The 288,358-nt window shown below is 39.9% G+C and overlaps 2 protein-coding genes across 3 annotated transcripts; both read left to right on the top strand.

Annotated features, from left to right (window-relative positions):
* Positions 1-18,956: 18,956 nt before the first annotated feature.
* Positions 18,957-188,722, top strand: LOC124776939 (semaphorin-2A). 2 transcript variants are annotated; one of them, XM_047252161.1, is made up of 8 exons: positions 18,967-19,088; positions 123,473-123,629; positions 128,730-128,876; positions 131,504-131,620; positions 153,204-153,425; positions 169,880-170,018; positions 188,132-188,361; positions 188,474-188,722. In XM_047252161.1, exons 2-8 carry the CDS (start codon positions 123,504-123,506, stop codon positions 188,603-188,605), a joined length of 1,113 nt encoding a protein of 370 aa, XP_047108117.1. In that variant the 5' UTR covers positions 18,967-19,088; positions 123,473-123,503; the 3' UTR covers positions 188,606-188,722. The 2 variants fall into 2 exon arrangements, with proteins under 2 accessions (XP_047108116.1, XP_047108117.1); XM_047252160.1 differs by lacking the exons at positions 123,473-123,629; positions 128,730-128,876; positions 131,504-131,620; ... (2 more) ...; positions 188,132-188,361; positions 188,474-188,722 and adding an exon at positions 55,874-60,070 and having other exon boundaries at positions 18,957-19,088.
* On the top strand, positions 41,608-49,974 carry LOC124776940 (ferredoxin-fold anticodon-binding domain-containing protein 1-like; the record flags this gene model as incomplete). The annotated part of the gene is made up of 2 exons (XM_047252162.1): positions 41,608-41,644; positions 44,951-49,974. Coding segments are annotated over 2 exons (1,575 nt in total), but the record flags the coding sequence as incomplete, so codon positions are not given.
* Positions 188,723-288,358: the final 99,636 nt, after the last annotated feature.

The raw sequence follows: 288,358 nt of genomic DNA on the forward strand, positions 1-288,358 counted from the left end.
AGAGGTAAAATATTCAGTTTGTCACATCCCTTATAATAGGAGATGCAGCGCCGTGAGCACTAGAAACAGCTGAACAGTGCGCGCTGTTTTCTGATTTTGAAAACAAAAATCTTGCAAGGTTCTGGACCCAATCTGTACACAAACGTTTAAGAACACAGGTCTACAACCCTAAACTGTTAAACCCCCACCATGGGAATTTAAAAAAGTATTTTCAGAAATATCTTAATAAGACGCGTTATTGGGATGAACCAATGTTGGCAAGAGATGCATTGAGAATTCTTAAAGGAAAACTACCCACTGCCATTCGAGAAAAACTCGTACATGTCCCAGACACGGACACAGAACAATTTATTGCAACACTAGATTCTTTGGATTTAATCCAAGAACATGCACGTCAAAACGAATATGATAATGTGGGGAGTAATCAAAACAACAGTAAACCACGACAGTCGAATAGTAGCAGCCCCAGAAAGAACGGGTTCAAGAAAAATTATGACTCTTCAAATGGTGAAGCGTATAATAAAAGGAGGTGGGACATACCCAGCCACCGAGTAACAGAAATAGGCATCCTAACCATGTGGAAGGAAACCAATATTCACGATCTACTTACTCACCAAGTACAAAGGGCAATGAACAATACAACCGTAAATGGAGAGGTGAAGGAGGGGGTAACCCCAACTTCTCACAGAAAAACATGCCCACGGCCAACGACCACTGGCAACGCCCAGAGCTGGCGAACTGCCAGGCACAAAGTCAAATGTCAAATAATAATGTACCGATTTATCACATAAACGTTATACCCATGCCACCGCCACCGCTGCATCCACCTAACCCTAATGCCCAAGTGTATGGTCCACAGAGTCAGTCTTGCGCTCAAACGAGAGTGAGAAATTTGTGGATGTCACAGATGAGACACCTGCAGCTGGAGACAGGCCGACAAACACCGGCTGACTGCTGTAGGCCCCTTCCAGTTGGTCGGCGCAGTGGAGGAGTAGGGGGCGCATGGCATGTAAACGTATGTATGCTGAGGTACAATGATGATCAGCATTTGCAGGCCGCGGTGGCCGAGCAGTTCTAAGCGCTTCAGTCCGCTACAGTCGCAGGTTCGAATCCTGCCTTGGGCACAGATGTGTGTGATTCCTTAGGTTAGTTAGGTTTAAGTAGTTCTAAGTTCTAGGGGACTGATGACCTCAGCTGTTTAGTCGCATAGTGCTCAAAGTAATTTGAACCATTTGAACCATGACCAGCATTTAAAGGACCAGCTAATAAATGAATCACAACAGCTAAGTACAGGTGAAATGGAATGGACACAGGCTGCTTCTCAGTCTAAACTTAACAATATTTTAATGACACTGATTCTGGACACCGGTGCCAGCACATCTGTGATAGATGAACAATTGTTCCATTGGGTGCACAAGATCAGGAAGCTGCCGATTTTACCAGTAGAAAACTGTAGAGAGGTAGGAACCCTACGATGGAAGGGGCAGTTAATAAAAAACCAGGTGCAGGTAGAGCTAACACTGGAAAAAGAAGCATTTACAAGCTTATTCGTAATGGTTAGAAACCTCGGCCTACTCTGTATCCTGCGTTTAGATGCTCTTCGTGAAATGAACGCGAGAATTGACCTGGCATGGGGCATCAGCACCTGATACCATGATAAGCAGATCGAATTGGTATTAATCAGGACGCCTGATGCATGCACGAACTACTGTCGGACGTTAGCATAGTACTCCCTGACAGTCCCACACTAATGCAGGTGAACAATCTCTTGGTAGAGAGTGAAAATGATATGGAAGATAGCTGGGTGCACGAGTCATCGAACATGAAGCAAAATATTGTCGAGAAGGTAGCCGAATCCACATATTTGAATGACCAGCAGCAAAGTGAACTGACACAGTTGCTTAGCCAACCTGCAGATGTGTTTACCGAAAGACCCGGTATAATCACAGAGTATGAGCACAATATGCAAGTCTGAGCACACTGTACATTCTGCCACGCGACCTGTTCTCTCCCTTGTTCGAAAAAATGAAACGGTCAGTAGGAAGGGAAATACAGAATCATTCAGTGAAAATAGTAAATAGATTCGTATTTAATATACAAGCACACTTTGAACAAATTTAGGTTAGTTTGAATATGTGTTTTTGTTATTTATGTGTGCTTTGTTCATTTTTGTGGGTAAATTTACTTGTCCTGTTTAGTGTGTAAGTATATGTATTCTTGAGTGAGTTGAATTGAACGTGTGCATCATGTATGTACATAAATTAACTTATTATCAAATGAATCGGGCGTACGTGTCTATAAATGACATACTAACACTGAGCACAGTGCATGCGCCCGAAACTTTGTCCCATTAAATCGTCTGTATTTCTCATTTCAGCTACAGTACAGCTTGACAGATTTAGCGCGAATAACAGCTGGAACTACTTGTGGCTGCACTCTCACATGCAAGGCAGCTGCAAGCGCCGAATCTACATTAAGCGAATGATTCTGTGTTAAATGATAATACGAGGGCCGTTCAGAAAGTAACCTCCAGTTGATTTAAAAAAATACACCAAGTTAAATAAAAATATTTTAATATATACATCTTACAACTACATCTTTGCACTATTTTTCTACATAGTCTCCATAGCGATTGAGGCACTTATCGTATCTCTTCACAAGCTTTGAAATTCCTTCTGCATAAAAATCACCCGCTTGTGCCTGGAGCCAGCCTGTGACCGCATCTTTGAGCTCTTCGTCGTCATCAAACCGCTGTGACCCGAGCCATTTCTTCAAATGCATGAAGAGGTGATAATCACTTGGCGCCAGGTCTGGGCTGTAAGGTGGATGGTTGATAACGTCCCACTTGAAGGACTCAAGAAGGGGCGTTGTTTTGCGAGCAGAGTGAGGACGGGCGTTATCGTGCAAAAAAACGATACCGGAAGTCAGCATACCACGGCGTTTGTCCTGTATAGCCCGTCGTAACTTTTTTATTGTTTCACAGTACACGTCTTGATTAATGGTCGTACCACGATCCATGAATTCAACCAACAACACTCCTTTGGCATCCCAAAACACCGTTGCCATCAGTTTTCTGGCAGAAAAATCTTGCGAGGCTTTTCTTGGTTTGGTAGGCGAATTTGAATGTGCCCACATCTTTGATTGTTCTTTTGTCTCAGGGTCCACGTACTTAATCCAGGTTTCGTCACCGGTCACGATTCTGTTTAACAATGGTTCTCCTTCGTCCTCATAACGTGACAGAAAGTCTAATGCAGAGGCCATTCTTTGACTTTTGTGGTGGTCGGTAAGAATTTTGGGCACCCATCGTGCACAGAACTTACGGTAACCCAATCTTGCTGTCACTATCTCGTACAAGAGAGTCTTAGAAATCTGTGGAAAACCAGTAGACAACTCCGACATTGAGAAACGTCGATTTTCACGAACTTTTGCATCAACTGTCTGAACGAGTTCGTCAGTCACCAATGATGGTCTACCACTCCTCTCTTCATCATGAACGTTTTCTCGTCCACTTTTAAATAAACGTACCCATTCACGGACAACTCCTTCACTCATAACTCTTGGTCCGTACACGGCACAAAGCTCACGATGAATAGCTGCTGCAGAATATCCTTTGGCTGTAAAAAACCTTATGACAGCACGCACTTCACATTTGGCGGGGTTTTCTATTGCAGCACACATTTCAAACTGCCACAAAAACTAAACTAGCGCAGGTACGACGTTCACTCGACCACGGCTTGATGCCGACTGACCTGTTGAGTGCGTGAACGCACAGATGGCGTCGCTACTCCCCCCACAACCCGCACTGTGACCAATCGGAGGTTACTTTCTGAACCGCCCTCATATTATGTACAAAATTTACTGATCTCACAATTTCAAAGTGGGCAAAGAGGATTTGGCATAGAACATGATAATTTTGTAATAGAAAAAGCATTTTACTGAATAAATTATTGTCAGTAAAGCCAACGAAAAATGTAATATCGATTGTATATGTATATACTTTTAATGAAAAGGATCAAAATGTGCTCAGTGTGCCTTTCATGTGAAGTACTTTTCCAGACACTCAGATAGTGACATGAGGAAAGAAGTTACTCACACAGTACGAATTTTAAATGAAGTAAGAATGAAACAGACTGTAGCTATACAAAACATTGATAAACTGTACCAAAGTGCAGCAATAATAATGTAAACGTAAATTCCTGTCACATATGGCTGATGAAAGTGTCACAACGATAAACCTTGTACGGACACCCACCAGAGTGACGTACAGGAAAACCATAAAGAGCACGTGTGTTACAAATCAATACTTATGTTAAAGTAAAAGAGTGATCTGAAAAAGCCAAAATCCCAAGTGAAGTACTGTTATTGTCTCTTCTCGACCAACATACTACAGACATTTACAAATACACGTGTGACTGTGGAGCATATGGCTTAATAACATTTCCGTTACAGCCAGCGTATATTGTAGCACTATTGGTGAGAAATCTAATGCGCGATGGGTTACTTTTCATGTTGCGCGAGTGGCGAGCGGGCGCGTAGCAGTTCTGGACCGCTCAGCTGATCGGCGCCGGGCGACGCTGACTTGTTCGCTGATGTCATACACCGTTTACCAAATCTGCTTTCCGCGCGCCTTATTCCTGCTTATGCCGCTGCCCTACTCTCAATACTCACCAACACCATCGTCAACTGCCGTAGCGACGATTTGACATGAACACTTCAGATGACATGGAACATTTTGCTCATGAGTGTAAAGTCAAATGAACTTGATGTACTGAAACAACATAAAGGTCAAACCTTTGCTCATATTGCTAAACTGACAAAGACTTTTGCCTTATATGTGAAACTAGTATAACTTGTTACGGATTTGAACCTTAAGTGACAAGATATGTCATGGACATTCTTAACCAGCGGAAATGAAAAACTTCCTAAATAATTTGCTTTTTAACAAACTTCTACATGAACTATTTTTCTTTCTTGTTGATATAATACTGTTTTATCATAATTGTTGTATACATGTATGTTTAAATGTGTATCATTCGAAAAAATCATTAAATATCACAAGAAAGTAAATAGTTCGAAGACTCCGGGCGGGGTTATTTTCGACCCGTTTTTTCCCATGCGCCGTTACCCGAATGGGGGAGTATAAGCCTTTTGTTATCGGGTCATAGGTAACTCCAAACTCTTCGCCTTCATGTGCAGATGCAGGGCAAAGAGTTAGTTAAGCACAATCCCTCACAAAATAATTGTAAAGCTGAAAACACATTGTAAAAAAATACTGTAGGTGTAAGTTAAAGCATAATGACTAGTGTGACTGAAGACTTTAAAAATCATGTGAAGCGGTCGGGTCTGGTAGTGAGTGAGAGCCAACACTCGAAATATTTGCGTACACCCTCACTAGGAGGCCCATGTGGCGGTCCGCCAAATAACGCAAAAAAATAATATTGAAGATCTTTGCAAATATAACAAAACTGATGTCATAACGAAATAAATATTATCGCAGAAAAATCTCATAGAGTAAAAATCTCTGGAGTGAGCATTGCGTTCTGCAGATGTTGTCAACATTAAACCAGGATTGTCACGTGTTTTCGGGACTTCGCTGTGTGTGTGTGCTTTCTGCAGCGTTTGAAGTTTATAATATCAAGAGTTTTTGTTGTGTTTCACCGTTTGTTGATAGTCTAATAGCGATGGTGAATTACTATTGTTGCTACAGATGCAAAAAAAATATGTGAAAGGAGGGACAGTAACTTTTCATGGGTACGTACCATGTAGCTCTAATTATAGTTATCATGTTAGTAAGAGACACTGTATATGTTCAAAAATTTCAAGACGCATTATAATTAAGGCTTGATTCTGTAGGCCTATTTTTCTACGATTTTATGACTATATAATAGATATTACGGCTCGTACAAAAGCTTACAAACAATCGCTTCCTCTCGTAAATTTGCTAGTGGAACAGGAAAGGGAATGCTTAGTTGTTTCAGCAAATACTATCCTTCATTTATTTATCAGTGACTTGTCGATTATGTATATAGATTACTCGATCTACTATTTATTTAATAAACTGGGAGCAAGTACGTAAAATGCGTTAAATAAAAAAGTGTCACCAGTAAGAAAAATTGTGCTTTAGGTCGCAAAAACGAGAAAGTAAATACGAAGAAAAAGCAAAAAAAAAGGACGAATTAGCAGGGATATAATCGCTAATGTGTGGCAAATTTGGTGTTTTTCGGACACTTGCAAAAGTGCTAGCGTACTGTCAAGTCGTTTTGCAAGACTTTCACGGCAAAAATGTACGTCAGGCTCTGTAATACTATAAAGTGTCGTATCATACCGAAAACTACCAAAAATTGAGTGCATCTGAACTGTGACACCTATCGCAAAGAAGCAGGATGTAATATCACTTGCCCTTAAAAGTTACGTAGCTTGTTTATTCCCGGTATCAAACGGATACTGTTAAACTGTCTGCGCAACATATATAAACAATCCACGACACGTTCGAAAAGAATCCGTCTGTACTAGAGATGTAGTGACATTCTAAATATACTGGGCGCTATACGGACAAACACAGAAAGTCCCAAGAACACGTGACCAGGCCGGCAATGTATGTTGACAACACAAAATCTGTTCTGCGCAGGTGAACGCTCACTCCAGAGATATTTACTCTACGGAAAATCTCAGAGACTATGTAATCAACTAACGTGATCTGCGAATGTTATTGTAATCTCTGTTCCTTTTGAAAAAGGATCGCACTCACTTCCCTTTTATTTCTTGGTAGTGTAAGAAGCTATTTTGTGATGAGGCACGAAAATGTTTAAGTTTTATGTAATATTTGGTCTAAATATAATTAAATATTGCTATAAGTGTCGCTAATGTTCTACTGTAACAGATCCTATATTCATGAAGTGAATGACTTAAATACTTTATGCAAAATTTATAGGGGAACATTGTTGCAGAGGTAAATGTCATTGTTCTAAGTGATAAAGGCCCAGAGTGGTAACAAATATTTTAATATTTGCTAATTTTGACAAATAAAAGTAAACGTGAATGTTGGAGGCTTCTCTTGATTCCTTTGAAACAGTAAAAGTAATCAGTTTTTCCAATACTGAATCATATTTCAGAAAAGTGGCTTCAATAAATTTTTTTCATCCCCACTTAACGGAAATTAACATTGCAATTTCACTAAAATAAAACAAATAATTAACAAAAGTTAACTGCAATAATAAATGCAGCAGTATATCTGGAATTTTGTATGTTGGTTATGTCTTTTAATATAAAAACATCGTGTCAGGCAAACTAACTGTGAGAAGTATCACGACTGAATCACTAACCTAAATAATTTTCCAGTTGTGAAGCAGGCAGGATAATACTAACTCCAACTATTCGTAACATATAACTACCAATAAAAATGAAAAAGGAACCACCACAGCGTCTCGTATAGTTTCTCACAGTGCTTCCTTTTGGTTGAAAATATGTTGTATATAGCTTAGTATTTAATTAAATCTCTGTGTACTTATATCAATAGGTTCCTTAGTTCTTAGACAGTAGATGTATTTGCGTAGTTTTTCTGTTTACTTCGTATTTACGTTAGGTACATATCGGATTCCTGTTTTGTTGCACCTTCTTCCAGTCTGTCATACATGCACACAGGTCAATGCCTCCTCTCCTGCCACTAACGTATTGTTGAGCGCGTGACAGCTGAGCCATAAGCTAATTTCGTTTATAATTTCGCTTCACATGAAGTGGTGCGTTACTTCTCATTGCTGTTAATTTTATGCTTACGTGTACAAATCAAAAGAATTTCAAATGCCTAGACACATTACTTTATCTTAAAATACACTCCAGAACAAAAATTACACTCAGAATTATGTACACTATTTACCAATCTTGCGATAAAAAAAAAGTTACCATGCTTTGTCATTCTACAAAGGCTTTTATATCTTTGTGAGGGTGGAGACCCTTGTCTCTCCGTTTTCTGATAGGCTAATCTGTATGTCCCAGTATTCTGGAAATTACATATCATCCTGAATAGAGTAATTGCCACTTCTTATTCAGTTTGCCAGATTTTATTGATTTAGGGTGCGTCCATAAGAGGACTTGTTGCCCTTCAAAAAATTATGTAACACGTTTTAGTTTCTTGTTATAAATTTTCCTTCTATACTCGGCCCTATTTTCTACTGTAACCATGGCTTGTCTGATTTGGTCTTGTAGTGTCATTTCTGTAGTGGGTACCTTTGGTATGGGCGACTCCCACTCATTTGTTTCTTTTGTCCAGAACATCAATTCATGAGGTGTGACACCTATTGAAGAACGTGGAAGGTTATTGACAACTTGCATGAAGGGAGTTACGTACTCTACCCATTGTGTGCGTTTGTGAGGGATATACATCCTAATAAATTGGTTAAATTCCATTAAGACTCTTTCTATTGTGTTTGCTTCTGGGTGAAAAAGGCTTACTAATATATGCTTTATATCCTGTAAGACTATAAAATGTTTCCACTTTTGCCCAATGAAATATGAAGCATTATCAGTTAGTATTACCTGTGGTTTACCTACTCTTCTCAAATAGTCTCCCTCAATTCTTTGTCTGATATTTGTGGCTGTTGTATTCTTAATGTCGTACAATTTGATATGTTTCAAGAAAATATTGTATAGTGCTACTACATAACTTATTCCTCCTTTACTTCTTGAATGTGAACCAGCTATGTCCGGGGATAATATACACTCCTGGAAATTGAAATAAGAACACCGTGAATTCATTGTCCCAGGAAGGGGAAACTTTATTGACACATTCCTGGGGTCAGATACATCACATGATCACACTGACAGACCCACAGGCACATAGACACAGGCAACAGAGCATGCACAATGTCGGCACTAGTACAGTGTATATCCACCTTTCGCAGCAATGCAGGCTGCTATTCTCCCATGGAGACGATCGTAGAGATGCTGGATGTAGTCCTGTGGAATGGCTTGCCATGCCATTTCCACCTGGCGCCTCAGTTGGACCAGCGTTCGTGCTGGACGTGCAGACCGCGTGAGACGACGCTTCATCCAGTCCCAAACATGCTCAATGGGGGACAGATCCGGAGATCTTGCTGGCCAGGGTAGTTGACTTACACCTTCTAGAGCACGTTGGGTGGCACGGGATTCATGCGGACGTGCATTGTCCTGTTGGAACAGCAAGTTCCCTTGCCGGTCTAGGAATGGTAGAACGATGGGTTCGATGACGGTTTGGATGTACCGTGCACTATTCAGTGTCCCCTCGACGATCACCAGTGGTGTACGGCCAGTGTAGGAGATCGCTCCCCACACCATGATGCCGGGTGTTGGCCCTGTGTGCCTCGGTCGTATGCAGTCCTGATTGTGGCGTTCACCTGCACGGCGCCAAACACGCATACGACCATCATTGGCACCAAGGCAGAAGCGACTCTCATCGCCGAAGACGACACGTCTCCATTCGTCCCTCCATTCACGCCTGTCGCGACACCACTGGAGGCGGGCTGCACGATGTTGGGGCGTGAGCGGAAGACGGCCTAACGGTGTGCGGGACCGTAGCCCAGCTTCATGGAGACGGTTGCGAATGGTCCTCGCCGATACCCCAGGAGCAACAGTGTCCCTAATTTGCTGGGAAGTGGCGGTGCGGTCCCCTGGCACTGCGTAGGATCCTACGGTCTTGGCGTGCATCCGTGCGTCGCTGCGGTCCGGTCCCAGGTCGACGGGCACGTGCACCTTCCGCCGACCACTGGCGACAACATCGATGTACTGTGGAGACCTCACGCCCCACGTGTTGAGCAATTCGGTGGTACGTCCACCCGGCCTCCCGCATGCCCACTATACGCCCTCGCTCAAAGTCCGTCAACTGCACATACGGTTCACGTCCACGCTGTCGCGGCATGCTACCAGTGTTAAAGAGTGCGATGGAGCTCCGTATGCCTCGGCAAACTGGCTGACACTGACGGCGGCGGTGCACAAATGCTGCGCAGCTAGCGCCATTCGACGGCCAACACCGCGGTTCCTGGTGTGTCCGCTGTGCCGTGCGTGTGATCATTGCTTGTACAGCCCTCTCGCAGTGTCTGGAGCAAGTATGGTGGGTCTGACACACCGGTGTCAATGTGTTCTTTTTTCCATTTCCAGGAGTGTATCTAGAGGGTTTTTTGTGAGTATTGGATGTAGCTCGGTATATTTTGACACACTGGACTGTTTTGATTTTTGATATATTGCACACTTTCTTAATGCCTGTAGGACTCACCTTCTCAAATTTGGAAAATAAAAAAGTGCTGCATTTTTTCTGTACATTAGCCTACTCCATAATGTTCCAATACTTCATGTGTGTGTCTCACAAATTCATCTATATAATCTTCAGGAATACACACACTTCCCAATGATCAGATTTTTCATGTTTCCTATTAAACAAAACGCCCTTGTGCTCCTGATGCCATTTACTTACCTCTTGCTTCAGGTTTTGCAAGACTTTACTCCATCTGCTCTCTTTCTGTAGTGTACTTTTCATTTGCTTACAAAACTTATGTTAATCAGTCTGTTGTACATATCCATTGTATTAATAACGTTCTGAGTTCTGCATCCTGCTCTGTTAATTCACCAAATTCCTCTATACTTTGCGGTAACATGTTAAAGGAAATGACAATGACTGATGGTCACAGTGAACTTTGGTATTCTTGCTCCACAAAAAATATTCAAACTTTTTAAATGCCCATATTACAGCTAAACTTTCCAGTTCTGACATGGATTAAGATCTTTCTGCTTCTGATAATGTGCGACTAGCAAAACTGATGACCTTGGGTACTTGCTTACCTTCTTCCTCTCACATCTGGAACAAGCATGCCCCCAGCTCTTGAGATGAGGATCTGTGTATAGACAAAAATCCTTGGACATATTAGGGTGGCTAAGAATGTTTGCATTGACTAATGCTTGCTTAATGTTATTAAATTGCTCCTGACACTTAACATCCCAGAACCAAGGCCTATTTCTTCATAACAAGTTGAGCAATGCATCACTGTTCATCAGTTGTTGGGCTACAAACTTACGAAAAAACGAAGCTAGTCCTAAAGAGGCTTTTAGTGGTTTTTTATACCTTAGGGCTGGACAATTGCATATGGCATCAAGTTTTTTCAGATCAGGTAATATGCCTTGTTCTGGCACAACATGTCTTTAAAACTTGACTTCCTCCTTTCCAAAATCTGACTTTTTGAAACTGGTTGTTACTCCATAGTCTGCAAATCGTTGAAGCAGCTGTTCAATGAGCCTGATATGTTCTAACCAAATAGGTATAGCTATTAGCATGTCATCTACATAAACAGTGACTTTGCTAAGCAGTTCTGGTCCTAAAACCTTATCTAGTGCAGATATAAACACTCCTGCACTATTGTTCAGTCCAAAAGGTAGAAAACAGAATTCATACTTCTGGATCCACAAATAAATGCTATATATTTTTGACTTTCTGCGTGGAGCTTTATTTGCCAGTAGGACATCTTGAGATCGAGTATACTGAAATATTTTGTATTGTAAAACTTTAGAAGCTGTTTGTCCAAGTTGTATAGTCTTATGTGTACTGGTACTATAATTTTATTGATACCTCTAGCATCGAGAACTAATTTTACAGAACCATCTGGTTTGCTTATTGCCAATATTGGACAACAATAGCGTGAAAATGAAGGTTGTATAATTTCCCATTCGGTCAAAATGATTTATCTCTTCCCTTACAGCCTCTCGTTTTGCCCGTGGAATAGGATATGACATTACACAAAATGTCTCATTTGGATAGACTTCAAATTTATATTCATAGTCTTTGATTACTCATGCCTCCTTACTGAAAACATCGACATACTTAAATAACGAGTTAGAAAGTTCTTGTCTTTGCATCTCATTTAGTACCTGTGATTCACTCTCCCATTTCGTAACTAACCTCAGTGTTTGCTTCCTGTTCAGTATCTAATTTATTTGTGAAATATACAGCTGGAAAGGAATATTGTGCTACTACATTTGACTCTGGTTTGTTTTTGTTACTTTCATCAGGTGTTTTGACTAAATCAATAGAAAAAATATGATCCTTTACAAAAAAATGGTGGCATTTACTCTGACCTACGTCCATCTGTGTTTTGTATGTTCTACACATGTCCATGCCAATAACATAATCAACTATAAGTTCGTCAATTATCAGAAAGTTGCACATCACTGTGAAATGTTGAGTTTGTAATGAATTTAGTGCCTGATGTTTAACCAATTCGGTCTTGCTGTAGCAGTTTGCTCCTTACAAATTTGGACAGGAAATGTTGGGAATTTTCCTCTGTTCTTCAATTCACAAAAAAACGCATTTATCATTAGGTTAGTAGTTGAACCTGTATCTAAAAATAACAGTGTCTCAATGTTAAATATTTTCATCTTATAGGTTGCATGTACTTGTTCTTCCTTGACTTTATCTACTATATCTAATTCATGCTGAAACAAATCATCCTTGATGTCACCTCGTTTGTCAAATCTTATGAAACATGTTTGTAGTTCTGCCTCACCCCCACTCCCTGAGAGGTTAGTAACCTGGGGTTTAACTATGACTGGTTGGTGTTTTCCAATGGTGTAGTGTGACTTAGTTCATTACTTGGGGAAATTTCAGTGAGTTGCACCATGTGTATACTTCGCTAATTTGTGTCGTTAGCTGCCGTACAGTTACTCTGCTACCCAAAGGTCGGCTGCAGTACAGTGTAAGGCATGGCATTGTTAACGTGCGTCAGCCACTGCTGCTGCTGGCTGTTTCTGTTTATGTTCGGCATAGGGTCTTGTGGTGGTGAATTGTAATTCGATCTTGCATTGAAATTACCCCTGTTGCTTTGAAAGTTTCTTTTAAATCGTTTGTATTTTCCATTCCCATTACTGTACTTGTTACCTCTGGGTAGATAACTTTTCTGGTGTGTACCATCCTTGCTGTGTGTTTAGATCGTGTTTTACTGGTTCAGGTATTTTTCAGAGTATCCATGTAGACTACCGTATTTGCCATTGAATGGTGCAGGGTTGAAAACCTCTAGTCTGAGTCTTTCTTGCACTGCCTCAGACCAGTATTTGTGGAGGAAGCTCGTTCAAATGGGATATAAGTGCTGCAACATTTGGCCACTTCAGTTGCCCATAAAAGCAGATCACATTGTGTATATCCCACGATAAATCTCATTTTCTGTGCTTCCATCCAGTTGCGTGAAAATACATGACGAAAGGCACTGATACAATCTATGGGATTCATTCTTTTACCTTCAGTTGAGACTGTAGTAAACTGTCCATATCTCAGCAAACCTTCATCTGTAAAAATAGTTGATAGACACGTGGCATTTTCGGTCGTATTTATGTTGTTACTGTAGTTAACTGTAATTCCGGCTGGCAATTTTTCAGGTGTTGGAGTTGTCGGTATGTTTACATTTTTCACTCTACAACTGTCACTGGTACCTGCTGTGGGACTCATGACACTATAGCCAATGTATTATTTACATGCATATTTCGAGATCTGGTAATCTTTTCTTCTAAAAGATTGCAGATCCTATCTTCTGCGGGTTGTATGTTAATGTTTACCTTGTTCACTGTTTGATTTTCTTTTTTTATGAATAGCCTTTTCTATTAAATCTATGTATAACTTACAATCGGTTCCTAATTTCTCTGCAATAGTATTACCCTTATCTAACATACCTGCTTCAGCTTGATTAATGATATCCCTCAGATTTTCATTGATCTTGTCTCTCTCCTTCGTAGCACATGTTGAGCCAACTTCTAATGTTGCCAGCCTTAAAGTAAGCTCTTTTACAGCTAGAGGTACACTTTTATAGTCTTCATTTAGTTTGGTAATGACAGTGGTTACCTTTTTTACTCTCAGACCCAGATGGTTTTGTGTGGCTTCAGAGTTTGTGTTTGTGTCTGTGATTTTCTTTATCTGTTGCTCTACTAGATCGTGATGGTCATGAAAAGAGTCTACCTTCTGTTTTAACTTCGTAATGCTACTGTTAACTACAGAAAGTGCTTCAAGCCTTACCCGTGTTTTAATATCATTCAATTTTTTGTCGATTTCAGTGCAAAAATTTTTGGCTAAGTCATCGAATTTCTGTGAGATCGTATCCTGCAAATCCTTGAATACTTGTTTTTGTTCTTGCTTCATTGCTTTTAGATCTTGTGTAACTGTATTTTGTTGCTGTTTTACTGTGTTCATATCTTGTGTAACAGTACTTTGTTGCTGTTTTATCATGTTCATATCTTGTGACAAATTACTGAAATTGGTGTTCATGTTGTGTTTCGTATCATCAAATTTCGCATTTATGTTAGATAGTAACAGTTATAGCAGTACTTCAGTTGTACTACTGTGGTTGCTGTCAGCTGTACTTCCCAAGTTCATGATTGTGTTGTGACTAAGAGATGTTTGTAAGATGTTGTCAAAATCCATATTGCAATCGCTCCCCAATGAGTGGTACATCAATCTAGGAGATGCATGACATTGTCTCATCAGTTGCAAAAATCGTGTCGTGAATGTCGTTCTGCTGTGGAGTGTCGCTATCATTTGTCACACCTGCAACACCCATCTCTGATCTACTTAAACTTTCTGCAGTAGGCGTGCATCGCACCTGAACTTCCAATTGTCCGATCATGCAACTCTATGCCATCTCGGCTGATTGCGTTTTCGCTATCGCTGTCAAGAACGGACATATATTTTTCTGCCATTTGTATGAATACGCAAACAATAGAAAATTCACAAAAATGTTAAAATTTCATATGATAATTATTATACTTGACAATTGTGATTTAGGAACTGTCAAACCTTGTTATATGTCAATTATGATGTGCAAACTATTGTGTCACAATTCTTTATATTTTACTGACATGCATATCACACTGAAAAATTTTTGTAAATTTTTCTCAAAATTCAACAAAAGGGAGTAATGAGGAAAAGATTTCTATCTACCTCAAAAGCAGTGCTGCCAAGAGTAACCATGCAAGCAACTTGTGTAGCCATCCTACCTTTGCTGCGCCAAACAAAACAGCTTACTATTGAAAATTTTTATGTAATCTGCATCCAATTCTTATTCCTTTCCAAAATTTCTCCTCAATTTTTGCCTTTTTGCAATACTTGCTCCCTATTGTGTTTCTTGCAAATTTTTTACTATAACAACAGTTAACAACTACTCACAACCAGTGCCCTGATGTCCTGGCACATACATTGCCAGTTGTGTTGCAATAACAAAAATATAAATAAAAAATAAAATATTATTACTAACTATTGTTAGTTAGTCACATGAAAACACATTTTTTTAGGATATAATACGTTTGTGTTATTAGTAATGTTCTGTGCTTATTTGAATTTTTTTGTGCTACCAGACTTCACTTACATTTCAGTTGTAGTTGCAGGCAGTGGACTCCAAGAACACGGGCGCTTGTCATAATCAAGAAAACGCTCCTTATATGGTCTTTACTTCACTTCAACAAAAAGAAAATACTTCATACTGTTGTTCAATATACTATTATTCGTGTGCACATGTGATACATAAAACTCATAATGCTTCATATTTAAAATAGCACGTCTTCATCGCCCTTCTACATATGAGAGAGATGTGTAAAAACAAAAAACTGTACAAATAATTGAATTATTGTTTTTTCGTTTGTCTGCGCCTTACCATGCACTCATAATTAACATCTTTGCCAACTCTTCTGGTCGATCAGTGTTTCATTTTTTGTTTTTCAATAAATATTAACTTTACAATATCCTGGAGGTCTTTCATCATATACCTACACAACTTCTTGACAGAATCCATACTAATCATCAAAACTGACTGTCGATAACTCAGTTTCGAAAGTGGTCATATGTAGGATATCATCTGTTACTCAATACAAGACAATTTACAATTGTCAAACCATACGTTTTTCTCTATCAGTGTCATTTTCTGACAATGAGTGTGGTGCAATTGAGATGGAAAATCGGCATCGGCACCATCCGTACAAAGTTTAACTCAGCTGTTTTCGTGACAATATACACAATTTCTGAACTCATAATTTGGCAGCAACCCATATACCCAACAGAAATCCACTACACAATCGAGTATTAAATTTTGCCAGTTAAGAGTATCGGGACTCGAGACAACAACAACTTCACCCCATTCCTACTCAACACTAATCGTTACATAACAACACACTAAACACTTTCCGTATCTCCCGTCACAATCGCCGCGCTTTCGATGTATTTCGTCGTTCGATACGGAAAGCTTCTTGGAAATAACTGTAAAGCAAACAATAACTATGTTTACATGGGGTCCCAAAACCTGTTTATAGACCGATTTCCCAATACCACCTTTGGTTGGGCATATAAACACTCTAAAATCGATTCTGGAATTCCTCTTCTTGCAGCCGGTTTTCCACTTCCACAATCAATTTTCGCTACCATGTAAAACCACAATAATTTTTGAAACATGCTTGTGCTGTCAGATTACGATTAGTTTAAAAAATTTCATGTAATAGAGACAGATTGACTTTTTGTATTGTGAAGTAAAAGTTATTTTTTTTATTTTTTTTTTTTTTACGTCCTGAAATCTTGGAGGTTCATATATAATACCCTAGATGTTGGGCAAAGTTTCATTAAGTTAAGGATAATACATTGCAATAAAATACACTTAATGCAATTCGGCGCTTTTTCACTGTCATTTTTAATACTTGTGTGTACATAATTTCCAGGAGAGAGGTTCTTGGCTTCAGATGTGCAGTATATTTAGAAATTCAGTTTTCAAGATACAGTAATATTGAGTAAAAACAGTTTTGCAGAAGATATAAAGCTACAGATTTTTTAAAGTTATGTATTTTGTTAATGGCCTTTAAGAGACTTCGCAGGCTATTAAACATTTGTGATCTTGAGTGATATACACCTTTCTTGCACAGGATGATATAGCAATTATTTCTGTGTATGTCAATATTTGACCTTGTATGTATTCACATACATTTTTTAGAATAAATACATTTTCCTTTTAGCATGTTTTTTTTACACACATGATAACCTCAACTGTGTAGATAAATGGTAGCTATAGAAACCTAAGATTTTTAAAGAATATTTTATATGATTTTCGGCTGTTTGCATTTTTCATTATCCTCCAAGTCTTTCTTTGGGTTTGCAGAAGGTTGTTATGCTACGAGGGGAATTTCCCGAGAATATGGCCATATCTCAAAATGGAATGTATGCAAGCATAATAGACCACTCCAACTGTTTCGGAATTTGTGTTGTTCCGTTTAATTCTGATGAAAAATATTATTTTAAAGGTAAGAAAACATTTCATTAACTTTATAATTACACCCTGGATACGAAAAAAAACACATTTACTGAAAAAAACACAGAAGTTACATACAAGCCAAGAATAAAGATATTGACAGCAGAGTCATGGAGCAGCACATAAATATAGACGTTAAGGAATTTTTTCTTTTCTTCAAGCTACAGACATAGGATCATTTCAAATATTGTTTTAATTAAACTATGTTGTTTGCCTTTACACGTGTACTGGGCCCATAACCTGATGAAAAATATTATTTTAAAGGCAAGAAAACATTTCATTAACTTTATAATTACACCCTGGATACGAAAAAAAACACAGTTACTGAAAAGAACACAGAAGTTACATACAAGCCAAGAATAAAGATATTGACAGCAGAGTCATGGAGCAGCACATAAATATAGACGTCAAGGAATTTGTTCTTTTCTTTTAACAAATTCTCATTCCATAGGACATTTTAGATAGTTTAGAATTTCAGAATGTGATGTGGAAATTTCATTTACGGTTGTCTTTAAGTAAGTGTCAAGAAATGTTGTTTCATTGACCATGTTAATTTTTTGGTTTCCATAGACATGTTTGGGTTTAATGGATTTTTATTTTACTATGTGTGAAAGTGTATGGCGACTGTTTTTTGAGGGTTCATCGGTAGCTTATTCCTCACAAATCACTCCGAAATCTTTTCATTTGCGACTTTAGTATATAGACTAAGGGCCTTTCCCTTTTCACCTTCAATCAATAGACTGGTGTCGCATGCAAATAGGACTGGTTCAGAGTATCGAACACATAGAGGGAGGTCCTTTATGAAAACTAAGAAGAGAAAGCGACCAAAAATTGAGCCGTCTGGTACACCACGGGTTACTTTGAAACGTTTCGAGTGATAAGCTTGAAGTTCGTTTTATTCCATATGTTTGATCTCTGGTACAGAAATATTACACTGAACATTAAGCTGTCTACTTCTAATTTTTCATTAAAGAGAAATAGTGATTGTGATGACTACATCAGAAACTGCAACAGCTGGTTTCCAGGTGCCATAGTTGATTGGGCTAGCAAATTTGCTTCAGCCCTTGTAAACACGACAGCGAAAAACACGTTTCCGAAATTCGGTTTTCGTCTTCAGGAAGATATGCTGCATGTAAGCGTAGCGACTGTCGACTTTATTTTAAGTTCCTATATTATTTACGACGCTTCACTTTACGAAATACAGACCTTTAAGTGTGATTAAAATGGTAAGCCTACCTCGTTTATCGATTTCTGTTGTATCGCACGGTTTCATTTTTAGAAAAATGGAATGTGTGGGTAAAGCATACAGGGAAATAAAATAGAATGAATTTTCTGACAACATTATTAATACCAAAATCACACTATTCTTTGGATTGGTGGGCAATAGAACTGTCACCGTGGTTTTCAATAGTTAATTTGTTCTTCTTTACAAATTTTTCTTATCACGCAATCAGAGGCTGTATTCTTTCGCGTTCTCGTGACCCTTCTTTACTATCTTATAGATAGGCAAGAAGCGAAATATGACGATATTTTGCCGCTGCTGTTCGACATCCAGTTTACCTGGTGTAATCTTTCACCGACCCTGTCCAGAGAAGTTAATAACACAAGCGTTCCGCCATAATGTTATAATGCGACTGGATTTGTTTACAGTAGATGATACTGTTTTACTTGTTGGGGAAGGGAATTTTTCCTTCTGTGTTGATCTTGTATCAACAAAGAAATTTGTCAACATCACGGCGTCATGCCTAGATACTGAAGTGAAAACAAAGAAGGCTGAAGAGAATGTGCTTTACCTGAAACAGAAAGGTTTGGCTTGTTTTCATATGTATTACTGTATGCATGTGTGTATCGCTTTGCTTTATTACGTGTATGTAGATGAAGTTATTGCATATTACCTTACGAAGCTCTTGTTGTATATTTACATGAATGAAGGCATATTTCATACGTAGCATTATCCAACCGGATGTCGTTTTGGGAAGTTAAACCGGAGGGAATAAAAAGATGATTGTGGATTAATTGCGAGTAAATGTACAGAATGCAGAACATTATAGTGGAGAATGGCGTGTGCATTGTATCATTCCTATTGCGCGTTCTTGGAATCTACTTGATCTCAGTGAACGAGTTCTGTGCGAGATGTTTGGCAACATAGCGTTTATGCATGCATCGTGATGTGGAAGACTAATTTCATTTGAGGACTGCTGTTGGTTCATACGTGTTATTATTTTCATTCGTTACTTGCGTTGTATCTTTCTGTAGTTAAATACTTACTTTCCAAATTTCTTTAAGGTAGTTGTTAAAAATGCAGTTTATCTGACTTCTTCAAGAGACAAATTTATGAGGAACTACGTAATATTTCTACTGAATTTCAGAAATTTTTATTCTCCAGATGTCACCAATTTACAAATTTGATTTCTTCACACTTGATTAAGTGCAACAGTTTGTTTTTCTACTGTAGGCCTATTAGTTTTTGGCATGCAGGTTGTTGTGACAGATTGACCTGTTAGTGACCACCACTTCATCCATTCTTTGAACCAGTGAGGCTACACATTTGTAAACCAGCTAGTCATTATATTCCTTCTTGCACATCAAAAGTTCTGAATCTAGAAATGCCTCTCTATTTGGAGTGACACGTTGCATTTTTCTTCTCAAGGAATGTCCATTTCATATACTCACCTATTTCGTGTGAATGTCATTTCCTCATTAGCCAGTATTACAGAGAGGGAGAGATGATGAGAGCGCTGTGATTAATAGTTCCCTGGTGAATACATGATACCGCACTTCCAAGAATATGTAGACATCTGTTATAATTCAATAGACAAGGCAGTACGATGCCGACTCAGGCTCTGTACCTATTGACTGGTGTGTAGGCAGGCAACATACTCCATTCTCTCTCAAAAGATAGAGAGAGAGATCTGCAGATGATGCAAACAATCGAAGGTTTCAGCGTTCTGCGCAACTGTTATACTTCCTTAACTGTCGAGATCCTTTGTAACTACCATGCAGGTTATAGACCATATGTTAACATTGAGTCAGTTTCTTAAAGAACTGAGAAAATCAAAATGGCCCAGGATGTCTTCCATTATTTTGAAGAGAGATGGACGAGTTTTCCACACTGCAGCATTCGCTCATGATAAATAGGCTACCCTTGGTGTGAAAATGAAGTTAAGTTACGTCATACTGGGCAAAATAACAGAGTCAGCGGGAGTAAATTTAGAACTTCCAATTAAAGTCTGCCTGCACAACCACAGATATGCTGCTGATCTGTAATGAAACCTGCTGATGCCACCCACCTACTTTGACTCATGATGTGTTCAAAGTAGCAGGCATAAAACTATCATCTGACTTCTGTATGCATAAAATATGCTCCATAACAAGAATAGAAGGTGCTTGGAAGAAAATGCTGACCCGTAATTTAGTAAAGGTTAATTGCATCACACAATCTGTTTAGTTTTTTGAATGCACCATGTAATGGTTACAAGAAGTTTCCTATGTACTGTTAGAAAACAAGGTCTACTCAATAAATTTCTTTGTGTTATTGTATTTATGCCCTTGTCTTTGAATGTAATCAAACTTAAACAATGCAGTAACTCAAAATACACTCATATGGGTTACCACTTTCTGTCGACAAACAGTTCTGTTGTAGCTATTGGGTTGTATTATTAATGATGCAAGACATCCAAATATATTTTCGAAGTGTGTCATCACATACCAAATAGATGGCAGTTGTGATAGTTACTTTTGTTTCAGTGAGAGTATTATGTGCCATTTTGTTAACACTGTGTCTAAACCTTGTGGAAATACAGAAGCGTCCGATTCCACCCGTCTGCTTTGACCCATGATGTCGCAAGTATGACAGAAACGACCATACACTACGACTCCAATATGGTGCCTATGACGTCATTACGTAAACATGACCACAAACATGAAAATAAACCCACACACACACATTCCACAAAAAACCTAATGAAACTATCGAGGCAAGTGTGGGAAATTCGGGGTTTTTGAGTGGGGACAAAGTAAATATAAACAAATTTAGACACACACAACCATACCAGACCACACAAAATGATGAAAAAAACTGACAACGCAAAACTCCCCAAATTCCACTAAACACAATATTCTCTGGAATCGAACACTTCCCTTGACCTATATTGCTCAACAGCAGCTCCTGAGCCCACAAATTGGAATCGAACACTTCCCTTGACCTATATAGCTCAACAGCAACCGGAACACCCACAACCACACATTGGAATTGAACACTTCCCTTGACCTATATAGGTCAACAGAAACTACCGATACCAAATCATAAAATCCAAAACCACATCCACAACCATCACTACCTCAAAAAGCACAACAAACCAACAAAATTGGAATCAAACACTTCCCTTGACCTGTTATCCTTATGACATCTCCCTGGTCTGAGACGCCAAATTTTAGTAAGCCTCATTTCTTCACGAAACAGTGAACACTTCACGACTTCATCCAAAAAACCGAATAGTTCAAGAAATTTTATTAGAGAGAACGCACTGTCCCCCATCATCGCCGACAACCGAAAACTGTTGACCTTGCCAGTCATATCTATACCTACCAAGGCATAAAAAAAGCAATTTACCAAAATTCACACACGACGAACAGAAAAAAACTACAATAACATTGATATAACAAAACCAAAATCGAATAACTCACTGAAAAATATTCCGCTGAAAGCAGTTACTACTGATACCACACACGTGCAATGCTACCACGCAAATGAACCCCATACCCCTAAACACACCACCAGAGAGAACCACCAACCGCAACAATACGCCACCTATAAACACGTCACACACGCAAACTAAACCAAAAACGTTACCTAACACATAAACACACCACCAGAGAGCACCAGCGAACACATCAAAACGACACCTACAAACACACCCACTCTAACAAACTAAATTCCGCGCCGTTGTGACGTCACACACCACAACAGCCTTACGTCACGGGTCAAAGTAGACGGGTGGGATCGGACGCTTCGGTCGACCTGACCTTGTGTGTCTCGTGGTGCCTTCAAAATTGTGGTTGGTTCACATTTGATTTGCCAGTATGTGTGTTCTGTATATTTATGGTACATAGAATTTGCTTGGAGTTGTTGTTATTATGGAGGATGTTGCCAATTGTATTGGAGTTTGTCACACCAGCTCCCCTTCTTCTGGAACAGATTCAGAGATAGGGAGTAATGTCACTTTATTTTATTTATTCATTCATCCAGGGGATTATTTATCAATACAATGAAAATAAGTTGCTTCAATTGGGTTTCTCCTGTTTGTTGTTGTTGGTTAGTTTGTTCATGAGCTATAGCTTCAGGATGTTAATTCGCTCACTTGTTACTTCTCCATGATTGGCAATCTCGTAAAGCTCAGACTTTGATTTCCAAATTATGCAGTTTCCAGTCGAAGTCGAGAGTATAGCAAAATAGCCAATCTTGAAAATAAATAAAACATTTCTGAAATTAATGTTGGCTAATGTAAATTCATGCTCTCAAATACAGTGACTGTCTGTTCATATTACCATCTCTTTATAAAAGACACCACAATAATCTCAGTGCGAAATTTCAAGCTGACAGTTTGCGATGCAACCGCAATATGCATATCATACGTATTTGATAGTTATTGAGATTCTTCTGTTGTCTTTGAGGACATGATCATGGCATGTTCTTTCCCATGGTGCATCCTTTATCTCCAGTCCAGAGGGGGGGGGGGGGGGAGTGTGGCTGACAGCTCGGAGGGAAGCAGGAGGTGTGGAGATAGGAATGTGGGACAGAGAGGCGGCAGCAGAGATAGAGAGACTAGTTAGGCGACTCAACACTTCTACTACTCAGTGAGTTTTCTTCTTTGTCCTAAATTATTGATAGTGTTTATTTTGCATGCAATGAAGTGTACTTTAGTAGGAAGTACCTGATTGATTGGATTCCTTTATGTGGGAGGTTTGTAGTGTTGTAGTATGTAGGAGGGGGGAAAATGTGGCATGGTGTAAGAGTTCGTGGTAGGAATTGATGAGTTTTGTTTAGGAAAGGATAAATATAATAATGGTAAGCTGATACTTGTGATTAGGGTTTTTGACCCTTTTGTGTTTGGTAAGGGTCGATGAGACTTGCTATTAAGATAATGAAAAAGGAGACACTGCCATGCTAATAGATGTTATTAAAGGAAATATAGAGGATAGAAATGTAATTTATTCTGATGTGTGGACTGCTAACGAAGTGGGGGGGTTAGGGTTTTTAGTTGTGAGTGTTTTATTTTTAATCATTGTGTGGGGTTTCTAAATTTTGAAACCAGTTTGCACCATTACTGTAGAGGAATATTGGTCTGCTATTATTGGAGCTGTTGGAAGGGGTCTCAGATCTACTCAGCAAGTGTGTTTGAAGGAGGAAGATTAGGGTTTAATGTCCCGTCAACATCGAGGTCATAGAGATGGAGCACAGACTTGGATTGTTTCAAGGATTGGGGAAAAAATTGACCATGGCCTTTCAAAGGAACTGTCCCATCATTTGCCTGGAACAATTCATGGAAATTGTGAAAAACCGAAATCAGTGTGACCTTAACGTGGGTGTGAACTGTTATCCTTCCGAATGAGAGTCCATTGTGCTAACCGTAAATTTGTTTGGGCAAGTGTATGTGGAGGAGGAATACCTGTAGGTGAATGTGTTTTGTATTACATTTCGAAAGCTGTGTCTTCTGCATATGTGGCTTTATTAAATTTAATTTTTGAGGTTTATTTTAATGAATGGTAAGAGCACAGGTGGAAGTTAGACTGTGTGTGTGTTAATCATTTAGTATGAATGTAAGATATGTTTCTTTAATTTTTCCTTTACTGTTATTTTTGCTATTTTGGATGCCTCTGTGTAATCTTCCTTAGGAAGAGCTGACTGATTTGATTGTGAGCAGAATAAATTTTATATTATTGTACTAGTGGAGATGCTGAGGTATCAAATGGAGGGTTGCTTAGAATATGTCGTTTACTATAACTGTGTGTAATTCTTGTGGAGATGGCGATAAATTGGGGTAGGTTGTATTGATTGTGAATCTGTGTACAGTTACGGGAGATGATCCATTTGTGGATAAGGGAGGGGGAAGAGTTTCTTGGTTAGTTGATCCTTTTGTGTCGCAGATCTCTACAGATATTAGAGGTGGTGATTATTAGTAAGTTATTTATTGATTTGTGCAAAAATTGCATTTAAATTTGGCATTTATTTCATTCGAGATTTTAACAGCAGTGGATAAGCTTATATATGTGTATTTTTAATTCTTGTTATTTTATAACCTACTGAATTTGAATGAAAGGTTTTCCCCACCAGAAACCCTCTGTTCCAGTGGAAGTCCTGTAGTTTGTCGACATTTGTTTTTCTAATAATGTTTTTATTTTATTGATAGTGATGTCTTTCAGCAAGAGATTTTCGAAGCTAGTGTGGCTGTCATGTTGATGACCTCATCGGTCTATTGCTGTGATGATGTGTCACTAATTAATCATTTATTCTTGTGACATCACATTCATTGGCTTCACCATCTGTCAACCAAACTGCCACTCTTCAAACCTAGACCTCAGACTGTGATACAGACTGTAGTGCTGCAATCTACATTCCAAAAAAATAATATATAACTAAAATGAAAATTACCTCTGTTCTATTCTATCTCTGTCTATGCATGCATTATATCACATACCACATCATCACTACATCATTAGCCAAAGACAGAAGTTCTGATAAACTAACTACTCTTATTGGAAAAGCCTCAGAAGGTTTCTCAGCCATATCTGTAAACTTAAGAACACAATTCAGTACTGATATTTATATTTTGTTAGTGTGTAACCTAGCTCGTTCTGTATCCCTGAAGATACTCTCTCATAATGTGATCTGGAACATAATGAATGAATGAACTGGAAGTTTTAGCATGTTCTTTCCTTTGATGTGCCAGCTGAGTACTTAAGAAGCTACTTAGCTTTTAGGATGACTGTTAAAATAATATTTGTTGATGCATACAGAGCAGTACCAAGAAGGTGAAGGTTGAGTATTCTCAGAGGTTGCTCTCCACCACTAAAGAAGAAATCTGAGGAAGCAAAACATTTTTTGTAAAGGAAGAAAGAAAGCTAGTTAGTTCCCATTAGCCAAAAGAAAGTGAATTTCTTCAAGATAGTGTGAAATCTGAAAGTGGAACACAGAGATCAAGTTACTAATGCCAAACTGTAAAAGAGTGGCTTGTCATGGAACATTAGCAATAAAAGTGTGGATAGTATTTTGACAACCAAAACCTGCATGCGTATATTAAGTGTCATCTAGCTAATGTGGTGGAGTTTAAGACTGAGTTAAAGATGTTAACGTTGTACGGTTACTTCTACTCTTATTGAAAAGCATCTTCTCAGAAACCTTCCAATTTATTTTTTACAACTATTTTATTATTATAATTAGCATTATAACACAGTTCTCTCTCGTAATGTTAAGTAATTTCATTATGACTGAAACACACATGTGTAGTATTCTACATTATGTGTTATTTAACGTAATAGTTTTCAGCTATCAGGTCATCTTCATGTATAAAAATAAATCTTACTATTGTGCCCAGTTACAAACCAAAAGCAAAAAACTGTTAGTTTAAAAACAAAAATTGTAGAATATTACACAGGAGTGTTCATTCATGAACCACTGAATCTTCTGAGTGGATGTGACAGAAAATGAGTAGTGTAATGAAATAATGACCATGAACAGATGTAAATTGTATGATGGGAAGAGTAAGCCAGAAAGCAAAAGAATTACAGCTCATCAAAAAGCACTGGAATGTAGAAAGAGAGAACGACAGAAATACAGATGTGCCACAAATTCAAACAAGTAGTTTTTCTGCAGGATAACATGTGGAAGCAGTTGTATATGAAGTCATACTGCCTAACAGCTAGGTAATAATTATTACACTTTACATATCGCCAGTGGGAAATTTTCAGTAGTTATTAGAAAAATTTGAAACCATATTATGTCATCTGTCTAAAAAAATTTCAGTGTCAATCTTTTTGAAGCAGTCAAACCGAAAACAAGATATAAAAATTTTACTCCATACAGTCTAACCTCAGCTGTAAACTTTTCCGCCGGAAGTGTCCAGGACAGTGGCAACGCAATAGAAAATATTTTAATATGGCAGGATGATATAGTTTTCATCCATTTTTGAATGAGTTGTCACATCATGATGGTGAATCAGCCATACATTATGTCATAACTAGGAAAACCTTTAGCACAATTAATGAACTCATGACACATCTCTTTAGAAGAAACCTGCAAACCAGCAGCTGGAATTATGTATATGAGACAATGAGTATATCTTCTAAATTTAATGAACATATAAGTAAATTTCTCTAAGCATATAACAGCTGTTTCACTATGTAGACTGTGAAATATGGCTCTAGTGGTGTATCAAAGGAACCTTTGATAACAACAGATATTAAAGTATTGCGTAGCAGAAAGATAGAACCGTAGAAATTAGTCAGGGTAAGCATAGGTATGCAACTGCTTTCATATTATAGAAAGTACTTTATTCAGAAGTGTTGCAACAAAATCAAAAAGCTTTAATGACATGTCTGGATTTGTAAGTCTGAAAATAAAATGAAAACATTGTTGAGTGTAGTTAGAAGGAAGCAAAGTTATCTAGTTATTAAAGATAAAGATCAAATGGTCCACGACACCAAACATATAGTAAGCCTCTTTATCAGCCACTTTCTAAATGTGACTGAGAAACTTGATACAATTATCTCAGATGAAAAAGAATTTCAGTATATGGGACATTCCATACAACAAGCATTCAGTCAAATCAAGATAACACCAATTTCTTCCAGGACATCAGAAAATAATTAACACTGCTAAGAACAAAAATACTCACATGATTCAAAACATCTCAAACAAAATGTTTAGAGCATTTTCTTCTTATACAGCTACCATACTCAACCATATGTTTAATACATCACTTTCAGAGAGTATCTTTCCCGACAAGCTGAAGTATCTATTCACTTCTTTTGCAGAAGTTTTGGAGTAGATAATGTATTTAAGAATGGTTGAGCTTGTGTGCAAATATAAGCTTATGAATTATCACAATTTGGATTCCATAATGGCCTCTCTACGGAAGCCATCTGCCATTTTGCTGCCCATGTGTTAAATTATCTGAATGACAAAATTTCACCTACCAGAATTTTTTGTGACCTATCTAATGTATTTTACTGTGTAAATAACAACAGCCTTTTTGCTTTCGACCTGCAGTGAATAAGTAGTTCACTTCGTGCTTACAGTTAAAACAGGTAGAAAAGATAATGTTTGATAATTGTCATAGTGACTCTTCTTCTGAGTGGGTTGAAATTACCACTGGCACTTCACAGTGTTCAATACAGGGACCAGTCTTGTGCCTGTTGTTTATAAATGACCTTCCACGTAACATTGATGAAGCAGAAGTGCTCTTTACCTGTGATAAAAGCGTCTAATCAAGGCCAACAGAGGTGCAGCAGTAGAAGGGACAGTAAAGAAATATTCAGAGTTATTCATTATTGATTCTTGGTTATTGTTCTGTCACTTAATTTAGATAAAGCACAGTTTACTCAGTTCTGTTCAAGGCAACATACGCTGACAAACTGAAACATTATGACCACTTCTCATTGTGAGATCGAATGCTGCCTGGATGTGACATGCAAAGGAAGTATAAAAGCTGGGCAGAGACAAATGGGGATTCTTTCTAGTGACAATATGGGCTGCAAATGATGAAATCCACTGACATAAGTAACTTTGACAAAGAGCAGACTGTTACGACGCAGCACATGGAAATGAGCACCTCGTAAATAGCAGAGCTGTTCTGCTAGAATGTGGAGAATGGAAGTTTGCCACCCTGTAAGCAGACCCACCTCACAATGGGGCTCCACAGCAGATGACCCTGCCATGTTGACCCAGGGGGCTCACAATCTTTTGTCACTGTTTGTGTGGTGAGCATGGACCCCCAAGTGACTGCAGTACTTTTACTTTCTATCTTTTTTCAGACGTATTCACGTGGACAGATTTTCTCATGACAACCAAGCTCACTCGTAGGATGTCAGTCACAGCTTTTCACAGTTTGTTCTTCTATTTTACACCATATATTTTGTTGAACTTGCATTTGGTCCCTACATCTGGGTTTGACCTCCACATTTTCAAAATTATTTTTATAGAATGTGCAGGCCATGCAGGGAAGGTTTCCTAAAACCAAGGATGGTAGCTTGTCCATGTGGGTGGACATCAGGTACCTGTTTGTGGTAGCCCCCTGATCACATAGCAATCACACTATCAATGCTCAAGATGTCACCTTCCTGTGCATTTGGGCTCCACACACTGGCTGTTATGTCAGATAGCCTTTGTTTTACATATGTAGCACCATTGGGGAGAACATTTGTTCAGAGTGGCATTATGTTGGATATATGACAAAAATTATCAGCCCATGGTTGCGAGGCTCCAGCAGCCTCTTCAGGCAGATCACAATTCAGTGCTGATCTTTGTGACTGTAAGAAATATCCCTCCTTGGTCATGCTGTCGGGGAGGAAAACAAAACCAACCTGCATGCAGACAATTACTTGCCTCAATTCTTGGTACAACAAGGTTGACACAGCCACTTCATCCTTGCTTTTGAGGGCAATTTGCTTCCCTCTGGAAAAATCATGGTTTACTGTTGCAGTGTGAAGTTGTATATATCACCCCGGATGTGGTGCTTTAAATACCTGTACTTTAGGCATGTCTTCCCTGTATACACATGACCTGTTTTAGGGCTGTGGCCAGCCGCTTCACGGAAATTAACCATGTGTGCTGCCACCGGTCTATATGAATTGCAGGAGCAACCACACTCCCTGATCCCCCAAGTGTGCTACACCAATCAAGAAACGCAAAATCCAGAAACTGATGGTCACAGATTCTCTCTTATATTTGGAAGCTCAGAAAAGACGCTATTGTTTATATCCAGTCCAACTGATATCAGCCTTCACCACTGCTTTGATCAGATCATCAATAGTTCCTAGTGTATTTATTCACTCGACATTGACCTCCATAAACTTGACCGTTGGAGGCGATAGTTCTCTGCTCTAATAGTTCCTGCAGCACCATTTTTGAGGGCCATCCTCAACACCTAGCCAGATGAGCAGCACCTTCTCCGTCATTTACTGGTGATAGGGTTCCCTTTCGAGAACCCTGTGCCCTGAAATCCTCAGATTAGTAACAGACACAAGCAAGTGGCTGAAGGAGTTAGGGACTATTGGTTCCAGGGCTGCTCACTCATTTTGTGTTCCTTACGTATTGTGGGTAAGGCCCCCCCCCCCCCTCCCCCAGAATCTCAACCATCAAAATTCGTGGAAGATGAGATGGAAGAAATCTCAGTAGAAGGCTGCTCCAATGGCCCTGGAGGGAGCAGTTTCCCCTCATGCCATCAGACTCTGAACAAGTGTTCATTGGCGTTGATCCACCCCCACCGGTGACAGGCAGTGATCGAGGGGTGTGACCTGTCCTGACTGCTGGATGCCTAACCAGGACATTCTCAACAGATGATCCAGTGTAACTGCAATGAGCATTTTGTCACCAGCCAGAACCACAGAAAGTATATTCCTCTTTTTCTGTGATCTTTGTTGCTCTCCAACAAAGACACTTCACTGAATGAGCATTCTCGAAGCATTTGAGGTTACCACCATTCTGTCACTTTTAAACAGCTCCTTGCTAAAGCTTGATATCTCATTCAGTGCATCGTGAAGGAATGCAGGGATCAATACACTGGTCACCCCTGCACTGTATGTTGACAACTTTTGCATTTAGTATAGGTCCCAAGCTGTAGCCTTGGCTGAACATATGTAGGTGTTTGTACAGTGGTTTGTACAGATGTTATTAGTGAACGGGTTTCCCTCTGAAATACATTGGAAGCAATAACAGTGTGAATGCAAACAATCCCAGTGATAGCCATTTATAGCCTCTTATTTACCTCTGAGCAGAGCGCTTACTTATCTTGAGATGACCACCATAATCCAACAACTTTAGCCTCCTCCTCCTCCCCCCCCCCCCCCCCATGCACACACACCACCCTTTTCTGATACTTGTGGATTTCAGTAGACCCCACCCTCTCTGGGGAAGTTCCACTTCATGGTAGGGGCCTTCTGATTAGCCAGCTCCTTTGCAAAATCGATCTTTCTGCCCTCTGTGATGCTACTCCTACTACACACTGTAGAGCCACCCATGGCATCTTTTCAGCTACTGATCTTATTATCTCTCTCTCCAATCTTGTGGCTTTGCTCCAATGGTTACTGTGCAGTGATCTTCGTGACAGTGACCATTTTATGGTTATCCTGTCACTTCCTTGTCACCACTGAAGGGCCACTTACCATGCTGGGCTCTCAAAAGAGCCAACTGACAACTTTGTTCCTCTGCTGTCACTCCCCCCCCCCCCCCCCCCCCCACTCCCCTATAAGATTGCATTGACAAGAGTGTGGGATATGTCTCCAACATGATCACCCATGCCGCTAGAACTACCATCCTCATTCTGTAAGCCTATTGTGCTGTTGGCTGGTGCCGTGGTGAACCAAAAACATTGCAGCAGCGATTCAGGATTGTCAAAGGGCCCTGCAGTGTCTCAAGCAGCATTCTTCACAGACCATCCTTGTCACTTTTAATCGGATCCTTGCTAAAGCTTGGTATCTCATTCAGTGCAGTATGAAAGAATGCAGGGATCAATACACTGGTCACCCCTGCGCTGTATGTTGACAACTTTTGCCTTTAGTATAGCTCTCAAGCTGTAGCCTTGGCTGAACGCCATATTCAAGGTGCCATCCAAAGGGCCTTCATTTGGACTCTTTCATGTGCCATCCAGCTCTCTCTCTCGCGAAAAGGTGAATCATCCCCTGACCCAGAACTCTACTCGGGTACCTAGTGCTTGGATGTTGTTGCTCATTTTCACTCCACTCTCCTCCTCGTTTACCAGGCCCTGATCTCATTCTGATTGCCAGTCTTATGGCTCAGTAGCACCTTCAGATTTGATAGTTTTGCACCCAGTTTGTCATCCTGGAGTAAGATTTGACACGGTCACCTTCTGGACTAGTCCCATAGACAGCCTTCTTGTCGAAGTGGGGATCTTTCCTCTTTAGCTCCAACAATACCAACTATTGCTCACTTATGCACCATCCAATAATTTCCTGACCGTCCAACTTATCAAATTATTTTTCCATAGAAGCGGCATCAACCTCATGACCTGCCTCCAATGGGATTACTGTTTGAAATGCATCTCAGTGCCCTCTGCCAAGACCTTTGTTCTTTTAGAATGTACTCCCTGTGTTTCCTCATGCTCTCTCCCTCCATCCTCCTTGGTTAGTGCTCAGGTAACAAATTAGGATGAATCTCTTTCAAGAACCTAAATTATCAGTTGTTACCATGACCATTCAGCATATGTTCCCCTCAGCTCTTCAGGAGTATCACTGTGCTACTGTGATTTACAGTGACAACACTAAAACTGTGGATAGAAAAGGATATGCTCTTACATTTCCTGCCTGTCAGGAATGACATTTGTTGCAGGGAACATGCAGTGTCTCTTATGGTGGAGCTGATGGTCATTAACAGCGTCCCACATTGTATTAACCTCCCTCGACTGCATTTCAATTTGTAATGACTCAATAAGCAGTCTCCAGACTGTTGATCGATGTTATTCATGTCACCCTTTACTGTGAGCTTAGTCATACTGCCTGCTCTGTTGTCTGAGGGTGCTAAGTCATATGGGTATTGCAGAGAATTAACTCACTGATGGTTTTCTTACAGAAGCTATTACTTACCCAAAAATCTCAGGTGCAGATTTGTAGATGCAAATATGTCCTCTGCTCAGCGTCTAGTGGTTTACTGCCCACCCTAATAATTTGCACACTATCAAGGAGAGTACTGCTGCATGACATTCATCTTTCCGTTGCTCCCAGAAGGAATCCACTTCTTACGTTGCCTTTACATCAGTCATACCACATTAACCCAAAGTTTTATTTTACATAATGAGCCACCCCCGCATAGTGATGGTGGAGTTGTCAGGATCTGTGTGTAAACATCTAGTGCCACATACTTCTGGAAACTTAACATGGGCTTATCGCTCCGTATCATGTAGAACTACTGCTGCATTACATTCCAAAGGCGGACCAACATGCTATTACACAGATGATCATAATGTGTGGCTCATCAATGTATATCATCATCATAAGGCACAGGGGAATGGAAATATGTAAAACTAATTGTTCAAAATTCCCTGATGTGAATACTGATCAGAACTTAAATTGAAAACCACCTACACTGTTGGCCATTAAAATTGCTATCCCAGTAAGGGTACCATTAGCCTACCCGGTTAGCCATGCGGTCTAACGCACTGCTTTCCAGGTGGGAAGGCGTGCTGGTCCCTGGCACGAATCTGCCCGGCAGATTAGTGTCAAGGTCCAGTGTGCTGGCCAGTCTGTGGATGGTTTTTAAGGCGGTTTTCCATCTGCCTCGGCAAACAGGATGGTTCCCCTTATTCCGCCTCAGTTACACTGTGTCGGTGATTGCTGCACAAACACTATCTCCACGTATGCGTACGTCACATGTACTCTACCATGCAAATATTGGGGCTACACTCATTTGGTGTGAGATGTTTCCGAGGGGTCCACTGGGGGCCGAACCGCACAATAACCTTGGGTTCAGTGTGGGGCGGCGGTTTGGGGAGTGGACTGCTGTAGCCTGTTGTGGGGTTGTGAACCACTGATGGCTACAGTGGGACGAAGCCTCTCCATCCTTTCTAGGTCCCCAGTTTCCATTCAATTCAATACAAGGGTACCACAAAAAGGATGAAGAATAGATGATTAAATTCTTAGGTGATTTGCAGGTGTATAGCATGTGAAATTTAGCAAACAGAACTGCCACTTCCGGCGACAACAGTGGTTCGAAACCAGTTCAATATAGAGTAAAAATGAGAATGGTCGACACATACAAATATGTCATCCATGCTGCTTCGGTTCTGTGCCACAGTTCAACAATAGTAACTACTGGCAAATGGTGGTGTGCCATTCTCTTGGTGACCCATAACTTAGTAGTGTCATTCGGACGCTACTCTTGTGAGGCTACTGAGATAATGCTTGGCGTTGGGTTTGACTCTCCTGAACTCTTTAATTTCAAATTTGCATGGTAGTTGTGGGATCCTGACTAACATTCGCAGCAGTATTGCAGAACAATAAACTTCTAGCACGATAGACCATGTTCATGCTGCTGGCGGATTCTGATACATGCCAGTAGACATTTCTCATTCTCACAAACAGCTAACATTCAAATGTGGCATCTGAATGAAAACTTGATGCGTAATATTTTTAGTTAGTTTTGTGTTCTATAGATCATTTGCATGATTAATCGTAATGATGTAGAACTTGTCATTTTACATTCACATGTAAATATGGCTACATGCTGAGCATTTACAAGGTGGTTTGTGTTTCTTTTAAATACAGGTGTTAGTTTTTCTTCCCCACCATCTTATTCACAATACAGTCATAGAAATTCTCCTACTGAATATGAGGAGTTGCCAAGAAGAAACTTCCTCGGTTTGTTTTCAAATTTAACTTCACTGTCTATTAAGACATTTTATATCATGGGGGAGAACAGTAGTTTTAACTCAGGGCTGCTTTGTGCAATTCTTTTTGTGCTAAATCAATCTTAATGCAGAATAATGAACACCATTTTTTCTTGTGGTGTTGTAGTTATGTACATAATTGCCCCTTGTGAACTGGAGCAGATTATTTACAACAAACTTCATGAGGGAATAAAGATACAGTGAAGCAGTAGTCAGAATGCCTCACTCTTTAAACAGACACCTGCAAGATGATTGTGGATGAGCACCACATGTTATTCTTATGTTATGTTTTTGTTTTTGAGCAGTGACGACTTTCTTTCTGGTGTCTCTTGCCAAAATTTGCAATGATTCGAAGTGCAAATTACGCTGAACTATGTTGTTTTAGGCATTTCAAAATGTTCCACCCCATCCCCAGTCTAAATTCTCATCAATATGTACACCAAAAAATTATGTCGTTCACACCATAGTTATTATTTTCTCATCGTATATTACACTTTTCATTGTTATAGTACCACTTACATGTGCAGACTTCAATATGTTGTGTATTTTGAAATAATGAAAGTGTGACCATTCACAGAAAACCATTCAATAATATTTTTAAGAACATTAGCTACTTTCTTCTAGTGCTGTGTGTATGTGTGAATTGTTTACAAGTGTAATCTGCAAAAGGCACTAATTCTGCTCATTGTACATTAGAGTGAAGGCCTTTTATGTATATGAAAAATGAAAGTGGACCTATACAGAATTTATATGGCATTATTCCAAAGTACTCCTATCCACTCTGTTAGGTTTCTCTCAAATGTTAAAGTCATTTGTATGTCCAAGCTTGTACCACAGTTTGATGTGCTAAAATCTATGATGCAGTTTTACTGACACTGTTGTATTATAGATCTTTTCAAAAGCTTAGTTCACATTTATGTGTAATTTGTGGAGTCAGTGGTGAAAACATCAGAAAATTAGCTTACTTTGCATACTTCCATTCAATTAGTGAAGAAATAGCCATAGTATTTAAAATAATATTAGCATTTATAAATGCAACACTAGGAACAAAATGGCCCCCATTATGCACAACTCAAACTATGTCTTGCACAGAAAGGAGCATAGTATGCAGCAGTAAAAATATCTGGCATCTCCCTATCAGTTAAAGGTGCCAACAGACAGTGAAATTTTTAAAAAGAATTTGAAGTCATTTCTGCTTGACAATTACCCCTATTCCATACATATGAGTAGATAGTATGTATGTGGTATGTTACATTTTATCAAATTTTTGTTTGTTAAAACATGAGATCCAGTTTTGTAAATGATCATATAACAATATTTTAAATTAGAGAATTTACCTATTTATAAACCTACTGATGTATTGCACATCACAAAGTTCTCACAAATATGATCTGTAGAACATGCAAGAAAACTAAACTAAACCTGCGAAGGGGAGAAGAAATATTTCTGGAGTAGTTTTGTTGCCAGTGAGTGACTTCGATAGATGCAGGGCTGAAAGAGTGCTAGCACAAGTTCACATGAATGAAAGATTTTAGTTGCTGTCTTGGGGACGTGAACCACTTGCTAGGTAAGTGAAAGAAAATAAGATTTTACACCTTATAAAGAAATTATAATTAATCAGGGGCTTAGTCATTACAGTGCAGGAGTTGAGTAAATATTTCACTGGCATCTCTTCATTCCAGAACTTTAGTAGACTATTGCAGTTAAATGATCAATACGGAGCTTTGACTAATATGCTTGCATGAGATCATAACGCATGAACCAATCAGCCAGTCTTACTGTAGTATGGATGGTTTAAAGTTCTCCAATTAATGCATACGATTCCAGGAGGAGATGTTGACTCTGATGATAATTTGTTGCTACTGAATTGTGGCTTGAAACTGAAGAAATTGCAAAAAGGTGGGAGTTTAATGAGATAATACTCAAGTAAATTAATAGAACCAGGAACTGGTGTTTGATTGGAACAGGAAAGGAATGCAGTAGAAGACAATAGGGTAGCTGTGAGAGAGACAAAATTGTGAAGGTGCCAGAGGATCACATGAATAAAAAGAAAGTGCCTTGGAAAAATCCCTGAATAACACAGGAGATATTAAATTTAATTGTTGAAAGGAGAAACTGCAAAAATTCAGAAAATGAAGCAAGCAGAAAGGGCAGCAGGTATCTAAAAAATGAGATTAACAGAAAATGCAAAATAGATAGTCAGAAATGGCTAGGGGAAAAATACAAGGCTATGGAAACATCTATGACAAGGGGAAAGATACATGCTGCCTATAAGAAAATGAGAGACCTTTGCAGAAGCAGCCACATGAATATCAAGAATTCAGGTGGCAAGCCATTGCTAAGCAAAGAAGGGAAAAGTGAAAGGTAGAGAGAATATGTAGATGGTCTATACAAGGGGGAAAAAAACTTGAGGATGGTGTCATAGAAAGAGAAGAGAGAGAAGGTAAAGGTGAGATGTGAGCTGTGATACTGCAAGAAGAATTTGACAGAGTACTGAAAGATTTAAGTGGAAACAAGGCCACTGGAGTAGACGAAATTACCTCAGAATTACTGAGTTCCGTGGGAGAGCCACATGTGACAAAATCATTCCATCTGTTGCACAGGATACATGAAACAGGCGACGTATCCTCTACGTATGAGGATTATGTGATAATTCAAATTCCTAAGAAGGCTTGTGTGAATATTACCGAACCATCAGTTTAATAAGTAGTGGTGCAAAGTATTGACACAAATTATTTAAAGAAGAAAGAAAAACTTGTAGAAGCCAAATTGGGTGTAGATCAGTTTGGGTCCTGGAGACAATACTGATCTTACATCTTATCTTAAAAGACAAGATGAAGAAATACAAACCCAGATTTTTCAATTACTGATAAAATTATCTAATTGGATAGATAAAAAATCTGCTTACCAAGTGGCGTCAGATCACACACATAAGAGACTGTTGTGATTCGCAACAGTATTTTGTGTGTGTGTTCCGCCGCTGCTTGGTGAGTAGATTTTTTATCTATCCATTTAAATAAACCCATATTTTTATAGCATTTGTAGATATAGAGAAAACCTTTGACAATGTTGATTTGACTACACTCTTTGAAATTTTGAAGCTGGAATGGATAAATTGCAGGGAGCTAAAGGTTAATTACTAAGTAGTAAGTCGTAAGTACCTATGAAGAAATTGGATAGTATTTGTAATAATCAACTGATTCTACTGGGTACCAGTAGTTGAGAAGGGAGCGAGATAGGGTTGTAGCTTATCCCTGATGTTATTCAGTCTATGCATTGAGGAAGCAGTAAATGAAACCAAGGACAAATTATGAAAGGAAGTAAAGTTCAGGAACAAGATATAAAAAATTTTAGGTTTGATCCCTCAGGTTTTCTTGGTTCGATTGCTGTGGGTATGCTGTTGGATGTTCTGCTGAGCTGTTTCCATTTGTTGCACAATATTTCAATGATTGACCCAGCTGTCCTCTTCAGGTGCTGCAAGTTTGGTTCTTTAGTGTACTCGCTGCCTGGTCTCCAACCAGACTGGATTGGTAGTCAAAATATAGTGAAAACAGTGCAGACACCACCACCTGGAAGCCCACTGTCAATTTTGAGGCTTGTTGATGAAATCATATTTCTGTTAAAGATGGCAAATGGCTTGAAAGAGCAGTTGAATGGAATTGTCTTGAAAAGAGATTATGAGAGGGACGTCAACAAAAGTCAAACAAGGGTAATGGAATGAAGTCATATTAAATCAGCTAATGCTGAATGAATTAGGTTATGAAATGAGACACTAAAGGTGGTAGATGAGTTTTGCTGTTTGTGCAGCAGAATAACTGATGATGATCAGAGTAGAGAGAATGTGAAATGCAGGCTTGTAATAGCAAGAAAAGAAATTGTGAAAAGAGGAATTTGTTAACATGTAATATAAATGTAAATGAGGGGTTCAGAGCACAAGTGGCGTAACTCTACTTTTCGTTGAAAATGAGTTGCAGAGATACTCATTAACAGAGGGACATCTACAGTTCAGAGTTGTAAGTACATATCTCTGAGGTTTCATCATCTGTGCATAGAGTGCAGCACTGTGTTGGTGCTTTAACTGTTTCCCACCTTTATTCATACAACATACGTATGTCCATGTGCATTAGTAGCAGATGGAATGTGAAGGTTCTTGTTGTGACCATATTTTGGAGTGTTGTTCAGAATATTCACCAGACAGCGAGGAAAATGTTCCTATGAATGATACTGTGACAGGTAAGCCACACCAATAATAATTAGTAATATTCTACACATAGCCAAAATGAATAAGACACTATTTCTAACCTAACCTGTTGAAGGGTGTGCTGAACATACAATAACTGTAATGTAGCATAGAACCGCAGTATTTGACATAACTTTATTTGCCATACTTTTAGTTTCCGAGGAAGTGCACAGGGGATGTAAAAAGATGCGAACTCCCAACGCATGGAAATGGAACATCCGTAAGAATAACAAGAACAGCAGACAATCGTATATATATCGTAGTGGAAATAACGTACCAGAAAAGTACAAAGAAAACACTTGAAGGATGGATCTCATTCAAAGCAGTCTCATGCAAATACTTTATTAGGGTAGAAAATAATAGTATACAGGTGTGCAAAAAGTACTTCTTAGAGTCATATCAAATAAATGAAGGGAGATTATACAGGTGTATAGGAAAGGAGGAAATGTTTGCTGTGACGGATTCATGAGGAAGAAAAACACCTGTAAATAAAATAGACGACAGTAGTGTTCAAGAACATATCTTATCGGAGCCAATATACCAGAAAGGATAATCCCAATCGACAATATCTCAGCCAAGGCCTCACAGTGAGAAAAAATGTATGAACTCTATATTCAATGGTGTAGGAATACTGGCAAGGAACCAGTGAAAGCAAAATATTACTATCATGTTTTCAGTTCAAACTTTAATCTATACTTCAAGCCTCCATCCAAAGATACTTGTAAAACATGCGATGAACTGCAGTTGAAGATTGCAACTGAGCACAATGTACAAAAGAGAAAAGCTGCAAAATGAGAAGGACAAACATCTAACACAGGCTGAAGAAGCAAGAAAGTCGATGAACCACTATGTGTTTACTTTCGATTTACAAAAGGCACTGCCTTTCCCAAAACTGCAGATGTCTGTTGCCTACTATAAGAGAAATTAAAATATGTATAATCTGGGATGCCATTCTTTTAATGATGGAAACAGATACATGTACATGTGAGATGAAACAGGAGGAGGTCGAGGTTCCCAAGATGTTGTGTCCTGGGTTGTGAAACACCTTAAAGAATACACAAAGACGTACAAAGTAATAACTGCATATTCTGATTCATATACAGGGCAGAAATGTAATTGTAATACTTGAATTTCCTTGATGAAGACCCAGACATGAAAGTGGAAGTAATAAACCACAAATTTATGATACCTGGTCATAGCTACCTGCCCAATGATGCAGAGTTTGGTCTGATTAAATTAGCCAGTCACAAAAAAAAAAACGATATATTTACCTAGCTGGTGATTGGGTAGATATTATTCAAGGGGGTAAAAAGAAAAAGCCTTTCATTGTTCGCATAATGAAGAACGACAACTTTGTGTCAACGAAGGGGCTACTAGACAGCACAGTGATCAGGAAAAGGGCTACTGATGGGTATCCATTAAATTAGCTACAAGTCAGCTGGATACAATTGGAATGGGCAGTGCCATTTTCCATGAGGTTTAAATCAAGTTTCCGTCAAAGTGAAGAACTTCACGAAGTGGATTTTCGTAAACACACATTAGGCAGACCTCTTCAAAGCCTTGCATCAGTGACACAAGGGATACTTTACAAGCCCAGGCGGACTGTGACAACCAACAACAAGAAGGATATGCTTGATCTTCTAAAATTTATTCCTCCTGTGTATCATGCATTCTTCAAGAACTCCTTTGGGAGTAGGCTTTGAGACATGTCCTCAGCAACATTCTTCATGAGATGTACAACCTTATCTTCCTCCTTCATTCTAGGATCCACTATTTTACACAACTCCAAAACGTCTTGAATGTAGGATGCTGTAGTTTCTCCTGGACACTTGCACACTGCACTTTAATTTATCTTCAGCCTTGCACTTCTGTCGTCGTGTGTCACCAAAACACTTGAGCAGTTTGGCCTGGAATACTTCCCAGCTTGTGAACTTCTCCTCATTGTTCTCATGCCATTTCTTGGCAGTGCCCTCCGAGTAGAAAAATACGTTAGCCAAACATATGGTGTCATCTCATTTGTTAAATTTGGCTCTACGCTCATATACCTTCAGCCACTTGTTTGGATCTTGGCCATTGTCACCAGAGAACCCTGAAGGATGTCTCATGTGGTGGCACACAGTTGCTGTCATCGTAACGTCCTCTTCTTCTTCTTATCCGATAGACTGCGATCTGTTGAATATGGCTTGAACTCAGGTTTCTCGCCACGTAAATGATGGCTCCATTGTGGCCTGATGGGAGCCAATGTTTCATCGATAATGTGCACTATCACAAGTTCTGATACCCAGCGCATCCACCAGAATAATGTCACATTGAAGAAGGTGTAATTAGATGACTGACAAACACTTCCTTCACGTAACGAAGGTTTTTCAGCACTTGCACATACAATGGCGCGGTGCGAACCGCCTCCAGCCAGAACACATACAGTATATATACAGCTACAGAACATTCCAGTTCAGTGATTCTAGAATGTACTCAAACCAAATATAGAAATTAAAATTGTGCAGTCCAGATGAGTTTTGAACTCACGACCCACCATGCAACAGTTTAGTATCATAACCACTACACCACAGTGCTACTCAGCTTCTCCTGCGACAATATGGTTTAAAAATAGCCGGAGAGAAGTTAAAGATGACACTTGTTCAGGGTGCCCTTCAGCGTCTATCAGTGACACTCATGTCGGGAACATCAACGAACTTCTGCATGACAATCGCAGACTGACTGTCTGAGAGATTGCAGAAGAGTGTAACAACATTTCAGATGGGTCATGTCATGAAATCCTGACACAGCATCTTGGATGGATGCATTGCTGCCACCAAGTTCATCCCAAGGGTCATGAGTCAAGACCAAGTAGACCTTCGCCTCGCAATGAGCTTCTGGATCCCACAAATGAGAACAAGATGTTCCATAAGAGAATCATAACTTACAATGTGATGTGGGTCTATGGTTATGATGCTGAGACCAAGGTTCAATCTTCGCAGTATGTTGGAAAGATTCTCCAAGACCAAAAATAATTCGTCAGGTCAGGTCACATGTCAAAGCCATGCCAATAGTTTTCTTTGACTTTGAAGGCTTAATTCCTTATGAATTCACGCAACTGGAACAACTGTTAATCAATGGTACTATCATGATGTGTTGTGATGCCTGCAAGAAAATATGAGAAGGAAACGGCCTGAAATGTGATGAGACAATTCATGGCTCTTGCATCATGATAATGCACCCACACATCCATCCTTGTTGGTGTATGACTACTGCACAAAAAATGAAATAACTGTGCTGCCTTGTCCTCCATACTCTCTGGACCTGGCCCCTGCGGATTTTTTTCTATTTCCAAAGTTGAAAATCCTGTTGAAATGATGAAATTTGCAACAATAGATGAGATTTTTAAAAAATTCACAGATGGCACATCACATGATCCAGCAAGAGGCGTTCCAAGACTGCTTCCGGAAGTGAAAATGGCATTTAGATTGGTGTATCAGTTGTGGAGGAGAATGCACAACAATTAAAAGGTAAGCGTAGAAAAATTTTGTGGACAATGTTCCGGAAAAAAAATTTTTGTGGACAGTTTCTGGAATTTTTGGAACAAACCTCGTATAGTGATGGGACATCTCACAAACTTAAATTAAATGTTTTCTCAGGGAGAGTGCGGGATTCCCATCAGAATTTAAGCAAAAACCTCCATCTCTATTTGCAAGACCACTTGCTTGCATGTTACCTGTTCTGCATTCCTAGTAATAAGTAAAACATATGGTGAGAAAATAATAAGTAGGGTGGAAACTTCAAAATTCTTACGTGTCTGTATTGATGGAAATTTAAACTGGAAGAAGCACATTTTGGAACCCTTAGAATCAATGCAAAGCTTGGGGAGTGAGAAATCAGTAAGTGTACATATTTTGCCTATTTTCTTTCCATAGTGTCTTTTGGAATAATGTTCTGGGGTAATTCGTCTCTAAGAAAGACTATATTCATGCTGCAAAAATGTGCAGTGAGAATGATATCTAGTGGTCGCCCATGATCATCTTGTAGACAACTGTTTAAGGAGTTGGGCATTTGACCACTGCTTCATGGTATATTTATTCCCTCATGAAGTTTGTTGTAAATAGTCCACTACAGTTCAAAAGGAACAATGATGTACATAATTTAATATCGGAAGGAAAAACGACATTCATTACTCCACATTAAGGTTGTCTTTAGCACATAACGGGTGCTCAATACTGCAACAAAAATTTTTGATCACTGATCCAATGATATAAAAGTCTGACAGACATCAAAGTATAATTTGAAAACAAACTGAGAAAGTTTCTCCTTGATAGCTCCTTCTATTCCATAGAAGAATTTCTGTTACTATAATGTGTAAAATCTATGCATCTTTTGTTCGCTTTGGACAATACTTAAAAATGTTCAGAATGTACTAATTAATTTGCGATGTGAATGTAAAATGACTCATTCCACATTACTATGATCTATCATGCAAAGTGATCCACAGAACATGAAACTAACTAAGTTATTTGAACATTGTATATGCCAGAAGTAGCTCAGGTTTACTAGTAACGATCCAAGAATGGCAACTGGCGAGATGTTTCTAGTATGTCACCACCTGTCAAAATCTTACATATGTACAATGAGTGACACTTCCAGTTGAATAAGGGAGTCAGGAAAGAAGTTGAATCCTTCATATAGAGATGAAGAAATACTGTTTATCTGAAACATGTTGAGAAATATTACATTACTGCATTATAGCTGTGGAGGGCATTTAAGGGAGATTATCACTTCTAGTTCCACAATTTTCTTGTTACAGTTGTTATAGTTTAAAATAACCATCATTTGGAGCAGCTGGGTTCATATTCAATAACCAGTGCAATAACCATAATTTTATTTCTTACGATGATTGGGGAGAAGAGAAGTTTGTGGCACAACTTGACCAGAAGAAGGGATCGGTTGGTAGGACATATTCTGAGGCATCAAGGGATCACCAATTTAGTATTGGAGGGCAGCGTGGAGGGTAAAAATCGTAGAGGGAGACCAAGAGATGAATACACTAAGCAGATTCAGAAGGATGTAGGTTGCAGTAGGTACTGGGAGATGAAAAAGCTTGCACAGGATAGAGTAGCATGGAGAGCTGCATCAAACCAGTCTCAGGACTGAAGACCACAACAACAACAAAACAACACACGATGATACTTGGTTTTTTGAGTGCAAAAAACTGTTCTGTCAGAAGAAGCAAACATTGATGTTGAGAGACAGTTGAATATTTGAAGTTAGAGCAGATATATATGTTTGAATCAAAATAATAAAATGAATTACAATAGCTCAGTTTTAGTGGAAGTGGAAGTCATTGCTATGTATTATCAACTAAAAATGTTGCATTTGTGTATGACATAATTGTATAAGAGTGAATATTGTTTTTTTGTAATAAAGTAAATAATTTAATGTTATATCATTGTTTTTGTGAGATTTGTCCCAATAAATGTAAAACAAAGTGGTTAACCTTCACAGTACTTGTGACCGTAGAAATAACTCCGTTATTAGTAATTACTTTCATTTTATTGGTTTCCCCACTACACAGAACACAGGAGGTGAACACATTATCCTACTTTTAGAAAAGTTCAACAAAATAATTATAAATTGAGACTAGCAGTGACATACTGCATTTAACTCTTTATGTCCTTGTCTTATGTGTCTGGTTTATTTTCCAGTATGTAAGTCATTGTATATTGCCCAACATTAAAATCAGTAGCATAATAAAATGTAAAACTTATTTCCCAACATTTCTTATACTGTGAAGTGGGCAGTGTTTTCATCTCACTTATGTTGCCACTGGTGTTGACATATCCGGTTTCCAGCTAAGGTAACTGCATTAATGGTCCTTCTTTACAGAGATAAATTTGTTTGTGAGGTTTTGTCTCTTTAAGTATACTGTTGTTGCCATTGAAGCAACAGTAACAATGCATCGTAGCTGAGGTACAGAATGCTATGGGTTGGTTTACAACATTGACTTGCTGTCAGCTTTAAATAGCTCCTAGGATTCATATCTCATCCCCTCTCCCATTCCTGCCTTTCTTATTTTCATCTCGTTTCAAAGTGTTGTATATTTTTTATTTTCATCTCTCTTCAGTTTTTTGCCCCTCTCTTCATGTATCTTCATAGCTCTCGTGTTGTCAATGCAAGTCTTAAATATTTCTCTTTCTGGTCTGTGGACTTGTCACATTTACCCAGCAATGTAAGAAGCATATAAGTTATTGTTTGATTTTCAGTGAACTTTGCTTTGTGTTAATAGTACTGTGATTGGTTCATTGGTCTCAAAAGACGCTTTTTATATCTAATTACTTTTACAGTTTTTAGCTTCAGTTTTACTTCTTGATTTCTCATGCCTTGTCATCGTAATGCTTGATTATTTTATTTATTTATGTATTTTGCTACTCTCATATGGTATTCCTAGCCAACTTTCCCACCTTTTGAACATGCCTTTTTCATGGCTTACATGAAATGCAAAATGTATTCAAGGATTGGAATTGTAGACAGATTTCTGGAGACATACTGAAAAAAGTGATATTCTTGTAGCATGTCTGATAATTTGATAATTGTAGAGGACTACATAAAAGGCATCTGAAGCACCTACATCTTCCATATTTTTGTAGGCTTTGTGCAGCCCTGAATAATTTTGCTATATTTTTGTTCTGCTCTTGCAGTTTTGTGCATCTGTTCTTCTGAAATATTATTTTTAGGTACTTTTAAATGTTCCTGTATTGGATATTAACAAAACTTCTTGCAAACAATTTTGAAATTTGAATTAGCAAGCAACATTTTCTTTGCAGGTGTGCGAGTTTTATTTGGTGTAGATGCTACAAAATTAACTGAGCACCCAGTATTAAAAAATGAAAGCTTTTCTAAGATCGTGTTTAATTTTCCACATGTTGGAGGTAAAATGAAGATAAATTTAAACAGGGAACTGCTGCGTCAGTTTTCTGTGAGTGCCTGTCACTTACTAGATACAAATGGTCAACTGCTGATATCACTCTGCAAAGGTCAAGGTGGAACCAGTGCTGAAAAAGAAATTCGACGTTGGGATGATACATGGAAAGTTGTTGAAATGGTTGCTGATGGAAATTTGGTTTTGACAGCAGTTGAGCCATTTGATGGAGACAGTTACCCTAACTACAAGAGTGCAGGCTATCGGGGTACAGATAAGAGTTTTCATACTGATGGAGCACTTGTTCACATATTTTGTAAAAGACAACCTCTATTTCCTTCAGTGGAAGTTTCAGTTCTGCAAGAAAGTTTAGAGCAGTGTAGTATTAAAATTCCATCTGGAGAAATATTGTGCCCAAAATATTACTTTCAGAAATATATTCAAACACCTGTAAACAATGTTGCATTGTTTTTCCAAAATAGTTTGAAAACCTTTATTGAACATAGTGAAAAGAGTGTAAGAAGTGTCCAGGAAAGTGAAGTGCCCTTGTTTGATCCAAGATGTTTATCGGATAGTAGTGCAGACAAAGTATTGATATGTCCCTTGCGCCATTCATTGTTGGACATTATTAGTGTTCCGTTGCATCTCTGGTGGATGTGTCATGAAAATTACCTTCTGTACAGTGGGATGGTATTCCATGATTTGGGATCTGACTTCTCACAAGCTCCTGTTTCAAATCAAATAATGCTTTTTGGTTACAATTCACATGATATTTTAAGAGCCTATCTTGAAAATTTACTGCAAAATAATATTGGTGACCATTTTTACTTAAAAGCTTCATCGATTGTGAACAGCAGCCCAGTGTTGCAGTACAAAAGTATGGACTGCCCTACTTTTATTGAAAATACAAATTTTGAAGTAAAATTAACAAACATTTTGTTGCTGTCTAAAGATTGTGAAATTATGAGAGATTCAACGAATACTGTGTTGCAGCACTACACTGTAGATGGATCAATCAAAAATGAAGAAATACACACTGAATTCTGTTTAATGTATCCTGATACACTATCAGAAATATTGTTTCATACATCTTGGAGACATTTATATGCCAGTGAAACTTGTTTAAAAGTTGGGTACAAAAACAGTCATGTAAAATTTAGCAGTCTATATGGCTTAAAATATTCTTTTGATATTTGCTTTTCACAGAGTCCTTTGTATAGCCATAAAAAGCTTTACAGTATTCTTTGGCAACTAGTTGGTGATATTGTAACTGATGTCCAGTTATTAAACACATATGAATCTCCAAAAGGCTGGACTTCACACTGTTTCAGAATAGAATATCAGTCATTTGATAAAGCCTTAAGCAGGAAGAAAGCCATTGATATCCATCAGAATGTAGTTGGTAAAATGTTGTCACATTGTTTACAAGTTACAATACATTAGCATTGTGTTGCTATCAGTAGGTTCTCTTACACTGAGACCCTCTAATGCATAGATTCCCACAGTAGTTTATAAAAAGGATGGCAGATTCTAAACGAAAATAACTTAATGTGTGGGTGAGCAACATTAAATAGCATGAGAATCCACAGAATTTATACGTGAAAAATTCAAGAGCAGGGCAAGAGATATCCTTCAGTGAGGACAGAAGAAATAAATGAAAGAAAAAAGGAAAAATATGAAATAAATGATTTGAAAGGACAGAGCAAATATTGTCAAGAAGATATGAGAGGATTGGTCATTTACAGTGAGGGAGCATCAGATAAAGTCCTTGTCCTCCAGACCCAACAGGTTAGAGAGGTAAGGAGCTGGGTGATTGATATGACAGTATGCAGTGACTAATATGAAAGCACATGACAAGAACAGAGAAAGTTGTTGTACGCCAAGATTATAGAGATGTAATTTCAAAGCCTTGGTATCGGTGCCAAGGTCAGCAACAGAGTTCCTGAAACGCCATTGAATTTGGGGATTTTGTGTTAATGATGTAGGAGATTTATCTTTACTCATTGAGATACTGCAGAAGAGTGGAAGCTGCATGTGTAAGTTATAAGTCAGAAATATCCGTCACAGATGCGTATCTTTCGGCATTATATTTTAGCACTGATTAGGATGTTTAGTGAAAAATTGAAACCTCACAATTGAAAAAATGTTCACAGTGAGTACTATGGCTAATGACCAGTCACAGCTCTTTTAAGTTGAAATGTCAAAGTTGATGCGAATTGTGGGAAATTAATCCTTAGACATACTTTGCAAAGGAGGCTTAATAGGGTTTTCAAAGCAGAGTGCAAGATAGACTATGCTAGATCAAAGCAAGATCTGAGTTTTGGAAGCTAGATTAAGAATAAGCTGTGAAAATTTTCAGATGAGTGTTAAAGAAATGGTTCTCAGGATGAGAGTTTACATAAGTTCTCTGCATGAAGCTTTCTTGTTCACCATTTATAAGATTGCAAGGAGGCAGAATGGCTGACAGTTATTTACCTTTGGGAGATAAAATTCTATGTACTGCTGATAGACAATCATAAGTACAAAAAAACTATTGTAGGTACCCTTCCTCAGATAGGAAAGGGAACAGATTGGGGGAGGCTAGAGAGAAGGGAACGTCACTCAAAATCCAGCATGAGTGTCACTCAACTGCTGTGAGAATGAAGGGAGTGCAAACACTGCACTGCCTTAGTAACTGCCGAAGAGTGAGCACAGTGACAGTCATGTAGAACTTTATTTTAACTTTCTAAATCATTGTTAAAAAGCTATTGCAGTAGAGATGTCAAAGCTCCCAGAGCTCTTAAGACAGCAGAAGAAACATTTTTCTATCCTGCTTTATTATTGTCATTTAACAGAAATGTTTGGTACACTTTGACTATCGTATTCTGACAGTTTTTAGTGCCTTTCTGTGCAGTAGTTACATATGAGTTATCTTTCTTAGTAATCTGCCTTACAGCACCTCCTCCCACTTTTTAAAGGCATATTTTATGAGCTTTTCTGTCACTCCAACAACTCTGTCATTACAGACATTTCCTAATAGCTAAATTAAAACTGTATATGGACCACATTCAGCCTAGGTTCTTCACCTTTCGTTAACAACTTACCTCCATACCAACCAACCAAATTAAGCGTATCTCAATATCAATACTTAAAAGTTTCATTTATTATATCTATCTTCATTTTCAAACTCCATGGGTGCTACCCTGCATGTCTTCTTGTTGTTTAATAGTGACTTTTATTAAAACTCAGTGAGCTGTATCTTTCTCTGATATATATCATTCTGACCTTGTACTGTGACTGAACATAAAAGCACACCACACCTTCTCAGCACTGAGAATACTTGTAACAACGAAAATGACTCCTTTTAAATAGTTACTTTTGTTGTATTGATTGATCCGTTACATAAGAAAAGAGATAACAATATTATCCCACTTTAAGAAATGTTCAACTAAACCATTTTAAATTGATCCTAAGAGAGATACACTGTATTCAACTTTTTTCTAAATTAATAACCCATTTTGTTTGTTTCTTTATCTTCTGGATGTAAAGTTTCATTTGTATATTGTAAAAGTTATTATGTGTGTTGCCCACTAACAAAATCAGTATCACAATAAACAGTTGATTTTTTTCCCCACATAATTTTTTATATATGTAGAGTTGATGCTGGTTGCCATGTCAACTCTCTGAAATGACCTTGCCCTTTGTGTTTGACATGCTCAATGTCCGGCTGTGATGGTCTTTCCACTCAAAGGTAAAGCATGATTGTTGGATTCCCTCTCTAGCTTAGGCAAGCAATTATCGTCCCTGAAACCTCCATAAAATGACAAACCTTTTAATTATTAACATAACCACAAAGAAAACTGTGTGTCAAACATCTCCCCCTAAGACTTATCTCTCTATTATTTCTGATCAGTTGATTCATCTACCTTATTGAAGAAGAAAAGAAATTTCTTTGTCTTGATGAGTTTTGTTGACATGGAACATTTAATCCTGATGTCAATGACTTGTACTTTTCATGGTTTTTTTCCAACGTGGACTTTCCATTGTTTGATTAATCCTGATGTTAGACATATGCTTTACGTGCCAATGATGAATGCTATGCACAGAAAGTAGATCAAGAAATAATTTTAAAAAAGTATTCCTACTACTATACGGTATTTAAATGGAAGAAAATTTCTGTAAATCTAATACAGTTTATAAACGGGAAAAATGATTTTGCCAATAAATATGTATGCTGCAGTTTGGAGGAATTTACAACTGTTAAAATGTGTGCTACATTTGCTGAAGAGGGTACAATAGTGGCATATAAATAGCATCTGCAAATAAGACTGTCGATTGTGCTAAGTGCTAATGATGTCTCATAGCCCTTGTTTTACCTTTTATGCCTCGTTATTTTATGGTAATGTGTGCTTTCCTCATGGTAGTCTAGGATTTTTTTATGAAAACTGTAATATTTTGGGATGAAAACCAAATTAATAAATTTATATTTGTTATAGTGCTAAATATTTCTGAATATACTTTCCCATGTATGAACAATAGAGTAATCTTTTAGTTTGGTAATTAACTGAATTTGTACTCTGCAATTAGTATACCACATTATTAAATAGGAAAATTTACTTTCTGTTTACTGTAGTTTATTTTAATTGTTTTATGTATGCTGCAGATTTCTTAATTTTTTGGTGTTGTTTACCCCCATAAAGTTTCCCCTGTAGCTGAACATGGAGAAAGCATACAACTAAAGAACTGTTGAGGCATGGGCACTTCCTTGCAATGCTGTTTTTTTTTACTCTAAGCACTGTTTGCTTTACTGGTTTTTTTATTTATTTTTTGCATTGAAGTGTGTTACATGTGTCTATACATAAATAGGATGAAAAAGAAATAAAGAATTCACTGCTTTAAAATGCATGTACAGTTATGTATACTTAATTGTTAATTTTGATTTACTGTTTAGTCATGGCATTTATTTTTAATCATGTTTGAAATGTATCAAATAAATAAATCAAACTTTTTTTTTCCCATATAACCTCATATTGTATACCTACTACTGATTTTAATATGCTAAATTCCTATGTTTACATGCAGTTCAACATTTGCATTAATGATGTATTCATTTTGTAGCTTTTGAAGTATGTGAATATTACGTACTTTACAGCACAAAAAATGGCTATAAGTGAGTCCTAAACCATCCACTATTTGACTTAAAAGTGTAATATTTCAACATATTTGCAGTATTGCCCATAAAAAGGAATGCCATTTTTGTAATTGTTTGTATAATTATGTCAATATACTTTCTTCAGCTAACTTACGCAAATTTCCACTCCAAAAACCATGCAAAAAGCTAGACATTTGATCTATAGAATTATAAGTGCATTTTTGAGGTGAAGTCAACAGGCTGAAATTTAAACTCTGGATATTACAATTTTAGTTTCTTTCTCCCCTAACACAGCAAAGATGTAATTCTTGTTCATGTATTGTGGGCCATCAGAATAGCATAGTATTTGGTTTCCTGCCCAACTGTGTGTAATATCTCTGCCTTCTACCCCATACAAGGAAAGAAATCAATGTGAGAGAGGGGGGAGGGGGGGAGAGGCAGTATATTAGTTTCATTTTACTACCTCCTTACAGGTGTGGAGTGCGATGTCTCAAAGTCTAGTCCTTACTGTAGAGCTAGGCTAATTTTCTCACGTGTCAATTTTTCCTTTGGCCATAATTTTCATCATCATCATCTAAGACTGATTATGCATTTCAGTGTTCAGTCGAGTGCATAGTCCCCCTTATAAAATTCCTCCATGATCCCCTATTCAGTGCTAACATTGGTGCCTCTTCTGATGTTAAGCCTATTACTTCAAAATCATTCTTAACCGAATCCAGGTACCTTCTCCTTGGTCTGCCCCGACTCTTGCTACCCTCTACTGCTGAACCCATGAGTCTCTTGGGTAACCTTGCTTCTCCCATGCGTGTAACATGACCCCACCATCTAAGCCTGTTCGCCCTGACTGCGACATCTATAGAGTTCATTCCCAGTTTTTCTTTGATTTCCTCATTGTGGACACCCTCCTGCCATTGTTCCCATCTTCTAGTACCTGCAATCGTCCTAGCTACTTTCATATCCGTAACCTCAACCTTATTGATAAGGTAACCTGAATCCACCCAGCTTTCACCCCCATACAACAAAGTTGGTCGAAAGATTGAACAGTGCGCAGATAACTTAGTCTTGGTACTGACTTCCTTCTTGCAGAAGAGAGTAGATCGTAGCTGAGCGCTCACTGCATTAGCTTTCCTACATCTCGCTTCCAGTTCTTTCACTATGTTGCCATCCTGTGAGAATATGCATCCTAAGTACTTGAAACCGTCCACCTGTTCTAACTTTGTTTGTCCTATGTGGCACTCAATCCGTTTATATCTCTTTCCCACTGACATTACTTTCGTTTTGGAGATGCTAATCTTCATACCATAGTCCTTACATTTCTGATCTAGCTCTGAAATATTACTTTGCAAACTTTCAATCAAATCTGCCATCACAACTAAGTCATCCGCATATGCGAGACTGCTTATTTTGTGTTCACATATCTTAATCTCACCCAGCCAGTCTATTGTTTTCAACATATGATCCATAAATAATATGAACAACTGTGGAGACAGGTTGCAGCCTTGTCTTACCCCTGAAATTACTCTGAACCATGAACTCAATTTACTGTCAACTCTAACTTCTGCCTGACTATCCATGTAAAGGCCTTTAATTGCTTGCAAAAGTTTGCCTCCTATTCCATAATCTTGTAGAACAGATAATAACTTCCTCCTAGGAACCTGGTCATATGCCTTTTTCTAGATCTATAAAGCTTAGATACAATTCCCTGTTCCACTTGTAACACTTCTCCATTATTTGCTGTAGGCTAAAGATCTGGTCCTGACAACCTCTAAGAGGCCTAAACCCACACTGATTTTAATCCAATTTGTCCTCAACTAATACTCGCACTTTCCTGTCAACAATACCAGAGAAGATTTTTCCCACAATGCGCTGATTAAAGAGATAGCTCTGTAGTTGTTACAATCTTTTCTGTTTCCATGTTTAAAGATTGGTGTGATTACTGCTTTCGTCCAGTCTGATGGAACCTGTCCCGACTCCCACGCCATTTCAATTATCCTGTGTAGCCATTTAAGACCTGACATTCCACTGTATTTGTTGAGTTCCGACTTAATTTCATCCGCTTTATTGCACTGCAACCTATTGACCATTTTCTCCACTTCCTCAAATGTGATCCTATTTCCATCATCATTCCTATCCCATTGTACATGGAAATCTGAAACATTACTGATCGTATTTTCACCTACATTGAGCAACTCTTCAAAACATTCCCTCCGTCTGTCCAAGGCATCAACAGGATTCACCAACAGTTTTCCTGTCCTGTCCAAAATACTTGTCGTTTCCTTCTTACCTCCCTTTTGAAGACTGCTAATTACGCTCCAAAATGGTTTTCCAGCAGCTTGACCCAAAGTCTCCAACCTGTTTCCAAAGTCTTCCCAAGATTTCTTCTTGGATGCTGCAATTATCTGTTTGGCTTTGTTTCTTTCTTCAACATAACTTTCTCTGTCTACCTGAGTTCTAGTATGTAGCCATTTTTGATACGCCTTCTTTTTCCTTTTACAGGCTGCCTTGACTGTGTCATTTCACCAAGCTGTTTGCTTCATCCTACCTTGATGCACTACTGTTTGAAGACATTCTTTAGCCACTTCTAGTACTGTGTCCCTGTACCTTGTCCATTCCTTTTCCAATGACTGTAATTGACTACATTCAACTAACTGGTACCTTTCTGAGATCACTGTTATGTACTTGTGCCTGATTTCCTTATCCTGAAGTTTCTCTACTCTTATCCTCCTACATATGGACCTGACCTCCTGCACTTTTGGCCTTACAATACCAATTTCACTGCAGATTAAGATAGTGATCAGTGTCATCAAAGAATCCCCTGAATACACGTGTGTCCCTCACAGCCTTCCTGAATTCCTGATCTGTTATTATATAGTCAATGACAGATCTGGTTCCCCTGCCTTCCCAAGTATACCGGTGAATGCTCTTATGTTTAAAAAAGGAGTTTGTGTTTACTAAGCCCATACTGGCACAGAAATCCAAGAGTTGTTTCCCTTTCCTGTTGGCCTCCATATCCTCTCCAAATTTACCCATAACCTTTTCATACCCTTCTGTTCGATTTCCAATCCTGGCATTAAAATCACCCATGAGCAGAACACTGTCCTTGTCCTTTAGTCTAACAGCTACATCACTGAGTGCATCATTCTTGAACTGCCCCTTCACAATGCGAATATACTGACACAATCCTAATTTTCTTGCTGGACACTGTCAAATCCATCCACATCAGTCGTTCATTTACATACCTTATTGCAACTACGCTGAGTTCCGTTTCTTTCCTGATGTAAAGCCCTACACCCCATTGTGCTATTCTTGCTTTGACTCCTGACAGGTAGACCATGTATTCTCCCACTTCCTCTTCTTTCTCACCCCTTACCCGAATGTCACTAACAGGTAAAACGTCCAACCCCATCTTACTTGCAGCCTCTGCCAGCTCTACCTTCTTCCCATAGTAGCCCCCATTGATATTAATAGCTCCCCACCTCGTTACCATTCATTTGCCGAGTTGTATCTTAGGAGTCCCTGGTTTGTCAATTAGAGGTGGGACTCTGTCACCTCCAAAGGTCCAAGGTATTTTGCTCTGATTGTTGCCAGCGTCATATTTCAAGTACCAGGGAAGCAGGTTGCTAGCCTTACTTGCCACGGGTCCCATTGAGTTTTACCCCTAACGGTTTAGGGTTTCGGTAGTCTTTGCCGTTGGAGCATAAAGGTGGCGATAATTTTATGGAGGAAAATTCAGAACAGCAACTTCCTTCTTTTATGTGAAATTCTGATGCACAACTGTTAATTTTTATACTGGAAATTCGCTTTGTTGGAAACAGATCATCCCCTTCAAATATAGTGTTTAAACTCATTGAAGGATGATATTACTTAGAATATGAGTAACGGGCAACATATACCCAGCTGTGTTTACTTTGAACTGCTCTCACAACAGAAGAAGATCTCCAGCCACATAAATCAAGCTCATTGCAAGTGCATCATAAGGCCTAGTCTTGTTTCTCAAACTCCAAAGGTCACCTGAAGGCCTCTATATTCAGATAGCAATGTCATTCTCTGTGAAATACCATTCCAACAAAATGCCTTACATTTATATTTACAATTTATATGCTCTTAGCACACAACAGTTGGTGGTGTCATTATTTGCTATGGAGCCATTTCCTGATGCCCCAGTATCCCAAACTGATGCTGAACCATATCTGTAGATTTTAAATTTGCAGTAGTGTGATTAACTCCACATATATAAGGTTGGATTTTGTCTTGGTGTTTGTTCAGTGTCCTGCGCCATTGCTGTTCCTATGGAAGTCTCAGTTTCCTCAATGCTATCCAGTCCTCTGCCACCTCCAGCACAGTTTTACCCATTTCTTCAAAAGAGCAGTAATGTACTGATAATGAATAAAGTGACTGGCACTGAAGTGAAAAAATGCAACTGTCTGACTTTGAATCATAGATTGTCACCAATTAATGTTGAGTGAATGTGGCACTTACAGCTGTAAATAATCACTTTTGTTATTGCTATTGAGTGCAGAACAACACTGCCACTGCATGTCATAAAAGGATAAAAGTTCCAAAGGAAAATGTGACATGCTATCTATCTCCTATATTACAATACATCATGTCAAGTTATCTTGTGTGGCCAAACAGTGAAAAGCAGCAGTTAATTTTATTCACAGTACCAAGATTTTTTATTTGAACCCCCATATATTATATTTTTGTGTTAATCTTTCCAGTGTATATTTTTTCATGGTATTTTGAATTGGCATAAGGGTGTATTATATCCATCTAATGTAACTGCAGTAGAAAGTCATATCACAAGTGACTACTTGTTTCATGTCAGGACAGTTAATGGTGATAGATCATTATGCTAACAATAACAGTCTCCCTTGCTAGTTTATTCTGAATTCATTGCTGCTTTTATTAACAGCATGCAAAGAAGACTGAAGCAAGTCAACCTATCAATAATTGTGTGTCATAGCTTGCAAGCTACATATATACTCCCACCCTTTTCTTATGGTAAAATTAATAGTAAATGTTGCTGCCACAAAGTTTTCAGCTGCAGTCAGTTCTAGTTTGCTCTCATTGTGTGCAGTCTTTGGTCCCTGGCCAAAACATTGTCGCAGTTACTGTTGTGGGGGGGGGGGGGGGGGGGGGCACACATCTGTGTATTGACATAAAACTCACAAAATTACTGGATGAGTTGGGGATGTCTTCATTGTCTCTTGCAGTCAAAACCTCCATACACTCTTGCATGGGTGACCTGGGGTGTAGACAATAGACATTGAACATTTAATTAGAATGATTACCTCCAACCCCTCACTACGTGCCCACCTCGTAAGTTACTGCTGTTGTGTGCTTGTAGCTAAGAAGACACACTGCATTGGCATAAAGATGTAATTTCTGGTACAGATGTATAAAATCTCAGTATTGTTTTTCCATAGTATTTAAATAATATTATTTCTTCGAACTGTCCATAGCATTAATTATTGATGGTGATTTCCACCTGCCAATTTTTGTGCTGTTAAAAGTACAATGTATAATAGGCCAAAATTTTTTAAGCAGCACCAGCCAAACTTATGCATGAAGCACTTTGTAAATGTTGTAGTACAGGTAATTTTGCTTCTAGCAAACATATTAGTATTGATAATATGCATCCCACACCTAAAAGATTTTGAGAGGACACTGTTTATTCTTTTCATGATGGAGCAGCTGAACGAGGCAGATAAAGAAACAGTTGATGTAGAACATGGCTGCCAAATTGTGGAACCTATTGCTGGTCGCTGCATCAGTCCATCTGGTTGGCTCTGTTGAACAGCTGCATCAAGATCTGATCCACGAGTTCTCTTGTGGACACAAATATTACCGCACATTTCATTTGGATGAAAAACGAGAGTCACTTTATGTGGGTGCACTTGACAAAGTATACAAACTGAACTTGACCAATATAAGTTTGTCAGATTGTGAAAGAGATTCATTGACTCTTGAACCAACAAATATTGCAAATTGTGTTTCCAAAGGGAAGTCAGCAGACTTTGATTGCAAGAACCATATTCGTGTAATTCAGCCAATGGGTGATGGAAGTCGTTTGTATATTTGTGGGACAAATGCTCATAGCCCAAAGGATTGGGTTGTGTATTCAAATTTGACACATCTACAGAGACATGAGTATGTTCCAGGTATTGGTGTAGGTATTGCGAAATGTCCTTTCGATCCTGAAGACAGCTCAACTGCAGTTTGGGTAGAGAATGGGAATCCAGGTGATTTGCCTGGTTTGTACAGTGGTACAAATGCAGAGTTTACCAAGGCAGATACAGTTATTTTTCGCACTGACCTCTATAACCTCACAACAGGTCGACGGGAATATTCTTTCAAGCGTACTCTGAAATATGACTCAAAGTGGCTTGATAATCCAAATTTTGTGGGTTCATTTGATGTAGGTGAATATGTGCTTTTCTTTTTTAGAGAGACTGCAGTGGAGTACATAAACTGTGGTAAAAGTGTTTACTCACGTGTTGCCCGTGTATGCAAGAAGGATGTTGGTGGAAAGAATATTCTCAGCCAAAATTGGGCAACATTTCTTAAAGCACGTCTAAACTGTTCCATTCCAGGGGAATTTCCATTCTATTTTAATGAGATACAAGGTGTTTACAAGATGCCTAACACAGATAAGTTTTTCGGAGTGTTCAGTACTTCGGTAACAGGACTTACTGGCTCAGCTATTTGTTCTTTCACTTTGAAAGACATACAAGAAGTGTTCAGTGGAAAGTTCAAGGAGCAAGCTACTAGCAGCTCAGCCTGGTTGCCTGTTCTACCTAGTAGAGTCCCAGATCCACGTCCAGGAGAATGTGTCAATGATACTGAATTGCTCCCAGATACGGTTCTTAATTTTATACGTTCCCATCCATTAATGGATGGAGCAGTATCTCATGAAGGTGGAAAACCAGTATTTTATAAGAGAGATGTCTTGTTTACGCAGCTAGTAGTGGATAAATTGAAAGTTAACTTGGTGGGTAAGAACATGGAATATATTGTGTACTATGCCGGGACAAGTACTGGTCAGGTATATAAAGTTGTCCAATGGTATGACAGTGGTGGGCTGCCTCAGTCACTACTAGTTGATATTTTTGATGTCACACCACCTGAACCAGTCCAAGCACTACACTTATCTAAGGAATACAAATCTTTGTATGCTGCATCAGATAATATAGTGCGTCAGATAGAACTGGTTATGTGTCATCACCGTTACAGCAATTGCTTGCAGTGTGCTCGGGATCCTTACTGCGGATGGGATAGAGACTCGAACTCATGTAAGTCATACACCCCAGGACTTCTTCAGGATGTTACTAATACAAGTGCAAACTTATGTGAACACAGTGTAATGAAAAAGAAACTGATTGTTACTTGGGGGCAAAGCATACATCTTGGATGTTTCTTAAAAGTACCAGAAGTATTAAGCAGTCAGACAATATCCTGGGTCCATTACACTAAAGACAAAGGCCGTTACCCTATAGTTTATAGGCCAGACAAATACATTGAAACATCAGAGCATGGCTTAGTATTAATATCAGTTACAGATTCAGATTCTGGTCGTTACGATTGCTGGTTAGGTGGTTCTTTGCTTTGTAGCTATAATATAACAGTAGATGCCCACAGATGTTCAGCACCTGGCAGATCTAATGATTACCAGAAAATATATTCTGATTGGTGTCATGAATTTGAACGTTCTAAGATAGCAATGAAAACATGGGAAAGAAAGCAGGCACAGTGTAGCACAAAACTAAACAACAGTAACCAGAAAACACATCCAAATGATATATTTCACAGTAATCCTGTAGCATGATTTGCAAAAGGAAAAATGATCTTGTTTTCCTCTTTGTGTTGCCTTCTGGTTAACATTGTTGAGAACTTAGTGTTCTTACAGTGTGAAATGCATCGAATCAGATCATCTTTCTGAATGTGTGCTTGCATCAACAACAACTTGTAAAAAGCAAACAAAGCTTTCTTTTATTTAATAAGAGAATGGAACTTTTGAATGTGTTATAAGTAACTTGAATGTGTACTTATCAACATACTGACTGTTGGAGGATTATTATACTCAATTTGAACACAAGAAGTGTGCTACTAAATAATGTTTCCAGTTTCCCTGATCAGAAAGCATTTATCACTTTATGCTGTGTTAATTTGAATGTGAGAGATTTAAATTCTAACTGTATTAAATCCAGTGACCAATGTCTGTAGTGTTCCAAAAATTAGGTCTCATCAATGTCATTAAGATTTATTAAAGGTTTTGTGTTGCTGATCAAGACCAGAAACGAATTATTAACTCAGAGTAGATGCATTGTAGTATTTTATGTGGAGTGCAGATTCTCTCTCTCTCTCTCTCTCTCTCTCTCTCTCTCTCTCTCTCTCTCTCTGTGTGTGTGTGTGTGTGTGTGTGTGTGTGTGTGTGTGTGTGTGTGTGTTTTACTAATAATGTATTTTATTTTATTCATATCTGAAATAATAAAAAAAGACTACAATTAATATGCACACATTATTTAAGAAGGAAATTGTGTTAATGCACACACTCACACACACAAAATATTATTCTAATTTTTTACGTAAATTTTCTTTTATAAACTTAGGCTTCCACAGCCATTGTCACAGTCAGTAAAATTTATCTGGGTTTGAGACTGCACTGTCGTTGTATAAAACCACTGACATTTCAGTCACTGTTAGAAGTGACCTTCAGGGTGTAGTTTTACGTATTGATAATGTGCTCACAGACCCACAAAAATTTTATTGACTGTTTTCTTCCTTTTTTTTGAGTGCACTTTCATAGAAATAATTTCTCCCAATGCATAATGGAGTCTTCAAGTGGCAACATTGATGTGCACACAAAATCTAAGAAAAGTCCAAAAATGTGAGGTACAAATTGTAATAAAGATAGGTTAAAAAAAAACTGTATTCATTGAATACAGAACCTGTGAGTGAACTGTATCAGATGTCATTTTTTAGGTCCTGTCATACGAAAGTGGAGGCTTCATTTTCTCTAATTGAAATGGCAAAACAAGAAAAGGAAAGGGGAAAAGGTTGCCATAAGTCTATTCAAAGTATGAAATTAATGATACTGGAAGGAAAATGATATGTAAAATTATTTAGTATTATTTATTGTCTTTACTGTGGATTTCGAATAAAATGCACTTATGACTGTGCAATTATGCAAAGACACTGAACTTAGAATTCATTATCAGTAGTTATTCCTAGATATTTCTGCATATACACAGCAAAGACGGGAGTGGGGACTCTAAATTTGCTTCGGGGATGACAATGTATGTTTTTATCATCTGTGCCAGATAATTATTCTTGTTTAGTCTGGAAACCGCACTCAATACATTCTTTTGTAGACTTGTTCATGTTGACATTGTGTGTTGTGCTTACTGATACTGCATCAGTTTGTTAAATGGGAATGCCATGACTACTGATTTCACAACTGAAGGTGGTCTGAAGAGAGAAGTTTTGGAAAGGTTACACCCATGAGTCTCCTTGATAAGTGTCATTACTTAATTCTGTATACTGTTACAATAATTTTGTGTGTGTCTAAGGAATTCTTCTGTTGTCTTATAATTTCATTTGAAAATGTGAAGTAGTATTTAAGTTGTATATTGAAGTTTTTATACTAAAAACTTTGATTTGTTTATAACTTTGTGACTGAATTCACAACAGCTCTGTGAAAGTGGTACATTCATAGTGTGTGTTACTCAGTGTTGTTCGTCATATTGTGAACAGAAACGTGTATGTTAAAAGAATGTGGTTCAGTTTAATGAACAAAAATAACATGTTTGTACTGATTTTTAAAGTATTATGATCATTTTACGTTTAAACTTGTGTGTTTTATACAAAATAAATATCTTTATCGGATGCAAATGTGTCCCCCCTTTTTCATTGTATTGATTAATATTTCCATCTGGATAAATTTTGTATCTATTAATAGCTGTAGGTTTAAGCTCAGTTGTTTCCTAAATTTATGATCCACGGGAAATTTTACTCCCCCCCCCCCCCCCTTTCCCTTTCCCCCTCTCCTGCACATAAAATAGTACATGAGGTTTTGAATGATACCTGCGTACTGATGGGTAGATTGCAGCACAACCCCTGTAATATGTCAGTTCCCATAAAAGGCAGCATCAGTTCTCCATGGATCCTGCTTTCACTGCATGAGAGAGATGTTTATATTTCAATTAGTTACATTGTTAGTCATCATATGCAGAACTGCTATATTGTTGCCCATATTTTCTGCTGTTTTGGGGGGGATAAAATTATGCCACAGGGTTCATCTTTGGTATGTTAGTGTAGAAGCTGTCTCTAAATCATCTAAGTACTGACTTCTTGTTTTTACTTTGTGTACATGTGCTGTCATGTATGGCAGATAAATTCACTTGGAAATGTTAGATTCTCATATATTCATGTCATTTCCCTATTAGCTTTCATTTATTGCATTGAAACTTATGCAGGCAATGATGAATTGCATCTTTTTCTAACGTTCATGAATTCCACATAAAATTTGTACTGTAGTGCAAGTTGCAGATGACATACGTGTTTTCCCCAAATTTTTCCCTTTATGTTGTGCTTCTGAATATTGTTCACATTGAGTTCAGTGTATAGTTATGTGATGAAGGTTTATTTTTCTGAAATTACGATAGCTTACAATCTTGCATAATTTATATACTAATAAATCCGCAGTTGTGAGCTACAGTTGTGTAAACTGGCAACAATATCTTGTCTAGAAAATTGTTTTCCCACTCATTGATCAGTATGAACTTAGGAATTGTTCTCGATTGTGACTTAAAATGGAACACATACAAAGTCAACCATTGTGGTGTAATATTGTGTTAGCACATATTGTAACTATTTTATCATGTGGCAGTTAGTTTCCTATTTGAACAGTATACTGCCTGTGTTTGTTTTGAAATACTGGTATTTATTAGTTTGTTTAACAAGTCTGTTAGCTCAACAAAACAAAAGCTACAGACACACATTAAAGCCGGCCGGTGCAGCCGAGCGGTTCTAGGCGCTTCAGTCTGGAACCGCGCGACTGCTGCGGTCGTAGGTTCGAATCCTGCCTTGGGCATGGATGTGTGTGATGGCCTTAGGTTTACGTAGTTTTAAGTTCTACGGGAGTGATGATCTCAGATGTTAAGTCCCATAGCGCTCAGAGCCATTTGAACATGTACTAAAGTACTGATTTACAGAATGAGTGAATTTTATCCCAGGTTTTCCTCACATTTATAAAACAAACTACTATCAGGGGCATTGTAGATTTAACTCTAATGGGTACTTGTAACTCTTGCAGTACAACAGATATTTAAATTTAAAAAAACTAAACAGTGAGTTTAATTTTATGTTAGGTCCTAGTTGTGTACTGCTGTAAAATCTTTGTAGTAGTCAGTATGCAGCCCCTCTGAGAATGCTGTTCTAGGGCTACAGGGTGAGATAGCTGTTATTTGTAAGCAGCTGGAAATCCCTCTGACTATTGTTTAGGGATTGGAAGCTTCCGCGAGTGGGTGTGCTTGGTGAACTACCCAGAGTTGCTTATGACAGGTACCAAAAATATCTGTTCTCATATGTGGATAGTGTCTCCTCTCCAGAAAGTACAGAACACATCAGACAACAAGACTGTGAGTGGTGAGTTAGTGGGAGTTCTAGGGGTCCTGCTCCGGAGCAGGGGAACCAGAAAGAACTCGATGTATTACTCTCATCCCGTTACCAACAGGTTTGAGGTACTGTCTCTAATTGAAACTGAAACAGCCATACACTGCCTGCTGAGTTCGATGTCAGGAAGAAGCAAAATGTGAAAGGCTAGAGGTTTGTTAATCTTCGGCAATTCTGATGAATGGTAAATAACGGTACTGCTTAGGGAAATGGCAACAAGGAATAAGAAGCATCACCTTGTGCATTTGAATTTATGCCTGAGGGACTCATTAGCATGTTGAAGAGACTGTTCTGTCATTCATTGAGAGAGCAGCCAGCTGCAGATTATGGCGCACATTGAAAGAAACAAAGAAACGTTTTAGGTTGAGATGTGTGTACGAAATTTCACCAATGTTCACAAGCTGTAGCTTTGCCTGCAGAACTGATTGTGGCCACCCTGGTTCTGAATCAGATGGAAGGCTTGAACCAGAGACTTCTAAGGTTCTGTGACAAGTAAGATGTCACTCTCTTGACATGCATCATATTGTTGAGAACTGTTGGATCCCTCTAAATGAGTCGTGTGCAGCACACATCAGAGGTAGCTGATTATGATTTTATGTAAGCATGAAAAAAAATATGTATATACAAAACTCGTCCATCTAATTTTCACCGTTGTTCTATAGCACCATATCTCTAATGCTTTGATTCTCTTCTGTTCTGTTTTCTCACATTGCATCTTTCACTACCATACAATGCTGTGCTCCAAACAACATTCTCAGAATTTCTTCATGAAATTAAGGCCTGTGTTTGGTGCTAGTAGACTTAACTGAGGAATACCCTTTTTGTGAGTGGTTGTCTGCTTTTTATGTCTTTCTTGCTCGGTGCATCAGAGCTATTTTGCTGCCTTTGTAGCAGACAGATTTCCTTAACTTGATCTATTTCAAGATCGCCAGTTCTGATGTTAAGTTTCTTGATATTCTTACTTCTGCCACTTCTCATTACTTTCATCTTTCTTCGTAATACCTTCAGGCCATATTCTCTACTCTTAGATTGTTCTTCTGTTTAACAGATCCTGTAAATCTTCTTCAATTTCGCTGTGGATAGCAATGTCATCAGCAAATGTTATCATAGATAACCCTTCACCTTGAAACAATCTTGTGGGGTGAACATCCGCAACTGAGTATTATACCAAAGGTTGAAAACACCATTACACTTGTAAGGCTCTTTTATGTAGAACACGACTGGTTTTGGTCGATTATGCAACCATCATCAGGTGTTATACTGAAAATAGCAAGAGTCCGGCTATAATAATAGTTTTTACACACAGTAATACACATGAAAAAGCAAATAAGTTCCATATAACATTTTAGAAACTACTGGTCGGGCTAGGTGCTGTAAAACCTAAGTCAATGGAAAAGTGACACCCAACAGTACTACGGACAACTGCCTATGTAAAAAAATATGCAATGAATACCAGGACACTGACACTTCATGCTGTGACCTTGAGCGCCGCAGTGGATGAGTACAGGATGCGGTGTATTACCAGTGAGCGCAGAGCGTGGAGTAATGTACACGAAGGGGGGAGCAAACTGATAAACCAGAGTGGCAAAAGTACTGACATCTGTTGACGGGAAGAAGAATGCAAGGCCACTAGCCTGGCCATTCACAATTCGAATGAGTGATTTACACTTAAAATAAAAAAAGTTTTTTATGTAAATCACTAATTCAAGTTGTGAACGGCTAGGTCAGTGGCCTTGCACTTTTCTTCCCGTCAACAGATGTACCAGTTTGCTTCCCCCTTCGCTTACGCTACTCCATGCTCTGTGCTCGCTGGTAATAAACTGTGTCCTGTACTTGTCCACCGCAGCACTTGGCCAGGCAATCGTCCGCAGTACTGCCTGGTGTCACTTTTCCATTGACTCAGGTTTTATGGCACCCAGCCCAACCAGTGATTTCTAAAATGTAATGTGGTACTTTATTTAGTTTTTTTAATGTCTATTACTGCATGCAGAAACTATTATAATCTGTGCTGGTCTCTCGGTATTTTCAGATAACACCTGATGATGTGTGTATAAGAGCCCAAAACCGGACATATTCTAAATAAAAGAACCTTACAACTGTAGCAGTATTTTCAACCTATGGCTTTCACCTTGAATTTTAATCCCAGTTTTGATCCTTTGTTATTTCTGTCATTGCTTCTTCGAAACACAGACTGAACAGTAGAGGTGAAAGACTACATCCCTGTTTTACACCTTTTTTAATTTGAGTGCTTCATTGTTATTCTTCCACTCACAATATTGTTCCCTCTTTGTTCTTGTATTCATTATATATAACCTGTCTTTCCCTGTACAGGTTCCTCTATTTTTCTCAGAATCCTGAACATCTTGCATCATTTTAAAATTTTTAATGCTTTTCCCTTGTCAATTAATCCTATGAACATGTCTTGCTTTTTCTTGTCTTGTTTCCCGTATCAGCTGCAGCTTCGGCACTGCCTCTCTGGTGCCTTTACTTTCCTAAAGCTGGATTGATCTTCATTAACAGATCTGCAATTTCCTTTTCCATTATTCTGTATATTGTTGTCAGCAGCTTGGATGCATGAGCGTTTTAGCTGATTGTGCAATAATTCTCATACTTTTCACCAATGTCGTATATTCTACACACCACATTTTGTTGGCACTTCCCCCAGTCATTTTAGGAATTCCGATGGAATGTTATCTATCCCTTCTGTCTCATTTGTTCTCAAGTCATCTGAAGCACTTTTATTTTGATTCTAATCACCTACCTCTTCTCTGTTGACTCCTGTTTCTTCTTCTATCCCATCATCAGACAAGTCTTACCCCCCCCCCCCCTCCCCCTTTATAGAGGCCTTCAGTGTACTCTTTCCACCTGCCCGCTCTCTCCTCTGCATTTAAGAATGGAATTCCCTTTGCACCCTTATGTTATTGCCCTTGCTTGCAATTCCACTGAAGGTTGTTTTGACTTTTCACTATGTGGAGCCACTCCTTCTGATAATCATTTCTTTTTTGATTTCTTCACATTTTTTGTGCAGCCATTTTGCCTTAGCTCCCTGCACTTCCTGTTTGTTTCATTCGTAAGTGACTTGTATGTCTGTTTTCCCAAATATCCCAGAACATTTTTGTACTTTCTTTTTTTGTTGGTCATCAGAACTATTTCTTCTGTTACCCATACTTTCCTTGCAGTTACCGTCCATGTACTTATGTTTTTCTTTCCAGCTTATGTGTTTGCTCTTTTTTTAGAGATGTCCATCCCTCTACTGAGCTGTTCATTGTCCCAGAATCTATAGCCTCAGAGAACTTCATGCATATCTCTTCATGCCTTAGTGTCCCACTTCTTTGTGCACTGATCCTTTCTGACTAGTCTCTTCACATTGATTCTTCTTGACTAGTCTGTTAAACTTCACCTTACTCTTCATCATTACTGAATTGTGATCTGAGTTTGTATGTGCTCCTGGGTTCAACATACAATCCAGTATCTGATTTTGGAATCTCTGCATGACCATGTAATCAAACTGGAGTCTTCCCATATCTCCCAGCCTTTTCCAAGTACACTTCCTCTTCATGTGATACTTGAACAGAGTATTCACTAGTACCTAGCTGAATTTTATTGCAGAACTCTATTAGTTGCTTTCTTCTCATTCTCACTACCTAGCCCACATTCCCCACAGCCCTTTCTTCTACTCCTACCCTTACAACCACATTCCAATCCCCATTAGACTTTCATCCTCTTTTACATACTGAATTACTTGTTCAGTGTTGTCATATACTTTCTCTACCTCTTTATTTTCTGCTTGTGACATCAGTATGCATACATGAACTATTGTTGTTGGTGTTGCTTTGCTGTCAATTCGGATGATGAAAACAATCCAGTCACATAATTACTCACAGTAACTTCCTCACTGTCCTACATTCCCATTCATAATGAGCCCTACTCCTTCAATGCCGTTTCTGTTGCTGTTGATATTATCCTATATTTGTGTGAACAGAAATCTGTATCATCTTTCCATTTCAGTTCACTGACCCCTACTGTATCTAGATTGAGCCTTAGCATTTCGCTTTTAAGATTATCTCACTTCCGTAGTGCATTGAAGCTTCTGACATTCCATGCCACAACTTGTAGAACATTATCCTTTCGTTGGTTATTCCAACTTTTTCTCACGATCACCTGCCCCTTGGCAGTTCTCTCCTAGAATCCAAGTGGGGGACTAGTCCAGAATCTTTTGCCGATGGGAGGAGCATTATGACACTTTTTCAGTTACAGACCACATGTCCTGCAATCAAAGATCATGCGTCTGTAATGCAGTGTTTTCCATTTCCTTCTGCACTCTTATGCAGTTGATCATAGTCGTTCTTGTGACTTTTAGTATAAGTTTCCTGTCCCAAGGACAAAAACGTGCCCTCCACTTCGTTCTACTGCTCCCCTTCTTTGACAAGGCTGTTGGCAGAATGAGGATCACTTCTTACGATGGAATTATCTGGCTGCCATTGATGATGATTTTTATTCAAATTTTATGCAGCAGCAACATTCAGACCCAGGACTGAGGTCGTTTCAATTACTAGGCAAAGATGCTACTCCTAGACCAAGGGTGAACTCTTTTATGGTAGCTGTACAAGACTCCAAAGTATTAGTGTCAGACTCAAAGATGTGCCCTTCATAGATGAGATTATTTAAATTCCAGTGATCAGCTTCCAATGTACTCAGAACGAAGTCCCATACTTTGAAGCACCTCTGAAAAGCAGTGGAGTTTGTGTAATGTAAGAAATGATCAGAAAGTTTCCATTCAAAGGCTGCACAGGTCAGAATTGATATACCAATCTGTCAAAATCACTGTGGGTATTGAGGTACTCATCGTACCAATGCATCTGTTTAGTAAAACACCATGTTGTGCTGGATGAAGTAGTCTGTAACTGCTTGCTGAATGTCCTCATCTGACAGGATTAGTTGACCCTTCAGGGACTGGAGATGAAATAGTCACTTGGGGAGAGATTGGGGCTATAAGGTCAGGTGTTCAAGTGTCTCCTTCTAGAGTTGGTGTAACTTGTGCATTAAGGCATTTGGGGTATGGGGACATGCGTTATGAAGCACCAGCACTGCTTGTTCACAATGGTGGTTTTCAAGACATGCTGCCCTATACACATTCTACATTCTCTGGTGGTGTTTGTGCTTCAGCAGCCAAGAAAGAAATAACACCACATTGGTCCTGTTTGGTCACATTTGATAATAACAGTGCCGTAGTTCATGTTTCTACATTTACCACATGCATGCTTGAAAGACACAAATACCACTTGCCTACATGTTCGTGCTTATATACCTGCATTGGAGTCATGCTACATTGCATGTACACTACAAAAATGCCCTCAAATAGAGACTTTTTAATCACCTCGTATACTAAGTACAGAATACTGCTAAAAACTGAAAATGACAGCAGTGAGACTAAGTAGTGTTTATTGAAAGGATTTGTTAGTGAGAAATGGAAGTAGTATACTTGTTTCAGTTGATAAGAAACTGGGGTAGAAATTGAAACTGCATTCCCAACTTCTTTGGGCAAAACTCGGTATCAAGGGTTGACGTAAACTCATAATTGGATCCTTCTGTCGACCACAAGATACACCTCCAGATTGAAACAACCCTCTTTCCTAAACTATGTGAAATATCTTCCCGTTTTTATCAATATTCTCTACTTCTTCATTCACTGAATCTGCTGATTTAGTGGAGTAGAAATCAAGGAAAGGGAAAGTCTTCTGTAATTAAATTTCGTGAATATTGATATTGAAAGATAAATACTTTTCTTTGTTGAGAATACAGCACTCGTCATCTAATTAGGGGATGAATAGGTCCACAGATTGTTCACTCGACAGTGAAGATACTTTGTCATCATATTTCTTCATATTTTATCTCACATTTGGCTTGTTATAAAACGTAAAACACAACATAAATTTTTTAACACAGTGGAGAACTTTTTGTGCACAGCTTTCAGTAAAAAAAAGACATACTTCGCATGATGTTTCATGTACTTACTTCCAGAGAACTGAGAAATACAAATCCTGTGGCATGCAGTTGGCAGTATATATAAATTAACATTGTTTTCCAGAATGGCTCTAGAAATTAGTGTCAGTTTGAATGTTATAATAACATCTGGTCTTTGTAATATCAAAAAATCTAAGGAGAATCGTATCTTTTAATAGTTGCAAAAATCTGAATGTAAAAATAGGAACAAAAAAATTTTGTATAGTCTTTGAATAAAATTTTCAAAATATGCCACTTGTAAAGGTTTGTGTTTATGTTGCAGTAATAACATATTATATCAATATATATTGTTTGTGAGAAAGTTAACTGTCTTTTTGAAACGAAGTGATGATTCTTTAGTGGGCATTGAATTCTCATTCGGCATAACATAAATTTCATTTTGAAAATAATCAAGTCAACATTTTATCTGTTATAAATGATAAGAAAATGAAATTTGTTAATGCGTCAGGATTGGCCAGGAGGGGAAAGCGGTAGGCACCTGTTGAGGTGAAGAATAAAACATAGTTTAACCTGTGAAGTTTTAATGCCGTAAAGAAAGGCAGGCCTGGAGAAGCCGCCGAGACTGAATGGGCAACCGCCCAAGAGAGCAGGAGAGGAGGGCGTCTGATCGGTTCGGAAGCTGCCAGCAGAGGAGAGTGAACGGCGTGTCCACTCCTGGAAGCCGGCCTTGGTTCCACCGCCACTTGACCACTTCCAAGCCTCCTTGTTGGTCGGTCAGATCGTAAGACGCGTAGTTCGGTAGCGTTACCTCATCAGCAAAACGTGAGTTTAGCTGCTGATGGTTCAACACGTGAGTTTCAAGGTGGTTCTATCCAGTTCTGGGCAATGTGACTGAGACGCTGCAGCTTACCGCCAGGCAGAAGGCACTGACGAACATAGAGTGAAAAAAATAAAAATCAAATTTTTATATTAATAAACCTATTCAGTTACGGCCCCCTACTGTACAAATTAAATTACATTTCCCATAGATTCAAACTTTTTTTAAAAATATAGACTTATGTAGAGTGAAGTGTATAGGATGACTAATTTGCACAATATTAGTTTTTCACATGTTGTTGTTGTTGTGGTCTTCAGTCCTGAGACTGGTTTGATGCGCTCTCCATGCTACTCTATCCTGTGCAAGCTTCTTCATCTCCCAGTACCTGCAACCTACATCCTTCTGAATCTGCTTAGTGTATTCATCTCTTGGTCTCCCTCTACGATTTTTACCCTCCACGCTGCCCTCCAATACTAAATTGGTGATCCCTTGATGCCTCAGAACATGTCCAACCAACTGATCCCTTCTTCTAGTCAAGTTGTGCCACAAACTCCTCCCCAATTCTATTCAATACTTCCTCATTAGTTATGTGATCTACCCATCTAATCTTCAGTATTCTTCTGTGGCACCACATTTCGAAAGCTTCTATTCTCTTCTTGTCCAAACTATTTATCGTCCATGTTTCACTTCCATACATGGCTACACTCCATACAAATACTTTCTGAAATGACTTCCTGACACTTAAATCTATACTCGATGTTAACAAATTTCTCTTCTTCAGAAACGCTTTCCTTGCCATTGCCAGTCTAAGGTGGGTTTTTTTTCACATAGTAGTACATAAAAAATGTGATAATATAGACAAATTTGGAAAATACTTCAGAGTATCATGTATTTGTAATTTTTCAGTGCTATCCATGTAACTCTCTCTCTCTGAACTCCTTTCTGAGCCACTAACAGCTTTAATAATGGGTCATAAAGGTGATTTTTTTTCCCTCTAGTGTTGTAGGTGTGGGCATCACTGTTCTTCTCAAATTGTGATGGGTTATTTATGATGAATTTTGGTAGCAAATATATGTGTTTTGATGGTGCAGTGATAATGCATAACTCTTTGTAGAGGTATCTACATGACAAATGCAGGTGAATACCATATACACTCTCACTGCTCGCTTTTGTGCAATCAGTACATTCCAAGTGATGAGTTACCACAGAAAGTTATTCTGTAAGACTTGTTACTAAGTGAAAATATGTCAGCATGTTGATTCATTTGCTTCCAAGACTAGCAGTTATACAAAGAGCTGAACTTCATTGTTTGGAAAGTTCAAGAATACATGTCTTCAGTTCAAGTTTCCATTAACATGTACACTTAAAAACCTGTTTACTGACTTCTGTTGGTACTGCTATTTGTTGTAACAGAATTGAATATAGTCTGTTTCTTAAAATTTAGGAGAGTCCGTTTTCAGAGAACCACTTAATAGTTTTTTAAAAAACGTAATTAACAATCTCTTCTGTAGCTTTTTCTTTAATGGGATATATTATAACACTAGTATTGTCTGTCTGCCACCGTAGCATGTGGTAGCGTTACCACCTACCACGCAGGGGGCTCGGGTTCGATTCCCGGCAGGGGACTGGGTGTTTTGTGTCCATCATTATTTTCATTGACTTGCAAGTCGCCGATGTGGCGTCGCCTAAAAAGGACTTCCAATATGACGGCTGAACAACCTCGAATGGGGTCTCCCGGCCAACAATGCCATACGATCATTTCATACTAGTGTTGTCTGCAGAAAGAACCAGTTCTGCTTGTTGAATGTTAAGTGGAAGGTCATATAAGGAATAGGAGGGGACCCAAAATTGAACCCTGTGGGATTCATTTTGTGATGGCTCCCCATCCATTAAAACTTTCTATCTTTCCAACAGTGTTTGAATTATTCAGCACAACCTTCTGCATTCCATTTGTTAAGCAGGGTTCTAAACAGCTCTGTGTAAAGCCATAAATTCCATAAATGTTGAGTTTTTCTAAGAGTGTGACAGTGTTCTATACAAAAGCCTTGGAAAGATCACAAAAAATTATTTAAGGATTTTAGTATGTGGTGGGTGAATGTGAATTAGCATTTTCAGTCAAGCAATCATTCTAAAATCCAAACTGTAATATGCTAAGTGAATTGTTTCTACAGTAGAACCCCTCTAACTCGTCACCTTCAGGACGGGGACCATGGTCGGTACGAAAAAAGGTCGAATTATCCGAAAAATCTAATTTTTATTGCAAAAAAATGTAAAAAGACATTTAGTACAACAAATTAAATTATTTAAGAACTAAAAGATGTCTACAGTAATATAAAAAGATGTTTTTTACACAGTGTTAAACAATATATTAGCTAAAAAACGTCTACACACACTATAATATGTATTGGTTTTAAAAGGAAAAATGATAAATAAATTACAGTACTGTACTGTACTTAATACCGTATAAACGATATATACTGTAAACTAAAAAATGTTTATAGCACTGTATATGAAAAAGAAATTTTTTACAAAGAAATAAACTACTGTATGTATAAACTAAGAAATGATTATACTGTATGCATTGTTTTTACAGTAAAAACGAAAACAAATTACTTGAAAAAAAAGTCAGTGATACATTTTTGTTTAGCAGATGTTATTCTAGATTTAGCTGCAGTGTCCCTCCACTTTTTTATCCACAAAACGCCCATTGGAGTTGAAGTTGGATCCTGCTCGATGTATTGAAGGGCGATGTCAAAAGCATTTTTTGCGTCTTTGTGTGAAATCCGGGTGGGGGGTTCGTCTTCGCCGTCAGAGTCCTCATTCACAGTTTCCTGGCTAACAGCGGTAACAATCTGGTCGTCATTGAGCTCTTCAGAATGTGTCACAGTCTTTGTCACATTCGTTGATCCACTCTTCAACTTCATTGGCAGGGACATTCGGCTCCAGAGTTTGTAGATCTTTAACGATTTCCAGTGCGTCATTGTTTTGCTCATCTTCGGTATGCTCATTTTCCGTCATAACTTACACCACAATTTCCACAGTGTGTCAGGTTTCAGTTCATCCCATGCTGCAGCAATTGTGTAGATAGCATCTTTGATGTTCAAGGATTTCATTGCCTCAAATAAGTTATGACCTCGTTCAGATTTTTCCAAAATTGAGCTGATATACTTTCTGCGATATCGCCTTTTTAACCATTCGATAACGCCTTGATCCATTGGTTGGAAGAGTGAGGTCACATTAGGAGACAGAAAGAGAGCTTTTATGTCCCCTTTCACCAAATCTTCCTCAGATGGATGTGATGGTATATTATCCAACAGCAGTAGAGCACGAACAGGCAGATTTTTTTGCTTCAAGTCTTTTTTTACCGATGGCACAAACTCGTTGGAAAACCATGATTTAAAAAGGTTGAAGTCCATCCAAGCAAATTTTTGATTGTGGTAATAAACCGGCAAGGAAGATAAGTTTATATTTTTGAATGCCCTTGGCTTCTTAACTTTGCCAATGAAGAACAAGAGGAACTTGTGGGTTCCATCTGTGTTGCTACAAGGGATGACTGTTATACGTCTTTTATAAGTTTCGTTCCTTCCACGGATTCATTTGAAGCTGCGAGTGTTTTTGTTGGCAACATTTTAAAGTTCAGCCCTGTCTCGTCGATGTTATACACTTGACAGGATAACAGTTCATTTTCTTCTACAATTTCTTGAAACTTAACAGAAAACTCCTTAGCAGCTGTGGCATCGGCAGATAGGTTTTCACTGGAAATAGAAACAAATTGGACACCATGACAAGTTTTCCAACGATCAATCCAGCCTTTACTGGCAGCAAATTTACTTTCGGCTTCCAGTTTTTTGTGCAAAACTATCACTTTTTCTTTGAGAATTGGCTCGGATATTGGAGTTCCTTTCCTTCTTTCTTGACAAAACCACATCCACAATGCGTTATCAAGCAGTTCGAGTGTAGGCTTTTTTAATGTTTTGCGATTCTTCAGAGTGTTTTCACCATCAATCGTAACTGTACAGTTACGATTCTTCCTCCAATCCTTAATTGTCGTAACACCTACATGCAGTTCCTTTGCAATTTTTTGGAGCGATTCTCCTTCGTCCAGTCTTTGTAGCACTGCCAATTTTTCATTTAGTGAAAGAGTTATGTGTTTACGTTTGAATCCAGACATATTGAAAAACAGACAACTTTACACAAATGAATCTACAGCAATAAGTACTGTACAGAACACGGAATGAAGCAAATGACGATGTCTTTTAATCCCAACAAAGGATAAAACTGCACAAAAACGTACAGTATAACAATATGCACAGCAATAGACACCGCAACAATGGCCCGACAGGCATCCAGTCAGTGACAAGCCGGCACAGGCACGCGAGCCTGAGCTTGGTCGGACTAACCGGAGTGACTGACCATCCAAGGTCGGATTAGAGGGATTCTACTGTACTTCAATGTGAGACTACCCTTATGGCAGAAAGGAAACTGGATGATAATTGTTGAAGTCTGTCTTCTTGTTACCTTTCTTATAAACAGGTTTGACAATAACATATTTTAATGTCAGGAAAAATTCCGTGTGCCAGTGATGCGTTAAATATATCAACACAGACATACTTTCCAAAATTCTGTTGGGAATCCCTTCATCATTATAATTATGAGCTTTTGTTTTTTGAAATTTTTGGAACCCTATTAACTATAATGAAGGATGTGGGTGCTACAGAAGTAGCTTCACATTTCAGGGATTGACATTTTTAATTTACTCCTTCGATTCTTCAATGGAACCATTAAATCATATTTTTACTGCTACATTTAGAAAGTGATTGTTGAAAGTACTCACCACATGTGAATTATCAGCAACAACATTGTCATTTTGTATAATTTTTGCGTTGTCTTGTACCCATTGCCTGTCCTGTCTTCTGTTTGAATTTATAACCTTTAGCTTTTTGTTTGACTGTTATTATTGACAAAATTAAAATCTCTTAATGCTGAGATCACTTTTATCCCATCACAATACAAAATGTGCAATTCTACTTCTTAGTCCAGTCTTTTCAATTTATGATCACTAGTTTTAACAATGATTGGTTTTCCTTTTTGGTTATTTCTTTTGCACATATTTGTGCGTGCCTAGTTAAATTGCCCTTTTAACAATCTTGTTTCTTTCTCGGCATAATGTGTTGAGATTGCTAGTGAATCTCTATGTAACAGTTTCTCTTTATCTTACACTATTACTTTGTATATATTGTCAGATTTTCTTAGGTAAAGAAAATCAGTGAGAGATATTTTTCCTATTTGATCAGGCTCAGTCCATTACTTTCACTGTTTTTAAATTGTTGTTCGTAACAGCAAAAGGTTCTCATATTTATTGAGGTAGATTTACTTCTTTGTTAACCATAAGGAGTTATATGCACACATTACACTCTATACTACTTCCCACTATTCCAAATCTCAGCTTTGTGGTAAGTGAATGTTTACAGAAACAAAATTTCAAGGACTCAATCATTGTCCAGGTAAGTCTATTTGCTTTTGACTCTACTGCAGTAGTGTGATTCATAGTCACATTTCAGCTTCTTACCCTTCTAATAGCTGTGATTACACTTTCTTCAGGCAGCTGACACTGCGTACAAATTTTGTCATCAGTGCGATGTGAGTGTGTTTTTATCCTTCCATACAAAAATGGTTCAGGCCATTCCTTCCATGGATTCACCTGACCATGGATTAGACCATCCCATCTCTGGGTTTGTCAGTCCTTCTTCTCTCCTATACCTAAATGAAACTGTGTCCACCCCATCTTAACATTTTAAACCATATACCCAGCTTATGACCCTTACTTTTGTGACTTCCAATGACAAAATTTCTACATAGTTTATTAACTCTACCTTGTCACATCAAACATGTGTTCCATTACTATCCTGTTGTGTAATGCCATAAGTCACATTCTCTCATGTTACATATTCTAAACACATTTTCCTTTTTATTTTCATATCATTCCAGTATTAATTGCATTTACAGTGAATGGTAGTGGCAAAACAGTTTGCTTGCCACACTATTTCATTTTCATTTATATGTTAGCACATCACAATCTTTTTAGGGACAAGTATTAGTCTCCTTCCTTGAACCCCCCCCCCCCCCCCCACACACACACACACCCCAACCCACCCACCCACTCCCCATCCTCTTTATTTATTTGAAGTTGCTAACATAAACCTGAGATCACAAAAACCAATTATCCTTTAGCTTACAATATATCAAAAAAATTGTCAGTGTCAGTATGTCATATGTTTGTTACCCTGGATTACATGAATCCTCTTTTGGTTTTTTTCTGTAGAAACAGGTTGTAATCACCTCACTGTGACATGAATAAAAAGAAGGGTTTCAATAATAAAAACATTATGAATCTGGACAGAGGGTAGATAGAATCGATACTTCTGTTGGAGAAGAACGAAGTGAACGGGAAGAATATGTGTTTTAGGGACAAAGAAATAAATAAGATAGATCCCCAAACCCACATTCCTGTACCACTCCCCACCGCAGGATTCCCTTCGTGAAGGGTACTTCACTGAGACATCAGAGGATGGAGTGTGGTCAACAGACCCTAAAGAATAGAATTGTCTCATCTTCACCAGTACAGGCTCCAATAATTGATGCTAATTGCACCCATGTGAGTATCCAGTAGACATTGGGTAACAAAATGTCAGTCGTCAGTAGTAATTGATCTTTTAATATACAGTCTGTAAGTCAGTGGTCACTCACAGTGTTTCACCATGTGCATTTGATTATAAGTGCCTCTGTAGTTGACAGCTTCCAGTACGTACTTAACATCATATATTACCTAACTGTACACTATAAAACAATATTAGAGAAGGAAAGTTGCTGCTCACCATATCGCGAAGATGCTGAGTCATGATAGGCACAACAAAAAGATTCACACAATTATAGCTTTCGGCCAATAAGGCCTTTGTCAGCAATAGGCACAAATACACACACGCACATTCACGCAAATGCAACTTGCATGTCCATCCTGGATTTTCCATTGTTTGATTTTTGTACACTATAAAAGATGTATAAAGCTCGACCATTATTCATAAGAGGAAAAGGAAAAGTAGAAAATAATACATACAAAACATTAAAAATTCATTTCTTTTACTCAAGTAACATATGTAAATGTTATTCACTAATGTATGCTCTTTATACTCGCATAAAAAGCTTTCCCCATTACATTTGTGCTTTTGGATAGGAGAGTAAGAAATGGGTTCCAGACAATAGGATACTTGAAGAGGAAGGAACTGCTTTGTGCAAAAGTAAATATGAGCTAATGAAGCAGTAACTTGGATTGCTGATGGATGTCGCTCCACAGAATGTGTAAAAAGGGTGAAAATTTTTCTGGAGATTTAAATTTCATTATAGTATCAATATTATACAATCCATTTCCTCGCCCTGTTGTGGGCTCCACCTAAAGTGTTGCTTTTGGATTTTTACACACAATTTTAAATGGGCCACAGTGGTTTGAGAAAAAATGCTAGTTTCTTTCTTTATACTTTAAATATGACAAAAGTCCATAAGCAGTACTACGTCATATATATTAAATATGGGTGTAGTAGCAAATTCATTGTATTTGTTTACTGTAATTTCTGCTTATTTGTATAGACTGTTATCTAGCACCTTATGTAATTCATCTGCTTCTCCCTCCTTTATAGACGGCCATTTAAATAATTTTAATAGTGGTTCTCCAACAACATTTTTATTCATAACTTGAACAGGGGTAACTCTGTACACATGTGATAGTTTCTGAGTTTCAAACGATAGTCAGTGAACTATCTGAGCACAATTAGTTTGCTTGTCAGAACAATACATTTGTACACAATCACCTTATCTCTTTCATTATGCATTCACAAGGGTTTGATTGAGGGTAGTATTTTGAAATAGTCACATGTTCAACACTCCCCACGCTACAAATTCTGTACAATTAGTACTCGTGAACTGTGATCCAATATCTGTTTGCAGCTGTTGAGATTTTTGTATATCTGTAAAATACTCCTTCAAACAGTTTATTATGGTAGTCATATTTGCTTTTTTAATGGGGGTATAATTTTACATATTTCAACCCAACAATCATTAAGCTCAAAAACATAAGTAACTCCTCCTCTGTCTTTAGGCAGTTGAGCAATAAAATCTGCTGTGGTTAAATCATGTAAAGCCTGTGGTATTATAGAGCATACTTTTCATAGTACATTCAAGTTATACTCTTTCACTGTTTGACACACTTCAGGTGTTCTCAACACACTTCTCACTTTTCTACTTAGATTTTTTTAAATAATAAAATTTATTCCTATGTTGAATACACATAACACAGTCTGAAATCTCTATATCCCTTATGGATAAACCATACAAGGTGGAATCCAAAATTTTTGGGAGTGGTGCTGCCATCTGGAAAGTAGGAGTAGTCGAGCTTTTCACTGCCAGGTGGCGAGTGCTGCATATCTGATGAGTCAGTGCGCAGAGTGGCATTCAGCTGGGAAGACGTGTTTTGTGTCCACTGTGATTTCCGCAATACTCTGTGTTTGGTGTGTGGCGAATTTACGATGGATCCGTGAACAGAACAGCGTGTGTGTATCAAATTCTGTGCAAATCTTGGGAAAAGTGCTATGAAGACGTATGGTTATGACTCAGAGATAAAGCAACAGTCCCAGCGGAAGAGCCCGGGCTTTCCAAGACCCAAAAACGTGAGGCAGGTGAAGAGCAAAATGAAGAGCCTAATATCATTTTCTTTGATACCAAGCAAATTGTGCACAAAGAATTCGTCCTACCCAACCACACAGTGAATTCCGTGTACTACTGTGACATTTTGCAACGACTCCGTTAAAACATGCGGTGACAATGGCCTGGACTTTGGCGTCAAGGGAAGTGGCTGCTGCATCACGACAATGCGCCCTGTCACACGTCCTTGCTCACCAGGACCTTTTTGGCAAAAAAACAACATGGCGGTTGTGCCCCACCCACCGTAGTCGCCAGATTTGGCACCTTGCGACTTTGCACTGTTCCCAAAACTGAAAATCATGTTGAAAGGCTGTTGATTCGACACTCTAGAGAGGATTCAAGAAGCATCGCTGGCGGTAATGAACACCCTCAAAGAACAGGACTTCTAGAAAACATTTGACCAGTTGCAGAAGCGCTGGGACCGGTGTGTATGTGCGGATGGGAACTACTTCGCGGGTGATGGTGACCATTAGTCCAAAGGTAAGGTTTTCAACAGATGGCAGCACCAGTCCCAAAAATTTTGGATAGCATGTCATATTAAATCTTTTTCCACAATTTGTGGAATACACTATTTCCATTCAAATTTACTTCCTATCAACCTCCAGAATACTGCTGCTTCTCCTTTTGTCCATAGAGATTTTTATTCTGACAGTAACCCTAATCACTCAAATTGTGGCAGCTTATTTTTAAAATCTTCATCTACCTTCATATCTTGTCCTATTCTTAAGACTAATAATGTATTTACTTCATTACTGGTGTAACTTGAAGCTAGAAAATTTATTGAGAAAATAACCCCTGGTCCTCCTTTTTTCATCATGTTGTTCACACACACAGTCATGACAAAGCATCTGGAATTTTATTGTGTGAACCTTTTATGTAGTGAATGTCTGTCTGATATTCCTCAAGGAACAACACCCATCGCATTACACTGTGGTGGGAAAAGTCATGGGATACCTCTTGATATTATGTCTGACCCCCTTCTGCCCAGCGTGGTGCAGCAGCTTGATGTGGCATGGACCCAGCAAGTTGCTAGAAGTCCCACAGAGAACTATTGAGCTCTGCTAAATCTATACCAGTGTAGGACTTTGTGTGGAATCTGACCTCTTGATTATGTTCAATAAATATTTGATTGGATTCATATTAGGCAATCTGAGTGGCCAAATCATTTACTGAAATTGCCCAGAATCTCAAACAGTTGTGACCCAGTGACATGGCGCATTGTCATCCGTAAAAGTCACATCATTGTTTCGGAATGTGAAGTTCATAAATGGCTGCAAATGATCTCCAGGTAGCTGAACATTATCATTTCCAGTCAATGATTGGTTTACTTGGACCAGAGAACCCAGTTTATTACATGTAAACACATCCCACGCCATTATGGAGCCTCCATCAGCTTGCACAGTGCCTTGTTGACAACTTGTGTCCATGGCTTTGTGGGGTCTGTGCCACACTCAAACCCTACCATCAGCTCTTACCAATTGAAATTGGGACTCATCTCACCAGGCCATGGTTTTCCAGTCATCTGGGGTCCAACTGATACGGGCAAAAGCCCAGGATAGGCACTGCAACGATGTGCTTTTAGCAAAGGCAGTTGCGTCTGATGTCTGCTGCCATATCCCATTAACACCAGATTTCACCACTGTCGTAATGGATATGTTTGTTGTAAGCCCCACATTGATTTCTGTGGTAATTTCGTGAAGTGTTGCTTGTCTGTTAGCACTGACAAACCTACACAAACGCCACTGCTCTCGGTCATTAAGTGAAGGTTGTCTGCCACCGCATTGCACATAGTGAGTTGTAAAGTCTGAAATCTGGTATTCTTGGCACACTCTTAAAACTGTGAATCTTGAAATATTGAATTCCCTACCAATTTCTGGAGTGGAATGTTCCATGTGTCTCGCTCCAACTACTATTCCATGTTCATAGTCCGTTAATTCCCCTTATGTGGTCATAATCACATCGGAAACCTTTTCACATGGATCAGCTGAGTAAAAATGACAGCTTGACCAATTCACTGCCCCCTTATACCACGTGTGCATGATACTATCACAATCTGTATATCACTATCCCATGACTTTTGTCACCTCAGTGTAATTGGCTGATTCAACAACCTGCTTTCCATAAGGAATGCTAATGCTTGATGATGATTATATATTACTATTTTAGAGCCCCAGAATAAGGTTTGAAATTTGTGTATGCTCCACACAAAAGCTAATAGTTCCTTTTAGGTTACTGTACAGTTGAAGCTTTCCTTGCTACTAATAAGTGATTGTTATACATGCTTAAACTTCATTGTATCATTTTATTCTCTACCATTTTCTATCTTTTCATTTAGCTTAACTGGATATGGTTTACAAAAGAATAGTTTATGATCTTATATTTTGAACTGAGTGTCCAGTATATCTGTCATACCGGGTTTATCAGAGAATACACTGCTATATTTTAACAAGATGATATATGAGTTCTTCAGTGAAAAATTTATGTTTGTAAGCTTTAATCTGCATTTGTTCATTTAACTCCTCATAATCCATGCTTGTTTCCTCTTTGCTCACTACCTGAGCAGTAGCAACTAAATGCATTTCATCTGGTAATACATTTGTGTAATTTGTCATAAATTGTACCACATAACTAGAATCTCCCCCGTTATAGTACAGTTCGCTGGTAGCAGAGTCTAATTTCACTTAATATGTTAGTAACTGATTGATAACTAACAGTAATTGGAAATTTACATTAGGAACTACTAATAAAGGTTGCACGAACTTAAAGTTATTTATATCAATGACTAACCTTGTTTCTTCTTTGATTACTTTTCTTTTACTTTCTGTTAGTCCAACAGTATAGAATCTTGTCACTGGTAATTTGGGGCAAATACTCTTATTTCTGATTACCTCCAAAAAAATTTTGATACCAAAGAAGTCTCACTTCCTGAGTCTATGTAAACATCTACATGTTTTCCCCACACACTTCCTCCTAGTATAGGTTTTATCTGTTGTTCTTCTGACACCTTATTGTTTCTCAACAACAATTCCCTTGTAGGAATAGTTTGTGTGAAGATAACTAATTTTTTGGCATATGGGCCTATGATTTCGCTGTTACATACTGAGTCTTTTCCAGTTGTTCTCACAACTTTTGATATTATTTTCGATTTTCTATGGTATCGCAAACAGAATTTGTTGTAGCCCTGGCAGACCCTATCTTCTCTTCTAATTTTAACTCCACAAATTCTTGTAGCTGTCCTTCCAAACTAGCCAAAGCATTTGTGTCACTATGTACATCATCCAATTCCCTGTTACGTTCTAATGCATCTACTGGATTTCACTTGTTTTAGATTTGACTGTTTATGCTTCCAAACTCCCACATGTACAGTTCGTCTGTATGTTTTATTTTATCTTGTGCCTCTTCAAACTTCCTGACTAAATCACATTGTTTATCTACTTTAGGCTGTAACTCCTTAAATAATTTTACTAATATAGTATTCATATTGGAAATCTTACAATTTGAAGAATGTAGTTTCATAGCTAATGCCTACCTTTGTGTTTTTAAATTTGTAATACCAGTTGCCAACTCATATTTGTTGGCTTTCATACCATCAGATAACTCTTGTTTGTCAGCTTTCATACTATCAGATGACTCTTGTTTAGAGGCTTGTAACACTATTTGATAGTTCTTCCAATTTCTTTTTCTGACAAACTGCTATCCATTTTGTGTATGGTGATGCGCATACAATAACAATAATAATAAACGTACTCTCAATAATGGTGGATTCTTGTGATTTTGTGTTGATGCTGATACAAAGAATCAATAGAAAGTGTACCTGCAACACTTCTCAAACACGTCACTAAAAGAAAAAGTTAGCTTGCAGCTGTTTCCAGCTCGCCTTATCACATGCATAGCAAGCTGTACTGCCCAGCCATGGTCGGCTGGCCACAGAGACGCTCTCAGAGATCACTGCTGCACCCGTAATCTCGAAATCAGTACAGTCGTCAGGATAACTATTTACCAGTCAGGGTATCTTTGTACCACCTACTATTTTTGTTCCAAATTGTTGGTGTACCACCTAGTGAAATTATTCTGTTCTGAAAATAACACATGTAACAAAACTGGTACTTTTAGAGCAAAATAATGGCAGTTGGTGCAATGTCAGCCTTTTAAAACAAAAATAGTAAGTGGTACAAAAGTACCTTCACCGCACTTGGACTTCTTCCATATTATCAGCATACTACCACTTGACTCAAGTGCCGACAGTTTTCACTTAAGCTTGTGAATCTACCTTTTCATGCAACAACTCTCAAATTACTTTGGGTGACACTAAAGTGTATCCTTCACTGTTCACCTCATTTGCTCTAGGCAATGTCATATTTTCTTCTGTTACTTTTTTAGAATTCTTCTTATTTTTGATAAAATACTCTACTCTTCACTCTTGTTACCATGTTGTACACTTAGGGAGCCAAAATGGAGTATGACTTCACTGTTGTGTGGCTGGACTAAGCCCAGGAGGCGTGTTACCTTCCAAACAATCTGTTACCCTGATGCTATCCTGGATACTTTTTACCTTAATTATTTTCTTGTATGGTCACCTTTCTTGAATTTCCTTAACATGGTGGACCTGCTAAGCAGTGCCACCAACTCTTGCTGTGTGACGTATTCTCCGTGTGCATAAGGTCGCGGATTGGAAGAGAGCTTCAGAGTATTCAAGCTACTAAATGATGCAAATGGATTTCAGTAACTATTTTTTGTTGCTTTGATATAACAATTATTCTTATTAAGCAGTAGCTCAGAACACCATCTCCAAACAGACTCTTAGAACAGAACAGAATCGAATGATATTTCTCTTCAGATGCTTTCAACTGTTTTTCTATGTGTTGTCATTGGCAACACCATTTCTTGTTCTCTGCCTTCCAAAACACCACCAAACCGCAACACCAAAGCACAAGAAAACCCCTTCACAACAGGAGGAGACTCTCAACTCCATCGTGCCTTGGTGACATTTTGTGCTCATGTGTCTTGCTCCGATTCTGTACATACATCAAAGCAACAACGGCACAGTGGAAAGTTTTCTTCTTACTAACTACTTAAACAAGGTTTTTGTGTGAATATCTTTCATCTGATTGTGAGGAAGAGGTGGAACATTGTGTTTCTGAATGAGCAACTTGCTTCACCACAAGAGGCACAGTACATCTTATCACTCCAGAATTTTCCATATCATCTAGATATACAGCAGCTCACCTGTCTTGTTCTTCAGCCCCCTAATGTTCTGATGAAATAAATTAATGTTACTTTTCTGGAAACTATCACATATCTTACATTTCTATTATGTTCTTTTCTCTCTCTCTCTCTCTCTCTCTCTCTCTCTCTCTCTCCCTCCAAGAATGTCTGTCTGTAACATGACTCTAACCTGAAAACTATGCTCCTCTGACTCCAGAAATCAGATAGATTTAGTTTTGTGTGCTTGTGCCACCGATTACACTTCCTGCAATATGTTCAGCTAATCTGTTCTTCATTCTCAAATGTTATTTGTGTGTCCCCTTCTCCCAACTGCAGCAAATGGTACTGCACAGATATGAGGCCTTATTTAAGCCAAAAGCAATCCACCCAGCTCTTTGTTTACACATCTAACAGCTTTGTTAAACCAGGGCCTGCCATGATACTGTGAAACCTCTAGAAACCACAAGAGCATGTGCTCTATTGCTCTTATTTCCTTCATGTCACCTTTAATGTTATACTCTAAGTTGCTAGCCAGACTGTTTCCTGCATAGGGGATACTTCTTTCTCCTCCTCCTATAAATACCTGAGCATCTTCATCAAAATCTCTGCATGAAGTTGCTATGTTCTCTGTGATCTTTCTAAGCTTGGCATTTGGTTTCACAATGCTTCTGGTCAGGTGTTCTATCCCTAGCTTTTCCTGGTGCATTTAGCCTACATCCTTCCCGTGACTGCTATCTAGCAGCAGACACTTTTCTTTCTATTTGACTTTTCAAGTGATCTAGTTTTAAACTTGTTCCTGTGTGTTTGCTACATTCTACTTTGCTTAAAACCTGGTTGAGACTCTTCTCCTATCTTCCCACCTTTTCATTCTCTTTATTCTTCTTCATTTCTTGGTTTTAATGCTCTGTCTTGACATCTTTTAATGACTCATGTGTGCTTTCTTTTTTCTAGACTTTCATTTCTGTTTTTTATTGCGTTAGTTACACAGGATTTGCCTTTTGCCTCCTTCCTTTACAAGTACTCCTGGTTTGACAATTAAAAGATGAATGGACTGTGACCTTGCAATTTAGTCCCTTTCACTCCATACCAACCAACCAACCAACCAACTCTTCTCTCATTCCATGTAACAAATCAAACTAATTTGCTTACCAGAATTTGAAATGTGATGTTTGAGCTTTTTCTCCTTTTGCCTGTTGCTTATCATCTTTTCCCAGCTCTCATTCTCTGTTTCCCCCTTCAAACCTCTTAATTCAAAATACACCCTTTCTAACTCTGTGTGAAGGGCACAAACTTTCTTCCCTGTTCCTTGGTTATCTTGTCCCAAGTACAGAACCTACAAACTCCACTAACTGCTTACAATTTAGTATTTCCGCTCGCTAAGTCGCTGTTACTATTGTCCCATGCTAAAAACGTGCTTCATCCCCCAATAAAGCTCATTATATGCACAATAAAATGAAACCAACATACAATACCTGAATATTTATATTAGATATGTTATTTTACTTGTTATTTTGTTACCATATAAGCTACTTTACAGCCTAATGGTTATAAAACAAAAATCACAGTATAATATATTTATAGTTACCTAACAATGGAATATCCAGCATGGAATCACAATAACATAAAAGGATAGATGCTATTCACTGCATAGAGGAGGCACTGAGTGTCAGCCAGACAAAATATTATAGATTATTCAGCTAACAGACGACTTGTTATCAGACATAGTCAACAACAACAACAACAACAACAACACACACACACACACACACACACACACACACACACACACACGCACGCACACATTCCATAAAATGTCATTCATGCAAAAACAACTTTGTGATTTCCTCACACAATGTCCTAAAACTGAACAATGGAAACTCCAGGTTGCAGTAACAACAATATAAGGAATAGGATAGATTACTACTAACCATAAAGATGACCTGTTGAGTTGCAGACAGGCACAATGAGAAGACTGTTACATATGCAGCTGTCGGCCAAAGCCTTTGTCAGCAAAGAAACTATACAAACATTCACACAAGCAAGCACACTTGGCCACTGCCACTGGGAGCTCCAACTGGCAGACAATGTTAATAGTAAGATCAACTTTTTTGTGGTGAGGCAGTTACCTACTATGAAGTACTATAGGTAAAAAATCTGTACAAGTATTTTTTGGATCATGGTAAGATTTCAGTTTGGCACAAAGGTTGGTAAATGTTCAGAAATATAAAATTGTCCACTTCAAAAAACATAAAAACCATAATATTGTATAATGACAATACGAATCAATCACAGTTGGAATCAGTCAACACATACAAATGAATGGGTCTAATGATTTATAGTAAGAAAATGGAATCATCGTGAAGGGTCAGTCATAAGTAGAACAGGTCATAGGCTTCAGAACTAGTTGCAGAGGAGATGGCTTACAAAACATTGTGAGGGCCATCCCATAGTATTGCTCAATTGTGTAATACACATACCAAACAGGCTTAAAAGGGGTTATTGCGTGTATGCAAAGAACAGCAGCACCAATGCTGTCAGATCTGATTAACCTACGAGGGAGTGGCATGGAAATGCCAAAAAACCTGGACGGGGAGACTTGAAGATGGACACCAACTATTCTGCAAAAACCTGCTCAAAAAGTTTATAGAACCAGTATTAAGTGATGAATACTGGAATGTACTGCTGTTTCCATTGTTTTTCTGTGCCAAGTGGACAAGTGATCCACATTTGACAAGTTCCAATCTGCATGAATATTGTACAGGTGTTCATTGTGGAATAGACCTGAATGGCGCAAAATCTGAGCCCTAGGTAAACATGATCTGAGAGGCTTCCAGTAGGGAGTTGCAAAATGTGTGAGGTCTACAACAGTTTTAGCCAGTTGTGAGACAGTTTATAATTAAACAATGGAAAATTCAGGATGGAATGTAACAATACCAGAGAAGGAAAGTTGCTTCTCCATATAGCGGAGATGCTGAGTCGCAATAGGCACAATAAAAAGATTCACACAATTAAAGCTTTTGGCCATTAAGGCCTTTGTCAGCAGTAGACACACACACGCACCCCCCCGCACCCCCCACACCCACACACACACCTGCAGTCTCTGAGACCTGAGACCACACAGCAATTTATAATTAAAACTAGTTTTAATCCAAAGGAGATATCTTAGTCAAATGCACAAACAATAGTTTGTGCTCAACACTGTTGAAAGCCAATGATGTATCATTCTTTGTTGTTCTGCTACATGGGTTCAAAGTTGGGAAAAACTAATTGCGACAGTTATTGTACTATTTTGTGAATGCAATAATTTTTGGACAAAGTTAGTTTATTGAGTACTCTTAAAAATTTCAGGGCATGTTTCATTTGAAAACATCCAGAATACTGACAAGTAAAATGCTGCAGTTTGTTAGAGCCAATAACAAGTAACTTTTTTACAGAACTAGTAAATGTCATACAGAATACTTTTATTTGTTCAAAAGTGATTGCAGTCATGAAATGGTTGAAAAATTGTCTGTTGATTTTTCCAGAACTTTGACAACCTGCAGCTTGAAAGTTGTGAATGACTCGAGCTTAAAATTTTAGCAGTGGGAACAGGATTGGAAATTGTGCATGTGATCCACATATCTTGCGTACATTACTACTAGTTTCAGTTTCCAGCTGTCTCAAATTTGGCCAAAACTGTCATACAGGTCCACAACATTTTGCAGTTGGCTGCTGTAGCTTCCTAAAACAGTGAATTTTTTTGTATCTTGAGCTCAAATTTTCTACAGTTTACTTTTGTTCTGTAGGGAACATCTGCACAAAATTTCATTCATATTAAAGTGGTCAGGTGGGTATACTTGCTAAAATTTGTCCACTTGATGTAGAAAGAACCTCCTACATATTGCTCCCTTACCAAATGTGAAGACTAAATTACACTAATTATCTTCGCTCCATATGGAAATGGAATGGAAAGAAACCCTAATATGTGATACAGTGGGAAGTTGTCTCTGTTGTGCACATCTCAGTGGTTTGCTGAGTATGGATATAGATGTCAGTTCACTTACTGTCTCATTTAACCAAGAGTCTTATTTAGCAATCAGTTTGGGCTTTGATTCTCTATACTGGTACTTCATATAACCTCAACCATTGGGAAAACATGTACATGAGAAATAACATAGAAGTTACAGCCATTTGGGTTTCTTATTTATAAGCAGTATTGCTTGGATTCAACATTGATATGTGTGTTACTATTGTCACCAAGTGAGTGTACCACCCAGATAAGCAAGTGAATTAACACACTTCCAAAATTTGGGAAGGTGTGCCTGCACTAGTTTGAATATGCCTCACGGATTAATGACAAGGGATGGTGAGCTGGCCAGACTGGATGTGGTTTCTAGGAGGTTTCTCACATCCAGCTAAGTAAATATTGGTCTGGTACTCACATTCTACCTCAGATATAAGTTATGCAAACAGTAGAAATGTTCTCACACTGGAACATGAAATTTACTGTAGAGACAGACAGGTGGGGTACAAAGGATCCATCCTAGGGGGAGTCGTGTAGTCAGGTATGGCATACAACCACCAACTGCCACTAACATTGCCACAACCCTTGTAACAATGCCAACCCTGTGGAGAAACAGGACAAGGCAAAGAAGAAGAAGAAGAATGTCACTGAATGAAAATTACAGTTTTGTTTTGGTGAGCATGATAAGACATCCTGTGTAACCTTACTAAATGCCTTCTCTGAAAAATAATGGCAACATATAGACCTGACCTCTGAGGATGTCCTCATTGAAATTGGTATCAGTGACCATCATGTGGTTGTGGTAACAATGATTAACAGAGTACAAAGGACAACTAAAAACAACATGAAAAATATATATGCTCAGTTACAATATTATGAAAAGGGTAGTTGCTACCCACCAAATAGCAGAGATGCTGCATTGCAGATAGGCACAACAAAAAGGCCTTCATCAGAAGTAGACAATAAAACATACATAAACTCACACAAATGCAGCTCACATGCACACGTCACCACAGTCTCTGGCTACTGAAGCCAGATTGCGAGCAGCAGTGCATGATAGGGGTAATGAGGAGGCTGGGACAGGGAGGGGAAGGGATAGCAGATTAGGGATGGGGGACGGTAAAGTGCTGCTTATGGGAGTGTACAGGAATGAGGTGGAGTGAAGGTAGGACAGGTAGGTGCAGTTGGTTGGTTACACAGAGGGGAGGGGGGGAGGAGGAGATATGTTCAGTAAACTAGGTAAAAAATCAGTAGTGTTATATCTCAATGAGAAAATTGAAACTTTCAGCACAGGGCAGGGGCATATAGAGGAACTATGGCTCAGGTTTAAAAGAATAGTTGACCATTCACTGGCTTGATCAATATGCAGTAGAACAGTTCAAAATGGGAGGGAACCTCCATGGTATACAGTCACTGTAAATAAACTTACAGAGGAACAGAGACTACTGCAAATAGGTGTAAAACAAAGCCCAGGGCTATTGGTAGGAATAAAATGCATTTGGCTGTCAAGAGACTGATGCGTGAGTCCTTCAGTGACTATCATAGTGGAATATTGTCAAATGATCTTTCACAAAACCCAAAGAAAATTTGGTAGTATGCAATGGCTGTTAGTGACACCAAAATTAATGTCCTAATTAATGACAAGAACTGAAATTAAGGATAGCAAACAAAAGCTGAAATGCTTTACTCTTGTGTTCAAATATTTTTTACAAAGGAAACCAGGACAGTTGCCCCATTTTATTTCTTGTACTGCTGAAGAGACAAATGAAATTATTATTAGTGCCAGTGGCGCTGAGAAACAGCTGAAATCATTAAAATTTAACACAGCTTGAGGGCCCGATGGAATCCCTATCAGATTCTATACTGAATTTGTGGCTGAGTTAGCACCGCTTCTTAGTATAATCTTTCATAGATCTGTCGAACAAAAATCTTACCAGTAATTGGAAGGAAGCACAAGTGGCATCCGTCTAAAAGAAGGGTAGTATAATGATCCACAAAACTACCATTCTTTATCCTTGACATAGATTTGTTGTAGGGTCTTAAAACATATTTTGAGCTCAAACATAATGGGGTATCTTGAACAGAATGATCTCCTCTGTGCAAACCAGCACGGATTCCGAAAACATTGATCATATGAAACCCAAGTTACACTTTTTTCCACATGGTATGCTGAAAGCTGTGGATGAAGGCAGTCACGTATGTGTAGTATTTCTTGATTTCCAAAAACCATTAAGCTCAGTACAACACCTACATTTCCTGTCAAAAGTACAGTCATATGGGGTATCAAGTAAAATTTGTGACTGGACTGAGGACTTTTTGGTAGGGAGGACAGCTCTTGTAATCTTGGATGGTGGATCATTATCAGATGCAGAAGTAACTTCAGATGTGGTCCAGGGAAATGTGCTGGGACCCTTGCTGTTCATATTGTAAAGTGATGACCTTGCAGATAATATTAATTGTAACTTCCTAATTTGGCAGATGAGGCAGTAATCTATAATGAAGTATTGTCTGAAAGAAGCTATATAAATATTCAGTCAGGTCTTGATAAGATTTCAAAGTGGTGCGAAGATTGGCAACTTCCTTTAAAAGTTCAGAAATGTAAAATTGTCCACTTCACAAATAAAAAGAAGGGTAATATCTTATGAATATAATATCAGTGGGTCATAGCTGGAATTGGCCAACTCATACAAATACCTGGGTGTAGCACTTTGTAGGGATATGAAGAGAAATGATGACATAGGCTGAGCCTGGGTAGAGAAGATGGTAGACTTTGCCCTTCCCCAGTATTCTACCAATAAAACAATCAGTCTACAAAGGAGATTGCTTACAAGTCACTCATTTGACCCCATCTAGAATACTGCTCAAGTGTGTGGGACCCATACCAAATAGGACTAACAGAGGATATCAAAAATATTCAGAAAATTCTGCAAGAATGGTCACAGGTTTGTTTGACCCACGTGGGAGTGTCACATAGATGCTGAAGAAACTGAACTTGCGGACTCTTGAAAGTAGACATAAATTATCCCAAGGAAGTCTACTAACAAAGTTTCCAGGATTGGTTTTAAGTGATGATGACTCTAGAAATATACTTCAGATGTCTAGTATTGCTCACAAAGGGATTGTGAGGATAAGATCAGAATAATTACAGCATGCACAGAGGCATTCAAAAAGCCGTTCTTCCTGCACTTCATATGTAAATGGAATGGGAAGAAACCCTAATAACTGGTACAATGGGACATACTATCTGCTGTACACTTCACAGTGGTTTTCAGAGTATAAATGTAGATGTAGAATGAGTGAGTAAGCAACCTTTCAGGTCAAATGAATGGAAGAGAATTCAGTTTGTGATATTGTTGTGAAAGCACATTCCTCAGTATTTTGTCTTGGTGCTACAATGTCTTTCAACTTCTTTTGGAATAGTCTTAAAATATTCCTTAAAACTACATGAACATGCTGTTTTGAAGTATTCTGAACATTGGTAGTGCTTTTACATTTTTTAATGTGCCTGGTAATCTTATATAATAAACAACCAGTTTTATGAGGGTCTTCACCATCCAGTTGTGGTGTGGTGCCGTTGATAGCTGTATCATGTTGTAAGGCACAAGCAACAGCATGGCCATAATGAACCAAAGTTTATTCTTCTTTCACATAGAAGCAAACAACAGTTGAGAACATAGACACAAACATTTAAACAATGAGGCTACTGACACAGGCAGTTGCTGGCAGTAGGTATAAACAGAATAAGAGGGCTAGTGTCCACTGTCCTGTGCTTGTAAAGGCAAGGACTCTGGTAGACAGCACACAGGTGCCATACCATGTGCATGAGTCGTGGCACACCATCGATGCATACCCAAGTATTAGGTACAGGGTTATAGGACCCCTCTCTCCTTTGGGAAAGGGCACTCCACCGATGTTGACGTTAGGGTGACTACTAAAATTTCTACGGCTTCTGCTACAGATGATGATGGCTGCACCGGAAGGAGATTCTAACATAAACCTGTAAGAACACTAGAAGCACATCAAGGCATTGTCTGTGGAGGAGTCCACAATATACTGCTTCATTAGAACCACAAACATGTGGACAAGACGTTCTGCCTTGCTATTAGATTGAGGGTGAAAAATTTAAGCATCATGTAGCGAATGTCTTGATGGGCACAAGAATCATGGAATGCCTGAGACACAAACTGCAGGCTGTTATCTGTCACAAACGTAAAACGCAATGTTTCAATAGAAAAAAATTTGGAAATGGCCTAAACAATAGTTGTGACTGACATCAAAGGACAGCGGAAAACATATGGAAATGTAGAAAAAGGTTTGACAACCAACAACCAAGAATAATTCAGGAAGGATCCCATGAAATCAGCATGGACTCACTCCCATGGGTGCTGTGGTGTGGGCCATGGAGAGAGCATCGCCCTCAGCACTGCCTGTCGCATGGCAAACTAAGAGCAGGGTGCAACAAGACTTATAATGCCACCATCGATGCTGAGCCAAAGCACTTGCTGCAGGGCCACAAGCATGGCACACGAAACACCCCAATGTCTCTGATGTAGGAGACAAAGCACATCCCACCATATGGTGGTAGGTGTCGTAACCCTAGGCAACAGCTCATCTGTGACTAAGAGAACACCACCATCAAATACTGAAACACAGTGACACAGGGCAAAATAGTTACACAAAGGATCAGAATCCCTGCCCTGAGGCCTGTCCAGCTGTCTGTTCTGAATGATGTGAACAACTTGATGCATGATCAGGATCCACACAAGAGCACGTAAAACTTTTTGAGGGCACAGACAGTTGCAAGTTGGGAGTAGCAGTAATGAGTGAAGTTGAGCATTTCTGATGCATAAGCTATCAGGCATTCAGAACCATCCTCATATTGGGGTGCAATAACAGCTCTGAGTCCTTACTGAGAGGCATCCGTAGCCAAAACCAGGTAGTGGCCAGGATGGAAAGTAGCCAAATAAGGAGTGGAATGTAATTTAGATTTCAAAAACGTGAACACTACTCACAGGCTGGCATCCACTGGAAAGGAACTTTCTTGTAAAGCAACTCATGGAGAGGATGGCCAACAGGGCCACATCTGGAATTAATTTGTGATAGTAAGCAATTGTACCTAAAAGCGCTTGGAGTTCTTTGACTTTTGAAGGGTGAGGCAGGGCGAGATTTTCGTGACATGACAATGTAAAGGCCTGAGAAATCTCAAACTCCAAGTACACAATGGATGGCTGAAAAAAAAGTGACTTTACCAAGTTGCATTCAGCCCAGCAGTACTTAAGACTGTGAACAAGGTGTATAACTTACATAAATGCTCTTCTGTATACAAACTCGTCACAGTGATGTCACTGAGATAGTTGATGCACTCTGGAACAGACATTCCCAGTTGTTCCAAAAAATGATGAAAAACCGCTAGGGCACTAGCCACACTGAAGGGGCAAGCCACACTGAACGAGAGGTGCTGGTATTGGACCAGCCCGAAGGTCATATTAACCACAAGGAATCATTTAGAATCCTCATCTGATGGAACCTGTAAAAAGGTTCGGATAAATCAGTTTTTGAGAAAAACTGGTCTGCAGCAAGTTTAGCCAATAACTTGTCTGGATTGGGCAAAGCGTAGATGCCAATGGTAGATTAACATTAACTAAACATTAGATTAACATTAACTAAAACTTTCAAGCCAGTGCAGAGGCTAAGCTGACCAGTCAGTTTTTACCAGTGTAGGTGTAGACCACTCTTTTGATGAAATAGGCTGTATGACCCACAACAATGTCAATTTGTCCAATTCTGATTTCACTTGATCACAAAAAGCTGCTAGAATAAGTCACACGCACAGAAAAAAATGTGGCTACAGCATAGGTTTCAAGGTAATGTGGGCCATGATATTAGTTTCCCAACCTAACCCATCCAAGAAAAGAGACAAGAACTCAGAACACAGAGACTCTTAACTACTGGTAAGGAATCTGGACAGAAACAAGGTGCACCATATTCAAAATGGAAAAACCAAAAGCATTGAAGGCATCCAGACCCAACAAAGTTTTGGTACCAGCATCATCCATTGCTAAAAAGACAAGGAATGAACCACAGATGAATACAGAGTGGGGATCCAGCTCTTGGCGGATACATAGCTACAGAGTGACAAGTTGAGTTTATCTTTTCCTGTCTCTTCCTCGTAGTATATTTCTAAAATTTTGTGTGTGCTTCCATTTCAGATGTATAAGCTCACATTTTGTAAGTTCAGTTTCAGGCAGTCTATAGCACAGTTTTCATTTCTTCTCAACAGCCAGCTACATAGTTCAATTGAGGCATTAGAGTCCATTATTGACACATCAGGAGCATAGGAAGTTGCATATATTTGTCTCCTTTTATAGTGTAGTTTTTCAGTTAGTCTTAGTTTACTTTTCCAGTCTTACTAAGATTGATAGGATGTGTACATGCTGTGTGCAGATGCAGAACGAGCGAGCTGCCGTTCGCAAACACCTGAATGCTCTTTCGGGTATGATCAGTCACTTCAGGCTGCTGCCTCAGGGTGTTTCGGTGATGGAGAATCTGGCACATCACTTGGGACACCTCATGTGTCGCTTTTTTCATCCACAGGCTCCGCTACAGAGGCACCTCTTAGTGTACCTGATGCTGTGGATCTGCCCTGACAGCAGAGTGAGTGGCGGGTGGTAACACTTTTGTGTCACTCAAATCAGAAAGCAAATGTGGACACTGACTGACTGGCTTTGCTCCTTCAACCTATGAGTGTACAGGTGGCTGTTCCTTCAGCAGGGTCCGAGTAGGCACATGCAGGGGGAGGGGAGCGGGTGTTTATTAGGTATTGGGAGCTACAACATGAGGCGTGCCATGCAGCCCCTTAGGCAGATAGGATTCGAGGCTGGAAAGAAAGCCAATGTGCACTCGTTACGTCTGCCAGTGGGCCTCATCTGAGATCTGGAGGCGGCCTTGCCTAAGGCTATCAAGTTTGCAGGGTGCAGTCATCCACAAGTTCTGAAGCCATGCACAGTTCATACAGGCAACTGGCAGAGGTGGTGAAGACTGCTGGCCTCAGACATGGAATGTAAGCAGAGCTTTCGATTTGCAGTATTGTTCCTTGAGTTGATTGGGATCATCTGTTTTGGATCCGAACAGAGGGTCTCTACCAAAGGAGTCGTCAACTCTGTGATGGTCTTGGCTGCAGATTTCTAGACCTGTGTTATCGATTGGGTATTTGTAGGCCTCCCCTTGACAGATCAGGGATGCTGCTACTAGGCTAACAGAGTACTTGTAGAGTGGACATGAAAGCTTTTTAAGCTATATGGTAGTTTGAGGTTCTCTGATGAACACTTGGCAGTTGGAATGCAGCAACATGTTCAGAGTAAAGACACTTTCATTGTCAAAATTTTATCAGTAAATTGTCAAAGTATTCATAACATTTTTCGAATTTACTACCCTCCACACAAGTTCTTGTGCTCAAATTATTCTTGGGACCAAGAGCTGGCTGAAACTCGAAGTAAAAGCATTGAGATATTTAGTGAGTCATGGAATGTATATTGGAGAGGCGATAGGAGGAGGAATGTTCATTGCAGTTGACAAAAATATTGTCTCTATTGAGGTCAAAGTTGAGTGTGAAGTTATCTGTTTGTGTATAACACTTCTAGGTGAGACCAAGTTAATTGTCGGATGGGCTGTGACAGTTATAGAGCCATTCAAACAGTCAGTAGTGCGTAAATTTCCAGATCATGCAATGCTAGTTGGAGGCGACTCTTAACCTACCGAGTATAGACTGGGATGTCTATAGATTCATTGCAGTGGTTACAGACAGACAGTCATGCGAAGTACTTTTGATCATGTTTTCTGAAAACTGTCTTGAGCAGCTAGTTTGGCAGCCCACACACAATGGAAATATCTTAGATCTTGTAGCTAAAAACAGGACGGACCTTACTTACGTCTGTATAGACACAGAGATTAGTGATCATGCCATTAAAGCAACTAGGTTTTACAAAAGTTAATAAATTGGTCAAGAAGGCCAGGAGAGTATTTCTGCAAGAAAGAGCAGATAAGCAATGGTTAGCAATCACTTAGGCAGTGAACTGACATCACTTAGTTCCAGTAAGAGGGACGTAGAGGAATTATACGCACAGTTTAAGCAGATTGTAAATCATAGTCTGGAGAATTATGAGCCTAGTAAATGATTAAGGATGGAAAAGACTCGCCATGGTTTGATAAAGAGATTCAAAAACTGCTGAGGAAACAGAGGCTGTTGCACTCTCAATTCAAAAGAGAATGTGCAAATGACAACCAGCAAAGATTAGTAGAGATTTGTGCATCTGTGAAAAGATCTAAGCCTGAAGCATACAACTAGTACCACTGTCATATGTTGACTGGATCTAAGGCTTCCATCCAGTTAGTTATTGACCAGACTGGTATGACTGAGAATAGCAAAACGAAAGCTGAAGTTTTAAATTTCATGTTCAAGAAATCATTTACACTAGAGAATTGTACGATCATACTGTCGGACCATTTGGTTTGTGGAACAAGTCAACTAATGCATTAAAAACGAGAAAAAACTAATATTTACACTATATTAACAATAAATTATCACTAAATAGAAAATTCAGAATCAAATAATGACAGTATTATGAAAAGAATAGATTGCTACACACCATACAGTGGAGATATCGAGTCGCAGACAGGCACTACAAAATGACTACTGAACAAGTAAACTTTCAGCCAAAAGGCCTTCTTATGAATTAGACAACACACACACACACACACACACACACACACACACACACACACACAGAATCTGTGGCTGTTGAGGGCAGCCTAGTAAATGATTAAGGATGGAAAAGACTCACCATGGTTTGATAAAGAGATGTGTGTGTGTTTTCAGTAGAAGGCCTTTGGGCCAAAACTTAAAGCTTACTTGTTTAGCAGTCTCTTTGTTGTGCCTGCCTGAGACTCAACATCTCCAATGTATGCGAGTAGGCTTTGTGCGAACTAAACGTAACCTAGTAAATTAGATGGGAAGTTGTTGCTTTGCAAGAAAAGATGCTGCTTCCTCAGTTATAATAATTACTTCTTCTTTATGACACAATATTTTCTTGATTACATAGGGATTTGTCAAAGAAAGTAGGTGCCTACATTCAAAATAGCAGACTCCTGTTTACAATATGGAACTATTTGCCAAGCAGCTTGCAATGGAAACTTACTTGTCACATACCTAATATGAATTTTCAGTATGCAAACCTGGGTAAACAGATAATTATAGGAGTGGTTGATGAGGTATGCTTTTAATTTCCACTTGAATTTGTAAAATTTACCAATTTATTTAATTTATGCTATATGAGAGCTTGTTGAATAACTTTCCACCAAAATACATACCTCTACTCTGAACCTTAGGCAATGAGATAAAGTCTTCTTGTAAATTATTTTTATGTTTTATATTGTGCCTTTGCAAATCATAGTTCAGCTAAATCTTATTTTTTAAAGTCTAACAAAAACCATTAAGGAGTAAATGTATTCGGAAGTGAGCATACGAAAAGCAAACTGCTAAATTAAGTTTCTTGACCAATTTATCTACTGTCCTTACAATCACATGGGCTTGCAAAGTTAACTTCTAGCGACACTTAAAATACCCATCATGAATATTTGAGACCATCACTGCCTCTAGTTGAAGCTAATAGCTTCTAAAATTGTAATGCCTCAGTCAGAAAGCAATGCCAAATGAAAAAGCTGAGTGTTGTTTCCAACCTCTCAACATTCCAAGTTCAGTAATGCCAAATACAGATAAATGAAAAGCATAGCAGAAACATAATAAGAGAACCATGGTTGCTTCATAGCAGAATTACGGAAGTGAAACCTGATAATATTATCCTAGAATGTTAAGTATCTTCTCAATACAAGAGGATGTGCTGAAAAATAATGCTTGCAAATTTTTTTATATGAAAACTCAAAGCTTTTTATATAGAATAAACATTTTTAACATTCTACATCCTTATTTTTCATGTCTGCATATATATTTCTCAACATTGTCACCCTGGTGATGAACACATTTCTCCCACAGAGAGGCCAGTTTGTTTATACCGTCACCGTAGAATGTTTGACTTTGTTGACGAAGCTACAACCTCACGTCTGCTTGCACAGTTTCACCATTATCAAAGTGAACGCCTCTCGAAATTATTCTTGAAGTTTTAGAAACGTTAAACTTGGATGGGGCCAAGTCAGAACAGCACAGAAAATGATTGATAACAGTGAACCCTGCTGAATTGTTGCAGCGCTCATGTGTGGTATGGCATTATCATGCTGAAGGAGAGGGTGCTCCATGTGTGAATGAACTTTTGTGTGCTTAGAACCTTGATCGCAGCACATAAAGATGTAGAATGTTAATAACATTTTTTTCAAAAAAGGGAGGAGGAAGAGGAAGAAGAGTTTTTCACATAAAACTTTGGAGTCATCACTTTTCAGCATCCTCTTGTAAATGACCGCTCAAAAGCTGAAAAGACAATCCACAGAGAGAAAAGTTTTCTTGTATATGCTGCTACACTATCACAGTGTATTGAACTCTGCTTCAAAATATGGCTGAGAGCTACATTTCAAACTGTGGCCATGTAAAAACAGCCAGTCACTGAGATGTACGTGGATGTTTGTCCGGTGATGAACATGTTTGGCTGCATCTATCAGTGCAGCTTTCTCTTACTATGCTAATGCTGTGCAGTGGTTTTTGTGCTTCCTTATTCTTGTTGCCATATGTGGTGCCATGCTGGAGCTGCCACGAACAGATATACAAGCAACTAGCTAGCTGACATTCACATTGTTTACGGATCAACATGATGCAGTGCTGTGGGTGTGAGAAGATGTTATGGTGAACATTTCCCAAATGGAAAGCTATTATCAGTGAACACTGTTAGGGCTGTATACCATCGTTTGAGAGAAATGGGCATGCAAATGACAATGAGGACTGTGGAATTTCATAAAGATGTGTGTATGTGGTGTCTGTTCTTTCAGACATGTCTGAAAGAAAATACACCATTTTGATCCTACAGCCATTATGAATTAAGACATAAAGGAATTACAGACATTGGTTGCAAGGGGACATTGATTGAAATCCATGGGGCAAGTTGAAAATTTGTGAGATGCTCTGACCACGTTTTTAAAAAAGAACATGCCAAGTTGGTTTATTCTCATCACAGAGTACAAAATAATGCCATGTATTACAAAACATGCATATAAATTGTATCATGGCCATAATATGACTGATTACAGTGTTAATATTCAATCATTCATGCGTTACTCACTTTGTCTCTATGAATAATCGTAATTGTCTCAAAGCACGTCAAGGCTGCGGGTTCCTCCTTGTGATAATGACCATCACCCAGGTCATTCCAACTGCACAGAGCATGGAAGATTACCCAAGGTGGGCAAATATTTGTGCTTGGGTGTTACAGCAGTTCCAGCATACCAACAATGTGAATTTCCCTATTTCATCCTATTTACAGATAAGAGCTATTATATCAGCAAAAAAGTCAATTCTGGGATGTGGAAATAGTCATTTTTTTTTTTTTTTTTTTTTTTTTTTTACTCAGATACATGGATATTGTACAATTCTAATGCAGGCAGTGTTATGAGCTATAATCCTTGTGAAGACAGTCATTGATGGAGTAGGAGTTGGCCAACAGGAAGTTCTTTAATTCGCTCTGAAACCAATCTTTATGACTTACAAGACCTTTGATTTGCTGTGGTAAGTTACTGAATATATGAGTAGCCATGTATTTGACTCCTTTTTGTACTAATGTTAAGCTTTTATAGTCCTTATACAGATTGTTTTTGGTTCTGGTATTATAATCATGTTTTGCACTATTTTGTGTAAAAAGAGACATGTTGGAAATGAACAGAACATCAGTGAGTGTATGTACTGAGAAGTAGTAGTTAGAATACCTAGTTTCTTAAAGAGTCACTGCACGATGATCTAGGACTGACACCAGATATAATTCTAATGACTCATTTCTGAATTTTGAAAATGTTCTCTTTGTGAGAGGAGTTTCCCTAAAAGATGATTCCAGAACTCATTAGTGAACAGAAACAGGCCGAATAAACTAAGTTCTTCATTTTTAAATCACCTGTTTCTGCTATCATGCGTACTGCAAATGTATCAGAACTAAGGCGTTTCGTAAAGTCTAGAGTGCGAGTTTTCCAATTTAGGTTGTGGTCAATTTGTAGCCCTAAAAATTTGACAGTGTCTACAGCTCTAATTTCATTGTTTGAGTACATTATACTTATAGAGTCAGGTCTTATTTGTGAGGTACTAAACTGTATCTACTGGGTCTTGTCAAAATTAAGTGACAATCCATTTGCTGTGAACCACCCATTGATAATTACAAATATTTCATTAGCTGATTGCTCAGTGAGATCAGGGGTACTGTTTTTATACCAGTACTTGTATCATCTGCAAATAAGACAAAATTTACATTTTGTGACACTGCATATGGAATGTCATTAATATATAATAGGAACAACAACGGACCTAAAATAGACCCCTGGGGCACCCCTTGTCTGATGGTTTCATATTTTGAATGACTATTGTTATGTGGTAATCCTTATACAGGCACACACTGTTTTCTATTAAAAAGATAGGATGAGAATCATGAGCCTGCTACTCCTGTTATCCCATAATATTTTAACTTTTGTGTAAGGATATCACACTTAACATAATCAAAAGCTTTAGCCAGATCACAGAATATTCCAAGTGGTAATAACTTTTGATTTATTGATTCTAATATATCATTTGTAAAAGTGAATATAGCTTGATCATTTGACAATCCTTTCCGACATCCAAACTGATTGCAAATGAGAATATTTTTCTGCACTGTGTGTTTATAAAGTCTATTGTACAAAACCCTTTCAAACACTTTTGAAAATATTGCCAATAATGAAATGGGACGGAAGTTTTCCACTGATTTGTCTCCTTTTTTGTGTAATGGTTTGACAATAGCATATTTAAGCCTATCTGGTAAAGTACCACTGTGGAGTGATTCATTAGATAAGTAATGCAGTATGTCACAAAGTTCTGAGGAGCAACATTTAATTATGGTTGTGCTGATTTCATCATAACCACTGGAACATTTGCTTTTAAGAGAGCAGGTAATATTAAAAATCTTTTTCGGTGAGGTAGGATGTAGTTGAATTTTGTCAAACTTCTGCGGAAATGCATTTTTAAAGTATTTTAAGCTGTCTTCTGAGGAACTATGCAAACCTCAGTTACCTGCTACTGAAAGAAAAAAGTTGTTGAAAGTGTGTGCAATTTTGAAGGTATCTCTAATCAACTCATTATTTACATTTAACATAATTTCCTCATTTGCCTGATTAGTTTTTCTGTTTCACTTTTTACTTTGTTCCATATAGTTTTTATCTTGTTATTAGAGGCATTTATTTTTTCTTGAAAATAAATAAATTTTGAGGTTCTGATTACTTTGTTTAGAATTTTACAATATAATTTGTAATGTGATTTAGATCTGTAGTCATCATTTTCCCTTGATATTAAGTACAGTCTTCTTTTTGTTTTGCAAGATACTTTTATTCCATTTGTAATCTAAGGTTTTGAAACATTTAATCTATTTGCTTTGATTACTTTCTTAGGGCAGCAGTTTTCAATGTGACCTATGACCATTTGAGAGAAACAGTTACATTTTTCATTTATCCCAGGTGAATTGTATACACCTTTCCAGTCTGTATTCTTCAGTTTTTTTATACCTTCAATTCCTGTTTCATTTATTATTCGTATAGTTTCCCACTTCCTGTTATTATTTGATCTGACCCCACAATATTAAATGTAAGCAACTGGGCATCATGATGTGCAAGGCCATTAAATATTGGGTTTATACTATGATTTGCTAGCGTGGTAATATCTGTAAAAATGTTATCAATAGTAATGTTGCTGGTACCCATAACCCAGGTTGGGAACTGTACTTAGGGAATGAGATTATAAGAAGTGGTAAGAGACTCTAGTATGGATCTTGAGTAACTATCCTCCAGAAAACTGAAATTAAAATCTCCACTTAGTATGAGTTCATTATTTTTAGAATGTAAGAAATTTAATACTGCATCAAGCTGTTTAGTGAATAGTTGGAGCCCTGTATATTGTGACTATAATTATTTTTCTTTCGTGTGTTTTGACTTGGGTGGCACATGCTTCAAAATGCTGATCACTGCAGTATTTAAGAATGTCAAAGTTTTTATAATTGTGACCCTTTCTAGTGTAAGTGGCAACTCCTCCTTACTCCATCTCTTTTCTACAATACTTTGAAGCTAAGATATAGCCCTCCATATTAAGCATTTCAATTTCACTAATGATGTTCAGAAATACAAATAATATCAACAGGATTTGTAGACTGTAGCTCATCTAAACAGATATGAAATTCATTGATTTTGTTTTTTAAACTTCTGGTATTTTGATGTAGTAAATTTACTGTTACTTTCTTTTGTCTTCACAAGTACTATGCTTAACATTTTCAGATACATCTTGTTTCAATATTGAATGTTTAGATAATGAGCTTAACCTAAAATAGGATTAATTTCATGAGTTGCAGTGTCCTCGTTTAAAAAATTTGCTATAAACCTAGTCAATATATCCTTCCCTATTCTATTGAGATGCAGGCCATGAGAAGTAAAGCCCCACCTACCAATAGTGTCAACAGGAACCAAACCAATCCCTGACCAAGCACCAGCCCAAAGCCATCGATGCAACTCCATATTGACCCTCTTCGCAAAGCTGTTCCTCTGGGGTCGATCGTACCAATTGAAAACAGGCACAAACTCAACATTGGTACGGTTTGTTGCTGATGCTATTTTTACCAGATCACTCTCAATACTGTATCCCTGGTCCTATGGATACTGTTCCCTGCTCCACCCACTATTCCACCATGATCCTCCTTGGTGAAACCTTTACACAAAGATCCTATAACCTATCACTTGGCTGAGAGATGAACTAGCCTTGAAACAGTTTGTGACCTGGCAGCTGTCGCCTAATTTTCCTTGCAGAAGTTGGCCCACACCTCTTCCATGACATATCTAAAGGAAACCAATAGAACTTATAGTGGTCATTTCTGCTAGTATTTGAGTGGCTTGGAGCTGCACACCCAACCATTTGATGCATTGGAACAATAAAATTAAGCAAAATTCACTGATTCACTTTTCTACGCCACACGAAGCATACAACACTGTCCTCAGATTGGGATTTAAAATGGCGGATTGTCCAGCTTGGTATATACTGTGCTTTAGGCAGAGACATCACATACACTACGCACACATTCAAAAATCAATTTATGATTCGTTGAGAAAACAACTCAGAATGTGTTCAAAAATGCTCAAAACCCGACAGTGGTGCATTTTAAAATCATATGAATAATTGAAAGACCAATGTGTGCTGGATGCTAGGCACTTTGTGAAACAAGGTTTTTTTTTTTTTTTACCCCTCCCCCCCAAGACTAAGAATTTGGCACCCACCTGAAATTGCTTCCCGGGGCAGATACCCCTATTTGTCCCTCCCCCCCCCCCCCCCCCTTTGCCCCACCACCACCACCACCACCACCACCCTCCCTCCATCTCGATCCGGGCCTGACTCTGCTGAATGCAGCTTGTGCAATGAAATGTGCAATAGATCAACAAAAGCTCAATTTCTGACTGTGGAGCCAAAAAGTTGGTCAATAAAGGAAACAGAAATGATGTTTTGTATTTCTGAATGCATAGTCAAAACAGCCCAGACAGTTAAGGCAGAAAAAGGTATTGGTGCATTACCTGATGCAGAGATTGGCAAACCATTGTCAAAGAAAGTCACTGATAATCAACAATTTCTATGAAGATGACGAATACAGCAAGAAGTGTTCTGGCAAAAAGAAAAAAAAATGTGTTTCGGTTTGGCTTGGTGGTATTAAATTATAAAAATAGAAGCAGTTGCTGCTGTGCAATCTTAAGAGCTTTATGTGGTGTATTGCAATAAATATGGAGCTGAAATTAGTTTCTCCAACTTCTGCAATCTCAGGCAAAGAGGTGTGTAACCGCTGGTACTTCTGGCATGCATCTGGTCTATGTGTGCACCGTAAATCAGACGGTTAAGCTCCTGCTGCAAAGTGCCAATATTAAGGATGCCTACAAAATGCTAATAGAAAAGGCAGTGTGTAATCCGAGTGTCAAGGATTGTATGCTGCATCATTGTCATGGTTGTCTTGGTGAAGATGCAGTTAAGCTTTACTTAGAAGAAATATTCCAGGACTGAGATGCAGAGGAATCAATTGAATTCAAACAGTGGGTTCACACTGGCCATGAAACACTAGAAATTAATGTCTTAAGAGTGGAGAACTTAATTGAAAACCTCTCAGGCAAGATATGGAAGCTGACTATGCCTGTCTGAGCATCACATTGTGGCTGATATGGAAAAGGTAAATATCAGTGGTTATAAACTAGCTGCACATATGAGTAGAGAGAATAATGTGGGAGGAGGAGTTGCCACATATGTCAAAAGTTATCACTGTGTAGAAAGCTTAGATACAAAAAAGTTTTGTCTAGAGCAACATATAGAAGCATGTGCCTGTCAACGTAAACTGAAGGAGGGCTCTTTTATAATTGTAACAGTGTATAGGTCCCCTTCAGGAAACTTTCATTTATTCCTGGAAAACTTGGATGCCTTGTTGTGCTATCTGTCAGATAGGGGAAAGCAAATTATTATTTGTGGGGACTTCATTGTTGATTCATTGAAAGAGTGTAATAGGAAGAATGACCTGGAAGTCTTGCGCGGTTCTTTCAATTTGACATCTGTCATTAATTTTCCTGCTCGGGTAGTAAAGGACAACAGCACATTGATAGATAACACTTTTATAGACCAAGATAGGTTTAAAAACATAAATTCTTGTCCTGTTGAGAATGGGCTTTCTGATCATGATGCTTAGCTAGTTACAGCATATGACATAGCTCCCTTCAGTAATTCAAAACCACCCTCCAAAGTTGTGCATTCAATTAATGACTCAACAATTAGAAACTTCAGAGAAAATCTTCAGCAGTTAGACTGGGATGAGGTGTATAAGGAACCCGATGCTAATTTAAAATATAACGTATTTCATGATATAGTTGTAAGAGAATTTGAAAACTGTTTCCCCAAGAAAGTAGTTAAATCTAATTATAAGAAACTATGCAAAAAACCTTAGCTTACTAAAGGAATAAAAATAACTTGTAACCACAAAAGGGAACTGTATCTAACAACAAGAAAGAGTAATACCCAGAAACAGCCAAATATTATAAAAACTACTGTGCTACATTAAGAAAGGTTATTAAAAAGTCCAGAAGCATGTGCATCATGTCTGAGATTAATACCTCTGATAACAAAATCAAAACAATTTGGAATATTATTACAAGGGAGACACGACAACCAAGAGTATAAGATGATGGCATCACCATCAAAGCAAATGGAAACTTGATAAACAACAAGCTGGAAGTCGAAAACATTTTGAATAATCATTTTTTAAATGTTGTAGAGAAAATAGGATCTAAATGTTCATTAGAAGAAGCAAGGCAGTTAATGGAAGAGGCCTTACCCACATCATTTGTTACAATTGAAATTCCACCCACCTCTCCATCTGAAATTAGGAAGATAATAAACTCTCTCAAGAATAAAAGCTAACATGGCATTGATGGCATTTCCAGCAGGATAATAAACGGTTGTTCCCAAGAAATAAGTGGGATTCTTACCCACAAATGTAATAGCTCTCTGAAGCAGGGTATTTTCCCAGATAGACTGAAGTAAGCCATTGTTAAACCACTGCATAAAAAAGGGGATACAACTGATGTCAACAACTACTGCCCAATCTTGCTTCTGACTGCCTTATCCAAAATTCTTGAAAAAGTAATGTATTGTAGAGTAGCTTCACACCTTTGTAAAAATAAAGTTTTAACAAAATGTCAGTTAGGTTTCCAGAAGGGTTTTTCAATGGAAAATGCTATATATACTTTCACTAATGAAATATTAAATGCTCTGAGTAACCGGAAGTCACCCGTTGGGATTTTTTGTGATCTATCAAAGGCTTTTGACTGTGTAAATCATGGGAATACTTCTAGATAAGCTCAAGTACTGTGGTATGAATGAGACAGTGCTCAAATGGTTTTTAATCATACCTAGCTGGAAGAGTGCAGAAAGTTGAAATAAACAGTTCACATAATATGCAAAAAAACTGGTGATTTCTCAAACTGGGGAACAATCAAGAATGGGGTGCCGCAAGGTTTGGTCTTGGGTCCTCCGCTGTTCTTAATATATATTAATGACTTGCCATTCTATATTCACGAAGATGCAAAGCTGGTACTTTTTGCCGATGATACAAGTATAGCTATCACAATGGACAGACAAGAATTAACTGGTGAAATTGTAAATGATGTTTTTCGGAAAATCATTAAGTGGTTCTCTGCAAATGGGCTCTCATTAAACTTCGACAAAACACAGTATATACAGTTCCACACAGTAAATGGAATGACCCCATTAATAAATATAGACTTTGATCAGAAATCGGTAGCTAAGGCAGAATATTCAAATTTTCTAGGTGTATGCATTGATGAGGGGTTGAACTGGAAAAAACACTCTGAGGATCTGCTGAAACGTTTGAGTTCAGCTACTTATGCTATTAGGGTCATTGCAAATTTTGGCGATATACATCTGAGTAAATTAGCTTACCACGCCTATTTTCATTCTCTGCTTTTGTATGGCATCATATTCTGGGGTAACTCATCATTGAGTAAAAGAGTGTTCATTGCTCAAAAGTGTGTAATCAGAATAATTGCTGGAGCTCATCCAAGATCATCCTGCAGACACTTATTTAAAGAGCTATAAATATTCACTGTAGCCTCACAATATATATATTCATTTATGAAATTTATTATTAACAATCCAAATGAATTCAAAAGTAATAGCAGTGTACATGGCTACAGCACTAGGAGAAAGGATGATCTTCACTACTCAAGGTTAAATCTAACTTTGGCTCAGAAGGGGGTAAATTATACTGCCACAAAAGTCTTTGATCACTTACCTAATAGCATCAAAAGTCTGACAGATAGACATATAGCATTTAAAAGGAAATTAAAAGAATTTCTTAATGGCAACTCCTTCTACTCATTAGATGAATTTTTGGATATAGTAAGTGGGTAATTTCCCAACCTCAAAAAAAATTATTGAGTGTCATGTAATATTTTGTCTAATGTAACATCTTGTATAGACACCTTTTATTAACCTGACACATTCCACATCATTACGAACATTTCGAAGTGTCGTATTTATGATCTATGGAACAAGTACTAATCTAATCTAATCTAATCATTTTGTTGCAAAACATCAAAATTAGTACTTGAAGTCATTGAAGACAGACTTAAAAGAAAGAGAATTGCTAGTTCTGATGCACTTGCCAAAAACTACTCATTTGTAGTCCAAGATGCTGCACAGGACTTTCATTGGGATGATTCACAAGCCAAAGTACATCTTATTGCTTATTGTGTCATTAACATGGGCACCTGGGCACCTTGCAAGTTGTCAACTGTTGCATGATTTCCAATAAACTGCAACATGAAACAGTGTCTGCACACATGTTCATTCAAAAGTTGATCGAATTTTTGGTGTCTCGGAACAGATGTTACCAAAATATACCACTTCACTGATGGCTCAGCAGCTCAATATAAAAACTACAATAAATTTGTGAACTTATGCAACCATAAACATGATTTAAGTATTGAGACTGAATGGAACTTCTTTGCTACAAGCCATGGGAAGTCTCCCAGTGATGGAGTTGGTGACACGACTAAATGGTGGCTACATTGGCAAGCCTCCAAAGACCTTCCTCTGACTAAATATTGACACCAAACGATCTCTTCAACTTTGGTGATTAAAATATATATGGAATTAAATATATTTTTGTCACAAAATCTGAAATTGAAGAAAGCAGCAAGTTTCAAAAGAAAAATGCTGAGAAAGTAGCACAATAGCTGATATTAGAGAGCATCACCAATTTGTACCAGTTGACTCAAATTCAATTTGTGTCTGCAAAGTTTCCAGTGACATATATTATGTTGCCAGAATTTCTGACACCACTATTCTATATTTGAAATTACTTGAGTTGTCCCCGGTTGTATCATTGCCTATATCTATGACAACAAATGGTGGATTGGCATTGTTGCTGAAGTTTCAGTTGAAGAAAATGATGCGTTTAAAAAATTTATACATCTGCCAGGTCCTGCTCATTCATTTTATTGGCTAGAAAGGTAAGATATATGTTGGATTCTGGAATAATACCTGATTTGCGTGCTTCCTGCTCCTTCAGTCACTTTGGCTGACAATATCAATTTCCAGAAACCACACTGAAGGAAGTGGCTTGTAAATGTAACAGAATGAGAATAAAGAATACTATAAATTAAAGTCAAGCTGTCAACATCAGCTTGGGAACAGCATAAAATACCTAGTTTAGGCTTGAGAACCTAGGATAAGTTGCTCAATCATTGGCTTGGGAACCAGGCAGACACCCACTTAAGGCTTTAGAACCTCAAATAAGAAGTCAAATTACCTTCTTGGAAACCTGAACTAAGAAATGCACCTGTTGCTGGTACTGCACGGCTATTAGGCATGACCCCTATGGTGATGGGGTTGCCAGTTCAAGTATTAAATGCACAAACAAAGTTGACATTTGGCACGGTGGCTGGTAGGAGTGACTGTAAAGGCATTTCCCATTTACAGCCGCTCCCATCAGCCAGTGCACCAAGTGTCAACTTTGTTTGCGCATTTAATACTTGGCCTGTTAGTGACAATGTCACTGTGGACCAATGCAATAGGATACTAATAATTTCTCACTAAAAAGAGTATTAAAAGAAGTCTGAACCAAACAAAGATAGAATTTGAGTATTAAAATAAAAGGTGTTGTAAGGAATGGATCCTTACTTTGGCCCTTCTCTTAGGGCACTCTATGCCAGCACAATGCTCTTTCTAATGAGAGTGATTTTGAAACATTTCTAGAAGATACTTTTGTGTTATGTAGGATTGAAAGTATCCTATTTTTAGCCTCTTTGCAAAAATCATCAACTTTACACTAAATTTGTAAAGTAACAGAGAGAGCTAGCAACATCAAATTATAAATTGTAAAAGAACATCTTGTAGACATGCTATGCATCAAATATGACATCTATTACTTAATTATTGAAAGAGCTGTGTAACCCTGAACTTTTAATTTTTTTAGAGCACCAATTTTTTAGGCCTTTAACACAATTTATCCGCTTGCAGCACACACAGAAATAATAATTATTATTACCATTAAACAGAATGCAAAAAGTTGGACAAGCTAGCTAAGTTTCATGTTTTTTAAAAAATAATAACAAGAGGGATATTAGGTCTCAGTGTCGTACTGTACGTGGTCAGGGTATGGGGTGAAACAAATGGCTGTATCTCAACAAGTATTCCACTACAGAATCTAAAACATAGCCATAGTTTATTTCATACATGTGATACTCTACATATAAAGTTTCAGCGAAATTCAAGGTGGTCAAGTGGGGAGGCCGAGACCACTTGACATGAAATGACCCATATAGAAAAGTAAGAGGTGGGGGGGGGGGGGGGGGGGGGGGCAAAGGGATATTTACTGAGAAAGGTGCTGAAGTAAAAGACGTTAATGCAAATTAGGGCCAGGTGCATGGCACAATCAAGACGTGTAATGCCAGTTCCCACTTGCCGAGTATTGCCTGACATTTTGCCTATCATGTCTAGAACAGCTTTCCATTCACCCCCCACCTTCCACCCCCTCTGGTCCTCCCGTACCCTTTCATTTCCGCAATATCCTGGTCAGACCCTATGATCCTTCTGCACTCATTTCCCTACCCTATGGCTCCTGCCTCTGTGACCATCCCCGCAGTAAGACTTACCCTATGCATCCTCCAACCAACACCTATACCAGCCCTGTTCCTGGCAAAACACCCATGATGAAAAGGAGAATCACCTGTGAAATGAAACATGTTGGTTACTTGCTGTTTTGTAAACATTGTTTGGTCTTTTACATTTCTTTTACATTGGTATGTCTACCACCAAGTTATCACTCAGGATGAATGGAGATACACTGGCAACATACAACCTTACTTTATGTGGCCTCATCATTTCTTCCCAGTAACTATTCCTTTTTTCACTTCCTTTTAGTTTTCTATATCTTTTAATTTTTGACATGTGTATTCCCTCCTCCCCACCTTTGCCACGTAAAATGCAGATAGTTTTCTGCTCTTATTAACTCATGCATGATGATTTATCTGTAGTCTCTGTCTTGGTTATTATCCTATCTTCCACTTTGAAGCTCTCAAGTTTTCATATCCCATCTGGTGCAGTCCTCAACCATCAGTCTTTCCTTCTCACCTAACTGGGAAGTCTTGCCTGACCCAGGGTTCTGATCAACTTCTGAAACCTCTCTCCACTTTCTTAACCTCTCCAGTCATTTTTCTTCATTGCCACTCATTCCTCATCAACTCTTCTGCCAGAAGGAGGAGCCACTGCCTCGAAAAGCTTGCAAATTTATTCAACCTTTACATGTGTGTGTTCTCATGCCGCTGCTTGGTAAATAGATTTTTTATCTGTCCAGTTACATTATGTTTATATATGAAAAGCTATTTTTCCTAGAGAAGGAGTATTTAATGCCCATAGCTGCCACTAATGGACATATGGAAATCCACATTACATTCAAGTACATCATCACCAGGAAAAGTTTTTGGTGAATGCCTGGGCAAGAACAAAATTATTTACATTTTTTTGCAAGTGGAATTTTCCATACTGTTGGAAGACAGGCACACTCCATATATGCTACAGGATGTTGTTCCAATAGGATGGTGCTCTGATGCATTCCAATCTGGCAGTCGGATGATATTTGAATGAAGTGTTCAGGTGCAAGTAGGTTGGGCATAGGATCCTTGAGAGTGTTCCCTAGGTCATCCGATTTGACACCACTCAATTCTGTCACGTGTGATTTTGCTACCATATGCCAACCAATACCTGTGAAAGTTGGCCGTAAAAATTTCTTAGGCTGCAACAGTCATTTGCAACTTGTTTGAAAACTCTAAACGAGGCAATATCTCTTTGTTCCAGCAAAAATTTCCATCTATATTTGCATTTCTTGAACTAAAACCTGGTTACTTTGAGAAATCATGGAGTGATCTTTTCAAGTCCATCACACTCAAATTTGTAGTGTAAACCTGCTCAGGTTTTATTGACCATTGAGTATTTTATTTCAGTGTTGTGGACAACTTTCTTGTTGAAACTATCAATATTCTTGCTGCTACTTTTTTGTTTATATCAATTTAATAGAAAATTGTATATACAATTTCAGCCTTTGAAGAACTAACATTGCTGCTCATGTATAGCGATGATCTCTGAGATATTCCATTTGTTCTGTCATAAATTTTTGTGCTTGGGCAGTGCTAATGTTTTGCCTAACTTGTTCATCATGAGCAAGTTTGGTAAAAATATGCTAAGTATTTAATATACATATTTATTTTATTTTCTAGTGTCCATTTCGTCATGACAAACCATTAGGACGGTGTGATCAACTATACTAAGCACAGCCATTGTTCTTCAGTACCACTCATGTTATACGATAAAGCAGCACAAATCATACAGGCAGTGAACTGTGACAAATGATAGGTCATTGCCAAAAACGTTACTGTCACAGCATCAGGTGTGAGACATGGTGATACATCAGAAACAGAGGCAAGAGCCCTCACATGCCCCATTTCATAGCAGAATCTGTAATGACTTCGTTCTTGCAGGTATGGCACATTATCTTACTAGCAGAAAGCTGAGGACCAACAGTCACATACAGCATGAGAGGAATGCAACTAAACTCAAAATAGGGAATATAAGTGTGGAGCCTATAACATTCAGTATTGGGTCCATTCCTGTGGCCAACACATAATCATATAGCGATCTTAAGAGACTGTTCAAAAATTGTAATATTTGCTGCTGATGATTCTAACTTACAGGACCCAAACTGAAGCATACCAGGCATAGCCTACATTACAGCTTAATGTGGCTACAACTAGTTAACAGCGAAGAATTAAAGTTTCAGTCATATGAAGGCTCACGTGATGCAGCTTCAAACAATTAAAAATGAGCTGCTCATATCACAAATAGACATGCTAAATGAAACATTACATGTGGAATTCCTTAGTTCCCAGCTTAATAACTTGCTGAAATCTAATCAATACAGTAATAAATTAATTATGTACTTTCCAGTCTACCAATAAGTTGTTGATTCTGTATTATGCACATATTTAGAGGACCAGTCCTGTTGTCTCATTCAGGTGCTGAAAGTTGTATTTTTATGTGTACTCACTGCCTGGTCTCCAACCAGACTGTGAAATATTGTTGGTGTTGCACTGTTGTTTATAGTTGAGTGCAATTCCAGGCACCTGCCATGCTCTTTGATGCTAGTGAGGGTACATCATGTTACATTGGATGGAGAATCATTGACAGGTAAACCAGCAACACCTAGAAAGAGTTATGCAACATAAAGAAAAATTGGTAGTTGTGTTTCTACATCTGAAAGATGTCTGTTCAAATTTTGTGCCAGTCGCGTAAGAGTGGCACTAGTAGTGCCACTATGAGGACGCAAATCAAGTTTGCTTTAAATACACACTGTAACAGTTGTAAGAGTTTGTTACGCCTGAGATTGGAGTTTGTGAGTTTATATTAGTCAAAAATGCCTTTAAGGCGAGAAAGATGCCATTATCAACACCTCACTGAGTTTGAATGAGGACATGTAATAGGACCACAAGAAGCTGGATGTACCTTCTGCAATATTGCAGAAAGGTTTGGCAGGAATGTAACCACTGCACATGATCGCTGGCAGTGATGATCATGGGAATGCATTGCCACAAGAAGACAGGGCTCTGGACAGCCACATGGCACTACAGAGAAGGAAGACCATCATGTTCAGCATATGGCTCCAGTGCAGTGTACTGCATTTGCAGTAGCAGTTTGAGCCGCAGTTGGCACTGTAGTGACACAACAAACTGTTACAAATCATTTACTTTTGAAGAGACCTCTGAGCCAGATACCCAGTAGCTTACATTCCACTGACCCCCAAACCAACACCATTTGTGATTTCAGGGCTGTCAAGTGAGAGTTCATTGAGAGCAGAGTGAGGGTCTATAGTGTTTTCTGGTGAAAGCTGGTTCTGCCTGGGTGCTGTTGATGACTGTGTGTGAATTGCAGTTGAAGGTCAGCAACTAACCTGTCTGCGTGCCAGACACACAGGACCTACACATGCCGCTATGATCTGTGTTGTGATTTTGTATGACAGCAGGAGCACTCTCGTGTTTATCCCACATACCCTGACTGCAAAATTGTGCATAATTCCAGGGGCTATTTTCCAACAGGATAATGCTCGTCCACATATCACTATTGTAAACCAATATGCACTACAGAGTTGTACTTTTTGTCTTGACCTGCTCGATCACCATGTCTGCCTCCAATTGAGCACATAATGGGAAACCACCAGATGACAACTTCAGCATCATCCACAAGCAGCATTTACCATCCCTGTACTGACTGACCAAATGCAATAGACATGGACCATCCCACAAACTGACATCTGACAGCTGGCACCTGTACAACACACTGCATACACATTTGCACTCTTGCATTCAACATTCTGGTTGTTACACCGCTTATGACTGTACCAGCATTTTGCGTTTACAATGACTTATCTCGCATTTACATTGACCTCCGTTCTTGCAGTGTTAATCAGGTAAATATGTTACATACACAAATGGATTCCCAAAATTTCATTACTATACATTAATTAATTTTTGGTATTTTTTCCATCACTTTAGAATTAACTTCAGGTTCACCTCAGGGCACTATCTTGACCCATGCTGTTCATTTCCAACAAACAGCAATCATGGATCTATCACAAGACTACCACACGGAAACTTGATAGTACAACAATAGATCTGCCAGACCATGTCTGCTTGTAGAGAATCCCATTGTTGCAATTTGATCTGCTGACAGTCAGGATCATTTTCCTGTGTTGTGCACCATTCATCAGCTGAAATGCTCGCATCTCTTGACTCGGTCTGCCAGCAATTCCACACTTGTTCTCTCAACCATTTAAAACTTTGTAATCAAATTCACTGAACTGTAATGTGTATCTTAAGAAATGACTGATGATGTCTTTCAAATTTAGATGCTAACTCAATGCTACAGGGCCAGTTACCACTTTGAAATTGTTCTCATGTAGGTAACAGTGAAAGTAGATTTTTTTCATTACTTACAAGTGGGAACACATTTTCCAACCTGATAGTTTTTCTTTGCTTTTCTCTGCTGTGTGGAGACATAAACCACTATGTGCTCCTGACTTAATACTTCTTGTGATAGAATGCACCCAAAACCATAATTCTAGCCTTACATGACAGGATGAATGACTTTTCATAAGCTGGATATGCATTGACAACACCAGATATCAAGGAATGTCATATCTTTCTTTAACAGATATGTTTGTGGCTTCAGAATTTTCACAAAATTGAACACAAACCTTTGTTTATAATTGGTCAGACAAAGGAAGTGTCATAATTCCTTCCTTGTTGCAGATATATATAATTCCTGCATGACTTTCTTGATCTGGGGATCTGTTTGGGCCCCATCCTGTTTAGTAATGCAGCCAAGATAAGGAACTTCCTACAGTGCAAAATGACTTTTTCCTGACTCACTGTAACGCATGACACTCATTGCTCCAGCACACTCCATAACCATTCAATGTGCTCTTTAATGTGTCTAAAGAAAACCAATACTATCATTTAAATAAATCTTGTGCTGCTTGGGTTTTAATCTTCACAGCAGTCACCAGTAAATACTGAAATTTTACTTGTGCATTCTTGAACCCAAAGGCCATACAAAGTTACAGATAATGTCCAGACAGAAGAAAAAAATGTCTTTTTGATGAGTCTCAGTTGCTACTTCTAACTGGTGGTAGTGAATCTACAGACCCATCATCATAAAATATGACATTGCCCTAGACTGTGTTTGGTCGTCAGGATATTTGGGTTAATTTAGACATTTTTTATATACATTGGTTCAAGAGCCTGTAATCACATCAGAACTGATGCGCTTTGCTTCTATCAGTACTTTTCTTGGGAATGATCACAATTGGGTTGACTAATGTCCTCCTGCTTTCTTCTGTGATGCATTGACAGAGCTATTGATTAATGCATTCCTCCACTACAAGTTGTAGACTGTGAGAAATTCAGTACAGCTGATGCCAAACTGCCGCCATAATGCTGGTAACAAGGAAACACTCAGACATCCACTTTACAGTCAGTGTCACGATCAAACCCAAGCAGCACATGATTTATTTAAATGACAGTTTTGGTTTTCCTTAGAGACATTAAAGACAACATGGAATGGTTATGGAGTTAGCTGGAACAATAATGAGTGCCATGCCTTACAGTGAGTCAGGAAAAAGTCATTTTGCACTGTTAGAAGTTCCTTCTTTTGGCTGCATTATTAAAGAAGATGGGGTCCAAGCAGATCAGCTCAAGAAAATAAGACCATCTGATTGTAGCTTTATGACCACAATGTTGCACGCAACATGATTCTGCCACCCGTGAGAAGGTACTGAAGGTAGTAGCCCCTGGATCCAGTTAGTAAGGCACTCCCAGGGAGGAGAATGAGTGTATTATGAAGCCCATGCGAAACCTTTAGTAAGGCACTCCCAGGGAGGAGAATGAGTGTATTATGAAGCCCATGCGAAACCTATCTTGTGGGCTCAAGACTTCTCTAGTTTGTCATCATTATCTGCAGCTAGGTGAGGCAAACTGTCAGAGAGCTACATTGAGTGACACCCAACATACAAAGACAGCTTACTTCAGCCTATAAATTTTGTTCAGTCCTCCGGTTGCGCTAGATTGTCTCTCTGCATCTTGTATAGGGATTGCTTAGTAAGAGTTGGTTCCAACATTTGTAATATAAGGTGCAGTAGCACCTGGTGTAAAATATGTAATTGGTGATGTAGGCACCACACAGTGAGAAAGACTGGACTGCATCTGCTCCATCACTGTTAGGGCCCTGCTTAAATGAGGTCTTATTGCTGCCTGTCCACTTTGGACTGTCGGTGTGTGTTGTTCCCAGAGTTAGCAGTGTCCAACGCTCCGCAGCATCAACTGTGAGGTAAGCAACCAGGTATCAGCAACTGCTATGGGGTGGATGACAAGTATGTGGAAATACAATAGGTAGCATACTGCTAGTCCATACAGCCAGTTTTGTGAAATTCAGGCAATATAGTTCAGCTTCAGTGAGCACATGTGGCTTCTAGCAGTCTCACAAAGTTAAAGTACAGGGTGATTATAATTAAACTTTTGCTACTTGAGCCAGTTTAGATGGAAAACTACCATATAGGTACCCAATTTTATAGGAATTATGTTCAGACTGTGCACTGTAGAATTTTCATTGTCAGTAGTGTTAGTGTCATGATTTGCCATTAGATGTCAGTTCTGGTATGGTTGGAACACAAGCATCAGTGTGCATTACAGTTGCATACAGTCGACACGGATCAGGGCAAAGAGAACAGGGCTTTATTTATAAAGCTGTTTTATCAAAACAACAGTAATAATGCGGCTGCTGTACATGAGTATTGATGCAGCAGAGGAATACGGAGAGATCTTCTTTCTGCACCAGAGTTGAAGAACATGACTCAGAAGTTTGAATTAACTGGCAATTGGTAATTGCTCCTCGGAGAGGCTATGGCCAATTGCCCCTCAAATTGTTGAAGTTACTGTTGTCATGGCTGAGAATGCTGGATGCAATGTGCACAGTGGATGAGCTGTATCATGGCAGCTGAACATTCCCAGGTCCACTGTTTGAAAAGTGCTGTGAACAATTATGAAATGGTTAGTGTGGATCCAGACTCTCATGGATGTGGATGGTCATCATTGAGCAATGTTTTTAACTTGGAACATAAACATGGTACAGAGTTAACAAATGTAGAACTCTCATGTGGAAATTAAAATGTGTTTCTTTCAATGATTTATTCATTATTTTTCCTCTACATATCCATACAAATTTTTACACAAGTTTCATTGCCATAGGGTCACTCGTTTTTCACAGGCACCTTCTCAAATAGTGGAAGTTCAGTTATAACCACCGTATAATCTTTGACGTGTTCTACACCCATGATATTTCCTTCCTCACAGTAGTATAGACAGAACATGACAAATGAATGAATTTCTCTATTTCTTTCTTTATAATTTAATCTAAATGGACTGAAAAAAAAAAAATCTACTCATCAAGCTGTCCAAGGCTTCCTTACACCCAGCATTACTTCACAACCTTTCCTCAGGTCCCTATGACATGACCCTAACGTATCCTCTGCCGAACTCCAGGCAATATGTTCCCTAAAAGCTGATGATTCCATTATCATCACCTAGCAGACATAGGGTCTACCACTGTGGCACTCGACCGAGCGAGGTGGTGCAGTGGGTAGACACTGGACTCGCATTCGGGAGGACGACGGTTCAATCACTTTCCCTAAATCGCTCCAGGTAAATGCCGGGATGGTTCCTTTCAAAGGGCACGGCCGACTTACTTCCCCATCCTTCCCTAGTCCGATGAGACCGATGACCTCGCTGTCTGGTCTCCTTCCCCCCCCCCCCCCCCCCAAAAAAAAAAAAAAAAAAAAAAAAAAAAAAAAAAAAAAAAAAAAAAAAACCAAAGAGGTGGCACTTGACCCACAGGAGTATGTTAGTGAAGGCCTATGCCAGATGTCTGACACATCTACATACAGCATCTGCCATTAAGATCCCATCCCTGTGATTCAAACTGACTTCCATTTCCTCCTAAAAAACTCAGGCCCCTCACAATGACTTACACCTCAATCCATTGAACTTCTTACCCCACTCAAACTATGCACTCCCACCTTTTACCTTCTTCCTAATATCCACATGCTCAATCATCCTGGTCATCCTATAGCTGCTGGCTTCAACGCACCCACCGAACATATATCTGCCTTAGTTGATCAACACCTGCAACCCATAGTACAAAGACTTCCTCCTATGTTAAAGATACCAACAATTTCCTAGATCGTCTGAAATGCATGTCCATCCCACTCTCTTGTTGCTTGTCACCATTGATGCCATCTCCCTCTGTACCAACATATCCCGCCCCACCTGTATATGGTATATGTTCTGTCTGCTGCTGAATATTTCCTCAGTCAACATCCACCTGAATCCAGTCCCATGGCATCCTTCTTGTTGACCTTAATCAACTTTACGCTTACTAACAATTAACAATTACTTCACTGTTGGGGGCAGACATACAAACAGAGCAAGGGTATGGCGATGGGAACCAGGATGGCTCCTTCCTATGTCAACATTTTCATGGGTCACTTGGAGGGTGTTTTCCTGGGATCCTTAAGTCTTCAGCCCCTGGTTTGGTTTAGATATGTTGATGACATCTTTGCCATATGGACCCATGGTGAGGCTGAACTGTTAAAATTCCTGGAATCTCTAAAGACCTTCTCCTAATCAAATTTCGCATGTTCCTATTCTGAATCCCATGCTACTTTAATTGATGTTGATCTCTTCCTCACTGAAGGCCAGCTACATATTTCCGTCCACATCAAACCTACTAACCAACAACAGTACCTACATTTTGAAAGTTGCCATCCTTTCCATGTCAAATGTTCTCTCCCATACAGCCTTGGAATTCGTGGCAAATGTATTTGTTTGGATGCAGACTCTTTAAATACACCACCATTCTCAGCTCAGCCTTCACTGGACATAATTACCCCAACAGCCTAGTTCAAAAGCAGATTTTCTCGGACATCACATCCAATCCTGGCACTGCTGATCCCTCCAAAAAGCAGCTTTGGAGCACATCACTGGTCACTCAGTATTACCCTGGTCTGGAATGTATTAATCAGCTACTTCCGATAAGGCCATGACTTCCTAAAATCATGCCCTAAAATGAGAACCATTCTGTCTGTGATTTTGCGCACCACACCTGGAATAGTTTTTCTTCGTCCTCCCAATCTCTGCAATATCCTTGTCAGACCCTATGCTCCTTCTACACCCATTCTCTACCCTATGGCTCCTAACCTTGTGACTGCTCCCATTGCAAGAGTTGCCCTATGCACCTTCCTGGCACCACCTATTACAGCCACGTAACTGGCAAAACATATACTATCAAGAGGAGAGCCACCTGTGAAATGACACGTCATATACCAACTGTTATGTAAACACTGTTCGGCCTTTTACATTGGCATGACTACCACCTAGTTATCAGTCGGGATGAATGGGCAGAGGCTTAGGGTGTATATAAGCAACACACAATATTCTGTTGCAGAACATGCTGTACAACACGACAGCCATGACCTCGGTGCCTATTTCACCACATGCGCCATCTGGTTTCTTCCTCCAAACATCAGTTTCTCAAAACCCCGCAGGTGGGAACTAGCTGTGCAACATGTCCTTGGTTCTTGCCACCAAGTTGCCCTTAATTTACATTAATTCCTTCTATCTCAGTGTTTATTCACAGTTACCACTTCTTTCTTTACTCCATTTTAGTTTTCTACATCTTTCATTTTCTGACGTGTCTATTTTTCCTCGTCCTCCTCCTATCTGTGTTACATACAATGCACTTAGCTTTTCACTCATATTAACTGATGCATGATGTTTTAGAAGTAATCCCTATCTTGCATATTACCATGTCTTCCACCTTTTAGCTCTCAGGTTTTCAAAACTTTTTTGGTGCAGTCCCCAACAATCAGTCTTTCCTTCTCATCCTATCCAGTAAGTCTCCCCTGACCTGCAGTTCTGGGTGACTTTTCTAAACTGTCTCCCTTACCCTAAACCTCTCCAGTCCTTTTCCTTTGCCGCTATTCCTTCCCTTTCAATTCTTCTGCCAGAAGAAGGAGCCACTTGCTCCGAAAGCTTGTAAAAGTAAAATTCTTTTGTGTGTGTGTTTCCCTGCTGCTGCTTGCCGAGTAGATTTTTTATCTATTCACTTACATTATATTATCAATAATTGATTATTTTTGTTCTTATACATTTCTTTATAATTTGTGTTTTGGTTACAAATATGATGAACAATGTCATTAGTGCTTGCAACTCTTTCATTGGTCAATTATTGTTGACTCATCTTTGTATCAATTAATTACACTGACCAACAGTTGTTTTGGTGCTGGGATATTTGCACCTGATTTCACATAGTTTGCTGCCCTGAATTCAAATATGGCATTAGTTTTTTCCCTGGAGCTCAAATTTCTAAGATTAATACTTTAGTGAAGTACATTATTTTAAGTAAAATCCTTGGTTCAAGTAAAAAATTACATAGAACTGTTATTGTTATATGCAAAAATAATGGAAAAATCATAAATGAAACCATTTAGTCATTGAACACAATGGGAGCTTTTCTTCCATAATATATTTTATTGTATTTTGGAAAAATCCCTTTTCAAAAACTCAGCAGTCATCTGCCGTAATGTGCATATCCTATCTTCCTTGGTAGTGGTATTTCATAGTTTTAACATCTCGTTAAAACTTGACATTATAACAATGGATTTGCCAGTGCTTTTCTTGTGAGTGATCATGATTGAAGTGGCCAGTGTGCTTCTATTTTCGTCCATGATGCACTCATAGAGCTACTGATTGGTGCATTCCTCCAAAATGGCTCTGAGCACTATGGGACTCAACTTCCGAGGTCATCAGTCCCCTAGGACTTAGAACTACTTAAACCTAACTAACCTAAGGACACCACACACATCCATGCCCGAGGCAGGATTCGAACCTGCGACCGTAGTGTGATTGGTGCATTCCTCCACTCCAGGTTGTAGGCTGTGTGACTATGAAGACTTCTCCTCATAATACTTGTGTTACAACCAAAGGATATGAAAATATGAACCATCTTGTTTACCAGTTCAACATGGCTTTCAGCTTTGTATTTGTTCAGAAAATTTCCAATAATTGAAACAAATGAAGTCCAGACTTTTCACTGTGTCATTCAATTTGTGAAGGCAGGATCCTTAATGAATTGTCATATTTGTGGACCATAAAATATTCTTGCTTTAACTATTTCTGCACTCTGCTGAGACATTTGTTTCCCTATACAAGTTGCATGAGAAAAGTAATGAGACTGACAACACTGTGAGTGATCTAGCACTGCTGTGTTGTTCTACTTGTGTAGACTGGTGTGTTCATCTCCAGATGCTTAGTCTGAGTTTCAGCTCTGTACAGCCATTACATGATATCTGAGAGTAATGTCAGTGAAGTTGTTTTTGCTGTGTGTTATGAAAATAGAAGAGTGGAATTTAGAGCAATGTTATGCAATCAAGTTTAACACAAAACTTGGGGAATCCAAGAAAGTGACCTTTGAAAAGTTGAAACAGGTGGATGAGGAACATCTCTTATATAGAGCACAAGTTTTTTTGCTGCCATAAATCATTTTTGGAAGACCAAAAAGACAAATATGAAACTTGGAGGGACAGCTTCAACTTCAAAAACCGATGAAAGCATCGAACATGTGCATGCTCTTGTGAGATCAGACCAGGGTTTAATAATATGAATGATGAGTGACCCGTTAAACTTAAACACTTTCATCATACATCAAATTTTGACCAAAGATTTGGACATGTGGAAGGGTTGTGCCAAAATGGTGCCAAAAAACCTCACACCTGAGTTGAAGGACAATCAAAGAAACGTGCATTGATGTTCTTGAGAGGACGGCCAATGACCATGAATGGTTCAGCTGTGTCATCACAGATGATGGATCCTGGATTTTTTAGTACAATGCTGAGACAAAGCAGCACTGTGAGGAATGGCACACTGAGACATCTCCTTGATCTAAAAAATTTTGAATGAGCAAATCAAAGGTAAGAAAATACTGATGTATCATGCATCAAGAATTTGTTCCTCCAGAACAAACTGTCAACCAAGTGTTTTACAAAGATGTCCTTGATAGGCTCAGGAAAGGGGTGAATCAAGTGAGACTGGACATTGCAGAAAAGTAGATACTCTTTCATGACAATGCCCTATGTCACATGGCCACCTCCATCACGGAATTTTTGATTTCAAAAGGTATTCCTGTTGTTCCACAGTCCCCTTATTCATCTGATCTGAGTCCTTGTGACTCTCTTGTTTTCCCAAAATTGAAAAATGCCTTAAAAAGATGTCATTTTGGGACTCTGAAAAACATTTAAAAGAATGTAACCAACATGTTAGAGGCCCTACCAGTTGAAGCCTTTCAGCACTGCTACCAAGACACAACTCCACCAGTGTATAGCTGCCTAAGGGAACTACCTTCAAGAGAATTGTATTATTGTTTGAAAAAAATAAAAATTTAGTGGATTAAAAATCAGTCTCATCAATTTTCTTACATAACTCTTACATGCAGAGCTGCATATCTTGATATGCATTGGAAGAAAGATGATTTTCTCTCTTTCAGCTAAAGAGTCATTGATATTATTTTCCCCATTATCAGTGTTTTCTCTCCTAGGCCACTCTTTATTTAATACAGTGGTGTGCTTTCTTTTTGCTATCCCAGAGGCACAAGAAGCAACAGTATTTGATGTAACCACATTGCTATGCAAGGAGAAAGTTTATGATTTATAAGTAGACACAAATCACCCATTGATGTTCACAATATTTTATCTTCAAGAGCAAAACTATGGTTTTATACTCTCTCATTTTCATTGTGTGAGCAGTTGATGTTGAACCATATTTGTCCCCATTGTGTAGAAGGACTAATTTCAAACTTCACTTTGAGCTGTCAATAAATGGACACCAATCATCTAGAAAATACTCAGAAAGATCCCTTTTTTCCCTGAGTCCTCTATTTTGTGACAGAATGCATTATTGTCTTCTTGAGAGAAAATGGGTAACAGACGCTTTTCTGACAAACTGCCTATTGGCTCCTGTCTCGGGTTCTTCGCTGAAGAACCCGAGACAGGAGCCAATAGGCAGTTTGTCAACAAGTGGCCACGAAAGCCTTAACAATTTCGTAAGATACTTTTCTGTTGTACTTTGAACATTAATTATTTCCTTGTTCCAGTAAACTTTTGTTGCTCAACCTGGAAGCCAGTAATTCAGAAGGTTCCTTTGACATGTTGAGATCTCTGGTGAAATCATGCAACTCATTGTGGTTGAAATGTTGAGGGGTTAATGACAACCTCTCATAATCACTATCATCTCGATTATTGTTAGAGAGGGACAACACTCGTCCTAGCAGAGCTCTGGTAACTGGTGAAACTTTGGTATCAACACTTTCTATGAGTGAGAAACTGGGCATTATGCAGAGATTAAATCAGAATAAGTTAACATGTTATTGTTGTTTTGACTGACTCCAGTAATATTTACCATGCATAAATTATACTCATCAAAGTTGTTTTTAGGTTCTCTCGAAACTGTCAGTACATCTAATTGCGTACTTTTTCTTTTCCCAGTAGACCACTCTCATAAATATGCTGTACAAGTTTTTCAGACCTGATGCAGTGCCTGGGTTTTATCCTGATCACCAATACTAACAGCAAGGTATCCATGATGAATTCTCTTTAAAAGTCAACAGTGTTTCTGTTATCATTCAACACGTATTCTCCACATATGTAGCAAAACACATCAGGATGATTTACACAACTAGTTCTAATTGAACTCATTTTATTTCTGTTCAGTAACACAGATGCAACAATCTACAACACAGAATGTGTTTAGGTTATCTTTACAACAACTCTTTCATAAACACAAATATTGTGAGAGACCAACTTCTCTCTACCCTGTATGGCAGGACTCACAAATTAACTTTAACTCTAGAATTGCAGCTCACTGAGGTTACAAGATGTCCACTCCATCTGGTGGATTTTCCTGGAACTAACTGGATGGCAGGCTAACAACAGGGCAAATATACAGGATTCAGTCTTTGTATATGTGATTTAGAACTCCACAAAGTGAGCTTAGAACTGCACATTCAATGTAGAACTGCTGTCTAAAAAAGTAGTGTAAATAGAGAAAAACAGAATTCATATTTAGATTCAGCCTGCCAAATAGAACTAAAATCTGTTCTAAAATCCTAAGCAAAAAAAAAAAAAAAAAATTCTTTTAGGCCAACTAGTGGATAAGTTATAGACAGGAAATCCAAAGATTACTGGTCAATCCTCCCTCAGAACTAGAATTTTTTGCCCCTTATCACTACTTTCATAACTGTCAATGATTTGGGTACTTGAAACACGCAAAGTTGTGACATTGTTGTGAACTCACATTAAACTGTGCATCCCCTTGTAACTGTCTGGGTTAGTTCAAAGGTGACAGGAGCATGTCAGTTGAATTATGCCTGTGGGGCACTGCAACATTCAAACCAATCTTAGGATCAAGGACAGCCCTACCGTTTTGCTATCTTTGTGTCAGTTAATTATTTTGTGTTGTTTCAAGTACATTTGTTAGTTATCTCAGTTTTGTTTTTTTGTGTATTTACATACTTGGTCTTACAACTTAACAATTCTATTCACCCCTTACATTTTTTACAGGGAGATATTATATCTACATAATCTGCAAAATAACTGCTTACATATAATTGTATGTCTTTTTTATTTACAATTTATACCTTTGAATGATTCTGTATTTTTACATATCTCAATTACCATTCAATTCTTGATGGAATAATAGCAGTCCTCTATGTGGTGAGGAGCAATCTATCCTTTTTATAATATTGTCGCCATTCAGTTCTTTCAGTTTTAAAACTTATCAGTGGTGTTACAGAAAAATCTAACACAATTACAGAAGTGTTATTGAGCTTCTATAGATTGCTTTTACATTTGAAATTTGAACGATAATTCTCAGTTGTAACAATACTGATAATTGACTCTTTGTTATTTTGCAGATATGATGATATTGGCTTACAAAAACTGATTATGTCTTTCAAAAAGTTTGCAGTGACAGCTATTTCTGCTGCATTACGTGGTCATAGGGCAACTGGAAGAAGTGATTTGGCACCAGCACTCAGAAATAAGAAAAAGAAATCTGAAAATTCTTACACGGTAATGCATAATACTTCAAATGACATTGAAGAATACTTGAGTTTTATATTGTACACATATATTTGGCTTTGTTCTTAATTTCATATTCAGCTATTTTAAGCTGAGTTTTCTGTTAAATGTATTATGACCTTAAGCATTGTAAATGCAACAGAGCGTTGAAAACTGAGATGCTATAAAAGACTATTATTTGTTGTGACTTCGTATCCTTTCCCGGTGTAATAAGTCTTGAAAGTCTCTTTGGGTTTGTGCTGGTTCTTAAAATCAACTCAATTCAATATTTTGGCAATCCAACTGTTCGTCATCTTCAGGAGAATGCTGCTCCTAACAATAAGTACCACTGCGAACTGATGCCAGGCTGCAAATCAATGCCATATATAGGCTGTTGTACTGTACATGGTGCATGCACCGCCAATCACAGTTGCTGCTCTCCAAGACGGAGCAGGTGGCGCCGCCCTTAGTAGAACACTGCCAGCAATGATATATTGCACTCAGAGACAATTTTTGAACACTCAGACTGCCCACAGTGATGCAGGATAGTATGGGATTCCATGTCTTGCTAAGAGGAAACCCGTTGTCCCTATTAATAAAATTATCCATCTACCTGTTTTCAGTTGCCTCTTTCTAGAGACTGTTCCAAAAACTGGAAGTTTCGCAGCTATCACAGATTCATCAAATTTCAAACCATGTCCCACGTTTAAGCAATGTTTTGCTACTGCTGATTTTTCTGGTTGTTGTAGCCTCGTATGACGGCAATGTTCCACGCACCTGTCATAAACTGTGTGAATTGAACGGCCGATGTAAGCCTTCCCACATTTCATGGAATTTGTATATTTCAGGCTTCTGAAGCCCCAAATCATCATTCACTGAGCCGAGTAGTGCCCTGATCTTGGAAGGTGGATGGAACACACTCTTAATGTTAAAACTTCTTAAAATTCTTCCAGTCTTAAATGATACACCCTCACATAAAGAATATTTCTTAGATGGGGATCACGGTTGGATGGTGGTATGAAGAACCAGGCTTCAGTGTTGGAATTAGAGTGGTTTTGTTTGAAGTTCCACAGAAGTTCCAGTTGTGCCTCTTCCACTTTATATCACTATCCAACCATGATCCTCTCCCCCTCCTTCTAGCCACCCACTGGTCATCTTTCAGGAATTCCTTACCTCCAACTTAGCCTCACCATCCTTCCCCAGGTCCCTTGCTCAGAACATCAACCTTTCAGTAGAAGAAAGAATACCCATACACAACCTCAACATAAATCCTGATCTAATCGTCCTACGTGCAGACAACAGTTCCACCACTTTTGTTGTGAACTGCAGAACTGGCAGAAGACCACCACCAGTTATCTGACTCCTCCACCTACAAACTCTGCCAGAGTGATCCCATCCTAGAAGTCCACCACAACATTCAATCCCTGCTTAAATCTTTAGGCCCTTCCCAGAACCTCTCGTCTGCATCTATTTCCCTTATCACCCCTGTGACACCCTGCACACCCATCTTCTACACTACTGGCCATTAAAATGGCTACACCAAGAAGAAATGCAGATGATAAACGGGTATTCATTGGACAAATATATTATACTAGAACTGACATGTGATTACATTTCCACACAATTTGGGTGCATAGATCCTGAGAAATCAGTACCCAGAACAACCACCTCTGGCCGTAAAAACGGCCTTGATATGCCTGGGCATTGAGTCAAACAGAGCTTGGATGGCATGAACAGGTACAGCTGCCCATGCAGCTTCAACACGATACCACTGTTCATCAAGAGTAGTGACTGGCGTATTGTGACGAGCCAGTTGCTCGGCCACCATTGGCCAGACGTTTTCAGTTGGTGAGAGATCTGGAGAACGTGCTGACCAGGGCAGCAGTGGAACATTTTCTGTATCCAGAAAGGCCCATACAGGACCTGCAACATGTGGTCTAGCGTTATCCTGCTGAAATGTAGGGTTTCATAGGGATCGAATGAAGGGTAGAGCCACGGTTCGTAACACATCTGAAGTGTAACGTCCACTGTTCAAAGTGCCATCAGTGCGAACAAGAGGTGACCGAGACGTGTAACCAATGGCACCCCATACCATCGCGCCGGGTGATATGCCAGTATGGCGATGACAAATACACGCTTCCAATGTGCGTTCACTGCGATGTCGCCAAACACAGATGCGACAATCATGAGGCTGTAAACAGAACCTGGATTCATCCGAAAAAATGACTTTTTGCCATTCGCGCTCCCAGGTCTGTCATTGAGTACACCATTGCAGGTGCTCCTGTCTGTGCTGCAGCGTCAAGGGTAACTGCAGCCATGGTCTCCGAACTGATAGTCCATGCTGCTGCAATGCAGATGGTTGTTGTCTTGCAAACGTCCCCATCTGTTGACTCAGGGATCGAGACGTGGCTGCACGATCCGTTGCAGCCATGTGGATAAGATGCCTGTCATCTCGACTGCTAGTGATATGAGGCCGTTGGGATCCAGCACGGCATTCTGTATTACCCTCCTGAACCCACCGATTCCATATACTGCTAGCAGTCATTGAATCTCGACCAACGCGAGCAGCAATGTCGCGATACGATAAACCGCAATCGCGATAGGCTACAATCTGGCCTTTATCGAAGTCGGAAACATGATGGTACTCATTTCTCCTCCTTCCACAAGGCATCACAACAACATTTCACCAGGCAACCCTGGTCAACTGCTGTTTGTGTATGAGAAATCGGTTGAAAACTTTCCTCATGTCAGCACATTGTAGGTGTCACCACTGGCGCCAACCTTGTGTGAATGCTCTGAAAAGCTAATCATTTGCATATCACAGCATCTTCTTCCTGTCGGTTAAATTTTGCGTCTGTAGCACATCATCTTCATGGTGAAGCAATTTTGATGGCCATTAGTGTACATGCTCCCCAAAATCCACAAACCCAAAAATCCTGGATGACCCATTGTGGCTGGTTATTGCATCCAACTGAAAGAATTCTTGATCAACACCTCCAACCAACTGCCTGTAATATAGCATCCCACATCAGACACCAACCACTTCATTCACTGACTCTCCATCATCCTCACCCCTTTATCTCCTCAATCCTTACTCGTCACTGATGATGCCACCTCCCTATACACCAACATCCCTCATGCCCATGGTCTTACCACTATTGAATACTACCTTTCCCAATGTCCTTCAGATTCCAAACCCACCACTTCATTCCTCATACAACTTACCAACTATATCCTAACCCACTACTACTACTTCTCCTTTGAAGGGAAGGTAAAAAAAAAAGTTCATGGCACAGCCATGGGCACCTACATTGCACCCTTCTATGCCGACCTGTTTATGTGCCATCTAGAGGAGACCTTGATAGTCTCCCTGAATGCCAAACCCTAGTCTGATTCAGGTTCATTGATGATATCTTCATGATCTGGGCTCAGGACCACGACACCCTATCTTCATTCCTTCACAAACTCAGCACCTTCTCTCCCATCTGCTTCACATGGTCCTCCTCAACCCAGAGTGCCACCTTCCTAGATGTTGACCTCCTCCACTGTGATAGCTCCAGCCACACATCTGTTCACATTAAACCCACTAACCACCAACAGTACCTGCATTTCGACAACTGTCATCCCTTTCACACCAAAAAGTCCCTCCCATACAGCCTGGCCACCCAGCGACGTATATCTGCAGGGACTAGAACTCCCTTGCTCAGTGTGCTGAGGGTCTCACCAATGTCTTCAGACAGGCACCACCCCAGACCTAGTCCACAAACAGATCTCCCATGCAATTTCCCCTCACACCCTCCAACCTCCCACCAGCCACAAGGAACAGCCACAAAGGAGTGTCCCCTTTGTCAGCCAGTACCACCCCAACAACTGCACCACATCCTTAACCACTGCTTTGATTACCTATCATCTTGACCTGAAATGAAGAACATCCTACCCAATATACTTCTCACCCCTCCTAAAGTGGTATTCCTGTGCCCCACAAACCTGCATAACATCCTAGTCCATCCCTATGCCACTCCCAATCCTAACCCCTTGCCACAAGGATCATATCCCTGTGGAAGACCTAGGTGAGACCTGCCCAACTCATCCACCCAGCACTTCCTACTCCAGTTCTATCAATAGTTTATCCTACCCCGTCAGGGGTCAGGCCAACTGTGGAAGTAGCCTTGTCATTTACCAGCTCTGCTGCAGTCATTGCACAGGATTTTATGTTGGTACGAGTACCAACCAGCTGTCCACCAGGATGAATGGCAACCACCAAACTGTGCCCAAGAGCAAAGTAAACCATCCTGTGACACAACATGTAGCTGAACATAAAATGCTTGATTTCAATGGCTACTTCACTACCTGCACCGTCTGTATCCCCCCCTCCACCCCCAGCTTTTCTGAACTGCGGAGATCTGAGTTATCCTTACAACACGTTCTCCACTCCTGTAATTATCCGCGCTGCAACCTATAGTAACATACTGTCCCTACACCTTCCACCCAACAGTTTCCAGCCCCTCTGTCCTATCATCTCCTCCCCATTTAAGTATTCCACCCTGTTTGTTAGCTGCCCTCTGCAACATGCCCGCCCATCTTTCTCCACTCCTCTCCTTTTTTGCTAATTTTTTCTCCACTTCCCTGGCTCACTACCTGCTGCCGCTCCCTGTGTTGGGATTGTAGTCCTGCACACTCCGCCAGATAGTGTTCGTCTCTCTCCCCATCCTGCAGATTGCTCATTGCATCCCACATGATAGTTGCATTCTGGCCCAAGCTGCTGGAGTTGGTGGTAATGTGTGCATGAGATGTGCTTGCTCGTGTTTGAATGGTATGTGTTTCTCTTTTTCCAATGAAGGCCATGGCTGAAAACTTTCTGTATGTGTCTTTTAATTGTGCCTATCTTCAGCTTAACATCTATTCTTTATGGTAAGTAGCAATCTATCTTTTCCTACATTGTTGATATTCCTACCTGCAGTTTCCATTGTTTGACTTTTTTTAACCTATCCTTTTTTTACCTTTTACCATGAATATTGTACAACTGTATATATTTTTATGTACTACTCCTGTAAATGCTGAAGACTGTCACTAATTGCTTCAATAAACAATAATTGTTAATATTGTTCATAGTTGCAGCAATTTGTAGATGCCAAAGTTGTGAGAACTGTTGGAGGCAAAGGTGGAGATGGGGCAATATCCTTTCTTCGCCTTTGGAGTAATGCAGAAGCGGGTCCAGATGGAGGAGACGGGGGAAATGGCGGTCACGTTATTTTTCAGGTAAGGTGGTGGTAGTCAGACAGGCTTAAAACCTTTATACAGGAATGTATGTACAGATGTCTAGAAACTTAATCTGAGTCAGTTTATCTCTCTCTCTCTCTCTCTCTCTCTCTCTCTCTCTCTCTCTCTCTCTCTCTCTCTGTATAAATGTGTGGGGCTACATTACATGTATTTTAAGGCATTTGGATCTATATTTTCACTAATACTGCAGTTAATAAGATAGATAAAGGGTTTAGTAATTTCATTGGCACATTTCTTTACCACCATACTTGAGAGACCATCCCATCCAATTGAGTATTTGGCTTAAGTTCTTATCTCTTGTTGATTCACCTCCACTAATTTTAGCCCTACACATATTATTTGGTGTCTCAGTCTGTAGACCTGTAATTGGGGGGTTGATGAAAAGGAGAGAAAAAGTGCATATTGAATAAATTATATATTACAGTTAGATCTTTCTCTAAGTGGCCATCCCTAATGCTGATTGGTTCACTTCACACCTTGCTGTTTGTTTTATGATGTTTATTGATTGGTCTCTAGCCTGTTCTACCCATGTTGGCTGAATACTTTATTGCATCATTCTTGATCTGTTTCTTCAAGTGCAGAAGGTCTGATTTAAAGGTTCTTCTTGCTTGATCATACTTTTCTTGAATAAATGTAGTTTCGTTTCTGTATATGTATGGTCAAGATCATATGTATTCTGCCTTAACCTAATTAGACTAGGTGTAAGTTTCAGTCTGGCATTACCGGGTGATCAAAAAGTCAGTATAAATTTGAAAACTTAATAAACCATGGAATAATGTAGATAGAGATGTAACAATTGACACAAATGCTTGGAATGACATGGTTTTCGGGGGAAAAAAAAAAAAAAGAGTTCGCAAAATGTCCAACAGATGGCGCTGGACAGCAAAACGTCAGTGAATGCGCATGACAATCGTGTATAAAAGGAGCTGTAATGAGAGAGAGAGAATCAGATGCGCCAGCAGTCGCAGCATGGTGACATTACCTGAAAAGGTGCTTTTAGTGAAGCTGTATTATCAGAATGGGGAATGTGCTAGTTCAGCATTACGATCCTATCGCCATAGGAAGGGGATTCGAATGGGCAAAGGTCTGTTGACAAATGCAGCTGTAGCGAGAATGATTTCGAAGTTTCAAGCCACAGGTTGTTTAGACGATAGACCCCATAGTGGCCAACCGAGCACAAGGCGTAATGCTGCTGAGACAGTTCAGGAAGAAATGGAGACTGTAGCGGGTTCGTCTATGCACGGGGAAGTCAGTGCTCGTGCAATCACACGTCGCACCGGCATTCCATCCACTATTGTTTGGTTGGCACTTAGGCGTACCCTCCGATGCTGTACGTACAAAATCTATCGGCATCATGAACTGTTACCTGGCAATTTAGTGAAATGCGGGGCATTTGCGGTGTGGGAATTTCAAAAGATGGCAGAAGATGACAATTGATCGAGTAATGTGTTGTGGACCGACAAAGCTCATTTCACGCTCCGAGGGTCTGCCAACGCCCACAACTGCAGAATTTGGGCTACCAAAAATCCTAGAACTGTCGTGGAAACTCCATTGCATGACAAGAAAGTCACGGTATGGGTTGGATTTACCACATCTACCATTATCATGCCTTTTTTCTTCGAGGAAATGCGTGTTTCTGGTTTTGTAACTGGTACCGTGATGGGTGAGAGATACGCCGATATGTTACAGAATCGCATCATCCCCAGCCAGGCTGATAAACACCTGCTGGAATGTACGATGTTTATGCAGGATGGCACTCCACCCCATATTGCTAGATGCATGAAAGATCTGTTGCGTGCGTCGTTTGGTGATGATCGTGTGCTCAGCCGCCACTTTCGTCATGCTTGGCCTCCCAGGTCCCCAGACCTCAGTCCATGCGATTATTGGCTTTGGGGTTACCTGAAGTCGCAAGTGTATCGTGATCGACCGACATCTCTAGGGATGCTGAGACAACATCCGATGCCAATGCCCCACCATAACTCCGGACATGCTTTACAGTACTGTCCACAACATTATTCCTCGACTACAGCTATTGTTGAGGAATGATGGTGGACATACTGAGCATTTCCTGTAAAGAACATCATCTTTGCTTTGTTGTACTTTGTTATGCTAATTATTGCTATTATGATCAGATGAAGTTCCATCTGTTGGACATTTTTTGAACTTTTGTATGTTTTTGGTTCTAATAAAACCCCTTGTCATTCCAAGCATGTGTGTCAATTTGTACTTCTCTATCTACATTATTCTGTGATTTACTCAGTTTCCAAATTTATATTGACTTTTTGATCACTCGGTACTTTCAGTATGGTAGTTTTTTTAATAGCAGTACCCTGATTATGTTTTTGAAAAGGTGGCAGTAGTCAAATGCCTCAACACAATGTGTGTGTGTGTGTGTGTGTGTGTGTGTGTGTGTGTGTGTGTGTGTGTGTGTGTCATAGATAGATAGAGAGAGAGAGAGAGAGAGAGAGAGAGAGAGCTTGTTACTTCACTCCTTTGTTGTCCATCAATGCATTATTTTTCTGCCTGTGCAAAGGTGCATTAGTGACAATTCAGTATAGTGTATTGCTCTTTTAGATGAATTCAGATCTGAACTTTCTCCTTGGCAGGCTTCAGCAAGTGTAAACAACTTAGGCCATATCCAATCAGTTCTCAAAGCAGAGGATGGTGAGAAAGGATATAACAAAGATTGCAATGGAAAAAATGCTGACCATTTAGTAATTCAGGTACGTATGTATTGCAACTTTTTATAAATAATAAATGTTAATCAATTTAGCCTTGAAAAAATTCATCCTCTAATGATGTTTGTTCTGTAGAACTTCATAGTTTTTGCAATCAAGAATATTTTTGTAAATTGTAATAACACACAAGTTATAAATTTTTTAAAGTTTTAGTGTAATAATGTTATGCAGGACCAAGACATTCATAATAACAAAAAGAAGCAGAAGAACAAGCTCTGTGCCCTTGTAAATTGAGGATTTGCTAAGTGGTATACAACGTGTGGCAAAGGATATTTTGTAATACCCTTAATGTTTCATTCTTGAACAGAGCTATGAAAAAACAAATGTTTCTGGCATCCATTCATAGTGTAAACTTCCTGATCTAGTTCTTATGGTCATTACATTAAATATACAGACTTTTTTGGATACAGATTCACACAATCTACCCAACAGCTTCTCATAACTAGAATGTTACTTTTCTTTCAGTGATTACTGTTTAATATCCACGAGCATCTCAGTAACTCTTCCATGCCAACTAACCCATCCATTATTACTGGTGAACTAGAAATGTGAAGTTCTTATTTACAATGTATACGTCTAAATTAATACTCTATAAACAACAGCGAAGTGCATTGCGGAGGGTATGTCTTCTTGTACCAGTTATTAAGACTTTTTCTTGTTTCTCTCACAAATGGAGTGGTGGAAGAATGATTGCTGATACACCTCTATGCATTCTATAATTAGTCTGACATTCTGCTATTGTCTTCATGAACCCTAAGGAGAAATACGTAAGGGGGCTGTAGCAAATTCCTAGATTCAACTCTTAAAGCCAGTTCTAGAAACTTTCAAAGTAAACTTTCACAGCATAGTTTGTCCCTGTCTTCACACATCTGCCAGTTTAGTTCTTTCAGCATCTTCGTGACACTCTCCTATGGGTCAAACAAACATATTGAGGCGGCCAAACTTTCGAAATTACGGTAGTTACAATTTTCAACAACAGATGGCGCTGCGGTCTGGGAAACTCTATAGTACGATATTTTCCACATATCCACCATGCGTAGCAATAATATGGCGTAGTCTCTGAATGAAATTACCCGAAACCTTTGACAACGTGTCTGGCGGAATGGCTTCACATGCAGATGAGATGTACTGCTTCAGCTGTTCAATTGTTTCTGGATTCTGGCGGTACACCTGGTCTTTCAAGTGTCCCCACAGAAAGAAGTCACAGGGGTTCATGTCTGGCGAATAGGGAGGCAAATCCACGCCGCCCCTTGTATATTTCGGATAGCCAAAGCAATCACACGATCATCGAAATATTCATTCAGGAAATTAAAGACGTCGGCTGTGGGATGTGGCTGGGCACCATCTTGCATAAACCACGAGGTGTTCGCAGTGTCGTCTAAGGCAGTTTGTACCACCACAAATTCACGAAGAAGTCCAGATAGCGTGATGCAGTAATCGTTTTGGATCTGAAAAATGGGCCAATGATTCCTTTGGAAGAAATGGCGGCCCAGACCAGTACTTTTTGAGGATGCAGGGACGATGGGACTGCAACATGGGGCTTTTTGGTTCCCCATATGCGCCAGTTCTGTTTATTGACGAAGCCGTCCAGGTAAAAATAAGCTTCGTCAGTAAACCAAATGCTGCCCACATGCATATCGCCGTCATCAATCCTGTGCACTATATCATTAGCGAATGTCTCTCGTGCAGCAATGGTAGCGGCGCTGAGGGGTTGCCGCGTTTGAATTTTGTATGGATAGAGGTGTAAACTCTGGTGCATGAGACGATACGTGGACATTGGCGTCATTTGGACCGCAGCTGCAACACGGCGAACGGAAACCCGAGGTCGCTGTTGGATCACCTGCTGCACTAGCTGCGCGTTGCCCTCTGTGGTTGCCGTACGCGGTCGCCCTACCTTTCCAGCACGTTCACTATGGGACTTAACATCTGTGGTCATCAGTCCCCTAGAACTTAGAACTACTTAAACCTTAATCGTAGAGAGAGATTTTCTCGACAGTGGCTGAGAAGTGCATCTTGGTGCTTTGCCACATTACACCTCTGGCCATGAGCTTTTATTATGTGCAGTTGAATTGAATCTGAATTTCACAATTGGCGGCCTCCCCTTGTAAGAGTCACACCAGTGTTTTGTATGCAGTCTCCTTTGTAGTCTGATTGCATTTCCCTAGCACTCTACCAATGAAGTGCAGTCTGTAGCCTGCTTTACCTACAAGTGAGATTATGTAATTGTTCCATTTTGTATCCCTACAAATTGTTATACCCAGTCATTTATATTAGTTGAGTTCCATCTGTAACTCATTGTGTATACACGAGACATTTTCCAGAAGGTTGACAAGAAATCATAGTCTTCCATTCAGTCCTCCAACAGCCGATGTTGTGTGTTCATCTAACATCAAATTTCTTTGTAAAACGACCGCAAACATTTAATTGGTGTAACTGAACATAAATGCTTGATGTAACTGAAACCATGTGCTTATTAGCATTGGTTTAATCAAATACTGTAGATTTTCCCCCTTTGCTGTAATTCACATTTGAGACAAACTGCCATTTACTGCACTAATACATGATTTTGTCCGAGTTATTCTGATTTACTTATAAATCCTTAGTAATGATTGTTTTGCTGTAGACAAGAGTGTAATGTAGAGTTAAATCAAAAGAAATTTCTGAGACTTTAGAAGAAAATATTTTTTTTTATTCATTCGAAGCTTTGGGGAATTATACCATAAACAAAATCAAGAATTCCCTTAGTGGGAACAACACTAAAAATCTGCAATTAATTACAACAGAGAGACTGAAATATACAATTGTTAAACACATTCACAAGAAAATTAGTAGGAGTAATGGCAATAATTACCAATCCACTTTACTCCTGACATCATTTTCTAAAATTTTTGAGCAAGAAATATATTCCAGGACAGATCTTATCATGGTAGTAATAATTACTTAGTAAAGCATTATTTAGATTTCAGTTGAATTGATCATCTGATAATGGTATTTGTACATTTACTCACAAAGCTTCACAAAGATTAACACAATAATCAGTAAATGATAATTAATTGAAACCCTCAGCTGCCGACAGGTGTTGTTGATATACCTTGATGGGGACAGCTGAAAATGTTTGCCCCGACCGGGACTCGAACCCGGGATCTCCTGCTTACATGGCAGTTTCAATTAATTATCATTTATTCTAGAAAAGCTGCATGGTCATCAATGGTATCTGTTCTTTCGAGAACAGTTGCTATCTTCATATATAGTTAAAGGCTACCTGGCCATTAACCTTCATCTACGCGAATGCGCACAGATTGCTCAAACTCTTAGGGGAATTGTCACCTTAGTGGGCATGAGTAATGAGTGGATGGGCAAATATCTATTAGGTACATTACGTAGTTTCAGTTAATTATCATTTATTCTAGAGAAGCTGCACCGTCATCAATGGTATCTGTTCTTTGAAGAGCAGTTACTATCTTCATATACAATAATCAGTATTTTTTATTATCTTTCCAAGAAATTTTACTGAATAAATTTTCATATTGTAACAGGTAACAAGATAAAACAGAATTGTGCTGTAGGCTTGACATCCACATCCGCACTGACAATCTTTCGGGATCCTGTGACTTATGGTCCATTGGCAAACGAAAATTTGTGTCCTACAGAAAGTCAAGAAACTTCTGGATGCCTTATGTTATTGCAAGTGCCTCATTTGAGCTGCAGTTGAAGTTTTTGATGGTAATGTGATTGGGTGTTCCTTACCATTGGTATCTTTATCAACAACAATACAATGCCCAAGCCTTGTTGAGATGCATCAGTTGTTATTGGTCAGGTACTTAATTAGCATGAAAGTAACTAGGCAGGGGAAAGAATGAAGGTATCATTTCAATTTAAGGAAGACCTGTTGGCAAGAATCAGAGCATTGAAAAATTTGACCCCTTTTTTTCCTAAGTCTATTGAGCAAGTAGTGAATTTGGACCACGTTAGTGATGTATTGAATTTACTATAATAAACTGAACTCCTTATTATTAAAGTGTGGAATATTCATGTAAAGATCAGTGATTTTTAGAAAATAAAAAAACAAGTCCTGACATACAAGGCTACTAGAAATGATCCATTCATTTACAAAATTCTTTATTTTGCAAATTTTTCCATGTACAGATATGACTGGCGCATGAAAAGAGCCATAAACTCACTGAGTTTGCATTTTGCCCACCAGTTGGCATATTGAGTCAGTTCCTTGACAAAATGGTAACAAAGTAAGATAAGGGTTGTTGTGTTTTGGAATATGTGAGATGTTTACCTGTAGCATGCATTCACAAGGAACTATGGGCAAGAACCACCATGTAATTGAGAGTTTGTGAACACTGGTTGTCTCTGCCAAACAGAAAAGAGTCATTCGACCAAGTGTAAGAGTTGCAGCCATAGAGAAGGTGAGGGAAAATTTTGTACGGAGTCTAGAAATATCAACAATCTACACAAACCAAACTCTTGGAATACCAGAGCAAACTATGTGGAAAATTTTGCAATGGCATATTTCAAACTGTACTGCCTGCACATCAAGCAAGAATTAACACTGGAGGATTATCTCTGCAACCTTCAATTTTTACATTACAATGTAGGAAACACTTGAGGATGATCATTTTGCCTTGAAGCTGATATTAAACAGTGAAGTAACCTTCCATTTATGTGGGAATGTTATTCACCACAATATGAGGCTGTGGGGTACTGGAAATCCTCGTGAAATTGTGGTGCATGAACAAGATTCACTGAAGGTTAATGTTTTCCATGGAATGTCACACACGAAGCTATAAGGGCCATTTTTCTTCTGTGAGAAGACTGTGATGGGCACCTCTTGCAGTTATGGTTGTTTTCACGACTGACTGCTGATTCCAAGGATTTCCTCTTCCAACAAGATTGGTCACCCCCCTTCATTGGAGTATAAACAACAAACTTCTGCATCCCTAGATTGGGCGTAGTGGTTATAATCTTACCCTCCAACCCTTCACCAGTACATTTTTAGTCTCTTCAAAATAATTGCTTTGTTTCAAATGATTCAAGAGGAGTAAGATGTACAAATAACTTTTTTTTTTTTTTTTTTTTTTTACTTATCTTCATTTTCTCATCGTTGGCTGCAGTTTGTCGCGTCTAGAGGTAGATTCTTGAGGCTGAAATTTTGACCAAGGGGTTCCAGATGACTAGATAACTGTTATTATATCACCATTTTGTAAATGAATCCAGAAATAAATTGAATAATTAGCATCAGATTGCATAATTAATAATAGGAATTTTAAGTATGCATGATATTTTGTAATTTCAAATATTTCTAATGGAAGAGTTATTTTAACTTTACATAAGGAGTGAGTATACATTGATTGTAACATGTTAATTTCTTATTATACATTTTAGCTTGAGGTATAACACATCGCACATAAAATCAAATGAAATTTATTTAGTTAAACAGCTGAGATAATGTTCACTTACACAAGATTCAAAAATATTCCTTGTATCAGCTATTTCTAGAGAAGGAAGGTAATGTTGTGGGAGGATGTCCCATTACAATATCCCCCTCTCACAAAATTTGGAAACAATGTGTTTACAATATTTTGTGACAGACCATAAGGTTTGCCAAACGGTGTACAAAATGATGCAAAAAGTTAGAATACAGATGTGTAGAAATATCTGATACATAACATATACAGAAAACATAACAAAAATATCTGCTAAACAAGTCATAATGTATACATATATCAGGATATCATATTCAGGTTTTCAGATCTGTTTAACATACTGTCACAAGACAAATAGTAAAAAATCAAAACTACAACATTGCAACACTAAACTATGATATAATTACAGAGACCAGGTAAATTACTAGAGTTACAAATTGTAAGTTTACATCCATAACATAAAAATCTTCAAAAGAGAAGAGAAAAATTTCAGAACCTAAGTGTACAACGAGTGAGCCAAATCGAGAAACCCAATGACGGGTACAGACCAGAAGAATATACTCAACGGTGAGTCGACATATAGTGCAAAATCTCTCAGCTGCATAAACCAGAGTACTTAAGGATATGTTGATTCATGACAGAACAAAATAATGGAAAAATATTAGGGCCTAAGTTTATGATGTGGGGACCGACCCATGAATCCAAACCATACCAGATACAACCAGCAAAAAATGTTTCGACGCAACAAAATGAATAAAGTTCACAATTATATCTATAAGTTCGATCATATGCAAAGAGCAATTTAAGAAGCACCTAGCATCAAGCAATGGTTCTACGCTCTCATTGACAGCGTGCACGCACACACACGCACACGCACAGAGTCGCGATGACCATGGCTCTCCAAAATGGAGTTAAGCATGAGTCTGTTCACAACTCAAGTTCTAATCAGATACAATATTGCAATACTCAGGGTAAATACAGGTAAACAGAGCCACAAATAGCTTTGAATGATGACGTAATCAAGTAGCTTGAGGACTAAAATCAGTGTATGAAAGCAGACACGTTTACGTCTTGTTACATATATTGTCCGAACTAGTAAATGTCTTCCACACTATTTGCTAACTGTCCATACAAACTAACCTAAATATGTAGAGATCTAGAAGATTTATTTACAATTTAAAAGAAATACATACTGATTTAAAGTTACACACACACACACACACACACAGAGAGAGAGAGAGAGAGAGAGAGAGAGAGAGAGAGAGAGAGAGAGTGAGTGAGAGTGAGAGAGTGTCGCGATGGCCATGTCTGCTCACAACTCAAGTTCCAATCAGATACAATATTGCAATACTCAGGGTAAATACAGGTAAACGGAGCCATGTAATAGAAAGTCAATCACCTTACTTGAAAAAACATACATGAATTGTGAAATACCACTGTCTTTAGCAGTCTTGGCTAAGATTACAAATCTCAGACACAACACTGATGTAGTTGATAGATGCTCGAGCACATTACCCAACATCTATGATCTCTTCTAAGTCAACTGGTCCAGCAGGTTACAGCCATACAGCAGTGAAGGGAGTGGATCCATCCACATCTTTCAGTTTCCTTCTAAGAGTTCTCATCACACACTTCAATGCATAGGTAACTTCCTGTCTAGCATTCACATCAAATACTGAAACATTGTTTTGTGTAATAAATATGCTGTTCAGTACCTTCTTCACATCACATAAGATACGCTGTCTCTGATCATTTTCCGAAATCAGTTATTTAGGATTTACATCAGGTGAAATTAGAAAGCACTCACGTATGAAACATTAATGAACAGAGTTAAATGCAATTAAAAAAAAATGGAATAACAGGGTGATACACACAGATACACTAAGATACTATTCCTAATTTTTGCAGTAAAAATTATGAATATTGCCCCATTTCAAAATTGCAAAAGGTTCTACTCATTTAGTCTTGTGGCGTATATGTATCAAATTCTAAAGCACAAATCTATTACAGAACATAACTGTATAGTGTATCATAGATTTTAACTCACTCAATGGACAAGATTGAACTTTAGAAATCACATCATCTTACATACAAAAAAACACAATTATATAGTTTTATGAATCTACAAATAGATTTAAACTCAGTCAGTGGATAAAATAGAACTTTAAAAATTACATCATCTTACACACTACATTCGTGATAAATAAAACTTAGTTCTATAGTTTTATAAATCTACATACATAGTGTATATTTTCTTCTAGATTAGGTATCATTATGCATCTATGTTCATATGTCTTGTCCTCTATGCTAGAAGTTAACAGTACTTGACATCTTACATATTTGCTTTGCTTACCAGTAGCTCTTCATATCTTTACACATGAAATGGGCATTTTCACAAAATTCTTACTATATTGGATCTCGTCTCTAAATTGTTCAGATGCACCACAAATCGGGCAACCTGTATCAGTCAAACAGTTCTTTTCCCACTGATCAGTCTTGATCTTAGTGTAAGGAGATCCAGTATCTGACTCACCATCTCTGTTATTAGGCAGTTCATGTAAAAGATTACTTACTATTTCATCAGTCCATACTGTTTTTGCAGGGCTTTATCAACTTGACTGGTATTGCAGCATTATTTAGGTTACTCATGTTGTCAGGTAAAGTTTGAACTCACTGAATGGATTCCATAGAACAACAAACATCACTTATTACAGAAGGAACACAAAACATATTACTGTCAAAAGTACAATTCCTGCTTAGATCTTCTTTCACTTCATTCCACCAATTTGTATAAAAACTTTGGCTAACCACAGCTAACTTATTCCAGAACGCATTTATCTATGTTATCATCAATCTGGTCCCAAACAAATTTCATAAAGTTTTAAGTTTTATTCTCTGGGCTTACAGATACCCCGCCTTTAGTGTTTGGATCATTACTCTGCATGACGTTAATGAAAAACTGCTCTGACTGGACCGGTATTCCATGACTCTCACTTACATCATCACATAAATCAGTTACCTTACCTGTATTCACAAATAACACTGAAACATCATTATTTTTAAACTCCACAAGTACCAGATACTCATCATCATCATCATAATATTCTTCCAAAATTACTTCAACAACAACATCAGTAACAAGTCACACACCTTACTTCCATTCATCTGCAATAAGCTACCAGTCTCAGACTTACCAATCTCAGTTATTTCATGGCTCTCATTCACATCTATATGAAAAATACCACCTAATTTAGATCCAATACAGTCATCCTCTGATTTACATACATCATTAACACTGTTTTCTGATCAAGAGAAGAAATCATTAGTACATACTACATCAAAATGCTCATTACTCTCACATTCTGGTTTGTGATTAGCACCTACATACTATAATTAAACATAGTATCCCAAAACTTTTGTCAAAACATAAATGAGAAATCAGATGTTCCTTCTGTTCAACTTCAGATAAATGTGCCATGTTGTTAACACTGTTACTATTGTCCAATTGTAAGTGTAAATTGGGGGTCCTGTACTTGTTGTGTTTCCTCGTGCCAAAACTGAGGACCTTCACTGAGGCGGAATGCCGTTTCCTGAATAGTTACCACTATGATTGTTTCTCCTATTCAATTGCCCTTGGCTATCCCCATGATTCGAATTCTGCTGATGTTCAAAATTTCTGTTTCTGTTACCATTTTGATTCTGATAGAAGTTACCATTATTTCTGTAGTTATTACTATTGTGATCTCTATCATTTCGATTATTATGGTAAATGCTTCTTTCTACTGCCCTATGCAGCCTGTCAGCAGATCGTAAAAATTGTTTAAGACAATCGTCCGTGTACTAAATCCCACTGCAGCCTTTCTGGTAATCTCCTTTTGAGTGCTTCAATGAATGTCATTTCGTCAAATGGTTTGTCAAGGTGCGTTAATTTCTTAAGTTGATTCTTATGAAACTCTTTCAGAGTACTGTCCCTATTCCTATAATTAGGATCATTCAGAAATTCACTTTTAATTTTCCCCAAGTGGTTCTAGGTGCCACAGTCTGGAACCGCGCGACCGCTACAGTCGCAGGTTTGAATCCTGCCTTGGGCATGATTGTGTGTTATGTCCTTAGGTTAGTTAGCTTTAAGTAGTTCTAAGTTCTAGGTGACTGATGACCTCAGAAGTTAAGTCCCATAGTGCACAAGAGCCATTTTTTTTAATTCTCCCCAGTTCAGCTTCTGACCAAAATTTATTTAAAAAACTTTTTTCAGAACTTTGTTATGTTTGCCACTGACTTAAATTTAGTATTACCCAAGACAGATCTTCACTTCAAGACATCTTCTAACAAATTCAATTTTTTGATTGCCACTCATGCATGAAACAAAACTATCTCTACAGTGATACAGAAAATCCACTGCATGTGAATTGTCTGATGGAAAAATTTTTATAGCAATGTTGGACCACACAATACCATTGCTTGAATACAGATTTTTTGGAATACAGTTTTCCTGAGCTGCTGAATTTTTTTGATCTAAAACATTTACATTAGCTTGCATACTGTTTTCAACATTTAAAAAATTTTGATCTAAACTAGTAAAGTTCTGTTCTATTTTTTTTTCACAAAGGCCTTCTGTTCAACTCTGATATCATTAACATTCTTTGTCTGTCGTGCAGATTGGGCAACTAACTCATTTTCCAAAACAATAAATTTATTTTCTAAGACATCAACTTTTTCATTCACATGTTTTAATCCCCCTGACAATCCATTTTTTAGCTCTGAAGCCTGATTACGAAGATGGTCTATTTTGTATTGTACCCTGTCCATTTTACTATTGTTTTGAGACTTCTGTTTACATTTCCTCTAATTTTGACAAAATGAACAGCAAAATATCAGTTTTTAGTGTTTCTTTGCTGACTACACTTTTACTTGGTTCAAATATGTCCTAGCTGGGTCCTACAGCTTTCACTTCATCACTACTACCCTCATCTCTATTCATTTTCCTAGCAATAACACAAAAAAAAAAAAAAAAAAAAAAAAAAATTATTTCACAAATTGTTTGTACTTATCTTTTCTTTTTGATGTCCCTTCTCGTAGTCATAAAGTCCTCCTTCAGTTCATCCAGTCCATCACTGTTGATAGTATCTCGTCACTGTTGATACGACCTTGTTAGGCAGCTTTTGGTCTTCTTCCTTTGAATGATTTGGATTTCACATAAACTGCAATTGACACAAATAACTGTCCTTCCTTCTTCTGCAACAGACAAAACTTAATTATCAGTCAACTGATCCTGGATGGTGCCCACAATTAAATCTTACCCTCCCGTACATCACCAGTAAATTTTTAATCTCTTCAAAATCACTGCTTTGTTTCAAACGCTTCGAGCGGAGTAAGATGTACAAGTAATTTATTTATTTATTATTATTTTTTCCCCTACTACTTCATTTTCTCGTCGTTGGCTGCAGTTCATCACATCTAGGAGTAGATTCTTGAGGCTGAAATTTTGACTTTGTGGTTTCCAGTTGACTAGATAACTGATGAAGTAATCTCTGTTTCTACGAGTTTTTTTATTTTATCCCATTCTTCTATGTCACACTGACTTTACAATCCCCACTTCCATAAAACAGAAATTTACATTGTTATTGCCAAACATAAAACCATGTCTGATTCCATCAGAGGCATGCCCGCCACACTCTACATTCTGCGCTACTAACAATATACCAAAGAGTTTACAAAACAAAAGAGTTTACAAACTTTCTTGACAAAAGAAGAATCTTCACCAAGTTATATCACTATTTTGTAAATGAATCCAGAAATAAATTGAATAATTAGTGTCAGATTGCATAATTGGAGTGTGTAAAGGCCAGTATACTAATTTTAAAAGCAAGACTATAAAGATATTGCATCAATAATAATAATAATAATAATAATAATAATAATACCACCCATGGAGGCCCAGGAAAAGAATAGGCCTCCGGTATGTTCTGCCAGTCGTAAAAGGCGATGAAAAGAACAAACCACTAATAGGGCTAACCCCCCTTTTAGTGTGATTAGTTGGTTCAGGACAGAACTAAAGAAGCCTTGGACAAGCGCCGTCATGGTTGGGGACGACGCTTGAACCCTATGCCCGCCCACAATGGTAACGACACTGCTAGCCTGCTAGCCAACTGGAAAATGATTTAAATCCAAATAGAGGTGTTTTGCAGGATATGCTTCCTGCAACCACCCTAGAAGGAAAACAAAGACAGAGGATGAGATGGTCAGATGAAGTTAATCGACACCTCATGTTCTGTTATTACCAAGCAACAAACCTAGGAACCAACACAACTGGATACAGATCACAAGTATACACAACATTTATTACCAGATACCCAGAATTAAAATTTTTAACAGAACAACGACTAGCTGATCAGATCCGTGTAATAATCAAAAATAACAGGATACCCCAGTCAGAATTAGAAAACATCAAACAACAAGTACAACAAATACTGGAACAAAATAATGTGCAATCAGAAGAAGAAGAAAATACAGTAATGGACTCAAACATCCCAGAGCAAACAAACAAAGAACAATATGCATCAATTAAACAATCAGAGGAAAACGACATCTTAAGACAGCCACCAGAACAAGCACAAATAGAACACGAAGTGACACACATGTTAGATATAGAAGAAAAATTTCAACTGACATATATAGAATACAAAGACACAAATACAGACATTAGACCATTCTTGCATAGACCGCCAAATAACCCACAAGTCGAAACAACAATAAAAACTATCAACACAATCATACACAACAAAATAAATGAAAACACAACTATGGAAGAGTTACAACTACTGGTTTATATAGGAGCACTCACTACACTAAATATACACACTAGGCAGAGATCAGAACTAACCAACACACAGAAGAAACCCACAAAACCAGCATGGCAACACAGGCTACAGATCAGAATAGAAAAACTGAGAAAAGACATCGGACAGCTAACACAATTTCTAAGAAATGAAATATCAGACAAAAAATGAAAAAAGTTAGGTAAAATGTCACAACAAGAAGCAATAGAGCAATTAGATGAAAAGAAGCAGAAATTACAAGCATTGGCCAAACGATTTAGAAGATACAAAAAAAGTGAAAATAGAAGGAAACAAAACCAAACATTCAACACAAACCAAAAGAAATTTTACCAGACAATAGATAACACACACATTAAAATAGACACTCCTCCAAACATAACAGACATGGAACACTTCTGGAGCAACATATGGTCAAACCCGGTACAACATAACAGGCATGCACGGTGGATACAAGCAGAAACAGACACATACAAGATGATACCACAAATGCCTGAAGTGATAATTTTGCAACATGAAGTCACCCAAGCAATTAATTCTACTCACAATTGGAAAGCCCCTGGAAAAGATAAAATAGCAAATTTCTGGCTAAAGAAGTTCATCTCAACACATTCACATCTAACAAAATTATTTAACAGTTACATTGCAGACCCATACACATTCCCTGATACACTTACACATGGAATAACTTATCTGAAACCTAAAGATCAAGCAAACACAGCAAACCCAGCTAAATATCGCCCCATAACATGCCTACCAACAATATACAAAATATTAACTTCAGTCATTACACAGAAATTAATGACACATACAACACAGAACAAAATTATAAATGAAGAACATAAAGGCTGTTGCAGAGGAGCACGAGGATGTAAAGAGCAACTGATAATAGATGCAGAGGTGACATATCAAGCTAAAACTAAACAAAGGTCGCTACACTACGCATACATTGATTACCAAAAAGTTTTTGATAGTGTACCCCACTCATGGTTACTACAAATATTGGAAATATACAAAGTAGATCCTAAATTGATACTGTTCCTAAACATAGTAATGAAAAATTGGAAAACCACACTTAATATCCAAACAAATTCAAATAATATCACATCACAGACAATACAGATTAAGCGTGGAATATACCAAGGAGACTCATTAAGTCCTTTCTGCTTCTGCCTTGCCCTGAACCCACTATCCAACATGCTAAATAATACAAATTATGGATACAATATTACTGGAACATACCCACACAAAATCACACATTTGCTATACATGGATGATCTAAAACTACTGGCAGCAACAAATCAACAACTCAACCAATTACTAAAGATAACAGAAGTATTCAGCAATGATATAAATATGGCTTTTGGAACAGACAAATGTAAGAAAAATAGCATAGTCAAGGGAAAACACACTAAACAAGAAGATTACATATTGGATAACCACAGCGACTGCATAGAAGCGATGGAAAAAACAGATGCCTATAAATATTTAGGATACAAACAAAAAATAGGAATAGATAATACAGATATTAAAGAAGAACTAAAAGAAAAATATAGACAAAGACTAACAAAAATACTGAAAACAGAATTGACAGCAAGAAACAAGACAAAAGCTATAAATACTTATGCTATACCAATATTGACCTACTCATTTGGAGTAGTGAAATGGAGTAACACAGACCTAGAAGCACTCAACACACTTACACGATCACAATGCCACAAATATAGAATACATCACATACATTCAGCAACAGAAAGATTCACATTAAGCAGAGAGGAAGGAGGAAGGGGATTTATCGACATAAAAAACCTACATTATGGACAGGTAGACAATTTTAAGAAAATTCTTTGTAGAACGAGCAGAAACTAGCAAAATACACAAAGCAATCACTCATATAAATACATCGGCTACACCACTACAACTTCATAACCACCTCTACAACCCTTTAGATCACATAACATCAACAGATACGAAGAAAGTAAATTGGAAAAAGAAAACACTACATGGCAAGCACCCGTATCATCTAACACAGCCACACATCGATCAAGACGCATCCAACACATGGCTAAGAAAAGGCAATATATACTGTGAGATGGAAGGATTCATGATTGCAATACAGGATCAAACAATAAACACCAGATATTACAGCAAGCATATTATTAAAGATCCCAATACCACAACAGATAAATGCAGACTTTGCAAACAACAAATAGAAACAGTAGATCACATCACAAGCGGATGTACAATACTAACAAATACAGAATACCCCAGAAGACATGACAATGTAGCAAAAATAATACATCAACAGCTTGCCTTACAACATAAACTTATAAAACAACACGTTCCCACATACAAGTATGCACCACAAAATGTACTGGAGAATGATGAATACAAATTATACTGGAACAGAACCATTATAACAGATAAAACAACACCACATAACAAACCTGACATCATACTCACCAATAAAAAGAAGAAATTAAACACAACTAATCGAAATATCCATACCCAATACAACAAATATGCAAAAGAAAACAGGAGAAAAAATTAAAAAATACATCCAACTGGCTGAGGAAGTCAAGGACATGTGGCATCAGGATAAAGTTGACATTATACCAATTATACTATCAACTACAGGGGTCATACCACACAATATCCACCAGTATATCAATGCAATACAGCTACATCCAAACTTATACGTACAACTACAGAAATCCGTAATTATTGATACATGTTCAATTACCCGAAAGTTCCTAAATGCAATATAACATATACCGTACAGTTAAAAGGAAGTCACGCTTGATCAAGATCCGCGTCACTTTCCATTTTTGACCAGACATAACGTCTGAGAAAAGAAAGAAATAATAATAATAATATTTGATAGAGATAATATGCTAATATTGTGCTGCCTTGTGTATAACACCAGTTATGGCATTTTGTCTGTGCCAGCAAACATTCAGCTTGATAGTGCATAGCCACTGCATTGTGCTTGTGCTGGCAGTGCCACTTGGACTGTACTGGAGGGGAGAGGGGGGGGGGTCTCTTCTACCTCCTCAGCCACTCATGTTAGTTTCTTCATCTGCCATAGCACCTGATTGTCTTCTTCATCTCTGTTCCTAGACAGGAGGTACACATAGTATTTTCATCCGTAACATGATAGATACTTATCTTTTAGCAAAATGTTGCTCCTCCTGTTAATTCATCTGCACATAAAATCAACCATAGTGGAATGTATTCCACAACTTTAGGCTGGTTAAGTGAAACAATGCAGTATTGCAACCCACATGAAAAAAATAAAGATTGTATGTACTGTGTGAATAAGATGTGGCAAAAGCCAGCCAAAAGCCTTTTTAAAAGTCCTTGCACTTAACATAAGTGAGAATTTTATAATAGTGACACTCCAGCACATAAATAAGTCCTACCTATCAAAATTTCATTTGGATTTTAACTTTACTGGAAATGTACTTAGTGTTATTTTGTGTCCAACAATTCTTTGTAATTATCATAAAAAGTAAAAGTAACAACTCCATGAATAGTAGAGGCCCTAAGTCGCCAAAAGGCACATAAAAAAGATCAAGGACTTTGCAGCTTTCAGATAAAGCCTCTTTCAAAGCTATAGAGTACAAATACAAGCACAGACATACACCTGATGTGTGGCAGCTCTGCAAGTGCATGGGGGGAGGAATGAGACACTGGCACCAGTGAGATAATTCAGGCTGCAGGCCATGGAAGCTGTGCTCAGCAAACTGTGGTGTTGAGAAATTCATTGGGACCTGGAACAGGACTAGAGTAGGATGTACCGGATGGATGTATTGGACAGATCTTGCAACTGCATCTTCTGTGGGGTATGACACATGTGGGAAAGCTACCAAACACAGATGATGTGACTTACCAAACGAAAGTGCTGGCAGGTCGATAGACACACAAACAAACACAAACATACACATGAAATTCAAGCTTTCGCAACAAACTGTTGCCTCATCAGGAAAGAGGGAAGGAGAGGGAAAGACGAAAGGATGTGGGTTTTAAGGGAGAGGGTAAGGAGTCATTCCAATGCCGGGAGCGGAAAGACTTACCTTAGGGGGAAAAAAAGGACAGGTATACACTCGCACACACACACACACACACATATCCATCTGCACATACACAGACACAAGCAGACATTTGTAAAGGCAAAGAGTTTGGGCAGAGATGTCAGTCGAGGCGGAAGTACAGAGGCAAAGATGTTGTTGAAAGACAGGAGAGGTATGAGCGGCGGCAAATTGAAATTAGCGGAGATTGAGGCCTGGCGGGTAACGAGAAGAGAGGATATACTGAAGGGCAAGTTCCCATCTCCGGAGTTCTGACAGGTTGGTGTTAGTAGGAAGTATCCAGATAACCCGGACAGTGTAACACTGTGCCAAGATGTGCTGGCCGTGCACCAAGGCATGTTTAGCCACAGGGTGATCCTCATTACCAACAAACGCTGTCTGCCTGTGTCCATTCATGCGAATGGACAGTTTGTTGCTGGTCATTCCCACATAGAAAGCTTCACAGTGTAGGCAGGTCAGTTGGTAAATCACGTGGGTGCTTTCACACGTGGCTCTGCCTTTGATCGTGTACACCTTCCGGGTTACAGGACTGGAGTAGGTGGTGGTGGGAGGGTGCATGGGACAGGTTTTACGCCGGGGGTGGTTACAAGGGTAGGAGCCAGAGGATAGGGAAGGTGGTTTGGGGATTTCATAGGGATGAACTAAGAGGTTACAAAGGTTAGGTGGACGGCGGAAAGACACTCTTGGTGGAGTGGGAAGGATTTCATGAAGGATGGATCTCATTTCAGAGCAGGATTTGAGGAAGTCGTATCCCTGCTGGAGAGCCACATTCAGAGTCTGATCCAGTCCCGGAAAGTATCCTGTCACAAGTGGGGCACTTTTGGGGTTCTTCTGTGGGAGGTTCTGGGTTTGAGGAGATGAGGAAGTGGCTCTGGTTATTTGCTTCTGTACCAGGTCGGGAGGGTAGTTGCGGGATGTGAAAGCTGTTTTCAGGTTGTTGGTGTAATGGGTCAGGGATTCCGGACTGGAGCAGATTAATTTGCCACGAAGACCTAGGCTGTAGGGAAGGGACCGTTTGATGTGGAATGGGTGGCAGCTGTCATAATGGAGGTACTGTTGCTTGTTGGTGGGTTTGATGTGGACGGACGTGTGAAGCTGGCCATTGGACAGGCGGAGGTCAATGTCAAGGAAAGTGGCATGGGATTTGGAGTAGGACCAGGTGAATCTGATGGAACCAAAGGAGTTGAGGTTGGAGAGGAAATTCTGGAGTTCTTCTTCACTGTGAGTCCAGATCATGAAGATGTCATCAATAAATCTGTACCAAACTTTGGTTGGCAGGCCTGGGTAACCAAGAAGGCTTACTCTAAGCGACCCATGATTAGGTTGGCATACGAGGGGGCCATCCTGGTGCCCATGGCTGTTCCCTTTAATTGTTGGTATGTCTGGCCTTCGAAAGTGAAGAAGTTGTGGATCAGGATGAAGCTGGCTAAGGTAATGAGGAAAGAGGTTTTTGGTAGGGTGGCAGGTGATCAGCGTGAAAGGAAGTTTGCCAAGGTAATCCCATTCCTGATGTCCAGGCGGATCTTCAAGGAATCCTCAGAACCTTAGGCCCCCTACAAAACCTTTCACCTGACTCCATCAACCTCCTGATCCCACCAACACCCCGCACCCCTACCTTCTACCTTCTTCCTAAAATTCACAAACCCAATCATCCCGGCCATCTCATTGTAGCTGGCTACCAAGCCCCCACAGAATGTATCTCTGCCTACATAGATCAACACCTTCAACCCATTACATGCAGTCTCCCATCCTTCATCAAAGACACCAACCACTTTCTCGAACGCCTGGAATCCCTACCCAGTCTGTTACTCCCGGAAACCATCCTTGTAACCATTGATGCCACTTCCTTATACACAAATATTCCGCACGTCCAGGGCCTCGCTGTGATAGAGCACATCCTTTCACGCTGATCACCTGCCACCCTACCAACAACCTCTTTCCTCATTACTTTAGCCAGCTTCATCCTGATCCACAACTGCTTCACTTTCGAAGGCCAGACATACCAACAATTAAAGGCAACAGCCATGGGCACCAGGATGGCCCCCTCGTACACCAACCTAATCATGGGTCGCTTAGAGTAAGCCTTCTTGGTTACCCAGGCCTGCCAACCAAAGTTTGGTACAGATTTATTGATGACATCTTCATGATCTGGACTCACAGTGAAGAAGAACTCCAGAATTTCCTCTCCAACCTCAACTTCTTTGGTTCCATCAGATTCACCTGGTCCTACTCCAAATCCCATGCCACTTTTCTTGACGTTGACCTCCACCTGTCCAATGGCACGCTTCACACGTCCGTCCACATCAAACCCACCACCAAGCAACAGTACCTCCATTATGACAGCTGCCACCCATTCCACATCAAACGGTCCCTTCCCTACAGCCTAATATGTGTATGGAAACTAAAAGAAAGGGAGTTGAAGGGACAAAGCACAGGAAAATAAGAAATAAAATCCTTCTGGGTGAGCTGTAAACTGTGGAAGAAGGATAAATGACTTTTAAGAGCACAGTAGAAATAACCGTTCCAGAGAGAATACCCTTACAAGTATCATAGTCTTTCTGGATTTTGTTAAATCATACAAAACGCTATTCAGAAGTAATGTCTGGGAGAAGCTAAGAAGGAAAGATATAGAGAGGCAGACTGTATTGATGATTAAAGAAAAAGTCTTACCAATGTGTGAGTGAGTAAAGAGAGAGGAAAATGAGTGATATGGAGAAATGGTCTTAAATGAGAAAGTACACTGTTTTTGTTACTTTCTATAGTGGTGATGGTTGAGGTTCAGACACAAGGGGCAAGAGAGATGGGATACATGATGACAACAATCTTGTTTGCTGACGATGTGCTTGTGTAGGGGAACAATAAGAAGGAAGTGCAGAAGCAGTTGGATGTTTGGAAACATGTTGTGCAAGAGTATGGCCTAATTTACTGCAAGGAAATGTGAGCTGGTGGTCACAACAAGATGCAAGAATAGGCAAATCACAAATATGATGCTTCATGGGGAGCAGCTGAAAATGGTTGAGCAGAATGTTTCAAGTTCCTGGGAAGTATAATACAGGAAAAAGTAAGAAATAACAAAGAGACAAGTAAGTGTGCAAGCCAAGTTGGGAAGTGTGAGAAGACGGATTTGGAACGAAGAAGTTCCCCAGAAAAATAAGAATGTGATGTAAAAAATGTATTACATACACCAGTTATGTTCCATGTTGCTGAAACCTGCACCTTGAAGGAAAGGGAAGAAAAGTAAGATGCAAGCAGGTGAAATAAAGTTTTTGAAAAGTAAGACAGGTGTAACAAAAATGAAAAAAATTAGAAATGAAAGTGAAACTTCCTGGCAGATTAAAACCTTTGCAAACGTCCCGAGTTCGAGTCTCGGTCAGGCACACAGTTTTAATCTGCCAGGAAGTTTCATATCAGCGCACACTCCGCTGCAGAGTAAAAATCTCATTCTGGAAACCTCCCCCAGGCTGTGGCTAAGCCATGTCTCCGCAATATCCTTTCTTTCAGGAGTGCTAGTCCTGCAAGGTTCGCGGGAGAGCTTCTGTAAAGTTTGGAAGGTAGGAGACGAGATACTGGCAGAAGTCAAGCTGTGAGTACCGGGCGTGAGTCATGCTTCGGTAGCTCAGATGGTAGAGCACTTGCCCGCGAAAGGCAAAGGTCCCGAGTTCGAGTCTTGGTCGGGCACACAGTTTTAATCTGCCAGGAAGTTTCATATCAGTGCACACTTCGCTGCAGAGTGAAAATCTCATTCTGAAAACCTCTCCCAGGCTGTGGCTAAGCCATGTCCCCGCAATATCCTTTCTTTCAGGAGTTCTAGTCTGCAAGGTTCGCAGGAGAGCTTCTGTAAAGTTTGGAAGGTAGGAGACGAGATACTGGCAGAAGTAAAGCTGCGAGTACCGGGCGTGAGTCGTGCTTTGGTAGCTCAGATGGTAGAGCACTTGCCCGCGAAAGGCAAAGGTCCCGAGTTCGAGTCTCGGTCGGCCACACAGTTTTAATCTGCCAGGAAGTTTCATATCAGCGCACACTCCACTGCAGAGTGAAAATCTCATTCTGGAAACCTCCCCCAGGCTGTGGCTAAGCCATGTCTCCACAACATCCTTTCTTTCAGGAGTGCTAGTCCTGCAAGGTTCGCAGGAGAGCTTCTGTAAAGTTTGGAAGGTAGGAGATGAGATACTGGCAGAAGTAAAGCTGTGAGTACAGGGCGTGAGTCGTGCTTCGGTAGCTCAGATGGTAGAGCACTTGCCCGCGAAGGGCTAAGGTCCCGAGTTCGAGTCTCGGTCAGGCACACAGTTTTAATCTGCCAGGAAGTTTCATATCAGCACACACTCCACTGCAGAGTGAAAATCTCATTCTGGAGAAATGAAAGTGTTTGGGAGATAACGCATTAGGAACTCCTACAGAAGAAGGTTGAGGAAAAAGATTAAAATGATATGGGCATGTGAAGAGAATGAATGAAGAAGATGCACAAGATGAAAATGGAGGGCAAGAATAAGGGGAAAGCCAAGGGACAAGTGACTTAAAGGAGTGGGAAAAAGCATTAAAAAGACAGAGAAGACTGGGTCAGATTAGTGACAGAGACCAGAGACTAGAAAAGATGTAGAAACTTGTGTTGGAAGCAGACATACCAGTGGCAGGAAACTACAAGATGACATAATATAAAATAAAGTGCCCTTAAGTAAAGTATTAGCAGACTTGATAGATCCTTCACCGAGAAGTTTCTTACAGTTTCTTTGTGCAGATTGTTCTTAAATATTACTTGAAAATGTAAGTTCTTTAGTGACAGTAGGATTATGAGTGGTTGTTAACTAGAACTTTAGTCATGTATCTTCATAAATGCTATAATTAAATGATAAGAAGATACATTGTGGGGTAACATAAAATGAGGGAGATAGAGAGAGTGAGTTTACAGAGAAAATATGGGAAAGAAGGTGGCAGCTAACACTGAAATGCTGAGTACTTGTCTTGATTATAACTCCAAAATTATTTTGCAGACCTTAAAGTTATAATGGATAATTGTCCCTGTGGCAGCAGGATATATAAGAAAAGTGACTATTAGGTATTACAAATCAAAAACTACATAATTAGTTAGAAAGAGTTGATATGTTCTCATATTTGCATTTATGTTTGCTTGTATTATTATTGTCATTATTATTATTATTGTTGTTATTGTTGTTATTATTGTCATGATCATCATCATTATCAATTTTGGTTATAGGTTCCTGTAGGTACAGTTGTAAAGGATCAAAATGGGTGTGTTGTAGCTGATCTAAACAAAGAGAGATCTATGTTCGTGGCAGCACGAGGTGGAGCTGGAGGCCATGGAAATCATTTTTTCATATCAGATACAATGCAGGCACCACAAGTAGCAGAATATGGAGCTGATGGAGAAGCACTGAAGTATATACTAGAATTACAGAGTATGGCTAATTTTGGATTGGTATGTAACAAATCTTGCCACTTTCTACTTTTCATCCTTACTGTACCTCCTTCATAAGTGCTAATCTGTAAGCAAGAGACAGACCTTTTTCATTATATAGCGTATTTCATAATTACTACTTTAGCCTTCTACAGTTTGCAGAGGGCACTTATTAGATAAAGTCTTTTTGAAGGAACCACATTCAGAAATGCACTGTCTAGATAAAAAATAGGTTTGAAGCTCAAACCATTTTCAAATCTCCCACTTCACAGTATGCACACAAACTGAGAACGGAGTCCCCTGCCATAGTCTGCCCTATGTTTACAGTCGCTGCTTCAGTGTTCTGCTCAACTGTTAGTCCATCTGTGAACAGTAAGAACAACTGAAGCAGTATAGGATGTTGGAATACACATTTGGAGAATACACGGAGATGTTAATATTCTATGCTGAAGCTAGAGGTACGTAGGGAGAAACATTTTCTGGATCAACTCAGCATGTTACATACCATTTTCATCTGATTACAACAACAGTTCCAGGAAACTGACTCGTTCACAACTAGGAGGGATGACTGTGGTGCTCCACAGATGTGCCACACTCTGTGCTTTGAAGAGGCCATCCTTCATCATGTAGAAGAAAACCTGGCTATGAACACTAAAAACATTGTGTGTCTCATGGACATGCCCAACACAAGTGTCTGCCATGTTCTACATATCCAGCAACTCCACACTTACCACTGACAGAATGTGCTTGTATTGACTCCAGCGGATCTTCCACTAAGTGTCAATTTATGTATATGATTTCTACATCACCGTGTCAACATGCCCAAATTTCTGCGCCACATCCTTTTTTGAACTGTTGAAACAGCCACATTTGGGATAACAAAAATCATCATGCCACACATTCACATGGATTTCAGCAGTGTATAAATGTATGTGCTGGAATCACTGGTGTTCATCTTATTAAGCTATACATTCTTTCACATGGATTTCAGCAGTGTATAAATGTATGTGCTGGAATCACTGGTGTTCATCTTATTAAGCTATACATTCTTTCATATTACCTAATGGGTACCATGTACTTGACATTCTTGCAAGAGGTTCTGGTGGAGTTACTGGAAGATTTGGCACTGTCACTTCATCAGAAAACGAATGTGGTTCCAAGACGATGGCATGTCCACACATTTTGCCCATCACATCCACAATTATCTCAACCATACATTTGGTGTAGGGGAGATAGGTTGAAATGGACCAACTCCTTCGTAGTCACAGTCACCAGATTTAATTCCTCTTGACAACACTATGAAAAGGATAGATGGCTACTCACCATAAATGTGACATGTTGAGTTGCAGATTATGTGAGGTTACAAGATTTTGTAATGTTATGCCATTTCAGAATCTGTTGAAGTGTAAAAGATTTGTTTCTGTTCATGACAACAGCTAACATTGTGGATAGTTCAAGAGACAGAGGTGCAAATTCAGCAAAGTACAAATACTTACATTCTTCTTTCCTTCTTTGCAGCAACAGCTGATTCTCATAGATAATCTGGAATTCTATTAGGACTGACAATAAACACAGATTCCACTTCAAAATCTGGTGAAAGGCTGAGCTGCTGACAACAAAAATCTACCAGTATTTATAATAAACAGAACAGTGGGTTAATAGTTATAAGCAGACTTTAAGTGAGTTACAATTAAAAGTTTTACATTTAGCTGACAATGTGGATTGCAAAATGTTTCTAACTTATAGGTAATTGTTTTTAAATACAAACGTCACATTAATTTTTATTTTTTTATAGCGAAATACGAGATGTTCAATTTAACAAAAATTCAATTACTTTTTTCAACAAGAGCCTGGATTTTACATTGTGTGAGAATTACTTTTTTCTTTACTTATAGCCAAACTAGTTAATAAAAAGAATTCCCACCATATATAGAGTTTTGTGATATAGACCAAACTTATGTATCTGGCTTGGTTATCAGAAAGTGAAATTTGTTTATATTTCCTAATAATGTTCTCACTATGAATTGTACTGTTTTAACATATTAACTTGTTTTTGTAGCCTTGAACACATGAAAAGCTTATGAACGTGTAAAAGAAATACATTTGGGTTAATATTACATTCAAATATGACCACAGTACTGTTTGATAAATTACATTACATCACTCATTGTTTGTGATTACATATTTGCGAATGCTAGAAGAGCCAGATAATTTTATTCATGCCTACCAATGTCAGCAGCACATTTCAATACATAGTTATTATTTCCATAAGGTGATTTTTACTCATGTTTGACTGTTTTGTATTATTGTCTTTTGGTATTGTTTGCATCTACAGTTACATGTATTTGCTAGAAAATTCAATATACTTATCAGATCTGGACGTCAGTATTTAGTAAATGAATATTGTATATGTGACTTCAGATACGGTTGAAATCAACTGCTATGCTACAAAACCTCCTAAAATATTTGCACAATATGATGATTGGGCAAATGAGCCTTAAAAGATTGAACAACTGATTAATATGAATGAGCTGACTTGTTAAAAAAAAATGGTTGATACTAAAAACATTTTTTTACTTGCAAAAAACCTAAACAGAGTAATAAATTTCAAAAGGTACAACGTGTAGTAAAGTGTAGAATTATCATCAAAATATTATACAGCATGGAAGAAATTACTGAAAAATCATCTAATACAATTTATAAAGATAAACAGTGAAATACAGAGTTACTAGATTGGTTCCCTTTTTGTAAAGAAATACAGTGTTTGTTCATGGGTTCTTTTTCAAAATTGACTTTTCAAAGTTGCTTAGGATTAGAGAGTTGACATTCAGGGGTTATCTTAAGATTTGTCTCTTTGTTTGATCACAGAGTTTGCACCTTTCAAAGATTTAAAAATCGTTAATGTGTAATCCTATCACAGACTCAACAAATCAGTCTTTTTCCTTAATAAACCATGTGGCTTATCACAGACTCAGAGAATCAGTCCTTTTTGTAATAAATTACCTATTCTAACACAGACACAGAGAATCAGTCCATTTGTTTAGAGAACACACATATATTAAAAAAAAAAAAAAAGGTTAAAATATGCAAGCTTTTGGAGCCACAAGGTTTCAGAGCCAGTGGCTCCTTCTTCTAGCGGAAGAGTTGAACGGAAAGAAGAGGGATGAAAGAAAAGGACTGGAGAGGTTTAGAAAAAGAGGTAGAGTTTAGAAAAGTTACCCCAGAACCACAAGTCAGGGGAAACTTATTGGATGGGATGAGAAGCAAAGAAAATGTCTTTCCTTCTCATCCCATCCGGTAAGATTACTCTGACCTGGGGTTCTGTGTGAATTTTCTGAAATCCACCCCTTTTCCTAAATCTCTACAGTCCTTTTCCTTCATCCTTCAACCCTTCAGCCAGAAGAAGGAGTCACTGGCTCCAAAAGCTTGCATACATAAAACTTTTTTTAAAAAAATATATGTGTGTTGATCTGCCGCTACTTGGTGAGTAGATTTTTTATCTATCCAATTACATTAAATTTAATAGTTTGCACTTTATGAAGCTGAAAGGCAAAGTCTTTTCTCTTTCACACATAAGTAGTGTTGATCCATATTTTTCATGTAAAACAGTAGAGTATCAAAGTTAGAAATAAAATCTTACTCCACATCAATTCTCAACAAAATTCATCTGATAATGTTTCATTTCTTACAAAAACAGGTAAAATGTCAATAACTTTGGCAGAGAGTTTTCAGGGTAAATAACGGTAATGTCTTCATGTGTATCCGTGTGGATGTGTAGTCAGTCTAGTAATGTTAACAGCGTTTTCCAAAAATCTGATCCACTTACAAGCATAATATAAGTAAACATTTTAAAATTAGGCATGTTAGCTGTTACAACTTTACTTCCAGAGTCATTTCTAACTCTCTCTTCATCTCATCACTTGCTAACACAAAAAGCATAAGTTTCAGCATTTCTTTCTACCCAGCACAATTCTCTCTTAATTTACTGTAAGCAGTGTGTACAGGTATGTGACAAAATATCTTCAAATGTGTCATTGCATTTCTCAGTAATATCAAATCTCTACATCCTCAAAATATCTTCAAAACCTTCATAGTTCTTAATAGTGTGTTAATATGTGTGATTGTAAAAGTATAACTGCTCATCAAAGTATTCATTTCAAGTCACAAGTCACAAGATTTTTCATCAGCACTGAATCATCTCTTTTTCTGTCACTCATTAGACATCAGTAACTTCAAGTGGGAAAGTTTGTATCAAATTCTCATAAAATATCTTAAGTATTTTAAAATAATTCTCAATAGTGTAATAGTGTTTTAGTATAAATCGTAGACAATCATAGTTATCAAAGCATAGCATTTTTGCCAAAAGTATAAATGCATTCTCCCTAACCAATTTCTTCAGCAACAATTTTGTTGTAAGACCAGCTACAAATTGTCTGATGTGTCAATTAAGGCATAAAATTCTTAAAAGATACGTTTTCTTTCAACACGCAGCATAAGTAATGTCAAGCATAGTAATAAAATAAGTAAAGTGTCTTTATCATCAAGAGATGTTCCAAATAACTTGACAGACACAAGGCAAAATATCTTCAGCAAGTTTCTTCAACAATAATACAGTCAAAGCTTGTGTTACCCAGTCTAAAATATTCTTGGAAAATTGACACTACAACATGTTATAATAACAGAATAAAAGAATGAGTCTGGCATCAGAGAATATACGGGTGTTACAAAAAGGTATGGCCAAACTTTCAGGAAACATTCCTCACACACAAAGAAAGAAAATATGTTATGTGGACATGTGTCCGGAAATGCTTACTTTCCATGTTAGAGCTCATTTTATTACTTCTTTTCAAATCACATTAATCATGGAATGGAAACCCACAGCAACAGAACGTACCAGTGTGACTTCGAACACTTTGTTACAGGAAATGTTCAAAATGTCCTCCATTAGCGAGGATACATGCATCCACCCTCCATCGCATGGAATCTCTGAGATGCAGCCCTGGAGAATGGCATATTGTATCACAGCCGTCCACAATACGAGCACGAAGAGTCTCTACATTTGGTACTGGGGTTGCGTAGACAAGAGCTTTCAAATGCCCCCATAAATGAAAGTCAAGAGGGTTGAGTTCAGGAGAGCGTGGACGCCATGGAATTGGTCCGCCTCTACCAATCCATCGGTCACTGAATCTGTTGTTGAGAAGCGTACGAACACTTCTACTGAAATGTGCAGGAGCTCCATTGTGCATGAACCACATGTTGTGTCGTACTTGTAAAGGCACATGTTCTAGCAGCACAGGTAGAGTATCCCGTATGTAATCATGATAACGTGCTCCATTAAGCGTAGGTGGAAGAACATGGGGCCCAGTCAAGACATCACCAACAATGCCTGCCCAAACGTTCACGGAAAATCTGTGTTGATGACGTGATTGCACAATTGCGTGTGGATTCTTGTCAGCCCACACATGTTGATTGTGAAAATTTACAATTTGATCACGTTGAAATGAAGTCTCATCCGTAAAGAAAACATTTGCACTGAAATGAGGATTGACACATTGTTGGATGAACCATTCGCAGAACTGTACCCGGGAGGCCAATCAGCTGCTGATAGTGCCTGCACACGCTGTACATGGCACGGAAACAACTGGTTCCCCCGTAGCACTCTCCATACAGTGATGTGGTCAACGTTACCTTGTACAGCAGCAACTTCTCTGACGCTGACATTAGGGTTATCGTCAACAGCACGAACAATTGACTCGTCCATTGCAGGTGTCCTCGTCGTTCTAGGTCTTCCCCAGTCGCGAGTCATAGGCTGGAATGTTCCGTGCTCCCTAAGACGCCGATCAATTGCTTCGAACGTCTTCCTGTCGGGACACCTTCGTTCTGGAAATCTGTCTCGATACAAACGTACCGCGCCACGGCTATTGCCCCATGCTAATCCATACATCAAATGGGCATCTGCCAACTCCGCATTTGTAAACATTGCACTGACTGCAAAACCACGTTCGTGATGAACACTAACCTGTTGATGCTATGTACGGATGTGCTTGATGCTAGTACTGTAGAGCAACAAGTCGCATGTCAACACAAGCACCGAAGTCAACATTACCTTCCTTCAGTTGGGCCAACTGGTGGTGAATCGAGGAAGTACAGTACATACTGACGAAACTAAAATGAGCTCTAACATGGAAATTAAGCGTTTCCGGACACATGTCCACATAACATCTTTTCTTTATTTGTGAGTGAGGAATGTTTCCTGAAAGTTTGGCCGTACCTTTTTGTAACACCCTGTATGTAACTACACATAGATTAAGTGCAGTACAGGTGTCTTAGTAATGTGTCATATGAAACATGTAAACGAGCCTCGTAGGCGTACAGTAAATAACTGATAAAGAAGTTGCATTAATGTGTTTATGAAGTTTCAAGATAGGTTAAGTGTAGTAAATGTGTTTGTGCAAATCTGGATAAGAAAATGTCACATGCATGATCCATAAGGATTATGCATCCCCCTGATAGTGAATGAAACTCCTCTTAAAAATTTCTTCTATTGATGCAACACAAATGAATAAAGTAAAAACAATGCAGATATCAGTGTTCACATTAATTAGTAAATTTGTACAGTTTCAGTTGAGTTACATTTCTGAGCCCAAACAGTTTTCTTGGTTTTATATTTATGAGCCTGTATGCATTAGGATGAGGATTTCCCCACAACCTCAAATGGCCATTGTACATGTTGAAGAATTTCTTGATTTCACTGTTTATGAATTTTGATTTTGCATAACATTTTGTTAAGATGAAGTCACCAGCATTGAACTGAGTGTGTTTTACCCTACCATCAAGTCTTTGTTTTCTTTTGTTGCAATGTTGCTTCACAGTCTACCTAGTAACAACCTCCCTCTCTGCTGCTATGTGTTTACACAGTGGGAATTCAATTTACCCTTTGATCAAATATGGAGGTTGTTTGTCATACATTACTTCATAGGATGAGAATCCTGTGGTGGTATGTTGCAGACTGTTAAGGACATCCGAAAAGTTTTTACAATGTTCTAACCAGTTGGTATGGTCCTTACTACAGTAGGTCCTGCACAGGTGACCTATTTCCCATATGTATTGTTCTGTTGGATTATAAGATGGGGAGTAGACTTAGGTGAGAATATGTTTAATGTTGTGTTCACTTGTAAACTCCTTCCAGGTTTTGGATATGAACTGGCTTCCATGATATGATTGTAAAGCTTTTGGTGTACCGAATGTATGAAATCATTCTTGGGTTATTTTTTGAATTATTTTCTTGCTGGTTGCTTTCCTTGGGGGATACATTTTAATGAACTTCAAGAATAGGTCTACCATTACAAAAATGTAGCAATATCCACCTTTTGCCCATGCAGGTCAGTGCCCACAAGGTCCCTCCACTTATTAGGCATTAAACTCTGTAAATGACCCCTATTGGTGTGACTTACATATCACTCTGTGGGCAATATTATGAAAATAGATGCTCTCCTATATTTTTTGAGTACACCTTAAGGATCCCACAATGACCAATACTGGTATGAGTGTAAAGTACAAGGTGTCTGTATACTCTTCAGGCCAGCAAATCTTCTGCCTATGACTATCAGTGCTGTACCTATAAAAAAGAATCCCCCCAAAAACTATGCAGTATTGTTGTACTTTTTTATGGCCCTTTTTTCCCCAGATAACTTTTTACCAATTTCCAATTGTCGTCATGGTTCTGATTATGTATGAGTTGTTTGCAAATTCTTCTGATATCCCTTTCTCTTTCACCATTATGTACGTCATGGTGAAGTTTTTCTCTTGATTCCCATGAACAGTGTCATTTACATTTCCCACTGGTAGTCTGCACAAGACATCAGCCATAATGTCATCACTTGCCTTAATGTTTTCCACAGAAAAGTTAAACTGCTGAAAAAACATAGCCCATTGAGTCAGTCTAGTCTGGTAGAGTTTGCCGTCTTGAATATAGCTTAAGACTTTATGATCTGTGTATACCTTTACATAGTGACCTGATAAGTAATTCCTAAATTTTTGAAATCCCTGTACTATAGCTAAAACTTCGTTTTCTGAAGTGGAGTAGTTTTTCTCATGTTTTTTTAAGTATTCTACTTGCGAAGGCAACTGAATGGTGCACTTGAACCACATCTATTTCTATTCCTTGGAATACATGGACCCCCAATCCAAACTCACTGCTGTCTGTTGTAAGGCAAAAAGGAGTGGATAAGTCAGGTCTATGTAATATCTCACTGCTAACCAACTGTGCTTTGGTGTCATGAAATGCAGACTGGAATTCATTGTTCCATTCCTGGATACTATTCTTTTTAAGCACTTTATTGAGACATAGTGCATTTAGTGCTTGTGTTTTCACATATTTGCAAAAGAACCCCACCAAACCAAAAAATGACTTAAGCTATTTAAAGTCTTAGGAGGAGGGAAATGAGAAACTGCTTGCACTTTATCTTTGTCAGGGAGAATCCCATCTTCAGTGATACTGTGTCCTAGAAACTTAAGCTGATTGAAAGCAAATTTACATTTAGATAGCTTCGGTATTTTCCTCCCTCTCTCATTTTGTCAGCAATTTCCCTCAAAGTTTCCATATGTTCTTTCCAAGCCTTGGTTGAGAATAAAATGTCACCTACTTTGTAGTCCGCTTTTCTAGTAGTTCTTTACAGAGTACGAGGTGCATTCAAGTTCTAAGGCCTCCAGTTTTTTTTCTCCGGACTGGAAAGAGATAGAAACATGCGCATTGTTTTAAAATGAGGCCGCGTTCATTGTCAATAAGTCCCAGAGATGGCAGCACCGTATGGCAGATGGAATTTTACCGCCAGCGGCGAGGATGAGAACTGTTTTTAAATACTTAAAGTGGCAATGTTTTCCTTACTTGAACAGCGTGCAATCATTCTTTTTCTGAATTTGCGTGGTGTGAAACCAATTGAAATTCATCGACAGTTGAAGGAGACATGTGGTGATGGAGTTATGGATGTGTCGAAAGTGCGTTCGTGGGTGCGACAGTTTAATGAAGGCAGAACATCGTGTGACAACAAACTGAAACAACCTCGGGCTCGCACAAGCCGCTCTGACGACATGATCAAGAAAGTGGAGAGAATTGTTTTGGGGGATCGCCGAATGACTGTTGAACAGATCACCTCCAGAGTTGGCATTTCTGTGGGTTCTGTGCACACAATCCTGCATGACGACCTGAAAATGCGAAAAGTGTCATCCAGGTGGGTGCCACGAATGCTGACGGACGACCACGTGGCTGCCCGTGTGGCATGTTGCCAAGCAATGTTGACGCGCAATGACAGCATGAATGGGACTTTCTTTTCGTTGGTTGTGACAATGGATGAGACGTGGATGCCATTTTTCAATCCAGAAACAAAGCGCCAGTCAGCTCAATGGAAGCACACAGATTCAGCGCCATCAAAAAAATTTCGGGTAACCGCCAGTGCTGAAAAAATGATGGTGTCCATGTTCTGGGACAGCGAGGGTATAATCCTTACCCATTGCGTTCCAAAGGGCACTACGGTAACAGGTGCATCCTACGAAAATGTTTTGAAGAACAAATTCCTTCCTGCACTGCAACAAAAACGTCCGGGAAGGGCTGCGCATTTGCTGTTTCACCAAGACAACGCACCCGCACATCGAGCTAACGTTACGCAACAGTTTCTTTGTGATAACAACTTTGAAGTGATTCCTCATGCTCCCTACTCACCTGACCTGGCTCCTAGTGACTTTTGGCTTTTTCCAACAATGAAAGACACTCTCCATGGCCGCACATTCACCAGCCATGCTGCTATTGCCTCAGCGATTTTCCAGTGGTCAAAACAGACTCCTAAAGAAGTCTTCACCGCTGCCATGGAATCATGGCATCAGCATTGTGAAAAATGTGTACGTCTGCAGGGCGATTACGTCGAGAAGTAACGCCAGTTTCATCGATTTCGGGTGAGTAGTTAATTAGAAAAAAAATCGAAGGCCTTAGAACTTGAATGCACCTCGTACATAATCCAACCCTGTGATGAACTCTGCTGCTGGCACATTTAAGCCAAAGATACTAACAGTATTGGTAACTCTTTCCATTGAAGAGAAAGGCAGGCTATTTTCTGGATTCATCTTCCAATTCGGTATGATGGAATCCAGATGTCAATTGAAGGCTATTCATATTTTTTACACTGTCAAACTTGTCAAGTAATTTGTCTATATTTTCAGGCTGGTCAGTCTCACATTCTAAAAGTTTTCTCAAATGTATTGAGTCAAGAACTAATCTAATTCCTCAATCAGCCTTTGATACTACAACTACATTCTATTATTTTCTTTTTTTTTGTTTTTAGGAGTCCTCTATCTACATCTTTTTTTTAAAAAATGAATGCTATAGGGCTTTATAATGAAAGGGTCAGGGGGTTTTAATCTCAAGGTGCATTTATAGTCTTTCACCCTTCCAGGTCATTCCCTGAAAATAACACAGTATTCCCATAAAAATGCCTCAAGTTCTGTCTTCTCTTCTATACTTAGTTCTTTAGCCTCCTGTGCTTTTCTCTTTACTAGTTCACTATAAGATTCTGTATCAAAAGAATGAGCATAGCACTCTCTGACTTCCTCATATTCCCTGAAGCACAAACTTCTTCCAGCCCCAAGATTTGGTTACTTGTACCATTAATTGACATTAGCATTTCGGTTTCCCCTGAAATTGCCATGTTTGGGTCAGTAAACATAACCCTTTTATCAAACAATAGAAAAACCAGTATGGAATGTAACAATATTATGAAAAGGATAATTGCTGCTCACCATATAGTGGAGATGCTGACTCGCAGATAGGCACAACAAAAAGACTGTCGGAAAGTGAGCTTTCAGCCAACCAGGTCTTTCTCAAAAATAGACAATATACACGTCACACTCATGCAAACAGAACTCGTGCACACATGATCACAGTCTCTGGCTGCTGAGGCCAGACTGTAAGCAGCAGTGCATGATGAGAGAGGCAACCGGGTGGTGAGGTAAAAAAGAGACTGTGGCAGGGAGGGGGAGGATAGCAGGGTAGGGGTGGGGGACAGTAAATGCTGCTTGCAGAAGTGTACAGGGACAAGGTGGAGAGAGGGTAGGGCAGCTAGTTGCAGTTGGGAGGTTAGAAAGAGGGTGAGGGTGGGGGGAGCAGAAAAAGAGAGGAGTAGAAGACTGAGGGTGCAATAGAGGGTTGTGCAGCACCAAAATGGGAACAGGGAAGAAAGGCAAACCTACATTTATAATATTTGTAGATTTTGAGAAAGTTTGTGACAGTGATGTCTGGCATAACTCTTGGAAATTCTACAGGTAGCACGGAAAAGTTATCTGTAACTTGTACAGAAACCAGACTGCAGCTGTAACAGCCGGCCGGAGTGGCCGTGCGGTTATAGGCGCTACAGTCTGGAACCGCGTGACCGCTACGGTCGCAGGTTCGAATCCTGCCTCGGGCATGGATGTGTGTGATGTCCTTAGGTTAGTTAGGTTTAAGTAGTTCTAAGTTTTAGGGGACTGATGACCACAGTAGTTAAGTCCCGTAGTGCTCAGAGCCATTTTGAGCAGCTGCAACAGTCAAATAACACAAAATGGAGATGGTGGTTGAAAAGGGAGTGAGACAGATATGTAGCCACTCCGTAATGTCATTCAATCTGAACAGTGTATTTTCTGTGGAGTGTAGCATTGTAAGTAAGTGAAACATGGAAAATAAACAGAACAGATCAGAATAGAACAGAGGCTTTTGCAATGTGGTGGTGCAGAATAAAAATCTTAAGGTCTGCCTATGACACATCTCTGTCAGATATGGCAAATGATTTAGAACAATGGAACAGAATGAAAAGCATTTTGCAAACAGGTTATAAGATGAATATTAGTAAAAGTGAAACAATGGTAATGGAATTAGATTATGAAATGAGACACTAAAAGTAGTCAATGGGTTTTGCAATTTGGGTCACAGTGATCAAAATAGAGAGGATATAAAATGCACACTGGCAACAGCAAGAAAAGCATTTCTGCAACAGAGGAATTTAGTAGCTCTGAATATCATTTTAAATATTAGGAAGTCATTTATGTATTTTCTGTGGATTGTAGCCTTGTAAGTGAAACATGGACATTAAACAGTACAGATCGAAATAGAACAGAAGCTTTTACAATGTGATGGTGCAGAATAATAACGAAGATTATATGAGAAGATCAGATAACTAATAAAGTGTCGCTGAATCAAAAATGGGGGAGAAAAAAAATTATGGCATGAATTGACTAAAAGAAAGGATCAGTTGAAAGGACATATCCTGAGGCATCAGGGAATCATCTCTTTGGTAATAGGGTGAAATGCAATGTGGAGAGAGCAAAATTTTAGATGGAGACCAAGACTTGACTACAGAAAGGAAGTTTCAGTAGTTATGCAGAAGTGAATAGGTTTTCACGGTTTACACTAATGTAAAGAGCTGCAGAAAATCAATCTTTGGACTGAAGAGGACAACAACAACAACAACAACAATGAAAGAAACAACTACAAAAAACACATATCTATCTAGTGTTTGCTCAACTATTGTTCTAAAATTCAGTCAATTCCTCTACATGCTCTTGTCCAGAGCTATGAGTCCCTCCCGAAGATATAACACCACTGGCTCTTGATCTAGTTTACTGAACATGTAAATCTTCTTATTGTAGTGGCCCTTTGTACTGTGGTAATCATTGTTGCTAAAACAGCATTGTGATCACTGATACAAATTTTATTGTGGTCATACTCATAGAGATCAGGTCTTTTTGTGGCCATTATATCTAATATATTTCTATCATGGGTAGGATTCTGAACTACAATTTCTATGTTGTTTTTAGAGAAAGGTTTAGTTTCATAGGTTGTATTGTCAAGCCCACTACTTCCCAAAATGTAATTAATTATGTCAATTGAGTGTTGGATGATTTAAGTCTCCTCCTGTGGTGACAGTATGATGGGAGAACTTACTAGTGAGCTGAAGTTTCCTCTACGGTTTTGAGCTACATCTGGGGATTAATATGTTTGCACATAAAAAGAGCATATTTTTAATTTATGTCCACCCTTGATAATGAGTCTTGCACAAATGGTTTTGTATGCAGTTTCCATTTCTAGCCCATTGAATTTATAGTTTCCAGTCTACTGTGACAAATACATCATCTCAATGTCCCATTGGTATCATTTCAATATTTACTTAGTTTTACCCCAAAATCTCAGCATTGGCATCTTTGGGTTTTAGCCAACTTTCTGTACCTAGTAATATGTGACCTTCATAGCTTTTTAGGAGAGTTCCACACCCTGGACAATTGATCAGCAGGAGTTTAATGTCAACCCATAAAGGGCATTTCTTTGGTTCTTACATCAATACATATGTGTTTCAAACAACTGTGATAATCTGGACTGGATGAAAAGTTACATAGTTTAAAAAGCCTTGCATGCTCCCAACACACAGTTAGTTACCTTGTTAGCAGCCTTTGGTATAATTTATCAGCCACTGAGCCATAATGTGGAACACTACAGTTCTTTACCCTATGGTAATATGTCTAGAAAGTCACAGTCTAGCTTTTTGCAAAAGCTTCATTTCAGGCTACTATCAGTTTTGAGGACAGTTCTATGTAGTGTGAGAAACAGGATGACAGGTATCGTTCATTCCAATATGTACCACAATATGCAGCTGCTTATTGCGTACTGAATAATGACTACTGGAACAGCTTCTTCAACATTTTAAATAAGGCCCTCAGGCATACAGATTGAGTGCACAAGGTGAACCTTCTAATACCTTGTTTTCATTTTCATAATTGGTACCACATTATTTAAGTCCTAATCTCATAAATTCAAATATTCTGATATTTCAGACACATTAAATTGATCTGATGATACCAAAAATACACATTAATGACAACATGTGGGCATGCTATAAAGAAATGCCTCTGAATTTTTTACGTAAAACTTCTTAAAGATTTTTAAATGAAAGAAACATTATTGATATTGCACATATTTGTTCTTCATGTCTATGTATTTGTCTCTGAAACAAATACTAACAAAGAGATAAAGGGGCTGGCCAGTACTTACCTCAGCTCAGTACAGCCGATAGATACACAAAACAGAACAGAAAATTTACATTCCTAGCTTTTGGAACTTTGTTCCTTCATCATGGAGGAGAGAGGGGAAAAAAAAGGGAAGAAGGGAAAGTGGATTCAGTTAATCACAACCCAGGTTATGAAGGAACAGGGAAAGGTAAACAGGGAGGGTAGTAAGGATGGAGGCATGGTTGTCAGAGGGAAGTTTCTGAACACAGCCACCTGGGCAGTGAAAACATTTCTCACAATGAAGGACCAATTTTTTGATACTGTCATTGTAGAATGTTTGACTTTGTTGACAGAACTACAACCCCATCTCTGTTTGCACTGCCTCATCACTGTCAAAGTGAAGTCCTGGAAGGTGTTCCTTAAGTTTTTGAAATGGATGAAAATTGGGTGGAGTCAATGTGGGACACTAAGGAGGGTGACTGATGACAGTAAATCCAAGGCGTTCAGTTGTTGTAGATCTCATGTGTGGTTTGGCATTTTCATGCTGAAGGAGAGGGTGTTCCATGTGGGGACGAATTCTTCGAATTTGAAACTAAATTACAGCATGCTGTTTCTCATGCACTGACACAGTTATGTTACACACTGCCATCTTACACTGCAATTCAAAGCCTTCTCACCAACAGAGGACTACAAATATGTAGATGTGAATAATAAGGGTGTAGAATGGTAGGTAACATTTGTTTTATTTAAAAATCTTTAAGGGCTCTTACACAAAATCTTTGGAGGCATTACTTTTCAGCACACCTTCATACACTAAACGAGTCAGAGCTTGGGTTTTAGTCTAAATAACTAGTAAAAGTGGTTACTAAACAATGGAAACTTTAGGTAGGAACATCAACAATGTAGGGAAAGATAGAGTGCTATTTACTGTAAAGAAGACACATGAAGTTGCAGACAGGCACAATTAAAAGACATTCATATGTAGCTTTTGGCCACAACCATCATCAGTTAACAAAACACACACACACACACACACACACACACACACACACACACACACACACACACACACACACACACGACCCCAACTCCAGCATCTTCGGGCCAGAGATGCTGGAGTTGATGGTGCTGGTGCATGAGGTGTGCTTGTTTTTTTATTTGTGTGTGTGTGTGTGTGTGTGTGTGTGTGTGTGTGTGTGTGTGCGTGTGTGTGTGTGTGTGTGTGCATGTGTGTGCATGCATGTGTGCATGCATGCATGGATGTGTGTCTACTGATGAAGGCTGTGGCTGAAAGCTACATGTGAGTCTTTTAAATGTGTCTGTCTGCAACTTTATGTGTCTTCTTTATGGTAAGTAGCAGCCTATCTTTCCCTAAGTGTGGTATGTTTCACACTTAGAAGGACATCACATTGTGTTCACTTGACAATAAGAATGTTAGCTTACTTTCCTTACTCTCACTCTTTGCTTTATGGAATTACGAGTCACACATCACCCAGAGATATGTTTTGAAAAAAATTGGAACTTGTACATTCACTTTCCAGTACATCTATTCATGAATGTTGCCATGAATAATAATAATAATAAGAGTTTAACCCATCATACAACACACAGAAATAATCTTGCCATAGATTTGCTTTTTCATTCGCGATCTAGAGAGGTATTTGTTTGAAAAAAGATATTTAACTAGCTACTTTGAACTGCACCATATACTTGTCACTTGTCTCAGTATGGTATCTAAAATTAAAAATAAATAATAATTGCTTACGTAAGTATAGAACTAATATGCACACAGGAAAATGTGGTACGCCTTGAGTACAAGTGAACAGGTGAAGCTCAGTTAACAAGGTAACACGAAGTAAATCACATTTTCTCTACTGTCCCTGCTATCCCTATATTGCAACTGCATATTCATAAACATATTTTCTGAGAGTCATGTCCTCCCTGTTGAGAGAGAGGGGGAGGGGGGGGGGTGACTGTTAGATGGTACAGAATTTCCCACCCCCAACACCCATCAATACCAACTGTCAAATAAAAATATTTAAGGATACTTGGAGAGGTTCCTTATGTTAAGAAACTGCTACACTTTGCATTTAATATTCACAACTGGACCCTGCTTTGCTGCAGTCTTAACCTATGGCATGTGATTTTTGTGTTATTAAGAATGGTGTCTTATATGGCAAGACCCGTTTGGCTTTATTCAGTGTACCTTGTCAACATCATATGTAACAAGGTCATTACACTTCCTGAAGTGTCAAAACTTAGATCAAGAATTCCAATAAGCCTTTATTTGTAATTTGTTTTTTTTCAACCTCTCCTAGTTTACTGTCATGCAGGTGCTGAATTTACAGCCACATTTGAGATTTTACAGCATTTGAGGATGGTTACTGATATTAATAGAATAACTGGAATATGAAAAGATCTTGATAAAAACAACATACAATTTTGTTTCTCAGGTCGGGTTTCCAAATGCTGGAAAAAGCACACTACTAAGAGCTATTTCCCGAGCTAGGCCAAAGGTAGCCTCATATCCTTTTACAACTCTTCAGCCACATTTAGGAGTTGTTCAATACATAGATTATGAACGTGTAACAGGTAAGTCTATTATTGAGTAAATGTAATGCAATGTTTACAGTATAGTATTATCATTCTCTCTCTAGTGATAAATAGTTTTCAAAAAATATGTAAGTGGGTTGGGAGAAAATGAATGATCAGGGAAGATCCGAATGTCTTTGACAAAAAATGAAGTTTTATTGCTGACAAAGCCTCTCTTGCACACTTGCTACATTTATCCCACCCTCCAAACTCCCTACCACCACCACACAGAATGTTGAACCTAAACAGGCCCAAAATCCTTCGCCCCGCAGAAATATCAGTTCTTTCCAAAGATCTCATCTTTTGTCCCATTTCCCAATTCAATCATGCAGGACTTGTTAAAGACCTTGTCTTTTCTCCCGGTTTCTACAGTGGAAATAATTTTTCACCACCAACCCTACCAATCGTATTTAACCAAAGATCAATGTTCAACCCTGCCTGACTTAGTTCACTCCTCCATCCAACTGTGATCCACCCTCGCTGTCCCCAAGTCACCCCCTGTTAACTTTCCAGAATTTCTTAACCTCAAACCTTTCTTCATCATTATTCTCCAAATCTCTCAACATTACAAACTAACCTTACATCTGCAGAAAGAACTACAACTCACCACCTAAAAACTGATCCTGGCCTTGTAATCTTACCTGGGTACAAAGGCTCCACTACTGTTGTTTTGAACTGCAAAGATTACATGGCAGAAGTGACCCCACCCAGTCTCTCCTCAAATCCTTAGGCCCATCCCAGAACCTTGCTCCAAAGTCCACCTCCCTCCTCACCCCTACCACTCCTTGCACTCCTAAAGTCCATAAACGCAACCATCCAGGATGCCCCATTGTGGCCAGTTACAGTGCCCCCACTGAGAGAATCTCAGCTCTAGTTGACCACAGCCTTCAGCCTATTATCTGCAACCTAACCTCCTATATGAAAGATACCAACCATTTCCTCCACAAACTCTCCAGGGTTCCTATTACTTACCACACAGGCCCCTGTTTATTATTATTCATGCCACCTCCCTTTACACTAACGTTCCTAATGCCAATGGCCTTACCTTTCCCAATGCCCGACAGATTCCAAATCAACAACTGCCTTCCTAGTCACCATGGTCAACCTCATCCTCACCCACAATTATTTCTCCTTTGAAGGAATCACCTACAAACAAATCCGGGGTATGGCTATGGGCAAGAAACAGCTGGACCACTCTGTTGGTGAACTTGCCATCCTACATGACATTATTTTTCTTCTTGATGACTACTTCACAGCCTGTGTCATCTGGATCCTTCCCACCAACATCAGCTTATATGAATTGTGCAGATGGGAACTTTCCCTGGTATATATCCTACATTCCCATAACCCTCCTAGCCTCAACATTCGTTAGTCATTGTCCTTACCCATCTGGCCTCTTGCCTGTTCCCATTCTAGCACTACACAGTCCTCTGTTCCACCAATGCACCCAGTCTTTTTACTTTCTCCTTTTCTGCTACCCTAGCTGCCCTACCTCTCTCCACCTCCTGCTTCCAGTAGCACTTTACTGTTTCCCACCCCTACCCTGCTATCATACCCCCTCCCCACCCCAGCCTCCTCCGTACTCTCACCTAGTTGCCATCCCCATCATGATATGCTGCTTGTAGTCTGGCTTCAACTGCCAGACTCTCTCTCTCTCTCTCTCTCTCTCTCTCTCTCTCTCTCTCTCTCTCTCTCTCTCTCTCTCTGTGTGTGTGTGTGTGTGTGTGTGTGTGTGTGTGTGTTTGTTTTGTTTGGTGTTTCTTCTTTTTTCAGAGGCTTTGTTGGCCAAAAGTTTATTTTGTGATAGTCTTTTTGTTGTGCCTATCTGCAGCTCAGCATCTCTGCTACATGATGAGTGGCAACTATCCTATTCATAATACTTTTACGTTCCATCCTGGATTTTCGATTGTTTGAAATTTTATTGTGAGTGACAAGGACTTCGTTTACAAAAAATTGCATTTTGGTTGGTATATTTTCTAAAAGCCATTTTCTTTTGTAATTCAAATTTGGAAGTAAATTCATTGGCTATTTTACAAAAAGGAATTAATTTCTGAGAAAAGTTAGTTTCGTCTGGTGTATTTTTTTTCCTATGACTCTAGCACTAAATTGTCAGTCCTATATATAAATCAAATACTGACTACAGTCAAGGAATAAAAACGAAAAGAAGTTCTACTAATGCAGAAATAGTAGAAATGCAAATGTTAATTTTGTAGCCTTTGCCTTTATTCTCCAAAGTAGAAGAGAAGATGACTATCACAGACGGACTAGAAAAGTCACTCAGAACCCTAGATTGAAGGTGATACAGCAGAACAGAATGAGATTGAACTCATTTATGAAATGTTGGTAACACAAAAAATACAAGGCATGTTCAGAAAGTGAGTGTACTTTGACCACAATGGGCTATGGTTTTTAGTTGTTTGAGTGTTGGTAACAATGATTGGAAGAGGGGGGACAAACCCCGACCACAGCAAGCAGCATATGAACATGGTAGTACGTGAACCCACACTGTAGTTTCCAGCTGTGTGAGAGATGTCAGTAAGAAATCAAGTGTGAGCCACGTGATGTGATCTGCTTCCTACTCGCAGAAGGGATAACACCGACAAAACATTTTTTCACATAGCAGAATGGTTTACAGCAAAAGTGTTATGAACAGGTGTGTTTAATTGATGTAAGGAGTTTAATGGAAGCAAAAGAAATGTTTGTGACAAAAAGAGGAGTGGAAGAATTCCATTTTGAGTGACGAGTTGGTGCAAAAAGTCAAGGAAACTGTTCTTGAAGACTACCAATTGATGGTGGACGAAATTTCTGCAATGTTTTCACCACTCTCCAGAACTCTCTTATATGATACACTCACAGAAGTCCTGGGATACCAGAAACTGCACTAGTTGGGTCCCAAAACAGCTAACAGAGTGGCACAAAGGACAATCATCACATTTGTGTCCCACCAATTCCCCATCCCCCAAAAAATTCAAAACCACAATTTCAGGCAAAAAAATCATGACCTCAGTATTTTGTGACCAAAAAAGCATAATTTTGGTTGAATTTCTGCCTCAGGGGGAGACCATCAATAGACAACCCTAAAAAAATTCAAAAGGTGCATTCAAAACAAAAGGAGGGGAATGCTGATGAGAGGAGTGTGCTTGTTGCTCAGCAGCACCCATCATCATAGAGCCTTAGCCAACAAAGCACTCAAGTATTCATTTGGTTTGGATGCTTTGAACCCCTCCTCTTCCCCCATATTCCCCTGACTTGGCACCTTCAAGTTACCATCTTTTTACCATCTCTGAAGTCACAGATGAGAGTAATGAATTTTTTACTTGACGAGCCAGTACAGAAAGAGGTTGAGAAGAGAGGGAAGGAGCTGGTGGGAGAGTTCTTCGAGGATGCCATAAAGAAGCTTGTGGCATGGCTCATATATGCGTTTAATGGGATGGTAATTATGTGGAATAGTACTCCACAAGTGTATCAACAATATACTATAATTTTTTTTCAGATACACTTATTCTAAAAAATTTAAAAATCTAATACACTTACATTCTCAACATGCCTCATATGAAAAGCTAAGAAGATAGAAAAGAGAGGAAAAACAAATAGCAAGTCAGCAAGATGGATAGATGAGAAAAATAACCAGCAACACAGAAAAAAGGGAACCGTAACTAATCATTATCATTTTCACACATCCCTCATTTCTGCCATGTGTAGTCAGTGCATGACATTAATTTCTTTTTTCTGATGTTTTTACTTAATAAGTTTTATTATTTTATTCTCATTCCACTGGTCAAGCCTCCCAATGTTTCCTGTATATCTGAGTTCAAACTTGATTCTGTTGACTTGCAGTTCTTGACTTCTGCATATGAAATATATTTATGTCATGACTGTGTCAGTGCAGGACGATAGGACATTGTTGTCTCTGCAGTCAGGAATACACTGGAGTTTGAACTGCTTCAAGATTTATGGAACTTCATAAATCAATATGAAGAGTTTCTTCTGTAACAATCTCTGTGTTTTAACTGCAAAATACAACCACTTCTTTTACTCAAAACTTTACAATATGGTAAGATTGTATTTGTCAGTTTGGCATCTACTTACATCAATCAATCTATGAATGTTCTGTATGCTTCCTTTGCTTGCCTCAGCTGCCTTCCACATTGCCATCAATGGCTCTCACCCCAGAGCCAATACACTTTGATGTGGGGCAATGATCCATAGAGTGTACACTAACACTTCCAAACGTGCTTTCACTTGCAGAGTTAATGCGATCATTGTCCCACCTCAAAGACATGCATCATCCCTTGAGATGCCTCAACACGTGAAACATGCATACCAAAAGATTAACAACAGTTGCACCACTAAATATTAAATTATTATTTCATTTTATAATTTGTGAGCATAATTCATCAGCAAGGTGAGCATAGGGTTACACACCGCTCTTCCAGAATACTATTTAACACCACAGCCTTTTTCACCAGTTATTACACTTTCCTCCTTGGGTATTGCTGCACAATTTTAACTCAAGTAAGTTTTAGTTTCACTCTGTGCTTCATGCATGTGTAATTACTTGTCAACAGTCATCTCTGCTTACTCTGAGTTTCCTAATTTTCAGATGATTCCATTGCTAGTGTTTCATTGTTCTTCTATTATCCTATCTTCTATGAAGCAAGTTCAGAAAGTAAGTGTAATATGAACATAAAATAGTTGTGTTTTGTTATGAGGGCTGGCAACATTGAGTGTTACAGGGGGATTCCCTGACCAGAGCGAGCATCACAGGAATACGGTAGAATGTAAACTCATGTTTTAGAGTCTAGTTGCATGAAAGATGTCAGTAAGAAATCCTATCAAATGCAAGTCATATGCTATGATCTTGTTTGTACTCATGAAAGGAATAACACCTACTAAAATCTTTTTGTGGATCAAAATGGTTTACAGCATAGGTGTTATGAATAGAATGAATGTGTTTAAGGGAAGTAGGAAGTTTAGTGGAGGCAGAAATAATGTTTATGGTGAACAGAGGAGCAGTAGTTCTTCCATTTTGACTGATGAGTAGATGCAAAAAATTAAAGAAACTGTTCGTGAAGACCGCCGACTGACAGTGGGTGAAATTCCTGCAACCTCTCCACAACTCTCAAGAACTATCTTATATGAGACACTCACAGAAATGCTCGGAGACTGGAGATGAAACATGTGTGGCTCATTACAAGCCTGAGACAAAAAGACAGTCATCGCAGTGGTGTCACACCAGTTCCCCATCTACCAAAAAATTCCAAACAACAATTTCACGCAAAAACATCATGGCCTCTATGTTTTGGGACCATGGTCATACTTCTGCCTCGGGGAGAGACCATCAGTGCACAACAACATTGTGGGGACTTAAAAATCTCAAAAGGAGCATTCAAAACAAAAGGAGGGGAATGCTGATGAGAGAAATGTGCTTGCTGCATGACAATGCCCAACCTCACACAGCCTTAGCCTCCAAATTGCTCTGGGGGACTCATCTGGTTTGGATGTTTTGAACCACCCCCCCCCAAATTCCGCATATGACTTGGCACCTTCAGATTATCACCTTTTCACCTCCCTAAAGGCACACATCAGAGGAACTAAATTTTCAACTGGTACCAGGTGCAGAAACAGGTTGTGGAGTGGGGGATGGAGCTGGACAGAGTTATTTGAGAAGGGCATAAAGAAGCTTGTGCCACAAGTCATCACATTCATTGAGCAGGTTGGCAATTACATGGGAAAATAGTCAACAAGTGTATCTACAATATCCTGTTTTTTTTTCAGATACACTTGTCCTAAAAAGAATATAAAAATCTAATACACTTACTTTCTGAACATGCCTTGTATCTCCCTCATAACCTGGAGCCATACCAATTTCCCTGTCTAGTATCTGACCATTTCCTTAAAACTTTGCCTCTCTTTTTGGCAAATAAAGAAAGATCTGGTTATCAAAGTTTGCATTATGTGAATCTGGGTCCACTGTTGCCTGTAATCATAATTTTTTTTGTCCATTTGTGATTTAATGTAGAAAGAACAAACATAATGCTGGATCCGACACAGAGACAAGCAGGGCTGGAAACTAATGAACTATTTCACAGATTTAGTTAAGAAGAAGCTATTCGACAATGCAAGAACCATAAGGTACCTGGCATGGATTATACAGGGTGTTACAAAAAGGTACGGCCAAACTTTCAGGAAACATTCCTCACACACAAAGAAAGAAAATATGTTATGTGGACATGTGTCCGGAAACGCTTACTTTCCATGTTAGAGCTCATTTTATTACTTCTCTTCAAATCGCATTAATCACGGACTGGAAACACACAGCAACAGAATGTACCAGCATGACTTCAAACACTTTGTTACAGGAAATGTTCAAAATGTCCTCCATTAGCGAGGATACATGCATCCACCCTCCGTCGCATGGAATCCCTGATGCGCTGATGCAGCCCTGGAGAATGGCGTATTGTATCACAGCCGTCCACAATACGAGCACGAAGAGTCTCTACATTTGGTACCGGGGTTGTGTAGACAAGAGCTTTCAAATTCCCCCATAAATGAAAGTCAAGAGGGTTGAGGCCAGGAGAGCGCGGAGGCCATGGAATTGGTCCGTCTCTACCAATCCATCGGTCACCGAATCTGTTTTTGAGAAGCGTATGAACACTTCGACTGAAATGTGCAGGAGCTCCATCGTGCATGAACCACATGTTGTGTCGTACTTGTAAAGGCACATGTTCTAGCAGCACAGGTAGAGTATCCTGCATGAAATCATGATAACGTGCTCCATTGAGCGTAGGTGGAAGAACATGGGGCCCAATCAAGACATCACCAACAATGCCTGCCCAAATGTTCACAGAAAATCTGTGTTGATGACATGATTGCACAACTGCATGCGGATTCTCATCAGCCCACACATGTTGATTGTGAAAATTTACAATTTGATCACGTTGGAATGAAGCCTCATCCGTAAAGAGAACATTTGCACTGAAATGAGGATTGACACATTGTTGGATGAACCATTCGCAGAACTGTACCCGTCGAGGCCAATCAGCTGCTGATAGTGCCTGCACAAGCTGTACATGGTACGGAAACAACTGGTTCTCCCGTAGCACTCTCCATACAGTGATGTGGTCAACGTTACCTTGTACAGCAGCAACTTCTCTGACGCTGACATTAGGGTTATCGTCAACTGCACGAACAATTGACTCGTCCATTGCAGGTGTCCTCGTCGTTCTAGGTCTTCCCCAGTCGCGAGTCATAGGCTGGAATGTTTCGTGCTCCCTAAGACGCCGATCAATTGCTTCGAACGTCTTCCTGTCGGGACACCTTCGTTCTGGAAATCTGTCTTCATACAAACGTACCGCGCCACGGCTATTGCCCCGTGCTAATCCATACATCAAATGGGCATCTGCCAACTTCGCAATTGTAAATATTGCACTGACTGCAAAACCACGTTTGTGATGAACACTAACCTGTTGATGCTATATACTGATGTGCTTGATGCTAGTACTGTAAAGCAATGAGTCGCATGTCAACACAAGCACCGAAGTCAACATTACCTTCCTTCAATTGGGCCAACTGGCAGTGAATCGATGAAGTACGGTACATACTGACGAAACTAAAATGAGCTATAACATGGAAATTAAGCGTTTCCGGACACATGTCCACATAACATCTTTTCTTTATTTGTGAGTGAGGAATGTTTCCTGAAAGTTTGGCCGTACCTTTTTGTAACACCCTGTATACGGGGGGTCAAATAAATCAATTTGGACAAGTAACCATGAAATAGCTTGAGAACCTGATCCCTAAAATATGGGGGAAAAAACAAAGTAATTGTCTTCTTAAAATATGGGAAAAACCACCCAGCTCCAAAAGTTATTGCCCAACTCCAAAAGTTACTGACCTGCTTCATTCTTATGCTAACTTTGTAAGGTATTAGAAAAGTGTCTTTAGAACCATTTCAACCCTATGATCAGCAGTCCATTAATACCTGGACAGGCAGGCTTCAGACCTCAAAGGAATTCCATAACACAAGTAGCAAACATAACCCTTTACATAGAGGACAGGTTTGAAAGCAGTGACATCACTGGAGCTGTTTTCATTGATCTGTCTTCAGCCTATGACACTGTTCTGCATCACATAATGCGCCAGAAGATCTACTGTGTGGCACACGATTATGGCGTCGTGGAAATAATTGGCACTTTATTGCACAGTTAAAGGTTCTTTGTTGAGTTTCAAAGAAGATGAATTCTCTGGAGAAACCAGATGAACTTGCTTTAGCAAACCCAAGCAAAGATGTTTAAGGAATTTCAACAAGCTCTTACAGCCGTGCTGAGAACTTTCACTGAGTATTGTGGTAAGAACCACCTGAAACCTAATCCTCAGAAAATGCAAGTCTGTGCCTTCTGTTTTTGAAACAGATACGCAATTAGAAAACTAAAAGTTAATTTGAAGAGCACAGAGTTGGAACACTGCTTTGCACCTAAATATCTTAGGCAGGTCTTTAACATACTACTAACAGTGTCTCAACACCAAAATAAAATCGCTAAGAAACTCACTTGGAGTAACTGGCCCACCCTCAAATCTTCAGAACCTTCACCAAGGCACTCTGTTTCTCTGCAGGGGAGTATGAGTCCCCTGTATGGTACAGCTCCGTCCACGAAAAGCAAGTGGACATCACACTGAGTTAAACTGTATGACTGATTACTGAATGTCTGAAACCGACACGTGAAGGCCAGATTTATTGCTTAGCAAGTATTGCACTGCCTGATGCATGTCATAAAGTAATTGCAGACATTGATAGGAAGAAGGCTGACCTGGATCAACATCCACTTTATGGCCACCAATCACTGAGACCTAGGTTGTAACCCAAAAGAAGTTTCATCTATTCATTAGCAAATACTATGTCTCCATACTGCCAGATGACAACTATGAAGAGATGTCGATGAAGCCTGCTGAGGTACTTTAGTGGTGCACCTCCAGGTTATAGAACAGACCGAGGTCCTGTATAGGTAAATCCGGGGACAACCTTATCAAATGGGGATATTCTAAAGCTCTAGACGACAAAAACCGATGTGAAGTTGGATTGCAAAACTCACACCTCTCTCACATCAGTTGACTTACTTGGTAAGCACTGCCAAGCTTCTTCTCTGGATTGCCGGCTACGTCAATCTCCAAAAACTTCTTCTCCAAAGAATACTGCTGGTTAACGGAATTTATCTCTCTCTCTCTCTCTCTCTCTCTCTCTCTCTCTCTCTCTCTCTCTCTCTCTCTCTCTCTCTCTCTCCTTCCTCATGAAATAAGTGGATATTTGCAGAATACTTTTAGTTTAATCTTGGTATATTTCAACTTCCACAAAGAACAAATTCACCATTTCTTACATAACTATTCGAATGTTTGCAAGTCAAGTGATTCATCTCACATTAGACTTGATTAAACACATTTACAATAGCATTGGTTTAACAACCACATAATTTATGAACATGTCTTGCTTCTAGATCCAACACATGAATTACTTGAAAGTCTAACCTCATTTCTTCATTTGTCATTAACAATGATCACACTCACTAAAAGCACAGAATAATACAAAAACACTCCTTGTTCTTTTCTGCATATACACTTAAACTCTGTGGATCATACAGCAGGTACTTGTCAGCTGGCGGTTCGGCCGCTGCATCCACAATTTGCTCGTGACTGTTTTTAGACCTGCACACACAAACGTGCAATGTGCAGTAGGTCAGATTTGCCTCTCCCAAACTTCTATTTTAAATATTGTGAGTTCGAGATGGAGGACGGCCACGTGGTTCTAGAATTTATGCAGAAATTCTCGAAGTACTACATATTCCCCCCCTCAGACTGAACATGAGATGTTTTATATACAATCATTATGCACATTTATATCACATGTAATAACAATTTATATTTCAACAGTACACCTTGTTAATAGTGAATACACTTTCTCTTATTATTTAGCTATTTCTATTTTTTTTTTTTTCACTTTAATTATAAAATGGGAATATTTCAATCAATGTGGAAGTTCGTTTTCTTATATCAAGGAATCATGAGGACTAAACCTTTAGTTTCCAATCATAAGCTCCTGGTGTTCATGACAGTTGAGTTCTTTATTCTAATTTCCTGTTCTATTTTTTCCTTAGTACGTACTAGTATCATTATTTATAGTAGTCTGTAGTCTGGAGGAACCCTGGGCCAATGAAAGTGTTCTTTTCGACACTTGTAAATTCACATAAAACAAAATAATGCTAGTGATATGTAGAATTTAAACTTACCAAAATAATTCCTATTAAATGTGTGACTTCTGTCATGATACTGTCCTTTTCCCCTAGCATGAGTACCTCTACCTTACGTGTGGGTTGACCCTATGAATTCACTTCCTCCTCCTGTTCTGGTAGGTACGCCCCTTTATAAAACATCGTTATTCATCAGGCCACAGATTATCGTATCTCTATGTAGGTACGCCTTCCCTATATCCTTAGCAACTGTCGGGTACACCCCCTTATCCTTTATGAGTAGGCCTCATGGTTCATTGCCCTAGTATACATCTTTATGTACACTATAATTAAATATTTCCTGGTAAAATAAAAATCTATTTTACACTTCACTCTCACTTCTTAGTACCTCATTTAATATCCTTGAGTCCTCTTCTACTTTTCAACTCATGGTAGATATTATATCTACCTATTTTGTTCAAGCCCCACTATCCTACTATTCATCAATTTATCCGAGTATTCGCTACACTGACTTTTCTTAAATAAGCTTCACAATTTACTCCAATCTGGCTTGCGTTCTCCTTCATTACTCATTCCTGCTTATGTATACTCGTAAGATCATAATAGTTTTTCTATACTTATGTACATATGCAATTTTTATATAATGGCTTTTCATGTAAATAGGCGATGTAGAACAGTCATAATAAAAAGAAAAACAATGTGTGCATCTTTCTAGATGTACGTATACCTTCTACCCTACAACCCTTGGCAGTTATTACATCCTTCTAAACTGTGACTTCATTATTTGTGAATTCGAATTTCTTTGTGTGTATGCATAAGTGTGTTTGTGTGTTCTGATTCTTCGGCCTTCTTATGTGAAAATAAGTTGTAGGTTATTGAAAACCACGGAGACTAGGAAGGACTTCTGCGATCGAAGTATATGAATATGGAAAGAGGGAAAAAATAGTTAGGTCCTCAAAAGAGAAGTAAGAAAGGAAAAACTAGAAATGGCTGCTAAGATCGAAGAAGAGAAAGAAGACAGCCCCAAAGACAGGAAACCTTGAGTAAGAAGCCAGAGGAGGTATCGTGTTAAATTGTCTCCTACAAAATGGACATTCCCACCTTCACTCTTGAGGTCCCAGAAGAAAATCTTAGCAACCCTATGGAAACGGCAAATGGTGAAGAACCAGTCATACTTGTTTGCGAGGGTTGTTTGAAAGGTGTGATGTGTGTTCTGTGTTAGCCATGATTTATCTGTTGGTGTAAATCATATTCTTATTTACATTAACTACCCCTTTCAAAATCAATACAAACCCTCCCGTCTACTTCACATCTCATAAAAGGTATAAAATATACTATACAAAATAGAACATTATATGCTATAGTATCATCATTATTTAATTATTCATCCACTAGTATATGTTCTGCTAACGTAATATTCACTTCTGTTCATTAAGACAAACATGTGTTAGGAAACATAAATTTGAACTCTGGACCAACTATGGGGTACATCTGTCAAAGAATAATGCTGTTGTCCTAAGGCCAGCTCAGTGAGGACGGAAATCTTGCATAGAGCAAAAATGCAGAAGCTGACTTGACTATATTACATTCTGCTTGAGAATAGTATTTGGAGACAACATGTGTGCAATTCTCCACCTCATGCTGCAGCTGAGCAAAGTCGGGACATCTAACTGACTGGAACAAGAAAATCTCTTACCGGGAGCAATTTTGGATTATGTAAAAACAAATGCTCACTGGTATGTTTCTCTCTCCCAGCCAAGGATGACGCAATCAAAAATTCATAGGGAGTTAGATGTTGTTAGTAGTCTAAATGACTGGAACAAGTAAATCTCTTACCAGGAACAATTTTGAATGATGTAATAACAAATTCTCACTGGTACGGTATTTACCATTACCACTAAGTGTGGGTGGATAGAATAGTTTAAGAGTTTGGGGGAATTTGATGCAGGAAAATTATTACAGAAGAAACACCAAAACCAACTCAGAACCCAACGGTCTTCACTCCTCCCATTAACTAAGAATGTTAACATCCCTGGGGGATATTTGACTCTGTCCGGATCCCATGGATCTGATATTAACTTCACTTGAGCAAGTGCTGACCAGTACTTCTCATTAAATTTTGTCTCCTCACTTCAAAACAATCACCACTTCACTAGGTAACACAACATTACATGACGATACACTTTTTTCTGCTTTGACGTCGTCTATAACCTTGCTAGTATCATTAAGTTTGGCCAAAGCAATAGTTGAAACATTTCCGGAGGTTATACTCTCGGTAATTTTTCAGTCCATTATTTCCTCTACCTGTTTCTCCAGACTACTTACATTTATTAAGTCTGAGTTCACTAGTTTCTATTTGAAGTTTCTTTCTACATTATCTACTCGTGTATTAACGCCTGTAATTTGCGACTGGATTATTGGCGTTAACTTATCTTGCTTGTCGACGCACTCTTTTAAAGTATGCAACCTGTGCTTTACAGCATCAAACTTAACATTACGTACATTTTCAAATGATCCTAACTTTTCATTAATTTCGGTTTCAAACATATTACATTTTTCCTCAATATCAAATTCTAATTTCTTTGTCAAACCCTGGATTTGATCATTCTGTTTCTGACTAAAGCCAGTGAACAGTCGAATTACATGGAGGTTTAAAGAGTTAGTTACTTCATTCTTTAATTCTAATTTCAAATCCTCTACTTTATTGTTTAAATCATCAAATTTAGTCTTTAAAACCTCCATGCTTTTGCATAGACTACCAAATTCTTTGCTTTGCAATTTTACTTTGGCATTTAACAAATTTAACTGAGAATTTACTGAGACTAGTTCTTTACTTAAGGTTTCATTTTGAGCAGTTGAAGCTGCACTCTGGGCATCTAATTTAGACTTTTGAACTTTGATTAGGTTTACTAATTCAGACCAGTCTGGTCCTTGTTTACTAATTTTCATTGCCTTGCCTGGTTCTGACATTTCTCCAATTTGCTGTTCCTGATCCATATTCTTATGATCTTTAGACCTAGTAACCATTTTTTTTTTTAACTCAACTCTGACCATAATAACTACACCAATAAAAGTCAATCTACTGTTTGTATCACTTCGTGCTAAGGTACTTAAGTTCTATCTTGCACTCACCCATTGTAGAATTCTCGCAATGTAGATGTGACAGCAGATGTGACAGCAAGTCGGCACCAGTGGACAGCAAGCCAGTGGCGTCAGACATTGGTGTCAACGTCGGCATTGGTAGGCAGCTGTGGAAGCAGGTAAGCACCGCTGAACCACAACTGGTGTTGGTGGCGTCGGATGTTGTTTCTGTGTAGGCGTCACCGCAATGTGTGTGAGAGCTGTATACTCCCTTCACTGGATCTTCTTAGTTGAATTATTCTCGTCGTATCTCTTCTTAGTCAAATACGTCAAGGTCTTCTTTCCGTTCCTTTACTGTTGTTACTTCCTTACTCTTCTTTTTTGTTTCAAACACAAATTTTTCCATTTGATTTTTGGACATAATCCAATTACACGAAACAGTTCTCTTGTCTTGTTATCATATCTTCTTCTTCAATTTCTTCTCAAAATTTTCATTTCATTTCTTTTCTTCTTCTTCTTTTTTTTTTTAGAAACGCATTAAATTAACATTCATAAGCAAGTTGGTTTAAGAACCACTCGTAATTTATGAACATGTCTTGCTTCTAGCAAGTCCAACACATGAATTACTTGAAAGTCTAACCTCATTTCTTCATTTGTCCTTACCAATCATCAAAGTCACTTAAAGCACAGAATAATACATAAACACTCCTTGTTATTTACTACACATATACTGAAACTCTGTGGATCATACAGCAGATACTTGTCGGCCGCCGTGTCCACAATTTGTTCGTGACTGTTTTTAGACCTGCACACACAAACATGCAATGTGCAGTAGGTTGTATTCATCTCTCTCACACTTCTATTTAAAATATCATGTGTTAAAGACGGAGGAAGGCCAAGTGGTTCAAAGGTGCAGAACAAAATGGCTGCGGAAAAACAGACATGGATTACCTGTGCCACTGTCCATGCCAAGTCATGCAGTGCTGATGAGGGCTTAGGGTGGTGAAGTTGCTGTTGCCCAATTCTGGGTGAATATCATTTAGTTTTTTTCTCTTGTGCACTTATCTAAGCTATGTGAATTGTTGATTTAGAAGTATCCCATGATATTGCACAGTTTTGTAATGTAAAGTTTTGTATGACATGTAACTCAAGTAAATAAATAAAGTTCATTTTGGACATACGTCTGTTTACAATATATTAATACAACTTTGTGAAGAACTGTAACATACTAATTTTTAATTTGGTGGCTCAGTTGGTGAAGTACAGAGACAGTAATTGATAGGACTTGGCACAAAATGCAGTATTTTTGGTGCCATATAGAATGACATTCACATCCCATAAAAATATGTGCCTTTGAAAAAGACCAATCAAGACATTCTTTCAGGTCCCACATTTAAAAAAAAAAAAAAATATCTGCTGCGCCTTTAAGCTCATTCATTTAGTTGCTCCAATGATTTGTCTAAATGAAAAACCATACACAAACGAAAGGAAGAAGACATGGTTTAAGGGAAAAAAATTAAAAGGGCAAATACATAATAAAACACATTCCACAGCCCTTATAATTTGCAGGGAACAGATAGGGAATAAGGAAAGGAAGCTGAAAGAGAGAGAGAGAGAGAAGAAGGCAGATGTAAGGACATGCCAGTCTTTCCTTATCTGGTCTTTTCCCCTGACAGTGTATTTGGACTTCAAATAAAACATAAAATAATGACTTAAATGACTACTAGTTACAACAAATATCACTTTTGCACTTACAAATTGTTATCTGTATTAATCTTTCCTGCATCTTATGGATTCTTAAAACAGTTTTCTGTACTGTACTGGTCAAAAACCTTTTCAGTTCATTAAAAAGTACAATAATTGGTACAGTAAGTCTATATTGTGTGAATGCTTAGTCCTTTGAATGGTACAGCACATTGAACTTCGTCACTTGGAGATGCGTCACAATTTAGCCACACTCATCACTTACGAGCTGTCATGTCAGAGTAAGTTTTCCTATGCAAAATGAACCTTCAATAACAGCGCTACAGTGGTTGTGCCTTCAGTATTATTTATCTCTTATTTTTGACTGTAAAAGTCTCAAAACCATTTCCTTTCTTTCCACTTCTGCTTGCCTAATGTGTACTTCTAATATGTGTTCAGTTTTGTAGTGTCCCTTTATTTCTGTCAAGTGTGTCTCAGTCTGGATGATTTTAGAGATTTCAGTCTTTTTAAGTTTCTCTTTTTAATGGAGCAGTATATGGCTTCAAAAAAAAAATTAATCATCATGGTAGATTAAAACTGTGTGCTAAACTGGAATCTGAATATGTGGAGTGTGATTTTGTGAGACGTAAACTTTGAGTTACTTTTGATGAATGAATGTTCGAATGTGCCTGTGGGAAGCGCATCATCAACAAAAGCCAAATATTGAAGTTAAAGTCTGAATCCAGATTACAATTATAATATTCATTTAAAAAAGAAGCAGTATTGTAACTTTACATAAATCTGTGACAACATTTCTTGAAGAATGAGGTTTTCACTCTGCAGTGGAGTATGCAACAATATGAAACTTCCTGGCAGATTAAAACTGTGAGCCAGATCAGGACTTGAACTTTTACATTTCTTGAACTTTGTAATTGTAGCCATTATACATTGTATCCCAGATCTCTGTGGTAATGCCAAGGCTAATTATAGAGGAGATCAAACTCAGTATTTTGAGACAGGAAATCAAAGACAGATGGCACGTAGTTTACTGTAGCACAGTCTGGCAGCCACTGCTGTTTCTTGCATAAATAACAAAACAATAACTTGATTTTACATCTCATAAAAGAATCATTGAATGTAGAGAATGTGTAAGTACATATATAAATAAAATTACTGCTGCATTTCTTGAAACTCATTGGTGTAGTACAGATTAGAATACAGTGCCTGGTAAAAAACAGTGAAGCACCCAGAAGGGACAAGGAAACTAAATGAATCTTTGTGGGTTGAAATGGTCTGTAATGTTATTTCAGTGATTACAAAATTGAGTCAACATTACAAAGGATTTATCAGTATGAGCCCACTTATCAGTGCTCTGGCCTGGATGCATGCACTGATTCCACTGGAAATGGTGTCGTAAGCCATTGTTTCCTCTCCTGAGGCAAGCTGGTCCACAACTGTGGTAGCTGCTCTCACACATGTTCTGTTGGGGAAAAAATCTGTGGATCTTGTTGACCATGGGAGTACCTAAACATCATTCAGACAGTTGATAAAGGCACATATTGTGTGTGGACAGCATTGTCCTGTCGAAAAATGGTGCCACAATACTGTCGCACAAGAGGTAACACATGAAGACACAGGATGTGTGTGACACAGCATTGTAACATCAGAGTTCCTTCAGATATTACCAGCTGTGACCTGTAGTCAGACCCAATGGCTCCCCAAACTTCGACACCAGGAGTAACGTCGCTGTGCTTCTCCAAAACTTCGAAAGAACAGGAACCCTCCCTATGTCGCCACCATACTAGCTGGTGATGGTCATCTAGGGTAGTCCAGAAACGTGATTCATCGTTGAACACAATGTGATGCCACTCATCGGCAGTCCTTGCTTCCCAGTCATGGCAACACTTGAAATGCAGCTCTCTGTGTTGGAGTGTTAAAGGCAGCCTCTTATGGAGCAGTAATTCCCAAGACTGTCTGTTGCTAATCTCCAACCAATAGTGTGGGGTGACACAGAATGTTGCAGGGAGTCCATTTGTTGTTCTCAGATAGCAGACACAGATGTGTAGAGGTTGAAGTGTGCTTGGTGCACAGTACATGATATTCCCTTGTGATGATCAGATGTGGTCAACTGAAAATTTGATGACGAGTACGAGTGCTCTCACATTCCCGTGCAGTTCAGCACTGGGCCATTGCCACATCTGAATGCTGCACATATCTGGATATTGCATGATTTAGCTATCTAGCTAAATGGAGACCCACATTGAGGCCCCTTTCAGTCTCTGTTTGGAGCTAATAATGCTCCCACATGAGCACATAGAATTTCTGTGTCCTCCACAGTGAGCAGTCAGCATTTGATGTTGTTCTCACTCTATATATATAGCCTACCTGGCCTGGTAACAACACAAAACATGAATAAGACTAATGCAGTCTGGTGGTGGTTCTACCCGTCATAGAGAATTGTGATGCTAATGATTTATATATCCACCGGTGATGCATGAGTGCATGAATTTATGTTGACATTTGACCATATCTTCTGAGTGCTTCACTTTTTTTCCCCGACAGTGTAGTTGTTATTCACTAACATGCAGCAGTCCTTCAAATACTTCCTCATAAACATTAGGCAACATTAATATTAAGTTACCTGATTCTAGAAAGGAGGATTTTAGTTTGTAGTCTCGCATTGTGGGTACTGCTACTGCAAAATGAGATGTACATGTATTGCTGTATCAGTATGCTGCAGCAAAATACTCATGTTGCACCAGGATGGAAAGGAAATACATATCTGGGAAACTATCCAATGGAATAATCAGCTAAAATTTGGATGCAAAGTCTGCTTGAAAAAAAGAACAAATATGAAACAAGAATGTAGCCAAGGAAATGGAAAGTAAATGTTGGATTGAGATGACAAAAGAACATGAAAAATCTTGAAAGAGGGCATATTTGCAAACTTGTTTATCTGAAATGAATTGAAGCCTTTAATGTCTCAACTGCTAAAAGCTACAGTACAAAATCTCTCATAACATTTAAGGTTTCTGTTTATGTTCATTGTGTTCTTATTCTGAATAGTAACTAAGAAATTACTGCTACTGTTATTAATACTTTTTACAGTTGCAGACTTACCTGGTCTTATACCAGGATCTCATAAGAATCGTGGTTTAGGCATCACATTTTTAAAACATGCAGAACGATGTTCAGCACTTTTAATGGTGATTGACCTGTCAAGTGAACCTTGGGATCAACTGGAAGTTTTGAAATATGAACTGAGCCAGTTTAGCCCTGATCTTGCTCAGAGGCCTCAAATTATTATTGGCAACAAAATAGACCTACCAGAATCAAAGGTAATGCTAGTAATATGTGTTCCACATACAGCATTTTGTAGACGACCTTAAATCCTTTTTTTGTGCTAAATATCACAGTGTGCAATTTGATTGGATGCAATTGTTTTTGCAGAGTAATCTTCAGGAGTTTCAGCAGAAAACTGGTGAAAAAATAATTCCCATATCTGCAAAACTGGGAATAAATTTGTCACTGGTTCTGGAGATAATGCGAGAAATATATCAGCAAAATGTGAAGGAAAATTAGTAGTAACCTTTACTTGTTAATAGCTGTCTGTTTATAAACAAAATGAATAAAGTTTTTGTATTAAATTTCATTCTAAAATAATAAATTGAACAGTTAATCTGTTACATCTCTATCCTATATGAAATTTTTTGTTGGTAATAGTCCTGTTATGTCCAACTACTTGCTTTCATAATTGGGTGCTGAACAAAAGTCAGTGATCCAAGTATCCAAAAATATGAAGATTAGCTTGAGAAAGATCTGGATTACATAGAACATTGAAGCTTGAATCAGACTGCAGCAAGTGGTCATTTGCCAGCATTATCTGTGGATGGGAATGATTTATAGTCATATCATATTCTAGAACATAATATTAACTTGTCAAGAAGATTAGCACATTGTCATTTATTGCATGGTGTGAGGTCTCTCATTACCCAAAGTAAGAAATCCACATATAAACTGTGTTGCCAAGTTGTCATATGTGAAGTTTCGAATGATTTCTGTAATAAGTGGTATCTAGTGTCTTTCCCTGCCATAGTAAGTGTAAGTTAGTGTTCAATACTCTAATCTCACTACTGTTTATTCATTTCTACAATTTAATCACTCACCAAAAAATGACACTTTACAACTTCCACAGTTTTTCACTACAACATGGAGTATATTGATTGGTTTACGTAGCTGCCACATTTTCTGAGTATATCATATCAACTTTCAACTTCATCAACAGTTTCTTCAGGATATGCTGATAAAACTAAGAAATGTCACTGAAGTGTGGACTACATCCCACTGGGTAACACAATGAGTGCTTGAAGATTGAAAATAATCCCTTGCAGAAGAGTTTATTTTTCTGGGTGTCCAGTGAATATAGTTTTCTGCCTGTTTAAACTTCTTAACTCTACAAGTCTCTGGCAGACATAAATAGCAAAGCTGTTTTGCATCACATCTGCATTAAAATCTCTTCAGTAGAGGAGCTGTGTTATGACTATTGAAAACATCATTGCCTATAGCATCTTCACATGACAAAAGGGAAAGGTAACACATTTGTCACTTGGTTCACATCAGCTTTGCATCACTCATCATCGAGAATGTCCTTTCTGTTGAGGCTTTTCACAGGAACTTCACTATTCACTATCTTTCTGTTCCAGCAAGATGAAGTGATTAGTGGTGATACTAAAGTACAGAAAACAGGGCTTGTTATTTGTAGATGTGGGTAATTATTTTCTTTGAAAATAGCAGTGTAATTGAGAGGATATTAAGGCACCAATCAGAGACAAACAGCTTATTTAGTTCCATAAAGTTTTGGGCACGCAGGTGTGTAAATTCAGCTTCTTTTTCGGGCTGCATGCCCGTAACTTGATGGAACATTCTTTACACTGTGAAAACATGAAGATGCACATCAAGCTTATTTAGTGTAAGCAGCATGTGATTCTCCCCCCCCCCCCCCTTTTCTGCCTTCTTTTTTAATTTTTTGATTGAATTGAAATGGCATAAGCATGATCAAAACTAAGCAGTTTGGTAGTTTATTGTTACTACAGTATACAGATGAAATTTCAGTGATTTGCATGTCTTTTAAAGTACACCTTAAACTGTTCTACATGCCTGAAAGTTCTCCTTAATGGGTTCTGTGGAACCACGATGAATAGATAAATTCTTTGATGTTTCATAATACAGTCAATTTGTGCTCAGGAGATCCCAGCGATAAAGTTGTGAGTTACTTTTTATTTCTTTTGGTCTACAAGTCGTTTCTGTTCTTTTTTTATGCTAGTGTGAATCTGAGGTTTGCCAACAAAACTTTCATGATGCAATATTGAAAAAAAATTCAAAAAACGTAAAAAATATCTCTTTTTGGCATTTTTTGCTTATAACTGGGAAACAATCAACTTTTCATAAATAATCAAAATGAAAATCTATAAAATTTACAACAAATCTCCAATGAAATATTGGGACTCAAGTGCTGGTTGAAAATTGCTGTATTTCAGCTGTTTGTACAAAACACCACTTTTTCCACAACAAAACTGTAATTTAATAAATTCTTACTATTTTTAAGTTGGATACAATGTAGGCTGGCTTGATCTGTTATGCCAACTCCAGTATTAAAAAAATAAATAAATAAAATAAAATAAAGCATTTTCATATTCGCATTGTATTTCAATTCTATGCAAATATATTGCTGCCTTGTATGTCTTTTTCTTTTATTTATTCTCTCCCTTTACCAGGCCAGTTTGAAAATGTTTTTCCACAAAAGTGACTTATCATTTCGTGCCCTCTTCACTATTACACTCTCACCCGTGTCAGTTTTCACTGCTGATTGTGAAACATACTATATACAAATCTTCAATGTACTGTATACAAATCTCATGGTACTATAAGAAAAAGAACATGTAACTAGTCTGAATGATTTGAAATGCAGGTAGTACGTATCTTTGTCGTACAAAAGTAAAATCAAATCAATATTGCCTTACTAGCAGTTGATAGTTTCTGCATTATAAGCAAAAAAACTGTCAAAAATGAGATTTTTTACCTTTTTTATATCCTTTTCAACATTTTGACATGAAATTTTGCTGGCAAACATCAGAATTGGATTGAGTACACCAAAAAAACATATAGAATGAAATAAATCAAAACAGGCCCACAACTTTCCGGGTTAAAACATAATTCAATTGGAGTATCAATTAACTGATTGAGTGGAAACGAAGAGTAGGCAGGGTTTGGTTGAGGATCTTACTGGCTCCATCAGGCACTCTTCAAATTTCATTTATACTTAGGTGAAGCCTCTTTAAATTAATAAGACAAAACCACTGACAGATGTTCTTATAACTTAAGAGCTATTTTTTTGCAACAGCTAAACATAATAGCTTTATTGAATGTGCAAGCACAACCAAATTGATTGCATCAGTGGAAGGAGCAGGTAATTTTGCGTATGGATGATGTGCTACTTCGAATTTTAAATTGTGATTTTTTGCCACTGTTATTTTATTAATTATGGGTGAAGATGAACTATTTATCATACAACCTCCTTCAACAACTCATTTTAATCAGGTCAAAAGTGTGCATCTCCACATGTAATGTTTTTCATTCTCACTATAAAGGATTTAGAATGTGGAAAATTGTACTGGTAAATATTTTGAACCTAACGACTGCTCATTAGTGATAGTCCAGCTCATAGCTATGTAAGTGGAACCTTTAGTTTGGGACTATGATTTGCAATTGCTGAATGTGTCTGGGAATTTGATGTACCCTACATCCTAATCTATTTCTCCCACTTCTCTCTGTCCATCTCCTCTTCCTTATTCCCCTCTTTCTGTTCACCCCCTCCTTCTCCTCTTCCCCCTTTCTCTGAAATTGACCCTAGTTTATTTTAATTGCAAACTAAGCCTTGATTGGGAATTAAAGTCACTTAGAATGAATGGTTATATTGGATTGGATCACTGGTTACAGTGTGTGTGAGGAACGCCTTTCCTACTGCTGTATCTAAGATGATAGTGATTTCAGTTATAGCATTTTGCATAGTTTTCATCTGCAATGTGTAGTATTAGAAACTTTCAGGTGATTCAGATTCCATAGTAGTATTATAATCAGCTGCTGATAAGCCATAAATAAGTTTCTTGTACTCTGTTAAAACTGACAGTGAGGAAGAAAACAAAGCAGTACTTTGTTGTGTACACAGTTTTTGTTTAAAATTGTATATAAGAAAAACAAATACATATAGGAGAAACAATTTATTGAATGGTGTAAATGCCCTCCTATTGTAGTTAATACTGGCTGCGAGAAAGAAAACAGAACCACACATTTTCACAGCATAGCACGGCATTTTCTTTCTTGCAGTTGGTTTTAACAGAAAACTTGTATATTTTTGCTTAAAAAAATAATAGACTATATCAGTCTGATTGTATATTAGATTATTGTGTTGTTGTTGTTGTTGTTGTTGTGGTCTTCAGTCCAGAGACTGGTTTGAAGCATCTCTCCATGCTACTCTAGCCTGTGCAACCTTCTTCATCTCCCAGTAACTACTGCAACCTACATTCCTCTGAATCTACTTAGTGTATTCATCTCTCAGTCTCCCTCTATAATTTGTACCCTCCACACTGCCCTCCAATACTAAATTGGCGACCCCTTGATGCCTCAGAACATGTCCTACCAACCGATCCCTTCTCCTAGGCAAGTTGTGCCACGAGTTTCTCTTCTCCCCAATTCTATTTCATACCTCGTCATTAGTTATGTGATCTACCCATCTAATCTTCAGCATTCTTCTGTAGCACCACATTTCAAAAGCTTCTATTCTCTTCTTGTCCAAACTATTCATCGCCCATGTTTCACTTCCATACATGGCTACACTCCATACAAATACTTTCTGGAATGACTCCCTGACACTAAAATCTATACTCGATGTTAACAAGTTTCTGCCGGCCGCGGTGGTCTCGCGGTTCTAGGCGCGCAGTCCGGAACCGTGCAACTGCTACGGTTGCAGGTTCGAATCCTGCCTCGGGCATGGATGTGTGTGATGTCCTTAGGTTAGTTAGGTTTAAGTAGTTCTAAGTTCTAGGGGACTGATAACCACAGCAGTTGAGTCCCATAGTGCTCAGAGCCATTTGAACAAGTTTCTCTTCTTCAGAAATGCTTTCCTTACCATTGCCAGTCTACATTTTATATCCTCTCTACTTCGACCATCATCAGTTATTTTACTCCCCAAATAGCAAAATTCATTTACTACTTTAAGTGTCTCATTTCCTAATCTACTTCCCTCGGCATCACCTGATTTAAGTCGACTACATTCCATGATCCTCGTTTTGCTTCTGTTGATGTTCATCTTATACCCTCAAGACACTATCCATTCCGTTCAACTGCTCTTCCAAGTCCTTTGCTGTCTCTGACAGAATTACAATGTCATCGGCGAACCTCAAAGTTTTTATTTCTTCTCCATGGATTTTAATTCCTACTCTGAATTTTTCTTTTGTTTCCTTTACTGCTTGCTCAATATACAGATTGAATGACATTGGGGATAGGCTACAACCCTGTCTCACTCCCTCCCCAACCACTGCTTCCCTTTCATGCCCCTCAACTCTTATAACTGCCATCTGGTTTCTGTAAAAATTGTAAATAGCCTTTCACTTCCTGTATTTTACCCCTGCCACCTTCAGAATTTGAAAGAGAGTATTCCAGTCAACATTGCCAAAAGCTTTCTCTAAGTCTACAAATGCTAGAAATGTAGGTTTGCCTTCCCTTAATCTATCTTCTAAGATAAGTCGTAGGGTCAGTATTGTCTCATGTGTTCCAGTATTTCTATGGAATCCAAACTGATCTTCCCCGAGGTCAGATTCTACCAGTTTTTCCATTCATCTGCAGAGAATTCACATTAGTATTTTGCAGCCATGATTTATTAAACTGATAGTTCGATAATTTTCACATCTGTCAACACCTGCTTTCTTTGGGATTGGAATTATTATATTCTTCTTGAAGTCTGAGGTTATTTCGCCCCTGTCTCATACATTTTGCTCACCATATGGTAGAGTTTTGTCTGGGGTGCCTCTCCCAAGGCTGTCAAGCCCGCTGAAGTGGCCGAGCGGTTCTAGGTGCTACAGTCTGGAACCGCGCGACCACTACGGTCGCAGGTTCGAATCCTGCCTCGGGCATGGATGTGTGTTATGTGCTTAGGTTAGTTAGGTTTAAGTAGTTCTAAGTTCTAGGGGACTGATGACCTTAGAAGTTAAGTCCCATAGTGCTCAGAGCTATTTGAACCATTTGAACCAAGGCTGTCAGTAGTTCTAATGGAATGTTGTCTGCTCCTGGGGCATTGTTTCAACTAAGGTCTTTCAGTGCTCTGTCAAACTCTTCACAGAGTATCATATTGTGTAAAAAGTTGAAATCAATCAGTCGAATGCTTTTCAAGATTTTAGCTGACAATGTTTCTGTATTGTATGGTATATGTATGTTTATGTTCAACAGATGGTGCTCCAATAGGTATATAAAAAAATTGCATGTGTTCGAATGTAACATTTTGTCAAAATTTCTAAGCAATCAGTGCAGAACTTTTAGAGATTTAAGATTTTGAACAAATGAACATTTGCATTTTGTTTATATAGATTGAATTGCAGTTTAGACTCTGAAAATATTTTGTGGTTTGTTGCAACTTCCTGAGTTGTCTAGAATGTGGTTAGAAGAACTCGTACTATTTTTCAATTATGACTGGTGATCAGAATCGTCGAAAAAAAAATTAAGTTATCCGTAGCATGTATGTGCACTCATTTTGTGGTTTAACAAACTTTAATTTTTTTTATTTTGGGCTTCAGCACTCAGGACTCATAATATTACTGTAGTGACTACACTCTGTGGGGCTTCTCCAAGTCAGATTATGGTCTAGTTTGTGTTGAGGTGTTAAGAGGTTTGCTTGGAACAGTAATTCTCCCACCTCACTGTTGCTAGTCTGCAACCAATGCTGTGGGATGATCCAGGATGTTCCAGGGAGTTCATTAGTTGTTCTCAGATGGCAAGCACAGATATGAAGGGATTACAGTGCATTTGGTGCACAAAGTGGCAGTCATCCCTTGTGGGGTCAGATGTGGTCAACCAGAATGTTGATTGTGGTGTCACCACCAGACACCACACTTGCTAGGTGGTAGATTAAATCGGCCGCGGTCCATTTAGTACATGTCGGACCCGCGTGTCGCCACTGTGTGATCGCAGACCTAGCGCCACCACAAGGCAGGTCTCGTGATACGAACAAGCTCTCGCCCCAGTTGTACGGACGACCTAGCTAGCGACTAGATGTACGAAGCCTTTCTCTCTCATTAGCCGAGAGACAGAATAGCCTTCAGCTAAGTTAATGGCTACGAACTAGCAAGGCGCCATTAGCCTTACAGTGATTGTAATTAAAGTCTCCTGTGTATCGTCCAGAGCGATGTACCACAATGATTGATTAAAGATAAGTATTAATCCAGCTACGTACTTTTCTTCATAGCATTAATTACGTAGCCTGTTCCAGTACTTCACGCCCGTCTGCGTTAGTCTAGCGTGCATTTTCAGCCATCTCGATCTACAAGGTGTTGGCCTAGCTGCCGACACATCATTGATGATGAGTATGCTCGCCCTCATGTTCCCATGCAGTCCATAATTAGGCCATTGTCACATCCGATTGCTGCACAAACCTGGGTATTACATGATTTGACCAGCTGCCGAATGGAGACTCACAAAGAGGCCCTCTTCAAACTCTCTCAGCTGCTGCTAGTGGTCCCACACAAGTAAGTGCCATCTCCATGTCCTTCCCAGTGATCACTCAACATCTTATGCTGTTTACACTCCTTACGTATCCTACCAGGCATAGTAGTATCCCTAAGCATGAACAACACTAATACACTCTGGTGGCCATTCTACCTGTTAGAGAGAATTTTAACAATAACCATTTAGATACTCACTTATGCTGCGTACATGTACAAAGTTATATTGACATCCATCGATCCATCCATCCAGACAAACATAGATTCTTCTGGAGGCTTCATTTTTTTGTTGTGCAGTGTATATTTTGCAACTATATATGTAGAGAACTACCTATGGCGAAACTGAATGACATGTATTAGTGCTGTGGGCATGTGATGCAGTAAATAAAGCATCTAAGCAGAGCAGAGAAGAATATGGATCATTGCAATGGTGGTAGGGGCTACAGATGGGGAAGTCCACTAACATGGATGATTCCACAATTTTTTTGTTATAGCATGACCCTGGGAACTAGAATCTGAGAATTGAAGAAGTTAGTGGCTGTTTGCTACCTACTGTTTTGACCATGTATGGTAAATAGTTGAAGGACAGCAGAAACCATGAGTAGGCAACAAGATGTAAAAATCTCCTACTGTGTGAATTTACTGATGGGGATAGAAAAACTGTTGACTGCTTAGTGATAGAAAAATAATTTAATAATTTTTAAAATCAGATGCATCAGGAATTTGAGGATGATTTTCAATGGAATCATGAGTTACAGCACACAAAAGGGATTAACATTAGAGAAAAAAGAGGCATTTCATAGTGCCATATTTCATGATTATAATTATTTTTACAATCTAGGAAAAAAAATACCTGCCTCACTTTAGATTAGTATGCAGGAGGCAGAGAGCGTCTCTGATGAGCCAATATGGAGAAAACTATTATTCTTCTTTATGTTTTGACCATGAAATCAGGAAGCTAATGACTGCAGGCTCTCGAAAAGGGTCGGAATTACTCTCTTAATTTTTGCATACCATGCAGGTGGCCATTTTGACACAGTGCAAGCCATGCAGGAATTAATATATTTTCCTTTACCTCTGATTACAGCCTCAAAGAACCACTAAACTCCTTCACCTTCTTAACAGTAAAAGGTGCCACAGAATCATAATAATAATTATGTACACCAATTTCTTCCTTGAATGGTCATTATGAAATAATGAACAGACGTACTCCCCTCTGCCAAACTCTGTTCACTGTTGAAAAAGTAAAGATACCAGAACATGACTAAACAAGATCAACCTTAACATACGTACTGTTTTTTACAGAGATCATAATATTCCATCTGGCACTGAAATTATGTATTGTGCAGTTCACATTCACATGGCTGAGCCCAATGATTCACTTCACAATTTGTTTGTCACATACTGTGTTTCACTTGTGCCAGAGTGTTCTCAGGTATTTTAAAATCTTAGTATTCATTGAGCCCAATGATTCACTTCACAAAATGTTTGTTACATACTGTCTTTCACTTGTGCTAGTGTGTTCTCGGGTATTTTAAAATCTTAGTATTCATTACTGTCCATGTTACTTTGGTGTTCATACGTGGTTCTTTCACATATCAGATTTTACAGTAATATGAAATAGTCTTTTGTTCTGCTTTTTCAACTATAGTAATACACACAATATTGTGTATACACAGAAAAAATCATACTAACTTATCTAATTACATTGCATAACTTATCTCTTATCAAATTAGCTTCATAAAAAGTGATTTATCTCTTTGTACATATTTTATACATTCATATTTCTATAATACAAGAAAACAAGTGTCTTTCCGTAAAACAATTACAGTTCCCTGCACCTGAAAAAAAAAAATTTACAGTCATAGGATGAATCAGGAATAGGTTGGGCAATTGGACTGTGCTTTGATCCATTTGCGAAAAGGCCTTCAAACCGTCATTTTCTAGTACCCAGGACACCCCATTGTACCTGATGCTCTTGAGGAATGTCCACCTCTTTCTCAAATGATAGTTCACAGGAAACAAATATTTTAACAGAAATTAGATAACATCTTGTACTGCATACATATATACAAACATATAAAAATACTCCATTCTCCTTTATTACATCGTCATTTCATTCTTGGTAATCTAGTGTGTCTCGAGATTTCTCCTTTTGTGTTAATACATGATCTTTTAGTTGGGATACACTTATCACTTTCTCTACAAATTCCCTCAATATGCAATTGGGTAAGTGTATTTGTGAAGTTTGCTTCCTATTTTAAAATTCACACTGCCTCTATGTCCTTTGGGCAGCAGAAATGCTGGTGCATAAATGAGTGCATACACAACAATCAGTACGGTACCACAGTGTGGGAATTGGTCTTTTTACCCACCACAGTTGAGCAGTGCAGCATACTTTATAACATATGTGTTATGAGCATGAGTTGCTGAGTGCTTCCTTGCATCATGGTTTTGCCTGCACTGGTCTCCACGACACCTAAAGAAGAGTAGTGAGATTCTTGAAGAAGTTGAGAGTCCTTTTGAGTCCTTTCCGTATTTCTAGATCCTGGTGAATAACACAGTTTAATGTGTATTTGCATGTGCTATGCTGCCTTTAGATAATTTCATTTCCATGAGACCCAGAGTACGTGGTAATTACCAGTTGATAGCTTCAAATCCTAATACAAACACTAATAATAATAAAATATGTATACAGTAGACAAATCTAGAACAATGAAGATTATTTGACTTCTCTTTCCTTTTTCTTCTCGGTTAGTGGCATCACATGCTTGTATATACGAGGGTATTTTGGAAAGTAATGATACATCGTATGCCAGAGGAACAGAATTGTTTTGGCGAGCAAGTTGGCAACACTGGTGTTAACTTTGAACCGTTAGCTTTCTCCTCGCAGTCATTCGGTAGTTGAACATTGCTTCTGGTTGGAGTAGGTCGTGTTTAAAATGGCTGCGCCGATTCAGAATCCCACTGAATGCAAAGTGCGCTCCATCACATGTTTTCTTCATGCAAAAGGCCAGCGACCAGCAGATATTCACAAAGAAATTGTTTCTGTTTATGGGAACATTATGAATCGACAAAATGTTACGAAATGGTGTTGTCATTTCTCTGAAGGTAGGACCGATGTTCATGACGAACAAAGAACAGGTCCACCATCTGTGATCTCTGATGCCCTTCTTCAGAGAACGGAGGAAGCAATTCGTGCGAATAGACGTTTCACATTGAAAGAATAGCTTCAGATCATACCAGACGTGTCAATGATAACTCTTTATGAAGTTGTGACTGTCAAGTTAGGGCACAGGAAATTGTGTGCGCGCTGGGTTCCAAAACTGTTAACGGAAGAACACAAAAAGAAAAGGATGGGCTTTGCACTCGACTTCCTCACACACTATGCTGAAGCAGGTGATGAGTTCCTTGATCGCATTGTGACAGGTGACGAGGTGTGGGTTTATCACCATACACCTGAATCCAAGCAACAATCAATGCAATGGCACCATTCGAATTCACCAAAAGCCAAGAAATGCAAAACGTCGATTTCAGTGAAGAAAATCATGGCTTCTGTTTTTGAGACAGACAAGGCATTCTTCTGTTGGAATTTATGCCTCCTGGAACGAAATTAATGCTGCTGCATATTGCCAGACTTTGAAATGTCTTCGAAGGGCAATTCAAAACAAACACAGGGGAACGCTGACAAGTGGAGTCCGCTTGCTTCATGACAACGCTCGGCCTCACACAGCGCTCGTAACCAAAGCACTACTCAAACAATTCAAATGGGATGTATTGGACCATCCGCCATACAGCCCGGACCTTGCGCCCACCGACTTCCATGTCTTCCGTTACCTGAAGTCACATTTTGGTGGAAAATCATTCTACGATGATGAAGAAATCAAAGATGAAGTTGAAATGTGGTTTCGACAACAGGCGGCAACCTTCTATGACTGTGGGATACAAAAGCTTCTGCACCGACTTAACAAATGTTTGGATAATGGGGTTGATTAAGTCGAAAAATAACAAATAATCCAGTTAATAAGATGTAACTGACGTTTTCTAAATGAATGTTCTATTTAAGGACTGCGAGCCGGTGTATCTTTACTTTTCGAAATGCCCTCATAGCTTTAAATCTAAGTGTGTACTGTATTAAAATTATAAACAGCCAACCAGTTGCAATTGATAAAGAATTCTTTACCTAGGTTTCAACAAATTTAAATTTGTCTTCTTCAGAAGGTGGCCTAAGGACAATGAACATCATAGCTTACATTAGAAAGGTATGAAACTTAAGTCAAGAATAGATTTTAACATAAATTAGAGAGCTCTTGCATTATGAGAACGACGACTGATACTTACAATTTTACATTAGTAAGGACTAATGTACCATCACCGTTTTTACAAATGTCGGCATAGATCCATTTGTCAAAATTAAAATATAGCCCTAGAAATAGGGTTTGTCACATAAATATAAATTAGTACATGGATCTTGCAGAGCCCACAACCGACTTAGTGTAATCAGCCAGCGTAGTTACTCTGCGACCAGGGCAGGTGGCGCTCATGGCACGAACCATGTGCCAATTGGCGTACAAAGCAACGTGCAAATTATCAGTATAAATAACGTCCTTAGATAAAGTAACAATAAAAAGAAAGAAAGCGTTTAACACTCCCGTTATAACAGTATGGGAGCCTTGGTACAATTAATGTAGTTATACATCAAAAAGGCAGGTGGCGCTTGCACCGAGCGAGTTACGCACAGTCGCACAGTGGCATATACAGCCAAAATATAAAAATTACATTACTATATTAGTGAAGCCCACAAACGGTATATATGTCAGAACTTTAAAATTGACAATAATGGCTCTTAAAACAGAATTACGAACCCTGGTCCACAATCCAGTTAATACACATTCGCAGGGAACCAACGTTTTAGAGCCAGACAAAATCACATAAGGGCCGATGTAGTGGCAGCCATACATCGTGAGAAAACCACATTACATAAAGGGTAGTGAGCTTAAAGCATTGAAAGTGCATCACAGCTTCCTGAGAAAATAGACCACTAAGATTACCAGCATTAATGTTATACCATAGACAGTACAGGCTTAAAGCCTTCGAAAAATTATCTACAAGCAAGGTTAAACTGGTCATTCAGTATATTACCGTCCTTGAGCTCTAGATGTTTAAAAATTTGTAACTCTTTGCACAGATCTAGTCTACGCCCTTTGACTTCTCTGTGTAGGATAGCAGTGTCTTCTAACTGTTTAGGCGTATGGCCGGCTATCAAGAGGTGTTCAGCAAAAGTAGAACTGTGTATATTAGCTCCTTTTTTACCTAATAGGTGTGCTTTATATCTTGTTTTCACAGATCTACCTGTTTGACCAATATAATATGAAGGACAGTTATTACAGGTTAGTTTGTAAACACCTGAATTGGAAAACCAATCGCTGGCAATCTCTACTGAATGTACAAGATTTCTTTTTAAACTGTTATCTGTAGAGGAGACGTTACAGTTATATTTTTTCCTTAGAAGATGTTTAATCCTATACGATATATTACCCAAGAAAGGAATGGAAATAAATTTTTTAGCTTCTTTGCTATCAGTGGGGAGGTTGTTGCTCAAAGTCTTACTGAACAAGTAATCAATCATATTCTGATTGTACCCATTATTAGCCGCAATCGCTTTGATGACATTCAATTCCTTCTGTTGATCGGCAGGTGATAAAGGAGTAGTTGCCATACGGTGAATGGCAGAATGAAAAAACGCCAGTTTATGAGCTTTTGGATGAGTTGAGTCAGCAGGGATGACATTATCTGAATACGTTTTCTTACGGAAGATATTGAAATTGAAGGAACTATTCTGTATAGAAATTGTTGTGGACTGGCAAGACAGCCAATCCACAATGACGGGTAGCCGAAAGGCACGCGTTAAACTCACGCAGGCTGGCGTGAGGTCTGGAACAGGTAAAGTAATTATACTATCAAGAAAAGTACGTAGTTTCAGGAATACTTAACTTTAATCCATAATTGGTGAACATCGGTCTGACTGTACATGCATCACAATATAAATACACTCCTGGAAATTGAAATAAGAACACCTTGAATTCATTGTCCCAGGAAGGGGAAACTTTATTGACACATTCCTGGGGTCAGATACATCACATGATCACACTGACAGAACCACAGGCACATAGACACAGGCAACAGAGCATGCACAATGTCGGCACTAGTACAGTGTATATCCACCTTTCGCAGCAATGCACGCTGCTATTCTCCCATGGAGACGATCGTAGAGATGCTGGATGTAGTCCTGTGGAACGGCTTGCCATGCCATTTCCACCTGGCGCCTCAGTTGGACCAGCGTTCGTGCTGGACGTGCAGACCGCGTGAGACAACGCTTCATCCAGTCCCAAACATGCTCAATGGGGGACAGATCCGGAGATCTTGCTGGCCAGGGTAGTTGACTTACACCTTCTAGAGCACGTTGGGTGGCACGGGATACATGCGGACGTGCATTGTCCTGTTGGAGCAGCAAGATCCCTTGCCGGTCTAGGAATGGTAGAACGATGGGTTCGATGACGGTTTGGATGTACCGTGCACTATTCAGTGTCCCCTCGACGATCACCAGTGGTGTACGGCCAGTGTAGGAGATCGCTCCCCACACCATGATGCCGGGTGTTGGCCCTGTGTGCCTCGGTCGTATGCAGTCCTGATTGTGGCGCTCACCTGCACAGCGCCAAACACGCGTACGACCATCATTGGCACCAAGGCAGAAGCGACTCTCATCGCTGAAGACGACACGTCTCCATTCGTCCCTCCATTCACGCCTGTCGCGACACCACTGGAGGCGGGCTGCACGATGTTGGGGCGTGAGCGGAAGACGGCCTAACGGTGTGCGGGACCGTAGCCCAGCTTCATGGAGACGGTTGCGAATGGTCCTCGCCGATACCCCAGGAGCAACAGTGTCCCTAATTTGCTGGGAAGTGGCGGTGCGGTCCCCTACGGCACTGCGTAGGATCCTACGGTCTTGGCGTGCATCCGTGCGTCGCTGCGGTCCGGTCCCAGGTCGACGGGCACGTGCACCTTCCGCCGACCACTGGCGACAACATCGATGTACTGTGGAGACCTCATGCCCCACGTGTTGAGCAATTCGGCGGTACGTCCACCCGGCCTCCCGCATGCCCACTATACGCCCTCGCTCAAAGTCCGTCAACTGCACATACGGTTCACGTCCACACTGTCGCGGCATGCTACCAGTGTTAAAGACTGCGATGGAGCTCCATATGCCACGGCAAACTGGCTGACACTGACGGCGGCGGTGCACAAATGCTGCGCAGCTAGCGCCATTCGACGGCCAACACCGCGGTTCCTGGTGTGTCCGCTGTGCCGTGCGTGTGATCATTGCTTGTACAGCCCTCTCGTAGTGTCCGGAGCAAGTATGGTGGGTCTGACACACCGGTGTCAAAGTGTTCTTTTTTCCATTTCCAGGAGTGTAGCAAATGATAATGGCGCCTTGCTATGACGTAGCTGAAGGCTATGCTAACTATCGTCTCGGCAAATGAGAGCGTAATTTGTCAGTGAACCATCACTAGCAAAGTCGGCTGTACAACTGGGGCGAGGGCTAGGAAGTCTCTCTAGACCTGCCGTGTGGCGGCGCTCGGTCTGCAATCACTGATAGTGGCGACACGCGGGTCCGATGTATACTAACGGACCACGGCCGATTTAAAGGCTACCACCTAGCAAGTGTGGTGTCTGGCGGTGACAGCACAGAAATTGTTAAATCGAGGAAGTTAAGTTCACCTTTTTCATTCTGAAGTTCTTTTGTGAAGGAAATCTTTTCATGTAAACCATTGAAAGTATTGAAGTGTTCTCATATTTCTGTTATGCAAGAGCTCTCTAATTTATGTTAAAATCTATTCTTGACTTAAGTTTCATACTTTTCTAATGTAAGCTATGATGTTCATTGTCCTTAGGCCACCTTCTGAAGAAGACAAATTTAAATTTGTTGAAACCTAGGTAAAGAATTCTTTATCCATTGCAACTGGTCGGCTGTTTATAATTTTATTACGTGGAACCGTTGCTGTTGTGCAGCTATGTTTAAAATACTGTGTACTGTATGTTATTCTCCTACCAGATTCACCACATCCACTCATCTGTCATATGATAACTCACATTCTGCAGCTTGCCATATATATCATACCTATTAAATAACAATAGTGTGTGCTAAAGCTGAGCTCTTGTTGTGCTGCTACATATCTTTGTGTCCTTCATTTGTTTCTGAGTTTCCGTCACAGCACTAGCTTATGATAAAAATATATATATATATACATATGGGTCCTGCCCCTCACTACAAAACAAAGTTTCACGCTGGTTCTTCTCAAATGGTTTGTATTTCTAGTCTTCCAGACCTGAGCACTCATATACTTCTCTTCAAACTAGAGGTAATATTAAACTACTGTGCTTAATAGTATTCATGCTTTTCTATATGATCTGAACAATTAGCCCTTATGGGTTTCCAGACTAATATTAGCATTGAAAGTCACAAAGATTAAGTATACTTGTGCAAAGACAAAGAAAAGTCTACTTGTATCTGTTCCTTAAAGGAGGTCAATTTTTTGTCCCATCTTTTGTCTCCTCATCTTGATCAAACTGTAGTAAAATGCTTTGTGAGGTCTGTGCCCATAGACTCCAGATTCCTCTATTACTTAACTTAATCTACAGTGGTAAATATGCTATCTTGCCTGACAGTCACAAGTACATTTCCTTGCTCCCTGTCTGTTTGTCACATATATATCCTAGCTCAATTTTCTTTTTATAATAATCGAGCATCATTTGCCATATAAGTGTACCAGTATGTTTGTATTGTTGTGATTTTGTTCTTTAATCTTGTGTTCCAGTCTATAGCCTTATGTTCTTGTTACTGTTTTATGATCTTAGTTATTACCCACACAAGTACTGTATCTACTGTTAATTTTCCTTACATTTTCGTACGGGAAGTACTTCTTCAGGTTGCAATGCGTGTACAGACCTTTTATCTTCCCACTCTGTGGGTATGTATGTAAACAGCTTCCATGTGTGGTATTTGCACAATGAAAAAAGGACCAGTCTACATCAACTGAGAAGTTCACTTGGACCCGAATCACATTAAATGATATGAATAAGTCAATAAACAAATTAAGTAATTCCAAAACAGAAGATTATTATGGACTCAGTAATCTCATCATTAAATGTATAGCAAAAGAAATTGAAATGCCACTTCTCTCACTATCAAACAGAGTACCTGATGAAGGAATATTCCCCGACTGTCTTAAGCTGACAGTTACATTGCCTGTATATAAAAAAGATTAAAGAAACCTCCCAAATAACAACAGACCTATCAACTGTAAAAGCAGTAGAAGCTTTGGTATGCAATGTTTATGAAGGGTATGAAAAAAGGGTATCAATGTCTGGAACACTTATTGACCTAAGTAAAGCTTTTGACTCAGTGTCACATGACATACTCATCAAAAAGTTAAAATACTATGGCACTGAAGATGACACACTCCGACTATTCAGATCTTATCCAAGCAATAGGTTACAACTTGTATATGCAAATAAGCAGAGGGCAGAAATACTCCCTATAGAAAGAGGAATACCACAAGGCTCTGTTCTTGGACCTTTTCTGTTCATTGTCTATGTTAATGACTTCTCGAATTACATACCGTGTAAGAACATACTATATGCTGATGATATGACATTAATAAGTACAAGAGAGAATTTACAAAGTGTACTGGACAAAAATGGAGAAATTATGCAAATGGCTAATTACTGGTGTCAGGTTAACCAGCTGTGCATAAATCAAACAAAAACAGAAGAAATAATATTTAATCTCAAAGTAACTAAAAATGAAAACAAAACAGTGAAATTACTTGGACTAATCATAGACCAAAAGCTCTCATGGGAAGGACACACCAATTATCTATGTAGTAAATTAGCACAAGTACTTTTCTTATTGTATAAATTAAGAAACAGTGTGAGCAAGCAATTGCTACTCCACTCATACTACGCTTTTTTTCATTCCCAACTGCAATATGGAATATTGCTTTGGGGTAACTCCCCAGGGGCTGAATGTATTTTCAGATGGCAGAAGAAAGCAATCAGGTGCATGGAGGGGTTAGCACCCAGAGAGTCCTGCATAAATTATTTTAAATCTCTTGGCGTAATGACAGTGCCAAGCATGTACATATATAACTGTCTAATATATGCTAGAGAAAATCTGAAAAAATTGAACATGAGATGTGATGTGCATGCACACAGTTCAAGAAACAGTCACCTGCTGGACTTGCCTTCCACAAGACTTGCTGTAGTCCATAATAACTATAAGTACTCAAGCATAAAATTTTTCAATAAGTTACCATGCTCAGCTCGTACAGTACCACTAAATAAATATAAGAATACATTGCAAACCTAGCTAAAAAACAACGAATTCTATACACCTGAAGAATTCTTAGAAACTAATCATCAAAATATACGTTTTACCTAAGTTATGAAGAAAATGTTTTGATATTATATAAGCTAGTTATTTACTGTGATTCTTTTCTTATGTGTGTATTTAAAACATTGTTTTACATAATGCTGAAGAAAAGGTCTTTAGTTCCTTTTCACCCCTTTCTGTAACTATTTGAATGTTGTACTGAAACTAAAACCCTCTGTAAACTTTGACGAAGCCAACTGTATGAAAAATGCTGAAAGGCTAATAAAAATATTCTATTTTATTCTATTCTTTTTAACAATGATGATTTACAGTGCGTCTTTAGCAGAACGCTTTCCCCAACAGAAAATTGATTAACCCTACACAGGTGCTTGTCATAATGAATCTTTCACACCTTGGCACTTCCTATTAAGGTATTCATACCTGCCTTAACTTTTCTTCAGGGGATACTTCCTCCCTAGGCATACACAGAATTGGTGTAACCCACACATTCTTTTCTTTGTTTTTGTTTGTTAGATCTGATGATGTATATGGTGTATTATACAACAGAATATTGTTAATGATCTGCTCAAACAGGCCTAGTTTGATGTATCCGTAGCAATCGAATATGCGTTATCAGTGACGTCGATTATATTCACCACTGGATTTGAATTTTCCCATGCAGATTTGAGGCCAGATTCAATTGCTGGTAAGTGTTTCTCCCCTGATTAAATTGTTGCTGGTTTCCCTGGTGGTATTACCATTGGGGATTCTGAAAATTCCTATTCGTGCTGTACTTTGAGTGACTTTTTGGTAATGAGCCCCACCAATTTCTATTGTTCTGATAATTCCAGTTGCCGTTATCATGGTTCAAATAACCAGAGTGATACCTGTCACCATTCCTTCATCTCCATTTATGATTTGGAAAGGTGACATCGGCGCGGCTCACTGTGCATCAATAAATATGCAATGTGTGTCAGTTGCAGGCCCTTGATCATTGCCATTATACCGCACCTGGGTTGACACAGTCTGTCCGCCACACCCACCTTTATGATACACATTCTGGCTATTATTGTTATTACCAGTATTCATATCTTTGTATATAAGGTCAATAGAGCAGAGACTGACAAAAAGTATTCTAAATTAGTTTGCATGACTCGTCCCAGTTTTTCTCTAATGTGAAATGGAGGTTTTCCTTTCTAAATCTGCAGATCATCATAAAGAGCCATGGGTTCGTCCCAGAAAAGTGTCTTATTTATTTACTTTCTGAAATATTTTCTTAAAAATCCCTGTCTCATGTTGTATGGCTCTGGACTAAATACTTGTTTTCTTAATCTTTCCTGCACACAATGTGATCAATATTTCGCAAGAAATGCATTTTCAAATTGTGCTAATGTATGACACCTTTCTGTCATCTTAGATGCCCAAAGCACAGCCTCATACACATTGGTTCTTTTGTCATTCATACCAAGCCGTAGGCAACATGCTTCTAAAAGTTTTTTACGAAAACAACTGGATGAGCAGATTTGCTTTCTGGGATGAATACCTGGAATTGTCGGTGTTTTGCAAGACTTTCTTCCAGTATAAGTAATGAACGTTCGGTGGCCACATGTAACAGCGTACTGTGGTACCACGTTTGTGCTAGCTGCTGTTACTGGTGCACATATTTTCGCATGAGAAACTGGCCTATGACCTTCATCATTACTCTTACCTGTATGGCTACAGTCATTCCTTGGTTTCTCCTAAATTTTGTTCCATTCTTCTTCTAATTTCTCCAGCTGTCTTGAGCAGCTAGCTCGGTAGACCACACACAATGGAAATATTAAGAACCCCCCCCCAGCTACAAACAAGGCTGAATTTATCAACAATGTCAGTACAGAAATGTGGATTAGTCATTACAGCAACTATGGTTACAAAAATTAATAAACCAGTCAAGAAGGCTAGGAGAGTGTTTCTGCTAGAAAGAGCAAATAAGCAGTTATTAACACCTCACTTAGAGAGTGAATTGGCACCACTTAGTTCCAGTAAGATGGCTGTAGAGGAATTATGGGCAAAATTTAAGCAGATTGTAAATTGTGGTCTGAAGAGTTATATGCCTAGTAACTGGATGAAGGATGGAAAAGACCCACCATGGTTTAATGACAAAATTTGGTGGACGCTGAGGAAACAGAGGCTGTTGCACCCTCGGTTCAAACGGAAATGCACAAATGATGACAAGCGAAGGTTGGTAGAGTGTCGTGCATATGTGAAGAGATTTATGTGCAAATCATACACACCTTAACAAGAGTTCTGGCAGAGAACCTGCAAAAATTCTGGTTGTATGTAAGATCACTAAGCAGATCTAAGGCTTCCATTCAGTCCCTTGTTGACAATGCTGGTGTGGCAGTTAAAAATAACAAAACTAAAAATGAAGTTTTAAATATCATGTTCAAGAAATCATTCACACAGGAAAATTGTATAAACATACCATCATTTGACCATCGGACAGACTCACATATGGACGACATAGTAATAAGCATAACTGGTGTAAAGAAACAACTGAAAGATATGGAAGCAAATAAATCCGGATGGAATCCCAGTTCAATTTTACAAAGGGTACTCTACAGCACTGGCCTCTCACCTATTTTGCATTTATCATAAATCTCTCACCCAACACCAAGTCCCAAGAGACTGGAAAAAAGTGCAAGTGATTCCCGTATATAAGAAAGATAAAAGAACGGACCACAAAATTACAGACCAATATCCCTAACTTCTGTTTGCTACAGAATCGTAGAACATATTCTCAGTTAGAATATAACACAATTTCTTGAGACACATGCTTATGTCCACGAATCAGTGTGGTTCTAGAAAGCATCACTTGTGCGATACTCAGCTTACCCTTTCCTCACATTATATACTGAGAACTATGGATGAAGGGCAACAGGCGGATTCCATATTTCTAGATTCCCAGAAAGCATCCGACACAGTGTCCCATTGCAGGCTGTTAACAAAGATACGAGTAAGTTCTCTGATATGCAAGTGGGTCGAAGACTTCTTAAATAATGTTGTCGTCAATGGCGAGGGTTCATCAGAGAAAAGGATATTATCAGGAGTGCCCCAGGGAAGTGTGATAAGACTGCTGTTGTTCTCTATATACAGAAATGATTTGGCGGACAGGGTGGGCAGCAATCTGAAATTGTTTTCTGACGATGCTGTGGTGTACCGTAAGGTGTCGAAGCTGAGTGACTCTAGGAAGAAACAAGATGACTTAGACAAAATTTCCAGTTGGTATGATGAATAGCAGCTAGCCTTAAATGTGGAAAAATGTAAGTTAATGCGGATGAGTAGGAAGATCTAACCTGTGATGTTCAGATGCAGGATTATTAGTGTCCTGCGTGACACAACCAAGTCATTTAAATATCTTAGGGTAATGTTGCAAAGCGATATGAAATGGAACAAACATGTAAGAACTGTGGTAGAGAAGGCAAATGGCCAACTTTGATTTATTGGGAGAATTTTATGGAAGAATCTTTCACCCATAAATGAGACTGCACATAGGATGCTGGTGTGGCCTGTTCTTGTGTACTGCTTGAATTTTTGGGATATGTGCTATGTCAGATTGAAGGTAGACATCGAACCAACTCAGAGGCAGGCTGCTGGATATGCTACTGGTAGATTTGAACAACACACAAGTGTTACAGAGCTCAAATGGGAATCCCTGGATGGAAGACAAAGTTCTTTTCAAGAAATGCTGTTGAGAAAATTTAGAGAACTGGCATCTGAAGCAGACTGCCGAACAATTCTGCCACCACCAACATACATTGTGCATAAGGACCACTAACATACGAGAAATTAGGGAGGCATATAGACAGTCGTTTTTCCCTTGCTGTATTTTCGAGTGGAACAGGAAAGGAAATGACGAGACGTGGTACAGGGTACCCTCCGCCACGCACCATGTGGTGGCTAGCGGATTATCTTAGTAGATGTAGACATTGTGTTCCTATTTGTGTTCGCACATGATCCTTCCACGTACGTGGAAGTTCTTTGTATCTGACCTGTTGTTGTGGTCTTCAATCCTGAGACTGGTTTGATGCAGCTCTCCATGCTACTCTATCCTGTGCAAGCTTCTTCATCTCCCAGTACCTACTGCAGCCTACATCCTTCTGAATCTGCTTAGTGTATTCATCTCTTGGTCTCCCTCTATGATTTTTACCCTCCACGCTGCCCTCGAATACTAAATTGGTGATCCCTTGATGCCTTAGAACATGTCCTACCAACTGATCCCTTCTTCTGGTCAAGTTGTGCCACAAACTCCTCTTCTCCCCAATTCTATTCAATACCCCCTCATTTAGTTATGTGATCTACCCATCTAATCTTCAGTATTCTTCTGTAGCACCACATTTCGAAAGCTTCTATTCTCTTCTTCTCTAAACTATTTATCGTCCATGTTTTGCTTCCATACATGGCTACACTCCACACAAATACTTTCAGAAATGACTTCCAGACACTTAAATCTATACTCGATGTTAACAAGTTTCTCTTCTTCAGAAACACTTTCCTTGCGATTACCAGTCTACATTTTATATCCTCTCTACTTCGACCATCATCAGTTATTTTGCTCCCCAAATAGCAAAACTCCTTTACTACTTTAAGAGTCTCATTTCCTAATCTAATTCCCTCAGCATCACCCATCTTAATTCGACTACATTCCGTTATCCTTGTTTTCCTTTTGTTGATGTTCATCTTATACCCTCCTTTCAAGACACTATCCATTCCGTTCAACTGCTCTTCCAAGTCCTTTGCTGTCTCTGACAGAATTACAATGTCATCGGCAAAACTAAAAGTTTTTATTTCTTCTCCATGGATTTTAATACCTACTCCGAACTTTTCTTTTGTTTCCTTTACTGCTTGCTCAATATACAGATTGAATAGCACTGGGGAGAGGCTACAACCGTGTCTCACTCCCTTCCCAACCACTGCTTCCCTTTCGTGTCCCTCGACTCTTATAACTGCCATCTGCTTCCTGTACAAATTGTAAATAGCCTTTCGCTCCCTGTATTTTACCCCTGCCACCTTCAGAATTTGAAAGAGAGTATTCCAGTCAACATTGTCAAAAGCTTTCTCTAAGTCTACAAATGCTAGAAACGTAGGTTTGCCTTTCCTTATTCTTTCTTTTAAGATAAGTCATAGGGTCAGTATTGCCTCACGTGTTCCAACATTTCTATGGAATCCAAACTGATTTTCCCCAAGGTCAGCTTCTACCAGTTTTTCCATTCGTCTGTAAAGAATTCACGTTAGTATTTTGCAGCTGTGACTTATTAAACTCATAGTTCAGTAATTTTCACATCTGTCAACACCTGCTTTCTTTGGGATTGGCATTATTATATTCTTCTTGAAGTCTGAGGGAATTTCACCTGTCTCACACATCTTGCTCTTCCAGATGGTAGAGTTTTGTCAGGACTGGCTCTTCCAAGGCCGTCACTAGTTCTAATGGAATGTTGTCTACTCCCGGGGCCTTGTTTCGACTCAGATCTTTCAGTGCTCTGTCAAATTCTTCGCGCAGTATCATATCTCCCATTTCATCTTCATCTACCTCCTCTTCCATTTCCATAATATTGTCCTCAAGAACGTCATTCCTGTATAGACCCTCTATATACTCCTTCCACCTTTCTGCGTTCCCTTCTTTGCTTAGAACTGGGTTTCCATCTGATCTCTTGATATTCATGCAAGTGGTTCTCTTTCCTCCAAAGGTCTTTTTTAATTTTCCTGAAGGCAGTATCTATCTTACCCCTAGTGAGATATTCCTCTACATCCTTACATTTGTCCTCTAGCCATTCCTGCTTAGCCATTTTGCACTTCCTGTCAATCTCATTTTTGAGACGTTTGTATTCCTTTTGCTTGCTTCACTTACTGCATTTTTGTATTTTCTCCTTTCATCAATTAAATTCAGTATCTCTTCTGTTACCCAAGGATTTCTACTAGCCCTTGTCTTTTTACCTGCTTGATCCTCTGCTGCCTTCACTATTTCATTCCTCAAAGCTACCCATTCTTCTTCTACTGTATTTCTTTCCCCCATTCCTGTCAATTGTTCCCTTATGCTCTCCCTGAAACTCTGTACAACCTCTGGTTCTTTCAGTTTATCCAGGTCCCATCTCCTTAAATTCCCACCTTTTTGCAGTTTCTTCAGTTTTAATCTACAGTTCATAACCAATAGATTGTGGTCAGAGTCCACATCTGCCCTGGAAATGTCTTACAATTTAAAATCTGGTTCCTAAATCTCTGTCTTACCATTATACGAGGGCGGTTCAGAAAGTAACCTCCGATTGGTCACAGTGCGGGTTGTGGGGGGAGTAGCGACGCCATCTGTGCGTTCACGCACTCAACAGGTCAGTCGGCATCAAGCCGTGGTCGAGTGAACGTTGTACCTGCGCTAGTTTAGTTTTTGTGGCAGTTTGAAATGTGTGCTGCAATAGAAAACCCCCGCCAAATGTGAAGTGCGTGCTGTCATAAGGTTTTTTACAGCCAAAGGATATTCTGCAGCAGCTATTCATCGTGAGCTTTGTGCCGTGTACGGACCAAGAGTTATGAGTGAAGGAGTTGTCCGTGAATGGGTACGTTTATTTAAAAGTGGACGAGAAAACGTTCATGATGAAGAGAGGAGTGGTAGACCATCATTGGTGACTGACGAACTCGTTCAGACAGTTGATGCAAAAGTTACTGGTTTTCCACAGATTTCTAAGACTCTCTTGTACGAGATAGTGACAGCAAGATTGGGTTACCGTAAGTTCTGTGCACGATGGGTGCCCAAAATTCTTACCGACCACCACAAAACTCAAAGAATGGCCTCTGCATTAGACTTTCTGTCACGTTATGAGGACGAAGGAGAACCATTGTTAAACAGAATCGTGACCGGTGATGAAACCTGGATTAAGTACGTGAACCGTGAGACAAAAGAACAATCAAAGATGTGGGCACATTCAAATTCGCCTACCAAACCAAGAAAAGCCTCGCAAGATTTTTCTGCCAGAAAACTGATGGCAACGGTGTTTTGGGATGCCAAAGGGGTGTTGTTGGTTGAATTCATGGAACGTGGTACGACCATTAATCAAGGCGTGTACTGTGAAACAATAAAAAAATTACGACGGGCTATACAGAAGAAATGCCGTGGTATGCTGACTTCCGGTATCGTTTTTTTGCACGATAACGCCCGTCCTCACTCTGCTCGCAGAACAACGGCCCTTCTTGAGTCCTTCAAGTGGGACGTTATCAACCATCCACCTTACAGCCCAGACCTGGCACCAAGTGATTATCACCTCTTCATGCATTTGAAGAAATGGCTCGGGTCACAGCGGTTTGATGACGACGAAGAGCTCAAAGATGCGGTCACAGGCTGGCTCCAGGCACAAGCGGGTGATTTTTATGCAGAAGGAATTTCAAAGCTTGTGAAGAGATACGATAAGTGCCTCAATCGCTATGGAGACTATGTAGAAAAATAGTGCAAAGATGTAGTTGTAAGATGTATATATTAAAATATTTTTATTTAACTTGGTGTATTTTTTTAAATCAACTGGAGGTTACTTTCTGAACAGCCCTCGTATAATCTATCTGTAACCTTCTAGTATCTCCAGGGTTCTTCCATGTATACAACCTTCTTTCATGATTCTTGAACCAAGTGTTAGCTATGATTGAGTTATGCTCTGTAAAAAATTCTACCAGGAGGCTTCCTCTTGCATTTTTTAGCCCCAATCCATATTCACCTACTATGTTTCCTTCTTTCCCTTTTCCTACTCTCGAATTCCAGTCACCCATGACTATTAAATTTTCGTCTCCCTTCACTACCTGAATAATTTCTTTTATTTCATCAAACATTTCATCAATTTCTTCATCATCTGCAGAGCTAGTTGTCATATAAACTTGTACTACTGTAGTAGGTGAGGGCTTCATGTCTATCTTGGCCACAATTATGGGTTCACTATGCTGTTTGTAGTAGCTTACCTGCACTCCTATTTTTTTATTCATTATTAAACCTACTCTTGCATTACCCCTATTTGATTTTGTATTTATAACCCTGTATTCACCTGGCCAAAAGTCTTGTTCCTCCTGCCACTGAACTTCACTAATTCCCACTATATCTAACTTTAACCTATCCATTTCCCTTTTTAAATTTTCTAACCTACCTGCCCGATTACGGGATCTGACATTCGACGCTCCGATCCGTAGAACGCCAGTTTTCTTTCTCCTGATAACGACATCCTCTTCAGTAGTCCCCACCCGGAGATCCGAATGGGGGACTTTTTTACCTCCGGAATATTTTACCCAAGAGGACGCCATCATCATTTAATCATACAGTAAAGCTGCATGCCCTCGGGAAAAATTACGGCTGTAGTTTCCCCTTGCTTTCAGCTGTTCGCAGTACCAGCACAGCAAGGCCGTTTTGGTTAGTGTTACAAGGCCAGGTCAGTCAATCATCCAGACTGTTGCCCCTGCAACTACTGAAAAGGCTGCTGCCCCTCTTCAGGAACCACACGTTTGTCTGGCCTCTCAACAGATACCCCTCTGTTGTGGTTGCACCTACTGTACGGCTATCTGTATCGCTGAGGCATGCAAGCCTCCTCACCAACGACAAGGTCCATGGTTCATGGGGGGAAGGTATCTGACCCAGCTCAGTTTAAATCTTTGATATTGACATAGTCTGCTCTGTGTACACATTGGTAATCATTAGCCCAACAGCCTTGTGTGGCTCTGTATCTAACCTGTTATCAGTTAAAGTATCTTTCTCTCTTTAAAAAAATCACCAACTAGTTTTTCACATTTTGTTGCTGTCATAAACTTGTTTGGCTACCTGTAGAACTGTGGTCTATACTGTTGTGTGTTCTAACAGCATTGTATCAAAATCCATCTGGCATGTCTTTTACTGTAGTTTTCAATGTTGAAATGTTGTTAGTTATTCCTTCTAAGTCACTGCAAATCACTTACGTGATATGATTCGCAAAGCCTTTTTTCAATGTGTTATGCATCAGAGTAAGATTACTAACATCAAGTCTTTGATTGTTATCATCAAGTTTTTCACTGAGTGCAAAAGTGTCAGGTGTAGAGTTTGCTAATTCAAAACTATTATTTCCCATTGGCTGTGACATTGCGTCACTTGGTGGCATGACATCACCACCACCGTTACTCCGAACATTAGTCTAGGGTATAATATTTAAAGTATTCCCTTCCTCTGAACTTTTCATGGTTGTTGTTTCAAACTCAGTTTTACCTGCAACAACAGGTATGAATTTCTGAAATTAAGTAACCTTCTCTTCATTCGCCTTATGCTCACTACATAAACAGTTCACAGAAGGCACTTGTTCACTAATACAAGTGAAACATTTAGTAATGAAAAATTACTACAAAAATAATAAATTTTGAAACTATGAGGAAAGATACCAAATTCTTTTCATAGCACATAGTGGTTCTCGTAAAAAATCAATTCTACTTCCACATTTAACTTTAACAAGTGCTACGAATTAGTACTGACGTTCCTTACTGGGTATTGTGTTTTGCTGCCATTGGAAAAATATTTCAGAATAAGCTTTTTTTCAGATTTTTCTGTCCTGGTTTTACTGTCTCAGAATTTTGTAAAATACTTCATCATGAACTCAGTTCTATATGGCATGAGGCAAACATACATTTATGTAACAATAGTATTATTGCTTTATACATATGTTTATAATAAATATGTATGTACTTACATCATATGAATGGTCACCAGTGTACAATCTCTTTCCGTGACACTTGTATTTACTGACAGGGATAGAATATTTGTTGACTGCTTAGTTAGTGAGAAATAATTTAATAATTTTGAAAATCAGATATGCCTGTAAACTGAAGATGATTCTTGATGGAATCATTAGTCACAGCACACAAAAGGGATTTACATTAGCAAGAGAGGCATGAATGGGTTATTTCATATTGCCATATTTCATGATTGTGGTTGGTTTTACAATGCAGAAAAAAAGTACCTGTCTCACTTTAGATCAGCATGTGGGAGGCAGAGGGCTTCTCTGATGAGCTGACCTGAAGAAAACTGTTGTTCCTTTTATTTTTTGACCATGAAATCAGAAATTTAAAGACTGAAAGCTCTCGAAAAGGGTCAGAACTACTCTATTAATATTTATGTACCGCACAAGCAGCCATTTCGACACATTCCAAGCCAGCCAGGAATTAATCCATTTTTGCTTACCTCCTATGACAGCCTTGAACAACTGCTAAATTCCTTCACCTTTTCTACAGTAAAAGGTGCCACAGGACTACAATAAGAATTACATTCACCGTTTTCTTCATTTGAATGGTTATTATTAAGTAAAGAATGGACATACCCTCCTCTGCCAAACTCTATTCAATGCTAAACATGTGAAGATACCATAATGTAATAAAACTAGAGCAATCTTAAAACATCTACTATTTTTCTACAGAGATCATAATATTCCATCTGGCACCAAAATTATTTATTGTAATGTTTTAATGGTAGAAATCCGTACCTCGTTGAAGACTAGACACTTGCTTGTTGTGTAAAGCAGGGCATGCTGTTATCTGACGACAGAGTGCGATGCTCTTTTAGAGCACATTATTCACCGAATACTGTTAAGCATGGGGCTCAACAGACAGACATCCTCTATGAGTTCGCATGTTGACATGTTGACCAGCAACATTGTCAGTTACGATTGCAATTGGTACAGGATCGTCAAGATTGGACCATGAATCAATGGAAACATGTAACCTGGTCCAATGACTCATTTGTTGTTGCATTAGGTCAGTGGTTATGTCCTAATACTCCATCACCAAAAGAACAACTGCTCGAAACATGCACAATGCCATGGACACAGTATTAGACTATGGATGACGTTCACCTGGGCTCCTGTCATTCTAATCACAGCCACAGCTATGGACTACAAGAAACTTTTTATGGACCACCTGATGTGTTGGCAAATGTGCCAACACCTTGTAGATAGAGGAGGCCGAAATGCACGCTATCTAACGCAGACGGGCGTGAATTCTGGAACAGGATAAGAATTGAATTCTAATAAGAAAAGTATGCAGCTCCTCGAATACTTAACTTTTAATTATCATTGTTGGTTTACAACGTTCTTGATGAGACATTTCATACGATAACTATCATACTATGTAAGGCTAATGGCGCCTTGCTAGGTCGTAGCCATGGACTTAGCTGAAGGCTATTCTAACTGTCTCTCAGCAAATGAGAGAAAGGCTTCGTCAGTGTAGTCGCTAGCAAAGTCGTCGTACAACTGGGGCGAGTGCTCTTCCGTATCTCGCGACCTGCCTTGTGGTGGCGCTCGGTCTGCGATCTCACAGTGGCGACACGCGGGTCCGACATGTACTAAATGGACCGCGGCCGATTTAAGCTACCACCTAGCAAGTGTGGTGTCTGGCAGTGACACCACATTCCTCCCCCGCAAATCGGCGAACGGTCGTGTTATAAGGCTTCCGCCCGCCGTGGGGAGGACCCCATGTTGACGTATGCGATGAAGTGGGGAGCCTAACAACAGGCGAGGCTGTGCCACCCGCACCCGGCCATTCGGTCTGAGGGGAGCTAGGAAACGCCTGAAAACCTAGTCCAGGGTGCACGTCAACATGCGGTGTATGTGCCCGTAAAGAGACAGGAGGGGCCGAAGGGTCGATCTCCATTGCGTCGGGGTATCCGACGCGCGATGATGTCATGCGATCTGGAGCGGGCAAGAGGTCCATGGCAGAGGACAGCTGGTCACGGGAAGCGATCGGCGGCGCGTGACCCAGGGAGACGCTTGGCGGCTGCAGCGAAGCGTCGAATGCGGGCGGCGCCGGCGGGAGAACAGGCGGCGGCGGCTGCGGCGGCGCGTCGCCATGGGGCAAAATGGAAGGCATCGTCGGTAACACCTGGGGATGAGGCGAGCCAGTAGATGGGTCCCCAGGGCGCTGACCGGACGGCACCGTCGCTGAAAGCAGACGGGGAGCGGCAGAACCTGTGCAACGACAGAGGCGCAGCTGATTGAGATGCCGACGCACCTCACCAGAGGCCCCCAAAACCAAATACATCGCGCGGCCGAGGCAGCGAAGAATGCGCCCTGCAAGCCAACGCCGTGAACCTCGATAGTTGCAATAAAATACAACGCCGCCTGGAGCAAAAACAGAAGTCTGCCGCTGCACAGGAACCTGATGCGGCGGATGCAGCAAAGACATCAAGGTTCGATGAGGACGACCTTGGAGCAACTCAGCCGGCGAGCGACCATCTCGGGGCTGAGAGCGATACGATGACAAAAAGAGCAACAACGCGTCCTCCCGAGAATGCGACTCTTTCAACTTCAACATCTGTGACTTGAAAGTCCGGACCAATCGTTCAGCGGCACCGTTTGACTGAGGCAAAAATGGCGCGGATGTCAGATGTTGAATACCATTGGCCTGACAGAATGACTGAAATTCCGCGGACATGAATTGTGGGCCATTGTCGGAAACAATAGTCTGCGGAAGACCTTCAATGCAAAAGATAGCAGACAACGCTTGGATGGTGGCGGAGGACGTCGTGGAAGACATCCGGACAACAAAAGGGAAATTACTGAAGGCATCTACCAGAACCAACCATCGAGCATTCCAGAATGGACCAGCAAAATCGATGTGCAAGCGTTGCCAAGGGGAAGTGGCTTTTGGCCATGCAAAGACTTTCCGCGGCGGTGCGGATTGTTGTTCGGCACACGCCATGCAAGAAGAACACATATTCGTAATTGCAGCATCGATTCCGAACCAAGTACAGTGCTGACGAGCAAGTTGTTTCGTTCGCACTATACCCCAATGTCCTTGGTGAAGAAGCCGTAAAACAGAGGACTGTAACGAACGTGGGACCACGACTCTGGACTGATCATTATCAGAACGCAACAACAAAACACCACGTCGAACAAAAAGTCTCTCCTTGTGAGCAAAAAATCGGCGAACCAACAGATCCTCGATCCGTGTCTTTGACAAGGGCCATTGCGTAGCAACAAAACGCAAAACGGTAGCAAGGACAGGGTCAGCAGCTGTGGCTGTAGCTACACGACGAAAATCAATCGGAAACGATTCGACCACTTCATCAGTTTCCGAATCAATGAACATGCAAGCAAGTTCGGAAGAATCGAATGCTCGATCCTCAGCAACAGGCAAACGGGACAACGCATCAGCGTTTCCGTGCTTAGCAGTGGACCGATACAAGATATCGTAGTGGTACTGCGAGAGGAAAATAGACCAGCGAATGAATTTCTGCGCTGTACGCGGAGGTACAGGCTTGTTCGGTTGAAAAAGCGACGTCAAACGTTTGTGGTCTGTGATGATGGTAAAGTGACGACCATACAAGAAATCATGGAACTTAGTAACACCAAATACGAGAGCCAAAGCTTCTTTCTCTATCTGCGAATAATTTCTTTGCGCAGATGAGAGCAATTTGGACGCAAAGGCAATAGGGCGATCATGCGAGCCAACTTTGTGTGCAAGCACAGCACCGATCCCGAAATCCGATGCATCTACCATCAACAAAAGAGGTTTCTGGGGATCGAATGGCGTAAGGCAAGTATTAGAAAGCAACGCCGATTTCAACTGGCGAAAGGCGCGTTCGCATTCCGCCGTCCAGACGAACGGAACACCCTTACGGCGTAAGCTATGAGGCGGAGCTGAAATGGAAGAGGCATTGCGCAGAAAGCGATGATAATAGTTAATTTTACCCAACACACTCTGTAGCTGCTTCACATTCCTGTGGCGAAGGCAAATCTTGTATGGCACGGAGGTGCTCTGGACTCGGATGTATGCCTTGGGCATTGATGACATGGCCCAGGTATGGTAAGTCACGAGCAAAAAACACACATTTGTCCTTCCGCAAGCGAAGACCATGTTGGCGCAATACCTGAAATAATGTTCATAGGTGCGCTAAATGCTCGTCTGCCGTCTTTCCGGAAATCACAATATCGTCCAGATAGTTCACAGCAGTAGGGACCGACGCACAAATAGATTGTAAATATTGCTGAAACAATGCAGGGGCGGATGCACACCCGAATGGCAGTCTTTTGAATCGGTACAAACCAAGATGCGTGTTAACCACCAAGACGCTCTGGGATTCGGCGTCCACTGGGATTTGCAAGTACGCATCTGCTAGGTCCAACTTCAAAAAGTATTTACCCGGGCACAGTTTATCAAAAAGATCTTCCGGGCGGGGTAAGGGAAAAGATGCAATCACGAGTTGTGGATTCACTGTTGCCTTGAAGTCCACACAAAGTCTCAGTTTTCCGGAAGGTTTTGGCAAAATTACTAAGGGTGAGGCCCAGAGAGACGCTTGCACACGTTCAATTACACCCTGTGATTCCAAATCGTTTAATGTTCTTGCGACCTCATCACGCAATGCGTGGGGAACATTGCGCGCTCGGGAAAATTTCGGTTGCGCGTTTACTTTCAGTTCCAAATGTGCTGCATAGTTTTTAGCGCAACCTAAGCCCGATGCAAAAATGTCTGCAAATTCTTCACATAGCCAAGAAACACTGTCGGAAGGCACAGTCTGATTCACTGATAGGACCTGATTTACTATAGACATGTTAAACAACTGAAATAAATCGAAACCAAACAAGTTCACTGCAGTAGAAGAACGAAGAACGTAAAATGACACAAGTTTTGTTTGTCCCTTATATGTTGCAAGAAGAGTGCACTGTCCTAACACAGAGATCTGCTGTCCTGAATAACTTGTTAACTGAACATTTGCGGCACGCAACGGAGGTTTGCCCAGTTGTTTGTACGTGTCGTGATTGAGCAATGAAACTGCAGCTCCGGTATCGAGCTGGAATGGTATCACTTTGCCATTAAAGTCCAAATCTACAAAAAGTTTATTGTCCTGCTGACGACAAGAGCGACTGTCTCGTGCAATTTGAACTGATACAGGTACAGCATCACTTGCTAATTGACGTGATTTCCGGCGACGTCGACGCACACTTTTTGTGAGACGAACACAGTCACAGTTAGAGACAGTGGCACTGGACGAAGTGGAAGTAACGACATGAATGTCCATGGGCGAAGGTTCACGAGCCTGAGTGTCCTTGCTTCGATTCCGGCGCGAAGCAAAGGGCCTGGAATGGTTGTGATTGTCTGATCTGAGCTTTTTCTGGCAAACACTTTGAACATGTCCTTTCTTATTACAGAAAAAGCAAATAGCTTGGTGTGACGGGCAATTTTCACGCGAATGTCTAGTAGCACACCGCGGGCATGATTTCACAGCATTTGTATGCTGGTGCGGCACACCTGGGTTAGAGCGTGGCAGCAGCTGTGCGGACTTGCGCGAGGGCAGTTGACCGGGCTGCGCAGCGCGCCCGGCGGGCCGGTTAATGTTACACACTGCTGGCGAAGTTTCAAAAGAGTCCTGAGCACAGTCAAGTGTGTCTTGACTATCCAATATGTCTATCACTTGTGGAAGGGAGGGATTAACTAGTTTCAAAATCTGCTCCCGTATGCGAACATCAGAAACGTTCTGTGCAATTGCATCACGTGCCATTGTATCTGAATAAGGGAGTCCACAGTCACACTCAAAAGCACAATCCCTTGTAAGTCCTAGCAAAGTGGCAACCCACTCCCTATTAGTTTGACCGGCTGTACGTTTTGTACGAAAGAAAGTATACCTTTTTGCAACTACATTAACTGTTTCTTTGAAATAGGCGTCCAATGCCGACAAAATTTCTTCATAGGACAGAGTTGCTACGTCGCGTCGGGGAAACAATTTCACTATCACACGGTACGTTTGCACGCCGACACAAGACAATAAGTGAGGCTGCCGCTCGTTACCTTGAATTCTGTAGGCGGCAAGATGAAATCCAAACTGGCGTGACCATTCCGTCCAGGATTCCACGTCTGGGTCGTAGGGCCTAAAAGGCGGTGCAACTGCGAGTTGTGGCTGCGGTAGCGATGAAGCGGCGGCTGCCGCATCGGTTTGAAAGGCACGTTGACCCTGGACGAGCTGTCTCAGGGCATCCAATAACGCCTGCGTCTGCTGATTCTGCAAAACGATAAAATTCGGACAGTACATCTGGCGAAGCCATGACACAAGTAAATGTAAGCAATTAGAAAGAACACATCCCATCCTCGTCGCCAATGATGTGTTGGCAAATGTGCCAACACCTTGTAGATAGAGGAGGCCGAAATGCACGCTATCTAACGCAGACGGGCGTGAATTCTGGAACAGGATAAGAATTGAATTCTAATAAGAAAAGTATGCAGCTCCTCGAATACTTAACTTTTAATTATCATTGTTGGTTTACAACGTTCTTGATGAGACATTTCATACGATAACTATCATACTATGTAAGGCTAATGGCGCCTTGCTACGTTGTAGCCATGGACTTAGCTGAAGGCTATTCTAACTGTCTCTCGGCAAATGAGAGAAAGGCTTCGTCAGTGTAGTCGCTAGCAAAGTCGTCGTACAACTGGGGCGAGTGCTCTTCCGTATCTCGCGACCTGCCTTGTGGTGGCGCTCGGTCTCCGATCACACAGTGGCGACACGCGGGTCCGACATGTACTAAATGGACCGCGGCCGATTTAAGCTACCACCTAGCAAGTGTGGTGTCTGGCGGTGACACCACACCACCCATATGCCTTCATGTTTAATGTTTTTTTCTGACAGTGATAACATCTTCCAGCAGTCTAACTGTCCATGTAACAAGATCAGAATCATGCTCTTTGAGGACATGATAATGAATTCACATTGATGTCATGGCGACCAAATTTATGTGATCTGGGTCTGATGGGACACAGTTGGTGCTACCTCTGTGCAAGCAAACTACTGGTCTGTAATTTACAGGAATTGCATGACCTCTGCACAGACGTTTGGCACCACATAACTTCAGATACCCCAGGAGTGTCTAATCCCTGCCAGAATCATTGGTTTATTGCATTCAAAAGGTGGACTAAAATGCTATTGAGAAACAGGTCATAATAGTTGGCTCATCAACACAACTTTGAAATGACAGTGACAGATCGAGCCACCTCCTTCAACAACTAATTACAAGAAGTGTGATTGCATTTCGAGTTCTGTCCTCAAAACAACATTCTCTTTATTTAATTTCAACCTTCAAGCATTTTTCCATGCATTTATCAAAATTATTTAGACACAGCACAGTTTCCATCTGAAATCTCAAGTCAAGTTTCTGGGCCAGGTAGTCCATACAAAAAGAATAAGACCTGACCTGAAGAGATTCCAATTAATAAGACACAGTTAAAGAACTTTCTTGCATGGTTGGACTCTATAAAAAAATAAATAAAATAAAATAAAACCTTGATTTATCCATCCTGGATCTTGATGATCCCTTTGGCTGTAAACCATTTAAGGATTTCTGAGGAAGACCACAACCAGTCATAAATATTTTTAAGATGGTGTACTGTACTGCTGCAGGCAGTTTTGGGCCACTTTGTCCATCGTCAGATGGCTACACTTGTATTAGCACAGTATCAATGTCGTCAGCAGGATGTCATCTGCTCACTTAATTTGTTCTAGTGAATGGTGCATTCTCTCATTTTGATCCTTATGCATTTCTAAGAGGAAACGCAAAGTGTTTTAATGTAAACAGCATGCACATGATATATTATCAACTGTGGCACACAAACATTTCACCGTATTCTCATGACATCTTCAGGCATAAGCAATACATATAATGTTTTTGTTTCCAAAGTTTTGTCAGATGCATTGTTGAATACCCCATTATTTCTGAAGATTTTTAAGCAGAGAATGAGATGGTATTGTATTGAATGTTGAGAGGTGCACAGTTAAGTTTTAAAAAAAATTCTGTGAACAGTCTGCTATTGTTTCATCTTAAAATCAGTCTACTCTTTTGTTTAGCAACAGATGTTTCAGGCTATGTTGTTTCCAGAATTAATGCAGTAAGCAAGGACTTCATTCTATAGGGTTCACAAGTCATATGTTACACATCATGAAAAGCACAATGGAGCTATGAAAAGGAAACTTTTACAATGCAATGCTATTTAAAGAATTTCAATATTTGTGGCAGTGGATGGCATAATTGTTCACATGGATTACAGTGATTGTCCTTTCTAAAAAAGAATAAATGACTGACCACTTTGTGCATTTTATCCTTACCAAGTATATAACTGTCAAATACGTCAAGGAAGTTCCAGTTGGCAATGGTACTTGTTGTGAGCAAGTCAGCTGCTGTCAGTAAACATGAGTAGACGATCAACTGTTGCCTTTTCTTTTCACTCTCTTCAAGGTAATGAAGGAAGGTGGTCATATTGTATCTATATCTCTACAAAAATGGATGTGTTACACATAACACTAATAATACAATGAAATACAGTGGGTACAAGAGCCACCTAGTCCCCACTGAGGTGGGGCTGACATAGGAGGTGGCCACAGAGAGATGGGGAAGGAGGAATTGGACAGACAGAGAGGAAGTGGAGGAGGAGGAGAAGAGGAGATGGGCAGAGAGTTGGAGGAGGCAAAGATGGACCAAGAGAAGTGATAGGATAAAATAGTTCAGGCTAGAGGGGAAAGGGAGGAAGAGGAGATGGTTTGAGAGAGGGGGAGGAGATCGCTTGGGAGAGAGATGATAGGAGGTGGGTAGAGGGGGGGAGAGGGAGGAGTGGGATGAGGAGGTGATGGACAGACAGATGGGGAGGGGGAGGAGGTGGACAGAGAGAGGGGACAAGGAGATGTGTGCAATGTATGTGGCCTATGTGTCTGCAGGTGAAGCTGTGAATAAAAGGCTCATAAATGAAAACCAAAAGACTATGCTACTGTTTACCATGTTCACAACTGTGGTCCTGCAAAGACTGTTTCTTCAGTTATTTATGTGTCTCATGCAAAATTTGAGACATTACACATACTCACTTAAATGAAAAAAGGCTGCTGAGATAATCCACAATGTCTGTGGAAACTCAGAATTTTCCATGTGGATGGTCCTCCACATTGATGCACCAACTTCATCATAAAGATGACAGAATGGATGTAAACAATTATTTTAGTATCTCTCATCTTAATAACCTACAAGATTCTTTTGTAGCTTCAGACTAGGACAGAAAATCAGTTGGAGTCACAGCTGGATGAACACCAAGGAGGTTTCAGAAGAAGATCTGTATGTGCAGAATTGATCATTAATTTTAAATATATTCTCTCTTACTTGAAATGTAGAAGTAAGAAGTTTGTACTGACCTTCATAGATTCCCAGAATGTTTATGATTCAACTGACCAAGTTACTATTCTCGAAATCCTGAAAGAATTTACCTTGTATAACAAATCAAGGACTGTTACTGAACTGACTCTTACTGACACGGCTTCCAAAGTGAAGTTTATGGGGGAGATTTCAGGTGCTTCTGAAATCAAGTGAGGTGTCAGGCAAGGAGTCCTTTCTTTTGAACTGTGTACTCAAGAAATTGATCCATGAGTGGCAAAAAGGGAAGAGTGATGAAGACGTTGAAAATAGAGATGGGCTTGGTTACAGAGTCATGAACGTGACAACTGAATGCCTGGCCTTTACAACTGACCTTAAAGTCTTTTCTGATTCGCTAGACAGAGTGGCAGAACAAATTAATGAACTGAAAACACAAGAAGCAAACATAGGGCCCCAGATCTTTTTCAAGAAACTGAATTTACTGTAAACATCAAGTCACCACTTGTACTAAAGGTAGACAACAGTGAAATCAAATGGATGGAGAACTTCAAATAGCTAGGGGACTGGATACAGCCAAATACCTCCCAAATACTGCGCCCTTAACTGAGTGGTCGGCGCATCTGACTGCCGTGCAGTGAGCCTTGGTTTGATTCTCATCCAGGTCAGAGATTTTCTCTACTCAGGAACTGGTTGTGTTGTCTTCATCATTATTTCATCTTCATTCGCAAACAAGTCGCCCAATGTGGCATCAACTGATAAGAATTGCCATTTGGCACCTGAAATGCCCTGTGTGGGGTCTCCCAGCCATCAGTGCCATGTGATGATTTCATTTCATTTTCCTCTGAGGAAGAAGACTCACATCATGTATTAGTAAAATGTAAACAGCATGTCAATTAGCCAAAAGTGTCTAGAAGAAGAAGAAGTCAATATCAGTTAACACCAATATAGGACAATACTTCACAGCAATACGATTGGAGGCCCTATATGCTGCAGAGTGCCTAGCTATTCATAGCAAAACGTCTGATTGGAAAATTGGAAACAAAAGACACATTTTGGGAAACATCCAGGCCCAGTCTTCAATTGTGAATTCGAGAGACAACAAACCATGAATTGCATACACATGTAGAAAAGATTATAGAAACTACTCATGGGAGGGAATTTGTTTTGTTGAACCACATTGCCCATATGAATTCTACGAGGTTAACAGTTGGATCTTCCGTGTGGTTGACAGAGGTAGAAACAGACGTTCAAGTAGTGAGGACAACACTGGAGGACATCTGTACCCACATAAGACCTACCAAGAGTATCTTGGTTTCCAAGAAAAACCAAAACTAAAAACTTGCAAGACATGAGATCTGACGCATTTACCTTTTCCTTTTAATCCGGTCGCCACAGTTGATCCTTTTGAAGTAGAGGTCCTGCTAATCAGTGCCTCTGAAATTTCATGTGAAGCCAGGGGAGCGCTTGACTTCCTTTACGTTCCGCAACTTATTGGAGCAAAAGAAAAAAGGTCCTACTCATATCTCAAAAAAGCACGTCCACTACTTTCCTTTTACAAACATATATTTCCTTGAATGGGTGTACCAGTCATTAGAATGAGTCGACGTGTGTCATTTGAACGACAGGCACGGTGGGCACAGAAGCGTGGGGACACCGGCAGCGGCGGTATATATTTATTTAGATTTATGGGCAATAGCTGTTTCGTGTATTTAATTAGGGGATCTTACTAACGTTATTTAATCGCTGATTTTTTTAATGACACGCTGTTTTGTATGTGTAGACTAGTTCATGGTTTTGTTTCACTATCGTTTCTCAGCACTGTGCAGTTAGGGCGATTTACATCGATGTTTTTCTTGTAATATCTGGTTTTGTTGTGCGACCATTTCGATATACGTCTATGTGTATTTTTATGCCCGTACAGACGAAGCTCTTACATCTGTAGCAAGCAGTGTGTTATTAGAACAGGTGCTTTTTCCGTCAAAGTTTTTCGAATGTTTTTATACCTGTAGTTCAAAGTTTTTCGTTGTGTGCGGTGAAGCACAAAGCGTTTTTTGATGTGTAGCCCATTGTTTTTCATGAGCGCTGTGTGTTTTCAGTAGAGTTTTTCTATCGTCCCACCAATTTTAAACAATAGTGTTTAGTTGAATTTCAAACAGCAGGGCTGAAAGGTAATTGGCAATACAGTTTCACCACCAAAATTTAGTAAATTCTTTCGTCAGGCTAATCTACAAGTAAATAAATAAGGACACACCCTTACATCCTTCCTCTCCAGCTTTTCAGCACACACACTTTTTTTCCTGTCAGTTCACCACTGCGGGTGGAGAGGAACTGTGTCTACCGCAGACTGATTAAATAAGGAATATATCAAATGAATTTTTTAAACAAAGAATTATTATTATGTCCTCTGCAATGCAGTTGATATTGATTTGAATTTCGTATCGTGAGATCCTTCCATGTCTACAGCTCTGCACAGTATGAGTGTTTCCCACCATATGGCGGAGGGGAGGACAGGAGGGAGACGAAGAGAGATGTGGAGTGCTGGGGGTTTTCTAGGAGGAAGGCTGGGGATTTCCCAGAAGGGTGGAGGAGAGATGGTTTAATTGATACATTTAATTAATTAGCCAATTAATTTGATATCAAAGGTATCCCAGCACCCACTTATTCCTCTACTGTCGTCTGCGTTCGGCCCCAGGTCGTTACGAGACAGATCTGCCGACCAGTCTGTGTATGGTTCTTTAGGTGGTTTTTGCACAGTCATCTAGGCGAAAAGTGACAAAAACGAAAATCATCTCTCTGTTATAACACTAATGTGAAGACATGTTCGATACACATATGTACACCATTCGAAATAAGCATTGTTCTTGTATCGTGCAGAGCGCATTTTACTAAGCACTGTAGATGAATCGTCTATACGTTTTCACATACCTCTTCTCTCGAACCTGTTTCACACAACACACACCACAATCTGGACACACGATTCGTTCCATAAAATTGCGGTTTAACACCAATGGAAACAAATTATACCACAAAGCTACACTGTTTTCTTGGCTTTCAGATCTTATTTACAGGCCAAAGTGAGCACCATTGAGTACCAATAGTAAATAGTAATTGTAATAATGAAAACTAAGACGGAATAAAAGAAGTAACTGCATTTTTGTCAATTAATTTTGTTAAATGCATTTTCATTATTGTAGTACAATGGTAATTTCAGTGAATAGGTGATTTCAGTGCTTGATTTGCAATGGTACGCACATGTACTCTGAATGGATAACTCTGACGAAAAAAATCCGTACTGCAGATTTTGATATGTGATACAACAAAACTTTACTTTTTACCGGTACAAATGTTGTATTCGCATTTGCAGGAAAGCGTTAAAATAATGTTTTGAGACGTCTACATTCAAAAACGCCCCACCTCCACTCCAGTAGGTCACAGTAAAGGAACCTTTTTTTTTTTTTTTTTTTACAAATCAAGCACTCGACAATTTACAAATCCACGCAATATCTCCACTACCACAGTCAGTCGACTGTCTTAATTTTTATCAATCACATCGTTAATGCAGTGTGTATCGTATGGAAAGTTCTGAATTTTTCATCGAGTGGGGTGTAAAGCCATTTACACTGCCATATTAAGCATAACATTTCCTTCCTAGTGAAGTGTTAAATGGTAATCGCAACCAACTCTGGACTTGTTATCATGGAACATTTACGAGGTTACATTTATATTCTGTTTCAATTCGTCCGCAACATGCACCTCTGAGCCAACTATGCGGTTTCCCTGCATCAATATCAATGAACGAAATTTGCATTTTTCAGATTTTTCGTGGTGGTCATGAAGTTGGTAGTACACGTTACGGAAAGTGTGTTGATATTGCTGAGGTCCTGTACCCTACTTACACAGCAGTATCTCTTTAAAAACTGTTGTTAATACAATTCAACAACAGTTAACGAATTTTGTATTTTTTTGGATGGTCATAAATCACTGCCCCTGGTAATGTGCTTTACAGAGAATGCCTTGGTACTGCTAGGGTAAATATATAACGTTATATTTCAAACTTGCGAGTTGTTATTGCTTTCGAGTTTGGTATGCTACACATGGAACAGAATATAATTTTAGTGCACCGTATTTAACATTTTGAAAACATTACCGACGTAACGAAGTTGTACAGGTATTCTAAACTTCCTTAGAAACGAAAGAAAGCATTATCACAAAACACGGTAAATAACGAGCACTCTATCCCAAAATAACAAAATATACATTTTTGATTTAACTCATTGCAAATGGTCCATTGCTCAATTATACAAACTACAGGAACAGAGTCGGTTAGTAAACCGTTAGCAAGAAATGCAGCCCTCATACATTGAGGTGACAAGTCATGGGACAGCGTTGTGCACATATACAGATAGCGGTAGTATCACATTCACAAGGTGTAAAATAGCAGTGCATTGGCGTAGCCGTCGTTTGTTCTCAGGTGATTTATGTGAAAAGGTTTCCGACGTTATTACGGCCGCACAACGGGAATTGACGGAATCTGAATGCGGAATGGTAGTTGTAGCTAGTCGGACGGAACATTCTATTTCGAAAATCGTTAGGGAATTCAATATTCCGAGATCCAGCGTCAAAAGCATGCCGAAAAACACAAATGTCAGGCATTACCTCTCATCACGGTCGACGCAGTGGCTGACGGTCTTCGTTTAACGAGCGAGAGCAGCGATATTTGGGTAGAGTTTCAGTGTTGACAAACAAGCAACACTGCCTGAAATAACCACAGAAATCAATGTGGGACGTTCAACGAACGTATTTGTTCAGACAATGTGGCGAAATTTGGCGTTAATGGGGTATGGCAGCAGACAACCGACGCGAGAGCCTTTGCTAACAGCATGACATCACCTGCAGCACATCTCCTAAGTTCGTGACCATATCGGTTGGACCCTAGACGACTGGAAAACCGAGACCTGGTCAAATGGGTTTCAATAAGAGCTGCTGGAAGGCTTCCAGTATGGCGCAGAACGCACCAAGATCCAAGTTGTTAACAAAGCACTTCGTGCAAGCTGATGATGGCTCCATAATGGTGTTGGTTGTGATTACATGGAACCGATCATTGATTGGGAATGATTATGTTCGGCTACTTGGAGACCATTTGTAGCGATTCATGGACTTCATGTTCCCAAACAACGATGTAATTTTTATGGATGACAATGCGCCACGTCACAGGGCCACAATTGTCCGCGACTGGTTTGAAGAACATTATTGACAATTCGAGTGGCTGATTTGCCCACCCATCGAACTCTAGTGGGACATAATCGAGAGGTCAGTTCGTGCACAAAGTCCTGCACCGGCAACTTTTTCGCAACTATGGACGGCTATAGAGGCAGCGTGGCTCAGTATTTCTGCGTGGGACTTCCAACGTCTTGTTAAGTCCATGCCACTTCGAGTTGCTGCACTGCGCCGGGCAAAAGGAAGTCCGACACATTAGGAGGCATCTCAGAAAGTTTGTCAACTCCGTACAAGTGAACTGTCGGTATAAGAAACGCGGTGTCGAAACACGTCAGTGAACAATCGAGGAAAGGCGATGCATTCATTCTTCTGCTCTACTCAGTCGCAGCGTATGCCGCGTTGTCAAGTCGGCAATTTAAGCCCGAGCCGGCCAGGGTGGTCGAGCGGTTCTAGGCGCTACAATCTTGAACCGCGCGACCGCTACAGTCGTAGGTTCGAATCCTGCCTCGGGCATGGATGTGTGTTATGTCTTTAGGTTGGTTAGGTTTAGGTAGTTCTTGGTTCTATGGGACTGATGACCTCAGGAGTTAAGCCCCGTAGTGCTCAGAGCCATTTTAAGCCCGACGTTAGCTCTGCATCAGAGTAAAGTGCGCCACTTGACAAGATGCCCAAAGAAAATATTCCTTCTTCCACGGCAAACTACTGCAGTTAAAATTCACGGAATATTCTGCAGTTTGTCTCAGACGTTTTGGAAATGCTTCTTGCATTAGATGTCCCGGTAATATGAAACTGTTAAATGATAACTCAGACTGACATAATATCTGGAGACATTTCTGTGTCAACTTGAGACATTTCATTGATAAATAAATAGTTCTCACGTTATAGTTTTAGTCGCTGGAAATGCAAAACAGAGTGGCAATAGAATGAACACCTCTATATACCAAGATCTTGCTTCTGAGTGTTCCGCATCACGACTATTCTGTATAGGTGTACACTTTTTCTCCTGTGTTTTCTGCAGAATTAGTCCTCTGTTAACGGATGTGCCCTTCAACTATAGACAAATATACAGTCAATTGACAGAATACTGTGAGCAACATGTCCATATTAAAAACTTAGATTCTTAACTGCTTTGTAGATTCGGCGTTTGTCACATTTTGTCCACAGCAGTGATGATTTGCTAAGAACATCTGCACGCAAACAGATTTTCATTGGTTGTGGGGACTGAAATGATAACACAATTTCATGTAGCGATTGAAAAGTATATTTTGATTAATCATCCAGAAGTTCTCATAGTGATTATGTCAGTCATCATATGAAAGGGTTGAGTGGAGCGTTAAAATTTTTACATATTGTATTCCCTTAAAGAGTGGTATGAACAGGTTGAATCGACAGTTTAAATTTTTAGATACTATATTACCTTCAAAAGTGGTTTTTAGACATAAAACTGTTGTACTTTTGAATATCAAATATACGGACTGCAAATTTTTTACTCGCGCAAATAAGTGCACATTAAAAGATAAACCAGTTGAGAGATAGGCTTTATTCTAGGACCTCGTTTTACACCTCATTGAGTTTACACGTATGCCACCATTTCCCAAACATAATCTGCACATATTATGTATTACAAACAGCATTGATAATTTATGAATGCGATTTTCTTGAGACTGACTGAAATGTTATTTTATGCTTCTGCCTGTTTTAAATGGCTCTGAGCACTATGGGACTTAACATCCTTGGTCATCGGTCCCCCAGAACTTAGAACAACTTAAATCTAACTAACCTAAGGACAGCACACAACACCCAGTCATCACGAGGCAGATACCTGTTTTAAGTTTAGGTCATGAACGATCGACGGGGTGAGAGAACTTCCATCCCTTCTCCTGTAGGAAGAAATGCATATACCTTTGCAATACCGCCTTTCGAACTTCTGCAAGAACATACTATTCATATGGAGTGACAGACGATATCTGGAAACCGCACACCCATTTTGATTGCAGTGTACTTATTGCCACTCACCACAGTATAATGCTGTCTAACATTAGCGTTCATAGCAGAGTAAGTGTCGGCTTCTAAAACGAAGTGTTCAGCGTACGAAGCATTTAACCCTCTAACTTTTTTCGTTTTTCTCATTATTTTCACGCAGTATGACTGCCGCTGTCGTGTCTTAGGTTGGGGTTTTACTTTTCACGAGTTACTCAACAACTTTGGTTCCCTGTTCATAATATTAAATTGATGCCTGCTTCTTTGAAAAGACGTCCGAATTTAATATAAGACGATATTTGAGAAGTCTGAGTTGTCCCTAATGTACTGAATGGTGCGGACGGCCTGGCGGGTTGTTTTTTTTTTTTTTTTTTTGCTTCGTATGCGAAAGGTCTCGTGTTCGATGTTTACTTGCTACAAAAATTTTCACTCATACCAAAAGACCTCCTTCACCTCTGGCAAAACCAAGTGAAGAACGCCGAGCGGAATTCTCTATAAACATGATTCCCTTCCACTACTGATAGAGTGAAATCGGATTAGATTGCCCCATGACAAAGGCGGAAGTAGAGGGCACTTAAAATTCTTTCTGTTTCTTACTCACAAAATATTTTTTTGTGTCATTACTGAAAAATGAGATTTAGAAACATCATTACATATTCGCTTACGATGACTTTTCTTACTATCCAGTTTGTTTCCAGGTTATGGAACAAGACTGAATGATAATAATTTCGCAATACTGTTCGTGATACTCATTACTGTTAGAATTTTATATGCGTATGTTTTTGTGACAAAAAAAGTTTAATGACAAGTATGTAGAAATGCAAAAAAATGTGAAAAAGACAGTACTCGAGCTGGCGTATGTCAGCTAGTGAGACTTGCTTATCTTTTAGCAAAGCTCGGTTCTCTGAGTTTTCGTTTCAAATATTCATATGTGTTAACATTAGGCCCCAATAAGATATCGTATGCTTATCATTAATTATTTCAATAAGATACTGACTTTGTATCAACTAGCCGCAATTGTGATGGTTGACAATCTGTTGTCAACATTTTTAGTTTTGAGTATTAAATAAAAAGTGGGCTTAGTATGCCGCTTTTATTCAAGAAATTCCAGTACTCGTTTCTCTATTACGTGTGCACTTAAGACACGCTATAAATAAAATTAATAACTGCTGCAAACAGCAAACTGCTGGTTTATTTTTCTTTGGGTACCGTTATAACTCTTGTTGCCAGATCGATTCTCGACGCCTGGTAGCGTATTATCTTCGGTCTCACATTCTGTGCAAGAACGGCATAGCTCGCGGTCTAGCAATGTCCCCACTTCGCTGTCTGTTCTCTAACCAAGCAGCCAATGAAAAGTCAGAACTTGAAGGCTACGTAAGGCTGTGTTTCACCCGCGAGCAGGTTTATATTATTAATGTTGGTTTTGTCGTGTTGCAGATTTATCACAAACAGTTCACCTTTAGTACGATTTCTTATACGAGGATTGGAACTTAAATAGTGGCAACTATTTATTCACAGCCGATATAAAAGATTTACATGTTTGCAGCTGTTACTGTCCAAAGTAGTCACCAGCGTTATGAAGAACCCGTTGCCAGCGATGTGGAAGGCGTAGTATACCGTTATCAGAGCGTATTCTGTTGATGGTGCGAATGGAGCGATCTAAAGTTATGGTGATTCTCGTGTACGACTGTGATGGTGTTATCCTAACTCATTACGCTCCTCCACGGCAGACCGTCAATGCACAGTATTACTGTTCGTTTTTAGAGCATCACCTGCGACCAGCTTTGCGAAAGAAGCGGCGACACTTCTTGCACAACCCACCCATCATTTTGCACAACAATACACAGGCGCATATAGCGCAAGCTGTGGATGCTCTGTTCGGTCGATGGGACTGGGAAGTACTGTACCATCCACCATACTCCCTGGACTTAAGGCCTTGTGACTTTGATTTGATTCTGAAGATGAAGGAACCACTTCGTGGCATTTATTAATGACATTTGTATTCTTCCTTGTAACAAATATTTGGCTTTTTCTTCGAATTTGTTATGAATTTCCAGGGTGCGCACATTTATTATAAAGGTATCCTAACACAGGCCATAAAAATTGCATATTGCCAGCAATATGTCCCGACAATGTTGTTACTAATTTACAATATCCATTCTTATTCTTTATACTTGTGGAAGCTGCAGTCATTCAGAAAAGAAGTCTGAGTTTTTCATATCTATCATAAAGCATAGAGAGACTATGAATAGCGATTTGAAAATTACAACTACTAAAATTCATTCGGTCCACTTATTCTGTTGCGCCGCACCCAACATTAATCTTTGACTACAGTTATCATTCTGTTAATGAAATTCCAAAATATTTGAGTTGTCAGAGGTGGAAGCATAACTTACACAGAAAGATGCAGTACTTTGGTGGAAGGACTGAAAGGTTTCGTTAAGAGGGGTTTGAAATAGAACACAATTTTTATTATTATTTTATAGTTGAAACCTGAAATCTATAGGAGTGACATTTTTGGGGAAAACTTAAGTGTATTTCGAAAGGTGGTGTATTTGTTGCGGTAGACAAGAAATTCAAATCCACTGAGACAGAAATTGAAGCTGCATGTGAGATTGCTTGGGCGAGCCTCAGTATCAGGGATGGGCACAAGATTATAATTGGATCCTTCTATCGCCCATTGGACTCATCTTTTGATGTAACCAAAAACTTTAGAGAAAACCTCAGTTTGTTTGTATGTAAGTACCCTGATCATACTGTAATCATCAGAGGAGACTTTTATCATCCAACATAAACTGGAAAAATGACAGTTTTGTTAGTGGTGAATGTGATAAGAAAATCTGTGAAACATTACTAAATGTTCGCTCTGAAAACTATCTAGAACAGATAGTTCGAAACCCGATTAGTGATGGAAAAATGGATCTAATGGCAACAAACAGACTTGACCTCTGTGAGGATCTCCCCATCAAAACTGGTATCAGTGACCATGACACGGTTGTGCAACATGATTACCAAAATACAAAAATCTGCTTGTTTTAGTTGTCCTTTGTACATTGTGGCACAACCGTAGCACGGTCACTGATCCCAGTTTCGATTTATACAGTCACTGATGTATATAGTCATGGCAAAGAAACTTCTAAAGAAACAGAGGTTACTGCATAACAGGCGTAAAACAAAGCATAGAGATAAAGAGAGAGAGAGAGAGAGAGAGAGAGAGAGAGAGATGCTACACAACATAGTGTCCTCCTCAATGCCAACCAACATCGTTTCGAAAACATCGATTATGTGAAACCCATCTCTCACGTTTCTCGCATGATATACTGAAAGTTTTGGATCAAGGCAACCAGGTAGACGCAGTGTTTCTTGATTTCCGTAAAGCATTTGACTCAACACTGTACCTATTCTTGTTGTCAAAAGTACGATCATACAGGGTATCCAGTGAAATTTGTGACTGGATTGAGGACTATTTGGTATGGAGGACACATGGCGTTATCTTGGATGGACAGTCATCGTCAGATATAGAAGTAAATTCGCGTGTGCCCCAGGGAAGTGTGTTAGGACCCTTGCTGTTCATGTTTATTTTAATTACCTTGCGCGCAATATTATTAGTAAAATCAGGCTTTTTACAGATGATGCAGTTATCTAATACGAAGTAATATCTCATAGAGGCTGCACAAATATTCAATCAGATCTCGATATGATTTCCAAGAGGTGCAGATGTTGGCAATTTGCTCTAAATGTTCAGAAATGTAAAATTTTGCACTTCATAAAACGAAAAAACGTAATATGACTATAATATCAATGAGTCACTGTTGAAATCGGCCAACTCCTACAAATACGTCGGCGTAACACTTTATAGGGATAAGAAATGGAATGATCACATAGGTTCAATTGTGGGTAAAGCAAGAAGTAGATTTTGGTTTATTGGTACAATACTGAGAAAGTGCAATCAGTCGACAAAAGAGACTGTTTACCAACCACTCGAGTGATCCATCCTAGAATATTCTTCAAGTGTGTGGGATCCAGACCATATAGGACTGACAGGCGATATTGAATGTATACAGAGAAAGGCAGCATGAATGGCGACAGGTTTGTTTAATCTATGGGAGAGTGTCACAGAGACACTGAAGGAGCTGAACTAGCAGACTCTTGAAGATAGACGTAAACTATTCCAAGAAATGATTCCTCTAGGGATAACTACAACTCCCTATGTATTGGTCACATAGAGATAATGAGGATCAGACTAGAATAATTGCTGCACGCACAGAGGTATTCAAACAATCATTCTTCCTGTACTACACACGTGGCAGGAACAGGAAGAAACCCTAGGAACTGGTACAGTGGGATGTACTCTGTGACATGCACCTCACAGTGGACTGCAGAGTATAGATGTAGATGTAGGAACACGTTTGGCCATCAAGAGAACAATGTGTGAACCCTTCAATGACTACCATAGCAGAATATTGTCGAATGATCTTTCCAAAACCCAAAGAAATTCTGGTCATATGTAAAGGTTGTTAATGGCACAGAAGTTAGTATCCAGTCCCTAGTGAATGAGACCGGAACTGAAAATGAGGGTAGCACAGCAAAAGCTAAAATGCTTAACTCCACTTTCAACTATTCTTTTACAATAGAAAACCTAGGAGAATTACCCCAATTTAATCCTCATACCATTTTAAAGATGAGTGAAATATGTATTAATGTCAGTGCTATTGAGAAACAGGTTAAAATCGTTAAAACTAAAAAAGCTCCTAGGTCCGATGGAATCCCTGTCACATACTATACTGAATTTGCGACTGAGTTCGCCCCTTTTCTAACTACAATCTATCATAGATCCCTCGAACAAACAACTGTGCCAAGTTCTTGGAAAAAAAGCACAAGTCACACCCCTTTATGGGAAGGGTAGTCGGAGTGATCCACAAAACTACCGTCCAATATGCTTGGTGCTGATTTGTTGTGGAATCTTAGAACATTTTCTGAACTCAAACATAATGAAGTGTCTTGAACAGATTGACCTCAACACCAGCCAGCTAGGATTTCGAAAACGCAAATCATGTGAAACCCAACTCGCACTTTTCTCACATGACAGAAAGCTTTGGATCAAGGTCGGTAAGTAGATTCCATGAGGTGCTTTGGATTTCTTCGTATTCCCCTACCTACAGAAAAAGGCAATGGCATTAAGCACTAATGGAAACTGGACAGCAAATGAATCCAAATGAGCACAAGAGCGTCCATACTGTAGTTTGTAGGGGGGAACCAGAGTGTATGAGGTATTTTTAATATTTTGGAAGACGAAAGGCGATTTGTAAATAGCCATAATGAAGTTCCATTCGAACTCTTTTAAAAACCTGCGTAATACCGACATGTAATTAATTTTTTGAAAGAAAAACACCCGACTCCACTATATTTTTTCGGTTCCTGGGAGCTAGTGGGACTGTGTCTCGTCCTTGGCCCTGGTTATGGGCACCATTTGCTGAGCACATTCTGGCTGCAAAACGCTTGACGGCAAGTAAAAGATATATCGAGAGGGATTTACGTCAGTATGATAAATCCCTTCCCTCGAAAATTTCTTTCCTTTCATACTTCCCACAGATGACGTTCCATTGATCTCGTTTGTACTAAGATTGCAACACACACGAGGTGCCAAACTGCTACCACTACATAAGTTCTGAATAACATTCACCAACTTGCAGTCTCCTATAGTTGTCTTCTGTGCAGGAAACAATGTCCAAAGAAAGAAAAAAACAGAGATTACTAATGAAGTTCTTAACCAATATCGGTCATGGCAGACAAGAAGTCAGTTTTCCAAGAATGCCGCACCAGATCTCTTACAATTACAAACCAGAGATTGCTAATTAAATCTTAACGGATACTGACCGCGGCAGACAATGTGACCATCCTCCGGCACTGTCAGTCGACCTCTGATCTGACAGCTATCCAAGTTAAGACCATTTCACACTGGCCGTCATGCACCGTCGCGTCACGGCACAATAACGTGGAGTTGTATTCACACTCTCCGTCACGTCACGGAACGTCAAGTCACATGGCTGCCCTCAACTGTTTTTTTTTTCCGCGGGAACTGCAATTTTCTCAAGATGATTTTCAAGTATTTTTATGTGTGAAATGCACATACACAATGCAGTAGCTTATATACGTCGATGTTGGAGTCCACATTTGTACGAAAATGATATTTACTGGACGCAAATGGTTAGCCACTTGCACGGATAAGTTGCATATTAGTGAAGGAAGGAAGAAGATAGAACAACGCATAAAAAAAAAGCCTGGGCCCAAAAAATGTCATTAAATGGTACAGAACGAGAATTTTTCATTTTCATGTAAAATTGCACCCATAATTACTAAAAGGAACACAGAGTTATGAGCTGCCATCACATACCACGAAAAATTGGTTTTAGTTGCAAGTACAATGAAAATGTATGGGAATAGTCATATCTCCATCAATACCTTTCCCTTCAAGATTTATAGGTTTTCTTTACATCTCATATTTTATTGTTAATAGTTTCAATGCCTCTTTTGTGCCGGGGTCAGCTAAACCACGTAAATATTTATCATTAATGCTTGCATAACTGCTTCAAACACACAACAGAGAGCTATGCAACAATAAGTAAGCCCGCCACAAGTACATATTTAAGCTATCAGCTGTAATACATTACTTGATGTATACTCCACAAAAAAGCATTTTGCCACTGTTGCAATGTCAGAAGGTTTCAGTCCATTTCTTTATGAAACATTACAAGTACCTGATAACATACAAATAAACTCTGCACCCAGTACTTTTTCACTCCGAGTTGCAGCCAAACTGCAGTCCATTTCATTGTAAAATATTAAATATGGTACCCGTATGTATAAAAATCCAATTCAGAAATATAGTACAAGGCAAGTAATTTAGTACACTCATGTCGTACATTTCTGATTGCTGCCTCTCTGAACCTTCCGTCACTTACTATAAAATTATAAATTGTAACGAAAGAGACAACGAACCGAAGCAGTTCGTAACAAAAATAGCAACAACAAACAATTAATGTCAACCACGATGGAACAAAATACAGAAAAATGCACGCATGATTGTGTATTGGGTGGAAATGTGCTCGAGGTCTTGTGATCAACAACGGGCGGATGATGTCAGCTGTCATAGCATTCTTCCCAAGAAATCTTGACGATGCCAAGACGTGATGTGACAGGACGGGACGGTCCTTCGACCATAAAGGTCGAAGGGACGGTCAGTATGGATGCCATTTAAAATACTTTGCAGAACGTATTGACGGGACGCGATGGACAGTGTGATTTACCTTTATGTGTGATCCGAAGATCTCCTAAGTGCTTCATCTGTCCTTTCGTTTAGCAACTGTTTGGTATTCTGCAGGCAATTGACACTTTTGAAATGATGGAATGATAGCCTGCTATTGAGGGTTGTTTTTATGTGAAACGTAAGCAAATTCACTGTTTAGCTTTTCTAATATTAATAACTAAAGTGTAACAGTTTGGAGCGCAACTTCCGAATACAGTAACCAATCACAAAGACCACAATTTAGGCGGTATTTCTCAAGATATACGTACCAAATAAACGATTTGTCACAGGTATCTCACACCACATTACGTCGCCTTTGCACTACTGCCTTCTCAACTGCTCTGAGAAGAGCTTCTTGTAGCTAACTACAAGGGTTGCCCAGAAAGTAATGCAGCACATTTTGTTTTCAACAGTTCTTTATTGAACATAATGAGAATTACACTCACGAAAGAACGGTGTTTTATCTACACACCCTATTTTTCTACGTAATCTCCATCCCGTTCTAAGGCCCTCCACCAGTGTGAAACAATGGCGTGTTTGCCCTATCGGCACCAATCCTTGTCCTGGTGGCGGAGTCAGTACTTCACTGTGTGAATCACCCTCTCATCATCCTTAAAATGTCTTCCACGAAAGGCATACTTTAATGGCCCAAACAAGTGGAAGTCCGAGGAGGCTAGGTCAGACGTGACAGTCATGGATGGTCTCCCCGACCGCTGCAAATCGTGGAGTTCTGCCTTTTGATGACTTCATCCTCCGTGCCCAACAATTTTACTGTACTCCTGTCGACAGCAGATGCTCCAAAGACCTTACACAAGTGTTTGTGAATATTCCCCACAGTTTCTTTCTCTGCAGCGAGAAATTCAATGTCGGCACGTTGTTTGTAACGTACATCACCTACAGACACCATTTTGAAACCGTCCTGCAGCTATGGTATCCGTTGGGACTGATAGAAACTTGGCGCACTCATTCAGGAGACTTTCAATAATACATACGTAACGTATTGCATTCCTAGCATTGTTTTCGGCTGAGGAAAAAATGCAGTACATTACTTTCTGGACAACACTCATATGATGGCTGTAAAGCCAGAAATTTTACATATTCCCTTGCTTCTGAGATTTTCAAAAGTTGGGATGTTTTTGGAGACAACAATCAGTTTTGGAAATGAGCAAATTTTTACTGAAACTTTTATAAATTTTTCAGTTATCTTCTCTCACGAGCAACACCATTCCATTATACAGAGTGGCGCACATAAAACCAGCCCGAACCAGACTCTGAACGCGCGTAAGTAGCATTCCTAGTTTGTCAGTTTCTTTGTCACCTACCAACAGCATTAGCGTGTGAGTAGTTCATATGGAAAGTAGTCGTTATAAACCGTGTAATTCATTGTCATGTCTTTCTCGATTGAACAATGTGTGTTCATTGTTGAAGAATATGTGTAGTCTGAATCCATTAAAGCTGTTCGTGACATTTTTCATGAAAAGTTTCCTGAAAGTAATATTCCTGCAAAATCAACGATTCAGGATATATTGAGAAAGTGGCGTTCGACAGGCAGTGTTGTTAATTCAAAGGCACCGACTGTACGTACACCTGATGTTGTGGCAAACGTGATGGCACACTCTGAAAGAAGTCCCTACAAGTCAAAACGACGATTATCACAGCAATGTGGAATATCTCGCAGGTCATGTCAACGCATACTTCATGACTTAAAAATGAAACCTCACCATGAGAGTGTCGTTCAGCAAATAAAAGAAGTGGACAAGGGCAAGCGTACACATTACTGTAATTGGTTGCTGGAAAATGTCGCTGGGGGACATCTTGATCCGTTCCTCCTTTTTTCGACAGATGAAGCTTGGTTTCATCTGTCGGGCTACGTTAATACACAAGACACTAGGCTATAGAGAATCCCCATGGCATACTGCAAAAGCTGTTAAATGATTTAAAAACTGGTGTATGCTATGCTGTATCTGGTAACAGAATTATCAGGCCATTGTCCTTCAACGAAAATTTCAACACACATGTTTACTTGCAACTCTACAATGAATTTTCGGCTCTGTTAACTCCAAACGAAAAATGTTGTACATATTTCCAGCAAGATGGGGCAACTTCTTAGCGCATATACGTACTGATTTTACAGAAGAGAGGACCATTAGTAAAGGCTTGTGGCCACCCCACTCTCCTTGACACATTAAAAAACAAAATATGTGAAGAAATTTCCAACATTCCTCAAAGAGTACTGAAAAGCGTTTTCCTTAACATGCTTCAATGTGCACAACTTTGCTTGGATGTTGGCGGAGAACATTTTGAACACAGACTTTGAATTCCTTTCTAAAATATGCTTATTAAACTAATATAAGTAAATCTGTTACTTAAACTATTAATTACATAGTTAATAATGAAACTGTACAATAAAAATGTAAGAAAGCGGTGATGTACATTGATTTTCTTCATTCATATTCCTTGCGTAGGGGCCAGTTTTACGTGTGCCACTCTGTACTTCTAGTTCATCATTATTTTTGAAAACTTGAATCTACTTTATATTTTTTCATTCTCAAATTATTAATTAATTTATATAATCATAGACTTAATTATTTTGTGATTACTAATATTTTTCCTCAATAAATTCATACATTATCTTATATCCCAAAATCATTAATCTTTAGTTATACTTTCTATACTAATTAAATTATCCTTTTAATAGTAAAGATTTTCAAAACAGCTTTAGTCTATGTCCATATGTTGTTCACTTACAATCTATCATTTTTGCTTGAATCCTCTATAGCAGTGCCCTATCTCCTAGCCAGGTTTCACCACAAACATTTATATTAGTGTTAAGCTGCTATTGGCACATTGCCATCCATTACATTCAACAAAATATTTCTCATGAGAAGTTAAATTGTTATATCGCTTGTGGCACATTAACTTTCTTCAAACTGAACAAATATTTATCATAAGAAATTATACTACTATTGGTGCATTGCTGTCCTTTCATCTGATGAAACGTTCATAGCATCAGATGCCTTTATCATACCATTCATTACACTTTTCATTTTTTCTCACTATTATGTCATGCCATACCATTATGCACTTAACTACATTTGAAACACGTTACGAAGACGTCCATATCACATGGTTTCAAATTAAAAAAAAAAAAACCAACACATATACATTTCACAAATATGTGGAGATGGAAGATAATTACGCTCACATTTTTAAACCAGAACATACACGAGTAACCCACAACAGCAACCCATATTCATGATTCTGTTATCCATGATGAGTTATTGCACTGTCAGTTCCAGACATTCCCAACCTAAGCATACAGCTGCAGTACAGTTCCATGTAACAATGCAAATGCTGTAGATTAGTTTCCTAATCAATTTAAACAAATTGTAAATAAACATATTTCTGTACACTGTCACAATATACACTGGAGTACCAAAGAAATTGATATAGGCATGCATATTCAAATACAGAGATATGTAAACAGACAGAATATGGCGCTGCAGTCAGCAACTCCTATATAAGACAAGAAGTGTCTGGCGCAGTCATTAGATCAGTTACTGTTGCTACAAAGAAAAATTTGAACGTGGTGCTATAGTCATGGTATGAGCAATGGGACACAGCATCTCCAAGGTATCAATGAAGAGAGGATTTTCCCATATGACCATTTCATGAGTGTACCATGAATATCAGCAATCCAGTAAAACATCAAATCTCTGACTTTGCTGTGACTGGAAAAAGATCCTGTAAGAACAGGACCAACGACGACTGAAGAGGATCGTTCAATATGACAGAAGTGCAACCCTTCCACAAATTGCTACAGATTTCAAAGCTGGGCCATCAACAAGTGTCAGTGTGCGAACCATTCAATGAAAACTCACCAATATGGGTGTTCGGAGTTGAAGGCCCAGTCATGTACCCTTGATGACTGCATGACACAAAGCTTTGCGCCTCACCTCGGCCCTCCACACCGACATTGGACTGTTGATGACTGGAAACATGTTGTCTGATCAAACAAGTCTCGTTTCAAATTCTATCGAGAGGATGGATGTGTATGTGAATGGAGACAACCTCATGTATCCATGGATCCTGCATGTCAGCAGGAGACTGTTCAAGCTGGTGGAGGCTCTGTAATGGCGTGGGGCATGTGCAGTTGGAGTGATATGGAATCCCTTCTGTGTCTAGATACAACTCTGACAGGTAACATGTAAATAAGCATCCTCTCTGATCACCTGCATCTACTCATATCTATTGTGCATTCCAACGGACAATGCATCACTCAACAAGGCTACAGAGTGGCTCCAGGAACACTCTTCTGAGTTAAAACACTTCCGCTGGCTACCAAACTTCCAAGACATGAACATTATTGATCATATTTGGAATGCCCTGCAACGTGCTGTTCAGAAGAGAGCTCTACCCCCTCGTACTCTTCGGATTTATGGACAGCTCTGCAGGATTCATGGTGTCAGTTCCCTCCAACACTACTTCAGACATTAGTCGTGCCCAACAATTTTACTGTACTCCTGTCGACAGCAGATGCTCCACAGACTTTATACAACTGATTGTGAATATTCCCCACAGTTTCTTTCTCTGCAGTGAGAAATTCAATGTCGGCATGTTGTTTGTAACGTACATCACCTATAGAAACCATTTTGAAACCGTCCTGCAGCTATGTTATCCGTTGGGACTGATAGAAACTTGGCGCACTCATTCAGGAGACTTTCAATAATACATACGTAACGTTCCGCATTCCTAACATTGTTTTCGGCTGAGGAAAAAATGCAGTACATTACTTTCTGGACAACGCTCATATGATGGCTGTAAAGCCATTAGTCGAGTCCATGCCACGTCATGTTGCAGCACTTCTGCGTGCTCACAGTGGCACTTCTGCATGCTCACTGTGGGCCTACATGATATGAGACAGGTGTACCAGTTTCTTTGGCTCTTCAGGGTAAAGACATAACTTTTTTAAATTTGGATGTTTATAAACAATGCCACTATTTAAACCTTACCAGGAGAGTGGTTTATCGTTGTTTTTGTTTTCATCAGAGATGTATCCACTGTTTACATACAGCTGGAGCACTGTCCTTATCATTTCTAAGAGCTCAGTGGTTCCTTGGATCATCTTTTACAACTTTGGTTATGACTCACACCGCTACCCATCGTCTCCTGCTATGCTCTTTAAACGTTGCACATGGATGCTTACGACTGTGATTCGCAGATACATTGAGAGAACCTTTTAGAATCTTGCTTCAAGCGAAATGCACAAGCAATCATTTACCAAATGCATCATTTAACAGTATGAGGTAACAGAGACCTTTATTCCACATTTCTTTTAAGTTTAAAACCAGAGTGTTTCATTACTTTCTGGAGTTCATATTACGTGGTCCTTTATTTAAACCTTATTTATTATATTTATGTCTATGAGATTTCCAAATCTCTTATGTCACCGGTATTTCTACTTCCCCACACGTCATAAAATATTAGGTGGAAACCACTTTGCTCGTAAATGATATTCGATGACTGACTTACACATCGCTTTTTGCCTTTCCTCTGTCACTCTTCATAAAATGACTGGTCGACTTCCCTGTCGCCTAATGACCATACTTCTTTTTCTCTCTACGTAAATAATTGCCCGAATTTACTATCGTGTAATATATAATTCTCCATTTACCTCTTTCATCTTTTCGTAAATAATTCGTTCACTTTTCTGTCTCCTAATTGCCATAACTCTCCATTTACCATAAACCTCTGTGGCAGGACTATTCCTAGCCTATCAGTGTACTATAATTCACCACTATGGAAATGACTTCGCCATTTCGATGCATACTAAATAGAGATTATATATACATCTGTTTTGACACAACCTGTTTATACCTCAAGACAACATTTAGCTATTTCGATTATTTTTGCCACTGAAATTTTTCCTCTGGTACTTGGTCATATTCACTTACCTGGTTTTAACATTGTTCTCTTCTTCTGCAGCCTTCAGCTTATTTTTATGTGTTATTTCACCTCTATTATACGTAATAGCCCTTGTCTTGCTTTCCTGTTCTTAAAATATTTTCGAAAATAAATGTGCGTTAATTGGCATTGTAAATATTTGAAAATTGTGCCAATCCACACTTTTTGATAGGTTTTTTTCTTTTTGTTTTTCCGTCAAACATTTTTCACACAAGTTATGCAGATGTCTACTCTTTATTTTATTTTGCCATAATTTGTTTCTTTGTTGTCACATTCAGTGTAGGAAAATATTCTCAACATAGCCCTGATAGTGAAGAATGTTAAAAAAGACAAATATTGTTCTGAATGAAGGAAGGGGAATAACTGACAGGAGAAAAAGAAAATGAAGTATACTGTTGATTAACTTGGGCACCTGGTAATCATCAGTTACCTAGAAATACAAAGAACATTGTTGCCCCCTTAGGTTTAGTACTCATAATACCTTTTTTGATGCCACTGACAGGCATTTCATCAAATAATTGTAGTGGTGGTGTTTCCAGGATAGAGTGAGGCACTTGATTCACTACTTTCTCAAATTCAACCACATAGTCTACTCCCATGTTCTCCTTTCAACTGAACCGATAGCTGTGTCTCCTGTAGAAGAATTCAGTATACATTTGACCATTTGTTACTAGTGGCCTCTGACAGAAGTTGGCTGTCAAGTATATGTTTATTGTTATCTTGACATCACTGAGCTTTGGTGTGGGATCTTCTGGTATCTTACTCCTGTTCATTTGTGGTATAACGACTTTTTCACCATCAAACCTCCTGTCCACAAAGTACTCCACCTCTCGCTCTGTTTTGTGTACTGCAAGCCCAGAACTGGTTCAGAAGCACCCATACAAACCCATAGTACGAGTATGTTTTGCATGTGTTGGTGACCTTTTTCCCCATGAAAGTACTTCTCCTTCGAATCTGCTAGCCATGAATTTGAGTTATTGTTGTTCTGCCATGTTTTCAGGAATGATGTCCTCAAATTATCTAATGAAGGCTATGGGGTGCATAGTTCCCTTATTAGAAAAATGATGGAATTTATACTCATTAGCATCATTTTTTATGTCACTTACATGAATAATACCTCTCTTCCTTTCTTGTTCACACAAAATTTCAACTTTTTGTTTAACTTCGTTTACTCTTTTATCTTGCCCTTCAGAAAGTCATTTGTTCTATTTCTCATACATTAACTTGCTTTAAGCTGTCCTTATATTGTTTTTGCACTTTTCTTAGTTTCTCTTTATTTTATTTTCTTGCTGCTGTTTGTTCTTGCAAAATTAATTTTAGCACAGTTCTTATATCCTGATCATCATTCTGAATTGGCAAAGTGCCATCTGATGCTGCACAAAGACCTAATGCACCTAAACCATCTGTTGGCTCATTAGTAATGTCGACATCAGTGTCATTTTCTCTGGCATCGTCATTCCAATCAATCACTTCATTTTGACTAGGTACTACGCATCCTGGGTTTATGATAACATTGTCTGCCACTAAATGTACCTTTTCACCATCTTCACAACTAGTTAACTCTACAGTCCCAATGAAATCATTCATGGATACTTCAGAATTCTCAGTGAGATCATTGGTTACTGCATTCACAATTTCAGATTCATCACCAGAGTTTGAATCTACGTTTTCACTTGAATTATTTTTGACTAAATTTTACAGATCATTAAACTCATATCTGACTTCACTATCATTTATTGTGTATGATCCGCCAGATAAATACTACTACTGTGACACTGAACTCCTCTGCTTCTGAGAACGTATCGCACCTCCATTTCCCCAGACATTCTACTAATACTAAAACTCCACTCGCAAATCTTAGACTGCTATATACAAGTACGTCATTTACAATACTTCTCTTCCTTTACGGTCACTGATTATTGTAGCTGTGGGCTGCGTCTCTGGCTGCAACTCCGTTGTCATGGTGTGCTCAAGCTGACACATTAGACACACCCTGTGCACAAACTGTGCTAGCTGCTGTTTGCTGCCACTGCACCTTCTGACTGTGGCTCCTCTACACACTGCATTATCTTGTAGCATCAAGAATCTTAAAGTGATGATTAGTAATGTAATCCCATGGACCATGCACATAACATTAACTTTTATTTGCATAGAAAACTTGAGCACTGATTTTTACCGATACTACTTTCATCATAACAAAAAATTTGATTTTGTGGCATCAACTATTATAGTTCAGCTGAAGTTGAAAAATGAGAGTTCTAATGCAGTTCTCAGGTCATTTACAGTTCACATGAATCAAAACCCTTACACAGTTTCCTGGTCAGTTACAGTTCTCGCTATAAAATTCCGTCTATAACTCCAAAGCACTTCGACTTCAAAGATATCCCCACAAAAGATGCCACGTACAGCTATTGAAAGAGGGAGAGAGAGCTATACAATACTTTAGCGACAGCCAGACATGGGAAGTGACGTTGTTCACAGAAGTTATCACATCCAGTTGAAGTCGCTGTGACTATTACCTTCGAAGACAAAATTTTTTGTGGCCATTGAGAGAGACAGCGTGAGGGATTTACATATGATGAACCCCTGCCCTCGAAAATTCGCTTCTTTCATACTTCCTCCATGTTACAACAGATGACGTTTCACTGATCTCATTTTCACTAAGATTGCAGCACACAGGAGGCTTCCACTGCACTGAGTGGTATACATAAGTTCTGAATAACGTTCACCAATCTGCAGTCTCCTACAGTTGTTGTCCCCTGTGCAGAAAACAGAACATAGGTCGTGAATCCGGTATCTTGAGGCTGTAATAAACTGTTAGCAGGGAACTGGTATTGTATAAATCGTTAAATTTTGAATTGGTTTATTTAAACAGGATGCCACTAGCTTTTTATTGGCAGAATACGAAAATTGCACAATTTTAGTTCACTTTATCAATCACGAATTTTTCCATTCTTCACACTTTCACAGAAGATAAACAAAAAAATAATTTTTTGTCTGCGTAATTACTATAAAAATTACAAGTCCAAAAAATTGAGATTGCTAATTAAGTACTTAACCGATATTGACCATGGCAGGCAACAAGTCTATCCTCCAAGATTGCTACACCAAATCTCTTGCGTTTACCAACCAGAGATTGCTAAATGATACCAACTGTGACAGACAATTCGTCTGTCCCCCAACACTGCCGATCGACCACTGATCTTACATCCGAATCCCCTCGCCCTCCCTTAAAGTTAGCCGCGATCCGAATATCTGCGAAGTGCTTCGTCTGCCTTTTTGTTTACAAATAGTTTGTTTCACTACTGGTAATTAACGCTTTTGAAATAATGGAATGATAGCCTACTATTGAGAGATGCTTTTATATGAAGTATAAATAAATTTACTATTTAGTTTTTCTAATTTCAATAACAGAAGTTATCATTTTGGTACGTACTTCTATAAATAGCAGCCAATCGCGGAGAAGAGCCACAAGTTAGGCGGTCTTTCTCTCTGTGGCGCATTTGACACCGGTGCCTTACAGCTAATTACGTCGCCTTCCCACTGTTGCCTCCTCAACTGCTCTAAAAAGAGCTCCTTGTAGCTAACTATGACGACTGTAAAGCCAGAAATATTACAACTTAGCGTTATGAGTGTTGCTGGTTGAAGGCGAAAGCATTCCAGAAGTTATTATTACTACGACAGTTGTTTATATTTAGCACACTAGGAATTTCAGAATATTGTAGGATAAATTACTGTTAATATTTTATAATTATATAAGGATATCATTAAAAATAACATTTTAGCACTTTGAGATTCAGATGCCTGCTTTATTTAAGAAACTTAATAATCTGAAATGTCTGCAAAATGTTATACATCACAAAGTGATTTGTTATTGTTAGTTTTTAAATTTTTCCCAATGTCAGGCTATTAAGTTTCATTCTCGATTTTTATTAATCAGCCAAGGTCGGGGGCTCGGTGCCCAGTCTCTCTAGCTGAAGCTGTTGATTGACAGAGACCACAACAACTTATTCGCATTTTATTAAATATTCCACTCAATTAATATTACCCCAGAAAATGTGTATAATGTATATTTCGTGAAACTGTAGGCTTTAGGCAAAACTCTGGTATATTCGCATACAAAATTTGCTTTTCCCTCGTACCTCATACAAAAGATGGTAACAGGACAAAATTCGTGTCACCCCACTCTGCATTGTTGCCGAAACTACTCAAGATGGCAAATCCAAGATGATGGTGATGGATGTGGCAACACTGTAATGATGTCAAGTCAGGACGTTCAAATTTTGCTGGGAAAATAGGTGAATTGGGCTACTTCCACTTACCTAACACCCTCCTCTCCCCTCCCTCCTCCCGCTACACAGCCTACAGACCTGCAAAGTACTCGTAAATTACCGAAATAATGCAGTACACTGATGTACAGACACGCAAACAACTCGAAAATTGTCAAAATAATGCAGTAAAACGTTATGCAAACGTGCTCAATAACTATAAACTGTTGAAATAATGCATCACACAGCCTGGATACATGTTCACAAAATAATGCAGAACACGGCTGCACAGACACGTTGTTTCTGTCAAAAAATAATGCATATATAACGCTCCGCAAACACGCCCACAACGCTTAAACAGCCGAAAATAATGCAGTGCGCAAACACTCATTCCACACAAAAAAAGCTTATGACCTATTGTTAAGAAATTCGACCGCAATGTATTATAGAGATGGGGCCCCTCCATGCCCGCACCAATGTGGTGACCAAACCAAAAATTCTACTGTCACCTCTGTCAACATGTTAGTTATCTAATAGGTGGATCAAAGGATGCTGGGCTGTGATGTTATCTGTGCGTCTGGGTAATACTACACATTAAGACAGCCCATCAGGTGATACATAGTGGACGAAATGCGAATGAGGGTAGCAATTTGAAGAGCAGAGGGAAAAAAGTGCCAAGGCTCGTGCCGTGGAATGGGTAGTAAGAGCAGTAGTGGCTTACTAGCTGCAACAGTCCATGCAAGGTTGGGTTTGTTAGTATGGGTATCATGCCTCATTACCATGGCAGGCGATGGCGATGTATCCAAGTCTGCTGCAGCCGCTGCATTCCTGGAACAATCAGGATCGTTATATATTAGTGGGACATCAACCATAGATCATCTCACTGTGTTGGGTGTGTGTGGAGCTTGTCTGCATGTAGTGTATGGTAAGGCTTCCCTACGTGGTGCCAGTTATTCGGCAAGTGTGTTCCAACTGGATATCCAGTAATGGTAACTGATTAACACGGGCTCAACTGTACTGTTGTGTTTGCGTGTACTTGGCCGTAAATGTTAGGTTCTGGTGATCTGTTCCTTACTGAGGTCCAACGAACGCACGCCGGGGTGGTGCGTCCACACTGCTCCCGCCTGCCGCAAAAACGACGATACGCCCGTCAGCTGCCAAGCCATGCACTTGAGTCCGTTGGGGTCCTGCACGCATGTGGCGACGGAACCCCTTTCATACATGACACCTGAGAAATTCCTGTTGAAACACGTTATTACCTAGCCACCAAAGCTGAGGCATAGCCTTTGTATCTGAGGTTCCTGCGAGATGTTTCCATAGTGACTCGCCCTCACAAGAGCAGCTAAAACGTTGTCAGTGTTATAATGACGTCACATGTCTATGTAAACAACAGCCAAGTCTCCAACTGGATGTGCTTCAGAAATCTGTTGCAATGCTTCCGGGCCTGTTTACGAAAATATCCCAAAATAACGCAGGAAGCATTCTTCCTAGTGATCCTAACTGGTTGGTCTGTCCATTACATATCGACACTTCCCGGAAATCGTAAATTGTTGCAGAAATAGTTAATGGTTACTTTTGTTGTTGTAGGAGCTTTCGTGATGCTCAGATTGTCTACATGGAAATTCTAGTTCTAACAGAACCTGTTTACGAAAGTAGTGCAGAATAACTACGATTGCATTCTTCCTGATGATCCTAACTAGACACATGTCCATCACACATTACCATTCCCAGAAATAATGACATCCTGCTTTCAACATAGTTCTCAGAAATGGTAAACGTTCTCACTGCTAAAAGCCTTCATCATGTACGTGACGCTTGTGAAAACTCTGTTAATCATAAAAGGATTCTTGTTGTTTGGAAAGAGAGCACTAAGCACAGATGGGAAAATCAGAACAATTACGCAAATATAATTCAAAGCACTGTCCTACAGAAGAGAAAACTGGCTCAAATTTTTAGTGTCCTACAGCTGCTGGTCTGGAGATGTCCTAATGCCACAATGGCAGATGAGAGACAGTAATCCATCAGAGATGTATGGTCTGCTTCAACATGTCTTTGATCACTTGAGAAAGAAGACATCATGTTACTCTCAGAACTTTACGTAGATGCCTTGCCATCATCTCATTCAAACCAGTCTACAGAGGCTCCCATGCCCCAGCAAAAAGGATGCCTTATGAATGAATAGAGCATTCTGATTGTCTCTTACTAAATTTACCCACCAAATTACTGATACTGTCGGTATGGGAGCACTTTCTGTCATTTTTCTCTGCAGGCAAGTCTTTCAGCGGCGAAACTATTTTGTACAGATCGCCATATCGCACTGACAGTTAAACCCTGCAAAAGTGATCTACATATCATGAAATACAGGACGACACTTCTTCAATCACTCTGCTCTGCCACTGACGACGAGAGCTGAATAATTCAGCATGAAACCGATCTCCAACCTAGCTATATCACCACACACCACATTGATGTATGGAACACACAATTCTCATCCTGCACCATATAAAATCGCTACTTCTGCATCCTGCATATAGCTATCAACCACCAGGCACTCATATATATACCACAAAGAATTATTAGCATAAGCACGTGCACCATATTAGATACACACTGCGAGCTCAGTAGGTCATCCACCACAGGTGACAGTTATAAGTCATCTGCTCCAATACACATACTGGCCCGATGTGTGACCAGAGTGACCTCAGTGGACCAAGGTCACTCTCTGAACTGTTGTCCAAAGGCAAGGTCAGACCCCCTCGGCACAAAGGCGTTACTGTTTCTGGCCCCGACGTGCTTGCTTGCTTCCATGCTTTCTACACCCATTTCCAGACTCTGGGATAGCAAGAATATATCTATTTTCACATGGTCTGCCAGAATACTTTTGTGATCCTACTTGATACCAAGCACGTAGCAATATTGCTTGCATAGTGGTATCAGTTGCACAGTATAGACTGGAAATTATTTCTCTAGAAACCCGAAACTTCCTTGAGGTGCATCGTCATGTAAACCACTGAGTAACTAGAAACTTATCTCCACTGTGAAGGTCTTTACGTGAAAACTCGAAAAAATAGAGAAAACTGATATTTCCACTCACGAATACCGATGACGGTGATACAGCAGACTCCAAATCATCCTTATAATTTACCAAGTCAATTAAGGTAATCCTCGTGCCTAAAGAACCAGCAATCGTGTCTTCCACTCATCTTTCACCTGCTAGATGCACACAACACACACCAAAATCGGTGTTCTCTAAACCAAGTAAAGACCGAAAATATGCAGCAGTCAACCGGACAATTTAGATGCGAGGGAATAATGATCCAGCGCAAACACATGTCCTTATTGAATCTTCTCAAATTTCCACAGAGAATACATGCCATCACGAAGGCTGTGCAATGCATACTGAATATTAGTCCGCTATTCAGCCATCTAGAGGGCGACATGGTTTGGTCAGTTACGTTCCTGTACCCCAACCAGTCTTTCTATTTGGACGGTTCCTGCTGTTACCTGGAAACATGAATCATTCCCGCCACAGGACACCGCCACTGTGTGCCACGCACCCACAGACAGAATCGTCCTAGGAAACCGGTCACATATATACAGTCCCATGACTTGACATACTTTTCCAAGTAAAAAAAACCTTTCATTCCCTTTGCAGCTATCGTAGTATTCCACATGAAATCCATGCCTTCCTTATGACTGGACATAGTCATTTTCTTTGCACATGTCAGAACACACACATACACTTTATAAGACAGATGCTCAATGTGAACATATCATGTGTCCCTTGCTTACCATAATAGTTTGCCAATAACTGATTGCTGGCGATACGAAACAATAATGAGCGAAAATCAGCGATGGGTGGACATGTTTCATAAGTGTTTCTTGCACGCAGTACCATAGTGTCTTAGAAAGAGACACGTAACCATCATATGAGCCACCAGATGTTAAAAGCATGATCGCAACATCTATGTTACTGCCACAAGCAGTCTTGGTTCTGCAGGTGCTCACAAGATAGTGATTGCTGGAGTGTATATTAACAGTCTGAATGTGCTGTTACACGTCACCAATGGTGTAAGTTTGTAATCAAATCACTGAATTTATGAAGTGATTCGGCTGAGGAAAATGGTACGAAGCCGGTATTTGGAACTCCCTCATGCTGCTGCTAGATATTTCTCCAGTATTTGTAATGCATTCTGTCTTGATGCCACGTCAGAGGTTCTGCAATATACCCACTGGGTTATAGGTGATGGTTGACTGAGAATGATCGCACACAGTAGATGGTGTGCTGACTGAGGTCGTAAGAAACTTACACCAGCTTTTTAGATCTCTAGTATTACACTTTCCGGTAGAAATGCTGTCTGTGATTTGGAATCAAGTTTTTCCTTCAGCCACGTACCTGCATTAGATCAAATGGAGAGGTCTTTTAATTATTTCAGTCACTAGTGAATCATCTTTTTGGCACTCTCACATCTCTAAACGAGTCACGTTTTTTGAACCTATCTGCTAGAGTAAAATTTCAACGTGGTTGTTGATAGTCCCTATGCATCTTGTAACTACTTTTCAGATCTGCCCTGCCATTCCTGCAGCTTTGTGCATGTGATTATTTCAATTTAAATCGGAACTGAGCAGAAGTTGGAGAGCTATTTCTACCACATTCTGCGGTCCATGTAGAAACAGGCTAAACTGAGTTAGTGGGACAGGACTGTGTTTTGACCATTTTACGGAAATGGGAACATGTTGTAGCTCCGCCAATAATGTACAATGTGTAAGGTCAGTGCCAAATGAAGCCCGTTCCTGCAACACGAGGTACTATAAAGACAGTATGAACAGTTACGGTGGTGTTTTTTATTGGGAAAATTAGGAAGACTCAACATCATACAGTTACTGAAGTCTGAAGCAAATCCGCATCCTTCAGGGACCATACACATCTATCATCCCAACATTCTATCATCGTTATACTGTACCATCCAACACAGAAGAATTACGAACTATAAAAGCTCTGCTGACTTCATCTGATAGAGAACTTGATAAGACTTTTATTGTATCTCTGTCTTCCAATATATCGAAAACAAATACCGTTTGTGTGCGGCATTGACCACATGTGGCGATCCTATTAAATATAGAGGTATTGATCCATTGGAGCCAGCAGCCAGTGACTGAAGTCGCTTGCACAGACCAGTGTAAAACTGCATCACCTGTACTGTTGGAGGATGACCGTATCCCACAGACTATACTATTAGTCGCCAGAGGAGCTCCCTGTGACCCTGTGTCGTTGTTAAAACATTGTTTTTTTCTGCTGTAACACACTTTGTACACCACCATAAACATAGTTTTTCCCCCATGGTGTAAATCATGTTGTTGCTGGTACACACACACACACACACACACACACACACACACACACACACATACACACACACTGAATGATTTTATATAAGAGACAGTCACACAATACAGAAACGGGAAGAGTTTTGTGAGGTCGTGGAGCGTTTCTAAATTGCTGTTCAAAGCTGATTGACGGCCTCTACATTTAAACTCATCTGTCACAATGATGGGATAGCTGATGGCTCTGTGTTACATTACGATTGATTCTTCATCTTGCAGTCTTGTATGTGATCACTGTTTCGGTGCTAGCCATACCCAGAAGGTGTGGCCCCTCCGCCAAGTCTCTTCTCCATGTCAAATAAGCTATGTCAGTCAATCATTATGTGGTAATCAGCAGCATCCCAGGGGACAGATGGGATGGAAAAGACACCATGAATGTACTGTAATAATAAACATCACAGTTGATAATGCAAATAGTTTTAGCAATTTTACAGTAATTTCAACACTGACCAATAGTGCAACATCATGCTTCCTAGTTGCAGTACCACCACTAAACCACCCCTTCTCTACTCTTCGAGTACCATTGTGAATGAAGATAGATGACTGTGCAGTACGTCCATTCATCGTGAATTGTCGTACATATATACACTGCTGGCCACCGTAAATGCAACACCCTGAAGGAAGCATCCGAATCAAGTGAAATTTACACCATGAGTTTGCAGCGATGAGATATGCAACTGATTAGAATTTCAGCGCAGACGCACATCACGCGCGCCTGTGGCGCCACCTCATAACGCCATTTAAGGCTTGGCGATTTCGACGAGTGTACGTTCGGCACGTGTGTTTACCTTGTGGTTGTTTCACAAGACGATCAGTTATGCCTCGTAGACAACAGCGAACATTGTTTGATCAAGTATCCGAGTTCGACAGAGGAAGGATAGTGGCTTACCGAGATTGTGGATTATCATACAGAGAAATCGCTAGTCGTGTTGGACGAAACCAAACAACTGTAATGCGGATATGTGACCGTTGGATGCAGGAGGGTACGACATCCCGAACCATAGCACAGCACATTGCGTCTGTAACGCATCATCCAGTGTCTGCGCGTACCATTCGGCGCCGTTTACAGCAGAGTGGTCTGTCCGCAAGACGTCCATTGCTTCGTCTACCATTGACGCAGAACCACAGACGTCTCCGTCGCCAATGGTGTGATGACAGACGAATGTGAACGGCAGAATGGAATGACGTTGTCTTTACTGACGAGGCACGCTTCTGTCTGCAGCACCACGATGGTCGGATTCGAGTGTGGAGACACCGTGGAGAGAGGATGCTGGACAGCTGCATTATGCACCGCCACACTGGTCTTGCACCGGGTATTATGGTATTGGATATTACTCTCGCACGCCTCTCGTACGCATTGCCGGTACTTTAAATAGCCGGCGCTACATATCCGAGGTGCTGGAGCCAGTTGTCCTTCCTTACCTTCAGGGCTCGGCCACAGCCATATTTCAACAGGATAATGCGCGACCACACGTGGCACGCATTGTCCAAAGGTTCTTCGTCAATAACCAGATTGAATTGCTTCCCTGGCCGGCTCGCTCTCCGGATCTTTCGCCGATAGAAAACATGTGGTCCATGGTTGCTCAACGAGTGACCCAGATTACATCCCCAGCTGCCACACCAGATGATCTTTGGCAACGTGTGGAAGCTGCTTGGGCTGCTGTACCCCAGGAACACATCCAACGTCTCTTTGACTCAATGCCGAGACGTGTGGCAGCGGTGATCTCCAACAATGGCGGCTACTCTGGCTACTGATTCTGGCGGGAACCACATGTCACAGACGTCTGTAAACGTAATCATTTGATACTTGGTTAACATGTTATCTACAAAATAAATTTTGTTGTGCTACCTCTTGTCTTTCTTGATGTTGCATTTACGGTGGCCAGCAGTGTATATTCAAAGTATACCAGACAGTGATCTACATATTTTAGCACTTCGAGCTTAGTGCGTAATTTACGACCTTTCTCTTTGCGGATGGGAGTCGCAGGGCATTGTTGCATTCTCAGGATGACGTTAGAGACTGATAGATCCCCTTGCACTGTCTTTGACCAATCCGCTCTGCAGCACTATTACCTTTTAATCTGTAGCTGGCCACAAGTAGACCGGTACATTCCACGTCTCGTGAATGAATATATATAATGATCGTTAGCAATGGAGAGCACTTCTTACAAGGAAACAGAAAAACGCATAGCAGCGGCGTTTGACGTGTGAAATTATACGTCATGCCGCCACTAACTCCGTAAACAGAACATCTGTCAAGCAGATGTATACACAGGGATTGCAGGGCCTCGCAAACACCTGTCGCTAATTTCGAATCACCTTAGTTAAGAATCTGAAGTCTCGATTTTATAGGCAGTGATCTAAGTCACACACAGAACAGGAGGTTGTATACGAGTAGAACACAGGCTATGTCACACAACTGATGCATCCTGACAGAAAATCGGGAAAAAAGAGTCAAATGACTTGTAGCAATATCTCCCTCTCTCTGTAGAATGCATCATTAGTCTACCATTAAATCGTAACTCCATCTCAACCGATCACTCCATCCACTCTCTGTCATTCTATAACACACGAGGTGTGATTGGAAAATTTTGAGAATGGATCTACTACTACTTACTTCTTTGGTGAACAGGTACATGGATGGTGGGGAGTGAGTTATTTCCTTGCCATTGAACGTCCTCTGACAGGTAACTGCGTTTACTTTATTCAGTTTAATGTGGGAGCTAGCTGAGTGCAGGTCTGTTAGGGCTTGTTGCTGGATTCTGTCTGCGTGAAAATTGACGTAAAAACGGAGCAACGAGTTTGGTGAAATTTTCTTATAAAACCTGGAAGACAGCTTCTCAGACTTACGAACTATTAAAAACAGCTTTTGGAGATAATTGTATGAGTCAGTCAAATGTTTTTGTCTGGTTCAACAGATTTAAAAATGGCTGCGAATCATTTGAAGATGAACCACAGTCCAGCCGTCCTTCCACCTCAAAAACGAATGATAATGTTGTGAAAGTTCGCGACTTAGTGTGCTCCGATCGTAGACTTATAATTAGGGAGATGGCTAATGAACTTAATTTAAGTTTCTATGCCGTTCAGTCAATTTTAACTGAGGATCTAAACATGCGTCAAGTGTCCTCAAAATTCATTCCAAAACCGTTGTCAAGTGACCAGAGACAATATCGACTTGAAGTGTGCCAAGAACTTATTAATCGGACTAAAAAGACCCATATTTGTTAAACAGTGTAATTACAGGTGACGAATCTTGGGTACATGGATATGATCCTGAACCCAAAGTGCAGTCTTCGCAGTGGAAGACTCCCGCTTCACCACGACCGAAAAAAGCACGGCAAAGTCGGTCGAAGGTGAACAGACTGTTAGTGATTTTTTTCGATTCTACATTGTGCATCACGAATTTATCCCTGGAGGACAGACAATTAACCAAGACCACTAAAAATATGTCCTTGAACGTTTGCACTAAAAGGTGCAGAAGAAAAGGCCTGCTTTGTGGAAAGACAGGAGTTGGGTGCTACACCATGACAATACTCTGGCTCATCGTGCCTTCTCCATCTTGGAATTTTTGACCAAATTCAAAATTTCTGCGCTTTCACAACCACCATACTCCCCTGAACTGGCCCCTGCAGACTTCTACCTGTTTTCTAAGCTGAAATTTTCACTGAAAGGGAAGCGATTTGATTCGATTGAAGACATCCAGGCAAATATGGAGAGTGTAATACGCTTCAGGAAAAAAATTTCCAGGTGGAAACACCGTTGGAGTCGGTGTGTTCAGTCAGAAGGGGACTATTTTGAAGGAGATGCATCACAGGAGCAGGTAAGAACCACCATTGCACAATTACAAGCCCATTCTTAAACCTTTCCAATCACACCTTGTAGATGCAAGTAAGTTTACAGGCAGATGGGTTCCCTGTTCTCCTGGAAAGCGTCAAATACAGAAGTCAACTAGCGTTTATCACTGTTACCTCAATAGACACAGAGTAGAACGTTGCCCTGACGGAAAAATTGACTGTTTCACTGATTCCCAGCATTCCACGTCAACGTTTTCTCGGATTCCTCTTGCTTTCACATACTCGTTCCCATGTACAAGAATTGTTCTGAGCCAACAAGATCACATGCAAGTACTTCCTCGATGTCCCCCCATTTCGGTGTATTTTCCCTCAATTTATACATGTTTTCCATCATTTTTCGTAATTCTATCGATTTTATGTCATTTTTACCCATGTAATCATGACATCACTTCCCGTTCCGTGTTCTAAAATTGCATATAAATGTTGTACAGCTGCCAATACCTAGCGCCATTGCACTACTTTTCTGGTCAAGCAGCATAGTATAGCACTGTACTAGAATTCATCCAGTTGCTTCCACCCATATATTCTACAGCTGCAACGCGTTCACTCTATTTTTTGTTTGGCTGTGCCTGTGCATGTGCCGCGGAAGCCTCACACGATCGGGTCCTTCCGCTGGTAGACCCATCTCCCAACATAGACAACGTCTTTGGACATAATGTGTGGCTCGTCCACCTTCGAGCTCTATCCCGCCTCTGAACATCGCTCTGGATATAATGCATGGCAGATCTATATTCGAACGCTAACTCAGATAAGGTATATTGCGGATCTGCATCCCAACATCACTCCGGACATTGTGTGTGGCGGGTCCATCTTAAAACCCTATTCCAGGGACAGCGCCTTGTGGATCCACATCTCAACATCACTCAACACTCAAACGCTAACTTAGGTCTACTGTGGCTCATGAGGGGCCATCAGTGACACATGCACAGACATAGACATACAGAAAACAGAGCAAACACACTGCAGCTGTAGAATATGTGGGTGGAAGCGACTGGATACATTCGAGTACATGCTATACTATGCCGTACAACCAGAAAAATAGCACATTGATGCTAGGTGTTGGTAGATGTACTACATCTACACTGAACGAGATGTGATCTCGTGATCGCATGGCTACAAGTGACATAAAATCGATAGAATTACGAAAAATGATGGAAAATATCTATAAATTGAGGGAAAATACACCTAAATGTAGGAAAATTGAAGAAGTACTTGCACGTCCTCTGGTTGGGGAAGAACAATTCTTGGACATGTGAAAGAGTATGCGACAGCAAGAGGAATCTGGGAAAATGTTACGTGGAAGCGCTGGAACCAGGGTAAATGTCATTCTTTTTCCATTGTGGCAACATTTTACTGTATCTCTATTGAGGTAACAGTGATACACGCGAGCTGACTACTGTATTTGACGCTTTCCAGGAGAACGGAGAACCATCTGCCTCTAAACTTATTTGCATCTACTTTAAACGATGACAGAGAGTGGATGGAGTGACCGGTTGAGATGGAGTTGCAATGAGGTACGATTTAATGGTAGACTGACGATGCATTCTAGAAAGAGAGAGGGAGATGTTGCTGCAGGTCATTGACCATTTTTTCCGTTTTTCTGTCAGGATGCATCAGTTGTGTGACATAGTCTGCGTTCTACTCGTATATAACCGCATGTTCTGTGTGTGACTTAGAGCACTGCCTACTTGTATTCGTTAGCAGCAAACTTCTCAGTCATCAGAGGACTTCTATCTCATGTGTGATGAAACGTCATCATCCTGTTTCGACACATTCCTCTAAACGAACGAAAATTTATGCGACATACTCCATTCCCTGTCGCATCTTGGGTATAAAATCGAGACTTCAGATTCTTAACTAAGGTGATTCAAGTTAGCGACAAGTGTTTTGTGAGGCACCGCAAACCCCGTTTATACATCTGCTTGACAGATATCCTGTTTACAGAGTTAGTGGCGGCATGACGTATGATTTCACACATCAAACGCCGCTGCTACGCGTTTATCTGTTTCCTCGTAAGAGGTATTCTCCGTTACTAAGGATCATTTTATATATACACATCAAAAAAAGTTTGTCATCACCCCAGTACCCAGAATTCATGAAGACAGACATTGACTGTGGATATTGTATCACAGACACAGTCCCTTTGACTGTTCAAAGATGTCATCTAAACCCACCCAGAGATGTGAACAACCTTGGATGAGCAGCGCCTGTTAGACGGAGGGGTCCGACAGCCGATCAGTTCCAGTCATTCCACCAAGAAAGAGGTACATGGTTCGTGTTGTCTGTAGTTCAACCAAGCCTAGACGGTCAAATTTGTGCCAGGAACGGCTCTCAGAAAGGGAAGTGTCCAGGCGTCTCGGAGTGAACCAAAACGATGTTGTTCGGACATGGGAGAGATACAGAGAGACAGGAAATGTCGATGACATGCCTGACTCAGGCCACCCAGCGGCTACTACTGCAGTGGATGACCGCTACATAAGGATTATGGCTTGGAGGAACCCTGACAGCAACGCCACCATGTTGAATAATGCTTTTCGTGCAGCCACAGGACGTCGTGTTACGATTCAAACTGTGCATAACAGGCTGCATGATACGCAACTTCACTCCCAACGTTCATGGCGAGGTCAATCTTTGCAACCACGACACCATGCAGCACGGTACAGGTGGGCCCAACAACTTGCCATATGGACCGCTTAGGATTGGCATCACGTTCTCTTCATCAATGAGTGTCGCTTATGCTTTCAATCAGACAATCGTCGGAGACGTGTTTGGAGGCCCCGGTAAGGCTGAATGCCTTACACACACTGTCCAGCAAATGCAGCAAGGTGGACGTTCCCTGCTGTTTTGGGGTGGTATTATGTAGATCCGACGTACGCCACAGGTGGTCATGGAAGGCGCTGTAACGACTGTACGATACGTGAATGCCATCTTCTATCCGTTAGAGCAACCATATCGGCAGCGTATCGGCGAGGCATTCGTCTTCATGGACGACAATTCGCGCCCTCATCGTGCACATCTTGTGAATGACTTCCTTCAGGATAACGACATCGTTCGACTAGAATGACCAGCATGTTTTCCAGAAATGAAACATATCGAACATGCCTGGATAGATTGAAAAGGGCTGTTTATGGATGATGTGACCAGCCAACCACTCTGAGGGGTCTACACTGTATCGCCGTTGAGGAGTGGGACAATCTGGACCATCAGTGCCTTGATGAACTTGTTCGTAGTATGCCACGACAAATACAGGCATGCATCAATGCAAGAGGACATGCTACTGGGTATCAGAGGAACCGGTGTGTATTGCAATCTGGACCACCACCTCTGAAGGTCGCGCTGTCTGACAGTACAAGATGCAATGTGTGGTTTTCATGAGTAATAAGAAGGGCAAAAATGATGTTTATGTTGATCTCTATTCGAATTTTCTGTACAGGTTCCGGAACTCTCGGAACCGAGGTGATGCAAAACTTCTTTTTATGTATGTAGGAATGATGGGGATGTGAAAAGTGGACGCTACACATCTCTGGAAAGCTATATTGTGCATGTATCACACAGAATCGATCTTTTAAGTAGTTAGTTTTTTCATTTTACAGTTTATTACCATAGTTTATCGTAGAGAAACCTGCATCAAAGATGTATGTCATTCGCTGGAAGTACATTTTTTACACTGGAATATTAACAGCGTTGCATTCCACACGACTAATAGGTCAGAAACCGCAGGAATCCAACACTATAGCCTTTTTTAAGTGCAGAACTGTTTAGCCGTAGGAGGGAGTTTATCTATGTTCTCTCTTACCAATACCTTCCTGGTACTGATCGCAAACACTAGATCAATACTTTAGAATTGATAGCATAGTTGATTATGTAAAATGCTTTGCACTCCATCATGCATAAAAACAACCTGTTTCTTGTTCTTCTAAACTATCTACTATTACATCACAACTCTTTCATATCTGTTACTATACACTGATAAGGGATGCTAACCTCCTCGACATGTGCACATCTGGAGAAATCTTGTGTACTTGGATGGGTGCAGAACAGAAGTTACGGACTCGGCACGCTCCATTCGGTCACGAGACATGGAATGTAGCGGTGTGCTTCTGGTTAGCTGCAGATTATATTGGTAACACTGCTGCAGGGCAGATTAGTCAAAGACTTTTTTTTTTTACTGTATTGTTATTTTAACACCTGAACAATCAGGTAGGCTGGCAGCGGCATGTTACGCCGCTCTTCAGCCATAGAGTTGACAATCACAGTACAAGAATGGAGAATGAAAATGAACATAGTGACGGGCAAAAAATAGCGGTCACATCACACAAAAAACACGGAGCCATTCACACTCGATGAGAAAGACACTGAAAACACGTTGACACGGCGCACATAACACTGATGAATCCGATGGCACAAGTGAACGGAGAAGCGTGACGGCGGACACTAAAAACACTAAACGACGTCACACACACGAGACACAGATGGCGATGATCTCCGGCGCGCGAAAGTCCACATAGCGTGTGCGAGTCCGGGGACCTGCCAAGAGGGGTAGAAGGGTGAGGGCGGGTGGAGAGGGTGGAGAGGGGAGAACAGAGATGCCAATGGCTGAGGAGAGGGGAGGAGGAGTAGAAGGACAGGGGAGGGGAGGCCCAGGGGAGAAGTGGGGAGAAAGGGGGGGAGGGATGGATGGTGCCCAAAGGAACAGATACAGGAAGAGGGAGGGAGGATCAAAGTTGGTAGGAGGGGTAGATGGAGGGGAGGAGAACATCATCAGGGAGGGGGAGCTGGCGGAAGCCACCTTGGGAGAGGGTAAGGAGGGTGGAGAGATGGAGACCGGGTGGGACATGGGAATACAGGCGCGGCAGCGGGCGGGGGTGGGAGAGGATCGGGGAGACGAGCGGGTGAGGAGGATCGAGTTTGCGGGAGGTGTACAGGATCCGTATCCTTTCAAGGAAAAGGAGGAGGTGGGGGAAGGGGATGAGATCGTACAGGATCCGCGTGGGGGAGGGGAGACGGATGCGATAGACGAGGCGGAGAGTATGACGATCAAGGATTTGGAGGGATTTATAAAAGGTAGGGGGGGCGGGGATCCAAGCCGGATGGGCATAACAAAGGATAGGGCGGATGAGGGACTTATAGGTGTGGAGGATGGTGGAGGGGTCCAGACCCCACGTACGGCCGGAGAGGAGCTTGAGGAGACTGAGTCGGGAGTGTGCCTTGGCTTGGATTGTCCGGAGGTGGGGAGTCCAGGAGAGGCGACGGTCGAGGGTGACGCCAAGGTACTTAAGGGTGGGAGTGAGGGTGATAGGACGGCCATAGATGGTGAGATAGAAATCAAGGAGGCGGAAGGAAGGGGTGGTTTTGCCTACAATGATTGCCTGGGTTTTAGCGGGATTGACCTTGAGCAACCACTGGTTGCACCAAGCGGTGAACCGGTCAAGATGGGATTGGAGAAGGTGTTGGGAGCGCTGTAGGGTGGGGGCAAGGGCAAGGAAGGCGGTGTCATCGGCAAACTGGAGAAGGTGGACGGGGGCTGACGGCGGTGGCATGTCCGCCGTGTACAAAAGGTACAGAAGGGGGGAGAGGACGGAGCCTTGGGGCACATCGGCAGAGGGGAAAAAGGTGTAGGAATCTGTGTTATGGATGGTGACATAGGAAGGACGATGGGAGAGAAAGGAGCCGATCAGACGGACATAGTTAATGGGAAGGGCGAAGGTTTGGAGCTTGAAGAGGAGACCGGAATGCCATACGCGGTCATAGGCACGTTCGAGGTCCAGGGAGAGGAAGATTGCGGAGCGACGGGAATTAAGCTGTTAGGAAAGGAGATGAGTGAGGTGAAGGAGAAGGTCGTCGGAAGAGAAGGACGGCCGAAAGCCACACTGGGTAACGGGAAGGAGGCGGTGCTGGCGGAGATGCTGGTGGATGCGTCGGGTGAGGATAGATTCCAGGACCTTGCTGAAGACCGAGGTAAGGCTGATGGGACGGTAGGAGCAGACGGTGGACGGCGGTTTGCCAGGTTTAAGGAACATGAGGATACGGGAGGTTTTCCACAGGTCGGGGTAGTAACCGGTGGACAGGACGACATTGTAGAACCTGGCCAGGGTGGAGAGAAAAGAGACAGGAGCTTCACGAAGGTGACGGTAGGTGACACAATCGTGACCAGGAGCGGCGTTGCGTTTTGTGCGGAGTGTAGCAATGAGATCCTGTGTAGTGATAGGGGTATTGAGTTCCGTGTGTGCAATGTGGTCCAAGTACTGGAAACCAGGAGCGAGGGGAGGGACAGAGGTGTCAGTTCGATTGCGGATATCCGGGAAGAGGGAGTAATCAAACTGGGGATCATCGGGGATGGAAAACACATCGAACAGGTAGGAGGCAAAGTGATCGGCCTTACTAAGGGTGTCAGGGAAGGGATGATCATCATGGAGAAGAGGATAATAGGGGGAGGGCTTAGTTCCGGTAAGGCGACGGAAGGCTGACCAGAACTTGGATGAGTTGATAGGTAGAGTAGTATTTAAACGGGTGCATGTCTGTCGCCAGTCCCGGCGTTTCTTAGCCACGAGCAAATTACGAATGTGTCGCTGGAGTTGCCGGTGGCGTCGTAGCGTGTCCGGGTCACGCGTGTGGAGGAAGGCACGGTAGAGACGGCGACATTCACAGAGGAGGAGGACGGCCTGTGGGGGTAAGGTAGGACGGTGGGGGTGGATGGCGACAGTAGGGACATGGGCCTCCATGGCCTCAGACAAGGTCTGCTGGAGAAAGGAGGCAGCATGGGTGACATCATCGGGGCGGTGGTAGGTGAAAGGGTGGCTATCGACCTGGGTGGAGAGGGTATCCCGGTAGGCATTCCAGTCAGCACGGGAATAGTCATGGACGTACTTAGGGGGAGGGTCATTACGAGGGTCGGGTCGGGGGCGACGTCCGTCTGAAACGGTGAGGAGGACAGGGAGATGGTCACTACCAATAGGCTCCAGGACATCCACCGTTATGCGACCAAGGAGGTTGGGGGAGGAGAGAATAACATCGGGAGTGGAGTTGGAATCGGGACGGGTGTGCTGGGGGATGGGGAAGAGGTCGCCCTGAAGGGTGGAGAGGAACCGATGCCACCGCCGTAACTGGGCAGCGGAACGACTATGGATGTTGAGGTCGGCGGCGATCACGTAGGAGGAGAAGGTACGGTCGACGTGGGAGAGGAAGTCGAAGGGAATAGGAGCGTTGGGGCGGACATAGATGGTGGCGCAGGTAACGGTAAGGCCGGGGAAGAAGAGACTAAGGATCAGGGGTTCGGTAGGGTCGGGAAGGAGAGGTTGGAGCCGAACGGGGATCTGGCGGTGGTGACCAATGGCAACTCCGCCACGCGCAATTGGGAGGGGATTATCGGAGCGGTGGAGGAGATAGGGCGAAGTGTGGATGGTGTGGTGGGGTTGGAGGAAGGTTTCATTAAGGAGGAAGGCATCCACGCAGTGGGTGGCAAGGGTGTGCAGGAAGAGGTTCTTGTTGGCGGGTAGGGAGCGGATGTTGTTGAAAAGGATGCGTTGCTGTCGCGCCATGACAGGGATTTAGATGAGGGTGTCAAGGCGGGAGAAGGTGAAATGGGCCTGGTTGTTGGAGTAGGTGGCGTACATTTTGAGGTGGAAAATGGAACGGGCGGCGAGGGATACCTGTTGGAGGGTGTGGGGGCGCTGAAAGGGATGGACATTCTGGAGGACGATGGTGAGGAACCGGATGATGTCCTCAGTGGTGGGGGGGGGGGGACAAAGGGAATTGCCAGGAGGGGTGGGGGCGTCCAGAGGACGGACAGGGACGGTGAGTTCAGGAGTGGTCGGAGGGGGTCGGGCTTTACACTTTTGGGAGTAGGTGGGATGGGGAAGATTGCAGGTATTACAGGAAGGAGGGGATTGGAGGTTAGGGCACTGCCTGAGGAAGTGCGCTTGCCTACAATGCAGGCAGGTGGAGGCCTCGCGGCACACAGCTGTGGGGTGCGCGTTATAGGGCAGACACCTCTGGCAGTGCAGGGATTGAGGAGGGGAATGGGAGGGGTCGACCCTGTAATGCTGGTTGAAGAGGAGGGCACCTTCCTTCAGGAGACGGTCAATGGAGGGGGCGTCCTCAGAGAAAACCCGCATAAGGCGGGTGGGGCCGGCCGAGTTGAAAATGCGGCGGACCGCCCACACCTCCAGCATGGGATGCGCCTTGAGCTCCGCCAACACCTCCTCCTCCGTGATCGATGGACTGAGCCGAGTGATCACGGCGGTGAGGGTCGGCGGGCGACGCGGGGGTTGGGGTTGGCGGGTAGGAGATGGGGAAAGAGCAGGGGTGAGGGAGGCGTTGGGGCCAAAACGGGTGATGGGGAGGCGGGAGAGGATGTCAGTATGGAGGGTGGGGCTGGGGGAGGAGATGAGAACAGAATCCCGTCTGGGAGTGAGGAGAGAGATGGGTGCACCAGGGAAGTGTTGGCGGAGGAGGAGGGAGAGATTCCGGGCCTCAAGAGGGGAAGGATCGGGACGGGAGAGGAGGTATTTGTAGAAAGAGGGGGGGGGAGGAGGAGGAGGAGGAGGAGGAGGAGGAAGAAGAGGCGGAGGGAGCAGGGCCAGGTGGGGAGGCACCCTGGGGAGGGGGGGGAAGGAGGACGGGGCGGGGCCTTTTTGGGGGCGAAGGAGGTGGTGGTGCCACTAGGGCGCTTAACGGCGGCGGAAGGGCGGGTGGTGACATGAGGGGCGGGAGCTATAGGGAGGTGGTGGGAAGGGACAGGTTCCGGCGTGGACGCAGCAGGCGGCGCCGGAGATGGTGACGGTGACGGTGACAGCGACGATGACGGTGACGGTGATGGTGGCGGTGGCGGCGGTGATGGCGAAGACGACGGGGAGAGTTGGGCATGGACAGTGGCCCGACGGGCCACCACCCGAGCCGGAGCTGCAGTGACAGGCTGGGGGAGTGGGGGGAAAGGATCAGATCGAGAGGAGCGGGAGGAAGAAGCTGGAGAGGGGGCGACAAAGAGCGAGGGCGAAGGGAGAGTGAGAAGAGGAGGGATGGAAGGAGGGGGGTGGGACTGGGCACACCATGTGATAGTGGTGGAGGCGGCGGAAGGGGAAGTATAAACTATGGCGGTGGCGGTAGCGGTGGCGGTGGTGGTGGGGGCGGACATGAGGACAGGGAGAAACAATAACGAACAGAACGAAAAGGAAAGGACACAAACTGAGGACAGACGAGGACAAGGACGGATGAAGACGAAGACGGCCGAAGACCAGGGTCAGGACGGCGACGGCGACGGCGACGGCGACGGCGACGGCGACGGCGACGGCGACGGCGACGGCGACGGCGGGGGGCAGGAACGCCTCAGCTGCTGCTGCTGCTGCTGCCGCGGACGGGGCCGGGGCGGCTGCTGCTGCTGCTGGCTGGACCGCTGCTGCTGGCTGCCGCAGGAGGACTGGCGGGCTGCTGCCGGCTTGACCGCTGCTGCAGACCGGGATCGGGACCGGGACCGCTGCTGCTGCTGCTGCTGCTGGCTGGACTGCTGGCTGGCTGGACTGCTGGCTGGCTGGACTGCTGGCTGGCACCTGTAATACCTAATGCTTCGATTAAACCGAATGGTCAATCGAAGGGTGGTATCCTACCGGATTACCGCCGAAGATCGTGGTCAAAGCCAGTGTAAGGGGCTCTATCAGTCCATAACTTTATCCTGAGAATACGTGAATGCCCTGTGATTCCCATACACACAGAGAAAGATCGTAAATCATGCAGTATGTTCGAGGTGCTAGAAATATGTAGTTACTTAGATGATATACAGGGTGGTCCATTGACCGTGACCGGGCCAAATATCTCACGAAATAAGCGTCAAACGAAGAAACTACAAAGCACGAAACTTTTCTAGCTTGAAGAGGAAAACCAGATGGCGCTATGGTTGGCCCGCTAGATGGTGCTGCCATAGGTCAAACGGATATCAACTGCGTTTTTTAAAATAGGAACCTCCTTTTTTATTGCATATTCGTGTAGTACGTAAAGAAATATGAATGTTTTAGTTGGACCACTTTTTTCGCTTTGTGATAGATAGCGTTGTAATAGTCACAAACATATGGCTCACAATTTTAGACGAACAGTTGGTAACAGGTAGGTTTTTTAAATTAAATTACAGAACGTAGGTACGTTTGAACATTTTATTTCGCTTGTTCCAATGCGATACATGTACCTTTGTGATCTTATCATTTCTGAGAACGAAAGTTGTTACAGCGCGATTACCTGTAAATACCACATTAATGCTCAAAGTGATTTAAGTCAACCTCAATGCATTTGGCAATACGTGTAACGACATTCCTCTCAACAGCGAGTAGTTCGTCTTCCGTAATGTTCGCACGTGCATTGACAATGCTCTGACGCATGTTGTCAGCGTTTTCGGTGAATCGCGATGGCAAATATCCTTCAACTTTCCCCACAGAAGGAAATCTGGGGACGTCAGATCCGGTGAACGTGCGGGCCATGGTATGGTGCTTCGACGACCAATCCACCTGTCATGAAATATGCTGTTCAATACCGCTTCAACCGCACGCGAGCTATGTGCCGGACATCCATCATGTTGGAAGTACATCGCCATTCTGTCATGCAGTGAAACATCTTGTAGTAACATCGGTAGAACATTACGTAGGAAATCAGCGTACATTGCACCATTTAGATTGCCATCGATAAAATGGGGGCCAATTATCCTTCCTCCCACAATGCCGCACCACATATTAACCTGCCAAGGTCGCTGATGTTCCACTTGTCGCAGCCATCATGGAATTTCCGTTGCCAAATAGTGTAGATTTTGCCGGTTTACGTTACCGCTGTTGGTGAATGACGCTTCGTCGCTAAATAGAACGCGTGCAAAAAATCTGTCATCGTCCCGTAATTTATCTTGTGCCCAGTGGCAGAACTGTACACGACGTTCAAAGTCGTCGACATGCAATTCCTGGTGCATAGAAATATGGTACGCGTGCAATCGATGTTGATGTAGCATTCTCAACACCGACGTTTTTGAGATTCCATATTCTCGCGCAATTTGTCTGCTACTGATGTGCGGATTAGCCGCGACAGCAGCTAAAACACCTACTTGGGCATCATCATTTGTTGCAGTTCGTGGGTGACGTTTCACATATGGCTGAACACTTCCTGTTTCCTTAAATAACGTAACTATCCGGCGAACGGTCCGGACACTTGGATGATGTCGTCCAGGATATCGAGCAGCATACACAGCACATGTCCGTTGGGCATTTTGATCACAATAGCCATACATCAACACGATATCGACCTTTTCCGCAATTGGTAAACGGTCCATTTAACACGGGTAATGTATCACGAAGCAAATAGCGTCCGCACTGGCGGAATGTTACGTGATACCACGTACTTATACGTTTGTGACTATTACAGCGCCATCTATCACAAAGCGAAAAAGTGGTCCAACTAAAACATTCATATTTCTTTACGTACTACACGAATATGTAATAAAACATGGGGGTTCCTATTTTTTAAAAAAAACGCAGTAGATATCCGTTTGACCTATGGAACCGTCATCTCGCGGGCCAACCATAGCGCCATCTGGTTTCCCCCCTTCAAGCTAGACGAATTTCATTCTTTGTAGTTTTTTCGTTTGATGCTTATTTCGTGAGATATTTGGCCCGGTCACTATCAATGTGTATATAGTGTGTATATAGTGTGTATAGTGTGTATATAGTGTGTATATATCAATGTGTATATAGTACTGGCCATTAAAATTGTCACACCAAGAAGAAATACAGATGATAAACGGGTATTCATTGGACAAATATATTATACTAGAACTGACGTGTGATTACATTTTCACGCAATTTGAGTGCACAGATCCTGATAAATCAGTACCCAGAACAACCACCGCTGGCCGTAATAACGGCCTTGACACGCCTGGGCATTGTGTCAAACAGAGCTTGGATGGCGTGTAGAGGTACAGCTGCCCATGCAGCTTCAACACGATACCACAGTTCATCAAGAGTAGTGACTGGCGTATTGTGACGAGCTAGTTGCTCGGCCACCATTGACCAGACGTTTTCAATGGGTGAGAGATCTGGAGAATGTGCTGGCCAGGGTAGCAGTAGAACATTTTCTGTATCCAGAAAGGCCCGTACAGGACTTGCAAAAAGCGGTCCTGCATTATCCTGCTGAAATATAGGGTTTCGCAGGGATCAAATGAAGTGTAGAGCCACGGGTCGTAACACATCTGAAATGTAACGCCCACTGTTCAAAGTGCCATCAGTGCGAACAAGAGGTGACCGAGACGTGTAACCAATGGCACCCCATTCCATCACGTCGGGTGATACGCCAGTATGGCGATGACGAATACACGCTTCCAATGTGCGTTCACCGCTATGTCACCAAACAGGGATGCGACCATCATGATGCTGTAAACAGAACCCGGATTCATCCAAAAAATGACGTTTTGCCATTCGTGCACCCAGGTTCGTCGTTGAGTACACCATCGTAGGCGCTCCTGTCTGTGATGCAGCGTCAAGGGTAATCGCAGCCATGGACTCCGAGCTGATAGACCATTCTGCTGCCAACGTCGTCGAACTGTTCGTGCAGATGATTGTTGTCTTGCAAACGTCCCCATCTGTTGACTCAGGGATCGAGACGTGGCTGCACGATCCGTTACAGCCATGTGGATAAGATGCCTGTCATCTCGACTGCTAGTGATACGACGCCGTTGGGATCCAGCACGGCGTTCCGTATTACCCTCCTGAACCCACGGATTCCATTTTCTGCTAACAGTCATTGGATCTCGCAATCGCGATAGGCTACAATCCGACCTTTATCAAAGTGGGAAACGTGATGGTACACATTTATCCTCCTTACACGAGGCATCACAACAACGTTTCACCAGGCAACGCCGGTCAACTGCTGTTTGTGTATGAGAAATCGGTTGGAAACTTTCCTCATGTCAGCACGTTTTAGGTGTCGCCACCGGCGCCAACCTTGTGTGAATGTTCTGAAAAGCTAATCATTTGCATATCACAGCATCTTCTTCCTGTCGGTTAAATTTCGCGTCCGCAGCACGTCATCTTCGTGGTGTAGCAATTTTAATGGCCAGTAGTGTATGTTCGAGAATTCACAATGAATGGACGTGCTGCACAGTCATCTATCTACATTCGTAATGGTACTTGCAGAGCACAGGAGGGCTGGTTTAGCGATGATAATGCAACTGAGAAGTATGCTGTTGCACCATTGGTCGTTGTTGAAATTACTATACAATTGCTAAAACTGCTTGCACTATCAATTGTGATGCTTATTATTACATAAAATTCATGGTGTCTTTCCCATTTTATCTGTCCCCTGGTACGCTGTTGACTACCACATAATGATTGACTGATATCGCTTGTTTGAGATGGAGAAAAGAGTCTTAGTGGAGGGGCTACACCTTCTGGGGATGGCTAGCACCGAAACAGTGATAACGTACACGACTGCAGTATGAGGAATCAAAGGAAAGTATGGATTTGATATGGAATACTACATACTACGATAGCCACAAAGGGAAAGAAACATTTTTTTTTTACTTGGAAAAATATCTCAAGTCATAAGAATGGTACAGATATTTTTATTTCCAGAGCCACAGTCATCAGCAGTGGGTATTTCCGATACTTCGCTCATTGTCAAATGTCGTCCGATTGAGACCACGATCATTATATTTAATTGTAAGTACAGTGATCAGATATACATGTGGCTGGTATCCTAGGACGATTCTGTCTGGGGGTGCATGGTGCGTGGATTTGGTGGTCTGTGGCGGGACTGATTCAGTTTTCCAGGTAACAGCAGGAGCCGTCTGAATCGAAAGGCTGGTTGGGATACAGGAATGTAACTGACCCAACCATGTCGCCCTCTAGACGGCTGAATAGCAAACTAATACTCAGTATGTATTGGACAGCCTTCGTGATCGCATTTGTATCCATTTGAGACCATTATTCCCTCCCATATAAATTGTCCAACTAACTGCTTCTGCACAATTCCCCTCTTTATTTGGTTGAGATAACATTAGCTGTGGTGTGTGCTGTGAGCATTTAGCAGGTGAAAGATGCGTGGAAGACACGTTTCTGGTTCTCTAGACATGAGAAATACCTTAGTTGACTTTGTAAATTATAAGGATGATTTGGGATCTGTTGTATTACCGACATCGGTACTCGCGAAAGAAAACATCAGTTCCCTCTGTTTTTTTAGAGTTATCACGTAAAGACCTTCGCAAACGAGATAAGTTCCTAGTTACTCAATGCATTACAGCACAAACCACCTCACTAAAAGTTTTGGGTTTCTAGAGAAATAATTTCCAGTCTGTACCTTTGGAATTATACTGTGCAACTGATATTGCTATGCAAGCAATTTTGCTAAGTGCTTGGTATCAAGTAGGATCGCGAAAGTATTCTGGAAGACCATGTGAAAATGGATATATTCTTGCTATCCCAGAGTCTCGACATGGGTGTAGAAAGCATGGACGCAAGCAAGCACGTTGGGGGAAAAAGTTACGCCTTTGTTCAAAAATGGTTCAAATGGCTCTGAGCACTATAAAACTTAACTTCTGAGGTCATCAGTTCCCGAGAACTTAGAACTGCTTAAACCTAACTAACCTCAGGACATCACTCACATCCACGGCCGAGGCAGGATTCGAACCTGCGACTGTAGCGGTCGCGCGGTTCCAGACTGTAGCGCCTAGAACCGCTCGGCCAACCCGGCCGGCTACACCTTTGTGCCAAGGCCTTTGTATAACAGTTGGAAGACGACCTTATGGGACTTAACATCTGAGGTCATCAGTCCTCTAGACTTAGAACTACTTAAACCTAACTAACCTAAGGACATCACACACAACCATGCCCGAGGCAGGATTCGAACCTGCGACCGTAGCAGCAGCGCGGTTCCGGACTGAAGCGCCTAGAAACGCTCGGCCACAACGGCCGGCTTCTTATAACTGTCATCAGTGGTGGATGACCTACTGAACTCGCAGGAAATACCTAATATAGTGCATGTGCTTATGCTATCTGTCTTCGTGTATATGTATGGGTGTTTGGTGGTCGATAGCTATATGCAGGATGCAGAAGTGGCGATTTTGTGTGGCGCGGGATACGAATTGAGTGATTACTACATCGATATTGTGTGTGGTGATATAGCTGGGTTGGAGATTGGTTCCATGCTGAATTATTCAAGCTCTCGTCGTCAGTGGCAGAGCAGTATGATTGAAGAAGTATCTTCCCATATTTCATGATATGTAGATCACCTCTGCAGGGTTTAATTGTCAGTGCGATGTAGCGATCTGTACAAAATAGTTTCACCGATGAAAGACTTGTCTGCAGAGCAAAATGGCAGACAGTGCTCCCATACCGATAGTATCACTAATTTGATTTTCCCATCTGTGCTTAGACAATGCTCTCTTTCCAAACAATGAGAATCCTTTTATGATTAACAATCTTTTTGCAAGCATCACAGACATGATGAAGGTTTTTAGCAGTGAGAACATTTACCATTTCTGAGACGTATGTTGAAAGCAGGACGTTACGATTTCCAGGAAGGGTAACACGTGATGGATGGGGTGCCTAGTTAAGACCATCAGGAAGAATGCAATTGATATTATTCTGGGGTATTTTCCTAAACATTTTCTGTTAGGACAAGAATTTCCATGCAGACAGGCTGAGACATCACGAAAGCTCCTACAACAACAAAAGCGATCATTAACTATTTCTGTGACACTTTACAATTTCTGGGAAGGGTTGATATGTAATGGACGGCCTGTCCTGTAGGATCGCTAGGAAGAATCCATCCTGTGTTATTTTGGGATAGTTTCGTAAACAGGGTTCGAAAGCATTGCAACAGATTTCTATAGCGTGTCCGGGTGAGACTTGGCTGTTATTTACATAGACATGTGACAACAGTATAACACTGACAACGTTTTAGCTGAGCATGTGAAGGTTGAGCTGTTGTGCAAACATCTCGTTGGACCCACAATTACAAAGGCTATACATCAGCATTGGTGGCTAGGTAAACACGTGTGAATTTCTCGGGTGTCAAGTATGAAAGGCATTTCGCTGTCTCATGCTTGCACGATCCGAATGGACACCAGCGCATGGCTCGGCAGCTCATGGACGCATCATTGCTTTGTGGCGCAGACCGGACCAGCGTGCACGTGATGCCGCGGCTTATGCGTGTTGGACCTCTGGAAGGAACAGTTCGTTGATACATTGCGGTCGAATTTCTTAATGATAGTTCGTAAGCTTTTTTATGTGCACTGCATTATTTTCGGCTGTTTAAGCAGTGAACATGTCTGTGCACCAGTGTTCTGCATTATTTTGTGAACATGTCTCCAGGCTGCGCAGTGCATTATTTCAACAGTTTATAGTTAGTGAGCATGTTTGGATAGCGTTTTACATGCACTATTTTGACAACTTTCGGGTTGTTTGAGTGTGTAGATCAGTGTACAAAATTATTATTGTACGAGGCGTGTTTTTTATGTAAGTTCCGTTTGAAATTAAAAAAAGATGTGCTAAGATATCTCAATAATTTTATTTTTACGTTAAAGCCTGTACCTTAGTCTACGCACTGACGCCATTACAGTCTGATTCTTCCTTGTTTACGTTGTGTACTGAGTGTTTAAGATGCCTCCGATAATCGTGAGTCCCGCCGACTGTGAAGTACGCGCTGTTATAAGATTTCTTAGTGTTAAAGGCCTTAAAGCGTTCGATATTCATCGTGAGATCTGCGTAGTTTACGGAGAAAACATTATGAGTGATGGAATGGTAAGAAAGTGGGTGAGAGCATTTAAAGACGGCCGCACAAATGTGCATGATGAACAACGGAGTGGGCGTCCTTCGGTTGTTAATGAAAGTTTGGTGCAGGAAGTGGACAATAAGATGAGAGAAAACAGACGCTTTATGATTTCCTCCTTGTGGGATGACTTTCCTAATGTTTCTTGTATTGTTTTGTATGGCACTGTGACCGAGCACTTGAATTGCCGAAAATTGTGCACACGTTGGGTACCGAAAATGTTGATGAATGTGCACAAAACCAAACGTTTAGACAGTGCATTGAATTTCCTTGAGCGGTACCACAACGACGGTGATGATTTCTTAAGCCAAAGTGTTATGGGCGATGAAACATGGGTGGCCTACGTCACTCCAGAATCAAAGCAACAGTCCATGGAAATTGAGCAAGGGCATCGTTTTGCTGCAAGACAATGTCCGTCTGCATGTCGCGAATCAGACCAAAGATATCATCACATCTTTTCGATAGGAAACTCTAGATCATCCTCTGTACAGCCCCGATCTTGCGCCCAGTGACTACCATCTGTTCCTGCACTTAAAGAAACACCTGGGTGGTCAGCGTCTTCAAGACTATGACAAAGTCAAAACAGTGGTGACGCAGTGATTAACAAGTTAGGCAGAAGACTTCTATGAGGTCGGTATTTAAAAACTGGTACAACATTATGACAAGTGACTCAATATTGACGGAAATTATGTAGAAAAGTAGATTAAGATACAAGCTTTCATGTAAAAATAAAATAATTGAGATATCTTAGCACTTCTCTTTTTAATTGCAAAACGGTACTTACTTAAAAAACACACCTCGTAATTTACGAGCAGTTTGCAGATTTGTAGTCTATGATTGTGATCCCAAGCACGTTAGGACGAGTGTTTTGAATCTGCATAACAATTAAATAAACTACATGAAATCCATCTCTAAATAAATTGTTCCAGCTTCCTACTGAAAATACATAAAGTACAGTCCTTTCTCTCACCAGCAGCTGGAAACAGACTGAGTCCTTTTCCCTCCAATTCCAAGGAAGAGGTAGTGGTTGGATGACTTAGGTTGGTGGAGGTAGCCCAGTTGACCTATTTTCGCGCCATATTTTCCCGCCACTTTCTTAGGTTTGTGGAGGTAGCCAAAGTGACCTTTTTCAAGTGATATTTTCCTGCCATTTTCTTGGGGAAACGTGGGGAGTGGGGGAGGGGAGGTTGTTAAGTTAGTGGAGGTGGCCCAATTGACCTATTTTCCAGCCAAAATTGAACTTCCTGCCATTATGCCATTGCGACATTGCCACATCAATGGCCGCCATCTCGGATCCGCCATCTTGAATAAATTTGGCAACAATGCAGTGTGGGGTTCACGAACCTTCTCCTACTACTAACCATGCCTTGTATGCATACAAGAAGTCTCGAGCAAATTGCAATCCTGCCATACGTACGGACACTTGACTATATATAGCCCTGTCGGTGAGAGAAGCAGGAAACGAATGTGAGACCGAAAGAGAACCATTTACAGACAAGGACAGATATACATACTGCCCTGCAGTATGAAATATTCTCCACTCTCAGTGGACACCACCATCTAATGCTCAGCTATAAGTCAGTAACTACCTGCAAAATCAGCAATTTTGTCCAGACATACCGTAAAATTGCTGCCTTCTGAGGTCACATTGCAGCCATTTTGATGGCAACGCTATTGTGGGCAAATATTACTGTAAAATACGGCCTATCCAAACGAAACTACGACTAAAATTTCGGCTAGTGAAACGAGCAGTAATGACGTTTATATTCCTCAGTTGTCAGAAATACTTGATCGTTTATTTCCTAATATATCGCGATTTTAGAGTGTGGTTAGGCAGGAACCTTTGAGTACAGTTTAGACTGAATTTGTTGCGCACTTCCAAGAGGCAAAAACGGAGTGAGAATAGAACGCATGTTTAACTAAACTTACATCTGTGGCTGGATGAAACAGCGCTTTTCGATTGGCCTTCCAGTCCTAACTTTTTATTAGTCGTTTGGTTGAAGCTCAGACGGCGTGGTGGGGATACTGCTAGACCCATGTTATTTCTGTTCTTGCTTATTATATTAACAAAGTCCGCCTGCTTAGCTGGTGGTAACATGCTTGCCTCCCATGCAAGGGGGACTGGGTTCAATTCCTGGCTAGATTGGAGATTTTCTCCACTCATGGACTGGGTGTTGTGTTGCTCTCATCATCATTTAATCCTCATCACTGGCGCGTAGGTCACTCAATGTGGCGTCGAATGAAACAAGACTTTCAGTTGGCAGCTGAACTTCCTCTAATGGGGCCTCCTGGCCAACGATGCATACACCCATTTCCATTTTTCCATATTAACGAAGTATCTGTTGAGGAAAATGTCTTCTGTGGTAACACAGCCAGTTTACTCATATATTTGTTAAATTTACATTAATATTTTAGCTGAAACATCTATCGAAAATGTTAAAATCAGTGGTGATGACAATTATAATGAAAGTGTCACTCTCTAGAAAACCACCAGTGATGCACCACACCAGACAGTTGATGCCATTCTAGCACTTGACAGGTCCAGTGGGCAGGAACCATTGCACAACCAGTCTGAGCATCGGGCTCAAAGCAATTAGTATCAAAGGATATAGAACAGGATCCCATTTAGCCTGTCCTGTCAATGAATAAACGTTGTACTGTGGGTCCAGCAAGTGTATCATTGTAGCACCCACCAAACGTATATCGACTAGGTCTCATATGATCAAGGTTACTTTACATATTAGGTACTGCTGATGATGTGTTTCCCGTTATCTAACTGACGAAATTTCATGTTATGTAACCATCTTTTTGATTATAATGGGTCAGAAATGTTTGAATAATGTTCATGAACTGCAGTTTTAACTCTTGTTGCTGTCTTCGTTCACTGAAACTGTGATATAACGTATGGAGACAATGATGAGTTTGTCGTAAATAGCTTAAAACAATATGGGGAAGAAAATGTAAAGCAGTTTGGAAATCCATTTATGACGTCCACTCCATGTCGCAGTAAGAAGCCCTTGAGGTCTTACTATTGGCCGCGATGCTCGTAGACGTCTGTTTTCCTCTCAGCTTTCACTTTGTATAACGTACACATGAGACTGACAGAATGTTGGCAGCATTGTGTCTCCTAGCCTGTTACCTTCTGGAGCAGACAATGAAGCTGTCCTCACACAGGACGTGCGAAGCCACCTACATCCAGGCTCGTGTCTAGGGGGGAAGGGCGCGTCAAATGGGAGTACCTGCCCAGGGCGCCAATTTAAGGGGGGAGGGGGGGGTCGCAAAATTCATATTTTTGAAGAAAAAAACTTTTATTTCAAAAAGCGCCTAGCATCCAACGCACTTTGGTCGATCGATTATTTATATGATTTTGTCAACGAATCGTAAGTTGATTTTTGAATGCCTGTATAGTGTATACGATGTGTCTGCCAGTGGCATCCCCGTCGCATCTAGAAATAAAAACTTTCCCGTAGACAAAAGGGGATGGAGCTATATGAGCTGAGCCCAAAACCCGAACGGATGAATGCCAATCACTGTTTGTTGATGTGGTTGATTTGGTGTATGAATGATACGCATTGTTATAATTATTAGCAAAATCAATAGATTCAGACTACCAGAGTGGAAATAAACGGCTAACAGAAATAACGGGTAAGAAAGATTACGTATTATCTTCTTGGTGTAACTAAGAAAATGAAATTTTGACAGAAAATTTTTGCCAGATCGCTGCACTACTAAGGGCCAGTTGTACAGTCCCTGGTAGCAGCCGTTTGAGTTCTGTTCTCGGAAATCGCGTTGCACAAATACATAATGGCGCCAAACTGGAGAGTAAGTGTGGGATAACTAAACTGGTGATTCTGGCAGGGTTACTGCAGTAAACAGGAAATTAAGTTTTGACATTGGCAGTGGTAGTTACAGAATTGTTTGTTAGAACGAGGAAGGAGAAGAAATGGGTGCAACACGCAAATTACACACATCAAAAAAAGTTTTGCATCACCTCAGTTCCGAGAGTTCCACAACCTTTACAGAAAATTGGAACAGAGATCAACATAAACATCATTTCCGCCCTTTTTATTGCTCATGAAAACCACACACTGCTTTTTGTACCACCACACAGCAAGACTTTCAGAAGTGCTAGTCCAGACTGCTGTACACACCGGTACCGCTATACCCAGTAGCACTTCCTCTTGCATTGATGCACGCCTGTATTCGTCGAGGCATACTGTCCACAAGTTCATCAAGGCACTGTTGGTCCAGATTGTGCCACTCCTCAACGGCGATTCGGCGTAATCCCTTAGAGTGATTGGTGGGTCACGTCGTCCATAAACAGCTCTTTACAATCTATTCCAGGCATGTGCTATAGAGTTCATCTCTGGAGAACATGCTGGTCACTCTAGTCGAGCGATGTCGTTATCCTGAAGGAAGCCATTCACATGATGTGCACGATGAGGGCGCGAATTGTCGTCCATGAAGACGAATACCTCGCCGATATGCTGCCGATATGGTTGCACTATGGGTCGGAGGATAGCATTTTAATATCATACAGCCATTACAGCGCTTTCCATGAGCACCAGCGGCGTACGTCGGCCCCACATAATGCCACCCCAAAACAGCAGGGAACGTCCATCTTACTGCACTCGCTGGACAGTGTGTGTAAGGCGTTCAGCCTTACAGGGTTGGCTCCAAACACGTCTCCAACGATTTTCTGGTTGAAGACAAGTGTGACACTCATCGGCGAAGAGAACGTGATGCCAATCCTGAGCGGTCCATTCAGCATGTTGTTGGGCCCATCTGTACCATGCTGCATGGTGTCGTGGTTGCGAAGTTGTACCTCGCAGTGGACGTTGGGAGAAGTTGCACATCATGCAGCCTATTGCGCACAGTTTGAGTCGTAACACAACATCCTGTAGCTGCACGAAAAGCATTTTCAACATGGTGGCGTTGCTGTCAGGGTTCCTCCAAGCCATAATGCGTAGGCAGCGGGCATTCACTGCAATAGTAGCCCTTAGGCGACCTGAGCAAGGCATGTCATCGACAGTTTCTGTCTCTCTCTATCTCCTCCATGTCCGAACAACATCGCTTTGGTTCACTCCGAGACCCCTGGACACTTCCCTTGTTGAGAGCCGTTCCTGGCACAAAGTAACAATGCGGACGCGATCGAACCGCCGTCTAGGCATGGTTGAACTACAGACAACACGAGGCATGTACCGCCTTCCTGGTGGAATGACTGGAGATAATCGGCTGTCGGACCCCCTCCGTCTAACAGGCACTGCTCATGCAAGATTGTTTACATCTTTGGGGGGATTGAGTGACATCTCTTAACAGTCAAAGGAGCTGTGTCTGTGATACAATATCCACAGTCAACGTCTATCTTTAGGAATTCTGGGAACCAGGGTGATGCAAAACTTTTTTTGATGTGTGAATATAGAATATGACGATTCCAAACTTAAATAATAATTTCGTACTACTACTACTACTACTACTACGACTACTACTTTTCAATCTCATGCTTAAGAAACTGGAGCATATGAGTGAAATGCGAAACCATTTCCTAACATAAAACTTTTTGCTCATGGTAGGCATAATAGGCATTTGATATTGGTACTTCATGAATTATACTCTGTCGTGTTATTGATGTAAATGAAGTAGATAAAAATGACCATTTCTGTCGCCCGTCGTTGTGGCCGAGCCGTTCTAGGCGCTTCAGTATGCAGCCGCGTGACTGCTACGGTCGCAGGTTCGAATCCTGCCTCGGCCATGGAAATTTGTGATGTCCTTAGGTTAGTTAGGTTTAAGTAGTTCTAAGTTCTAGGGGACTGATGACCTCAATTGTTAAGTCACATAGTGCTCAGAGTCATTTGAACCATTTTGAACAATTTCTGTCGAAACAATCGCGCTTATCTGACGTGTGTTACTACTGCTGCAATATTAGAACGGCCTATTTCCTTTTTTCTAGAAGACAATGTCAAAATAGACGTAATCAAATCGAGAAACCACACCAGTCTTGGATGCTATTCGTATGAACAGTTTTTTCAGTAGACAACGACATTCTGATTTTTCATGTAGCAAAATACTTGAGGAACTTTGATGAAGTAATAGATTCTTTCGCAGAAAGAAAAGCACACCTTGTACAGATACAGCAAGATTTGAGAGAAAAAAGTGCTGGGTCCTAGGGACTAAAGAAATCTGTAGTGTCTTGCTCGTCTTAGCAGGTTCTATGTTTCCTACATTTAATTTTATGTCACAAAAAAGAGAAAGTTATTGGCTAACAAGCAATAAAAAGAGTACAAATTTTATGAAGAGTTCTTATTCTCCCGGTCACAAATAATCCCACCCAGTATTAACGGTGAGGTTTTTTTTTTAAAAAAAAAAAGGAGAGGCGAGGCACCAGGACGTATTCAATTCAAATGCTCGATGGGAAGAGGCGCCACTATCAAGTTCTTGCCCCGGTTCGGAAATATCGTAGATCCGGGGCTGCCTACATCCCAAAGCACTTGGTCCTCGTGATTTGCGACCTCAGTGCTCTCCACCCACAGTCTGTGGCAACTGGCGCGGAAATCACACAGTTTCTTTACGAAAACGTGGAAAATAGCTGTGTTAGCTCATGTTACAGATTGTCGAAGAAAAGGCTCATCGATGGTTTCAAAGCCTATAATGCTGTTGAACGAACTGACACACGTTACATATTAATAGAAGTTATTCGTTAACTCAAATGAATCTTCATCCCATTTTAGGGTGAATACAGTTATCGTGTCTAACGTCAATTTGGGCATTCATAGTACCCATATTCTCAATGATGCGTTGACTACCGTCGCTCTGAAGTAACACACTTCATCATATAGATTTCAAGATCGAGATTCGTTTTGTAGTTTCATTTGATTGGAAGAGTATTTTTGGAATCTGATCACCACGTTTAAAAAGATATTCATTAACAAGGTACAAACATGAGGCAGTCCATAAAACCAAGAGATAGGTACTACATATATTTTACACGAAGTTTCATGGAGTCAAAAACTTCGAATGTGTAACTTGTGTTTACTTTCTGACATAAATCGTATTTAACCTCTCTGGCAACTGGCGAAACATCTCAGTCGTTACTCTTTGCAAAAAGAATTGCAGCAAAACATTATTTATAATAAGTAACATCAACTATTGCATGTAATAAATCCATTAAATTAATAAGAACGGCACAGAAACTTTTAGAAAAGAAAAGGAATAAAGAAAGCCTTTGGACGGAGGTGGACGCAAACTTACTGCCATTTGCTTCCCAGCTCATGACGTTATCAATGTACCTACATAGCACTGGGCCTGTATAAGGGTAGGTCGGGAGACCTTTACTTTGAGTTAGTTACCTTATCTATGGAAAAGTTACTACCTCACGTACCCCCTTTAAATCAAGCTCTCACACACGTGCTTAAATTGCCGTTTTTTAGACAGAACTATTTTTGGTAGTGATAGTAGCATTCGCCAACTTATCCTGCAAGGAGGGCAAGATGACTTTGGGATTTGGGTAAGATGAGAAAATAAACATTTTATTTAGGACACAAAGATATTATATTCAAGATTATCTATTTATCATAAAAGCAACAAATATAACATTTCTCCTTTGCTTTTCTTTCATTATACCAATATGGTGAGCATGAACCACTCTTGGCATTGTGAACATCGATACTACATTCCTGCCTTTCCAGCCTCACTACAAAGGATCCAGGCTCTTTCATCGGCATCATCGGAATCAGTGGTAGCGTACTCAGTTTCGATGGAGGAGTCTGAAGATGAGTTGCAGAAGTCTATTCGAAGACCCTTTCTTTGGTTCATTCCAAGACCTCCACCGAACGCAAGTTTACATTTTGGGACTTTCTACATTTTTTTACCTTTGCATTTTCTGTTATTTTTTTATGTCTCTTCTTTTTTCTTTTTGTTTCTTCTCATTGTCCTCTGTCTTTGCCTCTTTTCTTCCACAGCTATTTTAATGAGTGCTGATTATGTGTAGAGATGGTAACATATTTCTTAATTTTCTTGGACCTCCATTAGGCGCAGCTTGAGGTAACGAAGATAAAGCAGATATAAATGTGGAGGTAAGAGGGTAGGTGAGGGCACTGATAATGCACCAAGTTCTGTATGGGTTAACGGAGATAAAACAGAAGTAGGTGTTAGATGAAGACCCTGTCAGATGTTCTGCTAGAGGGTACAGACGTAAAATGGAGATAGTTGTAGAGTTAAGTGAAGGCCCTGGTAGTGCATCAAATTCTGCACTTGGGTTTGCTGATATTCCAAATGGAGCGTCTATTCTGGACGGAATTTAATTGATGTCATTGACCATTGTGAATGATAGTGAAAGTCTTCATAACTACATATCTGTGAATTTGGTGGCTCAATTCGTGTGTGTCTATAAAAAGCCCTTGATCGTATTATTTAAAGGTACAGCTTTGCTAAACGCAATGTTGAACAATCTTGCAATGACATTTTGTTATCATTTGGCGTGGACGATTACCAAGATATTCAGTACAATCTTTGCTATAGGCAGTCTTCAGAGGTTCGTAAAATGACATATCCAACAATTGCAATCTGGCACTTGTGTGAGGTGGGAAACCTATAACAGTTTGAAATTCTCTCTGCTGGGAGTAATGACTTCCAAATTGAAATGTGAAGTATTGTTAGCCATAAACAAATGGACAAGATTTCCTTCCGGTGGCTCAACAGGATTTTCATTTATTGCATGCTGCTTTTAATCAATTATTCAAAATGACAGTCACAATCGCATTATTTATTTTGCCGCCAACCGGTTTCAACCCGCGATGGGGGTAATCTTCAGGGAAATTTACACATTTGGTCCCTCGCTAGAGTCGTCACCCTGCCTGTGCCCTGAAGTCGACCCCATCGCGGGTTGAAACCGGTTGGCAGCAAAATAAATAATGCGATTGTGTCTGTCATTTTGAATAATTGATTATAAGTAAATTAAGCGCTGTTATCTCCACACAACTATGCTGTTAAAAAAATACATGCTGCTTTGCCTATTTCATTGATTCTTTGCTCCATTTCTGTCGATCTGTCTTCCTTACATACGCTTTCCCCATGTTTATTACGTCGCCTGTAATCAAAGTTGTTGCGTCAGCTACTGTGGGAGTCAGCACCGACTCAGAAAAGGAAGGAGAGGAGTTGCGATGGCCGGTTAACAGGAATACAAAATCATCTGTACAAAACTTTATTCTACAAAGAAGAGAATCATTAATTAACTTCCTGTGTCTCTTATGTGCAAGTACTATGGCGACGTATCACTGCTCGAAGAAAGTGGGCTAACTAATCCTCGGTACTGACGCTCACAAAGACTGTAACCGAACTGGGTCGATCAGCGATGGGCGGCTCGTTAAATCAGCATTGACAGGGGGCGCTGAACTCTTGTCTTCACGGGCATGGCGCTGCCCGCTTTTTCTATTGGCGCTCAGGTCAGCGCCTTTTGATGCCGTTTTGCAATGTTGCGCTGGTCGGTGTGGACAAAAATGACACGACTTTCCAATAACAAAGAACCATTACAACAAAGAAAGGTGGGTAAGACGACGAATTTGCTATGTTAGACTCTGCATAATTCGCCTTCTTAACTGCAGTCGACATTTTGGATAAAGACTTCAACATACACAAAGTCTTATAGGATAATTTCATTGAGACCTTATTAAACAATCATTATATCTATAAGGCTTAAGAAGAATCAACTAATATTTATTAATATAAAGGGTATGCTTCACGAAATTTATTTAAACTGTAGGAAAAACTGTTACAAAAACAGTGTGCACTTCCAAATCTCTGTTCTCAATGTAAAAAAACGACAAAGTGAGTCTAGTTCAACGAATATGCCTGCAGAGTACGCTAAGGAATCAACACAATAGCGCACGTAGCACTATCTGTAGAGTTACCAGAGAAATCCAAAATTTGTCATCTTAGACTCCTCATCAATTTACACGACCTTCCCCAATATGGTATGCATGTCTAAAGACTGTATCTACAAATGTCATTATTTGATGTTTAACTATGACAAATTGTACCAAAACGACATGCTTTTGATAGAAAGTATACATTCATGCCCCACAAGTTATAACAGTGATCGTATCTAGAATGATGGGTTTTCAAGATATCCTCAGTTTGCTGTTGCTTTGAAACGGCTTACTTTCATACCACATACTGTTTAATAAAGAAAACCCACCAAATACGTAGTTTAACTTAATAAAAAATTAGCGACTCCTAAGATCCGCTTGTGATGTAAAGCAATGTCACATCTCATTGGCAATGTTCCTCTCCATGAAGCAAAAGTCGGAAACGCCACATTTTTCATTTCGCGCTTCGCAGTGTAGTGGAACGTGGTATTCCACGCTGTTACGTCACCAGCTCCGCGTCCACGTCCCGTGAGAAGGCAGCTAACGACAGAACGGGGTCTCGCTAATTCTACCACCGACTGTAGTTAACGAAAGGAGGGCAGATGGGTCGTTTAACCACAGTGCATACTGCAGACCTACACACATTTGATTTACATCTGCACGCTAGGAGAACAATGGAGTTTTAAAGACACTGGTCCACAGGGCGCACACATCTTGTCAAATTAAGGGTAGCCGGAACGACGAAAATGACAAAATTAGCGATTTTTGTTTTTCTTTTTTCATTATAAAATTATTTGGAGTTTTCTGAATAAAACAAATCAAGTTTCAACCTTCTAAGTGAATTCTAAGTGCGTTTTTTTATCGCTGCAAAGTTGACGCGCCGCGTCTTCTACTACAAAAGTTAGGCCGAATTATTTGTTTAAACCATGAAACTAACGTATATAGTTACGCAAACAATACTTTTGGCAACACTGTTAATTACTTTGGAAATAATTAATGGCTGGTTTTGTTACCAAGCTACATCCAAATAGGTACTTTAAGAATGCTATTGTTTCGTCTCCCAAATGTTTGTAATTAGTACAGAATTTATATTTGTTTATAGGTCAACAATAGAATTTAAGCTATGAAACAATTACTGATTTCACTCTGTAACAAAAGATACTAACTAGGAATAGTCGAAATAAATTAGAAAATCAATTACACACCTAAAACTAAGCACAAAATTAGATCTGGTGTTATATTTTTTAAAACTAACGGCCAATCTTTCCCTTTTATGAAAATGCAGATTATACTCAGGTATGTTAATGGTAATTAGTTCAAAAATGAAAAAAAAAAAAGAATTTAAAGAGGCAGATGGCAAAAAAGAGGGGAAGTAAAATTATCCCAGCTTGCTTCGTCACATAGTGCTCCCAAATAATAGGGCAAAATGATTGCTCTTGAGCTTGGAGCTTACATTTAACTGTGAAATTTGATGAAAAGTACACCAGTACGAGTTTCATGGACGCCAAAGAACTGAGTAACTGTTTGATTAGTCTGTGTGTTATATTTGAAATACAAGCTTTGTAAATGATAAAATTTTGCTCTCAATTAGGTAGGCTCACTTATTCCTCAAAATAATAGTGTTCTCTGACTTTTATAAAGCAAATGCCCTTAACAGTACTTGAATGTATTTTGTGATGTACACTGAAGAGCCAAAGAAAGTGGTACACCTACCTAACATCATGTAGGGCCCCCAACAGCATGCAGAAGTGCCACAACACGTGGCTGCTGCAGTTCTGTGGCTCTAATGGATGATAAAAAGAATATGGTAAGGAAGGAGGTCACCTGAAGACTGGAAAAAGTGGATCATAGTGCCAATTATTAAGAAGGATTGCAGGAAAGCAAGTCTAAATCCACAGGAGTTACTTTGACAATATTATGAAAAGGATGGTTGCTACCCACCATATTGCGGAGATTCTGAGTCGCAGGTAGGAACACCAAAATGACTGTCATACAAAGCTTTTGGCAAAACAGGCATTCATCAGAATTAATTAGACAATACGCACACACACGGCCAGTCAGAGACTGTGGTCATGTGTTAATCGTGTGTGTGTGTGTGTGTGTGTGTGTGTGTGTGTGTGTGTGTGTCAAATTCTGATGAAGACCTGTTTGGCCAAAAGCCTTGTTTGACAATCTTTTCATTGTGCCTATCTGCGACTCAGCATCTCCGCTACATGCTGAGTAGCAATTATCCTTTTCACAATACTGTCATTATTCCATCCTGGATTTTCCAGTGGAGTTACTTTCATGTCATGATGTCAAGATATTTGAAAATATTCTCGAAAAGACAGTAGGAGGACTGAGAAAAGAACACATGGGTTTGGACTATGGCTGCTG

This window comes from Schistocerca piceifrons, chromosome 2 (assembly GCF_021461385.2).
Source record: "Schistocerca piceifrons isolate TAMUIC-IGC-003096 chromosome 2, iqSchPice1.1, whole genome shotgun sequence".
Lineage (NCBI taxonomy): Eukaryota > Metazoa > Arthropoda > Insecta > Orthoptera > Acrididae > Schistocerca > Schistocerca piceifrons.

Excerpts from the sequence above, each read along its gene's own strand:
- LOC124776939 (XM_047252160.1), top strand. The coding sequence starts at position 55,911 with ATGGCTGCCAAATTGTGGAACCTATTGCTGGTCGCTGCATCAGTCCAT.